At 44.1% G+C, this 288,358-nt stretch overlaps 3 protein-coding genes and 1 long non-coding RNA gene across 4 annotated transcripts; all 4 read left to right on the forward strand.

Annotated features, from left to right (window-relative positions):
* Window positions 1–32,514: 32,514 nt before the first annotated feature.
* Window positions 32,515–40,535, forward strand: LOC110531663 (transmembrane protein 256). The gene is made up of 4 exons (XM_021614981.2): window positions 32,515–32,721; window positions 33,119–33,156; window positions 38,508–38,588; window positions 40,068–40,535. The coding sequence occupies exons 1-4, from the start codon at window positions 32,640–32,642 to the stop codon at window positions 40,209–40,211; spliced, it is 345 nt and encodes a 114-aa protein (XP_021470656.1). The 5' UTR covers window positions 32,515–32,639; the 3' UTR covers window positions 40,212–40,535.
* A 7,501-nt stretch (window positions 40,536–48,036) lies between these two features.
* On the forward strand, window positions 48,037–65,178 carry LOC110531664 (protein MB21D2). The gene is made up of 6 exons (XM_021614983.2): window positions 48,037–48,312; window positions 49,107–49,321; window positions 62,437–62,621; window positions 62,840–63,040; window positions 63,166–63,549; window positions 64,192–65,178. Exons 2-6 carry the CDS (start codon window positions 49,120–49,122, stop codon window positions 64,795–64,797), a joined length of 1,578 nt encoding a protein of 525 aa, XP_021470658.1. The 5' UTR covers window positions 48,037–48,312; window positions 49,107–49,119; the 3' UTR covers window positions 64,798–65,178.
* Window positions 65,179–110,224: 45,046 nt separating this feature from the next.
* Window positions 110,225–225,342, forward strand: LOC110531665 (fibroblast growth factor 11-like). The gene is made up of 6 exons (XM_021614984.2): window positions 110,225–110,503; window positions 110,799–112,028; window positions 170,910–171,020; window positions 186,437–186,540; window positions 222,963–223,161; window positions 223,447–225,342. The coding sequence occupies exons 2-6, from the start codon at window positions 111,836–111,838 to the stop codon at window positions 223,587–223,589; spliced, it is 750 nt and encodes a 249-aa protein (XP_021470659.2). The 5' UTR covers window positions 110,225–110,503; window positions 110,799–111,835; the 3' UTR covers window positions 223,590–225,342.
* Window positions 225,343–237,135: 11,793 nt separating this feature from the next.
* On the forward strand, window positions 237,136–238,453 carry LOC118966177. The gene is made up of 3 exons (XR_005053441.1): window positions 237,136–237,616; window positions 237,697–237,814; window positions 238,015–238,453. It is a non-coding gene; the product is annotated as an uncharacterized LOC118966177 (long non-coding RNA).
* The last annotated feature ends 49,905 nt before the right edge of the window (window positions 238,454–288,358 follow it).

The following is a 288,358-nucleotide window of genomic DNA, read 5'->3' on the forward strand; positions in this document are numbered from 1 at the left end:
TTGCGAAAGTATTCGGCCCCCTTGAACTTTGCGACCTTTTGCCACATTTCAGGCTTCAAACATAAAGATATAAAACTGTATTTTTTTGTGAAGAATCAACAACAAGTGGGACACAATCATGAAGTGGAACGACATTTATTGGATATTTCAAACTTTTTTAACAAATCAAAAACTGAAAAATTGGGCGTGCAAAATTATTCAGCCCCTTTACTTTCAGTGCAGCAAACTCTCTCCAGAAGTTCAGTGAGGATCTCTGAATGATCCAATGTTGACCTAAATGACTAATGATGATAAATACAATGCACCTGTGTGTAATCAAGTCTCCGTATAAATGCACCTGCACTGTGATAGTCTCAGAGGTCCGTTAAAAGCGCAGAGAGCATCATGAAGAACAAGGAACACACCAGGCAGGTCCGAGATACTGTTGTGAAGAAGTTTAAAGCCGGATTTGGATACAAAAATATTTCCCAAGCTTTAAACATCCCAAGGAGCACTGTGCAAGCGATAATATTGAAATGGAAGGAGTATCAGACCACTGCAAATCTACCAAGACCTGGCCGTCCCTCTAAACTTTCAGCTCATACAAGGAGAAGACTGATCAGAGATGCAGCCAAGAGGCCCATGATCACTCTGGATGAACTGCAGAGATCTACAGCTGAGGTGGGAGACTCTGTCAATAGGACAACAATCAGTCGTATATTGCACAAATCTGGCCTTTATGGAAGAGTGGCAAGAAGAAAGCCATTTCTTAAAGATATCCAAGTTAAAGTTTGCCACAAGCCACTTGGTCAGATGAAACCAAAATTGAACTTTTTGGCAACAATGCAAAATGTTATGTTTGGCGTAAAAGCAACACAGCTCATCACCCTGAACACACCATCCACCCTGTCAAACATGGTGGTGGCAGCATCATGGTTTGGGCCTGCTTTTCTTAAGCAGGGACAGGGAAGATGGTTAAAATTGATGGGAAGATGGATGGAGCCAAATACAGGACCATTCTGGAAGAAAACCTGATGGAGTCTGCTAAAGAACTGAGACTGGGACGGAGATTTGTCTTCCAACAAGACAATGATCCAAAACATAAAGCAAAATCTACAATGGAATGGTTCAAAAATAAACATATCCAGGTGTTAGAATGGCCAAGTCAAAGTCTAGACCTGAATCCAATCGAGAATCTGTGGAAAGAACTGAAAACTGCTATTCACAAATGCTCTCCATCCAACCTCACTGAGCTCGAGCTGTTTTGCAAGGAGGAATGGGAAAAAAATTCAGTCTCTCGATGTGCAAAACTGATAGAGACATACCCCAAGCGACTTACAGCAGTAATCGCAGCAAAAGGTGGTACAAAGTACAAAGTATTAACTTAAGGGGGCTGAATAATTTTGCACGCCCAATTTTTCAGTTTTTGATTTGTTAAAAAAGTTTGAAATATCCAATAAATGTCGTTCCACTTCATGATTGTGTCCCACTTGTTGTTGATTCTTCACAAAAAAATACAGTTTTATATCTTTATGTTTGAAGCCTGAAATATGGCAAAAGGTCGCAAAGTTCAAGGGGGCCGAATACTTTCGCAAGGCACTGTATATTGTATGCACACTACCTGGCAGGCTCACACAACCCATCAAGTTTAAACAAACAACATTTAATAATATTACTGTCTAGTTGATGCTGTGTGTGTTTGTTTAGAGGTGTGCATAGAGTCACAAAATCTAACAAAGCTACTAACCTTTCCTTCTAAGCCACAGAGTCTAAAAAATAAATGTTACGGTGCGTGAATGAGGACCCAAAAGCGAATTAACGTAAACAGAGCTTCTTTAATAACAAAACAAAACGTAGGCTCAGATGGACCGGCAGGTTCCGACAGGACAGGACAAGGTTGCAGCAAACATGACGATAGTCTGGTTCAGGCATGAACAACACAAACAAGAATCCGACAAAGACAGGAGCAGAAACAGAGAGAGATATAGAGGACTAATCAGAGGGAAAAAGGGAACAGGTGGGAAAAGGGGTGACGAGGTAGTTAGGAGGAGACAAGGCACAGCTGGGGGAAAGAGGGGGAGAAAAGGTAACCTAACAACGACCAGCAGAGGGAGACAGGATGAAGGGAAAGGACAGAAACAAGACAACATGACGGTACATGACAGTACCCCCCCACTCACCGAGCGCCTCCTGGCGCACTCGAGGAGGAAACCTGGCGGCAACGGAGGAAATCATCGATCAGCGCACGGTCCAGCACGTCCCGAGAGGGAACCCAACTCCTCTCCTCAGGACCGTACCCCTCCCAATCTACTAGGTACTGATGACCACGGCCCCGAGGACGCATGTCCAAAATCCTACGGACCCTGTAGATGGGTGCGCCCTCGACAAGGATGGGGGGGGGGGGGAGACGAGCGGGGGCGCGAAGAACGGGCTTGACACAGGAGACATGGAAGACCGGGTGGACGCGACGAAGATATCGCGGAAGAAGAAGTCGAACTGCGACAGGATTAATGATCCGAGAAATACGGAACGGACCAATGAACCGCGGGGTCAACTTGCGAGAAGTGGTCTTAAGGGGAAGGTTCTGAGTGGAGAGCCAAACTCTCTGACCGCGACAATATCTAGGACTCTTAGTTCTACGCTTATTAGCAGCCCTCACAGTCTGCGCCCTATAACGGCAAAGTGCAGACCTGACCCTCTTCCAGGTGCGCTCGCAACGTTGGACAAAAGCCTGAGCGGAGGGGACGCTGGACTCGGCGAACTGAGATGAGAACAGCGGAGGCTGGTACCCGAGGCTACTCTGAAAAGGAGATAGCCCGGTCGCAGACGAAGGAAGCGAGTTGTGGGCGTATTCTGCCCAGGGGAGCTGTTCTGACCAAGACGCAGGGTTGCGAAAAGAAAGACTGCGTAAGATGCGACCAATAGTCTGATTGGCCCGTTCTGCTTGACCGTTAGACTGGGGGTGAAAGCCGGAAGAGAGACTGACGGAAGCCCCAATCAAACGGCAAAACTCCCTCCAAAATTGAGACGTGAATTGCGGACCTCTGTCCGAAACGACGTCTGACGGAAGGCCATGAATTCTGAAAACATTCTCGATGATGATTTGTGCCGTCTCTTTAGCAGAAGGAAGCTTAGCAAGGGGAATAAAATGAGCCGCCTTAGAGAACCTGTCGACAACCGTAAGAATAACAGTCTTCCCCGCTGACGAAGGCAGTCCGGTGACAAAATCTAAGGCGATGTGAGACCACGGTCGAGAGGGAATGGGAAGCGGCCTGAGACGGCCGGCAGGAGGAGAGTTACCGGACTTAGTCTGCGCGCAGACCGAACAAGCAGCCACGAAGCGACGCGTGTCATGCTCCCGGGTGGGCCACCAAAAGCGCTGGTGAATGGAAGCAAGCGTACCCCGAACGCCAGGGTGGCCGGCTAACTTGGCAGAGTGAGCCCACTGAAGAACGGCCAGACGAGTAGGAACGGGAACGAAAAGAAGGTTCCTGGGACAAGCGCGCGGCGACGGAGTTTGAGTGAGTGCTTGCTTTACCTGCCTCTCAATTCCCCAGACAGTCAACCCGACAACACGCCCCTCAGGGAGAATCCCCTCGGGGTCAGTGGAGGCTACTGAAGAACTGAAGAGACGAGATAAAGCATCAGGCTTGGTGTTCTTAGAGCCCGGACGATAAGAAATCACGAACTCGAAACGAGCGAAAAACAGCGCCCAGCGCGCCTGACGCGCATTAAGTCGTTTGGCAGAACGGATGTACTCAAGGTTCCTATGGTCAGTCCAAACGACAAAAGGAACGGTCGCCCCCTCCAACCACTGTCGCCATTCGCCTAGGGCTAAGCGGATGGCGAGCAGTTCGCGGTTTCCCACATCATAGTTACGTTCCGACGGCGACAGGCGATGAGAAAAATACGCGCAAGGGTGGACCTTGTCGTCAGAGAAGGAGCGCTGAGAAAGAATGGCTCCCACGCCCACCTCTGACGCGTCAACCTCGACAATGAACTGTCTAGAGACGTCAGGTGTAACAAGGATAGGTGCGGATGTAAAACGATTCTTGAGGAGATCAAAAGCTCCCTGGGCGGAAACGGACCACTTAAAGCACGTCTTGACAGAAGTAAGGGCTGTGAGAGGGGCTGCCACCTGACCGAAATTACGGATGAAACGACGATAGAAGTTCGCGAAGCCGAGAAAGCGCTGCAACTCGACGCGTGACTTAGGGACGGGCCAATCAATGACAGCTTGGACCTTAGCGGGATCCATCTTAATGCCTTCAGCGGAAATAACAGAACCGAGAAATGTGACGGAGGAGGCATGAAAAGAGCACTTCTCAGCCTTCACAAAAAGACAATTCTCTAAAAGGCGCTGGAGGACACGTCGAACGTGCTGAACATGAATCTGGAGTGACGGTGAAAAAATCAGGATATCGTCAAGGTAAACGAAAACAAAGATGTTCAGCATGTCTCTCAGGACATCATTGACTAATGCCTGAAAGACAGCTGGAGCGTTAGCGAGGCCGAAAGGAAGAACCCGGTATTCAAAGTGCCCTAACGGAGTGTTAAACGCCGTCTTCCACTCGTCCCCCTCCCTGATGCGCACGAGATGGTAAGCGTTACGAAGGTCCAACTTAGTGAAAAACCTGGCTCCCTGCAGGATCTCGAAGGCTGAAGACATAAGAGGAAGCGGATAACGATTCTTCACTGTTATGTCATTCAGCCCTCGATAATCTATGCAGGGGCGCAGGGACCCGTCCTTCTTCTTAACAAAAAAAACCCCCGCTCCGGCGGGAGAGGAGGAGGGGACTATGGTACCGGCGGCAAGAGCTACAGACAAATAATCTTTGAGAGCCTTACGTTCGGGAGCCGACAGAGAGTATAGTCTACCCCGGGGGGGAGTGGTTCCCGGAAGGAGATCAATACTACAATCATACGACCGGTGTGGAGGAAGAGAGGTGGCCCTGGACCGACTGAACACTGTGCGCAGATCGTGATATTCCTCCGGCACCCCTGTCAAATCACCAGGCTCCTCCTGTGAAGAAGAGACAGAGGAAACAGGAGGGATAGCAGACATTAAACATTTCACATGACAAGAGACGTTCCAGGAGAGGATAGAATTACTAGACCAATTAACCTCTTAGAGCTCTAGGGGCGCTATTTCATTTTTGGATAAAAAACGTTCCCGTTTTAAGCGCGATATTTTGTCACGAAAAGATGCTCGACTATGCATATTCTTGACCGTTTTGGAAAGAAAACACTCTGAAGTTTCAGAATCTGCAAAGATTTTGTCTGTAAGTGCCCCAGAACTCATTCTACAGGCGAAACCAAGATGATGCATCACCCAGGAATTAGCAGAATTTCTGAAGCTCTGTTTTCCATTCTCTCCTTATATGGCTGTGATTGCGCAAGGAATGAGCCTACACTTTCTGTCGTTCGCCCAAGGTCTTAGCAGCATTGTGACGTATTTGTAGGCATATCATTGGAAGATTGGCCATAAGAGACTACATTTTCCAGAGGTCCGCCCGGTGTCCTTTGTCTAAATTTGTGCGTAATCTTCAGGTGCAGGCATTTTCTCCTGGGATTCAGGAGAGAAAGCATGTTTCCAAGAACGATGTATCAATGAAGAGATATGTGAAAAACACCTTGAGGATTGATTCTAAACAACGTTTGCCATGTTTTCAGTCGATATTATGGAGTTAATTTGGAAAAAAGTTTGCGTTTTGAGGACTGAATTTATGGATTTTTTTTGGTAGCCAAATGTGATGTATAAAACGGAGCTATTTCTAATACACAAGGAATCTTTTTGGAAAAACTGAGCATCTGCTATCTAACTGAGAGTATCCTCATTGAAAACATCAGAAGTTCTTCAAAGGTAAATGATTTTATTTGAAGGCTTTTATGTTTTTGTTAATGTTGCGTGCTGGATGCTAACGCTAATGCTAACGCTAAATGCTAACGCGAAATGCTAACTCTAGCTAGCTACTTTTACACAAATGATTGTTTTCCTATGGTTGAGAAGCATATTTTGAAAATCTGAGATGACAGTGTTGTTTACAAAAGGCTAAGCTTGAGAGATGGCATATTTATTTCATTTCATTTGCGATTTTCATAAATAGTTAACGTTGTGTTATGCTAATGAGCTTGCTGATAGATTTACACAATCCTGGATACAGGGGTTTTTTCATAGCTAAACGTGACGCAGAAAACGGAGCGATTTGTCCTAAACAAATAATCTTTCAGGAAAAACTGAACATTTGCTATCTGAGAGTCTCCTCATTGAAAACATCTGAAGTTCTTCAAAGGTAAATGATTTTTTTGAATGCTTTTCTGTTTTTTTGTGTAAATGTTGCCAGCTGAATGCTAATGCTAAATGCTACGTTAGCCATCAATACTGTTACACAAATGCTTGTTTTGCAATGGTTGAGAAGCATATTTTGAAAATCTGAGATGACAGTGTTGTTAACAAAAGGCTAAGCTTGAGAGCTAGCATATTTATTTCATTTCATTTGCGATTTTCATGAATAGTTAACGTTGCGTTATGGTAATGAGCTTGAGTCTGTATTCACGAACCCGGATCCGGGATGGGGAGATCAGAAAGGTTAATGGAAGGATTATGACAAACTAGCCAGGGATGGCCCAAAACAACAGGTGTAAAAGGTGAACGAAAAATTAAAAAAGAAATGGTTTCGCTATGATTACCAGAAACAGTGAGGGTTAAAGGTAGCGTCTCACGCTGAATCCTGGGGAGAGGACTACCATCCAGGGCGAACAAGGCCGTGGACTCCCTTAACTGTCTGAGAGGAATGTCATGTTCCCGAGCCCAGGTCTCGTCCATAAAACAGCCCTCCGCCCCAGAGTCTATTAAGGCACTGCAGGAAGCTTACGAACCGGTCCAGCGTAGATGGACCGACAAGGTAGTGCAGGATCTTGAAGGAGAGACAGGAGTAGTAGCGCTCACCAGTAGCCCTCCGCTTACTGATGAGCTCTGGCTTTTACTGGACATGAAGTGACAAAATGACCAGCAGAACCGCAATAGAGACAGAGGCGGTTGGTGATTCTCCGTTCCCTCTCCTTAGTCGAGATGCGGATACCTCCCAGCTGCATAGGCTCAGCACCCGAGCCGGCAGAGGAAGATGGTAGTGATGCGGAGAGGGGGGCAACGGAGAACGCGAGCTCCTTTCCACGAGCTCGGTGACGAAGATCAACCCGTCGCTCAATGCGAATAGCGAGTTCAATCAAGGAATCCACGCTGGAAGGAACCTCCCGGGAGAGAATCTCATCCTTTACCTCTGCGAGGAGACCCTCCAGAAAACGAGCGAGCAAAGCCGGCTCGTTCCAGCCACTGGAGGCAGCAAGAGTGCGAAACTCAATAGAGTAGTCTGTTATGGATCGATTACCCTAACATAGGGAAGACAGGGCCCTGGAAGCCTCCTCCCCAAAAACAGATCGATCAAAAACCCGTATCATCTCCTCCTTAAAGTCCTGATACTGGTTAGTACACTCAGCCCTTGCCTCCCAGATTGCCGTGCCCCACTCACGAGCCCGTCCAGTAAGGAGAGATATGACGTAGGCGACACGAGCAGTGCTCCTGGAGTAAGTGTTGGGCTGGAGAGAAAACACAATATCACACTGGGTGAGGAACGAGCGGCATTCAGTGGGCTCCCCAGAGTAACACGGCGGGTTATTGATTCTGGGCTCCGGAGATTCGAAAGCCCTGGAAGTGGCCGGTGGATCGAGGCGGAGATGGTGAACCTGTTCTGTGAGGTTGGAGACTTGGGTGGCCAGGGTCTCAACGGCATGTCGAGCAGCAGACAATTCCTGCTTGTGTCTGCCTAGCATCGCTCCCTGGATCTCGACGGCTGAGTGGAGAGGATCCGAAGTCGCTGGGTCCATTCTTGGTCGGATTCTTCTGTTACGGTGCGTGAATGAGGACCCAAAAGCGAATTAACGTAAACAGAGCTTCTTTAATAACCAAACAAAACGTAGGCTCAGATGGACCGGCAGGTTCCGACAGGACAGGACAAGGTTGCAGCAAACATGACGATAGTCTGGTTCAGGCATGAACAACACAAACAAGAATCCGACAAAGACAGGAGCAGAAACAGAGAGAGATATAGAGGACTAATCAGAGGGAAAAAGGGAACAGGTGGGAAAAGGGGTGACGAGGTAGTTAGGAGGAGACAAGGCACAGCTGGGGGAAAGAGGGGGAGAAAAGGTAACCTAACAACGACCAGCAGAGGGAGACAGGATGAAGGGAAAGGACAGAAACAAGACAACATGACGGTACATGACAATAAACACATTTCTCCCTGTAATTTACCTGTCTGTCAGGGTGACATACTGAGCATGACCCAAAATCCTTTCTGTGTTTACTGTACGGACTCCGTTGTGTTGGACGTGGGTTCTTATGCACAGCTGGACTTACACCTAATGGAACCGGAAAAGAGTTTTCAGAATCTGAGATGCATTCAAAAGAGCAGAGACCTGTAGTGGTGCATGGGTAAAATCACTGGACAAGCCAAGCCAGAAAAAAAGCTATATTACAACACATGTGTTGTGATATTTGCATTGTTTGCTCTATAACCAGTTCATATGCATTGCCACCGTGATATATAGGCCTAGGGCCGAGACAATAAGAAGACACAGTGGAAGAATAAATTCAACCACACCTTTGTTTCATCACAAAACCATAGATCCACAAGTCCACAAAGGATATTGCATGTAACAAAGAGTTACATTAACTACTGCATGGTCAAGGAGGTAAATGTTTCTGACATTGTTGGACTACTAAACAACAATTGGTTTAGAACCACGGAGAGTTACCACAAGAAGCAAAGAAAACAAGAGCTGCCTCCACTATTCCAGCACTATTTCAACTTCAACATTGCAGCATCGTCAAATCACCTCTGCTTAAATCAGTACAGTGATAACTAAAAGATACCAAAAACGTTTTTGTCCAATCAGTGTATGCTAAATATTATGTGGCTGTCCATGGTTCTGATTTGTGTGTGTGTGTGTGTGTGTGTGTGTGTGTGCTTGTGTGTGTTTGTGCAAGTAGAAAAAACATGTTGACTCACCCTACTTGTAGATAAACTGAAATGTCATCCTCCTCTCTTTCATGGTGACTAAACGGTCTATGACTGTCATAAAGTACACACTTTTATTACCTGGCTAAAACGCTTGCTCGCTAGCCTAACTTCCTTTTATGGGCAAAGATAGCTAGTTAACATTAGGCTAGCTACATATTGAACTTCCATCCTCTCAGTCCAGGGTCACAGCGTATTATTTTATGGTCGGATCAGAATCGTCGTTATAATCATTGACCAGTACAGAGAATTAAGTAAAACCACAAGTCCAAATCCTTATCTCTATCCATGGCTAATTTAGGAAAGGGACTATTTTAGCTAGCTAGCCACCGGAGGACAACCACATAACGAGATGCAACAATTCAAGTTGTTTCCGTCAATGGCGTATTTCTCTTGGTGCTATGTGATAGGAGTTAAGCCAAATCCAAATTCGCTTCCCTTGACACTTTTTTTGGGTTGCGCCAGGACCATTCAAAGCTGAGCTCAATCAGTTTAGCTAAACGCCGATTGGCTAGTATGTTGTACATTTTTTTATTAAGGGAGACCAAATGCATTCAAATATGAAAAAACAGAGAGACAAAATAAAAACATTTGTATATGTTTAAAGAAAAATATATTGGTCATTTTTTTGGGGGGGGGGGAAGCCTGGCTTCTCTTGACATCCATTAATACAGGCCACTGGGTATGACTTAAGACTAAGCTATGGCTTCATTGACTGTCAATAGGTGCCCCTTGGTCTGCCCCTACCAACCTCAGCCTCACTCTGACCACTGTTATAGATAAGGAACATCTATTTTATTTATATTGTGATGCTTCCCATTCTAAAGCGGCCCCCCTTCTAACATCTGAATGACCCCAATTCAAGCCATCCATCATTTTCTCTGTTCTCACCTTCAGTTTGGCCTCCTCCCCTTCCTCACTCCTTACCCTCATCTTCCCATTCCTCACCTCCCAGTAGGCCTAGGCCAGTGGGGCCCTGACTGGCATGCTTCCCTCTTCTCTGACCCACCAGGATGGGAATCAGATAGATTGACACCCCACCTGCCACACACACGCACGTGCACGCACACACACACACACACACACAGACACACACACAGACACACACAGACACAAACTCTGTCTCTTTCTCTGTCTCTCTTTTTTTTTGCCGATTCGTTTTCTCGTTCGTGTGGCATCTGCTCTTAATTGGGCCCATCTGAGCACTGGCATGGCTCTCACATCCATGAATGGGCCAATGGCTAATTGCTGTGCCAACCTCCTGTCCCCTTGCTCTGTTTTGCCACGCAGAGATAGACAGAACAACAAAAAGAAAAGAGAGAAGGACTAAGAACGAGAAAGAGGGGCCTTGTTTTGCATTTGAAATCGCTTTCTCGATACAGTATGTGGGTAAAATGTATGATTGTGTTGCACACTTATTGTAAAAATGGCTAGCTGGAGTCATCTGATTGGTTGGCTTCTGAGCACTCACCCGCTAGTGACTGAATGGTGATATACTTGGCTCTGAATCACTTCAGGCTGTCCGGCAAGAACAGTACAGATGCTTCTCAGTCCAGGACTTTAATTACCTTCATCACCACCACACACCATAGTATTCTCACTCAAACATAAATCTTCACTTTACAAAGGATGGACTTGTTGTTCTATAGGAGAAAGGGAAATATACACTGAGTGTACAAAACATTAAGAACACCTGCTCTTTCAATGACATAGACTGACCAGTTGATTTCAGGTGAAAGCTATGATTCCTTATTAATATCACCTGTTAAATCCACTTCAATCAGTGTAGATGAAGGGGAGGAGACAGGTTAAAGAAGTCGTGAGACAATTGAGCCATGAATTGTATATGTGTGCCATTCAGAGGGTGAATGGGCAAGACACAAGATTTATGAGCCTTTGAATGGTAGTGGTATGGTAGTAGGTGCCAGGCGCACTGGTTTGTGTCAAGAACTGCAACACTGCTGGGTTTTTAACGCTCAACAGTTTCCGTGTGAGGAGGAAGGGGAGGACCATCCTACTCAGTGAATTTAAAAATAGTGAACCATTAAAAAAGCGTTCTTTTTTAGATAAAACTATTCTAAATGTATTAATCAAATCAATATCAACTCAGACTTTATTTGTCACATGCGTCGAATACAACAAGTGTAGACCTTACCATGAAATGCTTACTTACAAGTCCTTAACCAACAGTGTAGACCTTACCATGAAATGCTTACTTACAAGACCTTAACCAACAGTGTAGACCTTACCATGAAATGCTTACTTACAAGTCCTTAACCAACAGTGTAGACCTTACCATGAAATGCTTACTTACAAGTCCTTAACCAACAGTGTAGACCTTACCATGAAATGCTTACTTACAAGTCCTTAACCAACAGTGTAGACCTTACCATGAAATGCTTACTTACAAGTCCTTAACCAACAGTGTAGACCTTACCATGAAATGCTTACTTACAAGACCTTAACCAACAGTGTAGACCTTACCATGAAATGCTTACTTACAAGTCCTTAACCAACAGTGTAGACCTTACCATGAAATGCTTACTTACAAGTCCTTAACCAACAGTGTAGACCTTACCATGAAATGCTTACTTACAAGTCCTTAACCAACAGTGTAGACCTTACCATGAAATGCTTACTTACAAGTCCTTAACCAACAGTGTAGACCTTACCATGAAATGCTTACTTACAAGCCCTTAACCAACAGTGTAGACCTTACCATGAAATGCTTACTTACAAGCCCTTAACCAACAGTGTAGACCTTACCATGAAATGCTTACTTACAAGCCCTTAACCAACAGTGTAGACCTTACCATGAAATGCTTACTTACAAGCCCTTAACCAACAGTGTAGACCTTACCATGAAATGCTTACTTACAGGCCCTTAACCAACAGTGTAGACCTTACCATGAAATGCTTACTTACAAGCCCTTAACCAACAGTGTAGACCTTACCATGAAATGCTTACTTACAGGCCCTTAACCAACAGTGTAGACCTTACCATGAAATGCTTACTTACAAGCCCTTAACCAACAGTGCAGTTCAAGAAGAGTTAAGAAATTATTCACCAAATAGACTAAAGTCAAAAATAATCATAAAAACTAACACAATAAGACTAACAATAACGAGGCTATATACAGTGGGAACCGGTACCGAGTCAGTGTCCGGAGGTACAGGTTAGTTGAGGTAATTTGTACATGTATTGTAGGTAGGGGTGATAGATAATAAACAACAAGTAGCAGCAATGTACAAAAGGGGGGGTTGGTCAATGTAAATAGTCGAGTGGTGATTAATTGTTCAGCAGTCTTATGGCTTTGGGGTAGAAGCTGTTGAGGAGCCTTTTGGTCCTGGACTTGGCGCTCTTTTCACTTTCCCTTTCACAGCTAGCTAATAAAGCGAGCTAGTTTAGCCTACTCAAACACAAGGCTCAAATAGAGAGGAATGCTATTTCTGTTAGCTAGCTGGCTATGACTATCCAACTATGGAACTCTTCCAAGTCAAGGTAAGCTTTAAGTTTGATTCATTTATTGCCACCGGGGCCCGCCGGTGTAACTACTAAACTACTTGCTGTACTGTACATTGTACTGCTTGATTGGCACGGGTTTACTAACACGTTAGTTGTAATTCTCTATGTTGACTGTGATGTTAGCTTGAAAAACATTTCTTAAATAGTTCTGTTGAAAAACATTTCTTAAACGGAAGCAAAAGGAATGAAAACCTACCTCAATTTGTCCAATAGAAACTCTTGTTTGCTGTTTGGACTAATGATTACACCCTAGATCAGCTAGATACAGGCAAGAGTGTGCACGGCGGTATTGAATGTGTCACTGTCTGTCACCTTGATTACTCCAAATTGTCTCGTGACCCGTGCACTTGCATTATAAACTTTCATTCATAGGCTAGGTTGTTGCAAACTCATGATGGGTATAGGTGAAATTAGAGTATCATGTAGTGGCCTAAACCTATCAATGCGACATTGAACTGGGTATAGCATTGATATGTTGCTAAACCCAGCAATCCAATATGATGTAATATTGTAGAAAAAAGCCCGCTCTCCCTAATCTTAAACGGCACAGACTTCCACTGGTGCATACACTACAGGCTATACAATAACAATTTCTACACTAACATATTCTGCATAAATACACATGCAATTAAGGCAATGCTGGCACTTAGACAACATAAACAACATTCACATGTTTTTATCTGAAATATAAACAAACATTAGCTGGAGGTTACAAAGAAGTAGCCTACTGTATGGGCAGTTACAAATGGAAGAAAGTAACTATGTGACTGAGCATTGATATAAACCCCAACAGCAGGGGCGAACTGGGACAAGAACTCAGCCCTGGCATTTTATTATGATTCGAGTATTGGAAGCTATTTTGTAGATGACATCGCCGAAGTCGAGGATCTGTAGGATAGTCAGTTTTACTAGGGTAAGTTTGGCGGCGTGAGTGAAGGAGGCTTTGTTGCGAAATAGAAAGCCGACTCTAGATTTGATTTTAGATTGGAGATGTTTGATTGGAGTCTGGAAGGAGAGTTTACAGTCTAGCCAGACACCTAGGTACTTATAGATGTCCACATTATTATGACCCCTCTATGGAATGATGAGACTTTCACGAACACAATGGTGTTCTCCCTTTTGACCCGCCAAATCTGGTGTTCTCCCTTTTGACCCGCCAAATCTGGTGTTCTCCCTTTTGACCCGCCAAATCTGGTGTTCTCCCTTTTGACCCGCCAAATCTGGTGTTCTCCCTTTTGACCCGCCAAATCTGGTGTTCTCCCTTTTGACCCGCCAAATCTGGTGTTCTCCCTTTTGACCCGCCAAATCTTTCTTACAGTGCCTTGCAAAAGTATTCATCCCCCTTTGCGTTTTTCCAATTTCTTTGCATTGCAACCTGTAATTGAAATGGATTTCATTTGAACTTCATGTAATGGACATACATCGTGAAATCCCCAAAATTACTTGCTTCAATGATATATATTTTTTAAAATAATGGAAAAGTGGTGCGTGCATATGTACTCACCCCCTTTGCTATGAAGCCCCTAAATAACATCTGGTGCAACCAATTAGCTTCAGAAGTCATATAATTAGTTAAATAAAGTCCACCTGTGTGCAATCTGTGTCACATGATCTGTCACCTGTTCTGAAAGGCACCAGAGTCTGCAACAGCACTAAGCAAGGGGTACCACCAAGCAAGCAGCACCATGAAGACCAGGTCAGGGACAAAGTTGTGGAGAAGTACAGATCAGGGTTGGGTTATATAAAAATATCTGAAACTTTGAACATCCCACGGAGCACCATTAAAGCCATTATTAAAAAATGGAAAGAATCTTGCACCACAACAAACCTGCCAAGAGAGGGTCACCCACCAAAACTCATGGACCAGGCAAGGAGGGCATTAATCAGAGAGGCAACAAAGAGACCAAAGGTAACCCTGAAGGAGCTGCAAAGCTCCACAGCGGAGATTGGAGTATCTGTCCATAGGACCACTTTAAGCCATTAACTCCACAGAGCTGGGCTTTATGGAAGAATGGCCAGAAAAAAGCCATTGCATAAAGAACAAAAATAAGCAAACACATTTGGTGTTCGCCAAAGGCATGTGTGAGATTCCCCAAACATATGGAAGAAGGTACTCAGGTCAGATGAGACTAAAATTGAGCTTTTTGGTCATCAAGGAAAACGTTATGTCTGGTGCAAACCCAACACCTCTCATCAACCCGAGAACACCATCCTCACAGTGAAGCATGGTGGTGGCAGCATCATGCTGTGGCAATGTTTTTTATCGGCAGGGACTGGGAAACGGGTCAGAATTGAAGGATTGATGGATGGATGGCGCTAAATACAGGGAAATTCTTGGGGGAAACCTGTTTCAGTCTTCCAGAGATTTGAGACTGGGACAGAGGTTCACCTTCCAGCAGGACGATGACCCTAAGCATACTGCTGCTAAAGCAACACTCTAGTGGTTTAAGGGGAACCTTTTTCAATGTCTTGGAATGACCTAGTCAATGCCCAGACCTCAAACCAATTGAGAATCTGTTGTATGACTTACAGATTGCTGTACACCAGCGGAACCTATCCAACTTGAAGGAGCTGGAGCAGTTTTGTCTTGAAGAATGGGCAAAAGATGTGCCAAGCTTATAGAGACATACCCCAAGAGACTTGCAGCTGTAATTGCTGCAAAAGGTGGCTCTACAAAGTATTGGTTGGGGGGAGGGTGAATAGTTATGCACACTCAGGTTTTTTGTTTTTTAAAATATTATATCTTGCTTGTTTTACAATAAAAAATATTTTGTGTAAATCAAATGATACAAACTCCCCAAAAAAATCAATTTTAATTCCAGGTTGTAAGGCAATAAAATAGGAAAAATGCCAAGGGGGGGATGAATACTTTCGCAACATCACTGTATAGGACAGACACAGTCTAACAAAATCTAACAAACTTCCTTTAGATTTTTAGGGGAGGGACTATGTTGTTCCATGTAGTGAATCTGTCATTCAATGTGTTTGTATTGGCTTATAACATTACAGCCAAATATAATGTACAAAATCTAAAATCTAAATGATCCTTGGTAAGGCCTTCTTAAAACAATTCCATATAGCTTAGTAGAACCGCTTAGACCGGGCTTAGATTTTTATGGGTTATTAAAGTTAGATCAAGCTGAATCAATGTCTGCAAGATCTCACATAATGATCGTAGAATTCCACATAACAGAACTGGATATTTTACCCATGTGAGAGAGAAATGCTCTGGTGTTTTTGTCTACAGTAATTTCATACTATGCTATCATATTCAGTTCTGTTATCTAGAATACTGTGATCATTATGTGATTTTGCAGACATTAATTCAGCTTGATCTTACTTTGATCTAACTTCCCCTGAGTAGCTTGTTCTCTGTGCATAAACAATATTGTTGTGACTTTACTTTTAGTAGTCTGATGACTTGTCACACCCTGATCTGTTTCACCTGTCCTTGTGATTGTCTCCACCCACATCCAGGTGTCGCCCATCTTCCCCATTATCCCCTGTGTATTTATACCTGTGTTCTCTGTTTGTCTTTTGCCAGTTCGTCTTGTTTGTTCAAGTCAACCAGCGTTTTGTCTCAGCTTCTGCTTTTTCCAGTCTCTCTTTTCTCATCCTACTGGTTTTGGCCCTTGCCTGTCCTGACTTGAGCCCGCCAGTCTGGCCACACTGCCTGCACCTGACCCTGAGCCTGCCTGCCGACCTGTACCTTTGCCCCCCTCTGGATTACCGACCTCTGCCTTACCCTGACCCTGAGCCTGCCTGTCGTCCGGTACCGTTGCCCCACCTCTGGTTTACTGACCCCTGCCTGCCTTGACCTGTCTAATGCCTGCCCCTGTTGGAATCATGATTCAGTACTTCACTAATTGGTTTAATTATTAATTTAATAGCTAACTAAATAATAACAGAAAAAACATGCACCTTTTACATGAGACAAAGGTCCTTAGTGGGCAGACTAAAATATGACGTCTTGTTACAAGGAATGAAGAGGGGTGAGGAAGAGAGAGAGAACAAAAGGGACATTTATCGTGGATACATTTTCATCCGAAGAGGAGAGGTGAAAAGGATCAGAGGACCAATATGCGGCGTGGTAAGTGTCCATGGTTCTTTTAATACGTAAATGTACACATGAACAACTGAATACAAAAAACAAGACACGTGAAAACCCCAAACAGTGCTATCTGGTGCAAACACAGAGACAGGAATAGTCACCCACAAACACACAGTGAAACCCAGGCTACCTAAGTATGATTCTCAATCAGAGACAACTAATGACACCTAATGACAACTAATGACACACACACCCCCCCCCCCCCCCCCAAAGGTGCGCAAAACCTTAACCTATAGGGGAGGGTCTGGGTGGGCGTCTGTCCGCGATGGCGGCTCTGGCACGGGACGCGGACCCCACTTCACCATCGTCTTAGTCCACCTTATTGTCCGCCTCCGTGGCTTTCTAACCAAGGCCACCCTTCTCAATGACCCCACTGGACAGAGGGGCAGCTCGGGACAGAGGGGCAGCTCGGGATAGAGGGGCAGAAGCTCTGGCGCCTCTGGGCTGAGTGGCTCTGGCGCCTCAGACTCCGGCAGCAGCGCAGGACAGGCGGGAGACTCCGGCAGCAGCGCCGGACAGGCGGGAGACTCCGGCAGCAGCGCCGGACAGGCGGGAGACTCCGGCAGCAGCGCCGGACAGGCGGGACCACCTGCAGGGAGGAGACAGAGAGACAGCCTGGTGCGTGGGGCTGCCACAGGAACCACCAGGCTGGGGAGACCTTCAGGAGGCTTGGTGTTAGGAGGAGGCACCTGAAGGACCGGGCTGTGGGGGAGCACTGGAGCTCTGGTGCGCAGCCTTGGCAGCACTTCCCCAGGCTGGACAACTACTCTAGCCCGGACCCTCCAGAGTGCAGGCACAGGTTGAACCGGGCTGTGGGTAAGCACGGGAGATCTAGTGCTTACTACTCGCACCTCTCCCTTAGGCTCCACTCCCACATTTGCCCGGTACGAGCGGAGCGCAGGCAGAGGACGCACTGCACCATCCCAGCGCCCCGGAGACACAGCACGCAGAGCCGGCGCAGGATACCCTGGACCAAAACCGCGTACCGGCGACCAGACCCGCTGAGCAGGCACCATACGCCCTGGCTCGATGCCCGCACTCGCATGACACTCTCGGGGGGCTGCCCTATAGCGCACCGGGCTATGGACACGTACTGGCGTGCGCTTAACCGCATAACACGGTGCCTGACCAGTAACGCACTGCTTATAATAAGCACGAGGAGTGAGCTCAGGTCTGCTACCTGGCTTAGCTCCACACCTCGTGTGCCTCCCCAAAATTTTTTTGGGGCTGCCTCTCGTACCTGTCGCACTGCTGTGCTGCCTCCTCATATCGCCGCCGCTCAGCTTTCGCTGCCTCCAGCTCTGCTTTGGGGCGGCGATATTCCCCAGCCTGTGCCCAGGGTCCCTCTCCGTTCAGTATCTCCTCCCATGTCCAGGAGTCCTGTGATGCCGGCCGCTGTTGTTGCTGCTGCTGTCGTCGCTGTCTTTTCAAAGGAAAATAAAGGTCAGAACGTGACACTCTGGTCAAAAAGGACGGTTCCATCAGGCTGACATGCCCACTGACCTCACTCAGAGCATGGCTACTTAAGGTGCAAAGGATATGATTGGAGGTTATCTATTAAGCCTCCTAAAATCCCATTCCTACATTAACAAAAAAAATCATATTATATGCACAATGTATTGGATGGAAACTTGACAGATAAAGGGGATATACTTCTGAAGTTACAGTATTTCGTCCATACCCTTTTTAATGACTAATATGACATTAGTTGTCTAATGCTCCCCACTGACCATTCCCCACATTCTTATGTTAGATTTATTGTTCCACTATCCACTTTTGACCGTGTTATAGTTTTGGTGGGAAAAGCCTGATAACAAATACATTCCTCTGGTGGATTTTACTGGAGGTGGAGAAGGAAAGCCTCTTTCTCCTGTAATTTACAACAGGGTGTGAACTGTTGACCACCCAGCAGTAACCATTGCCAAGCTGATCTGACCCATTGTGATCCTCACAGGACAGGCATGACAATATAAACATGTGCCGAATGTGATCCTGAAAAAGTCAGATCCATGGCCACTCCCTTATAAAACAATACAATATGTAAAAACACCGCTGGAGATAGAACTCACCACTGTAACTGTGCCTTCGCTCTAGCCATTTTGTTCACCTCCCTGTTGTGCTGTCTATCTGTCTCAGCATGTTCTCTGCTGTAACTCTCTGTGTCTTCTTCTTCTCTCTGTCTGTCTGTCTGTCTGTCTGTCTGTCTGTCTGTCTGTCTGTCTGTCTGTCTGTCTGTCTGTCTGTCTGTCTGTCTGTCTGTCTGTCTGTCTGTCTGTCTGTCTGTCTGCAAAAGCCTTATACTTTATAAAAGCCAAGTTAACGAGGCTATATTGCAAATTAGTGCCTGTCATATGTGTTCCCCTGAATCAACACCTACCCGAAGTGTTAATTACTGTTACAGGGCTCCAGACTAACATTTTCCCCTGGTGACACTTTTACAGTTGGTGGCACCAGCCTCAGACCCAATCATGAGTAATCATCTCATAAAGTCATTCATCATGCTTTGTTAAGAATGTAAATAGACTATTCTAGAAAAAAGTTGTTTAATCTAACACATCCAAGAAGAAATGCATGACTCAAGATATTTTGTGCAACCTAATCCAGTGATTGTCATGCATTTTGGGTTGCCAAGTAGACTATAGTTGCTATATTTTACTGTCAAAATAGGACTCCTTTCCTGATTTTTTTGGTTGAATAGAGGAATTACATACATCTTTATAATAGCCTATGCTATTAGTACTAAGACCTGAGGAATTGGAAACTCAAAACACATTAACTAGATCATTCACTCTAAATATAATACCCACTGCTAATAGCCATGTATTAATCCAACAGTAAATGTACTGTTATAAATAAATGTTGCAGTTATAGGTCTCATGGGTAGTAGCCTACAGGCCTATGCCCTCACAACATTTTGCGCAATATCACATTTTGTGGTTGTAACATAACTGCTATTGAGCAGAATATTGAGAGGTGAGAAATACAAATTATATTTACAGAAAGCTGAGAACCTCCTCTCTTCGACATGGACAAGGGAATGAAGCTTCCAAAGCTGTGCAACTGCATTTTGAAATGTTATATGATCAGAACACATTTTTCTCTCTAGTAGTCCATGAAGGGAGAGGATAGTGCCTCACTCATTACAGCAAAAGGCCCGAGCAAAACAGGCACAGAGGGAGGGCACACACCTTCATTACAGGAATCATGAAGATAATGCACTTTACTGTTTGACTAAATCATGGTTTTAGATGCCCAAAAATAGGACGTTTTGAGTGAGGTGACAATGTAGAATGTGCTCTTTCTACGTTTATAGGCAACCTTTCCGTTTTTTACAATCCATGATCTTGGCTGTCTAACTGATGACGGAGTTAGAGCAGGTCTCTTCAGAGATACCAAATTTGACTTTAAATGTGTGTTTGTGTGACCTCAGCTCAGCCTATCAGGAAACCGATCAGGAAACTGATCAGTGGGCAACGGCCGGCCCATCTTGGTAGGGGAGCCTGGTTTCCCACTGATCAGCCATTATAGATTAGTATAAAATAGAAATTGAGCAAAAATCTTAACAGGCCCATTTATGTGTTTCAATTTCGACCAGCCCATCCAACAAAAAAACAGTCCAGCTCATCTGGCATTAGCCAGATTTGCCAGATTGCCAATCTGCCCCTGCCCAACAGTAAATCCACAACTCACTTTATGGATGCATGCACAATGTTCCTAGAGTAAATAGTTAACTTTGTCGCCAGACAAAACTTGTGTCCTCTTCTTGCAACCTCAATAAAACTCTGAGCTAGAATGGGCAGGTGCAGTGTCCACATGCCAAGCCCACTGATTGGGCTGAAACCAAAGGGCTGTGATTGTCAGCTGAGATAGATAGATATCTACCCTAAAGGGACAGTGGGGAAAGTCACATGCACAGGCATGGCCTTTTAAACTTCTCCATAACGTATTGGTGTTGTGTCTAGTGTGTGTGTGTGTGTGTGTGTGTGTGTGTGTGTGTGTGTGTGTGTGTGTGTGTGTGTGTGTGTCCGTGTCCTATGTGTTATCTGCTAAGTGTGTATTCTGTGTAAAGAATGCTGACGTTTTGCTGAGAGAAGAGCTGTGGGGGTCGATCTTTTATTCACGACACGAACATCGTAAAATCACACACACATATACACACACAGACACAAACACACACAATCATGTGGCGGAAAAATGTGCTTGCTCAATATTTCCATGAAGGGGCCTCATCTCTGAAGGACCAAGTGAAATGTTACACACACACCAGTGGTTTAGATTACTGTAGGGGTGCTACTGCACTGATGAGCAGGGCCATGTCCTCCTGGAGGCCTTAAGCAAAATTTGGTTTTGCAAACTTTGCGGCAAAACATTTTAGTGACTGTAGATATCTTGACGGCGGGGAGAAAAGTGTACTGCAATTCTACACATTTTGCCATGGGAGAGAAACTTTTTTAAAGCTAATTTCTTGAAATGTTACAGTTTTTTTCCATGACAAATGCCATGTCAATATGATATCTGAGAGTGACTAAAAAAATCAATGGGGGCCCCTTGGAAGTCAGGGCCCCTGGGAATTTGGGCTTCATAATTCGGCCATAATTACTACAAGTTTAAATAGCTGGCTAGACTAACTTACCAATTTAAAAATATTTTGCTGGCATGGGCTAATTGAGTGACTGTCAGTGACTGACATAAAAAAACAACTGCTTAGGCACAACCAAATTCCTAAAATGTATTATATTGTTCTAACTCTCAACAGTAAGGTGAGACCTGACTGAGTTCCCCCCAAAAAATGTACCTTTTTGAAAAGTAAATAGGCCAACATTTCACAGGAAATTAAAAAGACTGGGTCTGACATAGTGCTGACAGAGGTAATTGTTTTGATTTATTTACTTAATTTCTCTTACATATTTACAGTGGGGCAAAAAAGTATTTAGTCAGCCACCAATTGTGCAAGTTCTCCCACTTAAAAAGATGAGAGGCCTGTAATTTTCATCATAGGTACACTTCAACTATGACAGGCAAAATGAGAAAAAAAATCCAGAAAATCACATTGTAGGATTTTTAATGAACCTGGGTTATCATGCTATCATGGGTGACATTATATGACACCATTGCATTGGATGACTGAACAATTAAATACCGCTCAGGCCTAAACACATTGGTTAGCACCATACATATGATGATCTTAGATCATCTCTTCCAGTGCCACAGTACACCATTTATAAGAGGATACTGATCCAGAGTCAGTTACTGTACAGATAAAGAGTTGGTTCTATTCTATGACACTAAGGCCGCGTTTAGACAGGCAGCCCAATTCTGATATTTTATCCACTTAGTGGAAAATATCTGATGTGAAAGATCTGATGTGATTGGCCACAAAACAAATGAGTGGGAAAAAATCTGAATTGGGCTGCCTGAGCTTGTGCTCCCCTGAATTACTGTGGTACTTAGTCAGAACAGAGGAGCTCCTCTTGCTCCTATTCCTCTAGTCTAGAAATTGGCCTCTTCTTCTTGTCTTGTTCACAACATATAACATGACAGGGAGGCTCAGTGGGCCCACAAATAAGCCTGTCTTTTTTTTCTCTCTCCCCAACATAAACAAGGTGGTGATTGCAGCTGTCTCTGCATTTTTTGTCTCTCTCAACGCTGAATGTGTGTGTGTGTGTGGGGGGGGGGGGGGTATACTGTGTGTGTGTGTGTGTATACAGTTATTGTGTGTGTGTGCGCTTCTGTGTAGTGTATGTTTGTGTATGTTTGTGTGTGTTTGTGTGTGTCTGTTTGTCTGTGTGTGTGTATGTTTGTGTGTGTCTGTTTGTCTGTGTTTGCGTGTGTGAAGGCAACAGACAACAGACAACACTGAACTAGGCTTGTACCCTCATCTGATAACCTGTACGTCTACCTGAGACCCTCGAGGAAACACAATCACAACCCTGCTCCTATTCTAATTCACTTATCAAATGGAAGTCATTCTATGGATGAGAGAAGGTAATCATTGCTCTTCTTAGCTATTATCTGACTAGTTAGTTATAATAATATGTGTCTTGGCCTCGTAATTGAACTTGGAGAGACACGCACGCACACACACCTTCAGGAGTCCAGCTGTCTGTCAACACCACGGTGCCCAGATTGAGATATTCAGATGGCCTAATAAGTAAGCAGTGAGTCAGATGGGGTTTCATTAGTGAGAAGGAGGAGTGAGAAGGACGGGAAAATAAGAAGACGGTCCAGGAGAAGTGTCTGATATGGTTGACCTCTTGACTATACAGCCCTAAGACAGGAAGTGACTGGATCACCAAACAAAGGGAAGAAACGTCTGGTCTGGTCAGACTTGATTAGAACGTCTTGTCTAACTAGAGATGTAGTTACACTGTAACCACCAAACCATCAACACACTAAGCAGCTACAGTTTGGAACACTATAGGAACATCACACAGATAGACCGATGGATGGATTAAAGGAGCATTATGTCGAATTTTTGCATTGTAATGTCATAAAATGTCCATAATATATCTGCAGTAATAGTGAAATGTGTGTTTAAAATTAAAAATATAATGCTTTGGGCCCTTACAAAATGTTATTAAGAATTTCAGTTTTCCTATTGGTGCGTCTCTTGTTTTCGAATTGGAGGGCTGCACCCTCTCTCGTCGAGCAGTGTCACTCGGAGGCATGGTTATCTTCTCCAGCCCCACTGGTTGCTGATACAGGTGCCAAAAAAAGGAGAGGTTTAGCCAAGCGACTAAATGATAAGGCTCGGAGAAAAACCTGAGTAAATATAGGTAACAATTTTCATCGCTGGAGAGAAGTTATGGTCCTAAATGGGCTGAATTCTGATGCAGAGATGGCCTGTTTTTTGCTTGACAGGCAACGTTACCAAGATGTTGAACCAGCTAAATGAGCTATCTAGCTAATGTTAGCTGTGACGTTTGTGAATGGAGAATCGGGGTTAGCTTTATGCTATCTAAATTATATGGCTGTCTTGATAAATAACTAAGGTTTGCATAGTATTTTACGATCGAAACCAGTCAGGATATAGACATAAGCTTGTATGTTTCGGAGAGTCATGATAATTTAGAACCTACTTACATTTTTTGCGTTGGAGGCTCGCTAACGTTTCATGTGCATTTCTCCGTTTGAAAGTGATATAACTGTAATGGCGCTCAGCTAACTAGCTAACATTATGTAGCTCGGTAGAAAGTTGACAAGCAAGCTCACTAGCTAGGTTTTGTGACATACATTAGCAAGCTAGCTGGCTAGTTAGATATAATGTGATATAATACTTGGACATGCGCATAGTAAAAATCTAATTTCTCACCTTCTAGTTAGGCCCCACCACAATCCACTCCAAGGAAAGTGTTACCTCTGCCTGCTTTATCAAGCATTAGAGTGGCATCCAGCACCACGCTGTCAGATATGTGAGAATGCATGCTTCATTTCAATAGGAGAATAGCTAGATACTTTTTTCCTATTCCTTTCAATGATGGCTATTGGGTAGTGTGAACTTTCTTGTGTGTGCATCATTTATGGTTGGTTTCTGTGTTTTTGTGTCCCTCTCTTTGTGCTTACCTTCTTTGAGTAGCCAATGTGGGGGTGTATCTCTCCGGTACTTTCATGTCTCCGTTTCTAGTATTCAAAATATTTGCCAGTAATGAAGATACTATATGCTTGGAGTATAACCGACTGTCTTTTTCTAAAGGGGGATGAGTTTCTGGAGGAGCCTGCAGTGGTTGAGCTAGATGGGAGCACCATGGAGGCGACAGAAGTCGAAAACAAGCTACACTAAAGTTTTTTTTGTTAACTATTCCCAGACATTGTCACCCTATGCAGTGCATTCGGAAAGTATTCAGAACCCTTGGCTTTTTCCACACTTTGTTACGTCACAGCCTTATTCTAAAAAAAAAAATGTTTTATTTTTTATCCTCAGCAATCTACACACAATACCCAATAATGACAAAACAAAATCAGATTTGGGGATTTTTTTGAAAATAGAAAACTGAAATAGTATTCAGACCCTTTACTCAGAATTTTGTTGAAGGAACTTTGGCAGCGATTACAGCCTCGAGTCTACTTGGTCATGACCTTACAAGCTTGGTACACCTGTATTTGAGGAGTTTCTCCCATTCTTCTATGCAGACCCTCTCAAGCTCTGCCAGGTTGGATAGGGAGCGTCGTTGAACAGCAATTTTCAGGTCCCTCCAAAGCTGTTTGATCAGGTTCATGTCTGGTTGGGCCACTCAGAGACTCGTCCCTAAGCTACTCTGGCTTTGTCTTGGCTGTGTGCTTAGGGTCGTTGTCCTGTAGAAAGGTGAACCTTCCCCCCAGTCTGTCCTGAGCACTCTGGAGCAGGTTTTCATCAAGGATCTCTCTGTACTTCGCTCTGTTCATCTTTCCCTCGATCCTGACTAGTCTCCCAGTCCATGCCGCTGAAAAACATCCCCACAGCACGATGCTGCCACCACCATGCTTCACCGTAGGGAAGGTGCCAGTTTTCCTCCAAACATGATGCTTGGCATTCAGGCCAAAGACTTCAATCTTGGTTTCATCAGACCAGAGAATCTTGTTTCTCATGGTCTGAGTGTCCTTTAGGTGCCTTTTGGCAAACTCCAAGTGGGCTGTCATGTGCCTTTTACTGAGGAGTTGCTTCTGTCTGGCCACTCTACCATAAAGGCCTGATTAGTGGAGTGCTGCAGAGATGGTTGTCCTTCTGGAAGGTTATCCTATATCCACAGAGGAATTCTGGAGCTCTGTCAGAGGGACCATCGGGTTCTTGGTCACCTCCCTGACCAAGGCCCTTCTCCCCCGATTGCTCAGTTTGGCCGGGCGGCCAGCTCCAGGAAGAGTCTTTGGTGATTCCAAACTTCTTCCATTTAAGAATAATGGAGGCCACTGTGTTCTTGGGGACCTTCAATGCCGCAGACATTTTTTGGTACCCCCACCAAAAAATAAATAATCCTGTCTCGGAACTCCACGGACAATTCCTTCGACCTCATGGCTTTGTTTTTGCTCTGACATGCACTGTCAACTGTGGAACCTTCTATAGACAACTATGTGCCTTTCCAAATCATGTCCAAATCAATCAAATTTACCACAAGTGGACTCCAATGAAGTTATAGAAACATCTCAAGGATGGTTAATGGAAACAGGATGCGCCTGAGCTCAATTTGGAGTCTCATTGTAAAGGGTCTGAATTCTTATGTCAATAAGCTATTTCTGTTTTATATTTTTGATGCATTTGCAAAAATGTCTAAAAACCTGTTTTCTCTTTGTCATTATGATGTGTTGTGTGTAGATTGATGAGGGGAAAAAATATTTAATGAATTTTAGAATAAAGCTGTAACGTAACAAAATGTTGAAAAAAGGGAGGGGTCTGAATACTTTCCGAATGCACTGTAGTTTTTGGAGTTTAATGTTACCTCATTTAATTTGTTTAATTTCACCTCATCACTCGACATTCTGTGTGTCCAGTGGTTAGCTGGTAGACTGCTGCTGTAGCTGTATGAAATGGCTGACTAGCTAGCTAGCTATGCCTATGTTAACAAATCCACAAAGGCGGAGTAACTCTAGGCTTGTTGAGAAAGGGGGCAGGGGTGGGGAGGGGGAGAGTTGTTTGAAAATAGCCTAACTGTCGTTGTAATACGCCTAGCTTCCACAATGTAGGAGAAAAATAGCGTTATCTCCTTTAACATCAGCTCACCATGCTCCTTCACACATGTAGAACCCTCTGTGGAAAGGGTTCTACCTGGAACCAAAAAGGGTTCTAATTGGAACCAAATAGGTTCTACCTAGAACCAAAACGTGTTCTTTAAAGGGTTCTCCTATGAGGACAGCCAAATCACCTTTTTGGTTCTAGATGTCACCCTTGTACAGTACAGTTCATTGATATGGGTCAGGCCAAGCAGAGACATATACAGTAGATGAACAAGTACTATAGCAACTGACATCAATGAGCTACACAATTTAAATCTACAGGTACACAGCTTCATCAAAAATCAGGTACAAACAAACACATCAATTAAGTTTCCATGCCAGCTAAATGTCGATTAAGCATGAGATGATTGAAACCATGGGTTTAGTGTGCTGCTAGATGCTGCTGAGTGAAGAGACGGGAATGTACTTATTTTAATGCAATAACATTTACTTAGCCTGTAACAGAGTTGCTGGCCTGTGCTTTTTCTAATTGGTGCCAGTGGCTAAATCCTATCCATTTGCATCGACCTCCTTTGAAGACAGATGCAGATGAGCCAAACAAGTTCGCTAATTATGCCGGAGCGGAGCACGCCGAGGAGTGTGTGCGTGTGTGCTCTGATTGCAACGGAGTATGTATGCCTGTGTGAGAGAGATAGAGAGAGAGAGAGAAGTGTAAAGTGTATGTGTGTGGCTGTGGAGCCAAGGGGATATACAGCGTGACATTTAACCAGAGTTCACCAGACACACCAATCATGAATGGAATCCCAAATTAAACTAATGCTATAAATTTACATAACTTTATACCACTGCACAAACACACTGCATGTCCAGCCCGGCGACCCCACTAGAACACCCTCAGTAGGTACCAGAACTATACTCAATGGCTGTAGAAGGAATCACCTATTGGGAATATAATTCTGACAAATAAACTTTAAAATACCCCTTATGGACAATATGGTTTTATCCACAAAACCCAATGTTCTTCCATCCCATCAAACCAAACAACAAGCAACAGTCCAGCTAAAATATGCAAATGGACACACGAATCTACACCCCAAGATACCTAATCTCCAGTCATTGGGCTGGGGTGCGTGATGTGCTGGTTGTGTCCTGGCCGTCTAATGGCTGGTGTTGTTTCCCCCAGCACATAGACTAATGGCAGCCTGTGCACTCTGTGCACTCTGGTTGACACACACACACACACACTGTCAAATTGTCCTGGAAATTCTAATCAATAATGAGGAGAGACAAGGTCAATCACCAATCAGAATATTACTTTATTCAGAACTTATTAATAACAGAGATTAATTATTGCAATAATGAAGCTTGTCGACGACCCGCCAGTAGGTGATTCATTGAGAAGCCCAACGAGCGGATTTTAGCCTCGGCATTTCATACTAAAGTTCATCCTCCTAGATGTTCATGACAAACAACATATGTATGGAATGGGTCACAATGTTAAAATTTGTACGAAAGATACAAATAATTCACAGCAAACAGCATCTGCAGTAAAGACTTCTCCTTGTGTAGAAACCAGGGCCTGGCCCAGAGCCATCTCTCCCTGGTACCTTTCAGTCAGGCACACAGACACTAATCATGCTATGGAATGTTGTCTTTATCACCAATCCATTGTAAATCCACTGTCTGTGGTAAATCCCCCAGAGGCCCACTTTCAGTTCACACAGACACAATAGAGTTATAAGAACCCTCTATTCTGTTGCATAAAACAACCATTTGATGCAATAATAGTATTATAACATAATCTTGTCATTTCTGTTCTCACACACACACACACACACACACACACACACACACACACACTCCACTGTACATTGGGCTTATGTGTGTGATGTATAGTGAAGCAGCGAGTGAGTGTAGAACAAGCAAAGTGGTGGCAGGATGCTACTGATACACTAGGAGCAGGACAGTGAGATGTTAACCCCTCTGGAAGATTTACATGTGACACATCGTTAGCACTCACAATTGGATGCAGTCTGCCCTCTAAAACGTATGCAAAATGCATTCTCCCGAGAAAATGCTTAGACATCTTGGACATCTATCAGCATCTTGATGAGAGAACATATTTTAGAGAGGATCTACCCACTATGGAACATACTAAAAGTGATAGTTACCCTTTCATTGTCAAGGCATTTCTTTGTTCAGCTGTCAATGTATTGTTAATGCTTTTTATTTTTTTGAAGAGTAGCTGCTGCAATAGCAACAGCTAGCGGGCAGCCTAATAAAATAGCTATATAAAAAAATAATGAAATAACTTAGGAGTTCATTTGATTGACGTAAAGCAGGTCAGGCAGAATGAAGAGAACTAGTAGAGGGCTACTTGAAATGACACATACACACAAAGCTGATGTAAGCCTATTTAATTCCCAGGAACAACTATTTAATAACATTTCTGTTACAAGACAAAAATAGTGCTTTTGTTTGCTATGCGTATTGAGCTCACTGTTCAGTTCATTCCCTGGTAGTTTTTTATAGGCAATGTTCTGTGTCGTGAGCTTCATGGCTTTACTCGTGTTGAATGGCTCTTTGAATAGCTCCATCACGACAAGGCAGGCTCACACCACGCACACGCACACACACACACACACACACACACACTCACACACACACACACACACGCCAGGGGCAAATTGCCTGAAGATATCTGCCGCTGAACTGAAGAGCCCTAAGACGGAAGAAGAGAGGCTCTCTGAAGTGGGATATATGTTTGCTTTTGAGGAACCTTACAGGAGACAGCTGCTGTGACTTACAGACCATTTGCTGCTTGTGAGGGAAAACAAGATGTAAAGCAATACTTTTCTGTGGTCCTTCCTCCGTCTGTGTCTGGCTGGCACGGGCCAAATTGAAAAGAACCTGTGGACTGTAATGAAAAGAGATAGGGTTTTGTGGTGTAATCGTGCAAGCAGGGGACATATATTGGCTACACACATGCAGACACTGGCAGGATTACACACACAACTCAAACATATGCATATACACCAACACACGTACGCACCCACACACCTACACACGCGTTAACGCACACATGACACACTTACAGGGATACAATGAAGCCCTTTATCTACTTCCCCAGAGTCAGATAAACTTGTGGATACCATTTTTATGTCTCTGCGTGCAGTTTGAAGGAAGTTGCTAACTAGCACCATCAGTAACTAGTGTTGGGGCAATGATCGGAAGTCTAACGCCAGTTAGAATTGGCTTGCAAAATTACCTCTAATTTATCTCATTCACACCAATGCAAACTAATCATGACACACGAACACACTGCCAGACCCCCTCAGACAGATATAGGAGAGAGAGAGAGAGAGAGAACGAGAGAGGCCTATCTCACAGATGAGGGAGGACGGGAAGCCACAAGGCTTGTTTTTAATTAAAAGCTCATTAACAAGTGTTAATGACAAACATTGTATTAACATTCCTTACACATGCTTCTCAGTCACCCAGGATTTGATAGGATTTGATAATACATGACTGTTTTTTGGGGGGTTCTCAGCTACATGTATGTGCTGTGACCCTCATTAACATCAAACTGCTAATTGGCAAGGATGTAGGCCTACCCACATGGAAAAATACTATAATGTATACTATGTAAGGAATACTATAGTGTTCCCTGTAATGTTTTTTTCATGTGGGTAGGCCTACATTATTACAGTTGTATTTACAGTTTCCTGTAGTATTGTAGTATGTATTTTTTGTTGCATTTTCTATGGTAATTACTGTAGTGCTTTAGTGGACAGTAGTATACTGTTGTATTTACTGTAGTGCTTTGTAGACTGTAGTATACTGTCTGATGTAACCTTGATGAAACCTACAAGAGAAATTTTTAAAAAATGACATTTTCCATAACCTGTAGGTAGGTAGGTATGGGTTCTGAACGGAGAGTTCAGAGCTCTTTTTATGCGTTTTTGCAGACTGTATTGTTTTTGAAAACATTCCTGTAGTATTTACAACAGCATTTTGTTGGGGATAATACTCTAGAATTCTACAGTATACTACAAAATTCTATACTAAGTGCTACACATGATCGAGGGATACTACAGTGTATAGTATAGTATTCTACAGTATACTACAGTTGACTAAAGAATCCTATAGAAAGTACTGTAGTATTCTGTAGTAAAAGCTTTCTGGACAAATCTGCACAGTGGTTGAGACAGTAAAATAGCGCCCCCAGCTGGTCAACACAATTGTTCCACTTTTCAAGCAGGAAGGATACAAGCAAATGTTTATATTATGTGGAAAAGTAAACAACATTATCTTTCCAACATTTCCTGTTGACAGTGAAAAATAGACTCGGCCTATATTCAAAATGTATCGTAACAAAGAAAAGGAGCTCACTGCTTGTGAAACATTAGCAATTTGAATTGTAATTGTATGAGCCATGAAGTGAACACCAACGCAACTCTCTTCATTGAGTCCCTGTAACTTTGTCAAGTTTTAGTGTGTAGTCTGTAAGGCAATAATGGAGGGTTGGACAAACTAAGCCTTCTCTAAAGCTGGGTAATGTTTTAGAGTGAAAATGAAAATGGGAGAGTAGTGCTATAAATAATTGATGTGAACTGCATTGCTGTAATTCAAGCAGTCCTATGAATTATGGATTTCAAATGTAGCTCTTAAAACAGTCAAGGTAAAAAAGTGTGTTTTATATTTTTGTTATATTTTATTTTAGCTGTGAATTTGAGGTTAGGCGGGTCATAGACAAGAGTGTGAGAGCTTTTATGCAGCCACTCTCCACCTCCCAAGGTTAACATTTTTAAGGCCATGCTGAGACAGGCCCCATTTTACCTGTGTACCTACAGTACATTGTCCAGCAGACAAATGACAACTATTGCCTACGCTCACATGACTGTGTTTTGTTGACTGTGCATAAGGCCCATTCAGAGCTAGGGGAAAAAAGTGTTCAAGGTCTCTGCCGCTTCCGCTTGAAACGAGCTTCAAAATGTCCTGAAATTACAGGAGATCGTCCCTTTAAATGAGTTTAAAGATAGAGTAAACACGATGATGGAAAATGAAGTGGGGGGATGTCAATGTTTTGACCCCTAGTTGGCCCCCCTAGACCCCCACACCTCCCCAAAACCATCTTTCTGAACTCTACTGAGGGTTTTGTTACAAAATAATGTTATGTTATGTAGCGGAACGTGCCCACTCACGTGCACTCTAACCAACAGCTCGCAGATACCGTGTGAGTATAGCCTACATGAGGAGATTTTATTGACAAAAGAGTGATATTATTTGTACTTGTCAAACGGCAGCCAAGCATCGATCATCATGTCACCAGAATGAGACCCTCGATATTTATTGGAAAGAAGCATCGAGCTCATCGCCATGCACCTTCACCACCCTATGAAGTTCATCACAACTTATTTAATATGTACGTAAAGGTAGACTCAGCGATAGGACGTAGATGCAGTAAGTAAACAGCATAGTGGATCAATTCCGGCAACAACTAAGAGCGTGGAAGCTTGAGTCTCAACTTCTCCTCTGTTTTGGTGCCTGGATACCATGCTGTGAACAGCGTGAAGTGAACCCTGGCACATGCACATACACTGTGTGTGACTGTGTGAAAGCAAAGTCTTGCATCTTGCTCATCTCAATATCTGCGTTGCTGCTCGTGGCAACGTAATTTCACTGAGTCAACCTAAACTGCATGCTTTCCCAAATATTAGTGGGAGGACCACACAACATCGCTTGACTCCAAGTTTACTTCGATATATGATATAATAACTATCAACATTTGCACATAAAGTCATTTCCACCACCATTTCTCGAATTATTAATTGTACATGCCTTTTCCATCAGACCTGTCATTACATTTTTTATCCGACATACTTTACTCAAATAAATTTGTAAATGTATTTGGGGGGGGGTTGTCATGTCCCCCCATCCCATGAGGCAATTTCGCCTGTGATAAATAGCATAACTTTATAACAATGTCTGAAGATAACAGAAAATAACTGTTTATGTGCAAATCAGTGTTGTGCTAGTGGTGCCATTCCATAAGGCTTTGTCTGAAGAGATCTGACAATATTATTAGGCTATACAAGGATATTTTCATTTGCCATAATGAGCCACACTTATATAAAAGTTATATAAAATGTATGCCGGACATTGGAAACCGTAACACGATGAGCGCCATTTTGGTTCAGTAAACAATTCTACCGGCGGATGTTCTCTCCCAGAAGAGCGCCCTACTGCCTGCAGTTTCCTTTATCTTTCACAGTCATTTAGCGCCTTGTAAAATTGAGCAATGACCGCGTCTTTGGTTGTGCAGAGGTTAGCAGGAGTGTCCGGGGCGCTTGCTGTCACGGCTGGGGCATACGGAGCTCACGGTAGGATTTCACGTCTTCGTAATTGTGCGGGGCATAACAACCAGATTAAATGATTGTGTAACGTTAGTGAACTTTAAAAGTTAGGCATGTTGTTGTGTATGCGCTGCAGGACAGGCTTATGTCACTCATTGGGCCATGTCACTAGTGCTAAATAATAATGTAATTAGCTATATGTAGCCTACAGTGTGCTTTCCGGCTGCAGTTTTCATGCTACTGTAAATGATGCACATTAACCGAATGAAAAGGTGTATATTGCAGGCTCCTGATGGCTAAACATAAAGTTACACAAATAGGCTTCACTGTTCTTGATATCACATGACATGACCACCTGTTTTGTGGTGCTGCTATTACTGTAGCTGTCCTGGCCCTTTACAATATCTCCTATTTGTTTATTTAGGTTTCAAAAACAAAGATCCAGGCGATTACTCGATCGTGGTAAGTGTTGTTTCATATGCTATTTAAGTAATAAGGCACAAGGGGGTGTGATATATGGCCAATATACCACGGCTAAGGGCTGTTATCTTGCACAACGCAACGCGGCCGTGGTAAATTGGTCATATCACACCCCCTCGTGCGTTATTAATGCTTAAAAAGCATTTGCTATTATAAACTGGTTACCAATGTAATTAGAGCAGTAAAAATAAATGTTTTGTCATACCTGTCATACAGTTGAAGTCAGAAGTTTACCTAAACCTTAGCCAAATACATTTTAAACTCTGTTTTTCACTATTCCTGACATTTAATCCTAGTAAAAATGTCCTGTTTTAGGTCAGTTAGGATCATCACTTTATTTTAAGAATGTGAAATGCCAGAATAATAGTAGAGTGATTTTATTTCAGCTTTAATTTCTTTCATCACTTTCTCTGTGGGTCGGACACTCAATTAGTATTTGGTAGCATTGCCTTTAAATTGTTTAACTTGGGTCAAATGTTTTGGGCAGTCTTCCCACAATAAGTTGGGTGAATTTTCACCCATTCCTCCTGCCGAGCTGGTGTAACTGAGTCAGGTTTGTAGTCCTTGCTAGCACACACTTTTTCAGTTCTGCCCACAAATTTTCTACAGGGTTGAGGTCAGGCCTTTATGATGGCCACTCCAATACCTTGACTTTGTTGTCCTTAAGCCATTTTGCCACAACTTTGGAAGTATGCTTGGGGTCATTGTCCATTTGTGACGAAACTTCAACTTCCTGACTGATGTCTTGAGATGTTGCTTCAATATATCCACATAATTTTCCATCCTCAGGATGCCATCTATTTTGTGAAGTGCACCAGTCCCTCCTGCAGCAAAGCACCCCCACAACATGATGCTGCCACCCCCGTGCTTCACGGTTGGGATGATGTTCTTCGGCTTGCAAGCCTCCCCCATTTTCCTCCAAACATAATGACGGTCATTATGGCCAAACAGTTCTATTTTTGTTTCATCAGACCAGAGGACATTTCTCCAAAAAGTACGATCTTTGTCCCCATGTGCAGTTGCAAACTGTAGTCTGGCTTTTTTATGGTGGTTTTGGAGCAGTGGCTTCTTTTTTTGCTGAGTGCCCTTTCAGGTTATGTCGATATAGGACTCGTTTTACTGGGGATATAGATACTTTTGTACCTGTTTCCTCCAGCATCTTCACAAGGTCCTTTGCTACGGGGGTGGCAGCATCATGTTGTGGGGGTGCTTTGCTGCAGGAAGTACTGGTGCACTTCACAAAATAGATGGCATCATGAGGGTGGAAAATCTGTCAGGAAGTTAAGCTTGGTCGCAAATGGGTCTTCCAAATGGACAATGACCCCAAGCATACTTCCAAAGTTGTAGCAAAATGGCTTAAGGACAACAAAGTCAAGGTATTGGAGTGGCCATCACAAAGCCCTGACCTCAACCCTATAGAAAATGTGTGGGCAGAACTGAAAAAGTGTGTGTGTGATCAGGGAGGCCTACAAACCTGACTCAATTATACCAGCTCTGTCAGGAGGAATGGGCCAAAATACACCCAACTTCTTGTGGGAAGCTTGTTGAAGGCTGCCCAAAATGTTTGACCCAAGTTAAACAATTTAAAGGCAATTCTACCAAATACTAATTGAGTGTATGTAAACTTCTGACCTACTGACCTAAGACAGGGAATTTGTAATAGGATTAAATGTCAGGTATTGTGAAAAACTGAGTTGAAATGTATTTGGCTAAGGTGTATGTAAACTTCCGACTTTACACACACACACACACACACACACACACACACACACACCAGTCAAAACTTTGGACACATCTACTCAAGGGTTTTTCTTTATTCTTTTTTCTACATTGTAAAATAATAGTGAAGACATCAAAACTATGAAATAACACATTTTGAATAATGTAGTAAACACATTTTGAATAATGTAGTAACCAAAAAAAAGTGTTAAACAAATATATTTTAAATTCTTCAAAGTAGTCACCCTTTGCCTTGATGAAAGCTTTGCACTCCCCTGGCATTCTCTCAACCAGCTTCATGAGGTAGTCACCTGGAATGTATTTAAATTAACAGGTGTGTCTTGCTAAGTTAATTTGTGGAATTTCTTTCCTTCTTAAATGCGTTTGAGCCAATGTGTTGTGACAAGGTAGGGATGGTATACAGAATATAGCCCTATTTGGTAAAAGACCAAGTCCATATTATGGCAAGAACAGCTCAAATAAGCAAAGAGAAACGACAGTCCATCATTACTTTAAGACATGAAGGTCAGTCAATCTGGAAAATTAAGAACTTTGAAAGTTTCTTCAAGTGCAATTGCAAAAACCATCAAGTGCTATGATGAAACTGGCTCTCATGAGGACCACCACAGGAAAGGAAGACCCAGAGTAGAGGTCGACCGATTATGATTTTTCAATACCAATTTATTGGGGGTCCAAAAAAGCTGACACCGATTTTAAATAAATAAATAAATAATAATACAAAAAATATATATTTGTAATAATGACAATTACAACAATACTGAATGAACACTTATTTTAACTTAATATAATACATCAATAATATTAATTTAGCCTCGAATAAATAATTAAACATGTTCAATTTGTTTTAAATAATGCAAAAACAAAGTGTTGAAGAAAGTAAAAGTGCAATATGTGCCATGTCAGAAAGCTCACGTTTAAGTTCCTTGCTCAGAACATGAGAACATATGAAAGCTGGTGGTTCCTTTTAACATGAGTCTTCAATATTCCCAGGTAAGAAGTTTTAGGTTGTAGTTATTATAGGAATTATAGGACTATTTCTCTCTATACCATTTGTATTTCATATACCTTTGACTATTAGATGTTCTTATAGGCACTTTAGTATTACCAGTGTAACAGTATAGCTTCCATCCCTCTCCTCGCTCCTACCTGGGCTCGAACCAGGAACACATCGACAACAGCCACCCTTGAAGCAGCGTTACCCATGCAGAGCAAGGGGAACAACCACTCCAAGTCTCAGAGCGAGTGACGTTTGAAACGCTATTAGCGCGCACCCCGGTAACTAGCTAGCCATTTCACATCGGTTACACAAGCCTAATCTCGGGAGTTGATAGACTTGAAGTCATAAACAGTGCAACTCTTGAAGCACAGCGAAGAGTTGCTGGCAAAACGCACAAATGTGCTGTTTGAATGAAGGCTTATGAGCCTGCTGCTGCCTACCATCACTCAGTCAGACTGCTCTATCACATCAGACTTAGTTATAACATAGTAACACACAGAAATACGAGCCTTAGGTCATAAATATGGTCAAATCCGGAAACTATCATCTCGAAAACATGTTTATTCTTTCAGTGAAATATGGAACCGTTCCGTATTTTATCTAACGGGTGGCATCCCTAAGTCTAAATATTCCTGTTACATTGCACAGCCTTCAATGTTATGTCATAATTACGTACAATTCTGGCAAATTAGGCTACCAAACTGTTGCATATACACTGACTCTGCGTGCAATGAACGTAAGAGAAGTGACACAATTTCACCTGGTTAATATTGCCTGCTAACCTGGATTTCTTTTAACAAAATATACAGGTTTAAAAATATATACTTCTGTGTATTGATTTTAAGAAAGGCATTCATGTTTATGGTTAGGTACACATTGGAGCAACGATACGCACCGCATCGTTTATATGAAACGCAGGACACGCTAGATAAACTAGTAATATCATCAACCACGTGTAGTTAACTAGTGATTATGATTGATTGATTGATTGTTTTTTATAAGATAAGTTTAATGCTAGCTAGCAACTTAACTTGGCTAACTGCATTCGGGTTACAGGCAGTCTCCTCGTGGAGTGCAATGTAATCAGGTGGTTAGAGCGTTGGACTAGTTAACTGTAAGGTTGCAAGATTGAATCGCTGAGCTGACAAGGTAAAAATCTGTTGTTCTGCCCCTGAACAAGGCAGTTAACCCACCGTTCCTAGACCGCCATTGAAAATAAGAATGTGTTCTTAACTGACTTGCCTAATTAAATAAAGATTAAATAAAGAAAGAAAAAATTGGCCAAATCGGTGTCCAAATATACAGATTTCCTATTGTTATGAAAACTTAAAATCGGCCCTAATTAATCGGCCATTCCGATTTAATCGGTCGACCTCTAACCCAGAGTTACCTACCTCTGCTGCAGAGGATAAGTTCATTAGAGTTACTAGCCTCAGAAATTGCAGCCCAAATAGATGCTTCAGAGTTCAAATAACAGACACATCTCAACATCAACTGTTCAGAGGAGACTGTGTGAATCAGGCCTTCATGGTCAAAGAAACCACTAATATAGGACACCAAACATGAGAAATGGACATTAGACCAGTGGAAATCTGTCCTTTGGTCTGATGAGTCCAAATTTGAGGTTTTTGGTGTCTTTGTGAGATGCAGAGTAGGTGAATTGATGATCTCTGCATGTGTGGTTCCCACTGAAGTATGGAGGTGTGGGGGTGTTTTGCTGGTGGCACTGTCAGTGATTTATTTAGAATTCAAGGCACACTTAACCAGCATGGATACCACAGCATTCTGCAGAGATACGTCATCCCTTCCGGTTTGGGCTTAGTGGGACTATCATTTGTTTTTCAACAGGACAATGACCCAACACACCTCCAGGCTGTGTAATGGCTATTTGACCAAGAATGAGAGTGATGGAGTACTGCATCAGATGACCTGGCCTTCGCAATCACCTGACCTCAACCCAATTGCGATGGTTTGGGATGAGTCTACCGCCAAGTGAAGGTAAAGCAGCCAACAAGTGCTCAGCAAATGTGGGAACTCCTTCAAGACTGTTGGAAAAGCATTCCAGGTGAAGCTGGTTGAGAGAATGCCAAGAGTGCGTAAAGCTGTCAAAGCAAAATGTGGCTACTTCAAAGAACATAAATAAAAAAATAATATATATATATTTTTTTGTTACTACATGATTCCGTATGTGTTATTTCATAGTTTCGATGTCTTTGCTATTATTCTAAAATGTAGAAAATAGTACAAATAAAGAAACATTTGAATGAGTAGGTGTGTCCAAACTTTTGACCAGTATTGTGTGTACACACACACACACACACACACACACACACAATTATAAAACAGGGAAGTTTGGGTACTTGATGCTGATTGGCTAGAACAGAATTCCAGCTGTGTTTGTCAGATGATATACCACAGGTATGATGCAAAAAGTTTATAAAGGCAATAAGGGGTTTGTGCAATATGGCCAATATACCACACTCCTTCTGGGCTTATTGCATTAAAATAACCAATATGAATATAATGCAAAGTTATACAACCCTGTCAACTTATTTGTCAGACAGTTCTGGTCTCTAATGTATCTACCTCTCCTCAGCTGTATGAGACGGCCAACAAGTACCACTTCTACCACAGCATAGCTCTGCTGGGGGCCTCTCGCTGTCGGAAACCTGCTGTGGTATGTACTGTATACCTCGCTCCAATTCTAATTACAGAATTAACTATCGAACTCTAGTGTTGTAACAGAACATACGGTGTCTTCAGAAAGTATTCCTACCCCTTTAGACTTATTCCACATGTTGTTGTCACAGTCTGAAATCAAAATGGATGAACCATCTACACACAATACCCAATAACGACAAAGTGGAAACATGTTTGTTGAAATTAAATCCAGAAATATTTACATAAGTATTCACACACGTTGGAATCACTTTTGGCAGTGATTACAGCTATGAGTCTGTCTGGATATGTCCAAGTGCAAGTAACTGGCAAGTAACTCCAGTGTATGTTTGGCCTTGTATTTTAGGTTGTCTTGCTGTGTGTGTCTGTAAGGAATGCAGAATGAACCAGGTTTTCCTCTAGGGTTTTGCTTGTGCTTAGCTATATTCCATTAGATTTTTATCCTTAAAAAAAACTCCTTGCTGATGACGATCAGACCCATAACATGATGTAGCCACCACCATGCGTGAAAATATGGAGAGTGGTATTCAGTAATGTGTTGGATTTGCCCCAAACATAACACTTTGTATTCAGGACATAAAGTGAATTTCTTTGCCACATTTTTTGCAGTTTTACTTTTGTGCCTTTTTGCAACCAGGATACTTGTTTTAGAATATTTTTTATTCTGTACTCTGTAAAGGCTTCCTTTTCGTTCTGTCAGTTTGGTTAATATTGTAGATGAACTACAATGTCGATCCATCCTTAGTTTTTCCCTTTGACAGCCATGGAACTCTGTTTTTAAAGTCACCATTGGCCTCATGGTGAAATCCCTAAGTGGCTTCCTTCCTCTCTGGCAACTGAGTTAGGATGGACGTCTGTATCTTTGTAGTGACTGGGTGTATTGATACACCATCCAAAGTTATTTTCAACCCGTCTACCAATAGGTGCCCATCTTTGCGAGGCATTGGAAAACCTCTTTGGTTGAATCTGTTTAAAATTCACTGCTCGACTGAGGGACAGATAATTGTATGTTTGGGGTACAGAGATGAGGTAGTCGTTCAAAAAAATCATGTTAAACATTTCTTGCACACAGTGAGTCCATGCATCTGAACTTATTCAGGCTTGCCATAACAAAGGGGTTGAATACGTATTGACTCAAGACATTTCAGCTTTTCATTTCTAATTAGTAAAAATGTCTAAACAATTTCACATTGACATTATGGGGTATTGTGTGTAGGCCAGTGACCCAACATATACATGTTGTAACAACAAAGTGGAAAAAGTCAAGGGATGTGAATACTTTCTGAAGGCACAATAATTATGTATCTCTGTGGTTTATTATAATCCTCCGTCCGCATGTATTCTCCATTTTTGTTTGCATTAGTGATTTGATGTCCAAGTACATGTATTTTCAGATACTGTATGCCACATTCTGAGAAGGCTGTGTGTACGTCTTAAATGGTCAGCACACAGTCACTTTCCCCTCTTCTCTCTGCAGGCGGGCGCCCTCCTGGTAGTGGGCATGGGGGCGTTCTGTGGCGCCCTGTATCACCAAGCCCTGACGGAGAACCCTGTCCTGAGGAAACTGGCTCCTTACGGGGGCATGTTCCTGATCGCTGGCTGGCTGGCCATAGCCATCTGAACTCTGTCATTTTATCCACTGACCCCATACTTGGACCCTACTGGTGGTGAATGACCTTTCTCTACAGGACACAAACTGACTTATGTTCAGAGAAGAAGGGGCGTTGGTAAAATGTCACTTATCTATACCCTGCTGTTGTTCTGTCATGGGTGTAAAGAGAAGATAAGGTTGTGAGGGATCACTTTTGAAAATGTTGACGTACTTGTGACTTAAATTTCTCTTGTTTTTGTGTGTGGGTGTTAACGCACCCACGTTTCAGTTTGAATGGATCCGAAAGAGTAATGTATATTAATCCTTAATCATAAATAAACCTTTTGAAAAGAGTTGTCACTTCTCTGTAACCCCTTATTTGTTCCTACTGAGGAAGCCTTCTGATAGTGAATGTCTCTGGCCCATCAGCATTTAATCTTCTAAGTACCGGTGTACAGAGAACACGGAGTTCATTAACCACTGGCCTCACTTTAGCCGGGGCTACGTTCCTTCAAACCTATCTGTATTCAAATTGGAAGTGAAATCCATTGAAGCGCTAATTCCTTCCTTCATTCCATCCTCCCGTTTCCTGATTGTAGGCTGTGTGTGTGAAGGCCGTCTGCGCGAGGATCTTTTGAAAATTGCTTTATAAATCTCCAGGTCAATTTGCAGGGGGGTGGCTCGACGCTCATAAGCCAGCCGACTGACTCGGGAGTCCATTGAAAGTAGAAATCCTATTGACTAAAGCACATCCCAGTGAACTTTGATCACGACTCATAAAATGCTCATTAGAAGGCTGATTAGTGGGCTTTGGGGAAAACGGGGTCAGGCTATCAAACTGCGATTGTTATCTCTGGAATGGAAACACTGGTTACACAAGTTAGTTCATTTGGGCTCCTGAGACAAGGAGAGGAGGCAGGAAAATGTATGTACTGTTTGTGTGGGAGGGCTGCTGGAGGCTCATGTATGCGCATTTTAAGTTGATAATGTGAGATGGTGCCACGGACAAAGGAGAGAGATCTGCACCATCATAATGTGTTCAGAATCCATTCACACTCACCCAGCCACATCACATTGTGCCTGTTTCCCTCCACCTCCTGGTTGCTGACATTTTGGGCGTGCAGCGTTGGGACTACACACACACACTCCCAAACAGTCACTCATTACTGAAGCAGCACAGTGTCCCCTCGTTAGAATTGACAACCCTGATCACAACGTTCTGCTCCAATACGCTGTGTTTAAACTCCCTTTTTTTGGTTTCTCAATCTCTAGTCTCTCTTTCTCCCTCTCTCTCAGGCTGTGTCCCTCGCTCTTGGGCTCAGTCTCTCCCTCAGGGCCTGTGCTTCACACTTTCTCTTTTCTCTTTTGGTCTCTGTTCACTATCCCAGTCTTTGTTTTTGCAGGCCAAAGAAATCACTGGCCTATGAGGATTCACCCGGTGAGTTTATTGCCTCAGCAATAAACTCTGCCGTTTATTCTGTGTCCTCACTCTGCTTTTATTATCCTAATGTTGTGAGGCTGGGCACAGACTGTAAAGCAGGTTGCAATGCAATTAGCCCTTCGGCTAAGGGGTTAGGAATGGTGTTCTAGCTATAACTGGACCTCTCTGGTGTAGTGGGCGGGAGAGATTGTTAATTGTATCTCAAGGGAGTTTTGCTTCACAACCCTCTACTTTTGTTACACTGTAGAATGTATTAATTAGTTTAAAGTATATATTTTTTTGTTTCTCTCTCACACCACCAAACTCGGTTAGGTAATTACCTCAGAACTGGGCTGTGTCCCAAATGGCATATTCCCTGCATTGTGCACTATTTTTGACCATGGCCCTTAGTGCTTTTGTCAAAAGTAGGGCACTCTGAAGGGAATAAGGTGCCATTTGGCATGCAGAACAAGCTTCTTTAGGGAGAGCTCTACGGCCAATTGATTTCTTGGTTGTGGTCAGAATGAGCGTGAAGCTGGGCTGGTGTAAGACTATCACTCACACAAATACAAATAGTCTGTCAATGCTGGTGGGACTGAGAGGAGAGAGAGACTGACGACTAGGTGGGAAGATGTGCTTCTCAGGATATTTTCCTCAATAAAAGTGTGAAATGAAACTATGCCTATACCACCCGACACGATTACCCAAAGCCTCTCTCTAATACATTGAACACACACTATACTATTGAGAGAGAACAGCAGCAACTAATCCTCTCTCTGAAGCATCAATTCACAGTACACAGCAGCCCACACATTGAAGCGGAATAAAATGTAATGGCTGTTCAAAGCTCTCACACCACTGCTCCCTCCTGACCTTTACAGACCCTTAAATGGTCAGCACTATCACACTTTCAGGTAGATCATCATCCCCTCACTTCAATGGGCACCGCGCCTCCGCATTAAACACTGGCCAAGTCCCAAATGACCTACATAGTGCGCTACTTTTGACCAGGACCCATAGGGTGCCATTGAGACTCAGCTACTGCCTCTTTCAGAGCAGCGCACACCTTTCTCTCTATCCCATTGTATTACTGCAATTGAGGCTTCTATACAGGTTAGACACACTGCATGTCAGGCTAAGAGGAGTATGTATGAAAATGCATATAAAAATACCCCCAGCAACCACCCAATGATTGCTACCTTTGATGGAATGACTGAGGCTGCAGAGTAATGTTGACAAATAAATAGACAGCATTCGCACAGAAATCGTATGTCATAGACATAAACTGTAGCTATAAGTGCTGCCCCTCTCTGCCCTGCACCTCTCTCTCTCTGTCTCTCTACCACTTTCCTCACTTTGTCTTTGATGAATTTGCTGATGGATAGAAGAATTTTGAGAAGTGGTTCAACAGATTCCAGTTCCTGGTTGGCTCTAGGTCCTCTCGAGTCTCTCCTCCATTACCTCCACTGGGCAAATTATCTGCACTGTCAGCCTCTCTCTGATATGGCTTCAAAGGAGGAGGTATTTCAAGGTGACACCGGCAAAGATGGGGTGATGGAGGAGAAACTGGCAATGGTTTGAAGATCTTTTGATCACTTTGCAAATCTCTCCCGTCCTGAAGAAAAAGGGCAAAGGAGGAGAGGAAAGAGTTCAGAAGCTGTGAGAGGCAGAGCATCTCGTTCTGCAAGGGGAGCCTGTGGTGTCCCTTTGTCTTTTAAAAGCAGAGGGCTAGCTCAGGCGCCATCTCGCCCCCTTGTTCTGCATACGAGTAGAGGTGTCACTTCACGTCAGCTGTATGGAAGCTTTATTTTGCATATTAATTTTTTTATTTAACCTTTATTTAACTAGGCAAGTCAGTTAAGAACACATTCTTGTTTACAATCATGGCCTACCAAACTCCTTCCGGCTTGGACGGGGGAATAAAAATATAGGACAAAACACACAATGACAAGAGACACCACAACACAACCTAAAGAGAGACCTAAGAAAACAACAGAAGGTAGAGACAACAATACATCATGCGTAGTAACCACAACTGTCAATAAGAGTGATTGGGTCTTTGAATGAAGAGATGGAGAAAAAAACTGTCCAGTTGGAGTGTTTTTTTTGCAGCTTGTTCCAGTCACTAGCTGCACCGAACTGAAAAGAGGAGGGACCCAGGGATGTGTGTGCTTTGGGGACCTTTAACAGAATGTGACTGGCAGAACAGGTGTTGTATGTGGAGGAAGAGGGCTGCAGTAGGTATCTCCGATAGGGGGCAGTGAGGCCTCAGAAGGTTTTATAAATAAGCATCAACTTATGGGTCTTGCAACGAGTTTACAGAGATGACTTGTTTACAGAGGAGTATAGAGTGCAGTGATGTGTCCTATAAGGAGCACTGGTGGCAAATCTGATGGCCGAATGGTAAAGAACATGATCTATAATGATCTATCTATAAATGATGTCTCCGTAATCTAGCATGGGTAGGATGGTCATCTGAATCAGGGTAGCTGGGGTGAAAGAGGAGTGGTTACGATAGAGGAAACCAAGTCTAGATTTAACCTTAGCCTGCAGCTTTGATGTGTGCTGAGAGAAAGACAGTGTACCGTCCAGCCATACTCCCAAGTCCTTGTATGGGGTGACTACCACAAGCTCTAAACCCTCAGAGGTAGTAATCACACCAGTGGGGAGAGGGGCATTCTTCTTCCTTTGTTTTGGAGGTGTTCAGAACAAGGTTAAGGACAGAGAAAGCTTGTTGGACACTAAGAAAGCTTTGTTGTAGAGTGTTTAACACAAAATCCAGGAAGGGGCCAGCTGAGTATAAGACTATCATCCAACTGCTTGAGCTATGTTGTTGATGTAAGTTGAGAAGAAAGTGGGGCCTAGGGTCAAGCCTTGGGGTACTTCCTTGGTAACAGGCAGTGGCTGAGACAGCAGATGTTCTGACTTTATACACTGACCTCTTTGAGAGAGGTAGTTAGCAAACCAGGCCAAAGACCCCTCAGAGACCCCAACACTCCTTAGCCGGCCACACGAATGGATTGGTCTAGCGTATCAAAAGCTTTGGCCAAGTCAATAAAAATATCAGCACAACATTGCTTAGAATCAAGGGCAATGGTGACATCATTGAGGACCTTTGAGGTTGCAGTGACACATCCATAACATGAGTGAAACCAGATTGCATACCAGAGAGAATAGTATAGACATCAGGAAAGCCAGTCAGTTGATTATTGACTGTTGAAGTTTTTCCAACACTTTTGATAAACAGGGCAAAATAGAAAGGGGCCACCTTGATCTCCCCCTTTAAATAAAGAACGCAGAGCTGCCTTACAAGCAATGGGAACCTCCCCAGAGAGGTGAGACAGGCTAAAAAGGTCAGAGATTGGCTTGGCGATGATAGGGACTGTAACCTTAAAGAAGAAAGGGTCAAAACCCTCCGATCCAGATGGTTTCTTGGGGTCAAGTTTAAGGAGCTCCTTTTGCACCTCAGACTCAGTGACTGCCTGCAAGGAGAAAGTTTGTAGCTGGACAGAGGAAAAAGAGGGAGAAGCATCAGGGCTAGTCTCATAAGAAGGGGTGGGAGATGAGGAAATGTTGGACGGGCAAGGAGGTATGGCTGAGTCAAATAGGAATCCTGACATAATGAGGTGGTGATTAAAGAGCTCAGCCACGTGCTCCGTGTCAGTAACAACCACATCATCAATATTAAGGGTCATGGGCAGCTGTGAGGAGGAAGACTTATTCTTTAACCGTTTTCCAGAACTTCTTAGGGTTAGACCCACAGAAAGAGAACGGCTCCTTAAAGTAACTAACTTTGGCCTTCCGGATAGCCTGAGTGCACTTATTTCTAATTTTCCTGAATGAGAGCCAGTCAGGCTCGGCACATGCATACTCAGGCTATCGCCAAATGGAATTCTTCAGGTGGGTTAACTCAGATCACAGTCGAACCAGGCGCTGAACCTGTTTTTAATTCTAATTTTGGGGGTAATTCTAATTCTAATTCTAATGTGGGGGTGTTTGTTAACAATACCCCTGAAAATGTAAAAAAAAGAAAGTCCAAGCATCTTTGACAGAGCTAATTCTATACCAATTTACAGAGGCCAGGTCATGAAGGACGGCTTGCTCATTAAAGTTTTTTAGCAAGAATCTTTGACAAATCAGGATAGATTGTTTTACTGATTAGCCATTACGAACACAGGTTTTAAAACAGTGATCACTAAGGTCATTACAGGAATCACCAGACTGATACATGTCAGGATTATTTGTGAGGATAGCATTAAAGAGAGTAGCATTTTCTGGGTATTTGGAGTCATACCTTGTGGGATTGGTAAAAATCTGAAAAAGAGAGAGAGTCCCATTGTTTTAGGACTTGGTCATGTGGTTTAAGCATGTCCCGGTTTACGTCACCCAGCAGAACAAATTCAGACTTAGTGTAAGGGGCCAGGAGAGAGTTTAGGGCAGGTAGGGTACAGGCCAGTACTGATGGTGGACAATAACACCCAGCAACAGTCAACAAAGAACAATTTGAAAGTCTAATGCTTAAAACCAGCAAATCCAATTGTTTGGGGACAGACTTGGTGGAGACAACCGAGCACCGAAGGTGTTCCTTGGTCAAGATTGCTACTCCACCACCTTTGGAAGATCTGTCTTGCTGAAAAAGTTATAACCAGTGTTCAAAACACTTTCTTAATCACGTCTCAGTAATGACCAACACATCTGGATTGGAGCTGTGAGCCCACACTTTCAATTGATACATTTTAGGTAATTAGCTTCTAGTGTTCTAATGTGCAGGAAACCCAGGCTTTTACGAGAGTAGAAATCAATTAAGCAGATATCAGAGCACAAGTCACAATTGAGCACAAGTCAGAATATCATCAGCAGTAATACAATCAGGGCACGGCAGAGGACACAGAGAGCTCTGCAGTGTTCATTTTTTTTATGAAATTTGAATGTGCATCAGCAGCAAGATCATATTGTATAGCAATTTCAACAGGTAACATGAGTACCAAGCAGGTGAGATGTGGTTAGAATAGGATGGGAGGCCAAGAGTCTGTGTAACCAATAGAGTGTCCCGAGTGTGGGAACAAACCGTCTGTTCTATGGTCAAGTAAACAAGCAAGTTCATAGTCAACAAGGCACACAGGAGACATGAGGCAAATCGCATAAAGCTCAAGAAAAAAATATAACGACTTGGGGTTAGCCATTGTAAGTTCAAAGAGTCACTCGACCCCAACAGTGCTTGTGTGCTGGAGGCGAGCGAAAGCTCGGGAGAGAGGGGGTAATGTGATGGGGGTACCTGTACCAGACAGGGGGAGACAGGCCAGGGCAGACCGTGAACAGATCGCCAGGTGAAATCCAAGCTGCAGTGCAGCAGGCAATGGAAGTAGGTGTCAAACCCACTTGGGAGAAGCTTTTCTTCGGGAGGCAGATTCCTTGTAGAAAATCCCAGCTAGCTAGCTAACGTAGCTGGCAAGTCTCTGTCCACCATTTTTTTTCACATGGAAAAGTAGGTTGTTAGCTAGCTATATCTCTTCAGCTTCGGTGAATGTCCTTTATGACATCCAAACAAGGTTTGGACAACAGTCCTGTGGCTGTTGTATTTTGGAGACTGCGAGGAGGATGTTTTCTGATGTGATCAAAGCAACAATATTGTTTTCTTATTGAGGTAATTTACAACTGAAGTGTCCTGGCTGCATATCAGTTCAAAATAGAGATGAATCCAGGGGTTACTATATTGTAATGACCTCTGCACAGAGGGAGGGGGCTTCAACGGCCTCTGCATTTGGGTGGGGGAGGCTGTGAAATTATCCTGCCATTGTTGGGCTCAAGGGCTTTGACACCTCTCACTTCAAACCTAAGTGCTAATTGAAGTTGCAGTCAGATCTGTTCTGTCCTAGCAAGCTTGGTAGCCTTAACTTAGCATTCAGCCCTTATAAAGTAAAATATATAATTGTAATGTATTTTTCTGCTTGGCTTTAAAAGTAGCTTCAGAGTAAACATTACTCACTCAGTTCCAAGTTGAATGGTGTTTTCAGGTTTCTGTTGTGCTTCTTTTGCTGGTCGTTGGTTTGCCAGAGCATTTGCTGTATTGACATTGGAATTATCATGTAAATTATAGTCCTATTAATTGCATGCAAATGCTTTATAATCATGTTAACCACCATGTTCTATTGGGAAATAATCATCTTGATTTTTAATTGTATTAGATTTATTTTTAATCGCATTAGACTCCAACAGATTTGATAATCATAGTACCCTATCAAATCTCTGACCAGGGCTGTGCTGCACTGTCCTTATCTCAAGTGATCCACGTTACAAGTAGTCCAGGGTTTCCCAATCCCCCAGCACTACACAGCTGTTTCAGATAACCAACTCATCCACCAAGCTTTGATTATTTTAATCAGCTTGTGTAGTGCTAGTGTAAAAAACAAAACGTGCACCCAGGTGGGGCCTCAGGACCGAGCATCGGGAAAACCTGCAGTAAACTACAGTGACACAAATGTAATCATAGGCTTCAAATCAGCTTTGTAGTTTTGGGGCGATATGACAAACACTACTAATCCCAAGATTCTCAGTGCAGCGCCGTGATTTCCGGGTTCTGTGTTGCTAGGGGGAAGGTGGCGCAGAGGACCTGTTGGAAATGACGGTAGAAGAAGTCGGATTTCAATATAAAGTCCAAAACAGTAAACCTGGAAGATAGCAAAGAAACTTCACCAGACCTGCGTGCTAAGGGTGTGTGTGCGCGCGCGCTTGTTCAAATGTGTATTTGTGTAGTCAAATAATGCAACGCTGCGGTGTGTGAAGGAATCGCTGTCTCGCTTGCTGCTAGCTCAGCTGTGTTGTTGCACTTATCCCCACCTGTGTGGGTAACACGCCAACCGGCTAGCTAGCTAATTTATTATCGAAAATCGACTCCGGTGTCTTCTCCGAATAATCTGAACTAGTTAGGAAGTCTAAACTGTTATCCAAATATGGCTGTTGTGTTAAGCTAATTTGCAGTTAACTTGCTTCCTAGCTAGCTGAATAACTGGCTAACGTTAGACTCATAAATTAGCCAGCTAATTAGCATGCTAGCCAGTTAGTTAACTAGCTAGCTAATTGACCTAGTTTTGAGGACAACGCCCATGCTGTCACTGCTTGACTACTGTATACGTAGTGTATGAGATTAATATTACTTTTGATGTTCATTTGAGGTCTGCGTTTACTGTGGATTAACAGATCAAAACAATGACACTTAGTTTAACTTGTTAGCTAGCTAGGTAAAATAGTTGATATGATTAGCTAATAATCAATGTGTGTGTGATTCATAATCATAACAATGGTTCACAACCCTCCAAGTTCCTGGTGTCACGCCCTCAGAATTCCAATTAATCCAGTTAGCCAGTAGTCAGTGCTAGGACTGAGTGTAACAACAAAGTTAACAATCAACTTTGTTTGCCTCTCACACACAATATGCAAACAACTGTCCTCTCCCCTCCATGATAAACATTCCTGACACCCGTCTGCCCCTTCCCTCTCCTTCATAGGGTGTGACTCACCATGGAGTCCCTGATGAGTGCGGTGGCCCCCCGGACCCCGGCCCTGTTGAAGAAGGCCTCTGAGGTGGACTTCCGGTCGGGGGCCACGCTGGAGCAGCTGTCGGCCCAGGTGTCTGAGCTGGTCACCCTGGAGCAGGGGGACTTCGGGGACCAGCTCGCCCTCGAGGTCCACACGGCCAAAGACTTCATCTTCAACATGCTGGGTAAGACTCACCCACAGGCAGGATTTGGGTTAATACATTTTTGATTCACTACTGATATAGACAGCATTATTATAAGCTGGGTGCTTCGAACCCTGAATGCTGATTGGCGGACAACTGTGGTATAGCAGACCGTATAGCACGGGTATGACACAACATTTATTTTTTCTGCTCTAATTTCACTGGTAATCAGTTTATAATAGCAATAAGGCACCTCAGGGGTTTGTGATATATGGCCAATATACCACGGCTAAGGGCTGGATCCAGGCACTCTGCTTTGCGTCGTGCATAAGAACATTCCTTATACCGGGTCCATTAATGCCATATACAGTATATAAGACTTTGACCAAGGCCTATTGTGTGCTTGATAAAAACGTATCGTGAGTAATGTGGTTGTGGATAAGTACAGATAGAGAAAAGGTGGTGGCTCAGCTGTGTTTATTTTCTGTGTCATGGATCAAGGTCCTAATATGCTTATCAGCCAGGTGAAGTGAGGTTCTTTGTCCAATAGGTGGCACTATTCCCTCTCCCTCTGTTCCTCAAGCTCTGCCTTTGCCTGCTCCTACGCTCTCTCCTCTCCTCTCTGCTTGTCCCAGTGCAACTGGAACCGAAGTCCCTTTTGGCCGGGATCCCTCCCTCTCTTGAGCCGCATATCCTCTCCTCTATTTCACTTTCTTCTGTTTTACTACTCTACCCATCTCTCTTTCTTTCTCTCTTTCTGTTTTGCTTACCCCCCCTCCTTATTGTGCCTGTTTGTTGATCATGTGCAGTTTGAGTGGGAAGCACAATACAAACAAGCTAACTAGCACTAAGTCCACTCCCCCTGTAACTATAGCTGTGAATAGGAGCCATGGTTGGCAGTGAGTATTGTTTGCACTAAAATATCATAACAGCACCTTCTTCTAATCCGGTCAAATATTGGATTAGTTTACTGGCAACCCTCCTGTATCTCTCTGCCTCTCAACTTCTGCACTAGATAGCCTAGCGTCCTCTTTTCCGCTCTCGCCACTCTCTCTAGCTCTCTCTTCTCTTCCTCTTTGCTCTCCTCATCTCTTTCTCCCCTCTCCACTCTCTCTCTACTCACTCTCTCTCTCTCCTCCCTCTTTCTCTCTTCACTCTCTCAATTTGTACATGCCTGAGAAACCCCCCCCCAAAAAAAACAGTCATCTGTGCCTATTATCATCCTATTAAGCCTGGTGACTGAGAAGCATGTGTAAGGAATGTTAATACAATGTTTGTCATTAACACTTTTTAATTACTGTTGAATTAAAAACCAGCCTCATGGCTTCCCGTCCTCCCTCATCTGTGAGATAGGTCTCTCGCTCTCTCTCGACCATTTTGCACTCTCACTCACACACTTAACCCTCTATCCCGATTGAATGACTCCCCCTGCCCCTCTTTTCCTGCGCCTCCCCTTTTTTTTGTATTAATTAACTCATCCACTTTCTGTCGCTGTCGCCGTTGTCAGTCAGGCTGACGGCTCTTTAATTTCCAACCGTTTGCCATTAAAAATAATATCAATTTGCACCTTGACAGGGAAAAGAGATGGTGTGAGTGTAGGATTTAAGATGATTTGTAAATGCACGGTGTGTGCATTAGCGAGTAGCACTGTGACACCGTGTTTTTGAAGAACCTTGAAGAGGGAGCCCAGGCAGTTGAAAGGAAACATCTCCCCAACTACTAGAGCTCTTTATATGGAACATTTGCAGTGGTGTCTGTGTGTGTGCATCTCTATGGCTGTGTTTACACAGGCAGCCCAATTCAGCTCTTTTTTTTTTTCCCACTGGTAAAAAAATATTTATAAATCACATATTTTTTTGAGCTGATCTGATTAGGCTAAATACCAATTAGTGACAAGATCAGAATTAGGCTGCCTGTGTAAACGTAGCCTACGTGTCTGTATCCGTGTGCATGTTAGCCCGCGTGTGTGTGTGTTTGACTTTCTTTTCTAGTTGGGTCTTTGTAAAAGTTCTCTCTAGCCTAGTTTGAGAAGCAGGAGGCTCCCCACCGGGAATTCAGTGCTGACAGAGAGGGAGAAGAGAGGAGGCGATGCATTGCACCACACAGTGAAACAGATCCACAGTTTGACAGATCCAAGGAAGGAAAAGACACTTATTTACCCGGTAGCTCTTCAGTAAACAGTGTTAGGCTGGCCTATAGCATGCCTGTGGAAACATGGATCTAGAATTCCCACAGGACTATATGGGTTGTGGAAATGTAGAATAATGACCAAAGGCTGGTTTGTACTTGGTCTAACAACATGTCTGTATACCACAAGTGATTTTAGCTTATTTACGGTTAGATAATATATCTTATTATTGTAGAGGTGTAGCTTAAACCCCCTCAGGTTGATGTGAAATCTAATTAGTATAAATAAATAAATCCCCTTAATCTGCCAGTTTAAGGTAGAGATGCAGTGCATTCGGAAAGTATTTAGACCCCTTGACTTTCCCACATTTTGTTAAGTTAGTCTTATTCTAAAATTGATTTAAATGTGTGTTTTTCCTCATCAATCTACACACAATACCCCAAAATAACAAAGCGAAAACCGTTCTACATTTTTTGGGGAAATCTATTAAAAAAATCAAAACCAACGTCAATTACATACGTATTCAGACCCTTTTCGAAATTGAACTCCGGTGCATTCTGTTTCCATTGATCATCCTTGAGATGTTTCCTCAACTTGATTTGGAGTCCACCTGTGGTAAATTCAATTGATTGGACATGATTTGGAAAGGCACACACATGTCTATATAAGGTCCCACAGTTGACAGTGCATGTCAGAGCAAAAACCAAGCCATGAGGTCAAAGGAATTGTCCCTTGAGCTCCGAGACAGGATTGTGTCAAGGTACAGATCTGGGGAAGAGTACCAAACAATTTCTGCAACATTGAAGGTGCTCAAGAACACAGTGGACTCCATCATTCTTATATGGAAGGAGTTTGGAATCACCAAGACTCTTCCTAGAGCTGGCCGCCTGGCCAAACTGAGCAATCGGGGTAGAAAGGAGGTGACCAAGAAGCCTATGGTCCCTCTGACAAAGCTCTAGAGTTCCTGGGGGATGGGAGAAACTTCCAGAAGGACAACCATCTCTGCAGCACTGAACTAATCAGGCCTTTATGGTAGTGTCCAGACAGAAGCCACTCCTCAGTAAAAGGCTCATGACAGTCTGCTTGTAGTTTGCTAAAGGATTCTCAGACCATGAGAAACAAGATTTTCTAGTCTGATGAAACCAAGATTGAACACTTGGGCTTGAATGCCAAGTGTCACGTCTGGAGGAAACCTGGCACCATCCCTACAGTGAAGCATGATGGTGGCAATATCATGCTGTGGGGATGTTTTTCAGCGGCATGGACTGGGAGACTGCTCAGGACCTCAGACTGGGGTGAAGGTTCACCAACAGGACAAATTCTACAGATTCTAAACTTTTTAAAATGTATGTTAATTAAAATCCATAGATTTAAAAAAAAAAAATAGTAACAATAACATTTGACAACAGATTTACTTGAACAGTGCAGATGCAAAGTTTGGTAACAGCATGATGGTTTGTGCCGTAATTCGTCAGTACCAAACTTTGCATCTACATTGTTCTTCCATTAAGTTGTCCTTGCGCATAAACTTTTAAATCAATGGATTTTGTTTGGCATACATTTTAAAGTGAAAAATGTGAGTCTCAGCGTAATTACGTTAGAGTGGATTTGCCGTCTAGTAGCGCTTCATTCACTGAGTTTCCATGTAAAATCACCACAGGTTCCCTCCCCATCTTTGACCCCCACATCCTGTCTTAAGTTGTATCCCAAATGGCTCCCTACTCCCAGTTTAGTGCCCCTTTGGCCCTGATCAAAAGTAGTGCACTAGATTATGGGGCCATTTGGCTTTAGATTTGCACATTCTCTTTGTGTCTCTGACTACGGCTGACCTCGCCTTCCCCATAGAGCTCATTAAACAAGCCTATGTTTTATTTATTAATTTACATTGAACCTTTATTTAACTAGGCAAGTCAGTTAAGAACAAATTCTTATTTACAATGATGGCCTACCCCAGTCAAATCTGGACGACGCTAGGCCAGTTGTGCACCACCCTATTGGACTCCCGATCACGGCCGGATGTGATGCAGCCTGGATTCGAACCAGGTACTGCAGTGACTCCTCTTGCACTGAGATGCAGTGTCTTAGACCGCTGCGTCACTCGGGAACCCCTTTTTATACAGCGTTAACGTCGGTTTAATTCAAACACAAAGAAGGCCAGAGGGTTGGAAACAGGAAGGGAGCTCCATTTCACGTTCAGCCGACACAAAAACTAAGAACGGGGCGCAAGTCAGCCGTTGTCTCTTAAGAAGTCCAGACCCACAGAGTTGAGGCTGAAAGACTAAACAAAACCAAAACGCCCAAACAAGGGGTTTTGTTTCTTCCCACAGAGCTTGTTTTTTGTGGTCTGCGTTTCGGCTCGTCCCTCTGACAGTGGTTTTCAATGTCATAATCTCTTTCATATTGAATAATATTTGATAATATAACTTTTCACTAAAATCAAGCTAGCTAGATTGATTAAAGATTTCTAGCATGTTTCTCTGTCAGTAATGCCAACCCAATCACTGTCAGAATGTGAACTGAATATTGAGTTATTGTTTTTATGGCTACGGGCTAGGCTGTAGCAGCTACTGTCATTCAGCCTGTGTTCAGGTAATGATCGGTTGTGTAATGGTTGTGTTGACTGATCCCAAGTTGGTCTGTATTTTATAACTTCTGTTCTCAGGGCGTCGCTCCCACTCGCATACTTTTTGAGGAATGTCACTGTAAATACCTACGGTCCACTGTAGCTCTGGCAGCCGGCAGACACAGCAGCTCACGCTGGAGCCCTTGAGGTGAATTCAGATGAAGCCGCCGTGAAAGAGTTCAGTACCGTCGCTTATATGGGAATGAAAATTTGGCGCGTGTGTCGCAGGCTTTTGAAGTTCTCCCAGAGAATCTGAAAGGTCGGTTAGGCCTCGTTTGACATGAGCAAATCACTACAGAGAGTGGGAGTGTTCCCAAAGAATATTGTTGGTCTCACGTGGGGACACGGTGCATCTCGGTATGGAGTGCAGTTCACTATTCATGTATCATCTTATCAGCTGATTACTTTTTTTGTGACCAATACATTTGCTCCCGCATAGCCTTTCAGCAGGCTACACAGTAATATCCTTGCTTTAATTAAACCGGTGCGCACTCCATTCAAATAGCATTTCTGGGCCTTGTTAACTGTCAAGAGTAGACCCACTGATCCAAATGGTTGCCTAATCGGGCCTCGGCTAGATGCAGTTTGAATGAAACATGCATTCAAAACGCAGATCTTTTGAGCGTTTTATTTAGAAGACATATTCACTGTAGTTTACACTACAGACTAGTGTTGTACTCACTCGAAAGCGACAATACCGTTCTTCGTTGCGTTGTCTTTTGGGGGAGATTTTCAAACTGCGTGCTCTGACTGTGAGCGCACCTGTCATTTCATAATCTAACTAGTTTTTTTCTTGCACTGTGCTATGTCAATTTAGCCTGTGTGTATATGCTCTGTTTTTAAAAAGATATGGAACTATGCATTGCGCAGGTAATACACTCAATGCCGTATTAACCTTGTGTTTAGCTCATGTATGATGGGTTACTATGCATAAGCTTCTAACTCATCTAGTCGATGTCTTACTGTTCTCTGACGCGTTAGGAATACACACCCCTGCTCTCCTCTTGTGCAGTCCCAGGAAAAGCTGGACTATAATAGGTTGGACATTTTAAAGACTTTTACATTTAAAAAAAAAATGTACTAATATACTGTTCGAAGAGCGTCGCAAGCTTGCTCTTTTTTTTGTTGTTGTTGCTGAATGTAAAATACTTGTGCAGTTAGAAAGCGAGAATGAGCGACGCGTAGAGCAGACAGTTATTTATTCAGACCCATAGACATTAAGCTCTCGTGAAGAGAGCTCTTTTGATCTTATTCTAGTCCCATGTTATGAGCGCAAGAGAGAGTCAACCTATGAATTATTTAAATAGGCCCTATTATAATTTAATATCAGTTGAAATGAACTATCCTGTAATTGTAACTTTGTAGGCTGCATGTCCTGCGCAAATCAATGAACTATCACCGTTGCGCGTTCTCTCCCAGCTTCATGGTTTGACAGTGGTGTGTAATTCTACTCCATATACTACAGTACAATCCACACCCCCAAAACTATTTTTACTAGAGCTTGTTTAATTTATTTACCCAAGAGTGCATCCATCTATTATTTCTGTGGTGCGTAATGTACATGGGACTGGTCTAAATTGCTAGTTGGATCATGGGGTGGGTGCGTTCTGATGAGTTGGGTCTGGGGGGAGTCGGGATGGAATTGATTTTCAACTAGCCTTAGTCACTCACTGTCATAGCAGCTCCGCTAGCACCATCGTTGTTCTGACTGCATCTCCTCCTACGTTTGCTAAAGCACACCAAGTCTCCCGTCTATGAACTGCTCTGTGTGTGTGTAGCGACCCTATCCATATGACCCTGTCCCTCTGGTGTAGGGTCGTATGGGCAGCAGGAAGGTTACAGCTCATTAACGGAAGACTAACTGATAATTAACCATGCGAGTGCCGTCGTATGGTTGAACTGCTACAGCTAAATGTACATTACTCTCTCCCTCTGGGCTCTCTTTCTCTGGTCTATCTCTCCCTCCATTTAGTGAATCACTTTTAATGTACATTACATGAAAAGCAATTTGACATTTGCCATGTGTGAAAACCCAAAGGGACATATTGTGTTCAGATTTTTAATAGCCCAATCTGATCTGTCCCTGAACACGACCCATCGCTCTATTCAACTCTGCACTACAGAACTCTATGGATCACACACGCACACCTTTCAATAACCTTGGTTATGCTGCCCAGTGTTAGATAGCCTTTGACCCTCTTCAGCTTCAAAAGGGGGTTTCTCGTCGTTCTAATAATCCCAGACATTACACCCAATCGGATAAAATGGGAACAATTTCTCAGTCTGTTTTATTTAAAGAATGAGCGAGGCCTATTTTAAAAGCTAGATGAGAATTCATAAACATGGGAGTCGGCAGGGAGCAACCCACACACAGCAGAACCTACCTATGACTGACAACTACATGTGTGTGTTAATCCACCTCTGTCTGAAAGCACATTCTCTTTAGATGGCTGATAATGCCTTTCTGGGGCTAATTGTTTGCTCTTTAAAAGAGCAAATGAGTGTAAAGCAGAGAGAAAGCGCTCCATGGTAATTGAATTGGTGAAACGCTCTCTGTTGGCAGGATCTGTGTTTCACGAATTATTGGATGGTTTGGCCTGTCTTAGCTTTAAAAATAATTGAAAGGCCTACTGTCCAGCATCCCAACTTTTCCATTGGGTGTCGATGTATTTACACAGCTACTCTTACCCTTTCTTTTACTCTGCATCTCTCTCTTCTCTCTTTTACTCTGCATCCCTCTCTCCTCTCTTTTGCTCTACATCCCTCTCTTTTGCTCTACATCCCTCTCTCTTGCTCTACATCCCTCTCTCTTGCTCTACATCCCACTCTCCTCTCTTTTACTCTACATCCCTCCTCACTTTTGCTCTACATCCCTCTCCCCTCTATTTTGCTCTACATCCCTCTCTTTTGCTCTACATCCCTCTTTTGCTCTACATCCCTCTCTTTTGCTCTACATCCCTCTTTTGCTCTACATCCCTCTCTTTTGCTCTACATCCCTCTCTTTTGCTCTACATCCCTCTTTTGCTCTACATCCCTCTCTTTTGCTCTACATCCCTCTCTCTTGCTCTACATCCCTCTCTCTTGCTCTACATCCCTCTCTCTTGCTCTACATCCCTCTCTCCTCTGTTTTGCTCTACATCCCCCTCTCCCCCAGAATGACATTACTATGTTTATACTGTAGCACCATATAGGCTACGCTACTGTGAATCTGAACATGGCAACACACTTTGAATGGTGATTCAAAGGTTTTCATCACTCTCTGCACTGTCCGTTATGGGGAGTTTGTCAGTGTGTCATTTTGTGTGTGAGACCGCAATCTTGGGCAGCTCTCCAGTGCTAATCGTCACAGTTCCCCGACTGGCTCTATGGAAATGAGATCCGCTATGATTGACCTCCCAGTTACCTGCTGTGTGTGTGTGACCTCCCAGTTAGCTGGGTGCATCGCACTGGGGCTGTTTTAAATGACAACTGGATTCATTAATATCAGTACTCCTCAAACACAGAGGGACTTTTTAGTTTTGAAAACTAGGCTAGTGTGGTCCTTACTGTAGAGTTTCTCATCCAAGCTCCAAAGCTTTTTTGGACCTCACCTAAAATGATGTAACCTAAACTGTTGGCCACAACCTTTGTAGACTTGTTTCCATGTACGTCATGGTTTGCCTGTGTTTCTGTATGCGCAAAGGAGACAGACAGTAAGTGGCCCATGGGATTAGAATGTAGATTGTGTTCTCTGGAACAGCCTCACATCTCCTCTGGGTCAAACAGACTAACATCCAGGGCCTCATTAGTGGAGAGAGAGAATCTGTCTCCCTCTCTTGTCTCCTTCCCCATCGTTCTCTTTCGATCTTTCCCTCTTTCGTTCCTTCCCCATCTCTCTCTTTTTCCCTCTCCTCTCTGAGCACCACACTAGCTACTGGAGAGATGAGACAAAGATCTCTGCTCCCCATTTGACCCAATTGATCAACTGTAGAGAGAACAAATCAGAGGAAGTTCCTGCTCGCCAACTCTGCCCTTTGCCTGTCTGTAAGATATTTTCTCGACCTCCGCTGTACTTGGCTTCTCAATTTTTTGGGGGGAGGGGAACTGACAGATTTGATTTCTCTATCTGATTATTGCTTGGTGCTCTGTATGCTCCTTCTTCCCCTCTCTCTTTCTCTGCGCTCATTATGTCCTTTTCTGTCAGTAATACACACTCTGTAGAAAAAAACAGCCTGGATTTAGAGCTACCATAGTTGAGAACACAGCTAAGTACTTGATTGGCTGCAGTATTCTTCATAAACTCTTTATAGAGTTTTTGGTTGTGATGGGTAGGGAAATTGTTTCCCAGAAGCTAGATGATAGAATGCTAGTAGTGTGGCGTTAAATATTGTACCATTTTTATGTCGGACTCATACTGAACAAAAATATAAATGCGGCATTACAGTTCATGAGGAAATCGGTCAATTAAAATAAATTAATTAGGCCCCAATCTATGGATTTCACATGACTGGGCAGGGGCGAGTCATGGGTGTGCCTGGGATGACATGGGCCCATCCACTACTTTTCTCAGTGTAGCAGACTTTGTCCTATAAAATGCCAGATTAACTTCAAGGAAAAACTTTTAGGAAATGTAGCTGGCTACATATATTCTATGAACAACATTAGAAATAGGATGGCCATGCATTCATTGTTTTTTGCCCCCTGAAAAACTTGCCTTTTCATTGTTATCTTATTTACTTGCGTGGCTGCTTGCCAAATGATAGCGTGGCACTTCTGTTCTCATTTGATGAAAATGAAGCTACACATGTTTTTTTATTTCCTAGTCTCCCACTCCTTTCCCCCTCTGTCTAAGCAGTTGGCACAGTCAGTCTGGCTGTATTCAGTAAAGACTCCCTCTTGGAGAGGAAAGCCAGGGTTGGTCGGTTGAGGACAACCAGCTAATTTGGAGAATAACAATCAAACTTTCATTAAATGCAAGATAGCAAATTAAAGCTACACTTGTTGTGAATCCAGCCAACATGTCAACATTTCAAAAAGGCTTTTCGGCGAAAGCAAACGATGCTATTATCTGAGGATAGCACCTCCGTAAACAAAGAGAAACCATATTTCAATCCTGCAGGCTGACACAAAACACAGAAATAAAAATATAATTCACGCCTTACCTTTGACGAGCTTCTTTTGTTGGCACTCCAATATGTCCCATAAACATCACAAATGGTCCCTTTGTTTGATTAAATCCGTATCCAAAATGTCAATTTATTTGGCGCGTTTGATCCAGAAAAACACCGGTTCCAACTTGCGCAACGTGACTACAAAATATCTCAAAAGTTACCTGTAAACTTTGCCAAAACATTTCAAACTACTTTTGTAATACAACTTTAGGTAATTTTTTAATGTAAATAATCGATGAAATTGAAGACGGGATGATCTGTGTTCAATACAGGAAGAAAACAAACTGAAGCATGCTTTCTGGTCACGCGCCTCTATCTAACAGTACACTTCAAGTGACCCTCGTTCAAGATGGCCGTACTTCATTACACAAAGGAATAACCTCAACCAATTTCTAAAGACTGTTGACATCCAGTCTAAGCGATATGAACTGCAAGAAGGTCCCTTAGAAATCTGGATTCCCAATGAAAACTTATTGAAAAGAGTGACCTCAAATATAAATCTGAATGTTTTGTCCTCTGGGTTTTGCCTGTTAAATAAGTTATATTATACTCAGACATGATTTAAACAGTTTTTAGAAACTTCAGAGTATTTCCTATCCAAATCTATTAATAATATGCATATCTTATCTTCTGGGGATGAGTAGCAAGCAGTTGAATTTGGGCATGATTTTCATCCGGATGTGAAAATACTGCCCCCTGTCACCAAGAAGTTAAAAACAAATTCTTATTTACAATGACGGACTACCGGGGAACAGTGGGTTAACTGCCTTGTTCGGAGGCAGAACGAGAGCTCGGGATTCTATCCAAGCAACCTTTCGGTTACTGGCCCAACACTCTAACCACTAGGCTACCAGCCGCAGTCACGAAGGGAGCTGTGTCGACCTCATATGACCCAGCAACTATGTTCAGTCTTATGTAGCAACATTCCATTTTTTTTTTTACATTGGATAAAACTACAGACTCTGCTACAAAATGGTATATCATACACTGCTGTTGAGGAACTTTTGAGAAATGGCCCTTGAAAAAGTTTTGGTTCCCTTTTTACACCTCTTTGTTCACACCCATTCAGCCGGATTCACACCCTAGTAAGCTTTAGCCCCTCCCGTCTCTTTAAGGATTCACATGTGAGGCCATGTGCTGAACAGAGTAAGGTATTGCAGTAAACAACCAAAGATTTCAAGACTAAAAGTGGCGAGTAGTAGTTAAAATACGCTATCTTGGCCTATATCATAATCTGACGTTGGTGCAGGTCATGTTCTTCACCTTACTGTCTCTGGTCAAATCTACGTTTTATTTGTCACATGCACAGGATAGACTGTGTGAAAGGTACAGTGAAATGGTTACAAGTTGTTATATTTTTGATATGACTAGCTATGACAATTGTAATCACTCCCTGGCTAACTTGATGGGTCATGTAATCATCTGGCAAAGTGGATTTTGTTTTTGTTTACACATGCAAGTTAGCTAGCTAGCTAAACAATAATCTCAGCTCATACATTACTAGCAATACAAACTGATTGTCATAGCTAGCCACCATTCATGAAATGCTGTAGTATGAATCTGCAGGTAGCTAAAGCTAACCAACTAGGTTCAAAATTAGGCTATAATTAGCAATGCAAATGTAACCTAGCTAACTAATGAACCATAACCGTTTATTCCCCATCACTGTCATCAGAAGACTCCACAATGTCTGGTTCAATGAAAAATGTTCTTACCTAAATCCGGTATTTCCTTATCGTCTGATTCATTTTCAGAGTCAGAGAGGGTCAGCATGACACGATCGTCCTCCAGAAAGTAGTCCAACTTTTTCCCACTGATCTTTTGTCGATAGCACTTGGTAAATTCAGGGCAGCAATGTTGTTGAGAGCAGTAGCAACACTTTTACAGTTATCCATACATTTCCAAAAATCTGCGGTAGCAAGGATTATCTACACCTACTGAGCAGCTCATGTTATGGACAGAGGCATGCTACGTGACAGACCAATCCAAACTCATCTCTCGGCATGTCTAGACCATCCATTATCTCAGCCAATCATGGCTAGTGGGAAGGTTCCTGACTTTTTCCGTGGCTAAATCAGCTGGGCTTGTAATTTAACCTGTTTGGGCTAGGGGGCAGCATTTTCACTTTTGGATGAAAAGCGTGCCCAGAGTAAACTGCCTGCTACTCAGTCCCAGATGCTAATATATGCATATTATTAGTAGTATTGGATATAAAACACTCTGAAGTTCCTAAAACTGTTTGAATGATGTCTGTGAGTATAACAGAACTCGTATGGCAGGTGAAAACCTGAGAAGATCCAACCAGGAAGTGGTTGGACAAAAACTCGAAAAAATGGTGCCTCACACAATTTGAATTATGAGATTTCTGTTGTTTTGAATTTGGCGCCCTGCAATTTCACTGGCTGTTGGTGAGGGGTTCTGCTAGCGGAACCCCGTTCCCAGACAGGTTAACAATTATATTCACAGGTGGCTTACACGTTTAAGGCACATGAAAGTTTACATGTTTCAGAAGGCATTTCTGGCCCAAAATGTTGCTTTTTGATGAAAAAATAGATGTTTACGTTCAAATGCCTCTCCTGTGAAGTAGTGACGTGCGACAGACGCCTAGTTTCCTGTAATGAGTCAAATCTACTTGTTTCATTGTGTAGGTGTTTACCCCACTCATGTTCACCCTTGTACATACTTTTGTATATATAGTGTATGTGGACACCCCTTCAAATGAGTGGATTTCAGCCACAACCATTGCTGGCAGGTGTATAAAATTGAGCACACCGCCATGCAATCTCCATAGACAAACATTGCCAGTGGGATGGCCTTACTGAAGAGCTCTGTGGCACCGTCATAGGATGCCACCTTTCCAGTTTGTCAAATTTTTTGCCCTGCTACAGCTGTAAGTCAACTGTAAGAGCTGTTATTGTGAAGTGGAAACATTTAGGAGCAACAACGGCTCAGCGTTGTTATTCAAGCACATGAAAGTTGACATGTTCCAGAAGGCATTTCTTTAATAAAAAACACATTTGGATAATAAAATAATAAATGTACATTCAAATGGCTCTCCTGTGAAGTAGTGACGTGCGACTGAAAAAAAGCTTCCTGAAATGGTTCACACATACTTTTGTCAGTATCACTACTGCGCTTTTTCATGAATACTTCATGAATGTATGCATTGAGTTTGCTTCTGACCAAGAAGAACTGCTCAAGGTCTGCTTTTAGAATTTCATATTATGCTCATTCTTTGTATGTTTTCTTCCTCCAGGCCTTGTACAGAAGGTGGACCAGCGTCTCCCGGTGGCCAATGAGTACCTGCTCCTGTCTGGGGGTGCCAGGGAGGGGGTTCTGGACCTCAACCCAGAGGAGCTGGGGGACTACGCTAAGGGGGCCGATTTCGACCTGGACTTCACCCTCTTGGTGCCCGCCCTCAAGCTCCATGATCGCAACCAGGTTGGTGCAGTACGGATGGAATGGGAAACGTTTCATTTGTTTTGTATGTGTCTTATTGATATTAAGTTGTGTTTTTGTGATGTATGTGACGTTTTTACTGTGCCCTTTTTTAAACGTTTTTATCTATGTTGTGTCATATGAAGTTTGATGCAAAACAAATACTAGTGTTTTCTCAGGAAAAAGTGTAATGAAGTATTGTTTCTTCTAATGTCAACCAGCCGGTCACCCTGGACATGCGCCAGTCGCCCCCCTGCCACTCCTGGCTCTCCCTGCGGCTCTGCGACCCCAACACCCAGGCAAGATGGAGGATCTGCTGCCAGGAGGAGACAGACTCACCCCCCGACGACGATGATGATGATGAGGAAGAGAAAAGGGAAATGGGTCACAAAGCCTCTGGTGCCGTCCCCCCCTCACTCTACGTAATGCGTTTTCTAATGTTCTTCTCTTTTAGTGCTTTTAGTTTTGTATTTGACTGTGTTATTGTATTTTACTGTCAGGTGTGTTGCATTGGTTTTAATGAAGTTCAATTTGTATTTGATTCTAGTCGCCCCACCAGTCTCTGGATGGCTGCTACATGTCCCCGGCGCTGGTGGCTGACTGGTTCTGGGGAGTGGTGGGTGAGGCGGTGGATGAGCTGAGGCGTTCCCCCAAGAGAGGCATCCCCGTCCCAGAGAGGCTGGAACGCAACGGGCCCCTGACCACCCTCATCCTCCAGGCGGGCTCCAGCCGGGTGCTCTATGACCTGCTGCCAGTGGTGTCCTTCCGGGGCTGGCCCGCCGTGGCCCAGGGCTGGCTGACGGCCAACCACTTCTGGGACGGGAAGATCACAGAGGAGGAGGCCATCTCTGGGTTCTACCTGCTGCCCTGCCCGGCTCCGCTGGGGGGGAGGCCCGACCGGGAGTGGAGGCTGGCCTTCTCACGCAGCGAGGTGGGTAGCTAGCTGCACGTTGTAGTTGGCTAGTTAACCATCGGGTAGCTTCTTCTTTTGAATAGCTGTATAGTTAGTTAGATTGGGCATGGGATTTCTGCTGGACAACAATGGCCAGCTAGCCTAATTTGTTCAACTAAAACTCAGCGGTATGTAATTGCCACAAGCAGCCAAAATAATTGCAGATAAACTCGATGCACTCACCCAGAGTATGTGCACAGGTGTGCTTCATGCTGCTACAACATGATAGCTGCGGGACCAAAACAGCATAAAAGTTTTAGCCTTCTGTGTCATACTCTTAGTCGTTGCCGAAGTCCGTCCTATTCTGGTGTTTACTTTGTGCACCACTGACCTTACTGTTAAATAAAACTGAGCGGAAGTACAAGTTCACTTACCGGTGGAACATTTTAAATATGAAAGTAGTAAGGTTCTTAACGGTCTTCAAGTGCCGTTGACAATGACTCGGTATAACATCGATCCAGGCTGTGTCTCTGGGGCATGCATGTGTACCGTCTGTTAATGCTGGTTGCGTCTTGCTGGTGACAAATCTGATTACCCCTCGTGGGATTAATAAAGTGTATTTGATTCAATTCAGTCTGACCTGGCTGCCATATCATTGTCTCCTGTCATGTCTGTCTCCAGGTGCAGCTGAAGAAGTGCATCCCGTACCCCATGGCCCAGGCCTTCCAGGCTGCCAAGGCTGTCCTCTCCCGCCTCCTGGCTCGCCCCCGCACTGGCCTCAGCCCCTACCACCTCCGCACCCTCCTCTTCTGGGCCTGTGACCGCCTACCGCCCGCCTACCTCTCCTCGCCTGACCCAGAAACCCCTGCCCGCCTCCTCCTGGGCCTCCTGGATGATCTGGCCCACTGCATCCTGGGTAAGAACTGTCCCAACTACTTTCTGCCCCAGTGCAACATGCTGGAACACCTGTCGGACAGCCAAGCCCTGCTGGTGGCCCGGAAGCTGGCCCATGTCCGATCTGACCCGACCGAGCACCTACGTGCGGCCCTGGACCAGGCCAGACAGGCGAGCCAGCTGAAGAGGGAAGCGGCGAGCGCTACCAACGGGCACGGAGGGTCGCCCAGGCAAGGTTACCCAGCCAGCGGCATCATCTCGCCCTCGGACGACAAACTGGCTGCCAGGCTGCAGCAGCTGGTGACCGAGAACCCCGGGAAGTCGATTTCTGTTTTTCTCAACCCCGATGATGTCACAAGGCCGCACTTCCGCATCGATGACAAGTTCTACTGACCTGAGAGTAATGGTGTGCTATCAACACACACTCTCTTCAAAACACATGTAAAACGGCGAGTCAACTAGGAAGGCTCGAGAGTCAAAACACTACAGAGCCTCACTGCTCTCCTATCCCACCCCCTCCTGGAGGCTAACGACAATGATGCTAACGACGCTGCTGAACTATGACACTACCAAAAACACCTTTGCACTCTCCCAGGAGCAGGAGGCTGACCCTAGAGAGCCCTAGGCTAGAGAAACCAACACTCTTCTATCCATTTAGCAGTGAGTGATGTCATAAAGAGACCTCACCACAGGAAAAATGCTCGTTGAGTTACCACGGCGACTGATGCTCTTTTATGAGCTTGCTGTAAGGAGATGTTTTTTTTTTTTTTTTTAGAATAAAGAACCGCTTTAGAATGAAGAAAGTCTGCTGCTGCTCCCATTCAATGGCATGGCTTACCCAAAGGATTTCTCCTCTCCACACTAATGAGAAACTGTATTTGCCCCTTTTTCCCCCCCTGCCCAATCAAAGTGGGTGATAGTACCAGGATTCTCCATTTGTTTTTATATTCAACTATGATGTATCTGAATGTAATTTGGTGTGGGGCAATGTCTTTGAACAAATAGTATTTTCTTTCTATATGTTTTATCCCTTTTTCTGTTTGCTCTCTGCCCCTCTCTCGTTCTCATACTTCCTTTCTCTCTCTTTCCCCCTCTTTCTCAGGTATTTTTAACGTTGTTCATTGTTTTTCTATGTGACTCCAGACTCCCTCTGGGAGGGTTATGGTTCCCCTCCATCGATCTTGAATGGTACAACCCAGGGTTGTTCTTCCATTTCAACACTTACTATGTGACGTAACGCACCAAAGAGCCACTGGATGGGTGTTTCGAGGAGCCTTTGCTTCTTCAATCTACCACCCCATAAGAAAGGTATCTGTACTCACTGACCCAGAGTCAGTCTGTACTCTTAAAGGAAAGATTCACCCATTTTTGAATGCTATATTATTTTTGTTCATCTCAGCGACGTTATCTCTCTTCCCGGGGTAATTTCATGTTTATCTGAGCTATTGCAGTTCAAGCAGGCCGAAAATAAAGCCGCTCTCACTACACTGGAAGTTAATTTGAATACGACTTTTCGATCGCGAAAACGTCTATCATGCATGTCACATTTCAATACTGGCTTGATGTCATGTCGCGGGAGGTTATTTTCGGAATTTCTTATAAGAGGGTCCACCACATTTCTCCTATTTGTCTGCTTCTTCAGTCCAGAGTGCATTGTATGGTGCCGTTGCATGACCATCTCTGTGAGGTACATCGATCTGCAGGTTGAACATGGTGAGATTGTATACTCCTAAATTCATAGTGCAGTTTAGGTGATTTTTACAGCCAACTCGCTACTTCACATGCTGATAGTCTTTGGTGTTGTTGTGGCTAGCTAGCTACCGACCAAGCCAGCCAGCCAGCCAGGCCATAGAGGGAGCATTGCATTGTGGGTTTGGTTGTCGATCTGAGCTGCAACAGATTTCCACATGTTGCTACCAACCTTATTATAACGAATTGACGAAATGAAAATTTGTTCAATATTTCTGGTGATCTCACACAGTGTTATTTAACACTGTAAATTATACCAATTAGTGGTTTTGGGTGGATTTTGTCTTTAACGCTCATATTCCCCACCTTTATCTTCCAGACCAACATGCTCCTCAGCGGTCACCTCATCAATTTGCCTCGATTCAGAGGGGTTGGGTTAAATGCGGAAGACCCATTTTTCAGTTGAAGACGTTCAGTTGTACAACTGACTAGTTATCCCCCTTTCCCTTTATCCCATGAAAGCTTGAAGCAGCAGTTTATCATCAAATAAGGGTAATATCACAGGGGCTATAAACTTTAATTCAGTTATTTTCTTACAGTCCCTTTTGAAAATGTGTACCATGGTACAGTTTACACTGGGGCTTTAATGGTGGGATGTGGTCATTAAATGTTGTATGATATTAACAAACTACCTATAATGGAGGCAGGTTGGTCCGGAAAGGAGGAGAGGTAGGGTTAGCTGCTGAACCGGTTGGCACACTGCTCGATTGTATTCTCATCTTCATGTTACGAAATGAAAGCACTGCCATGGCTTGGCTAGGCTACATCATGTCATCTGTATGAGGCTTGTGTAAGGGCTATTTTCTTTGTTCCACTTTTGTGTGTGTGTATGAAGATTGGGAGGTTTTCATGGTTTGTGGTTGAAACTCAGAGGAAAAGCTTTTTGTCTTGTCTCAGATTTTAATTGGAGGAAACTTGACTGGTTTTGTAATGGTCCCTCTCTCGCTCTTCTGCTTGGTTTGCCTGTTTTAATAAGCTGTGTGTGATCGGACCACTGATCAAGCTCTTTAAATGTGCTGATGGAGAGTTAGAGATCCAGAGAGATGGAACAGGAACAAATGCACAGCAGGACACAAACACCCAATGTGCTAGCCTCCTTTCCACATCCCCTTGTGCCCTCCTCTCTCTCTCTGTGTGAGAGACTTGGGGTCCTTATCTTGTCCACCCAGATGTGTCGGATGGGGTGACGGGCCAGCCTCTGGCCCTTTGTACAGATTAGTGGTAAAGGATGGGGCTGCTGGGAACTGGGACAGCTGCTTGTCTATCGCGTTATATATCTGTCTCGCTTTCTCATTATATAGCTGCGTCTCTCTCCCCTCGTTTTCCTTCTATAACTTCCCATCCAATGAGTGGAAGTCACATCTCCTGAATACAAACAGTATCAACACCTTTCTATCATCAGATTGGCTCTAATCGGCATTAGCTTAGACTGAGGGTGTGTCCAAAATGGCACCCGATTCCCTATATAGTGCACTTCTGCCCCATGGTCCCCGGTCAAAAGTAGTGCACTGAATAGGGTGCCATTTAAGACGCAAGAGTATCAGAGGTGCTTGTTGAATATCATTAGTGGAACGTCATGGTGGACATCACTCAAGCATCATCGGAACACTAAATCAAATAACATGCGCCGAGTTCAACAGGTATAACCTTACAACAAAGAAGTTTTAGGAAAAATAAGTCTTAGGTAAAAAATAGATAAGTCAGAAATAAAATGAACAAATAATTAAAGAGCAGCAGTAAAATAACAGTAGCGAGGCTATATTCAGGGGGTACCGGTCCAGACTATGTGTGGGGGCACCGATTAGTCGAGGTAATATGTACATGTAGGTAGAGTTAGTGACTATACTTCGATAATAACCAGAGAGTAGCAGCAGTGTAAAACAGGGTGGAGGGACAATGCGAATAGTCTGGGTAGCCATTAGATTAGCTGTTCAGGGAGTAGAAGCTGTTAAGTCTTTTGGACCTAGACTTGGCTCCCCGGTACCGCTTGCCGTGTGGTAGCAGAGAGAACAGTCTGACTAGGGTGGCTGGAGTCTTTGAACATTTTTAGGGCCATTGACAAACCGCCTGGTATAGAGGTCCTGGATGGCAGGAAGCTTGGCCCCAGTAATGTACTGGCCGTATGCACTGCCCTCTAGTGCCTTGCGATCGGAGGGCGAGCCGTTGCCATACCGGGCAGTGATGCAAACAGTCAGGATGCTCTCGGTGGTGCAGCTGTATAACTTTTTGAGGACCCATGCCAAATCTTTTCAGTCTCATGAGGGGGAATAGGCTTTATCGTGCCCTCTTCAAATGAAATTGATTGATATAGCCCTTCTTACATCATCTGATATCTCAAAGTGCTGTACAGAAACCCAGCCTAAAACTCCAAACATTAAGCAATGCAGGTGTAGAAGCACGGCTGTCTTGGTGTGTTTGGACCGTGATAGTTTGTTGGTGTACAACAAGGAACTTGAAGTTCTCAACCTGATCCACTACATCCCTGTCGATGAGAATGGGTGTGTGTTCTGTCCGCCTTTTCCTGTAGTCCACAATCATCTCCTTTTGTCTTGATCACATTGAGGGAGAGGTTGTTGTCCTGGCACCACATGGCCAGGTCTCTGACCTCCTCCCTATAGGCTGTCTCGTCGTTGTCGGTGATCAGGCCTACCACTGTTGTCGTCGGCAAGCTTGATGATGGTGTTTGCTTCGTGCCTGGCCATGCAGTCATGGGTGAGCAGGGAGTACAGCAGGGGTCTGAGCACGCACCCCTGAGTGGCCCCCGTGTGGAGGATCAGCATGGCAGATGTGGTGTTGCCTACCCTTACCACCTGGGGGAGGCCCGTCAGGAAGTCCAGGATTCAGTTGCAGAGGGAGGTGTTTAGTCCCAGAGTCCTTAGCTTAGTGATGAGCTTTGAGGGTACTATGGTGTTGAACGCTGAGCTGTAGTCAATGACTAGCATTCTCATGTAGGTGTTCCTTTTGTCCAGGTGGGAAAGGGCAGTGTGGAGTGCAACAGAGATTGCGTCATCTGTGGATCTGTTGGGGCGGTATCCGGGAGGATGCTGTTGATGTGAGGCATGACCAGCCTTTCAAAGCACTTGATGGCTACAGATGTGAGTGCTATGGGTTGGTAGTCATTTAGGCAGGTTACCTTCGTGTTCTTGGGCACAGGGACTAGGGTGGTCTGCTTAAAACATGTTGGTATTACCGACTCGGTGAGGGACAGGTTGAAAATGTTAGTGAATACACTTGCCAGTTGGTGAGCGCATGCTCGGGGAACACGTCCTGGTAATCCGTCTGGCCCTACGGCCTTGTGAATGCTACAGGTCTTTGAGAACTTTTCTTTGTGATTTGATATTCTATATTCTCTGGAATGTGATAGAATCACTACTTTATTGGTACTGCATATATTGGGTACAGTACTACTATATCAGTATTGATACTGTTTTTGAATAGCTTCTGTTAGTGGAGTGAATTAGGAACTACTGGTGAATTGTGAGAGTACTTCTGTTCTTTATAGCCTTGGTACAGGTGAGTGTATGAATCAAAAGGACACCTTGACAAACCAAAGAATGTAGTGTTGCTGACAATACAGAAGGATGAACACCCCGAGGATAGAGTTGAGTGCGGGTATGTAAACTGCAAAGTAATCAAATTAAGTGTATTGGTCGTGTACACAGACTTGCAGGTGTAGCGAAATGCTTGTTTCTAGCTCCGACAGTGCAGTAATACCTAGCAATATAACAAAATAAGCACAATCCAAAAAATGTATTAAAAAAATAAATTAAGAGATATCAATATAAGTATAAAATAGAAGTATTTGTGTGTGTGTGGGTGGTCCTAGCACTTTCAAGGTGGTGGTTTTCGACACACCACAGCCTGATGTTGTATTAATGTTCATGAACGTTGCCTTGAGCATTTATGAAAGTTGTCAGGATGGTTGAGACTTCCTTTTGTCACGTTTTTCCTTCCTGAATGCTTCCCTAAGTTTTAAACGCGCCACAGTTCAACGTTGTAGTGAAGTTGATAGAACATTGACAGACTTCCTGAATGCTCCCCTGAAGTTTTAAATTCAGTGCCAGCGTTTTGAAATATGCAATGTCAGGTGAATCTCACTGTGTACTGCCTAGTTAGTAGGCATATACATTAGTATGATGCTTCAGCCTATCTGTGATATATGGAAACGTACACAATTTGATACTGGTGCCGAATGTCAAGATCAAAAGTTAACAGCAGCAGTGCTATGCAATCGTGTACCCAATCTAACTTCTAATGGACTATCTGCTGCAGAAAGAGCTGTTGTCAGCAATATGAGGTAATTGTACTGCTAAAACTACTAAATGTTATATTATTTTGTGCTTAAACTACTGATAATTGATTTTGATTGAAAATGAACAAATAATGAATGTAACCAATTTTACCTCCTTGACTCACTCAATCAATTAAAATATAGTTGAAAAAAAAAGAGTTTTCCACTGAATTACCATATAAAAGAGCTGCAATATCGTCAATGACTCCACCCCATATCTGGAAATATTTGCCATTTAAAACTTGACTACGTTCTACTTCCTCTTCCTTCATAAAGTGCAAATGAACTTTATCATGAATGTTTTGCTGTATTTATTTTCTCTGGGTTGTGTTGAATGATGATCAGTGATGGTACTGCTGTAGCATGAAATAAATCTACATCTTGATCACTATGGGTCTGTACAACTTCCTTTTGACTCTGCATGCAACTTCCTTGTAGACTGTCTGTCTGTCTGTGCTGTATAGCCAACTCTTAACATGCTGACCAGACCGCACGCATGTTGATTTTGGTTGAAAAATGGTTGGTTTTGGTTAAAATCAAAACGAACTCAAGCAAATATATTAATCTGAGGACAGGTCGAAAAGCATTAAACATTTGTCAATTTAGCTAGCTAGCTTGCTGTTGCTAGCTAATTTGTCCTGGGATATAAACATAGGGTTGTGCATTTCAGGTAAAATAATGTCCTCCGACAATTAATGCACAGATTAAAGGGTAAACCGCGTTTGTTTCTAGTAATCTCTCCTTCAGACTTCTTTGGACTTTATATGGTGGTTGGCAACCAACTTTTTAAGGTGCGTTACCACCACCAACTGGAGTGTGGACCTAAGTTAATCTTTCAATCACCTATGTGGGTATATGCTCCTAAAATCCAATGAGGAGATGTGAGAAGAAGGACTTGCAGTGTGTCAAGCATCACAAAAAGTGAATCGATTCCTATTTTAGCTCCTGGCTACGCAGACGCTCGTTGATGCTCGCGAGCAGTGTGGGTGCAAATGATTGAATACCATGTATGAGTACATTTATTTTGCAGCGCACGCGATGGGGCAGGTTGGTCAGCATGTTAGGTTGGCATGAATAGATCTGGGACAGTGCTAGAGGAATGTTAAGGTTCTGATGGCTGCATTAGTTCAAGCAACATCAATGTTTGTACTTTTGATCTATTCATGGGCTACATTTTGTAGCTGTCCAGGGGAAAAAAAGTCTCACAAATTGAAAGTAGTCATCCGCCTGAATGTTGAGTTTTCTAACTCCTAGGAGTAACACGTCATTCGAAACACCTTGTGAACTTCCATTAATACGGTGGACTTGAAGAAAATAAAAAAAATCCTGAAAAGGTTTTTCCAGGACACCAACAATTATGCATATTAAGTAGCTTTTGGGTAAAACGTGTAAAAATCCTCCGGTTTGGAGTGGAGCTCCCCTTTCTGTCTGGGATGCAGTGCAGTTCCAACAGAGGGCGCTAGGAGACAGCACTTCTGCCTCCAGCACCATGTACTCTGTCCAGCGCTGCTCGTCTCAGATAGTCACACCGTGTGAGATAAGAACATCAAGAGAGGTTACCGAGGAGAGAAGGGGTGTGTGTCTGTGGCCCATATATATACACCCTGACTAACACTGCAGAAATCCTGCTGGTATATTCAGGAGATTACTAGGCCAAGAACTTCTAGGTATGTGTGACACATCTGGCACAGGACATCCTGCCAGTGAACTCAGGACTGACCTCACTGCCAGTTACATCACCCTGGCTCTATATCAGTCACTGGTTTGGCTCAGCCACTCTGGCCTGGCTGAGGCTGGGGATGAGACGGCAGAGGACAGGGGGTTATGTATGACTCTGCCCTTCTGGGTCACTGAAGAGCAGTGGTGATGAGGGATGCAGACAATCCTAGATCCCTTGGATGTTGTATGTACTATGAAGACATGTTTAAGAACACTCTGGTGCCCTACCTAAACAGACAGTCCTGCAGAAAGGGAGCGGGGGAGGGGAAGGCAGAGAGGAGAAGAGGAAGGAGGGAGGGAGTTCTGTTCTCTCCCTAACATCTGCCAGTATGCTGGGCTGCTGTGACCGAGACACTAGTGACTGAACGCTCAGGATATTCACTGCACTCTAGGTATAATTGCCTATAGTCATTATCACAACACCGCTAACTGAATAGGATAAGATGTGTCTACTTGTATATGTGCCCGAGACCGTGCAGTGTTTAACGGCGTAGGATACAACAGCATTCACTTGTCTGTTACATTATTTGATGTAGACCCTTCTGTTTTGAGAAGTTTGATTTGTTAATATCTTTGTTTGTCTTTTTAAATGTGGTCACCAGTCCAGTCTCTCCTGTTCTGTACAGGTGAAGTGGGCCAGTGTAACCTCACCCTTAGACATGGTTACCACCTGGCCTCATTCACTAACTGCAGACAGACCGCTAAAGTAGGCCTGGACATGGACACAACGTATCTCACTCAACAACTCAACAGGCACGTCCTGGTCACTGTCCTATTGTGTGACGTAACAGTCTCTACAGGTCAAGTTGGATGTAATGGTAAATGGTCTCTGTTTCTCCTAGCGGGCATAGTATGTCTCCCATAAATATTTAAAGCATGTACAGTATAGGGATACAGTATAGGCCTACTGTAAAACACTACATAAAGCAAGGCGAGAGGATGTGGAAGTACCTCTGGCATAGATATCCCTAATCATTAAAACCAGTCAATGTAGACTACTACCACTCACTGTTTGCTTGTACTCTACAGTAGTAGCTCTATTTGACGAAGTCAACTTTAACAAAGCAATTTCACTTCAAAAGATTTTGAGGCATGACCAATTTCTTGCTCGACTCTCCAATTCCCTTCAGTAGGACTGTAATTGCTGGGCGATTTTAATTAATATGGGACGAGTGGGGGGGGATGAGAGTAGGGAAGAAGGGATGAAATCTTTGAACTATCGCTGTATTCAGAGATGCTGTAAGAGGGAGGGATAGGGAGGAAGAACACACTCTGTGATCTCTAACAGATGTTCGTTTCTACAACTGTATACTCCATCTCTTTTTCTCTCTCATGGGCTAACTTTCTCTCTTCTCTCTCGCTCTTCCTCTCTCCCACTCCCTTTTCCCTCTCTCCCAGGCAGTGGAAAGGGGAACGGCAGAAGACAACTTCTCAGCGCTGCGTCAGCATAGCCCCCCTCCAGAGAACAACGACAGAGGAATAATCCACCACTGAAGAATGGAGGGGGGGGGGGGGTTGTTCAGTCGTTAGGGAAGCGGACAGAGAAACAGCGGTGGCAGGTGTTTCCAATACCAGGTGGGACAGTCCAGTGGCTGAGCACCATGGTCTATATTGACATATAAAGTTATACGGTAGATGTAGTGAATTAGCTTTGGGTTTGGTCAAGTGACCTTGAGTTTGCCCAGGGAGAGTCACTACTTGGGTAGTATACACTAGGCACCAAACGGACAAACAGGATGGGACTATACGTTTTCGGTTCCCGTTGCAGAATGTTTTTCTACGGTGTGCAGTAATGAACACTAGACGGGAGGGGAGGGAGGGGGGGGGGGGGGGGGGGGGGGGGGGGGGGGGGGTAGTAAAGGTGGGAAGACACCCAGGCCTAGTTTGCTGGCAGATCTGTTTGTGTTGTCTTGCCAACATTGCTATGTCAAGACAGCACAAACAGATCTGGGACCAGGCTAACCCAGGCCAGCCCTGGTGTAAAACGTGCCTGTGGAATGCCGCAGCAGCACCAGTAGTAGAAATCTCCTCTTTCTCGTTCTTCTCTGTCTCACCCCAGAAACTCTTAATACACCGGATTCTATAATGGAGATTAATGCAGACTGGCGAAGGAACAGGTTCTCAGAGAGCGAGTGGATTTGGAGGGGAAATGGGGACAAGGATGAAGAATGGATAGAATTAGAAAAAGGAGATGGAGAAATGAAAGGAGCCTCGACCCTCAGGTGAAGAAACACAGTTGAAATAAACAAAAACATCAACAAATAAATAATGAACAACCACAGAGAGATTAATGGCACCGCTGGTGTCCCCGGACGACTCGAGTCCTGTAGCCTGCAACACAGTGGTGACAACCTCCACTTAACACACACACTCAGAAACACCACCAGTAATACATTTCATTCAATCCAATTTAATTAAAAACGCACAATGAAACTATAATTTGTGCATTTAATAAATTAAAAGTTTTGAAAGTCCTGAAATAAACGAAGATAAGGAAATTATTACATTATTCTGGAAGCGACGTCACACACTTTGTTCAGAGGTCTTCCTTATTCTGAAGTTCTCTGTCTCTCCTTCTGTTTGTGAATCCCTTGTTCTCCTTGGAGAAGACCTTTTGGTCTCGCTGCTTCCGCCATCTCAGTTTGATGTCGCCAGGCATCCCCTCGGCTCTCACAGAAGGGATGCGTTCAGCAGGACGTTTTGCAACGTTCAAATAGAAATGTGCTATGTAGATTAACATGCCTCTGACGGCAATTGCGTCGGCTCTATTCATGGCATTTCTATCTGCAGTGTTCTACAATGTTTGGCTAACGGAACAGCCCCAAAAGGGAAAAACCTGCCCATGTGGCACTCAAGGCAGGCTAGAGTAAATGAAATATATAACATAATGTTGAACCCAGGTCTGACAGGAATAGACATCAGTACAGTATGAATGGGCCAGCTGTGGGGAATATAACACAGCATCATTTCTGGGTTATTATTCATCCTCAGATATTAACCTCTTAGAGGGCAGTAATTACCCTACGACCTGTTATCACCTCTCTGTGTTTATTTACCAGTTATTACCATGGTGATTATGGCAGGCGCTCACATCGATTATACTGCTAGAGGAGTAGCTAGTCTGCAAGAGCAGACCCAATGGGCTTTGAACTAGAACTCTCCACATGCGTGTAAACACAAATAGAAAAAAATGTATGTAGGGATGCGTGAAGGACCACGCTGCTTGCTTAGCGAGTACCACTTCCTCCTGATTCGGTTCACACCGAGGCTCAAACCCAGGACCTCTGCCTTGCTAACACACATGACTGCTCTCCTGAAGCGTCTTACCAGTCTGCGCAAGGTGAAAGGCTAGCAATTTAGCGGTGCAAGTAGCAACACATCAAATCAAACTTTATTTGTCACATGCGCCGAATACAACAAGTCTAGACCTTACTGTGAAATGCTGCAAGTCCTTAACCAACAGTGCAGTTCAAGAAGAGTTAAGACTGCATAAATACTCATTCTGAGTAGTAACAGAGTATCCACCCTTCATCTGTCTACCTCCCCTCCCTGTCTCTCACCTCTCTTTTTCTACTCTTTCTATCTCCCTTTGTACTGTACTTCATGTACTTTATTTCTCTCTCTCGCTTGTCCCTCTCTTCCTCATGATGAGTAGGTCCAGTCTTGGTAATGTTGTCCATTAATAATTTGGGAGCAGTCCTGTGTTTATTATTGCACTTAGTTTAATGGGACCAGATTTGAAAGGGAGTGAGGAGTGTGTGTGTGTCGCCAGACGGCCACAGTTGGGAGGATATCACTTATCCCCTCCCTCCCTCTCCTCCCCACCTCTAGCCCTCCCCCCATCAAAAGTACTACCTCAGTCTACTAACTAGAATAATTGATTCTAAGAATGGCAACTCATTGAGAGGAATAAAAATCCATGCCGCAACTTGCCTACGTAAGCATACACACGTGTGAGCACATGCACACGCAGGCACATACATGCAGGAGCACACACACGCAGGAGCACACACACGCATACACTGCTGAGTGAAATTAAAATGAGGCACGTGCTGATGGGAAAATTGATTTCCTAATGGGACGCCCAATCTGCCTGTACAGTCAGTGTGTCGCTGGCACAGACTGTGTGTTTCTATCTATTGACATTGAGGACGGTGGAGGGCGAGAGGGAGGGAGGATTGGGGGGGTGTGTTTGTGTGTTAAGTATTGTCTCCTGTACTCCTGTCTACACTCCAGACAGACAAACAGGGTAAAGTGACAGCAGAGTAATTGTACTACCCTCACCTCCCACTCACTCACACACCTCCAATCCCAACAAGATCTCACGGCTTCACCAATTTGACTTCAGATTCGGATGTCAATATATCCACGTTTCTCCAAACGTCAAATTTTGAAGTGTTTTTGACGCCCTGGGTTGACTCCTGCTCAGCATCGTTCCATCAAATTTGTCAGTTGAGTTAAGGTTTGGGATAGAAAATGTAATAAAAAATAAATGGAGTGTCCACCACTTGGCTAGAACACGCAACCTTTTGTTTCAGAGTCATGGAAGGGAAGGGAAAGGGGGATACCTAGTCAGTTGTATAAATGAATGCATTCAACTGAAATGTGTTTTCTGCATTTAACCCAACCCTCTGAATCAGAGAGGTGGGGGGGGGCTAGTCTAAATCGATGTCATCGGCGCCCGGGAGCAGTTGTTGTTGGGGATTAACTGCCTCGCTCAAGGGCAGAACAGAAGATTTTGCCACCATGCCGGCTCAGGATTCATTCCAGCGACCTATTCAGTTACTAGTGCCCAACGCTCTTAACCGCTAGTCTTCCTGCCACTCATCCGCCACCCCTGTCCACAACGTAAAACCCAAGCCTACTTGATGGTAATAGCACTCACAGTTGCCCCCTAGTGGCCAGTTTGGAAGGCATTCTTCCGACGTCCTCAAGACGTCCAATTTCAAAGTCAATCTTGAGGGATCTGCTTCCCCAATCCCAACACCCTCTCACCCCCTTTTTCAAATGGATTATTCCCTTTACTGGGCTAATGAATTAGGAATCCTATTGTAAGGACATTTACTCCTGTCCTTTACACCAGTCTAACCTCTGTCATTGTTTACTGATTGTATATTGTTCATTTCGTTTTTCTCCTAGATATCTGAACTGCACACTGGAGAGGAGAGAAGTTCCCAATGGCCCCACATTATACTGGGAGGATGGTAAAGCTGTGAGTAAAATAAAGGTTTAACACACACGTGCTAGACACACACGGTACACTCCTCCGACACTAGAATCTATTACCCTGGCTGCTTTTGGACAATAAATTGCTAAGAAAGCTACTGTAATTAAAAAAACAGAAGACGAAAAATTGTCTGGGATTGTAGAACAGTCGTGAGATAATTAATAGTGGAAACCGATGAGCGGAGGAGAGGTGTAGAGATGTGTACGTTCCTAATATTGCTTTTGTGTCAGGGCACTGGTGTGAATGTGTCATTACAACACCAATCCAGTCAGGTGTGTGTGTGTGTGTGTGTGTGTCTGTCTTCATGCATCTTGCAGGTCTTCTGATGTCATGCTTATAGTGAGACTACAGTAGATAAATAGAGAGGTTTTACTGCTAACCTACAAAGCATTACATGGGCTTGCTCCTACCTATCTTTCCGATTTGGTCCTGCCGTACATACCTACACGTACGCTACGGTCACAAGACGCAGGCCTCCTAATTGTCCCTAGAATTTCTAAGCAAACAGCTGTAGGCAGGGCTTTCTCCTACAGAGCTCCATTTTTATGGAATGGTCTGCCTCCTGTCTCAGCCTTCAGTATTTATGCTGCAGTAGTTTATGTGTCGGGGGGCTAGGGTCAGTTTGTTATATCTGGAGAACTTATCCTGTCTTATCCGGTGTCCTGTGTGAATTTAAATATGCTCTCTCACATTCTCTCTTTCTTTCTCTCTTGGAGGACCTGAGCCCTAGGACCATGCCTCAGGACTACCTGGCATGAGGACTCCTTGCTGTCCCCAGTCCACCTGGCCGTGCTGCTGCTCCAGTTTCAACTGTTCTGCATGCGGCTATGAAATCCTGACCTGTTCACCGGACGTGCTACCTGTCCCAGACCTGCTGTTTTCAACTCTCTAGAGACAGCAGGAGTGGTAGAGATACTCTTAATGATCGGCTATGAAAAGCCAACTGACATTTACTCCTGAGGTGCTGACTTGCTGCACCCTCGACAACTACTGTGATTATTATTAGACCATGCTGGTCATTGATGAACATTTGAACATCTTGGCCATGTTCTGTTATAATCTCCACCCGGCACAGCCAGAAGAGGACTGGCCACCCCTCATAGCCTGGTTCCTCTCTAGGTTTCTTCCTAGGTTTTGGCCTTTCTAGGGAGTTTTTCCTAGCCACTGTGCTCCTACACCTGCATTGCTTGCTGTTTGGGGTTTTAGTCTGGGTTTCTGTACAGCACTTTGAGATATCAGCTGATGTACGAAGGGCTATATAAATACATTTGACTTGATTTGATAAATACACCCTTGTTGCAAACATACAGCCCTTGCACATTACATCAGAGAGAAGACCAGACATGCATTGACACAGGGGTAGCTTAAGTGCAGAACCATGTTCCCACAAGGGTTCCACATATTTGTAGAACACGCACAACACACACTCATGCATGCACAACCACATGATCTCGCCACAGGACCACAGCCAAGGGTATAACACCTTCATCACGCTATAGGTTTCCTTCTAACGGTCCAACATACAACACACTTACCAGGAACCGTGCATATTGGTCACATACTGTGTCGTATTCATGACTACATATGTGATGGATGTGAGAGTCCATCGGTGTCTATTAGAAAAGCGGATGTGTGGGTCAGTGCATAGATGGAGAGGGCTGGAGTGATGACTGGGGAAGAACACGGGGAGGAAGGGAACAGTGCTGGGCGGAGCTGCTGGCTGGTATGTCTTGGAAAAGATGGAGGGAGGGAGGGATGGAGGACAGAGCGGGAGGTTGGGAGGGAGGGCTGTCGGACAGAGCGGAAGGTTGGGAGGGAGGGCTGTCGGACAGAGCGGGAGGTTGGGAGGGAGGGCTGTCGGACAGAGCGGGAGGTTGGGAGGGAGGGCTGTGGGACAGAGCGGGAGGTTGGGAGGGAGGGCTGTCGGACAGAGCGGGAGGTTGGGAGGGAGGGATGGAGGGGCGCCGGGCAGAGCGGGAGGTTGGGTGGGAGGGCTGTCGGACAGAGCGGGAGGTTGGGAGGGAGGGATGGAGGGGCGCCGGGCAGAGCGGTTGGCTGGTGTTTCTTGTCTTTCACACAGTAGGATGAGTCATCTCACTCAGCACTGCACTGAGAATGAAACACAGAGGGGTGGAGACACCTGGAGAGAGAGAGCGAAAGAGATGGGAAAGGAGAGAGAGTGAGAACTACGGCAGTGGTACAGGACATTGTGTGCATGCCTATACATGTGTATGTGGGCATATGTGTGTGTATGACGGTGTGAGAGAGAATACACGACAGAGGTCTATGAAATCAGTCTGTACTACAGCATCTCTCTCTTTCCTCCATCCCACCATCCCTCCCTCCCTATACTCCATGTGACAGTGGAGGCGAAGCTGGAAGACTGTCAGAGCCAGCGGGAGGGCAGGGCAAGAATGGTACCTGTCACTCCCTATTCCCTCAGACATACATCTCCCCCTCTCCCCTGTCCCTCTCCACACACAGAAGGCCAGTCCTCAGATAGACTGTTCCACTATCCCCTAGGGCCTTCTACTTTCAGATCACAAACTGATGGAGAATACTGTAGCGTATTGAAGAGCGTACTGAGGAACTAGTCCTTGAAGATGACTTGAAACACTCTGCTAGTGCACTCTTTACACACTACTGTGTTAGATCCTGTTACTGTAAATGAGAATGTGTCCTCAGTCAACTTCCCTGGTGAAATAGTAAAGGGTTAAAATAAGTTAGGAGGGAATACGTGTTCAAACAGTTTGAGTCAGAATGTCACATCTCCTATAGACTGACCAAATAAAAGATCAAATCTCCAATAACCTCCGTTCACTACAGCGTTGGAGATCCATGTCTCAAGACAGGATGTGGTCTTTTATTTGGTATGACACCCTTTTATAACAGAGGTCAATGGATGAATACGTTCCTCAATCAATCCCAAAGTCATTTGTGACAGTGCATAGCCCTTCAGCTCTTCAGCAACAGTGTCACAAGGGACTTTTGCATTAAATAACACATTTTGTGGGACAAAACCGAATTGTTAAATTAGTGACATAAATACAAAATACCAATATCAATAACAGCATCTGTTGTGAGAGACAAAATGAAACAATAGATCAAATCAGTGTAATAGAACAGCAATCAGGGTAGTGTAGTATTGAGCTGGGTTGAGTATTGGTAGCTTTGGTGTATTGAAGCCAGACAGAGAGAACCCATACACAAAGACGCGCAGAGAGAGCACACACACACACACACACACACACACACACAAAAAGAGAGAGGACCCCCCCCCCCCCTCCACACACACATAGAGAGAGAACCCACACACAAAGACAGAGAGAGTACCCACACACCAAGACCGAAAGAGAGAACCCACACACGAAGACACAGACACATAGAGAGAACCCACACACAAAGACAAAGTGAGAGAGAACCAACACACAAAGACAAAGTGAGAGAGAACCAACACACAAAGACACAGAGAAAGAGAGCGAGAGAGAGAACCCACACACAAAGACACACACACAGAGAGAGAGAGAGAACCAACACACAAAGACACAGACATAATTTAGCAATTTATCAGTTTGTTTTTCTGTTCAAGATCCGCAGGCGGGCTGGCAGTACTGATGAAGATTTAGGAGCTTAACCCAGGTGTGTGTGTACGTGTGTGCATGCACATTTCTGTGTGTTTGCGTCTAAGAGTGTGTTTGTGTGTCCCTCTGTGTGTGTCTGTGCATTTGTGTGTTTCTGTCTGTGTATTTTTTCTCTGTGTGTGTCTGTCCATCTTTCTGTGTGTGTGTGCCTGTCCATCTCTGTGTGTGTATCTCTCTGTCTCTGTGTGTGTGCTTGTCCGTCTCTGTGTGTGTGTCTCTGTCCATCTTTCTGTGTGTGTGCCTGTCCGTCTCTCTGTGTGTATCTCTCTCTCTCTGTGTATGCCTGTCCGTCTCTGTGTGTGTTTCCTGAGCGCTGCTCACTGGTGTAATGGATGCTCACACTGGGGTGGCAGATGTCACACTCACAACTTATGAAGTTATCGTCTATCAAACAGCCAGAGAGACCTTGGGGATGGCTGTCGTGTGTACAGAAGTGTGTGTGTGTGTGTACAGGAGTGTGTGTGTGTGTGTGTGTGTGTGTGTGTGTGTGGATCGGTATTGGAAGCCACACTCCCAAAGGCAGTGTCAGGACTAGATTAGTATGATTGGGTAAGAATTACATCACAGGGGGAACACACCGTCCTTGGGATGTGTGTGTGAGTGTGAGGCAGGGGGTGTCAGTTTTGGTAATGTGCAGATTCATCTCATGAGTAATTTTCACGAGAGGAAGAGGGGGCGAGTCCATGGAAGATTGTGTATGCCCAAACGTGTGTGTGTGTGTCAGTGCGTGTGCATGTCTGTGTGCATGTGAACCATATGTGTTTGTGTATGTATATGTGTCTATGATCGCTTGAGTGTGTGTGAAAATGTGCGTATGTGTAAGGTCAATGGAAACGTCTGGAAGCCTCCTAAGGACTCAGTCAGTCATAGCAGTGGTCTGTGTTGATAGCTGCTGATACACAGTGACCTCTACAGAGATAAACCCTATGTTCCCTAAAGCACCAGGTAACACTGAAGGTACATACAGTTGAAGTCAAGAAGTTTACATACACTTAGGTTCGAGTCAAACTCATTTTTCAACCACGCCACAAATTTCTTGTTAACAAACTATAGTTTCGGCAAGTCAGTTAGGACATCTACATTTGTTTACAGACAGATTATTTCACTTAATTCACTGTATCACATTTTCAGTTTACACACACTAAGTTGACTGTGCCTGTAAACAACTTGGAAAATTCCAGAAAATCATTTCATGGCTTTAGAAGCTTCTGATAGGCGAATTGACATAATCTGAGTCAATTGGAGGTGGACCTGTGGATGTATTTCAAGGCCTACCTTGAAACTCAGTGCCTCTTTGATTGACATCATGGGAAAATCAAAAGAAATCAGCCAAATTGTAGACCTCCAAAAGTCTGGTTCATCCTTGGGAGCACGGGGGTGGAAGTACGGGGGTGGCCGTGAAGCACGGGGGTGGCCGTGAAGCACGGGGGTGGCCATCACAAAGCCCTGACCTCATCCTACAGAAAATCTATGGGCAGAACTGAAAAAGCTTGTGCGAGCAAGGAGGCCTGCAAACCTGACTCGGTTACACCAGCTCTGTCAGGAGGAATGGGCCAAAATTCACCCAACTTATTGTGGGAAGCTTGTGGAAGGCTACCCGACACCTCAAAGACTGCAAAGGATTTTGCTGTTACTACAAACATACTGTATCACTGCTGAACCCCGATGAAGGTTGCATGTCAAAACCAAAATATGCCGGTTTTTGAATGAAAAGTATTCTGCAACTTTTGCCGATATCCTCCATTTTCTAACACAAATACATTCTAACACATCCAAGACCTCCAGTGTGACTTCTGTAACTATGAAATAACTCACTCTTCTCTAACATTGATGGACCTTAATGAATGTTATATGTTTTTATGCTATATATTTTCTAGCGATCTTCCATTGTCCTTTTAACCTCTAATGACTCCCTATCCCGCATGAGGGAGCGTAATCATCGCCGGACACTAATTACCATAACGCAACGGACATAAATATTCCTATTCATGAAAATCACAAATGAAATATATTGAGACACAGCTTAGCCTTTTGTTAATCACCCTGTCATCTCAGATTTTCAAAATATGCTTTACAGCCAAAGCTAGACAAGCATTTGTGTAAGTTTATCAATAGCCTAGCATAGCATTTTGTCCAGCTAGCAGCAGGTAACTTGGTCACGGAAATCAGAAAAGCAATCAAATTAAATCGTTTACCTTTGATGAGCTTCGGATGTTTTCACTCACGAGACTCCCAGTTAGATAGCAAATGTTCCTTTTTTCCAAAAAGATAATTTTTGTAGGCGAAATAGCTCCGTTTGTTCTTCACGTTTGGCTGAGAAATCTGAAAAGTGAATTTTGTTGAATTTCTTTCCTTCTCAATGCGTTTGAGCCAATCAGTTGTGTTTTGACAAGGTAGGGGTAGTATACAGAAGATAGCCCTATTTGGTAAAAGACCAGGTCCATATTATGGCCAGGACAGCTCAAATAAGCAAATAGAAATGACAGTCCATTGTTACTATAAGACATGAAGGTCAGCCAATGTGGAACATTTCAAGAACTTTGAACGTTTCTTCAAGTCCAGTCGCAAAAACCATCAAGTGCTATGATGAAACTAGCTCTCATGAGGACCACCACAGGAACGGAAGATCCAGAGTTGCCTCTGCTGTATAAGATACGTTTATTAGAGTCAACTGCACTTCAGATTGCAGACCAAATATCAACTGTTCAGAGGAGACTCGTCAAGCAGGCTTTCAAGGTTGAATTGCTGCAACGAAACCACTACTAAAGGACACCAATAAGAAGAAGACTTGCTTGGGCCAAGAAACACGAGCAATGGACATTAGACCGGTGGAAGTCTGTCCTTTGGTCTGATGAGTCCAAATTTGAGATTTTGGATTCCAACTGCCGTGTCTTTGTGAGACGCTGAATTGGTGAACGCATGATCGCCGCATGTAGTTCCCACCGTGAAGCATGGAGGTGTGATGGTGTGGGGTGCTTTGCTGGTGACACTATATGTGATTTACTTTGGAATTCAAGGCACACTTAACCGGCATGGCTACCACAGCATTCTGCAGCGATACGTCATCCTATATGGTTTGCGCTTAGTGGGACTATCAATTGTTTTTGGACAGGACAATGACACATAACACACCTCCAGGCTGTGTAAGGGCTATTTGACCAAGAAGGAGAGTGATGGTGCTGCATCAGATGAGCTGGCCTCCACAGTCACCCGAGCTCAACCCAATTTAGATGGTTTAGGATGAGTTGAGTGAAGGAAAAGCAGCCAAGTGCTCAGCATTTGTGGGAACTCCTTCAAGACTGTTGGAAAAGCATTCCTCATGAAGCTGGTTGAGAGAATGCCAAGAGTGTGGAAACCTGTCATCAAGGCAGCAAAGGGTGGCTAATTTAAATAATCTAAAATCAAATATATATTTTTTGGTTACTACATGATTCCATATGTGTTATTTCATAGTTTTGATGTTCTAACTATTATTCTACAACAGACCATAGTAAAAAGTCAAGAAAAACACTTGAATGAGTAGATGTGTCCAAACCTTTGACTGGTACTGTATGTATATTTTTTTGAAGATACTTGGTCTGACTTTAAACGTACTCTTGAAAGTTGTAATGGTAAAATGCACAAGGTGCAATTTCGGGAATTATTTTAATAAAATTCCCTGAGGAGGATGGATGATTTCACTCACAGAAGTCCCATAGTGACTAGATGCTGGTCATTTTACGTCCTTTGACTTATCTACATTCTGTAAATCATGGGATCATATGAATATTTACACCGCTATCTCTCCCTGAAGGGCATCTTCTTCTACAGTGTGTATGAAGGACGTCCAGGGGCTAATTGAAAGGGGGAACCCCAACGTTTTCATCCCTGGGAAGACATCCAATATTGGGAAACACCAGCGAAAACCCAATTAACATTTCATTTCAAGACGCTCACATTTGATCTCTTCCTTGTCTTTGCCTCACTTTCTTACAATAAAACCTGTTTTGTGAACGCGGATAAGAACTCCCGTGTCTGAATTGTTCTTTGTTCTCTGTTGTCTGATAACAGGATACATTTTCTCAGCTTCAAGGAGTTACTCAGTATTGAAGTGAAGCAACATCCATCAATGCCAGCTCAGACAGCCACCTTTCATTTGGATCAGAATGACTTTTACAGGTATGTGAACTTTCAAGGAGAAAGGACCGGAGTCTGCTCTTATGCAGTCACCATCCAATAATAATCACTAGGCTAATATGACTAGATAAGACTAGGTTGAATAAATAAGAATTTTGTCCACAAATGTGCCAAAATGTCTATCATCTGTTAATAGTTCATGATTAGTGAATGCCATGATGTGGTTATTTTGTTAAACTTCTCCCTGTTAGCTGAAATCTTATTTGTTCAAAGCCATTTTAACTGTTGCGCACTCTGTTCGGTCCGAACAGATTCACAAATCATGGGAATTTGTCATGTTACGGAAGACGTCTCCCTCGAGGTACGTGTTGCTAGGTAACCCCCCTTCACTTGCTTGGGCAGGCCTGCTCTATCAGTGGCCAAAGCCAGTGTGAGAAATGTGCTAACAGACGTTTGTGCTATGAAATAAAATAAATACTGCACTCTGACCTACAAAACGTATTTGCTAGATTCATGATAGTGTTAGACAAAGCAAGACAAGTGAACTTCATGATGTAGTTGTATTGGGATTTGCGGCTGTTGTTGGTAAGTAATGAATCTGCTAGCGTCTGAGATGGTTTACTGCGTCTTTAATAGGTTGACCTGATTGTGAGGTGAAATCCATCTTATTTTAGTCTGTGAACACCACAGTCTTGTTTGGATGGTAGGGCCCAAAGAGGAGGTGTGTGTGTGGTGTGTGTGTGAAAGACACACACACACAAACAGAAGCAATGACGATGACCAACTAGCTCTCAAAGTCTCATGTCAAGTTGTTGCAAACATCACATTTTAAGTTTAGGCAATAACTCCGAAATCTTAAGCTTAGGCACTAACTCTGAATGGTTAAAACGAAATCATTAAAAAAACTTCTGATACTGGATTCAAACTTGCAACCTTTGGAATCAGAGACAGATACTTGGGCCCATCCACAAAACACTAGCAAAATCTACTTACCCCTAGTGGCCGGTTTCCACATCATCTCCTGACGACCTCAGATATGGATGCAGTCGAATACTGACTTGTTTCACTGATGACCTGGCTGCGATGACAGCCGAGAGCTGAATTATTTAAGACCGGCCAGACTCTCCTCCATCTATCTCTTCTGAAACACTCCCATGTCTGCCCCCTGTTTTACTATGCTTGACTACAGAGGACACACACACACACACACACACACACACACACACACACACACACACACAACAAAAAAAAAATGTCAAGGTATCCCTTTCAATGTTACAAGTGTTCAGTCAGTTAATTTTGACTGAGGACCTCCCGTGACCTTCTCGCTAATCATCCATATTTAACATCCAACAGATTGACAGGGTCAAAATCATCCAAAACCATATCCTTTTTATTATCCCTTCAACCCTTTATTCACGCCCTGGTTCCCTTCTCTTCTTTCTGCTCAACCCTTTATTCATGCCCTGGTTCCCTTCTCTTCTTTCTGCTCAACCCTTTATTCACGCCCTGGTTCCCTTCTCTTCTTTCTGCTCAACCCTTTATTCACGCCCTGGTTCCCTTCTCTTCTTTCTGCTCAACCCTTTATTCACGCCCTGGTTCCCTTCTCTTCTTTCTGCTCAACCCTTTATTCACGCCCTGGTTCCCTTCTCTTCTTTCTGCTCAACCCTTTATTCACGCCCTGGTTCCCTTCTCTTCTTTCTGCTCAACCCTTTATTCACGCCCTGGTTCCCTTCTCTTCTTTCTGCTCAACCCTTTATTCACACCCTGGTTCCCTTCTCTTCTTTCTGCTCAACCCTTTATTCACGCCCTGGTTCCCTTCTCTTCTTTCTGCTCAACCCTTTATTCACGCCCTGGTTCCCTTCTCTTCTTTCTGCTCAACCCTTTATTCACGCCCTGGTTCCCTTCTCTTATTTCTGCTCAACCCTTTATTCACGCCCTGGTTCCCTTCTCTTCTTTCTGCTCAAGCCTTTATTCACGCCCTGGTTCCCTTCTCTTCTTTCTGCTCAACCCTTTATTCACGCCCTGGTTCCCTTCTCTTCTTTCTGCTCAACCCTTTATTCACGCCCTGGTTCCCTTCTCTTCTTTCTGCTCAACCCTTTATTCATGCCCTGGTTCCCTTCTCTTCTTTCTGCTCAACCCTTTATTCACGCCCTGGTTCCCTTCTCTTCTTTCTGCTCAACCCTTTATTCACGCCCTGGTTCCCTTCTCTTCTTTCTGCTCAACCCTTTATTCACGCCCTGGTTCCTTTCTCTTCTTTCTGCTCAAGCCTTTATTCACGCCCTGGTTCCCTTCTCTTCTTTCTGCTCAACCCTTTATTCACGCCCTGGTTCCTTTCTCTTCTTTCTGCTCAACCCTTTATTCACGCCCTGGTTCCTTTCTCTTCTTTCTGCTCAACCCTTTATTCACGCCCTGGTTCCCTTCTCTTCTTTCTGCTCAACCCTTTATTCACGCCCTGGTTCCCTTCTCTTCTTTCTGCTCAACCCTTTATTCACGCCCTGGTTCCCTTCTCTTCTTTCTGCTCAACCCTTTATTCACGCCCTGGTTCCTTTCTCTTCTTTCTGCTCAACCCTTTATTCACGCCCTGGTTCCTTTCTCTTCTTTCTGCTCAACCCTTTATTCACGCCCTGGTTCCCTTCTCTTCTTTCTGCTCAAGCCTTTATTCACGCCCTGGTTCCCTTCTCTTCTTTCTGCTCAACCCTTTATTCACGCCCTGGTTCCCTTCTCTTCTTTCTGCTCAACCCTTTATTCACGCCCTGGTTCCTTTCTCTTCTTTCTGCTCAACCCTTTATTCACGCCCTGGTTCCCTTCTCTTCTTTCTGCTCAAGCCTTTATTCACGCCCTGGTTCCCTTCTCTTCTTTCTGCTCAACCCTTTATTCACGCCCTGGTTCCCTTCTCTTCTTTCTGCTCAACCCTTTATTCACGCCCTGGTTCCCTTCTCTTCTTTCTGCTCAACCCTTTATTCACGCCCTGGTTCCTTTCTCTTCTTTCTGCTCAACCCTTTATTCACGCCCTGGTTCCCTTCTCTTCTTTCTGCTCAACCCTTTATTCACGCCCTGGTTCCTTTCTCTTCTTTCTGCTCAACCCTTTATTCACGCCCTGGTTCCTTTCTCTTCTTTCTGCTCAACCCTTTATTCACGCCCTGGTTCCCTTCTCTTCTTTCTGCTCAACCCTTTATTCACGCCCTGGTTCCCTTCTCTTCTTTCTGCTCAACCCTTTATTCACGCCCTGGTTCCCTTCTCTTCTTTCTGCTCAACCCTTTATTCACGCCCTGGTTCCTTTCTCTTCTTTCTGCTCAACCCTTTATTCACGCCCTGGTTCCTTTCTCTTCTTTCTGCTCAACCCTTTATTCACGCCCTGGTTCCCTTCTCTTCTTTCTGCTCAAGCCTTTATTCACGCCCTGGTTCCCTTCTCTTCTTTCTGCTCAACCCTTTATTCACGCCCTGGTTCCCTTCTCTTATTTCTGCTCAACCCTTTATTTATTTACTCCCTCGTTTCCTTCTCTTCTTCATTAAACGGGTACAGACACTCTTCTGGTACAATGACTCTGTTGTACAGTGTTGTCATGGGAACGCCACAGCAATCACGTGCTGGTTATGAGGTTGATTCGCCAATCAGCTGTCAATCATTAGAGTACTTGTACTACCAGCTGTTGGGCTGTTGGGCTCAAGGCCCAAGCCCCCCCCCCCCCCCCCCCCAGTAATCAGCTAATCAACCAATCAGTTGTCAGCCACACGATACCACAACAATGCTCTACTAAGGTTTTACCAACTCAGCTTTAATCCTGTGGCTACCAGTCACATAGTCCTCATTATCCCCAGTGGCTGGTCCATCTGATCCAATTAAAGCCTGTTTGTGTATCAGTATCATTCAAATGATTCATATCACCTGTATCACTGCTCTGAATCACACACTGTACTGCATCATATGATGTGGAGCCAGTGGCACGCTAGATGCTAGCGCCCTGTGGCTAATACCATCAAATGCCAATTTCTCTTCCCCCACCAGGAGCCAGCCTATCTGACATTCAATGGAAAGAGAGAAGAAAGGAAGAGAGGTTAGAGGTTTCACACCAGGAGAATAATATATTTGACGGAAGAAATAAGGGAAATAGAGGAAGGCACCTCTAATGATTCATAATGATGTATTTCTAAGCAGCTATGGGGAGGTAGATCCCCATGTTCAGGTAGTATAGGGGTTAGCCTGAGGCGAACAAGGGAAGAGAGGGGAAATAGAACAGAGGAAAAGTTCAAATAGGTAAGAGACTGGGTGAGTGTGAGAGAGAGGAGAGAGAGAGAGGGGGAGAGTAGAACGAGAAAATGAGTGAGAACCTCGTGAATCCTGAGAGGCCGGAGAGGAGAGAGACATCATCCATCCTCACTGAGGGAGAAACTCCCCCAAACAATCAAAACCCTACCCTCCAGCTATATCTATTGCTCCTTCTCTCCTTCTCTTTCTTTCCCCCTCCTGGATCGAGCCTCCAGCTCGCTCTATTGAACTTCTCTCCTTCTCTTTCTTTCCCCCTCCTGGATCGAGCCTCCAGCTCTCTCTATTGAACTGCTCTCCTTCTCTTTCTTTCCCCCTCCTGGATCGAGCCTCCAGCTCGCTCTATTGAACTTCTCTCCTTCTCTTTCTTTCCCCCTCCTGGATCGAGCCTCCCGCTATCTCTATTGAACTTCTCTTTCTTTCTCCCTCCTGGATCGAGCCTCCAGCTCTCTCTATTGATCTTCTCCCCTCCCTCTGTCTCCCTCTCTCTTTTTCCCACTCAGTGGATAGATAGAGGGCTAAACACAATATGTTCTGGTGTGACATCACAACAGCTCTATTGTCATTGTAATACCAACCAGTCTATTGGGCAACCGTGCCCAGTGTAGTGCCAGCCCCGCACATACACATACACATACACACACAACCACACACACCGACAAAGATGCTGCTGCCACATAATTGCTTTAGGGGGTTTCCATGGTCCCATCTACCCAATCCATCCACCCACAGCTCTGCCCAGTGCCCATACAACCTCTATCCCTACTACTCCTTTCAATCTCTCCCGCTTTCTTTAACCCGCTACTCAGACTTGTAAGTGCTGGTTAAAGTGAACTCTGTCAAACGTCTGTATCCTTATTTAATCACTATAAAGGGACAAGAACAACACATTTGTTGTTGGTCTTTACACCACTTCAATACCAAGTTGCCTTTTGACCTGGGTCTTGTCCTCATTGTGCATGTTTTTTTTATTTTTTACATTTTATTTAGCTGTTATTTTACCAGGTAAGTTGACTGAGAACACGTTCTCATTTACAGCAACGACCTGGGGAATAGTTACAGGGGAGAGGAGGGGGTTGAATGAGCCAATTGTAAACTGGGGATTATTAGGTGACTGTGAATGGTTTGAGGGCCAGTTTGGGAATTTTAGCCAGGACACTGGGGTTAACATCCCTACTCTTACGATAAGTGCCACGGGATCTTTAATGACCTCAGAGAGTCAGGACACCCGTTTAACGTCCCATCCGAAAGACGGCACCCTACACAGGGCAGTGTCCCCAATCACTGCCCTGGGGCATTGGGATATTTTTTAGACCAGAGTGCCCCCTACTGGCCCTCCAACACCACTTCCAGCAGCATCTGGTCTCCTATCCAGGGACTGACCAGGACCAACCCTGCTTAGCTTCAGAAGCAACCCAGCAGTGGTATGCAGGGTGGTATGCTGCTGGCCTAAATGACATGTATGACATTTAATTTAATAATCAGTGTCAGGTATCTCTCCAGCTGTCTGATTATACAAACACCCCCATTCCTACTGTGACGTCATCACCGTACTTAGCATCAACCATTTAATCTCCACCCCAAAAAAGCCCTGTCACATTAAACCCCATAGAACTGTCATAATAACTATTTATGTAACGCCCTTCAGAACGCTTTACTTCAACACAATGAAATAGAGCTCATTTCAAAATTCTTCCTACTTAGCGGATAGGCACTAGCGTCAGCAGCCTTTGATAAACGCAAATGACAAGATAGCACAGGATGACCGGCTGAGTAAAAGGGAGGTGCGGGATAGAGAGGGAAAGAGGGTGATACAGGTGAGATGGAGAGGGGGGAGATGGAGAGAATCGAAAGATGGAGAAGAGGGATTATAGATTCACAATGATTTTTATCTCAGGGTAGTCACGTTTCCTATCTCTCTAGCAGCAGACAGACACTCCTATCCAAACTACATCAAACTATGCACTCTATATATTTCACAACTCTGAAAGAATAACAACACACAAACAAACAAGACATACAAAGCAGTACAATGTATGTACACTCTCGAGAACTGTGCCCACGCGCGCTTAGGCACACAAACACTTTGACACTTCCACTGAGATGAGTGTGTGCACAGTGGATAGTGGATTGTATTTTAAAGACAATGGCACTGCATCTCTCTCACCCTCTCCTCTTTTCTATCTCTCGCTCTCTCGCTCTCTCGCTCTCTCACTTCAATTCAAGGGGCTTTACTGGCATGGGAAACATATGTTTGCATTGTCAAAGCAAGTGAAATGGTTAAACAAAAGTGAAATAAACAATAAAAAGTTAACTCTCTTTCTCCCTCTCTCTCTCTCTCTCTCTCTCCCTCTCCCTCTCTGCCATGGCTCTTTAAGTATTTAAAGCCGCCAGCCTATTCACTTCTCTCCTCCTCCGCTCATCCTCTTCTCCTCAGTCTGTTTTCAGTGGGGCTAATGTGTCCCTAGTCGACTCGCCCGCTTCCTCTCCTCCTCTCCTTCTCTCATTTCCTTTCCTCTCTATCATCATATTTCTAATTTCTACCCGTCTTCATATTCACATTGTTGTCTTCCTCTTTTCTGCTCTCTTCTCACTTTTGTCTCCTCTCTTTTTCCTTCATCTAGTCATTATTTCCTATATTTTAAAATCTGATCCACTTCTCAGCTCTCTCCTGTCCTTTCCTCTTTCCTTTCCTCTCTCCTGTCTTTTCCTCTTTCCTTTCCTTTTCCTTTCATTTCCTTTCCTCTCTCCTGTCCTTTCCTTTCCTTTCCTTTCCCCTTTCCTCTCTCCTGTCCTTTCCTCTCCCCTGTCCTTTCCTCTTTCCTCTCTCCTGTCCTTTCCTCTCCCCTGTCCTTTCCTCTCTCCTGTCCTTTCCTCTCCCCTGTCCTTTCCTCTCCCCTGTCCTTTCCTCTTTCCTCTCTCCTGTCCTTTCCTCTCCCCTGTCCTTTCCTCTCTCCTGTCCTTTCCTCTTTCCTCTCTCCTGTCCTTTCCTCTCCCCTGTCCTTTCCTCTTTCCTCTCTCCTGTCCTTTCCTATTTCCCCTTTCCTTTCCTCTTTCCTCTCTCCTGTCCTTTCCTCTTTCCTCTCATTTCCTTTCCTTTCCTCTCATTTCCTTTCCTTTCATTTCCTTCAATTTCCTGTCTTTTGCCCGCCACCCTTAGACACACAGTGAAGAGAAGAGAGGGCTGCTCCTTGATCGGTGCATTGTTCCAGTGTTGCCAGAGAACCTCTCTTACACAAGTACTCTTCTCTGAAGAGGGGAGAGAAGTGGAGATTGGTCGCAGGGGGGCTAGATTGGGTCGCAGGGGGGCTAGATTGGGTCGCAGGGGGGCTAGATTGGGTCGCAGGGGAGCTAGATTGGGTCGCAGGGGAGCTAGATAGATTTGGTCGCAGGGGAGATAGATTTGGTCGCAGGGGAGATAGATTTGGTCGCAGGGGAGATAGATTTGGTCGCAGGGGAGCTAGATTGGGTCGCAGGGGAGCTAGATTGGGTCGCAGGGGAGCTAGATTGGGTCGCAGGGGAGCTAGATTGGGTCGCAGGGGAGCTAGATTGGGTCGCAGGGGAGCTAGATTGGGTCGCAGGGGAGCTAGATTGGGTCGCAGGGGAGCTAGATTGGGTCGCAGGGGAGCTAGATTGGGTCGCAGGGGAGCTAGATTGGGTCGCAGGGGAGCTAGATGGGTCGCAGGGAGGCTAGATGGGTCGCAGGGAGGCTAGATGGGTCGCAGGTGAGCTAGATGGGTCGCAGGGGAGCTAGATGGGTCGCAGGGAGGCTAGATGGGTCGCAGGGAGGCTAGATGGTTTGGAGGAAGGCTAAGCTGCCTATTGTCTTTGTTGGCTTGCCTGGCTGGCGTTTGGAGAATTCTTGACATGCGTCACTAAATCCCAACAGCACTCAAACCCTTCAGAGACATACTTAGGCAGTAGCACACTCTCTCTAGCCTTTACACTGTCTGTCTGTACTGTGAAGGGACCTGGTGGCTATATGATATCTCTGTCCCTCAGCTCTAGGGACAGTCTACACCTGTTGTATTCGGCACACGTGACAAATAAACTTTGACTTGATTTGTGTTACATGCCTGGCTGTGTGTCTATTGGGTGTCTGGATTGCATATGAAATGATACCCTATGTAGTGCATTACTTTTCACCAGATCCCTGGTACATAGGGAAAAGGGGGCTATTTTGGACACAACCCTGATGTACTGAGAATGGCAGGGTGGCTCTGTTGGGGATTCCCCCATGCCTAGTTGTTGACTGGTTTGTTTGACAGAGGGAGAGTATTGGAGAGTGGTTGGACTGACTCCATATATAGATCTCTAGAGAGGCTTACACCACACACAGATCTATTCACGGCTGTAGTTGGACTGTTTGTGGTGTCTCCTATCTGTCTCTGCACCACACTCAGCTGAAGCTCAGTGGGTAGTTCGTTCCCCTCTCCTCCTCCCTACCTCCTCCTGCTCCTCCTCCCACCCCTGTTCCTCCTCTCCCTCTCCTTCCTTAAACTATATTCTGTTAGCATTTGGACACGTTTCACCCCAGTCGTCCTGGTTCCAGACTACAGTAGCAGACCCAGCTCTCTGGGTGTTGTTGTTAGATAGAATATGTTTTAGTTGTATTGAATCATTCATGCACTGCTCTGTAGATTGGGTGGGTCTGGGTTGTGTGTAGTGTGAGATGAGGGAGCAGAGATGACAGGGTTTACTGTCCACAGATGATCACTGTGTTGGAGAAAAACATGTGGCAAGTGTCTTTGTGTGGACACATACTTCAAAACTCTCTTGTAATGCTAGTAATACAGGGCGTTTGTCTGTGCTTTTGTATGTGTGTGTGTGTGTGTGTGTGGGGAGGGGGGAGGGGGGGGTTGGGGTGGGCGGGTGCTTAATTTACCCTGTTGGCAGGATATAGTGTACGTAAACTGTCAACTTCCCTGAAGTGAGTACACATACTTTAGTACACAGCTACTAAATATCCACAGAGTACAGATACAACCTCTTACGTGTATTGCAAGCTGTACAGTGTGCTCGTGTGTACGAACATCAGCGTCCCCTGTTATTGGAGGGCTACTGTCCTGTAGGTTTTCGCTCCAACCCTAATCCTGCCCCACCTGATTCTAATAATTAGCTGGCGGATAAGCAGAATCAGGTTGGTTACAACTGGGGTTGGAGTGAAAACCTACAGGAAGCTAGCTCTCCAGGAACAGGGTTGGAGTGAAAACCTACAGGAAGCTAGCTCTCCAGGAACAGGGTTGGAGTGAAAACCTACAGGAAGCTAGCTCTCCAGGAACAGGGTTGGAGTGAAAACCTACAGGAAGCTAGCTCTCCAGGAACAGGGTTGGAGTGAAAACCTACAGGAAGGTAGCTCTCCAGGAACAGGGTTGGAGTGAAAACCTACAGGAAGGTAGCTCTCCAGGAACAGGGTTGGAGTGAAAACCTACAGGAAGGTAGCTCTCCAGGAACAGGGTTGGAGTGAAAACCTACAGGAAGGTAGCTCTCCAGGAACAGGGTTGGAGTGAAAACCTACAGGAAGGTAGCTCTCCAGGAACAGGGTTGGAGTGAAAACCTACAGGAAGGTAGCTCTCCAGGAACAGGGTTGGAGTGAAAACCTACAGGAAGGTAGCTCTCCAGGAGCAGGGTTGGAGTGAAAACCTACAGGAAGCTAGCTCTCCAGGAACAGGGTTGGAGTGAAAACCTACAGGAAGGTAGCTCTCCAGGAACAGGGTTGGACAGCCCTGGTATAATATGTGTGTGTGTATAGAGTCCGGTATAATGTGTGTGTGTTTCATCAGTACCCCGCTGGCAGGATATGAGGTAACTGCAAGCTGATGGCCACATGCATCACAGCTGAATAGAAGCCAGGGAACACAGGCCACCGCTGGGCGCTGGAGACTCAACTCCAGACACACAGTCAGACAGCCACTAGCTGGACCACCACCGATATAATACATTACCATACCAGAACACTCAGGTAGGGAGACAGGAGCACAAACACTGTTTGGAATATTCAAAAGTTATTTTATGGATTGTTTATGATTTTGAGGACGAACTGTCTGTACCCAAAGCACCCTGGGTAAAGACAGTCTAACAAAGACTTGTCTCAGAGCAGTGACTATCACCTGAGGCTTATGCGTTTGTGTCTGGGAAGATAGAGAGGGATGGTGAGAGAGTTTAAGAGAGAAAGAGGAAGGGAGAGACTTTTATTTAACCTTTGTTTATCCAGGTTAGTTTCAGTGAGATAAAATCTATATTTCAAGAGAGATGTGATCCAACCAAGACAACAGCAAGGGGGGAACAAAGTTTGAGACAAATATCAGACATACTGCAACAACTCACAGACATAGACACACCATTAAAAAATACATGTTTTGACACATACATTTCAATTACAGAAACATTCAAGCGTCATAAATACAAGTCCTAATGACAATCACATACCTCAGTAAAATGTGAGTCGACCAAACTTTTAAACTCCTCCAAGGAAACAAGATCCTGGGGTTTCAAGCTGGAGTGGATTCCAAGACCACGGAGCTGAGTAGCTAGGACACTTTTTGCCGTGGTCCCTTATGATTTTAGGAACTGTTAAAAGTAAGTAGGAGTTAGACCTATCCTGGTATTTATTTTCGGACCTTATCAAAGGAGAACAGAGAGAAAGTGTCAGTATTCCCCAAATGGCCTTACAGATCATAGTATACTAATGTTTAAGCCGGCGCAGAGTCAACGAAGACCAGCCGACAGCACTATAGAGATCACAGTGGTGTGTCAGACGCTTTTGGTCGGTAATAAACCTAAGAGCTGCATGACACACGGAATCAAGTGGCCTTCAGGGTTGTGCTTGAGGTCTGCACATAAATGACATCACTGTAGTTCAAGACAGACAGGAATGTACACCGTACCATCTCTTTTCTGGCCTCCAAAGAAAAACAAGAACCTCTTCTCAACTTGATCTTCTTTACCAGGTTCTCAACATGATTAGTGAAGATCACCTTCTCATCCACCCAAACTTCCTGATATGTGTACATCTTGACTTGCTCTGTGGAATTTCCTTGAAGGTAGTAATGACATGGCTTTGAGTGTTTAATATTGGAAAATACCATTCATTTTGTTTGAGACGAATTCAGAACAAGAATAGAGAACAGTATTATCCACATAAAAAACAGCACACCAGCTGTCTCAATATGTCTCCTAATGTTGTTGATATAGATAATAAGAAACAGTGGACCTAAAATTGATCCTTGAGGCACACCTGCCTTACCTATCTGCCTTAACACACTGGGTTCTATTTGACAGTTAACATACCACTCTAGAGCATGACCAGTAATCCCAATACACTTCAGTCTCTGCACCAATACAGTATGGTCCACAGTGTCAAATGCCTTTGACAAATCTATGAACACACATATATACAATGCAACTTCTTATCCAGAGCACAGTGAACATCATCCAAACCCTTCAATGTTGCTGTGGCTTGACCCGAAACCTGATTGCATACCACTCCAAATATTGTTTTCCTGTAGGTTTGCCTTTAGCTGCTTATTCACTAGGGATTTAGATATGGGCCTAATAGTTATTCAGTAGAGTGGGATCACCTCCTTTCATAAGAGGTAGAGCAAATGCTGATTTTGTCACGATCGTCATAATGATTGGACCAAGGCGAAGCGTGCGTAGAGTTCCACATATTTTAATTAACCGAAACTCACCAAACAAAACAAACAAGCACAAATGAAACATGACACTACTGATGTGCACACAGGCAACTAACTGTAGACAAGATCCCACCAAGAACAAATGAGGAAATGGCTGCTTAAATATGATCCCCAATCAGAGACAACGATAAACAGCTGTCTCTGATTGGGGACCATACCAGGCCAACATAAACCATTAATCACCTAGATGACCCACCCTAGTCACTATCACGCCCCAACCAACAGAGAATAAACAGCTCTCTATGGTCAGGGCGTGACAGATTTCCACAACCTGGGAAGTTCATTACATTCTATGGTGAGGTTAAATAGGCAGGGGTCTAGATCATCAGGGCGCAGGGATTTTTTTTTACATCAATTGCTTTCAGGGCTCTACGCACCACTGAGGCAGAGAAGGGCGAGAAAGATAACCTGGAAAAGAAGTGGATGGGTGTATCAGATAATTTCACAGTGGGGCTCATTCTGACCTTTTAACCTGCCTGCGTCAAGAAAATGCTGATTAAAAAAGTTCAGAATAGAGGTTTTCTCAGTTATCACCCTGAAGAAGGCACAGTGATGCAGAAACGTTGGTGATTTTACCCAATAAATTACTGGGAGTTTATATATGGAGTGTAAGACTCTCTTTATTTTTATAGCTTACAGTTTATTCATCATTAGTCAGGACCTCTGGGTTTGCACCAGCTCATGTTTTTTTTACATCAACCAGCAGTTGTTTAAGAAGCTGTTCATCTTTTTTGCACTCTAAACCTTTCACAATTCGGAAGTGCTATTCAGATTATCAGCAGTAGATTTGAAGTAGCGGTCTGCTTTCAGGTCTCGGGTCGTAGCCACACCCTGATTCCGACGGCGTTTAAACGCCACATAATCATCACCCCAAAAAAGACCTTGCTTTAGCCCACACATTATTCTGTTTCCTTCTGATTTCAGCTTGTTCCTCTGAGAACCACGGGTTGTCTCTGACCTTAATTCTGTATTGGTGGAAAGGGGCATGCTTGTTGCATGCATCCTGGGATGCTTTGTGGAAGTAAGAAAAGGCAAATTCAACATCAGGAATATCAACTCTATTCCATGCAATGTTAAAAACACCATGTAAAAAATATCTAACTGCTTCTAGTTTCTTTTCATGATGATGCGTGGAGGTGAATTGGGAATTGTACCATCTCTTACACAGGCAACAGCCCAGAGATCACTTGTATCATTTGCAAAAACACCAGAAGCATTACGATGAGGAGTGTTGGTTAAAATAAGATCAATCTAGAAGGATTTTAGAGGACACTAGATGCATTCAACCTTGGTACACTGTTGATAATCTGAGTAAGATTATAGGTGTTACATAGATTATTGAGTTGGTCAGAGTCAACAAGTCTAGGTTCAGGTCACCCATAAACACAATTTGACATTATGTGATAATATTTCCAAAAACACAATCGAGAGAGACAGTAATAGCAGATTGTGGTCCATAACAACAGGAGACAACCAGATTCAAGGATGCGCAGAAATGTATATTCGGAGACAGACATTCAAATTGCTTGTGCTTGGTAACAGAAGTCGACCGAGAACTTGTCTTTTTACGTATAGCAACACCACCACCATTGTTTTCCGAGTAAGGTTTCAGAAAGCATAAATACATCTGTGTCTGTGTTTTTTATCAAAATATTTCAGTTTCAGAAGAAGACTTCTTCAATGTATGTGCAGAAACTTCAGACCATTAGATTGCACATTTCCTGATAAGTAAAAACAGCAAGAATAATCGCAAGATTTTACAGAGATCCGATTTTACAGCATTTGGATTCACAGACAGTACTAGAACCATAGTCCAAAGGATCCAGTCTTTAAAACAACGCATTTCAAAAGGTGCGTACAATTCATAGACCTGATTAAGTACCGAAGGAACAATCCAGACATGTGTCACGCCTGCTCCTGCTCCCCCTCTCTGGCACTTGAGATTGCCAGTCTGCCCTTCATTCCACACGCCTGTCACCATCATTACGCGCAGCTGCCCAATATTGGACTCACCTGGACTCCATTACTTTGTTGATTGCCCTTCTATATCTGTCTGTTCCTCAGTTGGTTCCCTGTGTCAGCATTATTGTCGTTATGTCGTTTTGTTCCCCCTGTCCAGAAGCTGTTCTTGTTTTTGGTTTTGAAAAAAGCGTAGTATTCTCCAGCTCTATAGAGGGGCAAAGGTATGGTTTCTCCCATGTCAGATGGAAAAAAGAGACATCGGGCCCTAAATGCATCCTCCACACTGTGAGATTCAAGGTTAGACAATAGCAACAGCAGCGTGTTTGTTTGTAGCCAATCAATAAACTTGAGGAAGAAACTATAATACGTTTTCTAAGACTACGATATAAAATAATAGGCCTATGAGGTTGCACACTAATCATAAATAGGAGTAAGTACAATAAAATATCAATAAAGGCCAAGTAATGTAAATCTGGCACCGGCAGAGCGATTGATATCTGTTTGCTTTCACCGATGAGAGAGAGAGAGAGAGAGAGAGAGAGAGAGAGAGAGAGAGAGAGAGAGAGAGAGAGAGAGAGAGAGAGAGAGAGAGAGAGAGAGAGAGAGAGAGAGAGAGAGAGAGAGAGAGAGAGAGAGAGAGAGAGAGAGAGAGAGAGAGAGAGAGAGAGAGAGAGAGAGAGAGAGAGAGAGAGAGAGAGAGAGAGAGAGAGAGAGAGAGAGAGAGAGAGAGAGAGAGAGAGAGAGAGAGAGAGAGAGAGAGAGAGAGAGAGAGAGAGAGAGAGAGAGAGAGCTTTGTCGGCTGAATTATATGATTATTAAACATTACCTGTAGGGAGCTTTTCAATATCAATCCTTGTTTGGGGTTATTCATCTCGGAGTGACAGCAGGCTACAATGCGCTGCCTGACACAGGCGCTCCTGTATTATAGTGTTGTTTGACTCTAGCAAAGGGTTGTAATTTACCCAGGCCTTATCAAAGGGTGTATCTGTGGATTTATAGTAGTAGTAGGGCCCTTTCCTTTCCCGATATCTCTAGCCACGGCAGCAACGCACACACAACCATGCATGAGCAAACACTCACACACATTCACAGAAAGATATGCACTCACACACACACAGAGACAGATATACAAATGCAGGCACTCACACACACAGACACACAGAAGCAGGCACTCACACACACACAGACATTCACACAAACGCAGACACACACACACACACACTCTATAGGCATATACTCCCATCTAGCTTTTATCACATTTCTGCATTTGTGTTTTCATTTGCCCAGGGGTTGTGTATATTTTATTTTTATTGGTATATTTATATGTGACTCCCGACACGGTGTTGAATACATTATAAAAGGAAAATACTTGTAGTCTGTACACAGTAGCACAAGTAGCAGTCTCCATAAGGGACTACTTTATATACATGTGTGCCAATGTGTTTGGATGATAAACTAAAGCTGTGTAACGCTATTCTACATCTACAGTATGTGAATGTGTGGGTTTCACTATACGGACCCATGGATGCGTTCCAAATGGCACACTGTTTACTATAGTGCAGTAGTTTGAATTGGCCCTGGTCAAAAGCAATGCATTATATAGGGAATAGGGTGCTATTTGGGATGTAACCATTGTCTTCACGTGTTACTGCAGTATGTTGGCTTCACACTGTTCACACTAAGGATTATAGTGGAAGCTGGCATTTTACAGGCACACTTTCATCTCTACTCTCTCCCTCTTTCCTTCCTTCCCTTTCCCCTCTAGCCATTCTCTGTGATCCCTAGTCAATCTTCCCTTCCCCCTTTCCCTCCCTCTACACCCCTCTTTCTTCTCATCTCCTTCCTCTCTCCATCTATAAAATATGTTGTGGTAGCCTTCAGCCTCTCTGTGTTTCTACCATGCTGTCTCTCTTTGTCACTCTCTCTCTCTCTCTGTGTATCTCTCTCTCTCTGTGTATCTCCCTCTCTCTGTGTATCTCACTCTCCTTTAACTCTCTCTCTCTCTCTTTGTCTCTCTCTCTTTCATTCTCTCGTTGTCTCTCTCTCTTTTATTCTCTCTCTATCTGTCTCTCTCTCTTTCATTTTCTCTCTCTCTCTTTGTCTCTCTCTCTTTCACTCTCTCTCTCTCGTTGTCTCTCTCTCATTCTCTCTCTCTCTCTGTGTATCTCACTCCTTTATCTCTCTCTCTCCCTCTATGTATCTCACTCTCCTTTATCTCTCTCTCTCCCTCTCTCTGTGTATCTCTCCCTCTCTCTGTGTATCTCTCTCTCTCCCTCTCTCTGTGTATCTCACTCTCCTTTATCTCTCTCTCCCTCTCTCTGTGTATCTCACTCTCCTTTATCTCTCTGTCTCTCTCTCTCTGTGTATCTCTCTCTCCTTTATCTCTCTCCCTCTCTCTCTCTCTCTCTGTGTATCTCTCTCTCTCCCTCTCTCCGTGTATCTCTCTCTCTCCCTCTCTCTGTGTATCTCTCTCTCATCTCTCTCTCTATATATATATTTGTATCTCTCTCTCTCCCTCTCTCTGTGTATCTCACTCTCATCTCTCTCGCTCTATATATATTTGTATCTCTATATCTCTCTCTCTCTCCCTCTCTCTGTGTATCTCACTCTCATCTCTCTCTCTCTATATATATATTTGTATCTCTCTCTCTCTCTCTCTCTCAATTCAATTCAATTCAATTCAATTCAAGGGCTTTATTGGCATGGGAAACATGTGTTAACATTGCCAAAGCAAGTGAGGTAGACAACATACAAAGTGAAAATATAAAGTGAAAAACAACAAAAATGAACACTCTCTCTCTCTCTCAGGGCTGAGAAGGGTTTGGCCACCTGTTCCTTAAGATCTGTACAGATTAAATCCTATGCTAATCTTTGCCCTCCTTCCCTCTTTTTCCCCCTCCTTCCCCATCCTCTTTGCCTCTTCTCCATCCCATTCCGCTCCAAGAAAAGATTAGAATCGATGGGCTCAGGAAAATGATGGGGTTGTGTGGGGACAAAGGGTGGAGCATAGAGATCGTATTTAATTACTAGATTTTTTTATGTCATACCCTCAGTTCCTGAATGGGGCGAAAATGGCAGCCATATTGGTCAGGGAGAAATCTAAACCAGTCTAATTGGAATGAATGGCAAATAAATGGAAAAAAATGTACCGTTATATATCAGAAATTGTGTAAAATAATTATTCTCAATCTACAATAATGTAAATTATAAATACAGTTACTATGGAGTGTATACACCATTTTCTGTATAAATAGCCTCTAAAATATATGTAAACAGACCATAAATGTCTCCTATTCTGTTTTCTTGGAAAGCTGTGAGTGCTATTCTGCCCTACCAAGCAAAAAGGCAGTGACTGTTGATGTCATTTTTGCTACATTAAATACATGCTTAATCATGTGGACAAGGATCCTGCCTCTATTGTGTTTTGGAGAAAATGGCGGTCAGGTTAGCAGTAACTGTATAAAGTTACTGTGAAACCAAGGAAAATAAAAGCATTTTTTCTCAAACAATGGTTTGACCAACTTCCTGAACAAAATGGCTGACCTTCAGACCATCTTAAGAAGGTTCATGTCCATTTTAGTATTCTAATTCTATGGGGTTGAGGAGGATGATGAGGAAGATGGGAGAGATGGGAGGGGACCCACATCACATTGGAAGGGTTCTGAGATGAACAGTTAATGTCAAACATCAACAGTAGTCCACTTCACTGCTTTTCAAGTACAAGTAGGAGACTAGATTGAACTATTTGACCGACTCCCAAGTGACTCTGAACCAAAGGCACACTTACACGTAACTATCAAAGGATGTTTTGTCTGAGAGAAGATTATACTGTGTGTGTGTGTGTGTGTGTGTGTGTGTGTGTGTGTGTGTATTCATATAAACGCAACTGTCTAGCAACCCAATGGTTGCGCGTTTGAATCTCATCACGGACAACTTTAGCATTTAAGCAACTTTTCAACTACTTACCATGTTAGTTAACCCTTCCTTTAACCTAACTACTAAACTTAACCTTAACCCCTAGCCTAGCTAAAGTTAGCTAGCTAGCTAATGCTAGATACCTAGCTAGAATTCGTAACATATCATACATTTTTAAAATTGGAGAAGAGAGTACATTTTGCTAATTCGTAATGTATAATATGAATTGTAATTTTTAACATATTCGAAATAGGTGATGGACATTAACAAATGAATACATCCATACAACACTTAACACATCATACAAAATGGAGTGTGTCGGATTGATGTACAGAATTATACGAAATGCTCTGAGGCCAGGTTGGTCTCTCTGGACTCTAAATCCCACAATCCCCTCAGCTTGAACCCCCTTCTAGCCTACAGTGGCGTGATAGCTAAGAGGAAGTTTGATGAGAGGTCTGGGACTAAACCAAGTGTTTTAGTGCTTATCCGTATGCTCATATAAAAAACGTGTTTGGGGATTTTGTATTTAACAAATTAAAAGAGGAAGTGGACTTTATAAGTGGAGCCCTGACTTGCAGTACAATGGCGTTACATCACCAGACCGAGGGTCAGACGTTCTCTTATCGAATGAACAACTGGAAACACAGTGCTCCAACCCTCTAGTGCTACATGTGGTTGATGATTGAGGACTGTACTGGATTGACGGTGAAATATTCTCAGTGGGACGTTTCCTTTAATAACCAATCACTTCTGAAACTCCTCCATGTGAACCAATAGAATGATGGAGGGATGGAAAGATGGTAATGCGGTGTCCATTTTAAGACAGCCTTACACAAAGTCTCTGAGACTAATTTGGACAATGTATGAAATGATGGAGTGATAGAATGATGGAGTGATAGCATGATGGAGGGAGGTCATTAAGTATGAAAGAGGGAAACAGCATTGGGGGTGTTGAAGCCAAACATAACAAACGAGCCACATCAACCCTTCATCCTTACATAATGAGGTGGAGGATTAGAGGGAGAAAATGAGACTAGTCACCTCTGCTGTGTCAGGGAGAGGGGGACAGGGGGAGGAGGAGCAAAGGGGAGTGAAATAGGGGTTGGGGATTGAGGAGATGGCGGGACAGAGGGGAGAGAGGTGTGAGACAGAACTGGGCCAGTATTTGTGGCACAGCGAGAGAAGAGGAGAAGGGGTTGGAGGAGAACGGGATGGAGAGGAGCGATGAGGAGGAGGGGAGAGCATGTGATGTGTACCCTTTGGTCAGAGCGACCTGGTCATGACAGTAATGAAACCGACACACACGGAAACACATGGAGTCATTAGCTCCTGATATTATTCTCTCTCTGTCTCTCTCTCTTTCCCTTCTCTCTCTCTTTCCCTTCACTCTCTCGCTCTCTCTCTCTCTCCCTTTCCCTTCTCTCTCTCTCTCTCTTCTCTCTCTCTCTTTCCCTTCTCTGTCTCCCTTTCCCTTCTCTCTCTCTTTCCCTTCTCTCTCTCTCTCCCTTCTCTCTCTCTCTCCCTTTCCCTTCTCTCTCTCTCTCTCTCTCTCTCTCTTTCCCCTCTCTCTCTCCCTCTCTCTCTCTCTCCCTTTCCCTTTTCTCTCTTTCCTTTTCTCTCTCTCCCTTTCCCTTCTCTCGCTCTCCCTTTCCCTTTTCTCTCTCTCCCTTTCCCTTTTCTCTCTCTCTCTCTCCCTTTCCATTCTGTCTCTCTCTCTCCCTTTCCCTTCTCTCTCTCTCTCTCTCTCGCTTTCCCTTCTCTCTCTCTCCCTTTCCCCCTCTCTCTCTCTCCCTTTCCCTTCTCTCTCTCTCCCTTTCCCTTCTCTCTCTCTCCCTTTCCCTTCTCTCTCTCTCTCTCTCTCTCCCTTCCCTTCTCTCTCTTTCTCCCTTTCCCTTCTCTCTCTCTCTTTCCCCCTCTCTCTCTCTCCCTTTCCCTTCTCTCTCTGACTCTTTCCCTTCTCTCTCTCTCTTTCCCTTCTCTCTCTCTCTCTCTCTCCCTCTCTCTCTCTCTCCCTTTCCCTTCTCTCTCTCTCGCTCTCCCTTTCCCTTTTCTCTCTCTCACCTTTCCCTTTTCTCTCTCTCTCGCTCCCTTTCCCTTCTCTCTCTCTCTCCATTTCCCTTCTCTCTCTCTCTCTCCCTTCTCTCTCTCTCTCTCTCTCTTTCCCTTCTCTCTCTCTCTCTCTTTCCCTTCTCTCTTTCTCTCCCTTTCCCCTCTCTCTCTCTCCCTTCCCTTCTCTCTCTCTCCCTTTCCCTTCTCTCTCTCTCTCTCTCCCTTCCCTTCTCTCTCTCTTTCTCCCTTTCCCTTTTCTCTCTCTCTCCCTTTCCCTTCTCTCTCTCTCGCTCTCCCTTTCCCTTTTCTCTCTCTCCCTTTCCCTTTTCTCTCTCTCTCTCTCCCTTTCCATTCTCTCTCTCCCTTTCCCTTCTCTCTCTCTCTCTCTCTCTCTCGCTTTCCCTTCTCTCTCTCTCTCCCTTTCCCCCTCTCTCTCTCCCTTTCCCTTCTCTCTCTCTCTCTCCCTTCCCTTCTCTCTCTCTTTCTCCCTTTCCCTTCTCTCTCTCTCTTTCCCCCCCCTCTCTCTCTCCCTTTCCCTTCTCTCTCTGACTCTTTCCCTTCTCTCTCTCTCTTTCCCTTCTCTCTCTCTCCCTCTCTCTCTCCCTTTCCCTTTTCTCTCTTTCCCTTTCCCTTTTCTCTCTCTCTCTCTCTCCCTTTCCCTTCTCTCTCTCTCGCTCTCCCTTTCCCTTTTCTCTCTCACCTTTCCCTTTTCTCTCTCTCTCGCTCCCTTTCCCTTCTCTCTCTCTCTCTCTCCCTTCCCTTCTCTCTCTCTCTCTCTCCCTTCTCTCTCTCTCTCTCTCTCTCTCTCTCTCTCTCTCTCTCTTTCCCTTCTCTCTCTCTCTCTCTCTCTCTCTCTCTTTCCCTTCTCTCTCTCTCTCCCTTTCCCCTCTCTCTCTCTCCCTTCCCTTCTCTCTCTCTCCCTTTCCCCTCTCTCTCTCTCTCTCTCTCTCCCTTCCCTTCTCTCTCTCTTTCTCCCTTTACCTTCTCTCTCTGACTCTTTCCCTTCTCTCTCTCTTTCCCTTCTCTCTCTCTCCCATCCCTTCTTTCTCTCTCTCTGTCTCTCCCTTCCCTTCTCTCGCTCTCTCTCTCTCTCTCCCTTTCCCTTCTCTCTCTCTCTCTTTCTCCCTTTCCCTTCTCTCTCTCTCTCTCTCTCTCTCCCTTTCCCTTCTCTCTCTCTCTCTCTCTCTCTCTCTCTCCCTTCTCTCTCTCTCTCTCTCCCTTTCCCTTCTCTCTCTCTCCATTTCCCTTCTCTCTCTCTCTCTCTCCATTTCCCTTCTCTCTCTCTCTCTCTCTCTCCCTTTCCCGTCTCTCTCTCTCTCCCTTTCCCATCTCTCTCTCTCTCTCTCTCTCCCTTCTCTCTCTCTCTCTCCATTTCCCTTCTCTCTCTCTCTCTCTCTTTCTCTCTCCCTTTCCCTTCTCTCTCTTTCTCTCTCTCTTTCCCATCTCTCTCTCTCCCTCCCTCCCTTTCCCTTCTCTCTCTCTATTTCCCTTCTCTCTCTCTCTCCATTTTCCTTCTCTCTCTCTCTCTCCCTTTCCCTTCTCTCTCTCTCTCTCTCTCTCCCTTCTCTCTCTCCCTTTCCCTTCTCTCTCTCTCTCCCTTTCCCTTCTCTCTCCCTTTCCCTTCTCTCTCTCTCTCTCCCCCTTTCCCTTCTCTCTCTCTCTCTCCCTCTCTCCCTCTCTCTCTCTCTCTCTCTCTCTCTCCATTTTCCTTCTCTCACTCACTCACTCACTCACTCACTCACTCACTCACTCACTCTCCTTCCTGGCACTCTGTACCATGTCTTGTCTTGTCTGGACCAACTGATGTCTTCATCACAAATCTCCTGTGTCTGTGCCTCTTCCCACTCCAGTTTCCGCATTGGGGAGCTCTGAGAAACGGAGTCCTTCTGATCCGATGGAGCTTTCCCCATAATGGAGATGGAGCCACGGTGCTTGGCTGAAGCGCTGTGGTGTAAGGAGAGCTAAGCTAACTCGAGAGTAAAAAGGAGGGAGAGAGGGAACCCTGTCGGTGTTGTAAAGTAAAAGAGAAAACCCAGCAGGTGAGAAGGATTCCATTCCTTTACACACCTCTGGGGGATCCAATCCAGGGTTTATATCTTTATAATATAGGCACTGTGAAATTGCTATTGCTATGTAACAACACACAGAAGAGCTGCATTTGTATTGGAGACATAACACCAGAGAGAGTTTGTCGTCAAAATCATGTGACCAAGGTGAAAAAGTTTCAGTTTGAAATGCTTGTGTGAAATGCTTGTGCTTCTAGTTCCGGCAGTGCAGCAATATCTATCAAGTAATATCTAACAATTCCACAACAAATACCTAATAAACACATAAATCTAAGTAAAGGAATGAAATAAGAATATATAAATATAAATATATGGATGAGCAATGTCAGAGCGGCATAGGCTAAGATGCAATAGATGGTATAAAATACAGTATAAACATATGAGATGAGTAATGCAAGATATATAACATTACTAAAGTGGCATTATTAAAGTGACTAGTGTTCCATTTATTAAAGTGGCCTATGATTTCAAGTCTGTATATAGGCAGCAACCTCTCTGTGCTAGGAGGCTGTTTAACAGTCCGATGTCCTTGCGATATAAGCTGTTTTTCAGTTTCTCGGTCCCAGCTTTGATGCACCTGTACTGATCTCGCTTTCTTGATGGTAACGGGGTGAACAGGTAGTGGCTCGGGTGGTTGTTGTCCTTGATGATCATTTTGGCCTTCCTGTGACATCAGGTGCTGTAGGTGTCCTGGAGGGCAGGTAGTTTGCCCCCGGTGATATGTTGTGCAGACCGCACCACCCTCTGGACAGCTCAGAGGGTGGTGCAGTGTAGTTGCTGTACCAGGCGGTGCTCCCAACAGGATGCTCTCAATTGTGCATCTGTAAAAGTTTGTGAGGGTTTCAGGTGACAAATCAAATTTCTTCAGCCTCCTGAGGTTGAAGAGGCGCTGTTGCGTCTTCTTCACCACACTGTGTGTGTGGTTGGACCATTTCAGTTTGTCAGTGATATGCATCCCGAGGAACTTAAAACTTTCCACCTTCTCCACTGCCGTCCCGTCGATGTGGATAAGGGGGTGCTCCCTCTGCTGTTTCCTGAAGTCCATGATCATCTCCTTTGTTTTGTTGACATTGAGTGAGAGGTTGTTTTCCTGATGCTCTCACCTTCTCTCTGTGGTTGTCTAATCATTGTTGGAAATCAAGCCTACTACTGTGGTGTCATCTGCGAACTTGATGATTGAGTTGGAGGTGTGCATGGCCACGCAGTCATGGTTGAACAGGGAGTACAGGAGGGGGCTGAGCACGCACCCTTGTGGGGTCCCAGTGCTGAGGATCAGTGAAGTGAGAGGAGATGTTGTTTCCTACCTTCACCACCTGGGGATGGCCTGTCAGGAGGTCTAGGACCCAGTTGCACAGGGCGGTGTTCAGATCCAGGGCCCTGAGCTTAATGATGAGTTTGGAGGGTACTATGGTGTGCTGAGCTATAGTCAATGAACAGCATTCTTACATAGGTATTCCTCTTGTCCAGATGGGATAGGGCAGTGTGCAGTGTGATGGCAATTGCATCGTCTGTGGCCCTATTGGGGCGGTAAGCAAATTGAAGTGGGTCTAGGGTGACAGGTAAGGTGGCGGTGATATGGTCCTTGACTAGTCTCTCAAAACACTTCATGATGACAGAATTAAGTGCTATAGGGTGATAGTGATTTCGTTCTGTTACCTTTGCATTCTTGGGTACAGGAACAATGGTTGCCATCTTGAAGCATGTGAGAACAGCAGACTGGGATAGGGAGAGATTGATTATGTCTGTAAACACACCAGCCAGCTGGTCTGCGCATGCTCTGAGGACATGGCTAGGAATGTCGTCTGGGCCGGCAGCCTTGCGAAGGTTAACACGTTTTAAATGTCTTACTCACTTCGGCCACGGGGATGGAGAGCCCACAGTCCTTGTTAGTGGGCCGCGTCGGTGTCACTGTATTATCCTCAAAGCGGTTAAAGAAGGTGTTTAGTTTGTCTGGAAGAAAGACGTCCGCGATGTGGCTGGTTTTCCTTTTGTGGTCCTTGGTTGTCTGTAGACCCTGCCACATACGTCTTGTGTCTGAGCCGTTGAATTGCAACTCCACTTTGTCTCTATACTTACATTTTGCTTGTTTGATTGCCTTGCGGAGGGAATGACTACTCTGTTTGTATTTGGCCATATTCCCAGTCACCTTGCCATGGTTAAATGCGGTGGTACGCGCTTTCAGTTTTTCTCAAATGCTGCCATTATCCACTGTTTCTGGTTAGGGTAGATTTTAATAGTCAAAGTGGGTACATCATCTCCTATACTCTTCTTTATAAACTCACTCACCGAATAAGTGTATTCGACAACATTATCTTCTGAGGCTACCTGGAACATATCCTAGGCCGCGTTATCAAAACAATCTTGAAACGTGGATTCCGATTGCTCAGACCAGCGTTGAATAGTCCATAGCACGACTACTTACTAATAATGGAGTTTGTAGAATAACATGCCTAGTGCTTGTTTTGGACTATGAAAGACAGAAATGATCATATACTAAAAAAGTTGAAAAGGGCACAAAAATGTTCAAACATTCTATAAAATGCTTATATTTGTTGAAGAGAAAGTGAAAGAGAGACAGATAGGATGTGTGAATGTGAGAGTGTATATTCAGTTTGATTATTCATCTGCATACTGAATGTACGTCTGTCTATGACGTTGTATAAGTGACATCTAAGAGACGTTATCCTGTCTGATTCAGTGCGTCTCTCTGTCTGTCTGTCCCTATGTCCTTGTCATATTGAGCAGTGTAGAGGGAGACTACAGCCACTGACATCTACTCTCTGTTTGTCTCTTTAAGCCAACATCATAGAGAGGGTGGGGCTGGGCTATACCGCTGTACCGAGCGAGAGGAGCGATGGGGAGAGAGGGGAGGAGAGGAAGGGAGGAATGTGAGACGAGGAAGAAGGAGGGAAGGAGGGATTTTGAATGATAGACAGAGAAGGAGGGATCGGAGTGACAGAGGGAGGAGAAAAGGGAGGGAGAAGGATAGCAAAAGGGAGGGCTTAGGGAAATAGAGAGCACAATTGAGAGAGAGAGAGAGAGAGAGAGAGAGAGAGAGAGAGAGACCATGTAAAGCATGGTCTCTGTAATGCACTGTGAGCAAGGGATGAGAGAGAGAGTCACACACACACTGTCTCTCCACACGTGCGCACCCACACACACACACACACACACACGCAATGAAACTGAGAGTTGCTTTGATCGGGAGATCAAGAGACACACACACATTCTCTCTTTCTCTCACACACAGAGGGAGTAAGGAAGGCATCCAGGCTGGTGCCTTTTGAAGCAGCAGTGAAAGAGAGAGGAGAGAGGACAGGGGGAATCTAAGGCACCGGACCACTGTCACCTACCGACCAGCCCCCCGCCGATGATCCACGGCTACAGCCACTGCACAGTAAGAGACAACAGCTACCTGTCACCTCCCTCCCTTCATCCCTCCATTCATTCATTCATGCCTCGCTGCCCCTCTCCTCATTTGTGTGAAGGATACTCAACCGTGGTGATGTTGGAGTTGGAGATCCGATGGGTGGCTAGGCAGGCACACTGCATGAGTTCCCTTTCCCAAAGTCTCTCTCTTGCTTCCTCATTCATGAATGTCACCTCTGTTTGTGGGAACTGCTGGGATTAAAAATTGTTTCTCTCTCTCTCTCTCTCTCTCTCTCTCTCTCTCTCTCTCTCTCGGGGGGTAGGTGAAAAGGGGGTTATGCCAGGAGAGCTTGAAAGGAAGGAACGATCCAGCTCTCCGTCTGTCCGTCCACCCGTCATCCTCATTCCTCTTTTTTTTCAGAGCCGATATCTCAGGTCGGACGGTCCCGTTTTGAATTCTTTCTTTTTCTCTTGTAATTTTAGTTTTTTTCTCTTTTTTGATGGAGGGATGTGAAGGATCAGGTGAAGAAAGGAGGAGCTGCATTGTGGATGTCTGAAAGCTTGTGTCATTTATAGTTTTTTGGGTTTGTTCTTATTTCAACGATCACTTTATTTCAACGATCACCTCCTGACTGAATTGAAGCGTGTGTGTGAGCAGCAGGACTGGAGGCTATAAGGACTTTGAGACTTATCTCTGTTTTGATATGATTCGGTCGTCAGGAAAATTCTTTCCTGTCCTGAAGGAGCTGTGTCAAAGTTAGCTGGCGCTGCAGGGAGAGGAAGGGGCCGTGGGGAGGGCCGTGGCCCAGGACAAAGCACCCAACCTGGGACGCACACAGAGGGACACTGGCGTAGTGGCTCTTCTCACCCACTGATAACTGTGTACCTGAAAATGACACCATGAGTTTTATATCTTCCTGCTGCCATTGTGACGGAGGGACAGTGACAACAACGTAAACAACAACAAGTGCAATAGCAGGCAACAGCCTAAAGGAGAACAACAACAGCTAAACCACCAGTGACTGGAACAACACATTGCATCGAACCAAACCTCAACTAGTCAACATCCCACAACTTTGGGTGAGCCTTTGACAAGGACTCCACCACTCTCACTGCCGTGGTGGTCTCCTCCCTCCATTCACCAGCAAGAATCCCCTAGTGACCCCCACTCTGCTACTATATTCCTCCAGATATTGTTGACATAACATATTGACATTTCTATGTCAATCTAGGAAAGTTTTCTCAAGGATTCTGGGTAATCTCCTCCGGCGGTGCGCCGTCGCCCTGGGTGAAAGGGCAGGGGGGCGGCCCACGGTTCCCCCCGACCACAACCGGGTGAAAAACAGGAGCGGGCGGCAATATGGCGGCTCTCGCCAGCTCATTGATCCGCCAGCGGCGGGAGGTGAAGGACCCCCAGGCCAACCGGCAGGTGGCCAACAAGAGGAAGCCGTGCCCCAAGGCCAACAAGTCCCTGTGCCAGAAACAAATATTATTACTCATATCAAAAGTCCGACTATGTGGCAATCGAGGGCGAAAGTTAGAAAAAAAACCGGGTGAGTCAATATATACAGTACCAGTCAAAAGTTTGGACACACCTACTCACTCAAGGGTTTTTCTCTATTTTTTACTATTTTCTACATGGTCGAATAATAGTGAAGACATCAAAACTATGAAATAACACATAACACACATTTGAATCATGTAGTAACCAAAAAAGTGTTAAACAAATCCAAATATATTTCAATGTTTAAGATTCTTCAAAGTAGCCACCCTTTGCCTTGATGACAGCTTTGCACACTCGTGGCATTTTCTCAACCAGCTTGATGAGGTAGTCAACTGAAATGCATTTCAATTAACAGCCTTGTTAATTTGTGGATTTTCTTTCCTGCTTAATGCGTTTGAGACTATCAGTTGTGTTGTGACATGGTAGGGCTGGTATACAGAAGATAGCCCTATTTGGTAAAGTCCATATTATGGCAAGAACAGCTCAAATAAGCAAAGAGATCATCATTACTTTAAGCATGAAGGTCAGTCAATACGGAACATTTCAAGAACTTTGAAAGTTTCTTCAAGTGCAGTCGAAAAAAACATAAATTGCTATGATGAAACTGGCTCTCATGAGGACCTCCACAGGAAAGGAAGACCCAAAGTTACCTCTTCTGCAGAGAATAAGCTCATTAGAGTTACCAGCCTCAGAAATTGCAACCCAAATCGATGCTTCACGGAGTTCAAGTAACAGACATATCTTAACATCAACTGTTCAGAGGAGACTGCGTGAATCAGGCCTTCAAGGTCAAATTGCTGCAGAGAAAACACTACTAAAGGACACCAATAATAAGAAGAGACTTGAATGCTCCAAGAAACACGAGCAATGGACATTAGACCAGTGGAAATCTGTCCTTTGGTCTGATGAGTTCAAATTTTAGATTTTTGGTTCCTACCGCCGTGTCTTTGTGAGACGCAGAGTAGGTGATAGGATGAAATCCATGTGTGGTTCCCACTGTGAAGCATGGAAGTTGCGTGATGATGTGGGTGTGCTTTGCTGGTGACACTGTCTGTGATTTATTTAGAATTCAAGGCACACTTAACCAGCATGGCTGCCACAGCATTCTGCAGTGATACTCCGTCCCATCTGGTTTGCGCTTAGCGGGACTACCATTTTGTTTTTCAACATGACAATGACCCACACACCTCCAGGCTGTGTAAGGGCTATTTTACCAAGAGGGAGAGTGATGGAGTGCTGCATCAGATGACCTGGCCTCCACAGTCACCGACCGCAACCAAATTGAGATGGTTTGGGATGAGTCGGACCGCAGAGTGAAGAAAAAGCAGCCAACAAGCGCTCAGCATATGTGGGAACTCCTTCAAGACTGTTGGAAAAGCATTCCAGGTGAAGCTGGTTGAGAGAATGCCAAGAGTGGGCAAAGCTGTCATCAAGGCAAAGGGTGGCTACTATGAAGAATCTCAAATCTCAAATATATTTGGATTTTTTGAACACTTTTTTGGTTACTACATGATTCCATATGTGTTATTTCATAGTTGTGACGTCGTCACCATAATTCGACAATGTATAAAATAGTAAAAATAAAGAAAAACCCTTGAATAAGTAGACGTGTCCAAACTTTATACTGGTACTGTATTTTCACTTTCATTTATGTGAGTATATACTTGTCTATTACTCTCTTTCTTTTACTTGCTACTTAATACTCCTGAGAGTTGTGAAGGTATTATTATTCTGGTTTATTTCATCATATACAGTCTGTACCCACCATACATGACCCCACCAATCCATGTTGACAGTTTACATGATTGTCAAGAAGCTCAAAGCGTCTTTATCTTCTTGTTACCGAGCAGACATATAAGTTGAGCATGTGTTGACTGTGGAAAGCAGAGGTGACCCAGTGGTGCAGTTAGCATAAGCCCCGTTGTATTCAGGCGAATGGCCTGAATATCCGTAGCATTATCATCTAAATGGAAACGAGGGAGAGTTAGGATTTGTACGTACTGGTTGTGTTAAAAATAAAAATAATTCTATCTACTCAATACTGACAATACAATAAAAGTTGATTTTGTTTTCTCTAACAAAATGTTCCACATCTGCTACATCCTTTCCCCTATTATAACTTTAAACAATAGTCCTACCATACAGAATGAACCACACGACTGCCCCCTTCTCTGTCTGTAATGGGTGTGATTATTGTGTTACATGTCAGCACAGCGGACCGACCAGCAGACAGGTCCTGGTCATTTGCGGCGATAGAAAAACTTGGCGTGTCATTGTGATTTAGCACTGTGTAAAAACATCAATATCCTCATTTACGGGGCAACTGGTGTGTGTTTGTGTGTGTGTGCACGCGCGTGTGTGTGTTCGCATGTGTTATTTAAAACCCTGTGTGTGTGTGTTTTACATAATTAACCCAGTGGCACATTAAACCGGTCAGACTAAATCTATCACAATACACTTCTGGTTAGTGGAATTAAACTAGACTTGAGGAGGCATATTCCCAGACTGCTTTGAGGGGCCTTCGTCACGGTGGCTGCTGCAGTTTTATGATCTCATAAGTAAATGGACCAAAATGAAGTTTAATGGTGGCAACAGTATTTCTATGAGCTAGTGTGAGACAGTGAGCTGGTTATAAGACAAACTGTTCTTCATGTCGAACAATGTTATTTATGGGACATCCTGCGATTGTGTTTATATTCACACGTATCTCTGTGCTCTTGACATTTGGAGTTATTCGGAGTAGTCAGTGTGTCAAAATATTGAAATCATTTCAGACTATACGGTCACCTTTGAGAGTATATTTAAGCAACAATGCCCGGGGAGGTGTGGTATACGGCCAATTTACCACAGCTAAGGGCTGTTCTTACGCACGACGCAACGCGTGCCAGGACACAGCCTTTAGCCGTGGTATATTGGCCATGTGTGGGTCATTCTTGTAATATTTTTATGTTATATTTCAAGTATTGGCTCACCAAAATGAAATGTTAAAAGATTTTGAATATAAATTGAAATGTCCAGTATAATGTATTTTTTTTTAAAATCATGTTTTTTAACTGGCACTAAGAATTCTGTAATGTAATTATATAACATCATTCAACAATTTTCAACTGCATGGTACAGAAACAGGCAAGTAATCACATTATTTTATATCTGTATTTTGTTGTTTTTTAAAGTCAGGTGGGGATCGTCGAGCTGACCAACTCAACCCCGTTACATGAAATGAAGATGGAAAACTAGTACTTATCAAAATAATACTTTAACCCATAAAAATATACAATCTATTCATTCATGCACACCATGTGGTCTCCTGTCCTTCACCACATGAGGAGCAGAGGCCATTTTGAACCAAAAAAACCTGTCACAAGCATAGTAATAAAAGGGCTTTAATGTCTGAGGTCGGAAAATATGTTTTCTTGACGGTTTTAATATGTACTTAATGTTGTGGGGTGTTCAGTTATTCTAGTAAAAAAAAAAAAATCTAATATTAGCGCAGCCCAAGAATGACCCATATCACAAACCCCTGAGGTGCCTTATTGCTATTATAAACTGGTTACCAATGTAATTAGAGCAGTAAAAATACATGTTTTGTCATACCCGTGGTATGCGGTCAGATTTACCACAGCTGTCAGCCAATCAGCACTCAGGGCTCGAACTACCCAGTTTATATTAGCCTTTTCTCTCTCTGTATACCAGGTTCTATTTAGTAATTTATTTCAAAGTATGATTTCCGGCATGTTGTGTGAAGACTCACTCAGAATTGAAGAATTGAAGGCTGACTTAGTTAGATGCTTCCAGAGGTTTCTCTCTATCATGGAGGGACTGTTGAGTGAAGTGAACGGTCTATGAACGGTGTGTCGACGTTCTATAAATACGGTGTAAACGTTCTACATCTATAAACGTAGCTCCGTTGGTAGAGCATGGTGCTTGCTACGGCAGGATAAGTGGCCGCGATTCCCGGCACCACGCATACGCAAAACATGTACGCGGCAGGTTTGTAAAGTCGTACGTGAATATTATATAAAACCTAATACCAAGTAAGCACTCCCCTCTCCAAACCCCAGTAGCCATTGGTCTAACTGGGCGTGTGTAGTAGCTGCTGCGGTCGTCATTCCGCTGGTCGACCCTATATGTATTATCAAGTTCGTCAGGGTGATCACGGTGGAAACCTTACCCGTGAACACAGCATCTGCCGCCGCGGCCACCATGCACTGCACTGTAATTACCGGTGGAAAATATGGCACCCACACTCACGCATATACACATGCCCCGGTGAACATAGATATCAGCCCAGGTCGTAATGGCCGGCCATTCCTTTTCTAATGGGTTGCACCAGCGGTCGCTACAGTCTGATTGTTTTATTATGGTAATACAAGCCCCTTTTGCTTTCTATGGCTTCTCCACGATTCCGGCATTCACTACGTATTAGTATGGATTAGACATAGCTTGCCCCTGTCATTGTGGGAATATTGCCTGTCAGCAAAAAAAGAGAGAGGGAGAGCGAGGGAGAATCGGTGACCCATGGCCGTGAGTTTGTAGGTGTTCCTGAGTGTGTGTTTTTCCGTCTCTGGTGCCTCTGCCTGTGTGTGCACAATAACAGAAACTGTAATTGATATGGTAATTTTGGGTATTATCAACAATTTTACTGCAGCATACTGTAAATTATGGAGCATTGTGGGAAAATGTTGCAGGTGGGGAAAGAATTGCTGTATTTCGAATGGTACTGTAATTCCACCCACGGAATTTCTAAAGTCTTTGAAAGTCAAGTTAATAAACAGATCATTGACCATTTCCAATAACACCGTACCTTTTCCGCTGTGTAATCCGGTTTCCGAGCTGGTCACGGAAACGCTCAAGGTCCTAAACGATATCATAACCGCCATCGATAAAAGACAGTACTGTGCAGCCGTATTCATCGACCTGGCCAAGGCTTTCGTCTCTCAATCGTCGTATTCTTATCGGCAGACTCAACAGCCTTGGTTTCTCAAATGACTGCCTTGCCTGGTTCACCAACTACTTCTCAGAAAGAGTTCAGTGTGTCAAATCGGAGGGCCTGTTGTCCGGACCTCTGGCAGTCTCTATGGGGGTACCACAGGGTTCAATTTTCGGGCCGACTATTTTCTCTGTACATATCAATGATGTTGCTCTTGCTGCGGGTGATTCCCTGATCCACCTCTACGCACACAACACCATACTGTATACTTCTGGCCCTTCTTTAGACACTGTGTTAACTAACCTCCAAACGAGCTTCAATGCCATACAACACTCCCTCTGTGGCCTCCAACTGCCCTTAAATGCTAGCAAAACCAAATGCATGCTTTTCAACTGTTCGCTGCCTGCACCAGCCCGCCCAACTAGCATCACTACTCTGGATGGTTCTGACCTAGAATACGTGGACAACTACAAATATCTAGGTGTCTGGCTAGACTGTAAACTCTCCTTCCAGACTTATATCAAACATCTCCAATCCAAAATGAAATCTAGAATCGGCTTCCTATTTCGCAACAAAGCCTCCTTCACTCACGCCGCCAAAATGACCCTAGTAAAACTGACTATCCTACCGATCCTCGACTTCGGCGACGTCATCGACAAAATAGCTTCCAATACTCTACTCAGCAAATTGGATGCAGTCTATCACAGTGCCATCCATTTTGTTACCAAAGCGCCTTATACCACCCACCACTGCGACCTGTATGCTCTAGTTGGCTGGCCCTCGCTACATATTTGTTGCCAGACTCACTGGCTCCAGGTCATCAATAAGTATTTGCTAGGTAAAGCCCCACCTTATCTCAGTTCACTGGTCACGATAACAACACCCACCCGTAGCACGCGCTCCAGCAGGTATATCCCACTGGTCATCCCCAAAGCCAACACCTCCTTTGGCCGCCTTTCCTTCCAGTTCTCTGCTGCCAGTGACTGGAACGAATTGCAAAAATTGCTGAAGCTGGAGACTTACATTTCCCTCACTAACTTTAAACATCAGCTATCTGAGCAGCTAACCGATCGCTGCAGCTGTACATAGTCCTTCTGTAAATAGCCCACTCAATCTACCTACCTCATCCCCACATTGTTTTGATTTACTTTGCTGCTCTTTTGCACACCAGTATCACTACTTGCACACCATCATCTGCTCATCATCACCTGCTCATCTATCACTCCAGTGTTAATCTGCTAAATTGTAATTACTTTGCTACAATGGCCTATTTATTGCCTTACCTCCTCAAGCCATTTGCACACACTGTATATAGACTTTATTTTGTTTCTATTGTGTTATTGACTGTACCCTTGTTTATTCCATGTATAACTCTGTTGTTGTTTCTGTCGCACTGCTTTGCTTTATCTTGGCCAGGTTGCAGTTGTAAAAGAGAAATGGTTCTCAACTAGCCTACCTGGTTAAGTAAAGGTGAAATCATTTTTTTTTAAAGAATACAGTATCGTATCTTTGGATCGCCAAAAACCTTTTGACCGTAGTGGGTGTAAGGTATTGTTGTTTCTGTTGCATTGACGTATTTTGAGGTGTGCCTTGTGAGAGGCTATATCTGTTGCCCCCATGAATAAGAATGCTGTACCAACTTAACTCCTATGTGATTATAGTGCCCCATCAGTTTGTATAGGGGACAGATTGGAGAGGCAGCAAGTCTTCAACCATAAACGGTTGAGCATTTTGCCATGTCCTTTTGGTCTGTCTTGCCCTGTGGTCACTGTGGGTTTGGAAGTCTTTGTTAAGGCCTTTGTTATGTGCAAATGATATAAAACACCAAATATTCATAAATACACTGTAATGTGTAAACACTTTACCTACTGTAGCAGCCAACCTGCTTGCACTAATCACAGTAAAATACTGGGAAATCCGTTCATTCTGATAACAGTAGCTTCACTTTTTTACAATATAATACAGTCAATTTTACAGTATTGTACTGTGTGTTACCGTATTGTTACCATATTTATATATATATATATTATTTATATATATATATATATATATATATATATATATATAATATATATATTATATATTATATATATATATTATATTATATATATACTGTAATATGAAATACAGAATTTCACTTGCCACCAAGCTGCCTGTAAGCTACTGTCAAATTCACAGTAACCTTATTTACAGTGTGTGTGCCTCTGGCTATGTGTTTGTGTCTGTGCATCCCATTGGCTGTGTGTGTGTTCCTGCCTGTGTGTGTGTGTGTGGTGTAGGTGGTTGGAGGCGATCATTGATCACTCATCACCAGTGACCCCACAGAATTTCCCTGACCTCTCCTGTTCGTAGCTCACCCTCAAAGGGGCATCTGGTTGGTTTTGCGTTGGCTCTACCCAGCATGCAACAAGCTTCCACAAGAGTTTAGCTTAATTATAGATCAGCATAGGGGACCGAGAGAGGAGTGGGATGGAAAGAGGCATGGAAAGAGGGACAGGGAGAGGACTGGGATGGAGAGAGGGATGGAGAGAGGGACAGAGAAAGGACTGGGATGGAGAGAGGGATGGAGAGAGGGACAGGGAGAGGACTGGGATGGAGAGAGGGATGGAGAGAGGGACAGGGAGAGGACTGGGATGGAGAGAGGGATAGAGAGAGGGATGGAGAGAGGTATGGAGAGAGGGACAGGGAAAGGACTGGGATGGAGAGAGGGATGGAGAGAGGGATGGAAAGAGGGATGGAAAGAGGTATGGAGAGAGGTATGGAGAGAGGTATGGAGCGAGGGATGGAGAGAGGGATGGAGAGAGGGACAGGGAAAGGACTGGGATGGAGAGAGGGATGGAGAGAGAGAGGGATGGAGAGAGGGATGGAGAGAGGGATTGAGAGAGGGATGGAGAGAGGGATGGAGAGAGGGACAGGAAAAGGACTGGGATGGAGAGAGGGATGGAGAGAGGTATGGAGAGAGGTATGGAGAGAGGGACAGGGAAAGGACTGGGATGGAGAGAGGGATGGAGAGAGGTATGGAGAGAGGGACAGGAAAAGGACTGGGATGGAGAGAGGGATGGAGAGAGGGACGGAGAGGACTGAGATGGAGAGAGGGATGGAGAGAGGTATGGAGAGAGGGACAGAGAGGACTGGGATGGAGAGAGGTATGGACAGAGAGAGGGACGGAGAGGACTGGATGAAGAGAGGTATGGAGAGGGACAGAGAGGACTGGATGGAGAGAGAGGGACGGAGAGGACTGGATGGAGAGAGGGATGGAGAGAGAGAGGGATGGAGAGGACTGGATGGAGAGAGGGATGGAGAGAGAGAAGGACGGAGAGGACTGGATGGAGAGAGAGAGAGGGACGAAGAGGACTGGGATGGAGAGAGGTATGGACAGAGAGAGGGACAGAGAGGACTGGGATGGAGAGAGGTATGGACAGAGAGAGGGACGGAGAGAGGGATGGAGAGAGGGATGGAGAGAGGGACAGGAAAAGGACTGGGATGGAGAGAGGTATGGAGAGAGGGATAGAGAGAGTTATGGAGAGAGGGACAGGGAAAGGACTGGGATGGAGAGAGGGATGGAAAGAGGGATGGAGAGAGGTATGGAGAGAGGGACAGGGAAAGGACTGGGATGGAGAGAGGGATGGAGAGAGGGACAGGGAAAGGACTGGGATGGAGAGAGGGATGGAGAGAGGTATGGAGAGAGGGATGGAGAGAGGGACAGGGAAAGGACTGGGATGGAGAGAGGGATGGAGAGAGGACTGGATGGAGAGAGGGATGGAGAGAGGGACAGGGAGGACTGAGATGGAGAGAGGGATGGAGAGAGGGATGGAGAGAGGGATGGAGAGAGGGACAGGAAAAGGACTGGGATGGAGAGAGGGATGGAGAGAGGGATGGAGAGAGGGATGGAGAGAGGGACAGGAAAACGACTGGGATGGAGACAGGGATGGAGAGAGGTATGGAGAGAGGTATGGAGAGAGGGACAGGGAAAGGACTGGGATGGAGAGAGGGATGGAGAGAGGGACAGGAAAAGGACTGGGATGGAGAGAGGGATGGAGAGAGGTATGGAGAGAGGTATGGAGAGAGGGACAGGGAAAGGACTGGGATGGAGAAAGGGATGGAGAGAGGTATGGAGAGAGGGACAGGAAAAGGACTGGGATGGAGAGAGGGATGGAGAGAGGGACGGAGAGGACTGAGATGGAGAGAGGGACGGAGAGGACTGAGATGGAGAGAGGGATGGAGAGAGGTATGGAGAGAGGGACAGAGAGGACTGGGATGGAGAGAGGTATGGACAGAGAGAGGGACGGAGAGGACTGGATGAAGAGAGGTATGGAGAGGGACAGAGAGGACTGGATGGAGAGAGAGGGACGGAGAGGACTGGATGGAGAGAGGGATGGAGAGAGAGAGGGATGGAGAGGACTGGATGGAGAGAGGGATGGAGAGAGAGAAGGACGGAGAGGACTGGATGGAGAGAGAGAGAGGGACGAAGAGGACTGGGATGGAGAGAGGTATGGACAGAGAGAGGGACAGAGAGGACTGGGATGGAGAGAGGTATGGACAGAGAGAGGGACGGAGAGGACTGGATGGAGAGAGGTATGGAGAGGGACAGAGAGGACTGGATGGAGAGAGGGATGGAGAGAGGGATGGAGAGAGGTATGGAGAGAGGGACAGAGAGGACTGGATGGAGAGAGGTATCGAGAGAGAGGGATGGAAAGAGGGACAGAGAGGACTGGATGGAGAGAGGTACGGAGAGAGGGACAGAGAGGACTGGATGGAGAGGTATGAGAGAGGGACAGAGAGGACTGAGATGGAGAGAGGGACAGAGAGAGGGATGGAGAGAGGGACAGGGAAAGGACTGGGATGGAGAGAAGGATGGAGAGAGGAATGGAGAGAGGGATGGAGAGAGGGACAGGGAAAGGACTGGGATGGAGAGAGGGACAGAGAGGACTGGATGGAGAGAGGGATGGAAAGAGGGATGGAGAGAGGGACAGGGAAAGGACTGGGATGGAGAAAGGGACAGGGAAAGGACTGGGATGGAGAGAGGGACAGAGAGGACTGGATGGAGAGAGGGACAGAGAAAAGACTGGAATGGGGAGAGGTATGGACAGAGAGAGGGACGGAGAGGACTGCATGGAGAGAGGTATGGGGAGAGGGACAGAGAGGACTGGATGGAGAGAGGGATGGAGAGAGGTATGGACAGAGAGAGGGACGGAGAGGACTGGGTGGAGAGAGGTATGGAGAGAGGGACAGAGAGGACTGGATGGAGAGAGGGACAGGAAGGACTGGATGGAGAGAGGTATGGACATAGAGAGGGACGGAGAGGATTGGATGGAGAGAGGTATGGATAGAGAGAGGGACGGAGAGGACTGGATGGAGAGAGGTATGGACAGAGAGGACTTAATGGAGAGAGGGACAGGGAGGACTGGATGGAGAGAGGGATGGAGAGAGGGATGGAGAGAGGGATGGACAGAGAGGACTGGATGGAGAGAGGTATGGAGAGGGACAGAGAGGACTGAGATTGAGAGAGTGATGGAGAGGACTGGATGGAGAGAGGGACAGGGAGGACTGGATGGAGAGAGGTATTGAGAGAGGGATGGAGAGGACTGGATGGAGAGAGGTATGGAGAGGACTGAATGTAGAGTGGGATGGAGAGAGGTATGGAGAGAGGGACTGAGATGGAGAGAGGTATGGAGAGAGGGACAGAGAGGACTGGATGGAGAGAGGTATGGAGAGAGGGACAGAGAGGACTGGATGGAGAGAGGGATGGAGAGGTATGGAGAGAGGGACAGAGAGGACTGAGATGGAGAGAGGGACGGAGAGGACTGGATGGAGAGAGGGATGAAGAGAGGGACATCCCTCTCTCCATCCAGTCCTCTCCGTCCCTCTCTCCATCTCAGTCCTCTCTGAGATAGAGAGAGGGATGGAGAGAGGGACAGAGAGGACTGAGATGGAGAGAGGGACAGAGAGGACTGAGATGGAGAGAGGGACAGAGAGGTCTGAGATGGAGAGAGGTATGGAGTGAGGGACAGAGAGGACTGAGATGGAGTGAGGGACAGAGGGGACTGAGATGGAGAGAGGGAGAGAGAGGGACAGAGAGGACTGGGATGGAGAGAGGGACAGAGAGAGGGACAGAGAGGACTGGGATGGAGAGAGGTATGGAGAGAGTGACAGAGAGGACTGAGATGGAGAGAGGGACAGAGAGGACTGGGATGGAGAGAGGGATGAAGAGAGGACTGGATGGAGAGAGGGACAGAGAGAGGGACAGAGAGGACTGATGGAGAGAGGGATGGAGAGAGTGACAGAGAGGACTGGATGGAGAGAGGGACAGAGAGGACCGGATGGAGAGAGGGATGGAGAGAGGACTGGATGGAGAGAGGGACAGAGAGGACCGGATGGAGAGAGGTATGGAGAGAGTGATGGCGAGAGGGACAGAGAGGACTGGATGGAGAGAGGGACGGAGAGGATTGGATGGAGAGAGGGACGTAGAGGACTGGATGGAGAGAGGTATGGAGAGGACTGGATGGACAGAGGGATGGAGAGGACTGGATGGAGAGAGGGACAGGGAGGACTGGATGGTGAGAGGGATGGATGGAGAGAGGGATGGAGAGGACTGGATGGAGAGAGGGATGAAGAGAGGACTGGATGGAGAGAGGGACAGAGAGGACTGATGGAGAGAGGGATGGAGAGAGTGACAGAGAGGACTGGATGGAGAGAGGGACAGAGAGGACCGGATGGAGAGAGGGATGGAGAGAGGACTGGATGGAGAGAGGGACAGAGAGGACCGGATGGAGAGAGGTATGGAGAGAGTGATGGCGAGAGGGACAGAGAGGACTGGATGGAGAGAGGGACGGAGAGGATTGGATGGAGAGAGGGACGTAGAGGACTGGATGGAGAGAGGTATGGAGAGGACTGGATGGACAGAGGGATGGAGAGGACTGGATGGAGAGAGGGACAGGGAGGACTGGATGGTGAGAGGGATGGATGGAGAGAGGGATGGAGAGGACTGGATGGAGAGAGAGATGGAGAGGACTGGATGGAGAGTGGGATGGAGAGGACTGGATGGAGAGGACTGGATGGAGAGAGGGATGGAGAGGACTGGATGGAGAGAGGGATGGAGAGGACTGGATGGAGAGTGAGGTTAACTATGTAACTTAATGCCTGTATCAAATATGGTGGCAGTTCAAACGTGTGGTATTGCAATGTGTGATCTTCTAGTTGGTGTACGCTGTTTTGTTTATATTGGTGCTGTGGTGATATGGGTCTATTTGTTTTAGTGTGTCGGTGTATCTGAGTGCTCCACGTGTTCCTTCCTGCATGTGTGTGCGTGGTCATACAATATACAGTATACGTCCATAACCATACGTACTTACCCATAACCTACTCATGCCCCACTATTTCCTAAGCAAGTAGTTTAGGTTCCATGTGTTTATGTACAGGTGCGTGTGTGAGCAAGCTCTAAATAAACATTCAGGTTGCTTGTGTCCATTTCTGTGTGTGTTCGCCTGCCTGGATGTGATGCATGTGTGTATCGTCTGTAATCGCTGCTTACCTGTGTGTCAGTGACAGATGATGATCTGATGTGCATGTCCCTGACTGACCCTTCCTCCTCCTCCCCACCCCCCTCCGTCAGACCCCATCTCAACTCACTCACCGGGTGGCTGGTAACAACCCATACGAATGACGGCCTCACCCTCCACTACAGCCCAGTCAGCTGTTAACAAGGTCAGCCTGCCCCTCTGCAACCACAGAGAGGAGGAATCACCACGCTGGAATTGTGTGTGTGTGTGTGTGTGTGTGTGTTTGAGAAGGAATGGGAAGATTTATAGGTGTGTGTGTGTGTTTGAGAAGGACATATAAATGCTGTTTACCAAACAGAATATAATAACACTTCTACTGCATATCAGGTCAGGGACACACACATCTAGTGCGCACGGGTTGGCGCATGCCTGACTGCGTTTGTGTGTGTGTGTGTGTGCGGTGCTGCCGTGGCTAGAGATATCGGGAAAGGAAAGGGCCCTACTACTACTATAAATCCACCCATACACCCTTCGATAAGGCCTGGGTAAATTACAACCCTTCGCTGAAGTGTGTGTGTGACAATGAGCAGCTCATCGTTGCGGTGTGATTCATCAGGCCCCATCAGCACTGCTCATTAACACACTGATTTATCAATCACACACACACACACACAAACTGATTTAATCAATAACACTGTGCTCAGTGTGGAGAGCAACCATTCAGCCCTGCACAATTTCTGGAGCGAGAGAGAACACAGTAGCAGAATACCTGACTACTGTGACTGAACCAAACTTAATTAAGGAAAGCTTTGACTATGTACAGCCTTGCTATTGAGAGAAGCCGCCATAGGCAGACCTGGCTAACAAGGAAAGACAGGCTATGTGTACACTGCCCACAAAATGAGGTGGAAACTGAACTGCACTTCCTAACCTCCTGCCCAATGTATGACCATATTAGAGACACAGACCCACAAAGAATTCTAAAACGAACCCAATTTTGATAAATTCCCATATCTATTGGGTGAAATACCACAGTGTGCCATCACAGCAGCAAGATTTGTGACCTGTTGCTACAAGAAAAGGGCAACCAGTGAAGAACAAACACCATTGTAAATACAACCTATATTTATGTTTATTTATTTTCCCTTTTGCACTTTAACCATTTGCACATAATGACATTTGAAATGTCTTTATTATTTTGGAACTTTTGTGGGTGTAATGTTTACTGTTATTTTGTATTGTTTATTTCAATTGTATTTCTTATCTATTTCACTTGCTCTGGCAATGTTAACATATGTTAACCCCTCAAATTGAGAGGTTACCCCAACATCTCCCCCACTTCTCTACTCCCTTGCTCTCGCAGTGCCCAAACCCTTATATTCTCAAGGACCCCTCCCTCCCTCCCTCAAGTGTCTTCTTCCTCAACATGGTGTTGACATCTGTCTCCTTCCTCTATCTCCCTCCCTCCCTCCAAGTCTGTCTTCTTCCTCAACATGGTGTTGACATCTGTCTCCTTCCTCTATCTCCCTCCCTCCCTCCAAGTCTGTCTTCTTCCTCAACATGGTGTTGACATCTGTCTCCTTCCTCTATCTCCCTCCCTCCCTCCAAGTCTGTCTTCTTCCTCAACATGGTGTTGACGTCTGCTAGCCAGGTAGTTAGTCAGGGACAACGGGGAGCTGGGGAATGGTGTAGCTGCATTATAAACCCAGGACTCAGAGAAGCTGCTACATGCATTTATAATGGAGCTCTGATTGCTACAGGGGGACGGCTGGTATTGGGGATGACATGGCAGGCATTCACTTGCTGTAGTAACTACACACGGTAGACAGTGTTGCACAGACACACACACACACACACACACACACACACACTGCAAGTCTGTGAAGATGATCCATTGGGTTCATCCATCTGGATATTGCTTTCCCATTAGTAGCCTAGCGTATGAAATACACAAATAAAACTACCGCAATAAACCACAGCAAATTAAACTGTTACATACCACTGGACATGTTCAATTATTTCATTGCATTATTGTTTCCAAGTGGTTGCAGATCTATAAAAGGCTATGAGCTGTGAGCTTGTGACAGCCATTTATATTCTGTTATTCACACCACCGCCAAGATGGCCGAACATTTTCCAGTCTTCTGTTGGGCTCCATTGTTTTTTCACTACTCACCTCCAGTTTACTGCCAATGGGACAGATGTGAAAATGGAGCCTGCTATAAATTCGTTTTAGATAACATTTGGCCTCCATAATGATCAATGAGTGTAAACGCTCAAGGTGCTACCTTATTGATTTGTGGTGGTGAAAAAGCCATTGGTTTTTTGAGATGGATGTCATCATCCACAGGCATCTATAGGTGGTGACTTTAAGAGGTGGGTGGGGGTTGTGTGTGTGCCTTCGGGGGGGGGGAGGGAATTCGTGAGAGGGCCATGGTACCAAAGCGGGTCAGAGAGGGGCAGTCGAATCGGGATCGGAAACAACTGTTCAGCTGATGACCTTCAAAGAAGGAGCACAGAGGGAGAACACACACACACAAACACGTGTACACATGCACGGTGGAACGCACAGACAGAAACGCACAATCTGTGACAGCTATGCCTCTGGTATCAATATGTAAACCACCTCAGGTGTGATTCATAATTAACCTGTAACACCATCTGTACCTTATACAGGTGGCACAAACACTCACACACACTCCCACACCACTCACACTCACACACACACACACAACATATTCATCCTCTGTCTTGCCATGTACAGGATGCAGCAGTCTCGTTCTCGCTCATTGTGTTTGACTTGATGCAGGAAACAGATGAAGTGCTGTTTCTGCTGAGGCAGCATCTTCTACTCCCGCTGCTTGCCTCAATGTCAAAAATGAGTGGCGAGGAGAAGCATGGTCCCTTTAATCAGTGGTCATACTTCTAATGACTGTATTCACATGCACTGGGAGAGGAATAAACACGTTAGCATTTTCTATGCAATCAATTTGCCTGATGGTATGCAAACACAGCTGTACGTGGATGACATGGAGATACGGTCCACGCACACCTCCTAGCCATCCTGACTCACTGACTTACTCACTCACTCACGCACGCACGCATGCACGCATTCACTCAAACACCAGCAAGATCTCATGGTTTTACCAATTTGGCATCAGATTCTGACCATTAGCCACGTTTCTCCAAACATCACATTTTGAAGAAGCTGCAAACAATACAGTACATACATGTGAGATGGGTGATGCAATATGTTAACACAATTTAGAAGTGACTAAGATACAGCAGAATAGTGTGGAGTCCAGTTTATACATATAAGATGAGTAATGTTCGATATGGAAACAATTATTAAAGTGGCTAGTGATCCATTTCTAAAAGTGGCCAGTGATTCCTAATCTATATCAATACGCAGCCGCCGCTGATGTTCTAGTGATGGCTGTTTAACAGTCTGATGGTCTTGAGATAGAAGCTGTTTTTCAGTCTCTTGGTCCCAGGTTTGATGCACCTGTACTGACCTCGCCTTCTGGATGATAGCGGGGTGAACAGGCAGTGGCTCGGGTGGTTGTTGGCCTTGATGATCTTTTTGGTTTTCTTGTGACATCGGGTGCTGTAGGTGTCCTGGAGGGCGGGAAGTTTGCCTCCGGTAATGCGTTGGGCAGACTGCACCACCCTCTGGAGAAATTTGCAGTTCTGGGCAGTGCAGTTGCCGTACCAGGCGGTGATACAGCCCGACAGGATACTCTCAATTGTGCATCTGTAAAAGTTTGTGAGGGTTTTAGGTGACAAGCCAAATTTCTTTAGCCTCCTGAGGTTGAAGAGGCGCTGTTGTGCCTTCTTCACCACACTGTCTGTGTGGGTGGACCATTTCAGTTTGTCAGTGATGTGTACGCAGAGGAACTTGAAGCTTTCCACCTATTCCACTGCGGTGGCATCGATGTGGCTAGGGGTGTGCTCCCTCTGCTGTTTCCTGTCCACGATCATCTCCTTAGTTTGGTTGATGTTGAGTAAGAGGTTATTTACCTGGCACCACACTCCCAGAGCCCTCACCTCCTCCCTGAAGGCTGTCTCATCGCTGTTGGTAATCAAGCCTACTACTGTCGTGTTGTCTACAAACTTGATGGTTGAGTTGGAGGCACGCAAGGCCACTCATGTGGGGGCCCCAGTGTTGCAAGGATCAGCGAATAGGTGTTGTTTCCTACCTTCACCACCTGGGGGCGACCTGTCAGGAAGTCCAGGATCCAGTTGCACATGGTGGGGTTCAGACCCAGGGCCTCGAGCTTGATGATGAGCTTGGAGGGTACTATGGTGTTGAATAATGAGCTATAGTCAATGAACAGCATTCTTACATAGGTATGCCTCTTGTTCAGGTGGGATAGGGCAGTGTGCAGTATGGTGGCGATTGTGTCATCTGCGGATCTATTGGGGCGATAAGCAAATTGAAGTGGGTCTAGGGTATCAGGTAGGGTGTTGGTGATATGATCCTAGACTAGTCTCTCAAAGCACTTCATGATGACAGAGCTGAGTGCTATGGAGCGATAGTAATTTACTTCAATTACCTTTGTCCCTGTACCTAAGAAAGCAATGGTGGCCATCTTGAAGCATGTGGGGACAACAGACTGGGATACGGAGAGATTGAATATGTCCGTAAACGCACCAGTCAGCTGATCAGTGCATGCTCTGAGGATGCGGCTAGGAATGCCATCTGGGCCGGCAGCCTTGCGAGGGTTAACACGCTAAAATGACTTACTCACGTCGGCCACAGAGAAGGAGAGCCCACAGTCCTTGATAGCGGGTCACTTCGGTGTTATTCTCAAAGCGAGCGAAGAAGGGGTTCAGCCTGTCTGGAAGCAAGACTTCAGTGTCCGCGACGTGGCTGGTTTTCCACGTACGTCTTGTGTCTGAGCCGTCGAACTGGGACTCAACTTTGTCCCTACACTGACATTTAGTTTGCTTGATTGCCTTGAGGAGGGAATAACCACACTGTTTGTATGCTTCCATATTCCCAGTCTTCTTGCCTTGGTTAAATGCTGTGGTTCACGCTTAGGTTTTGCGCAAAATGCCGTCATCTATCCACGGTTTCTGGTTGGGGTAGGTTTTAATGTAAAGGGTTAACCCTTTACACTCGTGGTAATTGGCCTACATGGATAGGTATAATTGAAATGTTTCTTACAGAAAGCATATGAAAGGTGTGTGCACAATCATGGTAGCAATTGAAAGGGAACAGTTTGGAGATGATGGAAAAATGATTAGAACAAAGTTGAGGAGACAACGGTTCACCTGACAAAGGATTGAATCCAAACATTAGATTGTTGATTTATATGTGCATTTTTACATTTACTGTACTTTTCGCCGCATTTGTTGATAACGAAATCAGGAAATGCTTTGGATTCATTCACTACACAGAGCATGAAAAATGTGGAGTAGGTGCAACATAAGACAGAAAAATGCCAAGGGTTGAAGTGAGACGACTAACTAGTGTCTCAAAGTGACACTCACTTCTCCAAAGTGTTCACAGTTCTTAAATCATTTCAATGCACTTTTATGACCCAAAGAAGAGTCTTCAACTATACTACTTTACTTTTGCTGTGCTGTTGAGGAACTAGAGCAAGCACACTTATGGTTGTTTTGTTTGGAACACCCTGCATCCCCGCCATCACACAATTACTGTTGTTGTTTATGCAGTCTAATAACAGGATACATACATGGCAACCTGGGTCAGGTGGGCATCATTTGAACATTTGTTTTATTGCCAACGTGACTAGCTACGTTATAAAATACGATCTTGAAGTATTAGGCTTTCACAGGGCAATTCACAGAAACAGATGGTCATTTTTGCGTGCATAGAGAGGAGTCGTGAGTGATTCAGGTGCACAAACACAGGCTCAGTCTGTTCAGAACAACCCAGGGTGTGGCGCCATGTCATCTTCTGACTGTACATCAAACATGGTGATCATAAACACTTACACTGTATATGACATGATATGGATATGATATGGAAATGTGAAGTGCACATTTGGACTGCTTGGTGTTTGGCTTGCTTGTGCAGTATGACATCAACGCGGTGTTTACTATAATCCTCGACGTCTCATCTTTAGAAAATAAATAGTCTTCATTTACAGCATTACTGCCTATTGTAGGGGGGATCTGGGCAACTTCTTGTTGTGCGCGGTGCTCAAGTTCAGAACGGTTGTCAGTCAAACCCGGCACAGTGGTGTGAAGGCGAGAGCCTGAGAGCTGACCTCATTTGTAGCATGTACTGTACAGCCACTGACCTGTAAGTTAGGCGCTTATCAGTGCCCAAACCTGTCATTTTTTTTACCTGTACACGGGTATGAGTGTTAAGGGATATGGTTTGGGATAAAATTAAATGTAAAAAATTAAAAAACACTGAGAATGAACACCTTCGGATCCAGAGTCATGAGACCACTGCACCACCCGGGAGGCCCGCTGGCCTACACTCTTGCCTGCATGTACTACCTTTTGGTTACACTACTTGTATCTTTGCTTTCGATTTGTGTTTCTTTGCTTTCACTGCCAGTCCGCTAGTTTTGGAGTGACGGTTATTCTTCACAGGCTTATTTCATTTGCCTACTTAAGTAGATGGTCTGACGTCACCTCGTTTTATAGTTTCAGCTAACGTACTTCAAAATTGTCAGTCACGGGTCAATAATGTACGGATATTACAAGCATGTCTATCTAATACATTTAATGACAAACCATCTAACTACTTAGGTAAACATATGAATTACCTGTTGCACAACATTCGGCGCAGTTGTTGGTAACTGGTTCGCTCTCGCTTTAAAATTATTTGCTTACATGTTTTGGGGTTTTGATGTCTTATTTTTGTTTACAATTCTATATATTTTGCTTTCAATTGTTTGGCTTTTGATTTCGACATCCATTATCTCACCCGTTCTGGAAAATATAATGTTTACATTCTCAACTTTATTTACCATGTTCACAATTTTATTTTATTTTGAATTCAATACATATGGCGTGAAATTGACCCCATACAGATACCCCCCAAAAACTACTTAGGTAGTACTTTAAAGTATTTTTCCTTAAGTACTGCTGACTGCACACACACCGTGCATGCAGACAAAAACACACACACGCACGTACATACACATGTACACACACACACACACCGCTACACCCCTCATGGCCATGCGTGCAGAGTGTGATCTCTCTGTCAACAGTGTCCGACCCCCCCAAACTCTTACTCCTCTCCCCCAGCCTATGTATGTATGTATGTATGTATGTATGTGTGTGTGTATGTGTGTGTGTGTGTGTGTGTGTGTGTATGCATGCATGCATGATGTCAGAGCTGGGTGTGTGGTTCATTTGCTTTGATCACGGAGTGATTAGGGTGCAACAACGAGGGGTGAGAGACAAAACGGAAAATGGAATGGCACCCTATGCCCCCTGGCATCTCTCTCTCTCTGTCTCTCTCTGTCTCTCTCCCTCCCCCCACACAAATCGACGCACACCACGGTTGGGCTCAATTTGAATCAAAGGTAGTCAATTCAGGAAGTGATTTGAATGTAGAATTCAGACATTTAAAACTTTTGAAATAAATAGCTTCTACTTTTCAGTTTATTGACAAGTCAAACAAAATGAATTCTATTATTGAAATGTAATTTTTGTTAACTTCCTGAATTGACTACCTTCACTTCGAATTGAGCCCAATCCTGACACACACATACAGTGCATTCAGAAAGTATTCAGACCCCCTCCCTTTTTCAACATTTTGATACGTTACAGCCTTATTCTAAAATGTAGGAAATATTTTTTCTTCTTCATCAATCTACACACAATACCCCATAATGACAAAGCAAATGTATTATGTATTAAAACTTAAGCACAAAAATACCGTATTTATATAAATATTCAGACCCTTTGCTTTGAGACTCAATTGAGCTCAGGTGCATCCTGTTTCCATTGATCATCCTCGAGAGGTTTCTACAACTTGAAGTCCACCTGTGGTAAATTCAATTCATTGGACATGATTTGGAAAGGCACACACTTGTCTATATAAGGTCCCACAGTTGACAGTGCATATCAGAGCAAAAACCAAGCCATGAGGTCGAAGGAATTGTCCGTAGAGCTCCGAGACAGGATTGTGTCGAGGCACAGAACTGGGGAAGGGTACCAAAACAATTCTGCAGAATTGAAGATCACCAAGAACACAGTGGCCTCCATCATGGAAGAAGTTTGGAACCACAAAGAGTCTTGTTAGAGCTGGCCACCCGGTCAAACTGAGCAATCGGGGGAGAAGGTCCTTGGTCAGGGAGGTGACCAAGAACCAAATGCTCCCTCTGACAGAGCTCCAGAGTTCCTCTGTAGAGATGGGAGAACCTTCCAGAAGGACAACCATCTCTGCAGCACTCCACCAATCACTCCTTTATGGTAGAGTGGTCAGACGGAAGCCAGTCTTCAGTAAAATGAACATGACAGGCAGCTTGGAGTTTGCCAAAAGGCACCTGTCTGATGAAACCAAGATTGAACTCTTTGGCCTGAATGCCAAGCGTCACGTCTGGAGGAAACCTGGCATCATCCCTTCGGTGAAGCGTGGTGTTGTTAGCATCATGCTGTTGGAATGTCTTTCAGCTGCAAGGACAGGGAGACTAGTCAGGATCGTGGGAAAGATGAACGGAGCAAAGAACAGAGAGATCCTTGATGAAAATCTGCTCCAGAGTGCTCAGCACCTCAGACTGGGGCGAAGGTTCACTTTCCAACTGGGCAATGCAGGAGTGGCTTCGGGACAAGTCTCTTAATGTCCTTGAGTGGCCCAGCCAAGAGTCCAGACTTGAACCCAATCGAACATCTCTGGAGAGACCTGAAAATAACTGTGCAGTGACGCTTCCCATCCAACCTGACAAAGCTTGAGAGGATCTGCAGAGAAGAAAAGGAAAAAGTCCCCAAATAAAGGTGTGACAAGCTTGTAGCGCCATCCCCAAGAAGACTCGAGACTGTAATCGCTGCCAAATGTGCTTCAACAAAGTACTGAGTAAAGGGTCTGAATACTTATGTAAATGTATATTTATGTTCTTTATTTTTAATACCTTTCCAAAAAATTATAAAAACCTGTTTTTGCTTGTCATTATGGGATATTGGGTGTAGATTGATGAGGATTTAAAGAAAAAAAACATTTAGAATAAGGCTGTAATGTAACAGTATGGAAAATGTCAAGGGGTCTGAATACTCTCCGAATGCACTGTGTACTCTGTACACACACACTACACTAAAACATTTATTCTACCGGCCACTTAAAGCCATGTTTTGACATATGAGAACATGAAACACAGTCAAATATTCAATGCCTTCTATACTGAGTACATGAAACACATTAAAACAATTCACTCTATCCTGCCGTTCAGCCAGCCAACACTGTTCATTATGAAAATGACATCCGGAAGAGCAGTACTATGTGTGGGTGTCCCCCAACCAACCCATTAGAGGTAGCTTAAGTAAAGCATAGAGTGGTAGAATTTAGAATAACAGGGTGTTTAGTGCAGTAAAGAAGTTCCCTGATGGTGATGTCCTGATAAGACAGGGTAGTGTTGTGATGGTGATGTCCTGATACGACAGGGTAGTGTTGTGATGGTGATGTCCTGATAAGACAGGGTAGTGTTGTGATGGTGATGTCCTGATAAGACAGGGTAGTGTTGTGATGGTGATGCCCTGATACGACAGGGTAGTGTTGTGATGGGGATGTCCTGATAAGACAGGGTAGTGTTGTGATGGTGATGTCCTGATAAGACAGGGTAGTGTTGTGATGGTGATGTCCTGATAAGACAGGGTAGTGTTGTGATGGTGATGATAAGACAGGGTAGTGTTGTGATGGTGATGCCCTGATAAGACAGGGTAGTGTTATGATGGTGATGCCCTGATACGACAGGGTAGTGTTGTGATGGTGATGCCCTGATAAGACAGGGTAGTGTTGTGATGGTGATGCCCTGATAAGACAGGGTAGTGTTGTGATGGTGATGCCCTGATAAGACAGGGTAGTGTTGTGATGGTGATGCCCTGATACGACAGGGTAGTGTTGTGATGGTGATGCCCTGATAAGACAGGGTAGTGTTGTGATGGTGATGATAAGACAGGGTAGTGTTGTGATGGTGATGCCCTGATAAGACAGGGTAGTGTTGTGATGGTGATGCCCTGATACGACAGGGTAGTGTTGTGATGGTGATGCCCTGATAAGACAGGGTAGTGTTGTGATGGTGATGCCCTGATAAGACAGGGTAGTGTTGTGATGGTGATGCCCTGATAAGACAGGGTAGTGTTGTGATGGTGATGCCCTGATACGACAGGGTAGTGTTGTGATGGTGATGCCCTGATAAGACAGGGTAGTGTTGTGATGGTGATGCCCTGATAAGACAGGGTAGTGTTGTGATGGTGATGCCCTGATAAGACAGGGTAGTGTTGTGATGGTGATGCCCTGATACGACAGGGTAGTGTTGTGATGGTGATGCCCTGATACGACAGGGTAGTGTTGTGATGGTGATGCCCTGATAAGACAGGGTAGTGTTGTGATGGTGATGGTAGGGTAGGTGATGTAGCAGAGCATCATGTATTATGGGGACGCTGATCTGCGTGCAGGTCCATGGATGCAGATACATGTACCTTGTGTGTGTGTGTGTAGGGATGTACAATAGGTGTGTTTGAGGGTGTCCTTTGGATGTCTGTGTGTGTGAATTTCTGGTGGGTTAGCCACCTTTTGAGAGATGTGAGAACAAGTGTGTGGTGTGGGTTAATGTGTCTTATTAATACTTGTAGTGTGTGTGTGTGTGTGTCTGGGGCACCTTGCTGACTGCAGCATCCTGTCTACCTGTGTGTTGGTCCCCCTGCACTACAGGAGCACAGGTGCGTGACGCGTCCTTCGCTTTAATGTGCCATCAATCTCTCCCACTGGAAACACGCCAGAGCACTCCCTGCACAACATGCACACGGTATACACACACACGGTACACTCCCTTTACTCACTTCAAGGATGCACACAGAGACATAGACAGGGTGTACACACATATGCAGGACACTCACACACACACACAGGGCGTACATGCACGTGTATCAACACACGCACCCCTGCCAGGCAGGCATGCACACACTTAGCGAAGTATTTGTGGGGAATGAGAGGAAAGCTTATTGGAAGACAAGATGTTCTAAGGACTCGTAAAATGAACGTCCTGAGAGCATCCTAAAAAGGTCCTGACATGGTCTCGGTGATGTCCTGGGAACTAGACGAAGGTCCCCCAGAGAACATTCCCCTAGGACCATCACACAACGTCATAAGGACTAGTAAAATGAAGGTCCTAAAAAGGTCCTGAAATGGTCCTCAGTGATGTCCTGGGAAGTTACAGGGAACTAGACAAAGGTCTCCCTGAGAACATTCCCCTAGGACCATCACATGATGTCCTAAGGACTAGTAAAATGATCATCCTGAGAACATCCTAAAAAGGTCCTGACATGGTCCTTATAAAAATATATTAAGTGTCCTATTAATATATTAAGTGTCCTGGGAACTTACAGGGAACTAGACAAAGGTCACCGAAGGAACGTTCTCTTGGAACCATCAAACAATGTTTTTAGAATGTTCTCAGAACGTCAGAGGGATAACATCACGCTGAAAACCCTTAACGTCTTATGGCTGGGGGCAGTATTGAGTAGCTTGGATGAATAAGGTGCCCAGAGTAAACTGCCTGCTACTCAGTCCCAGTTGCTAAGATATGCATATTATTAGTAGATTTGGATAGAAAACACTCTGAAGTTTCTAAAACTGTTTGAATGATGTCTGTGAGTATAACAGAACTCATATAGCAGGCAAAACCTGAGAAAAAATCCAACCAGGAAGTGGGAAATCTGAGGTTGGTCGTTTTTCAACTTATTCCCTATTGAAGACACAGTGGGATATTGGTCATGTTGCACTTGCTAAGGCTTCCACTAGACGTCAACAGTCTTTAGAACCTTGTTTGAGGCTTCTACTGTGAAGGGGGGCCGGAAGAGAGGGGAATGAGTCTGCCAGAATACCTTGAGCTCGTAACGCTCATTCATGTGAGAGCGAGCTCTGTTCCATCTCAATTCTACAGACAAAGGAATTTTCCGGTTGGAACATTATTGAAGATTTATGTTAAAAACATCCTAAAGATTGATTCTATACATCGTTTGACATGTTTCTACGGACTGGAACGGAACTTTTTGACATTTCGTCTGCTCCTAGTGAACGCGCTCTGTGAGTTTGGATTTGTTTACAAAACGCGCGAACAAAAGTATTTATTTGTACATAAATGGACATTATCGAACAAAACAAACATTTATTGTGGAACTGGGATTCCTGGGAGTGCATTCTGATGAAGATCATCAAAGGTAAGTGAATATTTATAATTTTATTTCTGACTTCTGTTGACTGCACAATATGGCGGATTTCTTTTTGGCTTGTTTGGTCTCTGAGCGCCGTATTCAGATTATTGCATGATTTGCTTTTTCCGTAAAGCTTTTTTGAAATCTGACACAGCGGTTGCATTAAGGAGAAGTTTATCTAAAGTTCCATGTATAACACTTGTATTTTCATCAACATTTATTTCTGTAAATTCATGTGGCTCTCTGCAAAATCACCGGATGTTTTTGGAACTACTGAACATAACGCGCCAATGTATACTGAGATTTTTTTTATATAAATATGAACTTTATCGAACAAAACATACATGTATTGTGTAGCATGAAGTCCTATGAGTGTCATCTGATGAAGATCATCACAGGTTAGTGATTAATTCTATCTCTATTTCTGATTTTTGTGACTGCTCTCTTTGGCTGGAAAAATGGCTGTGTTTTTCTGTGACTTGGCTCTGACCTAACATAATCATTTGTGGTGCTTTCGCCGTAAAGCCTATTTGAAATCGGACACTGTGGTGGGATTAACAAGAAGTGTATCTTTAAAATGGTGTGAAAGACTTCTATGTTTGAGGAATTTTAATTATGGGATTTCTGTTGTTTTGAATTTGGCACCCTGCACTTTCACTGGCTGTTTCACTGGCTGTCATATCGATCCCGTTAGCGGGATCTCAGCCCTAAGAATTAAGGGACCTAATGGGAACATCGCAGAATGTCCTCAGGACGTCCCCTGTTCGCTGGGTTTAACTCAACAGAAACATTAGAGATGGAGAGGAGGAGAAGTAATAACGGGATATATGACAGCTAATCATCACTTATTGTATGAATAGAGAGTAGCCAAACAGATAGAAATAGAAAATGTGGAGCTTCGGTTAATGTTGTATTTATACATTATAGTGCTGATTTTAAATGGTGGATTTTTTTGCCATTCAATTTGAACCCATTGATCTTGATATTCTTTAGTTTATTTCATATTTAAAAAACGTGTGTTTTGACATCAATCAAAGAGAACGTCCCCCAAAATCCTTTCCATATCAACATCAAACCAAAGGACAAGCATGATAGCAAAAGCTTTCCAACAACAGTCTTCACACCACTCCAGTAAAGTTCAGTCTTCACACCACTCCAGTAAACCCCCCGGACAGAATTAAACCTCTACAAGCACTAAAAACGAGTAGCAATGAAAAGGAGACACTGCAGTGATCAGCTCTAATCCAATAGAAATGGAACTGTTTCAGTTTACTGGTCGTTCACTCTCCAAATCAAATCACAAAATGGAGGCTTCTCTGCTAAGGGCTGTTCACTGCTCCTGTAAGGAACAAGGACTGTGTGGCAATGCTCCATATGGATAGCAGAGAGGAGAGAACGGAGAGGCCCGGTCCGAATCACACCAGAACTATGTACTGCGGTCCAGGCTACGGAAGGGTTCTATCCAAGCCTACCCAGGCTTAACAGGCCCCTGTTGAAGTCAGAGATGGGTAGAAAGTGAGGTGGCCACCACAGGTTAAAAAGTGGTGTGGTCTTTTCGGGGGCCTGGAGTTTTTCCTGATCTCATAACCTGGTATGGTAAAACTCTGGGTCCCATTGCTAGGCTATGACAGGGTTCAACACTAACTTTTTTTCTCACTGGCCCAGTTGGCCAAAAATCAACTGGCCCGAACATAACTTCTACTGGTCCAGACTTGGATGGGGGGGGTCATGCAGGGCCAATAGGTTGACATGCTTTCTCTCTTTATGCAGAGATTATAAACAGGCTTTATTTGGGTATTGTGATATGCATTAAACAGCTGTCTAATATACAGTAATTAAGAAAAGTAAGTCATTGATCTATTCTTTAGAATTACATTGCATTAACTGCATTCATTTTTATTTATAAAGTATGCCATTTTGAGAGTATTTGTTTTACATCTCAAAATAAGACTTTGCCTATTTAAGAAAATGTCATTCGCAAAGAGATATTGACCTGGCTACAGTAGGCTCGACGTTAGAGTGTATTTTTTATAGATTTCTTTTTGCACACTATCAACAGTGGCCAGCATATTGTTAGTATCATATTGAAAGTATTGTGGTGGCACCACACCACTGGGGAAAATGCTGTCTTGCTACACGTTTTCCAGCGTCTCTGGTAGAAATAGCCAGGTTGAAACCGAATGGACTGGAGTGCAGTGAGCCAAAGCAGAGATCCTACAGAAGGGTTTATGAACATACAGCTGGTTCGTTTACAATTGGGCAATGCCTAGCTAACAAACATCAGGGTGACAGATAAAAGCTCGCACAGTCACATACATATTCTATATTGGACATAGACACTGACTAAGCCAGGGCCATGAGCCTGTAAGAGAGCTCTCATTTACTCCTCAGAGGAACAGTAGATGAGACAGAAATTGTGTGTGTCTCAAGAGGTATTGTTGTGCTTTAAAAACATCTTAAATGTATCTAAATGTAATCTTCTCAATCCCCCAAAGTAATGATTTATCACGAGAGGGCTACAAACAATAATGCTGCATAATCCAAGAAAGTTGAAACTTCACTTTTCTGGTAAAAATTGTTTCTGAGGCGTAGTCACGTTTGAGTGTACACAGTACAAATATGATACAGATAAATGAAAATAGGAATATTTTATGTGATAGATTTCCTATTCAACAAAACTCAATGAATAAGGCTTGATATAACTGATTTTTTTTTTCTCTAAATATAGCATAATCAATTTATAAAAAGACTAACCATAAGGTTTCACCTTCCGTATAACTGTAAAACACATATTTGTATATTTAGTGTTAGAGAAAATGTGCATATTCTCTAAAGATCTCTTTTGTTCAAAATGTCTGCCCCCATCGCTGTGAATGTCTCACAGAGTTGTAGCTTGGCTTCCTGAACTTGTTAGGAATTCTCCTTTTAATCTCATATTAATATAATCTATGGATTATTTTAGATTACTGGCTATAAATTGATCTCTGAATGTGCTACAGCGACGAAACCCCTCTCAGTTGCTGCATTACGATGTCAGGTTTGCTTCGTTTGTGGCTTTATTGTCGGGTTCCGCCAGGAGTTGATGGATGAATGAAATAGTAGGAGGGACATCCTTCACTTTAAGTGGTGTCAGAGGTCACATCTTGAAATCTACTGTGTCCACAGATCGAATAATAAGTAAAAATGTCAGTTGGAACCAGTACCAGAACCAAGCAGGTTCCTTATACAGGGGCCTTACATTGATGAGGTACAGGAGGGCTGTGTGTGTTTAATGAAGGGCCTACCAACCCCTCTCTCTTCTGCTCTCTCTTCCTCTTCTGCTTTTTTCAATTCAAGGGGCTTTATCGGCATGGGAAACATGTGTTCACATTGCCAAAGCAAGTAAGGTAGATAATATACAAAAGTGAAATGAACAATACAAAATAACAGTAAACATTACACATACAGAAGTTTCAAAACAATAAAGACATTACAAATGTCATATTATATATATACAGTGTTGTAACAATGTACAAATGGTTAAAGTACACAAGGGAAAATAAATAAGCATAAATATGGGTTCTATTTACAATGGTGTTTGTTCTTCACTGGTTGACCTTTTCTTGTGGCAACAGGTCACAAATCTTGCTGCTGTGATGGCACACTGGTATTTCACCCAATAGATATGGGAGTTTATCCAAATTGGGTTTGTTTTCGAATTCTTTGTGATCTGTATAATCTGAGGGAAATATGTCTCTCTAATATGGTCATACATTGGGCAGGAGGTTAGGAAATGCAACTCAGTATCCACTTTATTTTGTGGGCAGTGTGCACATAGCCTGTCTTCTCTTGAGAGCCATGTCTGCCTACGTCGGCCTTTCTCAATAGCAAGGCTATGCTCACTGTCTGTACATAGTCAAAGCTTTCCTTAAGTTTGGGTCAGTCACAGTGGTCAGGTATTCTGCCACTGTGTACTCTCTGTTTAGGGCCAAATAGCATTCTAGTTTGCTCTGTTTTATTGTTAATTCTTTCCAATGTGTCAAGTGATTATCTTTTTGTTCTCTCAAGATTTGGTTGGTTCTAATTGTGCTGATTCCCCGGGGCTCAGCGGGGTGTGGTTGTGAACAGATATTTATATTTCTCTCTCTCTCTCTCTCTCTCTCTCTCTCTCTCTCTCTCTCTCTCTCTCTCTCTCTCTCTCTCTCTCTCTCTCTCTCTCTCTCTCTCTCTCTCTCTCTCAAAAAGATGAGAGAGGCCTGTCATTTTCAACATAGGTACACTTCAACTATGACAGACAAAATTAATTGTCATTGTATGAATTGTCAAAATCACATTGTACGATTTTTAATGAATTTATGTGCAAATTATGGTGGAAAATAAGTATTTGGTCAATAACAAAAATGTATCTCAATACTTTTTTATATACCCTTTGTTGGCAATGACAGAGGTCAAACGTTTTCTGTAAGTCTTCACAAGGTTTTCACACACTGTTGCTGGTATTTTGGCCCATTCCTCCATGCAGATCTCCTCTAGAGCAGTGATGTTTTGGGGCTGTTGCTGGGCAACACGGACTTTCAACTCCCTCCAAAGATTTCCTATGGGTTGAGATCTGGAGACTGGCTAGGCCACCCCAGGACCTTGAAATGCTTCTTACGAAGCCATTCCTTCATTGCCCGGGCGGTGTGTTTTGGATCATTGTCATGCTGAAAGACCCAGCCATGTTTCATCTTCAATGCCCTTGCTGATGGAAGTAGGTTTTCAATCAAAATCTCACGATACATGGCCCCATTCATTCTTTCCTTTACACGGATCAGTTGTCCTGGTCCCTTTGCAGAAAAACAGCCCCAAAGCATGATGTTTCCACCCCCATGCTTCACAGTAGGTATGGTATTCTTTGGATGCAACTCAGCATTCTTTGTCCTCCAAACACGACGAGTTGAGTTTTTACCAAAAAGTTATATTTTCGTTTCATCTGACCATATGACATTCTCCCAATCTTCTTCTGGATCATCCAAATGCTCTCTAGCAAACTTCAGACGGGCCTGAACATGTACTGGCTTAAGCAGGGGGACACGTCTGGCACTGCAGGATTTGAGTCCCTGGCAGCGTAGTGTGTTATTGATGGTAGGCTTAGTTACATTGGTCCCAGCTCTCTGCAGGTCATTCACTAGGTCCCCCCGTGTTGTTCTGGGATTTTTGCTCACCGTTCTTGTGATCATTTTGACCCCACGGGGTGAGATCTTGCATGGAGCCCCAGATCGAGGGAGATTATCAGTGGTCTTGTATGTCTTCCATTTCCTAATAATTGCTCCCACCGTATATTTTTTCAAACCAAGCTGCTTACCTATTGCAGATTCAGCCTTCCCAGCCTGGTGCAGGTCTACAATGTTGTTTCTGGTGTCCTTTGACAGCTCTTTGGTCTTGGCCATAGTGGAGTTTGGAGTGTGACTGTTTGAGGTTGTGGACAGATGTCTTTTATACTGATAACAAGTTCAAACAGGTGCCATTAATACAGGTAAGGAGTGGAGGACAGAGGAGCCTCTTAAAGAAGAAGTTACAGGTCTGTGAGAGCCAGAAATCTTGCATGTTTGTAGGTGACCAAATACTTATTTTCCACCATAATTTGCAAATAAATTCATTAAAAATCCTACAATGTGATTTTATGGATTTTTTTCAAAATTTTGTCTGTCATAGTTGAAGTGTACCAATGATGAAAATTACAGGCCTCTCTCATCTTTTAAGTGGGAGAACTTGCACAATTGCTGGCTGACTAAATACTGTTTTGCCCCACTGTATATTCAGCTGAGAGGGAATCAGTTGATGGTCGGATTAAAGCAGGCAAGGACAGACTGAGCCTGACCTCTACCGAGAGGTCACCACACAGAGAGATGGAAGGAAGGAGAGAGAGAGTGGTGCTAGTTTGTTTTGAGGTTAGAGAGATAAAGAGAGGGGGTAGAGAAGAGAGAGAGCGAGGTGTCTTTGCGCAAGGAATTGGGGGCGGCCCGGGGGCGGCCACCTGGGGGCGGCCCGTCTGGAAGTCCATGACCCAGTTGCACAGGGCGGGTTTCAGACCCAGGGCCTCAAGCTTAATTATGAGCTTGGAGGGTACTATGGTGTTGAATGCTGAGCTATAGTCAATGAACAGCAATCTTACATAGGTATTCCTCTTGTCCAGATGGGACAGGGCAGTGTGATGGCGATTGCGTCATCTGTGGACCTATTGGGGCGGTAAACTAATTGGAGTCTGTCTAGGGTGTCAGGTAGGGTGGAGGTGATATGGTCCTTGACTAGTCTCTCAAAGCACTTCATGATGACGGAAGTGAGCGCTACAGGGTGATAGTCATTTAGTTTAGTTACCTTTGTCTTCTTGGGTACAGGAACAATGGTTGCCCTCTTGAAGCATGTGGGGACAGCAGACTGGGATAGGGAGAGATTGAATATGCCCGTAAACACGCCAGCCAGCTGGCCTGCAGGATAGGATGGAGGAATGGAGGGTTACGTGGCCCACGGCTTGGGAAACACCTACCTCGGTTTTTTAGGTGTGTGTGTGTGAGAGCGAGCGAGAGAGAGAGAGGGTGTGTGTCTGTGAGAGAGACAGAGAGAGGGGGAGAGTTGTAGTGTGCAAAGCTTGCATGCTTGTGTCGCATGCAGTGGTTTTCAGAGTGAGTCGTGAGTGAAGCATGTATGGGGACAGTACAGTGAGACGTAGGGCTGGTGGACAGGACACCCTCTGAGAGTGACAGTGACCCTCCTGTTAAACTCTGTTGTTGTATTATGTGGATTTTATTGTGGTAGGAGGAGGCTGGCGCCTCAGCAACATATGGGCTGTGTTTATTGTTGGATTTCATGATAATGGATGCCATTTTATTTTTTATTTTTTTCGTACCTGTTTCTTTCTTTTCCTATCCTCTCCCCCCTGTCCCTCTCTCTCAAAAGAAAGCTTTTACTCTGTTAAAATAGTCCAACTCCTCTCTCCTTATCTAACTGCTAAAGGGCTTTGACTTCAACAGTAATTACTAAAACACTGCATCCCGCCCGCACACAATTAAAATACTACATTGGAAGGATTACGGAGTTCACCATTTCTCCAATTAAACACAGAAAGAGAGAGAGGGTGAATAGAGAGAGAGAGAGAAGAGGGAAAGAGAATAATAAGAAGGGGAGAACAGAGAAGTCGATCACCTTATTGAAAATCCCCCCTCCTCCATCCACAACCCCCTCTCCTCTCCTCTAAAACCCCATTTTTATGTACACACACAACTCTAGGGACCGGAGGGTGGAAGCAATTACTATTGTTTCCCCTCTTATTGCATGATGGTAATGATTAGAGTGATGATGATCATTATTGCTATACAGTACATGTTCTGGGGGGATGCACTAGCTCTGGCAACCCTCCATGCACTGCTCTGCTCGAGGGGGTTGCCAGATGCTTGGAAAACTCCCCATTTAACAGTAACTGGCTACCAGCTGCCAGTCTAAAAAGGCTGAAGCATTACAGCATCAGAACCATGGGGGTTGCCAGATGCTTTTCTCTGGGAAAGAGTCCTACTAAATAGACTTTAAGAGATTACATAAGCCTGTGTGAGTGGATAGTTGTGTGATACAGTATCCAACCTGGCAACCCCAGGTTTTGCTGCAGAGAAACTAAAGACACGACAATAATGAGTGAGCCACTAACACAGAGAGAGAATGAGAGGGAGGGAGAGGGAGAGAATAAAAGGGGGATGAAAGGATGGAGAAGGAAGCACCTACTGCAACCGTAAACCATGGGGATAGCCTTGCTGGTTGGGGATGAGAGAGAGAAAGAGACCACACCACTGCTCCCCCTGTCTCCCTTTGTGGTATACTCACTACAGACCACACTGGAACAGGATAACAGTAGTTTGGTTCAGCGGCCAGGATCCAAAACCACACAACCACCATTACCAAAGCAGCAACTGAACAATATGCAATCATCATGCGAACAATAACAGTTGATTTGGCCCTAGATGAACATTCTGTCTGTCTGTCTATAGTTGTTTTTGTCAGGGTGCCGCTGCCGCTGTTGATTTGTGCAGTTTGAGATGATTATGCTGAAGGTGGGAACACTCGTTGTACAAATGAATGGAGGAAATAATTAAGACTAACATTTCAATTTTTCACTGCTTGTTGTTTGAGCTGATTGCAGGGCTGTCGACAAGTTGAGGGAATGATTGGTGTGTGTTTCTGTGTGTGTGCATGCACTGATTGTGCGTGTGTGTGTGTGTTCGAGCATGTGTTTGTGTGTGTGCATGCACTGACTGTGCATGTGTGTGTGTGCGAGCGTGTGTTTGTGTGTGTGCACTGACTGTTCTTGAGTGTGTAGTGTTGGGGTGTGAATTAATTGAGGAAAGAATCCGAGATAGAGAGAGAGAGTCCCAGCAAATCAGATGAATTAAAGAGTATTGATGCATGAGATTAGATTGGGAGACTATGGTATAAAGGATATGATTACACAGTACGGAAAGTGAGAGAGCGAGAGAGAGAGAGAAGGAGAGAGAGAGGGAAGAAGAAGAAGAATAAAAAGAGAGAGGGAAGGAGAAAGAGAGAGAAAGAGAGCGAGGGGGAAGGAGAAGGACACAGAAAAGGAGAGAGCGAGGGAAGGAGAAGAGAGAGAGAGTGAGAACACACCCATGTCCCACAACTGCACTGCTCCTCCATCATTGAGAGAGATAAATTCACCTAGCTGGAGAGAGAAATGGTGGAGCTCAGAGAGCTAGTCCACACACTCCAGACACACAAAACAGACCAGCACAACATCACCCCACACTACATTACCCAGAGGGCTGAAGGTGGAGATAGATGGCTGTCTGAGAGAGCTGGCTGCGCTCCGGTCTGAGGTGAGAGAACTTATGGCACAGAACACACAGCCCATCTAACAACACTGAAGAAGGAGAGAAAGGAACACATGGCACAGCTAACAGCACTACAGGAGGAGAGAGGGAAACACATGGCACAGCTAACAGCACTGAAGGAGGAGAGAGAGGAACACATGGCACAGCTAACAACACTGCAGGAGGAGAGAGAGGAATACATGGCACAGCTAACAGCACTGAAAGAAGAGAGAGAAACACATGACACAGCTAACAGCACTGCAGGAGGAGAGAGAGGAACACATGGCACAGCTAACAGCACTACAGGAGGAGAGAGGGAAACACATGGCACAGCTAACAGCACTACAGGAGGAGAGAGAGGAACACATGGCACAGCTAACAGCACTGCAGGAGGAGAGAGAGGAACACATGGCACAGCTAACAGCACTGCAGGAGGAGAGAGAGGAACACATGGCACAGCTAACAGCACTGAAGGAGGAGAGAGAGGAACACATGGCACAGCTAACAGCACTGAAAGAAGAGAGAGAAACACATGACACAGCTAACAACACTGAAGGAGGAGAGAGAGGAACACATGACACAGCTAACAGCACTACAGGAGGAGAGAGAGGAACACATGGCACAGCTAACAGCACTACAGGAGGAGAGAGAGGAACACATGGCACAGCTAACAGCACTACAGGAGGAGAGAGAGAAACACATGGCACAGCTAGCAGCACTACAGGAGGAGAGAGAGGAACACATGGCACAGCTAACAACACTGAAGGAGGAGAGAGAGGAACACATGGCACAGCTAACAGCACTACAGGAGGAGAGAGGGAAACACATGGCACAGCTAACAGCACTACAGGAGGAGAGAGAGGAACACATGGCACAGCTAACAGCACTGCAGGAGGAGAGAGAGGAACACATGGCACAGCTAACAGCACTGCAGGAGGAGAGAGAGGAACACATGGCACAGCTAACAGCACTGAGGGAGGAGAGAGAGGAACACATGGCACAGCTAACAGCACTGAAAGAAGAGAGAGAAACACATGACACAGCTAACAACACTGAAGGAGGAGAGAGAGGAACACATGACACAGCTAACAGCACTACAGGAGGAGAGAGAGGAACACATGGCACAGCTAACAGCACTACAGGAGGAGAGAGAGGAACACATGGCACAGCTAACAGCACTACAGGAGGAGAGAGAGAAACACATGGCACAGCTAACAGCACTACAGGAGGAGAGAGAGGAACACATGGCACAGCTAACAGCACTACAGGAGGAGAGAGAGGAACACATGGCACAGCTAACAGCACTACAGGAGGAGAGAGAGAAACCCATGGCACAGCTAACAGCAATGAAGGACAAGAGAGAAGCACATGACACAGCTAACAGCACTACAGGAGGAGAGAGAGGAACACATGGCACAGCTAACAGCACTACAGGAGGAGAGAGAGGAACACATGGCACAGCTAACAACACTGAAAGAAGAGAGAGAAACACATGGCACAGCTAACAGCACTGCAGGAGGAGAGAGGAACACATGACACAGCTAACAGCACTGCAGGAGGAGAGAGAAACACATGGCACAGCTAACAGCACTGCAGGAGGAGAGAGAAACACATGGCACAGCTAACAGCACTGCAGGCTGAGAGAGAGAAACACATGGCACAACACAACACATCTCCCAGCTAGGGCTCCTGGGTTACTCCTGAAGCCCACTCCTCGGCTACAATATCCAGACCCCTTCTACTGCCGGTACGGGACATGGAACCCAGCCGATCCTTCACAACTGGAATACCGACATAATCTGCCCGAGGATCCCAACTTGTCCCTCAGGCGAGACATCCCCTGAAGGCCCATTCTGCTAACCACGGCCTGCTAGCTCTCTATAGCATATTGGACTGTTAGCTGATCCACCGGCCAGTTTCTTAGACCACTATACCCATTTTGCCAATTGGATTTGGACCCCTCTGCTACTTGGAACCCTACTAATTCCACGACTGGTCTATTCGACGTCACCACACGAGGAGGCAAAACAGACTTTTCCCCCATCGCGACGTCCCTCCTAGGCTGTTATGCTAGCTTGATAGCACCGGCCTGCTAACTGTCTGAATCGCCGTGTCCCCACTCAGCCCAAACACTCACTGGACCCATACGATCACTTGGCTAAGCATGTCTCTCCCTAATATCAATATTCCTTGTCCATTAACTGTCCTGGTTAGTGATTACGGTCTTATTTCAATGTAGAGCCTATAGCCCTGCTCAATATGCCTTAACCAACCATGTTGTTCCACCTCCTACATATGCGATGACATCAACTGGTTTAAACGTCTCTAGAGACGAAATATCTCTCTTCATTACTCAATGCCTAGGTTTACCTCCAATGTACTCTCTTCCTACCATACCTCTGTCTGTAGATTATGCCTTGAATCTATGCTATCGTGCCCAGAAACCTGCTCCCTTTAGTCTCTGTTCCGAACGTGCTAGACGGCTGGTTCTTATAGCCTTTAGCTGTACCCTCATCCTACTTCTCCTCTGTTCCTCTGGTGATGTAAAGGTTAATCCAGGACCTGCAGTGCCTACCTCCACTCCTACTCCCAGGTGCTCTCATTTGTTGACTTCTGTAACCGTAAAAGCCTTGGTTTCATGCATGTTAACATTAGAAGCCTACTCCCTAAGTTTGCTTTATTCACTGCTTTAGCACATTCTGCCAACACGGATGTCTTAGCCGTGTCTGAATCCTGGTTTAGGAAAACCACCAAAAACCCTGAAATTTCCATCCCTATCTATAACATTTCCCACCTGCCCACCCGTCCAGCATCACTACTCTGGGTGGTTCTGACTTAGAATATGTGGACAACTACAAATACTGTGGTGTCTGGTTAGACTGTAAACTCTCCTTCCAGACTCACGTTAAACATCTCCAATCCAAAATTAAATCAAGAATCGGCTTCCTATTTTGCAACAAAGCACCCTTCACTCATGTTGCCAAACATACCCTCGCAAAACTGACCATCCTACCGATCCTTGACTTCGGCGATGTCATTCACAAAATACACTCTACTCAACAAATTGGATGCAGTCTATCACAGTGCCATCCGTTTTGTCACCAAAGCCCCATATACTATTCACCACTGCGACCTGTAAGTTCTCGTTGGCTGGCCCTCGCTTCATACTCGTCGCCAAATCCACTGGCTCCAGGTCATCTACAAGTCTCTGCTAGGTAAAGCACCGCCTTATCTCAGCTCACTGGTCACCATAGCAGCACCCACCCGTAGCATGCAGGTATATCTCACTGGTCACCCCCAAAGCCAATTCTTCCTCTGGCAACCTCTCCTTCCAGTTCTCTGCTGAATTGCAAAAATCTTACCTCCCTCACCAGCTTTAAGCACCAGCTGTCAGAGCAGCTCACAGATTACTGTACCTGTACAAAGCTCATCTGTAAATAGCCCATCCAATCTACTTCATCCCCATACTGTATTTATTTATTTATCATGCTCCTTTGCACCCCAGTATCTCAACTTGCACATTCATCTTCTGCACATCCTACCATTCCAGTGTTTAATTGCTATACTGTAATTACTTTGCCACCATGGCCTATTTATTGCCTAACCTCACTTATGTTACCTCATTTGCACATGCTGTGTTTAGATTTTCCTACTGTATTATTGATTGTATGTTTGTTTATTCCATGTGTAACTCTGTATTGTTGTATGTGTCGAACTGCTTTGCTTTATCTTGGCCAGGTCGCAGTTGTAAATGAGAACTTGTTCTCAACTAGCCTACCTGGTTAAATAAAGGTGGAATAAAAAATAAACATGGCAGGATTCACCAACCCAGCAGTACCCCCCTCCTGGCACCCCTCCCCTGTCAGACCCCCGGATAGCTCTCCTGACAACACCTCCACACCAACTGAGGACACACAAAAGCCAGAGATTGTGCTCCTCATTGACTCAAATGGGAAATACACTGATGAGAGAGAGAACTTTTACAAAAACACCAAGTGACTAAACTCTGGTGTCCGAACACCCGGCGTGCCCTGAAGCTGCTGTCAACCTGAGAGCCCAGCAGGAAAGTGTGGCCACCTCACGCACACAAAAATCCTCTTCCACTATCCCCAATACACAAGTGGCTATCTCCACCCTGCTACTGTGACTGTGCCTCAAAACCTAATGTCTACCTGGCCCACCACTCCATCAGCCTTTACGACCAGGTCTACCTCGACAAGGCAGCAGTCCCTACCTTTGCCAGGGCTGAAGCACATCACCCTCAACTGCAATCTCGGCACCTCACACAGAAGCAACAGAGAAACGGACACCCCGCCCAGAATTGCAAGACCCCCCCCCCCCCCCAAGAAGACTCACTTCCAGACCACCAGCCACATCCCCACCCCAACCAGTCGACCACACCCCAAACAAACCCTAGCCACACCCTAAATAGCCCCCCCAGATCAGACTTATGCCCCTTCTGTCCCCCCAGGCCCCTTGCCCCTGCAGCAAGGACCTCAACATGACAGCTGCACATATGCCCAGGCCGTGAGCAGAGCAACAGGCCCAACCACCACTAATGCACCTCCACAAGCCCCATCCTGCAATCTAAGTGTAATGTATCAGATGCTCGACATGCTCTGCTCACACCTACTGTAATGGTATGAGCCTAAACACTATGGAACACAAAGCTTTTACTATTTCATCCTGGAATATACAGTACAAGGTCTGAGGTCATCTGCCTTTGGCCTAAAGAGCAGGAACCCAGACTTCATCAAAGAAATTGGAAATACAGACACGGTCATCCTACAAGATACATGGTATAGAGGAGACGGACCCACTAGTTGCCCTTTTAAGTAACAGAGAGCTGATAGTCCCATCCACCTAACTACCAGATGTGAAACAGGGAAGGGACTCATTTGGTAGTAAGGGACTCATTTGTTAGTAGGTGACTCATTTGGTATTACTGATTTGGTAATAAGGATATTATCTCAAAAGAGAAATATGACCTTGTGCGCTACCTATATCCCCCCCAATATAATCCCCATATTTTAACGATGACAGCATCTCCATCCTAGAGAGGAAGATCAACCATTTTCAGGCTCAGGGACATGTACTGTGCCGACCTAAATGCCAGAACTGGATACGCTTAGCACACAGGGGGACAAAAGCCTACATGGAGGTGACAGCATTCCCTTACAAATATGCCCCCCTAGATACAACTACAGTACATACTTTTTAAAGAATATACCTTTATTATTCCCCGCAAAACCTACCACCCTTCCTCCAATTGGAGTAAACTAATAAACACCTAGGCTTCTACCTTCAGTTGACATATCTGATACACATTTTACAGACACAATCTATTTTACAATAGTTATATTTTGTTTGTTTTTAGTCCTTCCTCTAGTTCTGATGTCCATCCTGTTTGATTTCTATTTGTAACTGCTATTTCACAACATTTCTGAACCTATATACATTTTACAGACCCTGTATGTTTTACATTGGTTATCTTGTTGTTAGTCCCACCCTTCAGCTCCATTCAACCCCTCCCATCTATCTCTCAACATCATCCATTTTGGATTTCTATTTGACACATATTTTTCAACTGTGCTGTGATGCTTTACAAAAGTACTGAACCTTTCTATTCTCATAGCTTCTACAGATTGTAAATTAAAAATAAACATTTTCGCTAAAATAATTATTGTATTATTGATTGACTATGACTTTTCAAATCACCCAATATTGCTATCTGCAGCGTTAGTTCTAGGCTAATGTTGCAATTCTTCAGCCATTCCTGGACCTGTGACCAAAAACAAGCTACATATGGACAATACCAAAATAAATGATCTAATGACTCTGCCTCCTCACAGCAGAATCTGCAGAGCTGGGAAGATTGTATCCGCCATATATACAGTGCCTTGCGAAAGTATTCGGCCCCCTTGAACTTTGCGAACTTTTGCCACATTTCAGGCTTCAAACATAAAGATATAAAACTGTATTTTTTTGTGAAGAATCAACAACAAGTGGGACACAATCATGAAGTGGAACGACATTTATTGGATATTTCAAACTTTTTTAACAAATCAAAACCTGAAAAATTGGGCGTGCAAAATGATTCAGCCCCCTTAAGTTAATACTTTGTAGCGCCACCTTTTGCTGCGATTACAGCTGTAAGTCGCTTGGGGTATGCCTCTATCAGTTTTGCACATCGAGAGACAGACATTTTTTCCCATTCCTCCTTGCAAAACAGCTCGAGCTCAGTGAGGTTGGATGGAGAGCATTTGTGAACAGCAGTTTTCAGTTCTTTCCACAGATTCTCGATTGGATTCAGGTCTGGACTTTGACTTGGCCATTCTAACACCTGGATATGTTTATTTTTGAACCATTCCATTGTAGATTTTGCTTTATGTTTTGGATCATTGTCTTGTTGGAAGACAAATCTCCGTCCCAGTCTCAGGTCTTTTGCAGACTCCATCAGGTTTTCTTCCAGAATGGTCCTGTATTTGGCTCCATCCATCTTCCCATCAATTTTAACCATCTTCCCTGTCCCTGCTGAAGAAAAGCAGGCCCAAACCATGATGCTGCCACCACCATGTTTGAGAGTGGGGATGGTGTGTTTTTTACGCCAAACATAACGTTTTGCATTGTTGCCAAAAAGTTCAATTTTGGTTTCATCTGACCAGAGCACCTTCTTCCACATGTTTGGTGTGTCTCCCAGGTGGCTTGTGGCAAACTTTAAACAACACTTTTTATGGATATCTTTAAGAAATGGCTTTCTTCTTGCCACTCTTCCATAAAGGCCAGATTTGTGCAATATACGACTGATTGTTGTCCTATGGACAGAGTCTCCCACCTCAGCTGTAGATCTCTGCAGTTCATCCAGAGTGATCATGGGCCTCTTGGCTGCATCTCTGATCAGTCTTCTCCTTGTATGAGCTGAAAGTTTAGAGGGACGGCCAGGTCTTGGTAGATTTGCAGTGGTCTGATACTCCTTCCATTTCAATATTATCGCTTGCACAGTGCTCCTTGGGATGTTGAAAGCTTGGGAAATCTTTTTGTATCCAAATCCGGCTTTAAACTTCTTCACAACAGTATCTCGGACCTGCCTGGTGTGTTCCTTGTTCTTCATGATGCTCTCTGCGCTTTTAACAGACCTCTGAGACTATCACAGTGCAGGTGCATTTATACAGAGACTTGATTACACACAGGTGGATTGTATTTATCATCATTAGTCATTTAGGTCAACATTGGATCATTCAGAGATCCTCACTGAACTTCTGGAGAGAGTTTGCTGCACTGAAAGTAAAGGGGCTGAATCATTTTGCACGCCCAATTTTTCAGTTTTTGATTTGTTAAAAAAAGTTTGAAATATCCAATAAATGTCGTTCCACTTCATGATTGTGTCCCACTTGTTGATTCTTCACAAAAAAATACAGTTTTATATCTTTATGTTTGAAGCCTGAAATGTGGCAAAAGGTCGCAAAGTTCAAGGGGGCCGAATACTTTCGCAAGGCACTGTATATAACATTCTATTGGTTTGAAAAATAATTTGGTGCATTTTTCCCCATATTCCCCATATATGAATGAAATATCTTATTAAATACTTTTTTCTTTACATAGTTGAATGTGCTGACAACAAAATCACACAAATTATCAATGGAAATCAAATTCATCAACCCATGGAGGTCTGAAGTCACATTCAAAATTAAAGTGGAAAACCACACTACAGGCTGATCCACCTTTGATGTAATGTCCTTAAAACAAGTCAAAATAAGGCTCAGTAGTGTGTGTGGCCTCCACGTGCCTGTATGACCTCCCTACAACGCCTGGGCATGCTCCTGATGAGGTGGCGGATGGTCTCCTGAGGGATCTCCTCCCAGACCTGGACTAAAGCATCCGCCAACTCCTGGACAGTCTGTGGTGCAACGTGGCGTTGGTGGATGGAGCGAGACATGATGTCCCAGATGTGCTCAATTGGATTCAGGTCTGGGGAACGGGCGGGCCAGTCCATAGCATCAATGCCTTCCTCTTGCAAGAACTGCTGACACACTCCAGCCACATGAGGTCTAGCATTGTCTTGCATTAGTAGGAACCCAGGGCCAACCGCACCAGCATATGGTCTCACAAGGGGTCTGAGGATCTCATCTCCGCACCTAATGGCAGTCAGGCTACCTCTGGCGAGCACATGGAGGGCTGTGCGGCCCCCAAAGAAATGCCACCCCACACCATGACTGACCCACCGCCAAACCGGTCATGCTGGAGGATGTTGCAGGCAGCAGAACGTTCTCCACGGCTTCTCCAGACTCTGTCACGTCTGTCACGTGCTCAGTGTGAACCTGCTTTCATCTGTGAAGAGCACAGGCAGTGGCGAGTTTGCCAATCTTGGTGTTCTCTGGCAAATGCCAAACGTCCTGCTCGGTGTTGGGCTGTAAGCACAACCCCCACCTGTGGACGTCGGGCCCTCATACCACCCTCATGGAGTCTGTTTCTGACCGTTTAAGCAGACACATGCACATTTGTGGCCTGCTGGAGGTCATTTTGCAGGGCTCTGGCAGTGCTCCTCCTGCTCCTCCTTGCACAAAGGCGGAGGTAGCTGTCCTGCTGCTGGGTTGTTGCCCTCCTACGGCCTCCTCCACGTCTCCTGATGTACTGGCCTCTCCTGGTAGCGCCTCCATGCTCTGGACACTACGCTGACAGACACAGCAAACCTTCTTGCCACAGCTCGCATTGATGTGCCATCCTGGATGAGCTGCACTACCTGAGCCACTTGTGTGGGTTGTAGACTCCGTCTCATGCTACCACTAGAGTGAAAGCACCGTCAGCATTCAAAAGTGACCAAAACATCAGCCAGGAAGCATAGGCACTGAGAAGTGGTCTGTGGTCACCACCTGCAGAACCACTCCTTTATTGGGGGTGTCTTGCTAATTGCCTATAATTTCCACTTGTTGTCTATTCCATTTGCACAACAGCATGTGAAATGTATTGTCAATCAGTGTTGCTTCCTAAGTGGACAGTTTGATTTCACAGAAGTGGGATTGACTTGGAGTTACATTGTGTTGTTTAAGTGTTCCCTTTATTTTTTTGAGCAGTATATATATATATATATATATATATATATATATATATATATATATATATATATATATCAACAAATTGGCGAGGGCACTAGAACAGTCTGCAGGACCCGGCCTCACCTTACTAGAATCTGATGTCAAATGTCTATTGTTGGCTGATGATCTGGTGCTTCTGTCCCCAACCAAGGAGGGCCTACAGCAGCAACTAGATCTTCTGCACAGATTCTGTCAGGCCTGGGTCCTGACAGTAAATCTCAGTAACACAAATATAATCGTGTTCCAAAAAAGGTCCAGTTGCCAGTACTACAAATACAAATTCCATCTAGACGCCGTAGCCTTTGCTATTGAGAAAGGCCACCATAGGCAGACCTGGCTATGTGCACAAAGCTCACAAAAGTATGTGGAAACTGAGCTGCACTTCCTAACCTCCTGACAAATGTATGACCGCATTAGAAATACATATTTCCCAGTGATCACACAGACCCACAAAGAATCTGAAAACAAATCAAACATTGATAAACTCCCATGTTTGTTAGGCGAAGTACCGCAGTGTGTATTCACAGCAGCAAGATATGTGTCCCGTTGCCATGAGAAAAGGGTAACCAGTGGAGCACAAACAACATTGTAATTACAACCTATATTTATCTGTTTAATTATTTTTCCCTTCTTTCTTCAACTACTTGCACATTGTAACAGCACTGTACATAGCCAATAATACATTTCAAATGTCTTCTGTAATGTTCACTAATGTTTCCCTTGTTTATTTCCCTTTTGTTTATTGTCTATTCATTTGCTTGGAGATATAAACATATGTTTCCCATGCCAATAAAGCCCTTGGAATTTAATTGAGAGAGAGAGAGAGAGAGAGAGAGAGAGAGAGCGAGCAGAATTAGGCCGATACCCGCTAATTATCAAAATTAAATTGAAATTGAATTGTGAGAGAGATGTACACCACAGAGAAAGCTGATTAGCATTGTGGTCCATGTCCCACTGCCGTGGCTTCGAATCACCGCTAGAAAGAGAGAGGGGAGGACAGAGGGATGGGGAGAGAGTAGTCTGAGGCAGAGGAGAGAGTCTATGTATTTAGAGGGAGAAAGAGAGAAAGGGTGAGAGGTTTAAAAGAGAGTGAGGGAGAGAAGGAGAGAGAAAGCTAGAGGAAAGAGAGAGAGAGGGAGGGGTGGGACTGCAGACAAGTGTACACTTCATCCTCTTCCCCCACTCGCCCTCTCATCCCTCTGTTCTCAGTGTCTTGGCTGCTTTGTTGAGCTGAGACAATAAAACAGCTCGGTGCTGTCAGGCCACAGGGAAACACCCGTTTCCTCTGCTGTTCTTTTTTTCTCCTTCTTACTGTCGGGAGGGTTCTGTTCTCTCATCCGGTGCACTGCTGCCGACAGGTCCATACAGATATCTATGCCACTGATTAAGACGCGTAGTGCACTCACTCAAACACACTTAGAGATGACCAGACACACACACATTTAGTTAGGTGTCCCATACGGCATGGCTCCAGGATACATAGACGCCTACATATCCTGGATTCTCTCTCTCCTCTTCACCTACTCTCTCCTCTTCACCTACTCTCTCTCTCCCTCTCTCTCCCCCTCTTTCTCCCTCTCCCTCTCTCTCTCTCTCTCTCGCTCACTCACACACACACACCCCTGTACACTGATGACAGGCGGATGGTTCTCACTGGGAGGACGGTACGGCGGTCATTAACTAATGCACCGCCGTTACACGCAACACTGGTCAAAGGGCACTGACGCAAGAGAACAGTAGTCCATCACAGGGTCACTCCACCCTCATCCATTTCTGTCACACTGCTGTGCCAACAACACACACACACTTGCTAATAAACACACACACACACACTCACTATCGCACACTCATTGATACACGCAAACACACACACACTCGCTGGTAAACACACACACGCGACTGGACGACTTCTTAACTGCTGGGAGAGAGAGGTGTGTGTGTGTGTGTGTGTGTGTGTGTGTGTGTGTGTGTGTAAGTGCTTGCACGTTCGTCTGTAAGTTCACCCACTGGCAGCCACACATTGCCTCTCCTTAGCACAGTGAGTCAGACACAGGGCAGTAGCACTGCAGTGGGAGTACACAGTCTCAATTCACAATAGGAATATCCAGGTGATATGATCAGGTTTCTGGAAGCAGTGTTAACTGTTGACTGTGAAATATACATAGTTGTATGTTATTGTGAGTCACACTGTAGAATGATGCTATGCAGTGACTGTCATCCTGAGAGCGATGGGACAGAGGTTACAGAGGCAGACTGTTGGCTTGTATCTGCCTGCCTGTAATGGCACTTAAGGGAATATACAGTATTTATCGCTCAAAAGGTCAGACCACTCACATTACCAGAGTGCATCATTTCCCTGTTGAAGAGCAGAAATATGGGTATTAAACTATACTGAACAAAAATATAAACGCAAGTTAAAGTTCATATCAGGAAATCAGTCAAATGAAAAAATACTCATTAGGCCCTAATCTATGGAGTTCATGTAACTGGGAATACAGATATGCATCTGTTGGTCACAGATACCTTAAAAAAATGGGACTCACAATGGGCCTCAGGACTTCATCGCAGTATTTTTGTGCATTGAAACTGCCAGCGATAAAATGCGATTGTATTTATTGTCCGTTGTTTATGCCTGCCCATACCATAACCCCACCGCCACCATGGAACACTTCGTTCACAACAAATCGCTCGCCCACACGACGAGGTTGTGAGGCCGGATGGACGTACTGCCAAATTCTCTAAAATTAACATTCAATTCTCTGGTAACAGCTCTGGTGGACATTCATGCAGTCCGCATGCTGATTGCACGGTGCCTCAAAACATGAGACATCTGTGGCATTGTGTTGTGCGACAAAACCGCACATTTTAGAGTGAAATTGTATTGCCCCCAACACAAGGTGCATCTGTGTAATGATCATGCTGTTTATTTAGCTTCTTGATATGCCATACCTGTCAGGTAGGATGGATTATCTTGGCATAGGATAAATGGTCACTAACAGGGATGTAAACACATTAATGCACAAAATTTGAGCGTGTGGAACATTTCTGGGATATTTTATTTCAGTTCATGAAATATGGGACCAACACTTTACATTTTTGTTCAGTGTATTTTAAAGAGGTGAAAGAAAAGTATGGTGCCTATTTTATTTTGTAGCATCTGTGATGGACATTTTTATGTTTGTGCTTTTCTAATAACCAATTTCTGTGTTCATGCAAGTGACGAATGGAACGCCTGGGAGAAATCCTCACTGTAGTATCTGCAATTTGGCAGTACTCCAACTTTGACACCCTTTAACGTTGCAAGTTGTAACATCAGAGCTATAGCCAGATATATTTTCTTCCCTCTCTTTTGCTCCCTCCGCCCCCTCTGTTTCTTCTCTTTCGCTCTCTCACCCTCTCCCTCTCCCGCTCCCTTCATCCCTCCCCTCTTCTTTCTCTTTTCTCACATTCTCTCTCCCTCACTCCCTCTCCCCTCCCTCCCTCCGCCCTCTCTCTTTCCTTTATCATGTTCTCTCTGCCTCCCACTCCCCTTTCTCTGCTCTTCTCTCTCTCTTTTCTCACATTCTCTCTCCCTTCCTCCCTCTCCCCTCCCTCCCTCCCTCCGCCCTCTCTCTTTCCTTTATCATGTTCTCTCTGCCTCCCACTCCCCTTCCTCTGCTCTTCTCTCTCTCTCTTCTCACATTCTCTCTCCCTTCCTCCCTCTCCCCTCCCTCCCTCCCTCCGCCCTCTCTCTTTCCTTTATCATGTTCTCTCTGCCTCCCACTCCCCTTCCTCTGCTCTTCTCTCTCTCTCTTCTCACATTCTCTCTCCCTTCCTCCCTCTCCCCTCCCTCCCTCCCTCCGCCCTCTCTCTTTCCTTTATCATGTTCTCTCTGCCTCCCACTCCCCTTCCTCTGCTCTTCTCTCTCTCTCTTCTCACATTCTCTCTCCCTTCCTCCCTCTCCCCTCCCTCCCTCCCTCCGCCCTCTCTCTTTCCTTTATCATGTTCTCTCTGCCTCCCACTCCCCTTCCTCTGCTCTTCTCTCTCTCTCTTCTCACATTCTCTCTCCCTTCCTCCCTCTCCCCTCCCTCCCTCCCTCCGCCCTCTCTCTTTCCTTTATCATGTTCTCTCTGCCTCCCACTCCCCTTCCTCTGCTCTTCTCTCTCTCTCTTCTCACATTCTCTCTCCCTTCCTCCCTCTCCCCTCCCTCCCTCCCTCCGCCCTCTCTCTTTCCTTTATCATGTTCTCTCTGCCTCCCACTCCCCTTCCTCTGCTCTTCTCTCTCTCTTTTCTCACATTCTCTCTCCCTTCCTCCCTCTCCCCTCCCTCCGCCCCTCTCCCTTTTTCCTTTATCACGTTCTCTCTCGCTGCCTCCCACCTCCTTTTCCTCTACTCCTCTCCCTCTGTTTTCTCATGTACTCTCTCCCTCCTTCCTCCTTATCTCTTTCCTTGATCTCGTTCTCTCTCTCTCTCTCTCTCTCTCTCTATCTCCCCTCCTCCTGGCCCTGTCAGGTTCTGGGTGGAGGCCAGCACCAGAGCACTGTGGGTCTAATTGTTAAAGTCATGGGAAACCTCCACAAGGCTCTCTCCTTCACACCTTTCTCTCCCCCTCTCTCTCTCTTTAGCTCTTTCCATCTGTCTGTCACTCTATCCTCCTGTCTGTCCATCAGTCTGTCTTTCTCTCTCTCCTCCTCTCCTTTTTCTCCCCCAAATACAACAGCCCCCAAGGGAAACTTCTCTCTTACTAAGCACTGTCACCCCCCCCCCCTCCGTCTCTCTCCCTCTTTCTTTCTTCTTTTCTTATCTTTTCTTCCTTTCTCTCCGACCTTATCAATCTTTCCCTTCACCCTCCCCCATCTCTTCCTCTGTAGCCCCTCTCTCACTCATTTCTCTGACATCTGCTTTTCCTCCCCCTTTCTCCTTTTTCTCGCTCACTCTTTCTCTTTGCCTTAATTATTCTGCCGTTCGTTAAGCTACAAATCATTCAGCTTTACAGCCAAAGAGAACAAACTGTTCATCAGTCTCTCTTTAATTAATCTTCAGCAGCTACTCCTCTCCCTCACTCTGACCTCTCAGTGAGTGTGTGTCTGTGTGTGTGTCTCTGTGTGTGTGTGTGTGTGTGTGTATACAGTTGGGGTCAGAAGTTTACATACACTTAGTTTGGAGTCATTAAAACCCGTTTTTCAACCACTCCACAATTTTTTTGTGAACAAACTATAGTTTTGGCAAGTTGGTTAGGACATCTACTTTGTGCATGACACAAGTCATTTTTTCAACAATTGTTTACAGACAGATTATTTCACTTATAATTCACTGCATCACAATTCCAGTGGGTCAGAAGTTAACATACACTAAGTTGACTGTGTCTTTAAACAGTTTGGAAAATTTCTGAAAATTACGTAATGGCTTTAGAAGCATCTGATAGGCTAATTGACATAATTTGAGTCAATTGGAGGTGGACCTGTGGATGTATTTCAAGGTCTACCTTCAAACTCAGTGCGTCTTTGCTTGACATTGTGGGAAAATCAAAAGAAATCAGCCAAGACCTCCACCAAACTTTGTAGACCTCCACAAGTCTGGTTCATCCTTGGGAACAATTTCCAAACCCCTGAAGATACCACATTCATCTGTACAAACAATTATACGCAAGTATAAACACCATGGGACAATGCAGCCATCATACTGCTCAGGAAGGAGACGCGTTCTGTCGCCTTGAGATGAATGTACTTTGTTGCGAAAAGTGCAAATCAATCCCAGAACAACGGCAAAGGACCTTGTGAAGATGCTGGAGGTAACGGGTACAAAAGTATCTATATCCACAGTAAAACGAGTCCTATATTGACATAACCTGCTCCAAAACCACCATTAAAAAAGCCAGACTACGGTTTGCTACTGCACATGGGGACAAAGATCCTACTTTTTGGAGAAATGTCCTCTGGTCTGATGAAACTAAAATATAACTGTTTGGCCATAATGACCATTGTTATGTTTGGAGGGGAAAGGGGGGGCTTGCAAGCCGAAGAACACCATCCCAACCGTGAAGCACGGGGATGGCAGCATCATGTTGTGGGGGTGCTCTGCTGCAGGAGGGACTGGTGCACTTCACAAAATAGATGGCATCATGAGGCAGGAAAATTATATGGACATGTTGAAGCAACATCTCAAGACATCAGTCAGGAAGTTAAGGCTTGGTCACAAATGGGTCTTGCAAATGGACAATGACCCCAAGCATAATTCCAAAGTTGTGGCAAAATTGCTTAAGGACAACAAAGTGGACATCACAAAGCCCTGACCTCAATTCCATAGAAAATGTGTGGGCAGAACTGAAAAGTGTGTGCGATCAAGGAGGCTGTAACGTTTTTCGTCGTCTGAAGAAGAGGAATCGGACTAAAGCGCAGCGTGGTAAGTGTTCATGCTTTTTTATTGCAACTGAACACTACAACAAAATAACAAAGAGAATAACCGAAACTGAAACAGTCCTTTCAGGTGCAAAACACTAAACAGAAAATAACTACCCACAAAAACCATGTGGGAAAAAGCTACCTAAGTATGGTTCCCAATCAGAGACAACGATAGTCAGCTGTCCCTGATTGAGAACCATACCCAGCCAAAACAAAGAAATACAAAACATAGAAAAAGAACAGAATGCCCACCCCAAATCACACCCAGACCAAACCAAAACAAAGCTCTCTAAGGTCAGGGTGTGACAGTATTTCTCCGCGGTGGCGGCTCTGGTGAGGGACGTAGACCCCGCTTCACCTCTGGCTTGGCCCACTTAGGTGGCACCTCTGGAGCGGGGACTCTCGTAGCGGGCCCCGGACTGGAGACCCTCGTAGTGGGCCCGGGACTGGGCACCCTTGTTGGGAGCTCCGGACTGGAGGGAGACACTGGAGGCTCCGGACTGGAGAGCGGCGCTAGAAGCTCCGGACTGGAGGGCGACTCTGGAGGGAGGAGACGCAGAGACAGCCTGGTGAGGAGACGCAGAGACAGCCTGGTGCGTGGGGCTGCCACAGGGCCCACCAGGCTGGGGAGACCTACAGGAGGCCTGGTGCGTAGAGGAGGCACTGGATGAACCGGGCTGTGGGGGAGCACTGGAACTCTGGTGCGCAGCCTGTTTCCAGGGTCCCTTTCCGTCCAATATCTCCTCCCATGACCAGGAGTCCTGAACCCTCTGCTCCTCCATAACACGCTGCTTGGTCCGTTGGTGGTGGGTAGTTCTGTAATGGTTTTTGTCGTCTGAAGAAGAGGAATCGGACCAAAGCGCAGCGTGGTAAGTGTTCATGCTTTTTTATTGAAACGGAACACTATAACAAAGAGCATAACCGAAACAGTCCTGTCAGTCGCAAAACACTAAACAGAAAATAACTACCCACAAAAACCATGTGGGAAAAAGCTACCTAAGTATGGTTCCCAATCAGAGACAACGATAGACAGCTGTCCCTGATTGAGAACCATACCCGGCCAAAACAAAGAAATACAAAAACATAGAAAAAAGAACATAGAATGCCCACCCAAATCACACCCTGACCAAACCAAAATAGAGAAAAATAAAGCTCTTTAAGGTCAGGGCATGATAGAAGCCTACAAACCTGACTCAGTTACACCGGCTCTGTCAGGAGGAAGGGACCAAAATTCACCCAACTTATTGTGGGAAGCTTGTGGAAGGCTACCTGAAATGTTTGACCCACGTTAAACAATTTAAAGGGAATGCTACCAAATACTAATTGAGTGTATGTAAACTTCTGACCCACTGGGAATGTGATGAGAGAAATAAAAGCTTAAATAAATTATTCTCTCTACTATTATTCTGACATTTCACATTCTTAAAATTGAGTGGTGAACCTAAGACAGGGAACTTTTACTCTGATTAAATGTCAGGAATTGTGAAAAATTGAGTTTAGCTGTACTTGGCTAAGGTATGGTATGTAAACTTTCGACTTCAACTGTATATATGTGTGTGTGTGTGTGTGTGTGTGTGTGTGTGACTGCCTTTTAAGAAGTAGATGGAGATAAATGTGTTATATTGCTTGTGTCTCTGACCCTCTCTGTTTCTACCTTCGTTTGTATGTCTCTGGTCTTTGCACTGGAATATAGAACCAGACACATTGTATGGCTCTGGTCCTTGCCCTGGGATATATAGAACCAGACACATTGTATGGCTCTGGTCCTTGCTCTGGAATATAGAACCAGATGCATTGTATGGCTCTGGTCCTTGCCCTGGGATATAGAACCAGACACATTGTATGGCTCTGGTCCTTGCCCTGGGATATATAGAACCAGACACATTGTATGGCTCTGGTCCTTGCCCTGGGATATAGAACCAGATGCATTATATGGCTCTGGTCCTTGCCCTGGGATATAGAACCAGACACATTGTATGGCTCTGGTCCTTGCCCTGGGATATATAGAACCAGACACATTGTATGGCTCTGGTCCTTGCTCTGGAATATAGAACCAGATGCATTATATGGCTCTGGTCCTTGCCCTGGGATATAGAACCAGACACATTGTATGGCTCTGGTCCTTGCCCTGGGATATAGAACCAGACACATTGTATGGCTCTGGTCCTTGCCCTGGGATATAGAACCAGACACATTGTATGGCTCTGGTCCTTGCCCTGGGATATAGAACCAGACACATTGTATGGCTCTGGTCCTTGCCCTGGGATATAGAACCAGACACATTGTATGGCTCTGGTCCTTGCCCTGGAATATAGAACCAGACACATTGTATGGCTCTGGTCCTTGCCCTGGGATATAGAACCAGACACATTGTATGGCTCTGGTCCTTGCCCTGGGATAGTATAAAACCAGACACATTGTATGGCTCTGGTCCTTGCCCTGGGATGCTATAAAACCGGACACATTGTATGGCTCTGGTCCTTGCCCTGGGATACTATAAAACCAGACACATTGTATGGCTCTGGTCCTTGCCCTGGGATACTATAAAACCAGATACTATGGATTTGGACTGAGACAGCCAACCAAATGTATCTCACTAGGTGCTCACACACTTTTCTTTCAATTTCTTTTCTATATCCTAACATGGCACCCTATTTCCAAATACACTATTTAGGTGAATAGGATATAGCCCAAGAGATGTGTACTGTGTTCATTGGCTAGCTGTCGTCTCTCTCCAGCCAATGCAATGTCAGTAGAGAAATACTGCCGGAGTTGTTGGGCAACTTTTAACTTCCTTTGTGGTTTTAGTGACATACTTGGAACGGTTGTATGAAGTGACAACAGGGATTCATTCAATTGGACCTGGTTACTTTTCCTCCTCGTATTACACCGTTACTACCCACAATGCATTTCACGTTAATAGATGCATAATACATGGCATAGCTTCTCTCATCTCAATCGTCAACACCCTATAAATCCATTTCCCTAAATGTGGGCAGTTGGCGGGCATCATAGTCAGAGCTGTGGCAGCGGCATCGGCAAGAAAATAGTTTGTTTTAAAGTGTCACCACACCCATGTCTATATGAATGATGAAGGAGTCTTTCACAGCGAGATATGATTGATGGTCCCACTAAATATGCCCATGAGGATGTGGGCTCTGCCTGCCTCTCTCCCCATTACTCTTACTCAAACGGGGCCACCAAGAGCAGACATGGTCATTTGATGCAATTTATCTGCGCACTTATCGTAATTATGAATATGTGATGAAAGATGCACCTGGAGCTTTTTATGCCTCCTGTGTGTGCGTGCGTGTGCGTCGGTGTGCGAGTTTGCATCTTTCTCCTGAAAGCTACTGCAGCAGGTCTCTAAACTTTTGTTATGGTAACAGATATATGGGGGGGGGGGGGGGGGGTTGTGCTGTTGTTAGGTGTTATTTCATCAGTAGCTTCTGTTGCCATGGATGTAAATGTTACAGATAAAAATATTAACGCTAGTGGAAATCTAAGTTGGTGGGTGCGTTAACAGCTGTAGGCTGTGATGGTGGGAGCAAATACAATATGAGCTGCAGTAGCAAGATTACTGGATTGTATTAGGTAGAAAAAAGAATGATTGCAGTAGTGTAAAGCACTTAAGTAAAACATACTTTAAACTACTACTTAAGTAGTTTTTTGGGGTGTCTGTAGTTTACTATTTATATGTTTGATTACTTTTACTTCACTACATTCCCAAATAAATAATGTACTTTGTACTCCATACATTTTCACTGACACCCAAAGGTACTCATTACATTTTGAATCCTTAGCCGGACAGGACAATGGTCCAATTCACACACTTTCTTTTACCCTTATTTCACCAGGCAAGTCGACTGAGAACACATTCTCATTTACAGCAACAACCTGCGGAAGAATTACAGGGGAGAGGAGGGGGATGAATGAGCCAAATGTAAACGGGGGATCATTAGGTGACAGTATGAGGGCCAGATTGGGAATTTAGCCAAGACACCAGGGTTAACACCCCAACAGTACGTGCCATGGGATCTGTAGTGACCACAGAGAGTGAGGACACCCATTTAACATCCCATCCAAAAGACAGCACCCTACACAGGGCAATGTCCCCAATCACTGCCCTGGGATATTTTTTTTCAGACCAGAAGAAAGGGTGTCTCCTACTGGCCCTCCAACACCACTTCCAGCAGCATCTGGTCTCCCATCCAGGACCAACCCTACTTAGCTTCAGAAGCCAACCAGCAGTGGGATTCAGAGTGGTATACTGGTGTTGGTGTGTACCTCTGACTATCCATAAGAAGAAAAAAATGGTGCCGTCTGGTTTCCTTAATATAAGGAATTAGAAGTGATTTACAATTTTACTTTTGAAACTTGAGTATATTTCAAAACAAATAGTTTTACTCAAGTAGTTTTTACTTGGTGACTTTCACCTTTACCTGACTCATTTTCTGTTAAAAGATATCTTCTTTTTCCAACACTGAATGAACCTGTAATTGAATCTAAGTCATACCGATATCCTTTGAGTTATTTGAGCTATTTTAACAGTATAATGAACAATGTCCTGCAGCACATCCAATACTGTTATCTCCTGATATTCTGTCTGAATGGCCTTGTACTGCTGTGAATAGGTCAACTAAACTGGAACAAGCATATTTACCAAAGCAAATTTAAATGAAACCATCTCTCTCCAGTGTGTATCTGACAGACAGACAGGCTGGTTTGGTTAAGCAGCGTCTCGCCTCAGCGCTTTATTGACGTTGGTCGTGAAGGCGTGATGCTCGCTCCTCTTTTATTAAGAGAGTGAATCTCTCCTAATGAAATAACTCTGTCATCCCTTGCTACCCTTCCACGCCGCAGCCACGCAATTCCCACACATCCCTCCCTCTCTCTCTCTCTCTCTCTCTCTCTCTCTCGCTTTGCTTCTCTACCTCTCATTTCCTTCTCTTTTTTCTCGTTTGCTTCTCTCTTTCTCTCTCCATCTCTTGTTGTGTGCTAGGTCTTTCTCGTTCCATCTAGCTCTCTCTTTCCTCTCACTCCCTCTGTCTTTCTTCCTTATTTCTCTCCCTCTATCTGCCTCCCTCTCTTTCTTCCCTCTCTCTTTCAGCAGAGAAAAGTAATGCCTTGTTATCCCCTGCTGATTGGTTGATATATGGCATTATTAGGAGGGATCCAAACCACATAACTCACTACGCTTCCACGGACTGGGGGGGGGGGGGGGGGTGGACGGATGGATGGATGGATGGACGGAGAAAGGATGCCAGAGAGGTCCCACGTAGAGTGGGCATCAGTGTGTGTGTGACGGCTCCAGTCCACCCCTCTGCCCCCTGCCAACCCCATTCCTTTAGATGTGTCCGTCACTTCCATGCTCTGGGAAGGGACCTGCCAGCATTCATACATCCATCTCAGACCGCACATACACACACACACCCATACATACACACACGCACGCACACACATCCATCTCAGATCTCTCTGCACTCAGTTACCACACACAGCCAAGGAAAAGAAACCAATGGGAATGGGTCAAGTTGTCAGATGTGAGACACTGGGGAATATTGTGACTTAAATGGGTAAGACAAATGAATATATTCATGTTTGTTACAGTCTCTTACACCTAGACTTCCTTTGAATGGCAAAAGTTATGTTTCTGAAAACGGGCACGACTCTCTCTCTCAGCCCCTCCCCTCCTGTGTGTGACTGTAGGTGGCTTTCTCATCCGCTCACGACTCCAGTGGCCGCTTGGCTTGGCTTATTCCCCCTTGCTTCACACCCAGAATGTTAAAACATCATGTGCAGTCCTGAAGGCGCCTAATCCTGGATCGATGGCTCCTCTCTCTATCAGTCCGCGGTGACGCCTGCGGCTGGGTGGGGCTGTGTGTGTGGTGTGTGTTTGTGTGTGTGTGTGTGCGTACATGCAACGTGTTTGTGTGTGTGTGTGTACGTACATGCAACGTGCGTGTGGTGTGTGTTTGTGCGTACATGCAATGTGTGTGTGTGTGTGTGTGGTGAGGAGTGGTAGAGCAGTGGTGCCCCTGCAGTGTTTAGCATACGGAACCAGGGAGGTCCATCAGGGCCAGCCTGACAGCTCATCCAGCCCAGGCAGGACAGACTCAGGAGGGGGAAGCTCTCCTCGGCTGGCCCCTGCCCTCTCCAGAACCCCCAGATGTTCTGCTGAACACAGCCCAGTCTGACTGACATGCTCCCCCGACTCCACACCACTTGCAGCAGCTACTGCTGTGTTTAACCTTGACTGAAGGGGGAGTGAGTGTGTGTGTGTTTGTGTGTGTGCTTGACCGCGTGTGCTTGTGTAATGTGTCTCTATAGACAGTATTTTGTAATATTGCGTAAGATCCACTGTCATGAGAAGTGCTGCTTCTGTCCAGTACAGTATGATAAGTGAGGCTTGAAAGTGTAGACTGAGGCTTAATTTGGGATTAAAACTGTACTCCAGAACAAGCAAATTGTTGAACTCTGGCCTTGTGTGTCTGGTGTTTGACCACCCACTGCCGATGAGGTGGTCATTATTGGATCCAATCGCATTCCAGGGGCCACAACCTTCACCCAACAATTAACAGCATTGTGTCACCAACTGGACGTTTCCACATTGCGTAAACGTTCCTGGCACGTTCTGTGTTAGTCAGGGCCTTTCATGATTTAACAAATGTTAGTGTACAGGTATCTCCCTCACTATTCCCAGGAAGGAAACGGTTAAACCCTTAGCAGCCACACACAACTGTACAAGTGATATCTTTTTCCTCCCCGTACTCAAAAGGCCAAGGTGTCAGAAGCCCTGTTTTACCAGATGCCCCGATACTACCGTACCCTCATGCATATTTGATGTTGCTCATTAAATCTGGATTGTAGTGGCACTTAAGTAGTCTGACATTCCCTGTGATCCATGTGATACAGTATTTTCCCTGCTAATGGTCTAATGTGAAGGATTCTCTCTGCTGTGGGGCACATGAAAACAGAAAACATGTCGACCACATGTCACAGATTGTGCGGGACAGTCCCGCATTTGGTCCCTTTGTCCCACAAATTCAAACATCGCTGATTTAGAAGTGCTATTTGATTTGTCACCGTATTTCAGTCAGACATTCCAACCTGTCTCCTGCATTCACGTTGCGTTTATGAAAATTGTTGTCGAGATCTGATATTCTGCGTAGCGCAAGACGAGACGTAGGCCAACATCATAGGCCTATCGCCGACCAATCACATTTCTCAAATCCTTTCAAGCTAAATTAAATTCCAGCTAAACTTGGAGAGGACTGTTAGCCTAACTACTTACAAAATGCACACTTCTGATGAAGAGCTATAAAAGTAAGAACAGCCAGAAATGTTTCCGTATCCACATATTCCCAGATTTTCATAAAACAGCCACACGTGTAGTTTCTCGTTTCTGCATCACCAAATTTTGCACGAGGCAAATGAGTAGCTAGGTGTGCTTTAATTAGCTTGTTCAGTGCAACGGGAGCAGGGGTGTCCAGAGCAGCACGACGCTACTTCTCACAGTGGTGCTCGTTTAGTACAGTTAGATCAAAGCTGAATAATCAATGCCTTGGAAGATCACAATGATCTATTTGTATTCAGAACCAAATATAATAGCGTAGTATAATGTTACTGTTACACCAAAAACACCAGCTCATTTCTTGAGATTTTAGGATAGTTACTTGAATAGTCCAGCACACGCAACTAGGCAAAATGTGCTTTGAACAAAATACAGGAAGGCTATATAGTTTGTTAACACCATTATATGACACAATATTGTAAAAAATTATAATTCACAATTGACAGTAATGATGGCCTATTTTGAAATATGATATTTTTAACTTGTGGGGCAAGGCACTTAGCCCTCATATTAATGCCTACGTTTTTTTTTTTTTTACAAACACCTGCTGACAAATATATATATATTTTAATCTAGGCTACACTGTCCCACAAAATCTTCCTGTTGTCCCGTATTTGGGTATGTTAAATGTGGTAACCCTACTGTTGTCCTGTATCGTTAGCTAGCACACTGGAACAAGGTGCTAGACATTCCCTGTATTTCCTGCTCTTGGAAGGTCTAAAGTGAGGGACTGTGTAACGGCTGTCGTAGGTGAAAGAAGGAGAGGACCAAGGTGCCGTGTGGTACGTGTTCATGATCTTTTAATTACACTGAACACTAGAACAAAAATAACAAAACGGAACCAACGAAACAGTCCTGTCTGGTACAAAGACAGAAAACAACTACCCACAACTGAAGGGCGAAACCAGGCTGCCTAAGTATGGTTCTCAATCAGAGACAACGATTGACAGCTGCCTCTGATTGGGAACCAGACCAGGCCAAACACAGAAATACAAACATAGAATGCCCACCCCAACTCACGCCCTGACCAACCTAAAATAGAGACATAAAAAAAGGAACTAAGGTCAGGACGTGACAGACTGTCTTGTGTGGAGCACAGAAAAAAGAAACCAACAACTGCTGTCCCCTGCTGTCAACAGGAAGCTACGTAAGATGCTACACATTATTTTCCTGCTATTTGGAGGTTCTAAGTGAAGGATTTGATATGTTGTCAGGCAGGGTAAACAACTGCTGTTGTCCCATAGCGTTAGCTAGCATACTAGCACGCTAGCTGTCAACCGAAAGCTAATACACACAACTAGAGGCTGCAAATGCAGCAGATAAGCTCACAGTTCATATAAGATATAAATCCCAGCTAGCTCGACAAACAACTTTTCTGCCTCAGAACGTATTCTGAAAACAACAAAACAGAGCACCACAGTAGATGGAAAATGGTGTCCCGGGTCATGCAACTTTTAGTAGCTCAGTAAAGTGTTTCTTTGTCTGTCTTTCGCTCTCTCTCTCTCTCTCTCTCACTCTCTCACTCTCTCACTCTCTCACTCTCTCACTCTCTCACTCCTCTACCCAAACAGAGCAGCACAGTCTCACATGCTATCCATCTTTAATGAAGCATTCTCCGTGCTAGGCAATAGACACACACACACACCCTACCTTCCTCACAGTAGAGGCTGTCCCTTTTTAAGCAGGCACCTTGCAAGGTCCCATCAATCAGAAGGCCACTGTAGACACAGACGGTGCCTTTCAGTGTAAATAGCAGGGCTCTCATGCATTAGGGGGACACAACGTTCTCTCCCTTAGTGACTGTTTGTTCACCAGTAAGAAGGAGCACTCTGCACACTGTCATTTACATGCAGTCTGCTCCAGAATGTGTCCATAATAACAACACCTTAAAGGAAAATTCCAAACCCAAACTATTTGTCATTAGTCCGAATGAAATGACATAAATACAGCCTGTATGATGCATTTTGCATCATATAATGCAAAATGAATCACACCACCCTTACAAAAAAGATTGCACTTTTGAAACTGCAGTAAAAGTGTACTGCAGTTATACTGCAATCTGACTGCATTTTCTTCTTGATAAGGGCAGCTGTATTTCTGTATTTTGAAAGTTATACATCTTGTAAACATGATTGCTGACAAGGAAAACATTTTTGGAACTATATGAAGCAAATACCAAAATATCATTTTTGGGAAGAGTTTTCCTTTAAGGTCTTAGACCTGATGTTAAAATATAGGTGGAAGATGGGAGGAAATAGATTGCAGTGCGCAGAGTCTTTCTTTAATTGCTGGACATCAACTTTGATATCCACCACCTGCTTAAAGCACACACACACACACACGCACACACACACACACACACACACACACGTTCCCAGATGCTGTGTTTGTGTAGGATAGGGCAGTATGAGGCCACACACATATGTTGGTTGCCGTGGTACCTGTGTGTTGTTAACCCTGTCCTGTTCCCTCCACCTGCAGAGCCCCAACTGAAAGGTATCGTCACAAGACTCTACAACCGGCATGGCTTCTACCTCCAGATGCTTCCGGATGGCACCATGGACGGCACAAAGGACGAAAGCAGCTCCTTCTGTAAGTCTGTCTGTCTGGCTCACACCTGTCTGTCTCCCTATAACCCTGCTGTCCATCTCTGAGTCTCACACCTGTCTGTCTGTCTGTCTGTGTTCACTGTTCCTGTAACCTTCCAGGGACGGTTATGCACCTGTCTGTCTGCGTCTGACAGTCTGCTGTCCTCAACCCCTGGCTGTCCTGTCCCTCTGTCTGCCCATCTGGAGTGTCAGTTAGACAAGTCTAAAACAGCTGTTATCCACATAGCTCTGGTTCCTCACAGATCTTCCCCAAGTAGCTCGGTAGTTAGCCCCAGATAGTAGTCTTCCTGCTGGATCAGTTATCCGGGTGTAGGGTGAACATGCTGATCTTGGGTCATTCCAGCATTTTCTTCACTAATGGTTAAGGTTAGGATTGGGGGAGGGGGAGCTGATCCTGAAACTGTAAGTAGGGGAAACTTCGCTCACCTGCTGAGTAGTCTCTCTGCTGGGTGTATTACCCTCAGTCAGGGTTTTCACCTGAATGATCACTGACCAAAAGATACAGTATCCCCAGTCCTCTACGGCCCACTGGTCTCACCTGTACCAGATCATTATAATGTGAGACCTGCTTATGTTAGGACTTTTAGTTTGAAGGAGGTTAGGGTTTTCACCTGGGTGATCACTGAGCAGAACATACCTTCCCTTCCTCTGGGACCACTGGGCTCTCATACAACAGATCAATAGAGCATTATAGGATCCCACGATGTGTTGATGCCGCACTTCCCACTAGCTTAGAGTGAAATACCTTACGGCGAAAAGGTATAACGCTAGCATAATTTGTAATGAGGAAAGTCACGCTTACTGTAGATCCCAAGGCACTGTGATTATCTGGTGATACGCAACGCATGCTGTTCCTTTCTCAAAGGGGGGGGGGGGGGATGTCATGTTGAGGGTCATTATGTAATGCCATGTAACTCTTCACAGTATGTATTGCGATATGAAAATCTACACTTCATATTGGCATAGTGTGAATGCTTTCTAGACAGTACGTATTTTTAGACAGGTAGCCTATACAGTAAGCGTGGACACATTATTCCATAAGATTTTGTGAGTCTTAAATCTGAAATATATTGTACAACTAACTCTCTTTAGCCAGTGTGGGTGATTTTTTTTAGGTAGGGGCAGTATAGAGAGTAAATCAGTGAGTAATAAAACAGGGCCCGGTTGGAGTATTAAGTCATTTATTTAGAGATTGGAGGTCAGCCATGAAGTGTTTGTGAGTGTGAGCTACGGTTAATTTAATAACTATAATTCCATCAAACCCTACATCAGTCTTACTGTTACTGTGAGCGCTTTGTAAGGGAAACAGGGGAGATACAGAAGGTGGGAGAGAGGGGGGGGGGGGAGAGAGAAATAGACGAATGGAGGGAGATCTGGAATGTACAGTACAGGATTTATAAATTGTTCACTTTTCTTTCAAGGCAGATTATTTATTAATTCCCGCAGCACGGTGGAATTGTGGAGTGATTGACATCATTGTAATTGCGCATCAATCTACAGCACAAGCATCTACCCGACTGCACAGAATATTGAATAGGAAAAATTAGTGGTTTTTGTGTGTGTGTGCGTGCATGTTTATGTACGTGTTTGAGCATGTATGTTTGAGGTCTGGAATGACCCCTACAGTATTTACTGTAGCCCATAACAGAATGACAGGCCTTCTCCCTATGGAGAGAGCAGAGATACCCCATAACAGAATGACAGGTCTTCTCCCTATGGAGAGAGTAGAGATACCCCATAACAGAATGACAGGTCTTCTCCCTATGGAGAGAGCAGAGATACCCCATAACAGAATGACAGGTCTTCTCCCTATGGAGAGAGTAGAGATACCCCATAACAGAATGACAGGTCTTCTCCCTATGGAGAGAGCAGAGATACCCCATAACAGAATGACAGAATGACAGGTCTTCTCCCTATGGAGAGAGCAGAGATACCCCATAACAGAATGACAGGCCTTCTCCCTATGGAGAGAGCAGAGATACCCCATAACAGAATGACAGGCCTTCTCCCTATGGAGAGAGTAGAGATACCCCATAACAGAATGACAGGCCTTCTCCCTATGGAGAGAGCAGAGATACCCCATAACAGAATGACAGGTCTTCTCCCTATGGAGAGAGCAGAGATACCCCATAACAGAATGACAGGCCTTCTCCCCATGGAGAGAGCAGAGATACACCATAACAGAATGACAGAATGACAGGTCTTCTCCCTATGGAGAGAGCAGAGATACCCCTCATACACAACACAACACAGCCCAGGCTGCTAGGGTTCTGAGTGGCTGAGAGACCTGCTGAGTATTCTCTGTCTCGGTCACGCTATAGCTTACACTCTACTCTCTCTCTTTCTCTCCCTTTCTCCCGCTCACTCTCCCTGTCTCTGTCTCTGCTTCTCATCCTCCTGAAATCTCCCATCAGGACCCCCACTGGTTCCCTGACCTCTCCTATATAAAACAAGTGTCTGTCTGTACATGTGCTTATGCATGCCTGTCCATTTGTGTGTGTGTGTGTGTGTGTGTGTGTAATTATGCACCCTACTGCGGCGTATGCTAAGGAGGCCAGTCAGAAAAGGACCAAATCAGCAGCAAATGGAGATAAATAATTAAGGAGGAAATGGTCAGATTCATATTAGTTCTACAGAGACAGCCTGAGTCCCAAATGGCACCCTATTCCCTATGGGTCCGGGTCAAAAGAAGTGCACTATATGGGGAATAGGGTGCCCTTTTGGATGCACAGAGTGTCTGGAGTCTTCTGCTGGACCTGTGCCCACAGGCAGTTCTTACTGGGCTTCCCCTGCCCTCCTCTCTACATTTAGCTAAGAAGCCAAACACACACACACACACACACGCAAACGCATAAACTCTCTCAAAGTACATTTGACCGTTGGAAGTTGTTAAAGGACACTGGGATGGGAGGCCTCCCTCTCCTCCCCTTCCTCCTTCCTCTATTTCGCTGCTCTCTTTTCCTCCCTCACGCTGACAATTAGGCAGAGAGGCTGCTGTTGGCAGAGGCCCCTGGGCATTTGGCCCCTGGGCATTTGGCCCCTGGCCAGGCGTATTACACACTGCGGCTGCACCGCCCTGCCAGTTAATTGCTAATTTTACCATTGCCGTCCTGTCGGATCGATCCCTGCGGCCCCCAGCCTTCAGCCGCACAGTCTCTAGCCCCAAACCCCCAGCCTTCAGCTACCCGCACAGTCTCTAGCCCCCAACTCCAGGCCTTCAGCTACCCGCACAGTCTCTAGCCCACAACTCCCGGCCTTCAGCTACCCATACAGTCTCTAGCCCCAAACCCCCTGCCTTCAGCTACCCGCACAGTCTCTAGCCCCAAACCCCCAGCCTTCAGCTACCCGCACAGTCTCTAGCCCCAAACCCCCAGCCTTCAGCTACCCGCACAGTCTCTAGCCCCCAACGCCCAGCCTTCATCTACCCACACAGTCTCTAGCACACACAGTCTCTATCAACATAGAAAAACAAACATAGACTGCCCACCCCAACTCACGCCCTGACCATACTAAAACAAAGACAAAACAAAGGAACTAAGCTCAGAACGTGACAGTAGCCCCCCCCCCCCCCTTCAAGGTGCGGACTCCGGCTGCAAAACCTGAACCTATAAGGGTGGGCGTCTGTCCGCAGTGGCGACTCTGGCGCGGGACGTGGACCCCACTTCACCATAGTTTTTGTCCGCCTCCTCAACCACCCCCGTGGCCTCTTATGAGCGGCGACCCTCGCCGCCGACCTCGGACTGGGGACCCACACCACGGGTCCCGAATGGCCGGGAGATTCCGGCAGCACCGGACAGGCGGGAGACTCCGGCAGCGCCGGACAGGCGGGAGACTCCGGCAGCGCCGGGCAGGAGGAAGGCTCTGGCAGCGCTGGAGTGAAGGGCGATTCTGGCATCGCCGGCGTGACAGGCATCTTTGGCAGCTCCTGGCTGACTGACGGCTCTGGCAGCTCCTGGCTGACTGACGGCTCTGGCAGCTCCTGGCTGACTGACGGCTCTGTCAACTCCTGGCTGACTGACGGCTCTGGCAACTCCTGGCTGACTGACGGCTCTGGCAACTCCTGGCTGACTGATGGCTCTGGCAGCTCCTGGCTGACTGACGGTTCTCGCAGCTCCTGGCTGACTGACGGCTCTGGCAGCTCCTGGCTGACTGACGGCTCTGGCAGCACCTGGCTGACTGACGGCTCAGGACACACTGGCGGCTCTGGCTGCTCAGGACAGACTGCCGGCTCTGGCGGATCAGGACAGACTGGGTGCTCTGGCCGCTCAGGACAGATTGGCGGCTCTGGCAGCTCAGGACAGACGGGAGACTCTGGCAGCTCAGGACAGACGGGAGACTCTGGCAGCTCAGGACAGACGGGAGACTCTGGCAGCTCAGGACAGACGGGAGACTGGCAGCTCAGGACAGACGGGAGACTCTGGCAGCTCAGGACAGATGGGAGACTCTGGCAGCTCAGGACAGATGGGAGACTCTGGCAGCTCAGGACAGACGGGAGACTGTAGGGAGAAGACAGAGAGACAACCTGGTGTGGGGGGCTGCCACCGGAGGGCTGGTAAGTGGAGGTAGTACCGGACAGACCGGACCGTGAAGGTGCACTGGAGCTCTTGAGCACCGGCTTCATGGCACCTGGCTCGATGCCCACTCTAGCCCGGATGATACGAGGTGCTGCAATGTACTGCACCGGGCTATGCACACGCACCGGGGACACCGTGCGCTCCACCGCATAACACGGTGCCTGCCCGGTCCCTCTCTCTCTCCGGTAAACACAGAAAGTTGGCGCAGGTCTCCTATCTGACTTCGCCACAGTCCCCATGTGCCTCCCCCAATAAGTTTTTGGGGCTGCCTCTCGGGCTTCCAGCTGCGCCGCCGTGCTGCCTCCTCATAGGCTTTCGCTCATAGGCTCCTCATCGGCTTTCCCTGCCTCCAGCTCAGCCTTGGGGCGGCAATATTCTCCAGCCTGTGTCCATGGTCCCTTGCCGTCCAGAATCTCCTCCGACGTCCATGAGTCCTGCGATCGCTGCTGCTGCCCGTTACCACGCTGCTTGGTCCTTTTGTGGTGGGTGTTTCTGTAAGGGATCTCGTCCTCCTCTTCTGAGGAGGAGAAGCGAGAAGGATTGGAGGACCAAAACGCAGCGTCGTAAGTGTCCATAATTTAATTAAGCAAAAATGAACACTGAACAAAAACAATAAGCAACAAACGAACAGTCCCGTAATGGGAATGACAAACACTAAACAGGAAATATACTAAAAAGAAACCCACGTGGAAAAAGGCTACCTAAGTATGATTCTCAATCAGAGACAACTAACGACACCTGCCTCTGATTGAGAACCATACTAGGCCGAATACAAAAACCAACATAGAAAAACAAACATAGACTGCCCACCCCAACTTACGCCTTGACCATACTAAAACAAAGACAAAACAAAGGAACTAAGGTCAGAACGTGACACCTTAACCAACAATACTGTTTTTTTTAAGTCAGAAAATATTTGCTAGAAAATAATAAAAAATAATAAAAACAATAATGAGACTATATGCAGGGGGTACCGGCACTGAGTCAATCTGCGAAGGTACAGGTTAGTAAATGTATGTAATATGTTCATGTAGGTAGGGGTCAAGTGACTATAAATAGATAAAAAGCAGCGAGTAGCAGCAGTGTAAAAAAGGGTGTCAATACAAATAGTCTGGGTATCCATTTGATTAACTGTTTAGCAGTCTAATTGCTTGGGGGTAGAAGCTGATATGGAGGCTTTTGGACCTAGACTTGGCACTCCGGTTCTGCTTAACCCACGGTAGCAGAGAGAACAGTCTATGACTAGGATGGCTGGAGTCTTTTTTAGGGCCTTCCTCTGACACTGCCTAGTATATAGGTCCTGATGTCAGGAAGCTTGGCCTCAGTGATGTACTAGATCGTACAAACTACCCTCTGTAGCGCATGCAGTCGTATGCTGAGCAGTTGCCATACCAAGCGGTGACGCAACCAGTCAGGATTCTCTTGATGGTGCAGCTGTAGAACTTTTTGAGGATCTGCGGACCCATGCCAAATATTTTATTATCCTGAGGGGGAATAGGAGTTGTTGTGCCCCGTCGATGTGAATGGGGGCGTGCTCGGCCTCCCTTTACCTGGAGTCCACAATCAGCTCTTTTGTCTTGCTCACGTTGAGGGAGAGGTTATTGTCTCTGACCTCCACCCTGTAGGCTGTCTCATCATTGTTGGTGATCAGGCCTACCACCGTTGTGTTGTAGGCAAATGTAAGGACGTTGCTGGAGTCGTGCATTGCCATGCAGTCGTGGGCGAACAAGGAGTACAGGAGGGGACTAAGCACAATCCCCTGAGGGGCCCCCGTGTTGAGGATCAGCATGGAAGATGTGTTGTTGCCTACCCTTATCACCAGGGGGCGACCCGTCAGGAAGTCCAGGATCCAGTTGCAGAGGGAGGTGTTTAGTCCCAGAGTCCTTAGCTTAGTGATGAGCTTTGAGGGCACTGTCTGTGCTGGTTCAAAACAGTTAACCCAAAATAAGCTGTCAGTGTTATTAAAAGTCTAATTGAAATATGTTCTCAGAATATTATTTAATTACCTTCAAGTAATGTATAATTTATTTTCTCAGAACATTACTAACACCTCCCAGGAAAAGTATCAGGGAACCATGGTAAAACGTTCTCAGAACCGGCAACTTCTGTTTTCAGAATGTTAAAAAAAACGTTCCGTTTTACTGGTTATTTAGGGCTTCATTCCCTAAAGAAATAAAGGTTAAATAAAAAAAATCATTATAATAATTCCCAGAGCCAATGGGAAACCAAAAACTGATGTTCCCCCAAGGAAACAAATGTGCTAGCTGGGCCTCAATTGCACTGTGTGTCAGTAGTATCCCTACACCTAGGCAAAGAGGAAGGAAGGAAGGAAGGAAGGAAGGAAGGAAGGAATGAATGAATGAATGAATGAATGAATGAATGAAAGGAAGGTGAAGAGCAGAGGAACAGACAGCAGAGGAACAGATGGGAAGACAGGGAATAGGGAGAGAGAGGAGGGATGAGAGATGAGAGAAAGAGGAGATCAAGGGAGGAGGGACTGTGATGCCAAATGAGCAGCTGGCGATCCACTGATGGCCATTCAATCACTGTGTCTCCCCCCTCTGGTGGGAGGTCAGAGAGGCTGGCTATTACTCTCCCTCTCTCTTTCAGAGAGTTATGTAATAGGGGTAATAAGGGAAAGGGGGGGGTGGGGGGGGGGGGGGAATCCAGATTTTGGACACCTCTTCTCTGACCAGCTGGACTGACCAGTGGGTTGACATTGTGACATGGCTGTGTGTGTGAGAGAGCTCGACCTCCACTTGAGATACATGAAGGAGGGAGGAGAAAGGGGGAAATGGAGAGGGGGAAGATAGGGGGAGGAGGATGCCTTAATACTGTAGCAATACTGTAGCAATAGAGGAGGGACTCTCACAACCTACAGAGATAGGAGGGAGAAACAGGCCGGAAAATGAAACAGAGAGATGGAGAGAGAAAAATAAACTGAGACAGAGAGAAACAGAAGAAAGAGAGACAAGGAGTGTAAGAGGTTGTGAGAATAGTTTATTGAGAGGCAGAGAAAAAAAACGGAGACTGAAAAACAGCGATCCAGAGAGTAGCAGAGGAAGATGAAAAACAAGAAAGTGAGAGATTGGGGTTAGAAGGGTGGTGAAGCGGTATCAATGGATTTGGCCTGCTTTGAAAATCTCAATCCGTCTGGACAGGGGCGGAGGAGAAATTGACTTTTGTGTGGACATCCCATCGGAAAGCCATAAGGACCAGTCAGCTTGATTCCCTGCACTTTTATCCCCTCCAATTACTGCTTCTGAAAATCGTTATTCATCTCTTCCAGTTCAGTGATTGGTCTGGTCTGACATCCTCCCTAGAGTAACTCGATCACACACATGCATGCAAGCACACGTGCACACACGCCCACACAGACACGCACGCACGCACGCACGCACGCACGCACGCACGCACGCACGCACGCACGCACGCACGCACGCACACACACACACACACACACACACACACACACACACACACACACACACACACACACACACACACACACACACACACACACACACACACACACACACACACACAGGGAAACTCTCTCAAAGTAGTGCAGTTGTTAACAGCTATCTTTATTCATCAGACAGACAAGACAAGGAAAACCTCTGAAAGGAAAAGCATCAAAACTTTGTGCACAAAGATAGCAGCACTCAAGGAAAGGAAAGGAAAGGCATGCGATATATTGAAAGCATTGAAATGCACTTCTTATGCTGCAGTCGGATGAAGGGAGCGGGTGACAGAGAGATACAGAAAGACAGAGAGAGAGACAGAGACAGATAAATAGAGAGAGAGAGAGAGAGAGAGACATAGAGACTAAGAGAGACAGAGAGAGAGAGGGGGAGACAGTGAGAGAGAGAGAGAGAGAGAGAGAGAGAGAGAAACAGACAGAGAGAGAGAGAGACAGAGCGAGACAGAGGGAGACAGAGAGACAGAGAGCGACAGAGAGAAACCGACAGAGACCGAGAGACAGAGAGCAACAGACAGAGACAGAGTCACAGTCAGAGAGAGTCAGTGAGAGACAGAGGGTGTGTGAGCATGAGACAGGGTGAGGAATAGGGAAGTGAGATCAAGGGACAGTGTGAGAGAAGGAGAAAGAGAGAGCGAAAGACAGAGTCAGGGAGACAGAGGGCAGCAAGAGAGAAAGAAAGAAGTAAGGAAGAGAAGGGGTGCTGAGAAATAAGGATGTAGGATAAGACAGAGGTAAATGAGTGTAGGTGTTTCACAGGAGGCAGAAAGAGAGAGAGAAGAGAATAAACCAAGAAGGAGAGAACTAGAAAGAGGTGAAACAACACTGAAGGAATAGAGTAGGTTAAATACAGAAAGTGAGAGAGAGGGAGAGAGTGTAGATGGACTCTGAACTTTCCAAGCAGTTCAAATGCAGTCAACTTAGTGAATGTAAACTTCTGATCACCAGGAATTGTGATACAGTGAATTATAAGTGAAATAATCTGCTTGTAAACAATTTTGGAAAAATTACTTGTGTCATCCACAAAGTAGATATAGAAAAATTGATAAAATAATACAAAATAAAGAGGAATAGAGCGTATAGGCAGACGTTAGATGACTGGTGGTCTCTACATTATTTGACCTCTTGTGACCCCTATCCTCTTCCTCTTGATCTGTTGCTCTGTTTGGTAGATTGATGATGTCTGAGTAATCCCTTAAAGTAGCGTCATCATGGCGATGAGAGATGAGTGACAGACAGATAGGGCTTATGCACATCAGAAGAGCATGACACAGTAATTCAATCATAAAGAGCACCCTGTTCCCTATAGAGTCCACTACTTTTGACCAGGGCCCCTAGGAAATAGGGTGCCATTTGGGATACATGCTATATGAAACTCACTGCTATAGGAATAGGAGAATGAGTATCATAGGCACTTCAAAAGTAGTCAATCTCACATCACTCAAGTAATCCGTAAATCCTGATATTAATTGATTCCTGAGTGTCAAACGTAGTGAACTACATGAGGGACTAGGGTGTCATTTGAGACACAGCCACCCCCCTCTCTACAACCTCTCCTAACAAATAGGAAGTAGAGAACAAGCTATACTTCCTGTAGTCCATCTACTTGGACTACAAATAGATGGACTACAAGTAGATGGACTACATCTACCACCTGGCTTTGTATTGAACTTTCTACATGACAGCTAATCCTGTTCTCACTGCAAGGCTCAATGCAGAACAACATCACAGCAACAAGACAACTGATGCCATCTCCACACCTTCCCTCTATTGCCCTTCCTCCCTCTCCTCCACGCCTACTCTCTATCCCTCCTGTCATCCGTCCATCCCTTCTGCTTATCAACAAGCCCGCTGATGCCCTCTCGTCTCCTCCATCCCTCTCTCCCTGGTAGTTTTTCTTCTCGTTTATTTATTGTGTAGATGATCTCAAGCTCTCAAATTGACTTGCTGGGATTGATTCAGGAAAGCCACCTATCTATCTTCTCACTCTCGCTTACCCTCCGTCTCTCTCTTTATATCTCTCTCTCCCTCCCTCTGTCTCTCACTCAAACAACTTTAATTAATTGAGCAGTCTCCCCAGAGCCCCGGCAAGCATCTTGAGAAAGAAAGAGAGGAGAGCGAAAAAAGCGAAGAGGAAAGGAAACAGAGAAACGGCAGGCTGACCTATTATCTACAGAGAGTGGTATAACCTAGACGATAAGAGAGACACCGTTGATGAAGCGAGAAAGAAGGACAAACTCTCACTCACTATGCCATGGAGGGGATGCAGGGGTGGGGGGACGGACTGACGCACTCCTCTCTTTGATGCCTGGAAGAACGGAACAGAACATAGCGAGGAGATGGGAGAGAGAGAGAGAGAGAGAGTAGTAGGAAAGTAGGAGATACTGGAGAGTAGGTGAAGAGATGGAGAGAGGACGTGAGCAAATGAATGGTGGGAGAAATGATTAATGATTAAAGAGATTGGAGAAAAGAGAGGGGAGGGGAGACAGAAAGAGAAATACAGGTCAGTGCAGGGTCTTGATGAGAGAGAAAGGGAAAGAGAGAGAGAGGATTGTGTGTTCTGCCTGTCGCAGTGGCCAGGGTTATGGAGAGGAAGGGGCTATTACATATTCAATGTGTGTGTGTGCGATAGAGAGGGTGCTCTTCTATTTGTCATCTTCTCCGTGGTCTTCGGTGACACCATGTTCATTTGCGAAATGGCCTAGTTGAGATTCAGGGGTCGATAGAACAAATAAAAGCCTGGCCTGGAGATAGAGAGATGGAGAGAGGCGGCGGGGGCAGCCATGGCTGCCCTCTTTCACCACCCATCCCCTCATCACTCTCTTCCTTTCAGCGAGAAAACTGTATTAGACGAAAGTGGTCAGGGGTTGATAATTGCGCTTGGATTGTTGTTTTTTTTTATACTGGCTGCCAAGGCTGTGAGTAACTGGTGAAAGAAGTCGGGCACAGGAGAGCTGAGATGCGTGGACAAGGTATTTAATTCAAGAAAAACACCAGTATAAACACAATACTCTGGTGCTGGAAAAATACCGGTACCACGAAATAAACGGGCGTAAATAACAAAACCTGGCAACAATATACCAGCCGTCAGATACAGCCTTACAATAAAACAAACACGCACACAAACATGGGGGAAACCAGAGGGTCAAATAATGAACATGTACTGTGGGAATTGAAACCAGGTGTGTAAAAAACAAAGACAAAACAAATGGAAAATTAAAAGTGGTTCGGTGATGGCTAGAAGGCCAGGGACCGACTCTGGCGGAAGTCGTGACACTGGCTATTGAGTGGCTTATTTAAAGCTACTATTCCTAGCTTGTTTCTTGGGACCTTTTAGAACCTTTAAGGGCAGTGAGTGAGGGCTTTGTTTCTCTCGACAGCAGTCGCCTTAATGCTTTCAGGCATCAGTTTAAAATCTGCATGGCTCCCGCAGTGTTGTGAAGCCGAGGGGCATTTTGTCAATATCGCTCACGTTAACCTGTTACTTGGTATATCCCCCCACATAGAGGGTACACTGGGCTCACGTTCAAGACACGCTGATGATGAGAGAGGACATACTGTACACTACCAGTCAAAAGTTTGGACACACCTACTCATTCAAGGGTTTTCTTTATTTGTACTATTTTCTACATTGTAGAATAATAGCGAAGACATCAAAACTATGAAATAGCGCATACAGAATCATGTAGTAACCAAAAAAGTGTCAAAAAAATGAAAATATATTTAATATAGCAATCCTTTTCCTTGATGACAGCTTTGCACACTCTTGGCATTCTCTCAACCAGCTTCACCTGGAATGCTTTTCCAACAGTCTTGAAGGGGTTCCCACATTTTCTGAGCACTTGTTGGCTGCTATTCCTTCACTCTGCAGTCCAACTCATTCCAAGCCATCTCAATTGTGTTGAGGTTGGGTGATTGTGGAAGCCAGGTCATCTGATGCAGCACTCCATCACTCTCCTTCTTGGTCAAATAGCCCTTACACAGCCTGGAGTGTGTTGGGTCATTGTCCTGTTGAAAAACAGAACAGGGCAAATTTGGACTCATCAGACCAAAGGACAGATTTCCACTGGTCTAATGTCCATTCCCTGTGTTTCTTGGACCAAGCAAGTCTCTTCTTCTTATTGGTGTCCTTTAGTAGTTGTTAGTTTGCAGCAATTTGACCAGGAAGGCCTGATTCACCCAGTCTACTCTGAACAGTTGATGTTCAGATGTATCTGTTACTTGAACTCTGTAAAGCATTTATTTAGGCTGCAATCTGAGGTGCAGTTAACTCTAATAAATGTAGTGAAATGTTCCACATTGACTGAACTTCAAGCCTTAAAGTAATGATGGACTGTCATTTCTCTTTGCTTAATTGAGCTGTTCTTGCCATAACACGGTCTTTTACCAAATAGGGCTATCTTCCCCCTGACAACACAACTGATTGGCTTAAACGCATTAAGAAGGAAAGAAATTCCACAGATTAACTTTTAACAAGACACACCAGTTAATTGAAATGCATTCCAGCCAACCTCATGAAGCTGGTTGAGAGAATGCCAAGAGTGTGCAAAGCTGTCATCAAGGCAAATGTTTGTTACTTTGAAGAATCTCAAATATAAAATATCTTTGTTTATTACTTTTTTGGTTACTACATGATTCCATATATTCTATAATGTAGAAAATAGTAAAAATAAAGAAAAACCCTTGAATGAGTAGGGGTGTCCAAACTTTTGACTGATACTGTAGAGACATACAATGCTTTTTAGACAGAGCCAGGTTTGATGTGTTTTTATGGAAAAATCCAAGGTTCAGAATAGAGGAGATGCACTGAACTGCCATCAAGGGATACTTGGGGATTGTGGCAATGAAGCCCTTTATCTTCTTTCCCAGAGCCAGATGAACTCGTGGATACCATTTTATATCTCTGCCTGCAGTTTGAAGGAAGCTTGCTATCTAGCATTAGCGCAGTGACTGGAAGTCTATGGTAACAGCATCTACGGTCACAGCTGCTGTTACCGTCAGTGCCCAAATTGTAAATGAGGAGGGGCCGGAACAACAAATGAGCACAAGAAGGGGGTGACCTGGGGTGCTCTGAGGTAACGGGAATGCACGAAGAAGAAAACAATCTGCTTTATAACAAAGCTGTGCATATCATTGTATTTGCGGCGTTGCATAGAGCATTTAGAGTAGAGGCGCTCACAGAAGATGCACAAACTTATTTTGTACTTGGGTCCAGGAAGAATTTGGTATTTTCTAAACACGTTTTATGCGATTCTACCTAATTGTATATGACTGGAAGCTTTCGCAGACCACCGCACAAATGATCGAACTGACAGGCTACTTTGACATTGACAAATGAAGAATCTGAGTGTCACACCCTGACCATAGTTTGCTTTGTATGTTTCTATGTTTTGTTTGGTCAGGGTGTGATCTGAGTGGGCATTCTATGTTACATGTCTAGTTTGTCTATTTCTATGTTTGGCCTGATATGGTTCTCAATCAGAGGCAGGTGTTAGTCATTGTCTCTGATTGGGAACCATATTTAGGTAGCCTGTTTGGTGTTGGGTTTTATGGGTGATTGTTCCTGTCGCTGTGTTTGCACCAGATAGGGCTGTTTTGGTTTTTCACATTTCTTGTTTTGTTAGTCTATTCCTGTATAGTTTCTTTATTAAAGAACCATGAATAATCACCACGCTGCGTTTTGGTCCGCCTCCCCTTCACCGCAAGAAAACCGTTACACTGAGATCATTAACCTCCTCGTCTTGAATCCATCAATACCCTTGATGTGTGGAGACATATATTGTACAATACGAGGAGTTCCTAGAAAAGCTTTCCAGTTTCACTGACTCACCCAATGATGCGCAGCTCACTCGCGGGTGATGGCCGACACTCTCGTGCTAAAAGCCTCTCTCTTGTTTCACTTTGTCAAACATTGTTTTCTCAATAGGCCTATTTGGAAGTTGATAAAACATATTTTGGTGGCCTACAATCAGATTAGAGTTTTCTCTTTTCAGCAGGAGCCATTTGCTTTCCAAAGTGTTTTTCCATGATAGTATTTGGAATATTGCGAAAGGCTTGTTGCATGCTGTTCACTGGCAGATATGCCAAGCGTTCCTGGGCTCTATGCTTTGTTATTGGTCGACATGAACACAATCCACAGCTAAGCAATTTTTTTTAATTAAGCTATTGATCCTCTGTGGCAAAATGATTGGCCTACTCCTGGAGTAGTATTCTGCATTATTTAACCTATTGTTTATTATTTAATAACAGACGGCAGTAATTCTATAACTTTGGCAAATTTATTTCAAGTAATCAGAGGTGCTGCAGCTCCTCCAGCACACTTCCCGCGGCTATGATTCCATAAGGGAACAAATGATGAACTGCAAAGCTGGCAAGATAAGAGTTGCAAGCTCATGTCTAGTAGAGAAAATGATACAGGCTATAATGTTGCACAAACCAAAAGCCCAGGCTGGCACAACACTAATGAAATCTTAGAATATTAGGCACCGGCTGAAAATCAACGTTTTCAAATTACATATTTTAGGTGCAGGAAAATGAATGAGGCGGCATCTGGAATTATACTTTTTTTCATTGTCAACTGTGATTTTTTTTTCTCATGAAGAGGTACCGTATCCGGACAAATAGGTTCCGGAACGAAACCGTCCAGAACAGAGAGGTGCCAGATCCTGCCAAAATCCCAGAAGTATCCCTTTACAAAGAGAAAAAAGAAAGTGGGAAAGGAGAAAGGAGAAAGAACGCGGGTTTACAGTGTTGTTAAAGATGAATTCTGCAGGTTTCACTCCGTAATGAATTCCATAGGCTTAAAGCCTTCTGTTCTCTCTCTCTCCTTCTTTCGTACTCTTTCTTATCTTGCTCTCTCATCTCTCACTCTCTTTATCTCTCTCACTCACCTTTCCCCTCTCTCTCAGTTTCTCTCTCACTCTTTCTGTCTTTTGCCCCTTCTCTCTCTTTCTCAGACTTTCCTTTTCCCCCTCTCTCTTTATCTTTCCCTCTTTCTTTCTCTCTTCTCTCCTCCCCCCCCCCCCCCTCTCTCTCTCTCTCTCTCTCTCACACACTTTCCTTTCCCCCTCTCCCTTTATCTCTCTCTTCCTGGTCACTCTGACCCGCAGGTGGAACAGAGAGGCTTTGTTGTTCTTAAACTTCTGACTATCTTCCTCTCTTTCTTTTTTCACTGACGGATGGAGGTAGGAATGAAACGAGAGGAGGCTGTAATTGTGTTTTTCAAACACTGAGAATGTTTTTAGAAAGCAACAACATGTGCAGACTGCTCTAACACGTCTCTATCTCCTTCCTTCACTCTGCCCCTCCCCCTCTATATTTCCCTCCCTTGTGTCTGTTTTGCAGTGCAGTTCAACTTGATTCCTGTGGGACTGAGGATAGTAGCCATCCAGAGCACTAAGACAGGGCTCTACATTGGGATGAACAGCGATGGATACCTCTACACCTCAGTATGGCAACCCCTTATTAATTAAGTTATGACACTATCAACACCACTTATACCATAGTAATAACATCTGTACACGTCAGTATGGCAACCTCTGATTAATTAAGTTATGACAGTTACAGAAACCTGAATAATAGTCTACATAGTCTTGATTTTTCAAATGACTGCCTCGCCTGGTTCACCAACTACTTCTCAGATAGAGTTCAGTGTGTCAAATCGGAGGGCCTGTTGTCCGGACCTCAGGCGGTCTCTATGGGGGTACCACAGGGATCAATTCTCGGGCAGACTGTTTTCTCTGTATTTATCAATGATGTCGCTCTTGTTGCGGGCGATTCTCTGATCCACCTCTACGCAGACGACACCATTCTGTATACATCGGGCCCTTCGTTGGACACTGTTAACTAACCTCCAGATGAGCTTCAATGCCATACAACCCTCCTTCCGTGGCCTCCAACTGCTTTTAAATGCTAGTAAAACTAAATGCATTCTCTTCAACCGATTGCTGCCCGCACCCGCCCGCCTGACTAGCATCACTACTCTGGACGGTTCTGACTTAGAATATGTGGACAACTACAAATACCTAGGTGTCTGGTTAGACTGTAAACTCTCCTTCTAGACTCACATTAAGCATCTCCAATCCAAAATGAAATCTAGAATTGGCTTTCTATTTCGCAACAAAGCCTCCTTCACTCATGCTGCCAAACATACCCTCGTAAAACTGACTATCCTACCGATCCTTGATTTCGGCGATGTCATTTACAAAATAGCCTCCAACACTCTACTCAGCAAACTGGATGTAGTCTATCACAGTGCCATCCGTTTCGTCACAAAGTTCCATATACTACCCACCACTGCGACCTGTATGCGCTCGTTGGCTGGCCCTCACTACATACTCGTCACCAAACCCACTGGCTCCAGGTCATCTACAAGTCTTTGCTAGGTAAAGCCCTGCCTTATCTCAGCTTATTGGTCACCATAGCAACACCCTGCCGTAGCACACGCTCCAGCTGGTATATTTCACTGGTCATCCCCAAAGCCAAATTCCTTTGGCTGCCTTTTCTTCCAGTTCTCTGCTGCCAATGACTGGAATGAATTGCAAAAATAACTGAAGCTGAAAACATATATCTCCCTCTCTAACTTTAGGCATTAGCTGTCAGAGCAGCTAACCAATTACTGTACCTGTTCACAGCCAATCTGTAAATAGAACACCCAACTATCTCATCCCCATATTGTTATTTATCATCTTGTTCTTTTGCACCCCAATATCTCTACCTGCACATCATCATCTGCACATCTATCACCCCAGTGTTAATGCGAAATTGAATTATTTTGCCTCTATGGCCTATTTATTGCCTTACCTCCCTAATCTTCTACATTTGCACACACTGTACATAGATGTTTCTATTGTGTTATTGACTGTACGTTCGTTTATGTGTAACTCTCTGTTGTTGTTTTTGTTGCACTGCTTTGCTTTATCTTGGACAGGTCGCAGTTGCAAATGAGAACTTGTTCTCAACTGGCCTACCTGGTTAAATAAAGGTGAAATAAAAAAAATCATTAAAAAATAGTAGGCAGGAAGTACCTGAATGTTCAACGTTGGTTTGACCAATCGGAATCTATGCTTCAAGATTGTTTTGATCACACGGACTGGGATGTGTTCCGGGTTGCCTTTGAAAATAGTATCGACGTATACACTGATGGCACAGCCATCTAAGGCACTGCTTCACAGCATTGTTCGGATAAGGGGAGAGTTTGGCCGGCCAGGATGTCCTTGTCCCGCTGCACTCTAGTGACTTGTGGCAGGCTGGATGCATGTATCCTGACTTTGGTCAGCAGTTGTTTCCTCTGACACATTGGCATGGGTGTCTTCCGGGTTAAGCGAGCAGTGTGTTAAGAAGCTTTGCGGCTTGGCAGGATCGTGTTTCAGAGAACTAATTCGACATTCTTTCGACATTCGACATTCGCCTCTCCCGAGTCTGTACGGGGGATGCAGTGATTATCGTTGTCTCTGATTGGGGATCATATTTAGGCAGCCATTTCCCCTTTGTGCTTTGTGGGATCTTGTCTAGGTATAGTTGCCTGTCAGCACTTCATTGAGCTTCACGTTTCGTTTAACACTTTGTTTTTCTTTGAGTTTCTTTTCCTAATAAAGAGGATGGAAATATACCACGATGCGTCTTGGTCCACTCCTTATAACGATTGTAACAATTGCAGCATTCATGCAAAACTGAAAGTGTGAATCACCTCATTTAACCACGGCAAGGTGGCTGGGAACATGGACATGCACAATCAGACCAGCTATAAGGGAATCAAAGGTGCAAAACGACAATACAGGGACAAAGTCGTCTCAGACAAAAGACGTATGTGACAGGGACTCCAGACAATCACGGATTATAAAGGGAAAGTCAGCCACGTCTCGGACACTGACACCTCTCTCTCGGACAAGCTAAACATCTTCGCCCACTTCGAATAAAACACTGAGCCGCAAAAACACAAGCCACTGCTTCTAACGAGGACAGTGAGATCTCGTTCTCTGTGGCCGAGGTGATTAAGACGTTTAAGCGTGTTAACCCTCACAGGGCTGTCGGCCCAGACAACATCCCAACCCATGTCCTCAGAGCATGTGCAGACCAGCTGGCTGGAGTGTTTACGGACATATTGAATCTCGCCCTATCCACCATTGTTCCTGTACCCAAGAAAGCGAAGATAACTGAACTAAATCGCCCCTAAGCACTCACGTCTGTCATCATGAAGTGCTTTGAGAGGCTAGTTATTTTAAGGATCATATAACCTCCACCCTACCCGACACCCTAGACCAACTACAATTGCATACCTCCCCAACAGATCCATGGATGATGCAAACACAATCGCACTGCACACTGAAATACCTGTAAAAATGCTGTTGATCGATTACAGCTCAGCTTTCAACACCATAGTGCCCTCCAAGCACTAATCTCTGGGCCCTAGGTCTGAATCCCTCCCTGTGTCCTGGACTTCCTGACGGGCTGACCCCAAGTGGTGAAGGTAGAAAACAACACCTCCGCCACGCTGATCCTCAACACGGAGGTCCTTAAAGGGTGCGTGCTCAGCCTCCTGCTGTACTCCCTATTCACCCATTACTGCATGGCCACGCACATCTCCAACTCAATCATCAAGTTTGCTGATGACACAACAGTGATAAGCCTGATTACCAACAATGACGAGACAGTCCTGAGGGAGGAGGTGAGGGCCCTGGCGGAGTGGTTCCAGGACATAACCTCTCCATCAACGACAACAAAACTAAGGAGCGGATCATGGACTTCAGGAGACAACAGAGAGAGAACGCCCCAATCCACATCAACTGCTCAACCAAATTTGGCTTGGCTGTCCTCGGCTTAGCTGCCAGCGATTACAGCCTTGAGTGTTCTTGGGTATGACTCTACAAGCTTGGCACAACTCTATTTGTGGAGTTTCTCCCATTCTCTGCAGATCCTCTCAAGCTCTGTCGGGTTGGATGGGGAGCGTTGCTGCACAGATATCGTCGCACACAGCCACTCCTCCTCCTCTAGGAAGAGTCTTGGCGGTTCCAGACTTCTTCCATTTAAGATTGATGGAAGCCACGGTGTTCTTGGGAACCTTCAGTGCTGCAGACATTTTTTGTTACCCTTCCCCATATCTGTGCCTCGACACAATCCTGTCCCAGAGCTCTAAGGACAATTCCTTCAACCTCAATCAATCTTGCATGCTTTCTCAAACAGCTGTAACTGAATATGCATTTGTAAATCAAGTCCTTTCTTGAGTTGGGCTCTGGGATGTAACAACCGTTGAGCTTATGGTTGATTGTGGGGGAAAGGGTTTGTTTGTTTATATGTGTGTGTGTGTGTGTGTGTGTGTGTCCGTCCCACATCTACTGCTAGGGGGTAAGGATGTTAGGGAACATATCGGATGAATCACAATAATTGTTAGCTTGACAAAAATGTAATGCAATGGCAATCCTGGTTATAGGTAACAATCCTTTGCATGAACTGTTGACATTATTACTCGTATTAATTGCTAATGATGGAAAAAAAGACATGTAAGAGTTTTGAATATGCACTACTGTTCAAAAGTTTGCGGACACTTAGAAAGGTCCTTATTTTTTAAAGAAAAACTCATTTTTTGTCTATTAAAATAACATCAAATTGATCAGAAATACAGTGTAGACATTGTTAATGTTGTAAATGAGTATTGTAGCTGGAAACAACAGATTTTTTATGGAATATCTACATAGGCGTACAGAGAACCAAAATCAGCAACCATCACTCCTGTGTTCCAATGGCACGTTGTGTTAGCTAATACAAGTGTATCATTTTAAAAGGCTAACTGATCATTAGAAAACCTTTTTGCAATGATGTTAGCACAGCCGAATACTGTTGGATTAAAGAAGATATAAAACTGGCCTTCTTTAGACTAGTTGAGTATCTGGAGCATTAGCATTTGTGCGTTCGATTACAGGCTCAAAATGGCTAGAAACAAAGAACGTTCTTTTGAAACTCGTCAGTCATTTCTTGTTCTGAGAAATGAAGGCTATTCCATGTGAGAAATTGCCAAGAAACTGAAGATCTCGTACAATGCTTTGTACTACTCTACTCACAGAACAGCGCAAACTGTCTCTAACCAGAATAGAAAGAGGAGTGGGAGGCCCCGGTGCACAATTGAGCAAGAGGACAAGTACATTGGAGTGTCTAGTTTGAGAAACAGACGCCTCACAAGTCCTCAACTGGCAGCTCATTAAATAGTACCTGCAAAACACCAGTCTCAACGTCAACAGTGAGGAGTCAACTCCGGGATACTGGCCTTCTAGGCAGAGTTGGAACGAAAAAGACATATCTCAGACTGGCCAATAAAAACAAAAGATTAGGATGGGCAAAGGAACACAGACAGAGGAACTCAGCCTAAAAGGCCAGCATCACCCTGATTTAACTTATTTGGGACTGGGTGGCAGTATTGAGTAGCTTGGATGAATAATGTGCCCAGAGTAAACTGCCTGCTACTCAGGCCCAAAAGCTAGAATATGCATATAATTAGTGGAAATGGATAGAAAACACTCTGAAGTTTGTAAAACAGATTGAGTTCTGTTATACTCATAGACATCATTCATATGGCAGGCAAAAACCTGATACAAAATCCAACCAGGAAGTACAAAATCGGAGTTTTGAGGTTTTTTGCCTATCCAATATACAGTGTTGATGGGGTCATATTGCACTTCCTAAGGCTTCCACTAGATGTCAACAGTCTTTAGAACCTTGTTTCAGGCTTCTACTACGAAGGGGGAGCGAATAAGAGCTGTTTGACTAAGAGGTCTGGCAGAATGCCATGAGCTAAGTCAGGTGCGTGGCCATGAGAGCGAGCTGCATTCCTTATAATTTCTAAAGACAAAGGAATTGTCCGGTTGAAACATTATTGAAGATTTATGATAAAAACATCCTAAAGATGGATTCTATACATCGTTTGACATGTTTCTACAAACTGTAATGTAACTTGTTTGACTTTTCGTCTGAACTAATTGCTCACACATTGTGCATTTGGATTACTGGGCTAAACGAGCGAACAAAAGGGAGGTATTTGGACATAAATGATGGACTTTATCGAACAAAACAAACATATATTGTGGAACTGGGATTCCTGGGAGTGCATTCCGTTGAAGATCATCAAAGATAAGTGAATATTTATAACGCTATTTCTAAGTTTTGTGACTCCTCTCCTCAGTTGGAAAATAGCTGTATGTTTTTCTGTGGCTTGGCGCTGACCTAATATAATCGCAGGGTGTGCTTTCGCCGTAAAGCCTTTTTGAAATCTGACACAGCGGTTGCATTAAAAAGAAGTTTATCTTTAAAATGGTGTATAATACTTGTATGTTTGAGGAATTTTAATTATGAGATTTCTGTTGTTTTGAATTTGTCACCCTGCAATTTCACTGGCTGTTGGCGAGGTGGGAGGCTAGCGTCCCACATATCCCAGAGAGGTTTAACTTGTTAGTCATATCCCAATCTATTTGCTTATGATCTTGCCCGCACCTAGCAAACAGTTATTTAAATGATATGAGAACAAAAATATGATTTTTTTTTGGGGGGGGGGGGGGGGGAACTGCAAGCCAGACAAAATTAAACGGCCGTATTTATAAAATGAATATGAATTCAGAGGGCAGAAATGATTAAATATTAAAGCATTAGACCTCTCACTAATGGGTTTAGTCATACAAAAGTTATACTAACAAATTAATAAGAATGCCTCACCCAATGTTCAAGAATGGCCTTTTTCCCTTTATTCAGATTACAAAATCACACTCCCAAATAATCTCCCAAATATCGCTCTTTTTAAAACAATCAATAGAAAGTTGATTGCAATTTCAATTTCATCCACCAGAAAAAACTAAAACAAATAATACAACAAATATTGTGGTTAAACTGAAATATAATAAAATATTTTACAAAATGTTTAAAAAAGGTATAATCGTTGTAAATGATGTCGTAAATGGGGCTGGTGGAGTAATGTCACATATGCAGCTAACAAAAATATATAGAAATGTCTGCCCTACCCAGAATTACAACCAATTAATTGCACTAAACTAATTGCAGTATTACTGCAAAAATAGAAGAGGAAAGTGGAAGGGGGAAAAGTATGGAACTTGTCTGTCGACCCTGCATTAAAGACAATAATTGGTTAAACAAAATTGTGATAAATAAAAAGTATACCAGTTTCATTTAAGTACCAAAAAATGTACAGCTGTGCCATGTAGATTGCAAAATAGTTGGGAAGAGTGTTACATTCGTCGTTTGAATGAGGAGACCAAGGTGCAGTGTGGTAGGCAAACATCTTACTTTTATTGAAATGAACACTGAAAAACAAAAAACAAAATTAATGTAAAGTTCTGCAGACTACACAGCAACTATACAAAATCAAGATCCCACAAACTAAGGTGGGAAAAAGGCTGCCTAACTATGATCCCCAAACAGCGATCTGATTGGGAAACATACCAGGCCAACATAGAAAATACAACACAGATTGCCCACCCTAGTCACACCCTGACCTGTCCAAATAGAGAGTAAAAAGGCTCTCTAAGGTCAGGGCGTGACAAAGAGATTCACATGGTTTATGAACAGATACGCAAAACAACACCAGATTCAAAACTTTGAATTTTTCAATTTAAATTATTATCCAAAATTCTTGCAACCAATATAATGCTATATATATGGGGAATACAATCTTCCCTGCACTGCAGATTTTGCTGTGTAGAGACATTTTCATTAGATCATTTGTTTTTGGTATAATTTGTTTTGGTTCATAAGTAGCTTGTTTTTGGTCACAGGTGCAGGAATTGCTGAATAATTGCAACATTTACCTGGAGCTAACTCTGCAGATAGCACTTGTCAGGACTCTCGCTCCTGGGTGAGTATCAAAGATAGCCCTCCTCTCTCCCACCAGAGAGGAAGAGGGGGAGTGGAGCCGGTTCTATGACTCTAAAATGACCGGTTGTAAACTTTCTCTCTCTGGACATGCAGTATGGAGAAGTCAAAATCCTTGTGTATAGAGAATCTAACGCCAAAACTCCAACATCCTAAAGTGGATAATGAAAAAATATTTCCAACATAAATAATGTGGGAAATGGTTGATGGGGATCCAAACACTAAATCCTGTCAAACATTTATTGTTTTGTGATATCATTAAGGACGGTACAACTAAATATCTGTAACTCTACAAATGTTTACGTCCCAGTTTTCAGAAATACATCTAAATGTTGTAAAACATATGATTACATATGAAACTATTTGATGAAAGGGTATTTTAGCCTTCTAAATTAGATAATTGTTTTTCATAGAAACTTTGCTAAGTCAGTAACCATACCCACGTGAGCACAGACATTGTGGCAATGTGATGGAACCGCCCTCCAAGGCGAGTGCATTAAAGGACTCGCTGAAGAATTAAAATATTAGATCAGAAAGCGTGGCGCTTTGGCTACACATTGAAATGGTTGCAATTTAAATACAGACCAGTGTGACTGGCAGCGTGAGCTGAATGTCACAAAATGGTAACCCCTCTGAAACTCAACAGAGAAGAAGAAGACTAGACTAAGATATGCACCACCTGCAGCTCTGCATATCACGTAGTGTAGGAAACTTGACCATGTATAATGTATTTCTGTGTGATTATTTAGTTAGTTTGCAAATAAATAATTAAGACAATTTGTGTATCGCTGAATCATCATTTAGACTAGGGTTCGTGCAGATTTGAAGTCATCGACGTTCAGAATGAGACTGATACGAGGTAAAAATGATTAATGGATGACTGGTATGATAACGATATATTCTGATGTATTCTTGAGTTAATTCGGGAAATGGTAACTCTTTAAACAAACTTTATCCGTGGTGCCCCAAGTTTACTAATGAGTTAATTTTTACATGATTAATTGAATCACGTAATTATTAAACATTGTTCATTGATTTGATAAAATAACCGTCATCATTTTAATGATAGTCACGTCAATAGTCACGTTTTGGTGATCCAAAAAGTCATAGTCAATCGATCAAAAATATCATAATACTTTTAGCTAAAAAATGTTTTTAACTTACAATCTGTAGAAATTATGAGAATAGAAAGGTTCAGAACTTTTGTGAAACATCAACAGCACAGTTAGAAATAGAAAATAGAAATTCAATATGGATGGTGTTAAGAGATGGATGGGAGGGGTTGAAAGGAGCTGAAGGTTGGGAATAATGACAACAAATAACAACAAGATAACTACTGTAAATCATAATGTGTCCATAAAATGTATTTTGGTTCAGAACTTTTGTGAAAGAAATAGAGGGGAGAGGTTGAGGTTAGAGGAAGGACGGGAGTAAAAACAAACACAATATAACTATCGTAAAATAGACTCTGCCCGTAAAATGTATATAATATGTATAATCTGGAAGTAGAAGCCTAAGCGTTGTCGTTCACTAGTTTACTCCAATTAGGGGAAGGGTGGTAGGATTAGAACACAATTAAATATATATTTTTTTAAAATTGTACATACAGTACATTGTAGAATATAGTAAAGACAGACAAACTATGAAATAACACATATGGAATCATGTAGTAACCAAAAGAGTGTTAAACAAATCAAAATATATTTTATGTATGAGATTCTTCAAAGTAGCCACCCTTTGCCTTGATGACAGCTTTGCACACATTGGCATTCTTTTGACAAGCTTCATGAGGTAGTCACCTGGAATGCATTTCAATGAATCTGTATGCCTTGTTAAAAGTTAAGAAAAAGTTAAGTACAGGAAGAATGGTGGACATCTTGAAGCATGTGGGGAGAGCAGACTGGGATAAGGAGTGTCGTGTCTTTACTATCATTAACTGAAGACATAGTTGTTTTCAAAGATTCTCTGTAGCAATACGTGATTATACTGATTAATCATGTAACTTTAATTACTAGGAAGTCGGGGCATCAAGGAAAAATATTCGGATTACAAAGCTATTATTTCCTAAAATAACTTTTCAGATATTTTATCTGATCAATTAGTCTTCGAATTAATGAATTATTTACTTCACGTTAGTCTCATTCCAAACGTCGTAAATTGTTGGTTATCTGCACGAACCCAGTCTTCACTATGAGTAATCCATACATCGATTGTCTGAAGTAATTTATTTATTACTAACTAAGTAATTCACAGAAATGCATAAACAAACAAACAATCAAGGTAAATGTGGTTACATGAAATGAGAATGTGCCCTAGTGGGCTAAACCGGCATGTCGGCTTGTTAGACAAAAGGGGAAGTGGGGGTTGACTAAGAAGTCACTACAAAGTGATAATTATAACAATTGAAATGTTAATCCTTTGCACATGAACGCTCACTCATTCGAGAACAATTGCAATCAATATATATATTTACATTCAGCAAGTTCATTTATTTTGTAGAATTGTCCGCCTCTCTCCCTATCTCTCTTTGTCTTGGTTATATTGGATATTTCAGGGTGACATTCATTCGTTTCGTTATAGAATGGATGTTTCGGCGGTTGTCGTTCTTCGCGTTCAATGATACTGAATTCCTAGCTGCAGACTAGTAATTAATATCAAAGACTTGTTCTTATTCTGTTGGTATTGATAGTTTAACCATGTGGTATGGTTAAAAGATTCAGCAAGGGTCTACAACCTTTGTACTTTCCTAATGGAGAAAAACATGGTCTGCAACCTTTAGCCATCTCGTAAATGAGGTAAGGTCGGTTCTGCTGATCAAAAACCCGAGTGGGGGTTTTATTCGGAAGTCAGAAAAGGGCTGTCCCAGGATGCCTGACCCTAACTGGGCTCAGGGGCAGTCCTCTAATTTAGTAAACTCAAATCCCCTTTTTGAGTTTTCCTTCATTAAACAGTCCAAACTCATATTACACAATTTTACAAACAGTATCATACTCACTCATTCATCTTATACAACAATTAAGTGTAAACCTCATATCTGAGGATATTATATAAACAGCGTTATGGTAATGTGGCCACACTGTCTCCCATAAGCTTCCCCAAGTTGTGACAAACGGACCAGTTCGTTGCTGGATTCTTCACCGATCTTTTATACTTTCTCCGGAACATGAAATTTGTTCGTACCTCAAGTTCTGTGAGGTGGAAGGAATTGCTTTGTTCTCTATGACAATTTACTCTGAGGAGATCCTCAGGAATTTACGACGTCTCTCTGACCACGTAGTTGAAGGAGGCAAGGGGGAGGCAGGGAGTGGGGCTTGCTATACCCAAAGAGGCCAACGTCATGACAGGAGCGATTGAATATGTTTGTAAACACTCCAGTCAGTTGGTCTGCACATGCTCTGAGGTTGCGGCTATGGATGCTGTCTGGGCCGACAACCTTGCGAGGGTTAAAACGCTTAAATGTCTCGCTCATGTCGGCCACGGAGAAGGAGAACCCACAGTCCTTGGTAGCTGGCCACATCAATTGCACTGTGTTATCCTCAAAGCAGGTGAAAAGGTTGTTTAGCTTATCTGGAAGCAAGACATTGGTGTCCGCGACGTGGCTGGTTTTCTCTTTGTAGTCTGTGATTGTCTGTAGACCCTGCTACGTACTTCTCGTGTCTGAGCCGTTGAATTGTCTCTGTACTGATGTTTTGCTTGTTTGCTTGCCTCACAGAGTGAATAATTACCCTGTTTGTATTCGGCCATATTTCCAGTCACCTTGTCATAGTTTAATGTGGTGGTTCGCTCTTTCAGTTTTGCGTGAATGCTGACATCTTTCCACAGTTTCTGATTTGGGTAGGTTTTCATAGTCACAAGGGTACATATCCTATACATTTCCTGATAAACTCAGTCATCGTATTTATGTATTCGTCGATATTATTCTCAGAGGCTACCCGGAACATATCCCTACTTCCTGTTTGAGTTCCTGCCTATAGGAAGGGAGGAGCAAAACAGAGTCATGATCAAATTTGCCCAAGGGAGGGCTGGGGAGGGCCTTGTAGGCATTTCGAAAAGCTGAGTAACAGAAGTCCAAAGTTCCTCAGAGCGAGTGCTACAGTCAATGTGTTGGTAGAACTTTGGTAGCATTTTCCTCAGATTAGCTTTGTTAAAATCCCCAGCTACAATAAATGTGTCCTCAGGATATGTGGATATGGATATGTGGTCCAGTGTAGTTCTTCATTGGCCGACGTTGTTTTGGCTTGAGGGGAAAATACAAGGCTGTGACTATAACTCAAGAGAAGTCTCTTGGGAAGTAATACGGTTGGCATTTGATTGTGAGGTATTCTAGGTCAGGTGAACAAAAGGACTTGAGTTTCTGTATGTTATCACAATCACACCATGAGTAGTTAATCATGAAACATACACCCCGCTGTCCTTCTTCCTGGAGAGAGATTTATTCCTGTCTGCGCGATGAACTGAGAACCCAACTGGCTGTATAGACAGTATATCCCAAGAGAGCCATGTTTCTGTGAAACAGGGTATGTCACAATCCCTGATATGTTTCTCGAAGGAGATGCTCACCCTGAGCTCGTCAACTTTATTATCCAGAGACTGAACAGTAGCAAGTAATAATATACTTGGAAGCGGTGGGTGGTGTGCGTGCCTCCTGAGTCGGACCTGGAATCAGCCTCTCAAATCAGTTCAATTGCCCTGGGGGGTAAGAACAACGGATCCAATTTGGGAAAGTTGTATTCCTGGTCCCAATGTTGGTAATGCGGTATGTTACCGCTGCTCTGATATCCAAAAGTTATTTCCTGTTGTATGTAATAACACACAAAAATCTGGGCTAATAATGTAACAAATAACGCATAAAAAACTAAATACAAAGTTGCTAAGTAGATAGAAGCACGGCTGCCCTATCTGTCTGTGCCATCTTGATAGCCCTATTTGGTAAAAGACCAAGTCCTTATTATGGCAAGAACAGCTCAAATAAGCAAAGAGAAATGACAGCCCATCATTATTTTAAGACATGAAGGTCAGTCAATCTGGAAAATGTCAGTGTAGTCACAAAACCATAAAGCGCTATGATGAAACTGGCTCTCATGAGGACCACCACAGGAAAGGAAGACCTCTGCAGAGTTCATTAGAATTAACTGCACCTCAGATTGCAACCCAAATAAATGATTTGAAGAGTTCAAGTAACAGACACATCTCAACATCAAGTTTTCAGAGGAGACTGTGTGAATCAGCCCTTCATGGTTGAATTGCTGCAAAGAACCACTACTAAATGACACCAATAAGAAGAAGAGACTTACTTGGGCCAAGAAACTCGAGCTATAGACATTTGCAGGTGGAAATCTGTCCTATTTTTGGTCCCAACCACCGTGTCTCTGTGAGACGCAGAGTAGGTGAATGGATGATCTCCGCATGTGTGGTTCCCACCATGAATCATGGAGGAGGTGCTATGGTGTGGAGTGGCTTTGCTGGTGACAGTATCAGTGATTTATTTAAAATTCACAATTAACCAGCATGGCTACCACAGCATCTGGTTTGCAATGACCAAAAAAAAAACACCTCCAGGCTGTGTAAGGGCTATTTGACCAAGAAAGTGTTTGATGGAGTGCTGTATCAGATGACCTGGCCTCCACAGTCACCCGACCTCAACCCAATTGAGGTGAGTTGGATCGCAGAGTGAAGGAAAAGCAGCCAACAAGTGCTTAGCATATGTGGGAACTCCTTCAACTGTTGGAAAAGCATTCCAGTTGAAGCTGGTTGAGAAAATGCCAAAAGTTTGCAAAGCTGTCATCAAGGCAAAGGGTAAAGAATCTGAAATATAAAATATATGTGTCACGCCCTGACCTTAGATATCTCTGTTTTCTTTATATTTTGGTTAGGTCAGGGTGTGACTGAGGTGGGTACGCTAGTTTTTGTATTGTCTAGGGTGTTTGTATGTCTAGGGTTGTTGTAGGTCTAGGGGTTTTTGTATTTCTATGTTGGCCTGATATGGTTCTCAATCAGAGACAGCGTTTATCATTGTCTCTGATTGGGGATCATATTTAGGTAGCCATTTCCCTTTTGTGTTTCGTGAGATCTTAGTTGACTGCAGTTGATCTTAGTTGACTGTCAGCACTATTGTGTATAGCGTCACGTTTCGTTTGTTCTTTATTGTTTTGTTTAGTGAGTTTCAGTTGATTAAAATATGAGGAACTCTACACACGCTGCGCCTTGGTCTCATTCATGCGACGAACGTGACAATATGTTGATTTGTTTAACACTTTTTTGGTTACTACATTATTCCGTATGTGTTATTTCATAGTTTGGATGTCTTCAACATATTCTACAATGTAGAAAATCGTTTTAAAAAATGGAAAAAAAGTAGGTGTGTCCAAACTTTTGACTGGTACTGTGTTCCAGACTCTGACATTGCTCGTTTCGAAATGTCGTGATTTCTTTCTTTTTATTTGGGGGATTTGTGTGTATTGTTTTGTATCGTTAGGTATTACTGCAACGTTGGAGCTAGAAACATAAGCATTTTGCTGCACCTTCAATAACATCGGCAAAATATGTGTACGCGACCAATAAAATTTGATTTGATTAGCATACAACCGTGTCAGTCAGTACGCCTAACAAAGTAACAACACATGTATCCCCCATTGTTTAATGTACTATCTATCATGATATCAGATCCACAGAGATAATATACTTTCAATAATACAGTACCCGATCAGAGAAAAAAAATTCCGGTCCTGCATAATTGAAAGTCTATTATCTCTGTGGATCTCATCATGTTGAACAGTCAAAGATACGGTATTCAGTGCCACTACCAATCTGACATAGTCTAATGCACAGTACTTATGCATCCCAAATGGCACCCTATTCCCTATCATGGAATAGGGTGCAATTTGGGATGCATCCACATTGTACTGGTATGCAACTCTCTTATTTCACCTTGATGTGGGAGAGAGAGTGGAGAGGTAGACCGAGGGAAAGTAGAGCACTTTTCTAGTCTGCTGTGTAGTTCTGTTTAAGGTAGCTCTGCACGTTCACTTCGAAGTCGACATTCTGCCTGCAGGACCTGGGGTATAGAGAGGAATGGCGTGGCATGAAGTTTTTTAGCACCGGCTTTCCGATGTGTCAGTCTGCACACACACACTTTGATACACAAATACATACACACATGAACACAGGTATGAAAAAAACACACATGCACGCATGTACGAATGCACGTATGCACACACAAACACACACACACACACACAGAGAGAGACAGAGAGAGAGACAGAGAGAGCGAGAGAGAGCACAGCTGTAGAGGATATACTTGCACAGGCATTCTCTCCAGACAGAAGAAAGGTGACCCATTTTCGTAGGGGGAATGAACCACAGAAGACAGCGAGAGAGAAGAAAAGGTCATAGAGAAAATCCCTTTGAGCAGCCTGGTCTCATAGACTAGACGTAACATTATACATGTAAATCTGGGACACTCAAACTAGCATGATTTGTTACATTTGGTATGGTTACATAAGACAGAAAAAGTTACTTAAGGCGAATATGAACAGAGGGTAATTGGTCAGGGTGTATCGGTATTTGGTGTTTATTAGGACTCCCATTAGCTGCTGCAAAAGCATCAGCTACTCTTCCTGGGGTCCACATGAAAGGTGGGTGCATAACCCGAATGTCTAGCAACCCAAAGGTTGCATGTTTGAATCTCATAACAGACAACATGTTAGCTAATTAGCAACTACTTATTACTTTTTAGCTTCTTGCAACTACTTAACATGTTCGCGAACGCTAACCTTAACCCTAACCACAACCCCTAACTCATAGCCTAGCTAACATTTGCCACCTAGCTAACATTAGTGTTAGCCACCTAGCTAATGTTAGCCACAAACAAATTGGAATTTTTAACACGTCATACTTTTGAAAATTCGTACTAATTGGAATTTATAACATATCATACGAATTGTAATATCATACAAAATGGATGATCGACATCCACAAATGAATACATACCATACGAATTGTAACATATCATACTAATCGGAGTGTCCCAGTTTCCTATGATATGTCTACTCCTAAACGGGAACTCAGTAGCCCCGAGACTGCCACACAGCTCCCCAGTACTGCAGCATAGAGTGCAGAAGAAATATCATTACACGGAGAGAAGCTCAAAACTGTAACTTCAACTTTCTAGACTTTTCCCTGTAAGTTAAAACTATCACTACTCTTTACTGTGGCAATTATGGTCGAATCAATGCAATATTAGCCACTTTCAATGTGACATACCAAAGCAAAACAAACTATGCAAGAGATTTTGTGGTAGGCAGAACACATCTTAGTAGGATTCTATTGCACATAACGTGGTGGTACTCTACACAGACCGGTGCGGCATAACCAATCAGAGCTGCAGTTGGCCTATATGCAAATAGACCATTGCCATATATAGATCTGTGCCATTTACTTTGAACTGGACTGTGTTTACAGCTGTGGTCGTGAGTAGATGTGCTTGTTTTGAGATCAAAGCAAAAGCTGCATGTAGCCCCGTGTGCACATTTAGTTCATGTCCTTTGCTAGTGAGTTATTAGCCCAGTTATAGATCCTTTGTAATCAGTAAAAGGGGAATGATTGCTTCCTACAAGAGCACAAAACGTGTACATTTCTAGACATCTTTGAAAAGAGAGTCAGGTAAAGAGATTTCTTTTGTCTTAAACGGGCAGTGTTGTATTTTGAGACAGGCTTGAATAAGCTAAGCAGCCAATAAGCAGAGGGTAGCATATATTGTCTGATTCTATGAAGTAATGGTATGGAAAAAATAATGCATTTTATTTTGTAAAGTGGTTTCTTCCATCAAACAACACATTTTCAGTCACCTCCTTGTCTGAAGGACAAGTGGATAAACAGGTTAATGTCAAGCTCGTATGTTTTTTTCAAAAGTCTCATGGAATGTAGGACTACATTAAACACCACACATTGGCTGCTACTGTAGGCTGAATGAAAGAACAGCTATTTCCATGTTAAATTATGGGATGCATTTTCTCCATTGTTTTTGATGGTAGGCCACTCTGGCAGGCCTACATTATGATCAAATAGCCACAGTAGCCTACTTGGCCACTTAAAACTATAACTTAAAGCAGGTACAGCCTCAGTGTTCACAGTAAACACACACTGGAAGTTGCACAGAATTTTCACAACTTTCAAGTTTGCACTCAGCAGACCTGAAATTTGCTCAGTGCCAAACAAATGAGAGGGAACATTGCCCCGAGACCAGGTGGCTTTGAGGGGGAGCTATTTCTTTCTTTTTTTCTATTTTTTTCATTATTTTTGTCATTTTTTTTCACGGTGTGAAGAAAGGCACATCGAGTGATTCAGAGGACAGTGTGCAGAAATAGAGGCGATGGACATTCTCACTGAAAGCATCAGAGCGATAGGGGGGGTAATGGTAGGGACTATAGTGCTGGAGGGAGGGAGGGAGGGAGAGAGAGAGAGGATACAGAGAGTGTGTGTGTGTGTGAGAGAGAGAGAGAGAGAGAGAGTTGGTCATAGAGAGAAATTGGTCAAATAATAAGAGAGAGAGAGAACAAGGTAAGGGTAGCGACTATAGTGTTTTAGCACCTCTTACATAATCCACTACAACACTAGAGGGAGAGGAGAGAGGGGGACAGCAGCATTTTAAGAAGAGAAATTGTAGAAATGGTTTATGACTGTGGGTATAGAAGCCATTGACGACCAAGGTACTGTCACCTCCGTGACCAGGTTGGCACGGCAACAATAAGATGTCAAACTCAGTTGAAATGAAGCCCTGTCTGTGTCTTAAGTCTGGCATAATACTATTATAAACATGCCATGCATATCACTAGAAAACTGCTAATGTTGGTTAAGTATTAAATAGCTCAATAGTGCATAGAGCTATATATAAGGTCAAAGAGCAGTTTGCTCCCACTATCTCAGCTTGAATGGACAACTCACCTTGCCTGTGGGAGAGCAGCACTGTGATGTCTTACATCAGAAAGGTGTACAGGTTCAAAGTCAGTCTAAGACTTTGATATCCCTACTGTAACTTTGACACATCACTGACACTGGTGCAGAGGAATAGATTACTAGAGGGTAGACCAACAGCAGCAAACTGTTCCGCACGGCTCTCACATGCTCTGGCAGCATATTGATGTGCATTGCGTCATTTATATACTGATCAATGCTGAACTTGTAGGAAATGGGTTTGTGTGCTTGTATGGTTTTAAAGAGTGCATGTTTGAATACTGGGTGTGTGTTCAAGATACATTATATATACAAAAGTATGTGGACACTCCTTAAAATTAGTGGATTCGGCTAGTTCAGCCACACCCGTTGTTGACAGGTGTATAAAATAGAGCACATAGCCATTCAATCTCCATAGACAAACATATAATGGACTTACTGAAGAGCTCAGTGACTTTCAATGTGTCACTGTCATAAGATGTCACCTCTCCATCATGTCAGTTCTTCAAATTTCTGCCTTGCTAGAGTTGCCCCAATCAACTGTAGTGCTGTTATTGTGAAGTGGAAACGCCTAGGAGCAACAACTGCTCAGCCACGAACTGGTAGGCCACACAACCTCAAAGAACAGGACCGCCAAATGCTGAAGCTAAAAATCGTCTTTCCTCGGTTGCAACACTCATTACCGACTTCCAAACTGCCTCTGGAAGCCATGTACAATGCCAAGCATTGGCTGGAGTGGTGTAAAGCTCACCACCATTGGACTCTGGGGCAGTGGAAACGTATTCCCTGGAGGGATGAATCCTGCTTCAACACCTGGCAGTCCGACAGACGAACCGGGGTTTGACGGATGCCAGGAGAAAGCTACCTATGTTGTGCCTGCTCCCGCTCTTCCCCCCTGGCTCTCAAGGGCACCAGGCTCCCCAGCATTGCGCACTCCTGCCATCATCATTACGCACACCTGCCTTCCATCCTTCCCGCGCATCTGCGATTACTGGACTCACCTGGACTCAATCACCTCTGGTGTGTGTGTACCAGAACTTCTCCCCCCACCCCACACTCACCAACACACACACTTCCTTTCTGGACCAGTAGTCTCTCAGTATTGACCATTAATGTGTCTCTGTGGCAGTCAAAGCCCCAACACATTATCATTGTGTTCTCCTCTGAGGCCACACACACACCCACACACCACACACCACACACCACACACCACACACACACACACACACACACAGTCTTATATAACTAATTTCACATTTTGTGGGGACACAATTCAGTCCCATCCTATTTCCCCTAACCTTAACCCTAACTGTGAAACTAATTCCAACCTTAACACTAAACCCCCTAGAGACAGCATTTGACTTTGTGGGGATGAACAAAATGTCCCCAGTTGGTAAAAATGTTGTTTTACTATTTTTGTATAGTTAAACACATCCACATACACTCCACTCTTGTCTCAATTAGCCAGAGAACACACTCTCTCTGCCAGTGTCCCAGGATATGTGGATGTAAATAAAGTTATAATTTTAAGAAGAAAGCTTTGTGTTATTTAGAGCTTTGTGTTATTTATGTGTACAGTCTCTCTCAGCGGATCAGGGAGAAGCTCAATCATTCCACTTCAGACCTACTGCTGCTATTTCAGGATCACTCAACTAGCACTTGTCTTTTTGCTCTTTACACTCAGAGAGAGAGAAAAAAAAATAGATTCAACCCAGTCAATGTGAAGAAACAAAAGTACTGTCTTTTAAAAAGTTACAGTGTAAGAATACATAGTGGATCACTTTACTTTTAAGAAACGAAAACACTTTCACAAGGACACAAGACAAACAACGTCGTATTCAGAACTTCACAAAATCACTGAAGTGAAGTGAAAGATTGAATCCCTGTCTTGTAGCCTTCAAGGGTAGGCAGCAAAAACATAACCACATGTAACATATGGATTTGAATTAGTAAACCTATCAAAAGTCCCAATGCAAAGTAACATCTCACGTTTTTCTATTTTTCGAGTTATTGCATGAAACTGATCAGAACAAATCCCTTTGGGGGGAGGGGCGAAGTGTCATATAGAGGATCTGGCCAGCCAGCCGATTTCCTGCAACGTAAACTCATAAAGAAATATCTTCAAATGTATAACTTCAAATTAAATAAAATTGTGTGCAATCATGACTACCCATTTTCAATCAAAATTTCTGCCAACTTACAAGCAAATACATTATGAATTTATGGTTACAAATCAGCTTGCAAGGTTGCTAGGCAACAAGCCTGCTACATTAGTACTGCAAGAGTCAGCCAGTGGTTATCAGCACCTAGCTAGCTCATTTACAGCTTTAATAGCGAATTGAGCCACATTAAAGTAAACCACATTTTTAGAAATACATAACGTTTTCTGATCAGTTGGCGATCAAAGAATGTTATAGATTGTTATAGCTATGCAGTTATCTAGCCAGCCAGCTAACGTTAGCCATGGTCGGCATAAGCAGCAAGCCAGAAAAACACCCTCGCCAGCAGATCAAAAGCAAAGAGAGTCTTGCAGATGGACGACTGGGCTGAAGGCCGTAGCTATAGCTAGCCTGCGAACAAGCGGGGGGAGGAGTGAGCACCGGGCTGAGGGAGAGTCAGTGAGTGTAATCCAATCGTGATATAGCGAGGAAAATCCAAAGTAGATCATCAAGAAGCGGCAGAGGGTACAGGGGACGAGTGGAACAGTCAACATAACTACCAACACTCGGCCTGGAATGTAAATACATGCTAGCATGGCTAGTGGCAAACGTTAGCCAACTTGAGCTACCTAGCGAGCTAGCATACGAACTAGGAAGCACTATAACACAATAGTGCATTGTGGGTAGTTCCGAAGATATCCGAAAATAAGTTAATAAATATTTAAAACCCTCTAAACATAATTATTTATTGAGTTATAGGTAACCAGATCGTGACTACAACTAAGTTCATGTCTTTGACAACACTGTGTTGTTACTATGGTGTGTGTGTGCATGTATGTGTGGGTTTGTGTCCGAATGTGCCTACCTGCAAGCCTCCCTGTATGTTTGGATATTGCTGAGTGAATATCCCTCTGTGCATAGCATGCCGTTAGAGAGAGAGAGAGAGAGTGTGTGTATGTGTGTTTGTTTGTGAGTGTGTGTGTGTGTGTGCATGCATCTGTGTGTGTGTGTGTGTGTGTGTGTGTGTGTGTGTATATGCCTGGGGGCATGGTCTAGTACAGGACTGGTTCACTTGGGGCAGGTTGTGAGTGGCAGCATAACAAACAGCTGTACCAAACAGCCATATCATTGTGTCTTTCTGAGCAGAGTAGGAGGGATGGCTTGACAGGGGACCAGCCCCCCCGCACACACACACACACATACGCACACACGCACTGCCTGTAGGGAGACAGCTCCCTGCGGCACATAAAGTGTGTGTGTGCATGCATCTGTGTGTGCGAGCATGTCTTCCTGATGGGGCCAGATACACTGAGTACTGCCTGTAGGGAGAAGAAAGCGCTCTGCAGCTCTCTCCTCTCTCTCCATCTCTCCTTATCTCTTCTCTCTCCCTTTTCTTGCTTGTCATTCCTTTTCATTCCCTGGCCAGCCGTCTATATCCGTCGTGCTAGTTGCCTTTCTCTCCTCAGAATTGTGGTTTGCCTCTCGCTTCTTTTTAAAATTTCTTCCTCCCATCACTCGTTTTGTCTTCTTATGTTCCTTATTTACTGTCTTCGACCTGCCTTCAGCCTGTCTTTGTATGTTCCTTATTTACTGTCTTCGACCTGCCTTCAGCCTGTCTTTGTATGTTCCTTATTTACTGTCTTCGACCTGCCTTCAGCCTGTCTTTGTATGTTCCTTATTTACTGTCTTCGACCTGCCTTCAGCCTGTCTTTGTATGTTCCTTATTTAATGTCCTTGACCTCCCTTCAGCCTGTCTTCGTATGTTCCTTATTTACTGTCTTCGACCTGCCTTCAGCCTGTCTTTGTATGTTCCTTATTTACTGTCTTCGACCTGCCTTCAGCCTGTCTTTGTATGTTCCTTATTTACTGTCCTTGACCTCCCTTCAGCCTGTCTTTGTATGTTCCTTATTTACTGTCCTTGACCTCCCTTCAGCCTGTCTTCGTATGTTCCTTATTTACTGTCTTTGACCTGCCTTCAGCCTGTCTTCGTATGTTCCTTATTTACTGTCCTTGACCTCCCTTCAGCCTGTCTTCGTATGTTCCTCATTTATTGTCCTTGTCCTTCCTGCGTGACCCTCTCCTTTTCTCTCTTTCCCACTCTCTCTCACAACAAGCTCTCACAGTCTCACTATAGAATTAGTCGTTCACCTCTCTCCCTCATTCCCCTGTCTCCTTACTCTATCCCCACACCTCTCTCCCTCATTCCTCTCTCTCCCTACTCTATCCCCCCCTCTCTCCCTCATTCCTCTCTCTCCCTACTCTATCCCCCACCTCTCTCCCTCATTCCTCTCTCTCCCTACTCTAACCCCCACCTCTCTCCCTCATTCCTCTCTCTCCCTACTCTAACCCCCCCCTCTCTCCCTCATTCCTCTCTCTCCCTACTCTATACCCCCACCTCTCTCCCTCCCTCTCTCCCCCTACTCTATCCCCCACCTTCCTCCCTCATTCCTCTCTCCCCCTACTCTATCCCCCACCTCTCTCCCTCATTCCTCTCTCTCCCTACTCTATCCACCCACCTCTCTCCCTCATTCCTCTCTCTCCCTACTCTATCCCCCACCTCTCTCCCTCATTCCTCTCTCCCCCTACTCTATCCCCCCATCTCTCTCCCTCATTCCTCTCTCTCCCTACTCTATCCATACACCTCTCTCCCTAATTCCTCTCTCTCCCTACTCTATCCACCCACCTCTCTCCCTCATTCCTCTCTCTCCCTACTCTATCCCCCACTTCTCTCCCTCATTCCTCTCTCCCCCTACTCTATCCCCCCACCTCTCTCCCTCATTCCTCTCTCCCCCTACTCTATACCCCCACCTCTCTCCCTCCCTCTCTCCCCCTACTCTATCCCCCCACCTCTCTCCCTCCCTCTACCCCCCCTACTCTCTTCTCTACCATCCCTCCTCTCTCCCTTTCCACCTAAGGAGGAGCCGTGCGGTGTGGCCGATGGCCATGCCTATCCCCAGCTCCTCGAGGAGCAGTAGGGACTAGAGAGAGGCTAATGATGGAGGGAAACTCCTTGTCATTGGTCTATTGTCTGAGGCGCTGCCTGCCTGCCTGGTGCCTGGGCTCAGCTACAGCTAACTCTGGGGTAACATGTGGGAATTGCTTTTTAATACAAAATAGTGCTCAGCCGGGTCTGGTCCACTTTATTAACTGTGTTCTGGAGAAACCCTTCTGGGCTGAGAGAGGGGGCGAAGGAAGGAGGGATGGGAGGTGGGAGAGTGGGAGATGAAGTTGCACACAAACACACACACACACACACACACACACACATGGACGAACAGGAGTACACACACACACACACACAGTACGCAGGTGTAAACAAACTGACAGAGGAAGGTAGACATAATTGGGACAGCCAGCTCTGATCAGGCAGAACTGACCAGCTTACTAACAGGCTGGGGAAAAGTTGGACCAAGTAAACTTTTAAACATTTATACAATGAAGATAAACTAACAACACTTTAATAACACTCAAACACTGCTAATAACAGAGATAGGAGAAAGGGTGTGTTTTCATGTTATGTGCTATGTTTCACCTGGGTGACTCCCTATATAAAGTGAGTTCCAGATCTCCTGCTTTGGTTTTGTTATCTCCTTCATTATCTTCCTTCCCCCACCCCTCCCCTCTCTCTCTCTCTCTCTCTCTCTCTCTCACTCACTCACTCACTCACTCACTCACTCACTCACTCACTCACTCACTCACTCACTCACTCACTCACTCACTCACTCACTAACACACACACACACACACACACACACTCACTCACTCACTCACTCACTCACTCACTCACTCACTCACTCACTCACTCACTCACTCACTCACTCACTCACTCACTCACTCACTCACTCACTCACTCACTCACTCACTCACACTCTCTCTCTCTCTCACACTCTCTCTCTGTATCCTCTATCTGCTTCCCCTCTGCTATACTCCTTGAGTAGCTCTTTCCAAACCCTCCGGGGCCTTATTGAGATGCAGGAAGGCACTGCCCGCAAGATAGGGATCACCTCTCTCTGTCACGTGACATTACACAGCCCCGAAAGGGAGGAAGGAGAAGAAAGGAGGGGAGGGGGGAAACAGAGGAGGACGAGGCAGGATGGATGTGGGGCACAGAGGGACACAGAGGGGGATGAGGAAGGAGTGGAGGAGGGGCACAGAGGAGGAGGAGGGAGGAGGAAGTATGGAGGAAGCGAGGGAGGCAAGGGATGAGGTGTAGAAAAGAGGGAGGGAGGAAGGAGGAGAGAGGAGGATTCCACCACCTCCTAAATATAGTGCAGCTATAGCGAATACAATAAATGCATTTAATGTGACAGAGTTATGAGCCCAATGGGTGAAGCACTGAATGGACAAAGCCCCGAAGGTTCTGCATTCTGATCGCTACTATTTATCCATATAGACAGACACAATACATAGATTACTATACAGTAGTATACACACACACACACACACACACACACTCTCTCTCTCTTTCCCAATATCTATTATCACAGACACGCTTTATGAACTACATCCTGTGCCATTTAATGGCTGTCATACAGAACACTAACTGGGATAGATTATATTTTGGGGTTTCTCAGCTCCCAAATCTATCATGCTGTTGTAATTTGTAATAGTTAGCTATTCCTTTCCCTGTGTGTGTGTGTGTGTGTGTGTGCCTGCGTGAGCACGCACGTACGTACATGCCTTTGTGTGTGTGACAGAGTACATGCGAATGGTTGCTTGTCTAAGGCACAGTAAAGTATAGCCAGCTGTGTTTTGCCGCAATGCCATTGTTAAGACTAGAGGAGGTCATAAGGAATACCAGCTACTGTTGAGGGACATTTACCTCCCTGTAGAACCACCCTAATGTAGTGTTTGTGCGTGTGTGTGTGTGTTGTTGAGATGATGCCAGAATGAGAGTGCTCCTTCTTTAGATAGATATTTCATTAGGATGTTCTGTTGATATCTTTGGTCAGTTGTAGGGGGTGTGGACGGGCGTGGAGACAGTGACACTGTGCAGTATATAGGCCTATACATTGAGAAAACTGTTGTGAGAGGGCACACACACAGTATGCAGTGCATTTGGAAAGTGTTCAGACCTCTTCCCTTTTTCCACATTTTGTTAAGTTACAGCCTTATTATAAAATTGATTAAATAACTTTTTTCCTCATCAATCTACACAGAATACCCCATAATGACAAAACGAAAACAGGTTTTTAGAAATGTTTGCAAATGTATTAAACTAAAAAACATAAATACTTTATTTACACAAGTATTAAGACCCTTTACTTTGAGACTCGAAATTGAGCTGAGGTGCATCCTGTTTCCAATGATCATTCTTCAGATGTTTCTACAACTTGATTGGAGTCCACCTGTGGTATATTAAATTGATTGGACATGATTTGGAAAGGCACACACCTGTCTATATAAGGTCCCACAGTTGACAGTGCATGTCAGAGCAAAAAACAAGCCATGAGGTCGAAGGATTTGTCTGTAGAGCTCTGAGACAGGATTGTGTCGAGGCACAGATCTGGGGAAGGGTACCAAAAAATGTTTGCGGTATTGAAGGTCTTAAATGGAAGAACTTTAGAGCCACCAAGACTCTTCCTAGAGCTGGCTGCCCGGCAAAACTGAGCAATCGGGGTAGAAGGGAGGTGAGGTGATTAAGAACCCGATGGTCACTCTGACAGTTCTAGAGTTCCTCAGTGGAGATGGGAGAACCTTCCAGAAGGACAACCATCTCTGCAGCACTCCACCAAGCAGGCCTTTTTGTTAGAGTGACCAGAAGGAAGCCACTCTTCAGTAAAAGGCACGACAGCCTGCTTGGCCAAAAGCCACATAAAGACTCTCAAACCATGAGAAACAAGATTCTCTGGTCTGATGAAACCAAGATTGAACTCTTTGGCCTGAATGCCATGCGTCACGTCTGGAGGAAACAGCATCATGCTGTGGGGATGTTTTCAGCAGCAGGGACTGGGAGACTAGTCAGGATTGAGGGAAAGATGAACAGAGCAAAGTAAAACCTGCTCCAGTGCTCAGGACCTCAGACTGGGGCGAAGGTTCAACTTCCAACAGAACAATGACCTTAAGCACACAGCCAAGACAATGCAGGAGTGGCTTTGGGACAAGTCTCTGAATGTTCTTGAGTGGCCCAGCCAGAGCTTGAACCAGATCGAACATATCTGGAAAGACCTGAAAATAGCTGTGCAGCGATGCTTCCCAGCCAACCTGACAGAGCTTGAGAGGATCTGCAGAGAAGAAAAGGAGAAACTCCTCAAATACAGGTGTGCCAAGCCTGTAGCATCATCCCCAAGAAGACTCAAGGCTGTAATCACTGCCAAAGGTGCTTCAACAAAGTACTGAGTAAAGAGGCTGAATACTTATGTAAATGTCATATTTCCATTTTTTTTATTTTATACATTTGCAAGAATTTCTGAAAAGTGCTTTTTGCTTTGTCATGATAGGGTATTGTGTTTATGTTGATGAGGGGAAAAAAATATTCAATACATTTTAGAATAAGTAACGTAACTAAATGTGTAAAAAGTCAAGGGGTCTGAATACTTTCCGAATGCACTGTACTGTATATGACGTACAGTATCTGTAGCGTACTTACAAGTACCACTACTCTATACATTAAACACACAAAACCCTTTAAACCGCTGCTGACCACACACCATACGAGTGTTAGACTCAGGTCAACTACCCTTTTTTCCCCTACAGTAAGAACCAGACTGAATGTCGGCGTGTTAGTGCATATTCCTGTCATGCCAAACAGTCACATAAGATAAACCCTGAAGGGAGTGTGCCTAGTTGAAGGTTTTCGGATGTGACCCGGAATGAACTAGGAACACAGTGTTCAAACTGTTGCGTGTTCGTTCAACCTTGTCCTCAGGTTGTGTCAGGGTGATTACTCATGTCTGGTTTAGGAGGGGGGTTGAGATGGTTGAGGGGTGGGGTTTTGCTCCCTCTTTGGCCCCCTAGCCCTTGGCCCCTGGCCCTGACAGATGAGCTCATTAGTCAATATAGCTAGAACCTGCAAGGATCCACACTGGCCTCAGAGACCACCCTGCACTGTGCAACACACACACACGCAGGGACGCAGGAGTGCACACACACGTACAGTAACGCACAAACACATGCCAATACACACACACACACACACACACACACATATGTGGCAACACACACACAGGCACACACGCAGGAGTGCACACGTACAAACACACAAACAAACACATATGGATACATGCACATACACATCTCCCCTTCCGTCCCTCTCTTGTGACCTTCCACACCTTCCATCGAATCAGAAAACGCTTGTCTCTTTTCCATCGAGTCAGCACTCCCTCTCTCCCTCCTTCCCTTTATTCAAACTCTGTCTGTTTTTCTCGTTCTGTCTATCCTCTTCTTCTTCACTCTTCTCCCCCTCCCTTTCCTTAAACTGACCTAGCAGCGAAGGCATGCAGACACACGTGGGCTTCAGGTATGGGGGAGGTAGAGCGGTAGAAAGAGATGGAGCGAGAGAGGAGGGCAAGGTTGAGAGGTAGGAGAGATGGGGGTTGAGAGAGAGAGAGAGAGAGAGGGAGGGAGAGGGAGTGAAGGAGAGGGGGAGAGGGAGTGAGGGAGAGGGGGAGAGGGAGTGAGGGAGAGGGGGAGAGAGAGAAAGAGAGAGAGGGAGGGAGAGAGGGAGAGGGCTGTGTGGGGTGGGTAGGTTAGTTCTAGTTTCCTCTGGAAAATCCCCAAACACTCAGCGGGGTCTGGCAGACAAGGTGAGATGCAGAGGACAACCCCCCTCCTCCTCCTCCTCCTCCTCCTCTCCAGCTGTTCTGAACATGGTGTGTGTGTTTTTGTGTGTGTGTGTGTGTGTGTCAGTGGGGTCAGTGACTGTGAAGGCTCCAGCAGCTCAGGGATCCAGGTAAGAAAGATCCAAGGTGATAATTTAGCTGCCCGTTGATTGGCTTATGACCCCTCCATGCACCTGGACTACAGTACCTGAAACCCTCTTTTACACACACTTCCTTTATTATGCCCTAATTGTCTCTATACTGAAGGACGGACGGCTTTAATGAGTGATATGGGATGTTCTCGTTCTCGTCAAGTCTTTTATGAGCCGTTTATAGGGATGTTTTGTATCCGTTGACGTCTTAGATGACGTTGGAGACAGCGACAGTGTCACGTGAAACCTGTCACACAGACACGCACACACACACATTTACACACACACACGTTGTATCTGATCAACGGTGTGAAATACCATTGTTCTCAGGGAGACAGCCAATAAGTGTCAGGATGGTTAAACCCAGGATTAACCTTTAGTTGGCCGATTCCGAGCTTGGAAGCGTTTCTATCTTCTCCATGCTTGGGTGGATGCAACCACAGCCTAATCCTGTTTTTTTCTTCTTTGCACTAATGCCTATTGACTTTTCACAGAGGTCCTACATGAAATCAATTCTCCAGTTGACTGCTTTGAGAGCTGAATGGTTAATGTCAACCCAGCAAGTACTGGTGGAGGAGAAAGAGGGAGTGGGGGAGAGAGGTGGAGTAGAAGACTGGGGGGTTCTGGTTGGTGCCAATGTCTGGAAATCAACCTGGTTCCTGCTACATGTGCAAGCTCAGAGTTGAGCAAGTAGGATGTAAATAGTTGTTTCCATCTTGCTCACACACTCTCTCTCGCTCTTTCTCTTCCTCTTCCTCCCACTCTCTCTCTCTCTTTCTCTCTCGCACGCTTGCATCTCCATTCTGTTCTCTCATCTATCTCTGTCCCAAATCCTTAACCCTCAACACTCCCTCTCCCTTCCCCCCTCCCCTTTCTCACCCTCATCTCTCTCTCTCTGTTCAGGATTCATTTATGTAATGTGGTGTGTGAGAGAGGATGTGCCCGTTACAAATCTGCCTCAAATATGCAACAGGAGGGATTGATTTAGCAACAACAAAAAACCTAAATGAAATCCTCACATGTGTAACGCAGGTGTCGAACCTGAGTGAATTTTAGCCTGTTTTAAGAGGGCCAATGCAATGGGAGATCTGAGGTTAGGTGTTTTGGAGAAGTGGTCTCTGTGTTAGTATTGTACCACCAACAGCAGCAAGGCAGAGTGTACTACAAGCCCCCAGGCAGCCTGTGTGTTTGAGCAGCCCCTGCTGGAGAGAAGTGGAATTGCATTAGTGATATATTTTTGGACCATATTTATTTAAATTGTTATCATTTAGCAGACACTATTATCCAGAGTGGGTGGCAGGTAGCCTAGCGGTTAAGCCGGTGACATGGGTGTCGATTTAAGGCAGCACTCCGCACCTCTCTGATTCAGATGGGTTGGGTTAAATGTGGAAGACACATTTTGGTTGAATGCATTCAGTTGTGTAACGGACTAGGTATCCCTTTTCCCAATTTACAGGCGAAATTAGGGTTAAGTGCTTTGCTCTAGGGCACATTGACAGGTTCTTCACTTTGTCTGCTTTGAACCAGCAACCTTTCAGTAACTGGACCAGCACGCTAACCGCTAGGATACCTGCTGCCCGCATTCATTGTCTCATATCAGAATGTGATGTGTATGATAATATGATGTGTGTGATGATCATGTGATTCTAGATCTGTACTGTATCGATCTGTACTCTATTCAGGTTTTTCACTCACTAGATATAATATATTTATGCAGGAGAGAATAAAAGGTGACCCAGGGACTAACATCCACACCACCTACATTACCCTTGTCATTGGTTGGTTAGAGAGTGAAAGAGTGGTCACTGGTTGGTTAGAGAGTGAAAGAGTGGTCACTGGTTGGTTAGAGAGTGATAGAGTGGTCACTGGTTGGTTAGAGAGTGAAAAAGTGACCACTGGTTGGTTAGAGAGTGAAAGAGTAACCACTGGTTGGTAAGAGAGTGAAAGAGCACTTTGAAAAACATCCAACCAGACTTTGACAGACAAGCCCTCTAACTGACCTACCGATTGAAACAGTACCCATTAATAGGTTAGTATGAAATCATCTTTAACCTGTACCAGAATCGATAGGAACAAGGATGAAAAAGGAATAGAATGGGGTAGACATAGGGAGCTACAGCAGAGGAAAGAAAGAAAGAAAGGATGTCTGATGAGTTGGTGTGTTGTTGTGTCCTACGGTTGTACGGAAGTGATTGACAAATCACTACGAGACAGACATGGAATCAAGTAAATAACTAAACCGTAGAAAATGCTTTTGTTTGAATTCTTTTCAGCACAACCATTTGTTTTAGGAGTGAAGGGTTATGTTTGAGTTCTCTTTCATTCTCTCCTTCTTCCCTTCATTTTAGGCCCCTGGGTGCAACACTGAAAGGTGCTGGACATGTTTTAGCATTCTCTCTTTACCTCGCTCCCTCCTTCTATCCATCCATCCTTTATTAATTCATACCCCCCACTCACAGCTCAGAGAGCAGTGTGCTTTTATTTATTGATGACCCTGGAGAGAGAGAGAGGAACTGGCTGTGTTTAGGAGCCCCAAAGGAGTACTGTTTATTTAATGAGGAGAGGTGACCTGGGCCACACTGTGTCTGTCTAGGGCCCTCAGGGGCCTTACAATGTCTGGCTTGGGTCCTCTTAGGTGCCACATACACTACCGGTCAAAAGTTTTAGAACACGTACTCATTCAAGGGTTTTTTTTTTTTGTATTTTCTACACTGTAGAGTGATAGTGAAGACATCAAAACTATGAAATAATACATGTTATCATGTAGTAACCAGAAAAGTGTTAATCAAATATATTTTATATTTGAGATTATTCAAATAGCCACTGTTTGCCTTGATGACAGCTTTGCACACTCTTGGCATTCTCCCAAACCAGCTTCATGAGGTAGTCAACTGGAATGCATTTAAATGAACCTCTCAGGGATCGGCCCCTTTTTTTCAATTTTCGCCTAAAATGACATACCCAAATCTAACTGCCTGTAGCTCAGGCCCTGAAGCGAGGATATGCATATTATTGGTACCATTTGAAAGGAAACACTTTGAGGTTTGTGGAAATGTGAAAGGAATGTAGGATAATTTAACACATTAGATCTGGTAAAAGATAATACAAAGAAAAAAACTAACTTTGTTGTATTTTTTTGCACCAACACCTTCGAAATGCAAGAGAAATGCCATAATGTATTATTCCAGCCCAGGTGCAATTTAGATTTTGGCCACTAGATGGCCAAAGTTTCAGACTGATCCAATGAACCATTGCATTTCTGTTCAAAATGTTGTTTCAAGACTGCCCAAATGTGCCTAATTTGTTTACTTTTCATTTTCAAAATTGTGCACTCTCCTCAAACAATAGCATGGCATTATTTCACTGTAATAGCTACTGTAAATTGGACAGTGCAGTTAGATTAACAATAATTTAATATTTCTGCCAATATCAGATATGTCTATGTCCTGGGAAATGTTCTTGTTACCTACAACCTCATGCTAATCGCATTAGCCTACGTTAGCTCAACCCTCCCACAGGGGAGCCACCAATCCTGAAGAAGGTGGAATTTCTTTCCTCCTTAATGCATTTGAGCCAATCAGTTGTGTTGTGACAATGTATGGGGGGGGGGGGGGGGGGGGGGGGGGGGTATACAGAAGATAGACCTGTTTGGTAAAAGACCGAGTCCATATCATGGCAAGAAAAGCTCAAATAAGCAAAGAGAAACGACAGTCCATCATTACTCTAAGACATGAAGGTCAGTCTATCTGGAAAATGTCAAGAACTTTGAAAGTTTCTTCAAGTGCAGTTGCAAAAACCATCATGCACTATGATGAAACTGTCTCTCATGAGAACTGCCACAGGAATGTAAGACACAGTCACCTCTGCTGCAGAGGATAAGTTCATTAGAGTTACCAGCCTCAGAAATTGCAGCCCAAATAAATGCTTCACAGAGTTCTCGTAACAGACACACACATCAACATCAACTATTCAGAGGAGACTATGTGAATCAAGCCTTCATGGTCGAATTGCTGCAAAGGAACCACTACCAAAGGACACCAATAAGAAGAAGAGACTTTCTTGGACCAAGAAACACGAGCAATGAACATTAGACCGGTGGAAATTTGTCCTTTGGTCTGGAGTCCAAATTGGAGATTTTTGGTTCCAACCGACGTGTCTTTGTGAGACGCGGTGTAGGTGAACGGCTGATCTCTGCATGTGTATTTCCCACCATAAAGCATGGAGGAGGAGGTGTTATGGTGTGGGAGTGCTTTGCTGGTGACACTGTCTGTGATTTTTTTTTTTTTTTACCAGCATGGGTACCACAGCATTCTGCAGCGATATACGCTATCCCATCTGATTTGGGCTTAGTGGGACTATAATTTGTTTTTCAACAGGACAATGAACCAATACACCTCCAGGCTATTTTATCAAGAAATAGAGTGATGGAGTGCTGCATCAGATGACATTGCCTCCACAATCACCCGACCTCAACCAAATTGAGAAGGTTTGGGATGAGTCGGACCGCAGAGTGAAGGAAAAGCAGCCAACAAGTGCTCCGCATATGCGGGAACACTGGAAAAGCATTCCAGGTGAAGCTGGTTGAGAGAATGCCAATAGTGTGCAAATCTGTCATCAAGACAAAGACTTTGAAGAATCTAAAATATAATATATATTTTGATTTGTTTTAACACTTTTTTTGGTTAATACATGATTCCATATGTGTTATTTCATAGTTTTGATGTCTTCAATGTAGAAGTAGTAAAAATAATGAAAAACCCTTGAATGAGAAAGTGTGTCCAAACTTTTGATGGGTACTGCAGGATGCATCCCAAATGACACCCTATTCACCTTTTTAGTGCAGTACTTTTTACCAGGAACCATAGGACTCTGGTCAAAACTAGTGTACTATATAGGGAATAGGGTTCCATTTAGGACAGCCATAGTGTTTGGGTTGGTTCCTCTTTGGGGCCATACATTGGCTCTATCTCATTTCTAATCTCCTTGCCTCCTTCTCAACCGTATTGGAGGAGATGGTCTAAAGTCCCCCCTCTCAGACCTTCTTCTCCAATGCGTTTTGAGAAGGAGGTGAGGAGATAGGATGTGAGGAATGGAGGAAAGAGGAAATAACTGCCGACTGATTGAGATGTGCTATGGGGACCTGCTGTAGAAGGTTACAGTCCCTAGTGGTTTAGAGATGAACTGGTCCCTGGACTCCACTGTAATGGAGTCATTCTGTGAACACACACACACACACACACACACACACACACAAACCCCGTTCGCTCTCCCTTCTCCGGTGTTCTGTAGGGAGTTCCCATTTAATTAAGTTAATTAATCAATTAATGGGGTTGAGCGAGGCTGTCTGGTTTGCTCTGGGCTTCTCGCTGTTAACTCAAAGACATATCTCTTTGAAGGTGTGTGTGTGTGTGTGTGTGTGTGTGTGTGTGTGTGTGTGTGTGTGTGTGTGTGTGTGTGTGTAAATGGGGGTGGGTGTGTGTGTGTTAGCCTATAAAACTCCCTCTAAAGATCCAACCGCATTTTAAGGAAGATTGCCTGGGCTGGATCTTGGTTATTGCTAAGACAATTTAATGAACTAATGATAGTGGATTAGATCACAACTTCTAAAGATTAGACCTCTACACCCCACTCTTTGCTATCAACGTTAAGTTAATGAGTGAGTCAGGAAATTCATGTGTAATTAAGGTAGCAATTGAAGTCACTGTAATTAGCTATGCAGGTGTGTATAATGGATTTATAGACGATTAAAGCATGTGTCGTTAATAATGGAGAAAGAGGAGGATGAGAGAGATAAACAGAGGGATGAAAGAGGTAAAAAGGATAATGGAGAGAGAAACAGAAGGAAGAAGAAGCGGTAAACGGTATAATGGAGAAAGAAACAGAAGGAAGAAGAAGAGGTAAACGGGATAATGGAGAGAGAAACAGAAGGAAGAAGAAGAGGTAAACAGGATAATGGAGAGAGAAACAGAAGGAAGAAGAAGAGGTAAACAGGATAATGGAGAGAGAAACAGAAGGAAGAAGAAGAAGTAAAGAGAGAGTTTAAAAGAGGGGAGGGAGAGAGAGAGGGAAGAAGTAGTAAAGGTAAACAGAGAGTTTATAGAGGGGAGGGAGAGAGAGAAAGGGAAAAAGTAGGAGAGGTAAGAATGAGAGGAAAGAAAGGAGGGAGAGATACACAGATGGATGTTGAAGAGAGGTAGAGTAAAGTCCTTATTCAGGGATTTTCTGTTCACCAGTCACATCAAGGCTCCAAATCAATCCTGCAAATTGGTTTGTTCCTCGACAAGGATACCAAATGAAGGGGGAGGAAGAGGGAGGGACGGAGAGGGAGGGACGGAGAGAGAGAAAGAGAGGAGAGGGGGAAATTCTGAGGGAGACAGAGAGCGAGAGAGTGGGAGATGGATAGAGGGAGAGAGCATATTATAGTAACTGACACATTCTTGTCAGATCCATAGATGGACAGATATATATATATATATAAATGGACCGGAGGATGATGATATAGATATAGATGGACAGGATGGTGATATAGATTTAGATGGACACCATCCTGTAAAACACCAGTCTCAACGTCAACAGTGAAGAGACGACTCTGGGATGCTGGCCTTCTGGACAGAGTTCCTCTGTCCAGTTTCTGTGTTCTTTTGCCCATCTTAATCTTTTCTTTTTATTGGCCAGTCTGAGATATTTAATCTGAAACAACCGTTTTTAGCTGTGCTAACATAATTGCAAAGTGCTTTTCTTATGATCAGTTAGCCTTTTAAAATGATACACTTATATTAGCTAACACAACGTGCCATTGGAACACAGGAGTGATGGTTGCTGATAATGGGCCTCTGTACGCCTTTGTAGATATTCCATAAAAATCAGCTGTTTCCAGCTACAATACTCATTTACAACATTAACAATGTCTACACTTGTCACGTTCTGACCTTTATTTTCCTTTGTTTTGTCTTTATTTAGTATGGTCAGGGCGTGAGGTGGGGTGGGCAGTCTATGTTTTGTGTTTCTATGTTTAGGTTTCTGTTTCGGCCTAGTATGGTTCTCAATCAGAGGCAGGTGTCATTAGTTGTCTCTGATTGAGAATCATACTTAGGTAGCCTGGGTTTCACTGTTGGTTTGTGGGTGTTTGTTTCCGTGTCTGTGTGTCGCCACACGGTACTGTTTCGTTTTCGTTCATGGTCACATTTATTGTTTTGTATTTCTTAGTGTTCAGTTTATGTTTTATAATAAATGATGTGGACACTTACCACGCTGCGTTTTGGTCCGATCCCTGCTGCACCTACCTCTTCAGACGAAGAGGAGGAAATCTGCCGTTACAAAACTCTATTTCTGATCATTTTTACGTTATTTTAATGGACAAAAAAATTGCTTTATAGGTATAGATGTGGATGGACAAGATGGTGATATAGATGGACAGGATGGTGGTATAGATATAGATGGACAGGATGGTGATATAGATGGACAGGAGGGTGACGTAGATGGACAGGAGGGTGACGTAGATGGACAGGATGGTGGTATAGATATAGATGGACAGGATGGTGATATAGATGGACAGGACGGTGACATAGATGGACAGGATGTTGATATAGATTTAGATGGACAGGATGGTGATATAGATATAGATGGACAGGATGTTGATATACATGGACAGGATGGTGATATAGATGGACAGGATGGTAACAAACATGGACAAGATGGTGATATAGATGGACAGGATGGTGACAAAGATGGACAGGATGGTGATATAGATGGACAGGAGGTTGAAGTAGATGGACAGGACGGTGACATAGATGGACAGGATGTTGATATAGATATAGATGGACAGGATGGTGATATAGATATAGATGGACAGGATGGTGACAAAGATGGACAGGATGGTGATATAGATATAGATGGACAGGATGGTGATATAGATATAGATGGACAGGATGGTGACAAAGATGGACAGGATGGTGATATAGATATAGATTGAGAGGATGGTGATATAGATATAGATATGGATGGACAGGATGGTGATATAGATATAGATGGACAGGATGGTGATATAGATGGACAGGATGGTGACAGATAGCCTCTGTGTGTGTGTGTGTGTGTGCGCGTGCGCGTGTGTGTGAGTGTGAGCGTGCACGTGCTCGTGTTGTGTTCATTTTGCGCAACAGACACAGATCCTCCCCTAACCCTGTCACAAGGAAATGTGGGCTCCGTTCTGCGCAATTCCCCATCTGAGCCTTTGGAATTTGAAATTAAATATATGGAATCAAAATATTTGTCAGCACTTTCAATCTGTTGTTCTTGTCCACTGATCTGGAGTGTGTAGTGAGTGAGTGAGTGAGTGAGTGAGTGAGTGAGTGAGTGAGTGAGTGAGTGAGTGAGTGCATTTGTGAGTGTGTGAGTTAGAGCATGAGTGAGTGTGTGAGTGAGTTAGAGCATGAGTTAGAGCGTGAGTGAGTGTGTGAGTGAGTGAGTGTGTGAGTGAGTGAGTGTGTGAGTGAGTGAGTGAGTGAGTGAGTGAGTGAGTGAGTGTGTGAGTGAGTTAAAGCATTAGTGAGTGAGTGAGTGAGTGAGTGAGTGAGTGAGTGAGTGAGTGAGTGAGTGAGTGAGTGAGTGAGTGAGTGAGTGTGTGAGTGAGTGAGTGAGTTAGTGTGTGAGTGAATTAGAGCATGAGTGAGTGTGTGAGTGAGTGAGTGTGTGAGTGAGTGAATTAGAGCATGAGTGAGTGTGTGAGTGAGTGAGTGTGTGAGTGAGTGAATTAGAGCATGAGTGAGTGTGTGAGTGAGTGAGTGTGTGAGTGAGTTAGAGCATTAGTGAGTGTGTAAGTGAGTGAGTGTGTGAGTGAGTTAGAGCATTAGTGAGTGTGTAAGTGTGTGAGTGAGTTAGAGCATGAGTGAGTGTGTGAGTGCGCTACATCTGCTTATCTGTGTTTGTGTTCCCCATGTGCTCATCTATGAATATCAGTGTGTCTCTGTCTTCTAATCTACAGGAATACTTCACCCCAGAGTGCAAGTTCAAAGAGAGTGTGTTTGAGAACTACTACGTGACGTACTCGTCAATCCTGTACCGGCAGACCCAGTCGGGCAGGGCCTGGTACATCGGCATCAACCGGGACGGACAGGTCATGAAGGGCAACAGGGTCAAGAAGACCAAAGGGGCGGCCCACTTCCTGCCCAAACTCATAGAAGGTAGGCTACTATTCCCAGACATCCCAGACATAGGACATGCTGGAACATTTGTAACGTTGTGGGCAGCAAGCGGTCTTTCTGCAAAGACCAGTTGGCTACTGTAGATGTTGCTCAGGTCTCATTTAAAAATAGATTTGTTCAGCTCAATGTTACTGTCTCTCTCCTCTCTCACTTATTTTTTCCCATCCTTTTATCCAATCCCTTCCTTCTCTCCCTCCCCCTATTTCCACCCTCTTCCTCCCTTCCTCCTCCTCCCCTCCTCCCTCCCTTCTCTCCCCCATACAGTGGCAATGTACAGGGAGCCTTCGCTGCATGAAGTGGTGGTGGTCGCCGAGCTGAGTCCGCCCAGAAAAACGGCCAAGACCTCCGATTCGCCCGTGCTGCAGAACGGCAAGAAAGACCCGCCCTCCAAAACCAAAACTTCCTAGCGCATGGAGAAGACAGGGGGCAATGGGCACTGACTGGCACTGGCACTGACTGGCGAACAAAGTCTTCCTGTTTTTATTACAAAGGGGGGTCACCGTCAAATGTTTCCCCCTTGCCCCACCGAGCAGCGCGTAGAGGGGGCCGTATTGTTCTATATTCCCACAGGTTTCATCCTAATGTAAGGTTGACCAAGGATGTGAAATTTCACTCTATTCCGTTTATAGTGCACTACTTCTGACCAAAGCTTGCACAGGACTCTGGTCAAAAGTAGTGCACTATAAAGGGAATTTGGGTGCCACATGGGACGTGTCCCCAAACACCCTGTTGTTCTCTTCACATCTGTTACCAGGTGTTCTCTGTCCGTCAGCACCTTTGTGACCATAGCGATCCCCTCCATACTTAAGCAATGATGTGGAGGTTCTCTTTTCTTTTTTTCTTTTTCTCGTTCACCTTTGGTGAAATTTGATTAGTTTGTGACACGGAGTCAATTTTCCACTCGGCAGCACAAGAGAAACTTCCTCGTTCTTCTCTAGGGCTGTTAACAGCAGCTCTCTAATCAAAATCTCCCATACCTCTTTAAAGAGAGAGAGGAACCTCCCCACTGCACTGCATTGAACTACACACATACACACACACACACACACACCCTTCTGAGAGAGAGTGGTGATTGTGTGCGGGTCAGGGCTTAAGGAATGGTAATGACACCATCAGTGAGATGGTGTTGGTCTCTGAGAATCTGTTTGCAATACACCCTCCTATCACTACAACACAATGTATCATTTCTCTAGCTCATGCCTTCAGTCAGGGAGATACATACTGTTGGGCCCACAGCAGGTCAGTGGCACCTTAATTGGGGTGGACGGGCTCGTGGTAATGGCTGGAGCGGAATGAGTGGAATGGTAGCAAATGTGTTTTCATGTGTTTGATGCCATTCCATTTGCTCCGTTCTGGGCATTATTATGAGCCATCCTCCCCTCAGCAGCCTCCTGTGTCGTAGGCCTATTGTGGTTTTGTTTGAGTGTTTTTGTAGTTGTGTATGTTATTGCAGGACAGTTGTGGTTCTTTCCTGAGGGCTACAGCCTCTTTATGGAATTATCAGGCCAAACAGACTGGCACCCAGGCTAATAACCTCCTGGTTCCATGTTTATTTCTGATGTTGATCTCAACTTCAGATGTAATAACCAACTAGTATGCACTGAACCTCATCAACACATGATCCAGTATCCTGAGCAGATCGTAGTTATTACGAGCCTCCTTTACTGCACGCTACACCATCATGTCTGGTCATTGCCCACAGCAACGTCATTGTTGTACAGTATGAAATCTGTTGTTGTTTTGTTGACGTTGACAGCGCCAGTTACAGGTTGCTAATTCTCGATGGCTGCATCCGAAAAGGTACCGACCAGAGCTCTGGTCAAAGGTCACGCAGTACAGGGAATACGGTGCCTGTCGTTGACATGCGTCTACAAGACTATGATGTTTTTATTTTATTTTACCGTGATGTGGTTACAGGAGGGATTTGAGTTCCCATCCCAAATGGAATGTTAGGTCACACTTTATTTGGAGAATCCGGATTTATGGTCATACTGTCAACAAACTATCTGTTGATGAGCAACTACTTGGTAAGGTTACAATTTGGGTTAGAATAAGGGTACGGTTAGGGTTTAAGTTAAGTTTAGGGTTAGGATAAGGGTAAGGGTAAGGTTTAGGGTTTAAGTTAAGTTTAGGGTTAGGATAAGGGTAAGGGTAAGGTTTAGGGTTTAAGTTAAGTTTAGGGTTAGGATAAGGGTTAAGGTTAAGGTTAGTTAGGGTTAGAATAAGGGTAAGGGTAAGGTTTAGGGTTTAAGTTAAGTTTAGGGTTAGAATAAGGGTAAGGGTAAGGTTAGGGTTTAAGTTAAGTTTAGGGTTAGGATAAGGGTTAAGGTTAAGGTTAGTTAGGGTTAGAGTTCGAGCTAGGGTTAGTAGATAGTTACAGATGGACTATCCAAATAAAGTGTTACCGCAAACTATTTCCTACATAGCCCTATGGGGCCTGATCAAAAGTAGTGCACTATGTAGGGAATAGGGTGCCATTTGGGAGGCAGAGAGCTAGGGCAGAGTGGTAGATGGAGGAGAGATTCACTACTTTAGAGTGAGTGGGCTTGTTTGCGGTGGTGGAAAAAGTACTCAACTTTCATACTTGAGTCAAAGTAAAGAAACCTTAATATAAAATGACTCAAGTAAAAGTAAATGTCACCCAGTGAAATTCTACTTGAGTAAAAGTCTAAAAGTACTTGGTTTAAAATGTACTTAAGGATCAAAAGTAAAAGCATAAATCATTTCAAATTCCTTATATTAAGGAAACCAGACGGCACCATTTTCTTTTTTTAATTTCTGGAAAGTCAGGGGCACACTCCAACACTCAGACATCATTTACAAATGAAGCATGTGTGTTTAGTGAGTCTGCCAGATCAGAGGCAGTAGGGATGACCAGGGATGTTTGGTTGATAAGTGCGTGAATTTGACTATTTTCCTGTCCTGCTAAGCACTCAAAATATAACAAGTACTTTTGGGTGTCAAGAGAAATGTATGTAGTAAAAAGTTCAATATTTAAAACTAGGAATATAGTAAAGTAAAAGTAGTCAAAAATATAAATAGTAAAGTACAGATATCGCAAAAACAAATTAACTAGTACTTTAAAGTATTTTTACTTAAGTACTTTACACCACTACTTAAGCCAGAGGAGAGAAAGGGAGGAACGAGGCTTCAGAGAGAATTATAGGAATTACGATGGCTTCTTCCAGACCTGGTAATCCTAAATAAGGTGCTGACACCAGGCATCTTCATCTCTCTCTCTCTCTCTCTCTCTCTCTCTCTCTCTCTCTCTCTCTCTCTCTCTCTCTCTCTCTCTCTCTCTCTCTCTCTCTCTCTCTCTCTCTCTCTCTCTCTCTCTCTCTCTCTCTCTCTCTCTCTCTCTCTCTCTCTCTCTCTCTCTCTCTCTCTCTCTCTCTGTTGTGAAAGTGTGTGAGCTGTAACACGACAGTGTCTGTTAGGGTAGCAGGCTGTCTGTCTGTTATGCTAGCAGGCTGTCTGTCTGTTATGCTAGCAGGCTGTCTGTCTGTTAGGCTAGCAGGCTGTCTGTCTGTTATGCTAGCAGGCTGTCTGTCTGTTATGCTAGCAGGCTGTCTGTCTGTTAGGCTAGCAGGCTGTCTGTCTGTTAGGCTAGCAGGCTGTCTGTCTGTTAGGCTAGCAGGCTGTCTGTCTGTTAGGCTAGCAGGCTGTCTGTCTGTTAGGCTAGCAGGCTGTCTGTTTGTTATGCTAGCAGGCTGTCTGTTTGTTATGCTAGCAGGCTGTCTGTTTGTTATGCTAGCAGGCTGTCTGTCAGACTTTCTGGTTCTCACTGATTCAGACTATTCACTTCAATTAAGCAATTAAATAGGGCTTCTGATTTATGTATTTGGGAAGCCCGGTTGCTGAGCCTAAAGGCCTATGATCACACACACACACACACACACACATACACACACACACACACATCTGACCCACTGATTCCACAAGCTAATTCCAAGCATGTCCAATTATAGAAAGGTTCTGAGAACATGAGTCTCTAGGAAGATTCCTTCTGCCTCAGATTAGAACTAAATGGTGTGAGACTGTCAGGAAAGGGGGATGAGGAGATGGAGGGGATGAGAGGAGTAGAGTGGGGAGGAGGCGATGGAAAAGAGGAGGGGATGATAGGGGAGGAGTGGAATGGAGTGGGAGGGAGATGGATGAGAGGAGGGGAGTGGAATGGGGAGGAGGGGATGAAAGGGGAGGAGTGGAGTGGGGAGGAGGAGAGGAGGGGATGGAGCAGAAGAGTGTATGCGAGGGGAGGAGGGGTGGGGATGAGAGGGGAGGAGTGGAGTGGGGAGGAGGAGGAGATGATCGAGAGGAGAGGAGTGGAGCGGAGGGGAGGAGAGGAGAAAACAATAGGTTACTTTAAATGAGCGCTTCCGCTGGTTTATCAAACCGGTCAATGTTGAATAAGGCCAGTGAATCCATAAATTGGATATACTGTATGTAAAATAGCCATGAATCCTGTGATTTTTACAGTTTTATTTAAGGGCTGGGGAAATCTATGTTGCAATACATTATGTATCAACCACTGTCTGTGCATGCATTACATTATTTTACATCACAACTCTGAATGCACACCCTCCACAAGCATTACTATTAACAATGAGAAAAGAAAGCGAGTTAAGGGCTAATGCTAAGCTAGTCCCTGACTAGCTGATATGGTGATCAAATTTTATTTGTCACATACACGTGTTTAGCAGATGTTATTGCGTGTAGCGAAATGCTTGATGATGATTTGATGATGTTGTGCCAGTACAACACTGGCACTCTAGCAAGTTGAGATTACATTACAGTGAGCACTGAATGTGTGTGTGTGTGTGTTGTCATCTGCTTGTGTATGTCATGTTACATACAGTATGATTGGTGTGTGTTCATAAAGGTGTGTCAGTGTAGGAGTAAGTGCAATTTTACACCAAATGTAATCCCGTTTGTTTTAACCCTTCAAATGGTTACACAACGTGTGTGTGTTTATACATACAGGACAGGTACAGTATATCTACGAGCACACAAGGTGTGAGCACCTGTATGAGCAGATATGTAGCCACAGGGCGCTGCTATGCTGGTGTGTAGGTTATGGAGTGTAGGATTGTACTGAGCTTCCATCTTATACAGAATCAAACATGCACGCGCACTCACAAACACACACAAAGTCATTTTCATTATAATGAACCTGACTTATTCAACAAACAAACAAGTTTTCATTTATTTACATATGCCTGTAGGTTGCAATAATGAATATAGAATGAACAATAGCTCATTGGAAATAGTACAACGCTACAGTAAAACACATGCGAGGATAATGTAGTTATTCAGATGAGCACCAGTGTTGTTTTAGGCCCCCCAGGTGTTTGCAGTGTTTTTCACTTTCTTCTGTTAGATGCAGAGTGGGGGAACAACAACGGTGTTCATGGAGTTGCAAGAGTTGTAGTGCTTCTCCACTGAGGAGAGTGTGTGAAGTCCTCACAAGGATAGTAAAAAAAAGGACAATTCAGACAAATGGGGACATTTTCGCAATTTTAGGCTTAGGCGTTAGGTTTAAGGTTACAATTAGGGTTAGAATTAGGGTAAGGAATTTGGGGGTTTGGGGTTAAGGTTAGGGTTAGGTTTAATAGGGTTACGTGTTAGGGAATTAGGATTTTGAACGGGAATCAACTGTTTGGCCCCCACGAGGATGGTGTGGTTCGTGTTGTGCTGTGTTTTTGCCATGTTCAAAGTGTTCCCTGATCCACTGAAGTGTTGAATACATCTAAGAACAGACATACTCCTCCTCTCTCTTTTCTTCCATGTCTCTCCATATCCCTTGCCTTCCTTCGGGGAGTTAGCTATCACTTCATGTCATTCAGCATGAATTACTGTGTCTTTGGACGGCCATTCATCTCTTCTTTACCTCTCCATCCCATGTATTACCTGACCATAAATTGATCAGAGAGATCAAGAGCTGGATTTACAGCTGTTAAGCTCCCCATAAAGTGCCCCTGGATTCTATTTTAAATGCAAAATATCCTCCCTTTTGAGAGCGTATTATATTATATTAATACTTTTCACTCTACATTTGTAAGTGGGAGAGAGAGACCGTGTGGATGCTTGTGCAATAGAGAGTTCAAATGTGTGTGTATGTGCGTGTGAGATATGGTTATTCAATAGGGTTAAGCGATGGAGGTTCACCCACTCCGTTTGCCCGGTGTTATCAGGGGGTCTTTTCTCCTTCCATCTTTCCCTCCTTCTCTCCCCAGTCAGTACACACTGAGAGAGAGAGAGAGAACTGCAGTGTAGGTCATCTGGAGTCCTGGAGGACTCAAAGGAGAGGGAGGGGGGCAACTAACTCTTGCCCACTCGGCCACACTTTGAAGTTTCACTTCCTCTTCTGATCCGTCTCCCAAACACAACTTCCCTACAACCCTTATGAAGAGGGTGTGAGAGTGTGTGTGTAACTTCTACGCACACTCCTCTCTGCATCTCATCCGTCTGTCTATCTCTGTGTACTGCCTACAGGTACTGTAGCAATGTGTGAAAATGTGTCCATTCACTCTGTCTCTGTGTGTGTGTGCGCTTGTGAGTGAGGAGAGGTAAACATCAAGACGCCAAATCAATGAGAACTAGTCGTTGGGCAGAAAGGAAGAAACTTCATTAAAAGATGCAACACAGGTTATACAGTATATCTACGAGAGTGTTAAACAAATTAGCAAATGTGTTTTGTCAGACCTTTAACTTTTAAAAACGTTTTTCCATGTTTGTTTGTGATCGGAGTTGCTGTTGCATGTGTCTGTGTGTGTTACTTTGGGGTGTAGTCCTTCTTCCCACATCTGCAATGCAGCAGAAAAGAGACACAAAATGGAAAGAGAAAAGCTCACATGCTTTGACAAAATAACTAAGTCAAGGTCCCGTTCTCAGATATTTTGTTTCTGAAGCTGCTTGACAAAATAGTTTTCTATTGAGGCCCTGACCCAACCCAGCCCTGAGTTTAATGCTAAAATACCACTGGCCAGTAGCTATCTCCAATCTCTGTTAGTCCTCAGAGTAGTGCTGCATTTTAAAGGTACAGTCCTGTCCTGAAGCACATCTGCAATGCACACACAGCACTTCTGCATGTCGGGCTGGGCCGGCGCAGATGTGAATCACAGAGGTCACCTTTAAAATAGGAGCTAAGCTGGGGAGCTGCCCCACCACTGAGGTACTGCATACTGTTTGTCTCAATGGGCTTTTTCTGGTTAAATAAATAAATACCAGGCCTGGGTTCAATAGTATTTGGAATCATTACAAATACTTCATGTGGGCTTGATTGAGCTGTCCTGGCACAATGGAAGTAATAGAATACCGGCAAGAATGCAAACCCTACCCTTATGGCACTGCAGGCAGACTAGGGCAAACAAATGCTGTTTGAATGGTATTTGAGCCTAGGCCTGCTGCACAGTAACTACTGTGGTCTGATGGTATGCTGAAAATGTATTACTGTTTTTTAAAGTGGGATCTTGTTGGTGAAGACTGAGATTGATTGTCATGGGGGTATGTTGTTGGGGTTATTGTGACTGTTGTAAAGAATGTACTTTTGGGGGATTCTGTCGATAGCATTGGAGTTGTTTAATGTATATATCTTAGTTGGTCCATCCATGTATGTTTCTTTCTTGATTTGATCTTGTTTTTGTTCTGTTTTTCAATACATATCCATGTCTGGTTTCAAATCGGACTCTGATGTGTACCGCCAACCCAACACTGAACCCCAACTCCACAATGTAAACAAAAAGGCAAAGAGAAAAGTAACATTTTAGTGAGTGATTGTGTGTAAAGACGGAAGGATATTCATCTTTTGGCTACTATGTCTTCCGGAGCCCTAGTACCCCTCGCCATGGATACAGACCTCTCAATCAAACTGGATGACCTCTGACCTATGAACCCTGAGAGGAATCTAACTGGCTCTCCAGCAGCATGCAGACTGCTCATTCACTGTCTCTCTCTCTCTATCTCTCTCTCTCTCTCACACACACACACACACACACACACCGTATAACCCACGTGTGTGATTCTGCCATTGATAAAAGGGGTCTGCTTTGTACATTGGAGCCCCCTACAGTTTTGTATTGCATGGATGATCCAAGTTATTGTGATGATGATGACTATGATGATGATGATGAAGTCTTCCAAAAAGGGATTTTATGAAATTCTCCACATTACTTGTTTCATGTCTTCCAATGAAAAATCAGTACTTCAGTCTTCCAGCTAACAACAAAACCACGATGACACTATTTTTGTACCAAAACAATGGGACTATCATATCCATGGAAACGTGGAAGGGGGGGGGGGGGGGGGGGTCAGATGTGCATCGCAGTGTGCCCCCTGTTGCACACAAAGAGGACAACAACACCATACCATCTAAAAGCAAAACACCGAACCATGTATCACCGAAAAAACAGAGAATGGGACAATAAAGGAATAGAGATCTATCTAAGGCTGTTTTGAGCACTATAGCCTACGGCAGTGGAGAGAGTCACAGATGGACTGTACTACAAGCATGCATGCGTCCAACATTTACAGGATACATCAAAAAAGAAAGACAAGGAGTCCTATATTTACTCCCCCCCCCTCCCTTCCCCCAAAACACACTCTACTCCTTGAACCCTTGTCTTCTCTGCTTTTGCAATATGATCTGTATTCATTTCCATAATAACTTACACAAAGTCAAGGGAGACATGTTATTGGATATAATTGAATAAAATATAATATATTTGTATGATTGTAAAAAAAAAAAAACTGGTCTCATGTGTCTTTGAATTGTGTACTGCGCTTTCTTCCATAGCCTGCTTGTTACAAATAGGCCTATGCAAATAAACAAGATTATTCTGATTTTTCAGGGTTATTACTGTGTTCACCAATAACTCATTTCTTGACGTTTATTTTTGCATATGACTAGCTTACATAATCAAGACATCATTGCTGGTCATATCTGATAGATCAATAATCGGATTCCTTATTCAATGTCTGCTCCCCATCAGATGCAACCTAACCTATCTTTATGGGCTAGTGATATCCGGGATCCATGGAATGTACAACTCTGACATCACTCCATTGAAGTTTAAATTGAAAAAGATTAAGGTAAGGGTTAAGATTTTAGGGTTAGGTGAGGATTAAGGTTAGGGTAAGGTTAGGATGAGGGTTATGGTTAGGGTGAGGGTTAAGGTTAGGTAAGGGGACAAAAACGTACCCACAAGGAGTACAGGGTGCACGAGCACATAGACAATTACCCCACTTATTTTATGAACTTCTAGTTAAAACCAAAATTCAATTTTAATACATTGTAAAAATAGATGAAGTGGTCCCAGAACACTCAAATCTTCCAACCAGAATAAAGGGTAGTTAGTTTCCTGTAATGTTTGTTAGTGGTCACTAACTAATTACTATCCACAGTGAACTTTAAAAACATAACAAATATGAAAGGATAAATTAATAAATAAATATATATATATATTATTTATTTTTAGCCTCAAAAGGTTGTAAGTACTGATGTTGGCAACTATACATAAATAAGTGCTAATTGTTGAAACAAGTGCAATAAGAGGAGGGGTAGAATTCAAAATAGCCTCCTTTCAAATTCAAAAGAGGAAAACCTATATTCTGTTACCATGCAAATCACAAAAACAACACAAAGAAATCCCATGAAGATTATGTAAGAAATATTTTTAATAGAGGATCTATTAAAATTGTGTTAGAGGTTAATTGGTAGTATATATAGTAGTGCCACCCCACACAAACAACATGTTGTAAAAAATGATAATCTAGATGGAGTAATATCAATGGGACTCTTGTCAATCTCATTGAGACCGGTGGGGGCAAGTCATTTGTTATTCACCTTTTCTCTGCTGCCAATCTTTGGGCCTTGGACCACCCCACCCCCAACTCGAGGCCAGCGATAGATAGATATGTTATTTTTTCCATGTGTATGAAAGTGTACATATGATTCTGTAATTTCATCCACTCTCTCTTTGTAATACATGTGTTGTTTTAGACATTTCAGCAATTTATTTTTGGTTTCTCCGACATACAGTTTGTTACATTCTTTACATTCTATCAAATAGACAAGATTGGATGACTCCAGCTGGAAGTTCTGCCAAACCGGAGCCCCCATTCCCGTATATTTATTTTGCAGGTGTTTCCCACATCTAAAATGAGGATTAACCTGCACTTTCCCACTACCTATGGAAGCATTCAACCAAGATGTCGTCGAGGTTCTTGTTTCTCCTAAACGCTGAAATGAAGTTCAACGGTTTCAAGGGCTCAAAACGATTCTGTGTCTCCTCAAAATGTTTCTTAACAATAAAGTTAAGCTCCATTGAGGGTTTCGAAAAACTTGTTACAAATGGAGTAATGTCGAACTCATTGGAATGGCTAGGAGGTTCCCCACGCTCGAGGTCCCTCTTCACTTCTGCTTTGACTGTCCATACGAATCTCTTGGTGTAGCCCCATATGTCTGAGTGCTTTAATTGCCTACCTATGCTGTTAGTGTCTTAACGACCGTTCCACAGGTGCATGTTCATTAATTGGTTATGGTTCATTCAACATGGGAAACAGTGCTGGAACCCTTTAAAATGAAGATCTGTGAAGGTATTCCGTTTTTTATAAATGATCTTTGAAAGACTGAGAAAGTTACTTTTAGTCTAGTTTTGATGTCTTCTCTATTATTCTACAACGTAGAAACGAAAAAACCCTTGAATGAGTAGGTGTGTCCAAACTTTTGACTGATACTGTACAGTGTGTATATACATTCACATTACGCAGACATTGACATTATACATGTTATATTGGACATATTAGACATGCATACACACACACACACACACACACACGCGCATGCACCCAACCACACACACTCCACCCCACCCTCCTCCTCTCCCGTGGCTACACACCACAGAGGACACAACAGAGTTCTGTGGTCAGGTTAATGTGACACAGAGGGGATTTGTAGAGCCTATTGGATTATTTGGGAAGTTACTGAATGGAAGGAATGTACAAAAAGGGATTCTGTGTGTTAACGTTAGCTGGCCTGTGTCATTCACCAGTTAATGAATTCTAATGGTGATTCGTCTCTCGTTTCCTTTCTGAGGAGACAGGGAGCCCTGAAGTGATGCTCCCATTGTGTTACAGTACAATGTAAAAAAAAAACATATTGATGAATTAGACAAAAATTGCCAAATTAACCATTAAAACACTCACTCCTACTGACAAACAGATGGAGAAATGTACATACAATGCTCCTAGCTGTAAAGGTAACTTCAGCAAGTGACTTAACAAAGGTGCAGAAAGGACAGGATTCAGGCTGTTTTCACACTGTAAGTGTTCGTGCCACAAGGATGGTGTGTGTCTTTGCTTGCATGTGTGTGTGAGAACTTGAGGAGCTCCATAGAGACACACAGAGCTGAGCCGAGACTGAGTGAGACACTTTACATTCAGAGCCCCAGGGAGCTGGGCTTAAATGTGTCCTTGTACAGTCTGTGTATTGTGCTGCTATGCATGGCCACTTCTCTCACAGTGTGACCCTCTCTCTCTCTAACTCCTCTCCCACAGAAGCCAAGAGAGGAACACGTTCACAGGCATGTGGGTTTTCACTAGCTGTGTGTGTGTGTGTGTGTGTGTGTGTGTGTGTGTGTGTGTGTGTGTGTGTGTGTGTGTGTGCGCATGCATGTACCTGTGCGCATGCATGTGTGTGTGTGTGTGTGTGTGTGTGTGTGATCACCCATGAGAGGCTGTGTGTGTAGGAAGAATAAGGGAAGGAAGAGGAAGGGTATAGGAGAACTACACCATCTCTGCACACTGATAGACTCAAATGAGAGTTGTCGAAAGCATTCCACAGGGATGCTGGCCCATGTTGACGCCAAAGATTCCCACAGGCTGGTGGTGGACCATTCTTGATACACACAGGAAACTGTTGAGTGTGAAAAACCCAGCAGTGTTGCAGTTCTTGACACAAACCGGTGACACAAACCTACTACCATACCCTGTTCATAGGCACTTAAATATTTTGTCTTGCCCATTCATCCTCTGAATGGCATGCACAATCCATGTCTCAATTGTCTCAAGGCTTAAAAATGATTATTTAACCTGTCTCCTCCCCTTCATCTACACTGACTGAAGTGGATTAAACAAGCGACATCAATAAGGGATAATAGCTTTCACCTGGTTTCACCTGGTCAGTCTATGCCATGGAAAGAGCAGGTGTCCATAATGTTTTGTAGCCTACTCTGTATATGTGTTACGGATACAGGTATCCTGGGTGTGTGTGTATCCTGTGTTATTTTCTCTCCTTCTCCCCTCACAGGTGAAAATCATCACTCCCCAATCAGTCACCAATCATCAATCAGAAGACACACCTCCTCCTGTTTCCTACCCAATCACAGTTCCTTTCCCTTGGTTTAAAAACCCTGTCAGTTGTTTGCTCTAGAGCGCAATCTCTCTGTAAATGCCATATGTCTGTAGATTGCTCTGTTTCACCCTCTCCTACTATGTCTCTCTATCGCTCTTTATGTATTGAGCTCTCTTTTGTTTGAGCACCTGCATATCACTTTGTCCTCACCTGTGAGTATTGATTTTGGTAATGGTGTTTGATTGCTGGTGGGAAAAGGGGGAACCAAGACAAGTCGCCCATGGGCATACACTACCCGTAGGTAAACTTAGTTAAAAACACTAGTTAGAACTGGGCGGACCACCCACTGTATTTTTGGTTAGTTAGCGGTTGTTGAAATAGGCTAGTCTAGTTTAGGGGTGTTTTGGATGCTTATTGTTTCTTTCCTTGGGTCCAGCTCAGCTCCTTTTCCTGCCCCCCCCCCCCCATTACCGTGTGTTTTCTAATAAACCATGTGTTTGACAGTAATTTGTCTGTGGTTATTTCGTTCTCACTTTTACTTTTTCACTATTATAATGTGCATGAGTTATGTTACAGGTCTCGTTACCATCTCCCCTAGACTGTCGAGCCAAAAGGGATTCGTAACAATATGGTTCTATAAATGAAGACTATATCAATACATTCATCTGTTCAAACGATTATTATGAGGCTAAACTGATCCTAAATATGTTCCAATGTGTGGTAAGCGTTCTAGTACATTTAATACATAATTATTACACTGATCCTAGATCTGTGCTATTTCACCAGCATCGGGCGGCAGGTAGAAGTTGAAAATGGATGCAGGGGATGATGTTGATGACGTAGTAAAGAGGCTTCCTCTCGATGATGAGGTAGAAGGTGAGGCCTTCATACAGGCCATCACGGTTTGCGTTCTTCCTGCTGGGCAGGTGACGGATGTACCACTCACCACTCTCTGGAGACATATGGTGTACATTATGTATTAGTGTAGGAAAGTGACTTTGGAAACCACATTGAGCATAGGGTGTGTGTATGTGTGTCGTGTGTCTGATGTATCACTCGCCACTCTCAATACTAGGGGTGTGCTGAGCAATTCTCTGGATACGATTATGATCAGTGTTTTTTTTTGTAATTATCCGTGATTAGATTTATTTTGGGTGCCAGGAAGCAGCTTTCTCGTGTCAGTCAGTCAAAAGCGTTTCTAAACCCTTGTCACGATCGTCTGAATGAATGGACCAAGGCGCAGCGCACTTAGAGTTCCACATGTTAAATAAATATGAAACTCACCAAAAACAATACAGAAGAAACCGAAACGTGACGTTCTGGGCTGCTCACAGGCAGCTATACAAAAACAAGATCCCACAAACAGCTGGGAAAAGGCAGCCTAAATATGATCCCCAATCAGAGACAACGATAGACAGCTGCCTCTGATTGGGAACCATACCAGGCCAACAAAGAAATAGAGAACATAGATTGCCCGCCCTAGTCACACCCTGACCTAACCAAATAGAGAAAAGGATCTCTAAGGTCAGGGCGTGACAACCCTAATGTACATGGGCAAGGTTCTACGTGGTCTGAATAACTCAACTGGCTTGTTTGCCAGTCTGTAAAGAGAGAGGGCTGCTCTGATTGGACAGAGTGAAGCTGTATTTCTCTGTCCACTCGCTTCATAAATTCACCCGATCACTTTTCCAAGCATGTTCGCGTTCTGATCGTTTAGATGGCTGCAGCTTGTTACTGTAATAAATCACACGGCGAGGATGTTTGCTATCAAGCTATCAATGTGTTTAACATCTAACAAGAGGGAAAAACATGAAACGCTGCTGCACATTCTGACTGAGTGAAAGCAAACTTGAGGACACACAGACACACACACACACACACCCACCCCTCCACACGCTGCTCCTAATCTGCAGCTTTTTTGCAGTAAGAACGTGCAGGGAGGTATTTTGCATATTAGGCTTATTCAAAAACAAGTATCACAAGTATCATCTGAGCCGATCCGACGGCCAACTGTCAACTTACGGATACGAATGCGAGGATGGCCATGTCGGCACACCCCTACTCAATCCCCTTCTCGTCCAGGATGTGTGTGTGTGTGTGTGTGTGTGTCTTCTCATATCGTCATCACTGAAGCCCTCATCACATTGTATCTCTTTGATCTGCAGGTCCACCTCTGATGTAGGTGTAGGTCTAGAACACCATGGTGCAGTTCTGCCGGTCAACGGGAAGTACGCCACCTGGACACAGGAAACAGGAAGAGGAGGGGGTGTTACGACAAAGAAGGTAACAGACACATGGAAATGTAAAACTGTGTGTGTGGTTGTCTGCGTATGTGTGTGTCTGTGCGTCCATTTATGAACGTGTACGCACATGAATTCGGCGTGTGTGTGTGTGACAGTGTATGTGTACATGTGTACGTACATTTGTGTGTGTGTTTGTGTTTGCTCACTCGTGCATATGTGTGTGTCACCTTGACCCCACAGGGGCTGCAGAAGAGGGCAAGGGGAGACCAGGTCACCCTCCCACTACTATAAGCCTGGATAGCCACACGGAGGGCCACATCAAACACACCATCATTACTGCAGAACGAGAGAAAGGGAGGGAGGGGAGAGGGATGGAGGGAGGGAAGGGAGGAGGAGAGAGAGTGCAGAGAGAGAGATTGAGAAAAAGAGAGAGTTAGAAACAGAAGAATACCATTCTCACTGTACATGAGAGCTATTCTGTCTATAGGACTGTACACTATTAGAAATAAGCTTCTATCTAAGTACCTAAATGGGTTATTTGGCTGTTCCCATTTAATAACCCTTTTGGTTCCAGGCAGAACCATTTTGAGTTCCATGTAGAACCCTTTCTTCAGAGAGTTCTACATGAAACCCAAAGGGTTCTCCTATGTGGACAGAAGATTAAGGTTCTCTAGTGTCCGTGAGTTATTTACTCAAAATTACATCCTAACAATATGCACTATACACACACGTACACATATATTTTGTATTGTAGATATGTGGTGGTGGAATAGGAGCCTGAGTGCACACAGTGTGTTGTAAAATCTGTGAATTTATTGTAATGTTTTTAAAATTGTATAAATGCCATAATTTTGCCAAGGCAGCAGCTAATGGGGATCCATAATAAATACAAATACTCATTCAGTCGGTGTGGAGGCTCCCGTTAACTGTGCTGTAAATATCCCCTCCGCTCCATTCATCACTGCTTTATAGGTAATTAAGCAGCACTGCTCCCCAATAACAGAGCCATTGTCTCCGCACCGAGAACCGCTTAGATAACGCTCCAGCTAGGAACCCATTCACCTAGCACCGAAGAGTGGAGAATCAGTGGGGAGTGGAGCTGGACTCACATATGCGGACTCATGCATGTGTGTGTGCGTGCTTGTGTACCTGTGTGTGGGCAAGTTAGTGCACCCGTCCGTGCCTGTGTCTGTGTGTGTGAGGGTGATCAATGTTTGTAATTTTATCTCTGAAAACACCTTCACAGGGACACGGTTTTAGAGGGGGCAGTCCTAAGGAAGGGCTTTCACCAGCCCACTGCCAAGCCCATAAAACCATGCAGTGTACAGTACTCTGGGTGCTCAACATGCCAGTCTAATTGTGTTGATGTCTCTGTTGTGGCTTGCATTATGAGTTTAATAGTGACTATACGCTTATGTCTTACACTCTTAGAAAACACGGTTCCAAAAGGGTTAACCAAGTTTAATTCTTCCCAAAGGGTCGATACAGCTGTAATTCAGACGACCGACATTTCACACAAGCACTGATATTTAACCCTTTCTCCTCGGCTGAGTCTCCTCCTCCACAACTGAACAGCCAATGCATCTCTGGTGCTAGACAGAACTTTAGTGATATCTGTTCTTCCTCACTTCATCTGACCTGACCTCTACCCCAAAGTGCTCACTCCTCCCCAACTCAAGGCTGTCATGGTGACTGGTACGAGACTGTGTCTCTTCTCCTCCCATAGGATCCCTGATGGCTAACAATAACATATCCGGACATAATGTAAACGTTATGCATGACCCTCTCTCCCACAGTGGCATATCTGGACATAATGTAAACGTTATACATGACCCTCTCTCCCACAGTGGCATTGATAGTTTCTAAGATCTCCACCCGTCTCCCCTTATCAATGCCTGCCACATGTAATCGCTTCCCTGCACTCAACACATTCCAAGCTTAGTTGCACACACCATATACCTTCCTTCTATAACCCTTAACTTCTGGTGTAGACCCTCTAAACCTTAGCACTCCATCAGTGACATCAATAAGTATATTTTCATGTTCTCAGAACCCAATAGTATGTTGTCGTGTGTGTGTATGCATGTGTCTGTGTCTATGTTTGTGTTGCTTCACGGTCCCTGCTGTTACATAAGGTGTATTTTTATCTGTTTTTTAAATCTAATTTTACTGCTTGCATCAGTTATCTGATGTGGAATAGAGTTCCATGTAGTCATGGCTCTATGTAGTGCTGTGTGCCTCCCATAGTCTGTTCTGGACTTGGGGACTGTGAAGAGACCCATGTTGGCATGTCTTGTGGGGTATGCATGGGTGTCCGAGCTGTGTGCCATTAGTTCTAACAGACAGCTTGGTGCATTCAACATGCCTCTTATTAATACAAGTAGGGATGAAGTCAATCCCTCTTCCACTTTGAGCCAGGAGAGATTGACATGCATATTATTATTTGCTCTCTGTGTACATCCAAGAGCCAGCCGTGCTGCCATGTTCCTTTTTGTGGCACCTGACCACATGACTGAACAGTAGTTCAGATGCGACAAAACTAGGGCCTGTAGGAGCAGCGTGTTATTATGGACAGACTTCTCCCCATCTTAGCTACTGTTGTATTAATATTTTTTGACCATGACAGTTTACAATCTAAGGTTACTCCAAGCGGTTTAGTCACTTCAACTTGCTAAATTTCCACATTATTTATTACAATATTTAGTTGAGGTTTGGTGAATGATTTGTCCCAAATACAATGCTTTTAGTATTTAAATATTTAGGACTAACTTATTCCTTGCCACCCATTCTAAAACTAAATGTAGCTCTTTGTTAAGTGCTGCAGTCGTTTCAGTCACTGTAGTAGCTGACGTGTATTGTGTTGAGTCATCCGCATACATACTGGCATGTCATCTGTAAAGACTGAAAAAAGGGGCCTAGACAGCTGCCCTGGGGAATTCCTGATTCTACCTGGATTATGTTGGAGAGGCTTCCATAAAAAACACCCTCGGTGTTCTGTTAGACAGGTAACTCTTCGTCCACAATTTAGCAGGGGGTGTAAAGCCATAACACACATGTTTTTCCAGCAACAGACTATGATCAATAATGTCAAAAGCCGCACTGAAGTCTAACAAAACAGCCCCCGCTATCTTTTTTTATCAATTTCTCTCAGCCAATCATCAGTCATTTGTGCAAGTGTTGTGCTTGTTGAATGTCCTTCCCTACAAGTGTGCTGAAAGTATGTTGTCAATTTGTTTACAGTAAAATAGCTTTGCATCTGATTCAACACAAGGGTTGGTAACAGGCTGATTGGTCAGCTATTTGAGCCAGTAAAGGGGGCTTTAATATTCTTATGTAGCGAAATTACTTTTGGTTCCCTCTAGGCCTGGGGGCACACACTTTCTGGTAGGCTTAAATTTAAAATAAGGCAAAAAGGAATGGCAATATCTTCCTCTATTATTCTCAGTAATTTTCCATCCAAGTTGTCAGATAGTTAACAATATTTTTTTCACCTCTTCCACACTCACTTTACAGAATTCACAATTACAACGCTTGTCTTTCATAATTTGGTCAGATATACTTGGATGTGTAGTGTCAGTGTTTGTTGCTGGCATGTCATGCATAAGTTTGCAATTCTTGCCAATGAAAAAATAATTAAAGTAGTTGGTTTTGTAATGAATGAACCATCTGATTCTATGAATGATGGAGCTGAGTTTCCCTTTTTCCCAATACATTTATTTAAGGTGCTCCAAAGCATTTTACTATCATTCATTGTCATTTATCTTTCTTTCATAGTGTAGTGTCTGTTTGCTCCTCATTACACACCACGGACCAACAAACATTCGAATATCAATGACATAGGAATCACTACAAAACGTATTGTATGACCTCTTATACACTATTTTAGGCCAATCCCTTGGAACTTTTGTTTTCCTAGATATGGCTACTAAACTCAGCAAAAAAAAAACGGCCCTTTTTCAGGACCCTGTCTTTGAAAGATAATTAGTAAAAATCCAAATAACTTACAGATCTTCATTGTAAATAGTTTAAACACTGTTTCCCGTGCTTGTTCAATGAACCATAAACAATTAAAGAACATGCACCTGTGGAACGGTCGTTAAGACACTAACAGCTTACAGGCGGTAGGCAATTAAGGTCACAGTTATGAAAACTTAGGACACTAAAGAGGCCTTTCTGCTGTCTATGAAAAACACCAAAAGAAAGATGCCCAGGGTCCTTGCTCATCTGCGTAAACGTTTCTTAGGCATGCTGCAAGGAGGCATGAGGACTGCAGATGTGGCCAGGGCAATAAATTAACGTCAGCACAGTGAGACATCTAAGACAGTGCTACAGGGAGACAGGACGGACAACTGATCGTCCTCTCAGTGGTAGACCACGTGTAACAACACCTGCACAGGATCGGTAAATCCGAACATCACACCTGTGGGACAGGTACAGGAGGGCAACAACTGCCCGAGTTACTCCAGGAATGCACAATCCCTCCATCAGTGCTCAGACTGTCCACAATAGGCAGAGAGAGGCTGGACTGAGGGCTTGTAGGCCTGTTGTAAGGCAGATCCTCACCAGACATCGCCGGCAAAATCGTTGCCTATGGGCAAAAACCCACCGTCACTGGACCAGACAGGACTGGCAAAAAGACAGGACTGACGAGTTGTGGTTTTGTCTCACCAGGGATGATGGTAGAATTTGCGTTTATCGTTGAAGGAATGAGCGTTACACCGAGGCCTGTACTCTGGGATCGACTTGGAGGTGGAAGGTCCGTGTGTCACAGCATCATCGAACTGAGCTTGTTGTGATGGCAGGCAATCTCACGCTGTGCGTTACAGGGAAGACATCCTCCTCCCTCGTGTGGTACCCTTCCTGCAGGCACATCCTGACATGACCCTCCATCATGACAATGCCACCAGCCATAGTACTCGTTCTGTGCGTGATTTCCTTCAAGACAGGAATGTCAGTGTTCTGCCATGGTCAGCAAAGAGCCCTGATCTCAATCCTATTGAGCACATCTGGGACCTGTTTGATCAGAGGGTGAGGGCTAGGGCCATTCCCCCCCACAAATGTTAGGGAACTTGCAGATGCCTTGGTGGAAGAGTGGGGTAACATCTCACAGCAAATCTGGTGTCCATGAGGAGGAGATGCACTGCAGTACTTAATGCAGCTGGTGGCCACACCAGATACTGACTGTTACTTTTTGATTTTGACCCCTTTGTTCAGGGAAACATTATTACATTTTTCTTGTCACATGTCTGTGGAACTTATGTCTCAATTTTTTAATCTTGTTATGTTCATACAACTATTTAAGTTTGCTGAAAATATACGCACTTGACAGTGAAAGGACGTTTCTTTTTTGCTGAGTTTATATTGTGATCGCTACATCCAATGGCTCTGGATACTGCTTTCAAGCTGATTTCTGTAGCATAAGGTAAAGATGTGATCAATACAAGTCGATGATTTCATTCCTGTGCTGTCTATAACTACCCTGGTAGTTTGACTGAACCTGAACTAGGTTGCAGGCACTGGTTATAGTTAAGCTTTTTTTAAAGTGGGCAGCTTGATGAAAGCCAGTCAATATTTAAATCACCCAGAAAATATACCTCTGTTGATATCATATGCATTATCAAGCATTTCACACGTTATCAAGTTGACTGTTAGAATTTGGTAGTCTATAGCAGCTTCCCAAAATAATGGCCTTTAGGTGAGGCAGATGGACCTGTAGACATATTACTTCAACAGTATTTAACATGAGATCCTCTCTAAACTTTACAGGAATGTGGTTCTCAATATAAACAGCAACATCTCTACCATTGGTATTTCTGTATTTTCTGTAAGTGTTATAACCTTGTATTGCTACCACTGTATCATCAAAGGTATATGGTGTGTATATAAAGTCTAGTGACTGTGTATATGGTGTGTATATATAGTCTAGTGAGTGTGTATATGGTGTGTATATATAGTCTAGTGACTGTGTATATGGTGTGTATATATAGTCTAGTGAGAGTGCGTAGGGTCGGTGCAAGATAGGATCAGTGCAGATTGTTCGGGTTCCATTAATTAACTTTTTAGCAGTCTGGCTATTTAGCAGTTTTATGGCTTGGGGGTAGAAGCTGTCTCTGAGCCTGTTGGACCGAGAGACGATGCTCCGGTACCATTTGCCGGATGGTAGCAGAGTAAACAGTCTATGGCTGGAGTCTTTGGCAATTTTCCGTGCCTTCCTCTGACACCGCCTGATATAGAGGTCCTGGATGGCAGGGAGCTTGGCCCCAGTGATGTGCTGGGCTGTCCGCATCACTCTTTGTAGAGCTTTGTGGTCAAGAGTGGAGCAATTGCCATACCAAGCGGTGATGCAGCCAGTGAAGATGCTCTCGAAGGTGCAGCTTACAACGTTTATTAGGATATGAGGGCCCATGCCCTCTTCATGACTGTGCGGGTGTGTGGACCATGTTAAGTCCTTGAGCTTGAAGCTCTAGATTCGCTTCGCCACAGCCCCGTCAATGTGGATGCGAGCGTGCTCTCCCGTCTGTCTCCTATAGTCCACAATCAGCTCCTTGGTCTTACTGATATTGAGGGAGAGGTTGTTGTGCTGGCACCACACTGCCAGGTCTCTGACCTCCTCCCTATAGGCTGTCTCAGGGAGTACCAGGATCCAGTTGTGGAGGTAGATGTTCAGTCCCAGGGTTCCTAGCTTGGTGAGGATTTTGGAGGGGACTATGGTGTTGAACGCTGAGCTGTAGTCTATGTACAGCATTCTCACATAGTTATTTCCCCTCCTGTCCAGGTGGGAGAGGGCAGTGTCAAGTGTAATTGAGATTGCGTCATTTGTGGATCTGTTGGGTTGGTATGTTAATTGGAGTAGGTCTTGGATGTCTGGGATGATGGTGTTGATGTGTGTCATGACCAGCCTTTCAAAGCGCTTCATAATTACAGATGTGAGAGCTACAGGGCGATAGTCATTTAGGCAGGTTACCTTGGAGCTCTTGGGAACAGGGACAGTGGTGGTCAGCTTGAAAGATGTTGGGATTGGAGACTGGGCGAAGGAGAGAATGAAAATGTCTGAAGACACCTGCCAGCTGGTCTTCGCATGCTTTGAGAACGTGCCCTGTTATTCCGTCTGCCCCGGCGGCCTTGTGATTGTTAACCGGCTGAGATCCCGTTAACGGGATCGATATGACAACAGCCAATGAAAAGGCTTTACGACAAAAGCATACCATGTGATTCTGTTAGGTCAGTACCTAGTCACAGAAAAACACAGCCATTTTTTCAGCCAAAGAGAGGAGTCACAAAAAGCAGAAATAGAGATAAAATTAATCACTAACCTTTGATGATCTTCATCAGATGACACTCATAGGACTTCATGTTACACAATACATGTATGTTTTGTTCGATAAAGTTCATATTTATATCCAAAAATCTCAGTTTATATTGACGCGTTATGTTCAGTAATGTTTTGCTTCCAAAACATCCAGTGATTTTGCAGAGAGCCACATCAATTTATAGAAATACTCGTAATAAACATTGATAAAAGATACAAGTGTTTTGTATGGAACTTTAGATAAACTTCTCCTTATTAATGCAACCGCTGTGTCAGATTTCAAAAAAGCTTTACCGAAAAAGCACACCATGCTATAATCGGAGTATAGCGCTCAGAGACCAAAACAAGCCATACAGATACCCGCCCTGTTGTGGAGTCAACAGAAGTCAGAAATAGCGTTATAAATATTCACTTACCTTTGATGATCTTCATCAGAATGCACTCCCAGGAATCCCAGTTCCACAATAAATGTTTGTTTTGTTCGATAAAATCCATAATTTAAGTCCAAATACGTCCTTTTTGTTTTCGCGTTTAGTTTACAAATTCAAATTCACGACGCGCAGGCCAGGCAAAAAGTCTAAAAATTCCATTACAGTTCGTAGAACCATGTCAAACGATGTATAGAATCAATCTTTAGGATGTTTTTAACAAATCTTCAATAATGTTTCAACCGAAGAATTCCTTTGTCTTTAGAAAGGAAAAGGAATGCAGCTACCGCTCACGGGCGCACGCCTGACTGAGCTCATGAATTCTGCCAGACCTCTTGCTCAATCAGCTCTTATTCTCTCCTCCTTCACAGTAGAAGCCTGAAACAAGGTTCTAAAGACTGTTGACATCTAGTGGAAGCCTTAGGAAGTGTGATATGACCCCATAGACACTGTATATTGGATAGGCAAAGACTTGAAAACCTACAAACCTCAGATTTCCCACTTCCTGGTTTGATTTTTTCTCAGGTTTTTGCCTGCCATATGAGTTCTGTTATACTCACAGACATCATTCAAACAGTTTTAGAAACTTTGGAGTGTTTTCTATCCATATGATATGCATATCTTAGCTTCTGGCCCTGAGTAGCAGGCAGTTTACTCTCGGGCACCTTATCCATCCAAGCTACTCAGTACTGCCCCCAGCCATAAGAAGTTAACCTGTTGAAAATGTTGCTCACAATCAGACACAGAGAGCGAGATCATACAGTGATTGGAAAAGCAGGGGATTTCTCGCAAGGCACAGTGTTATATTCCTCAAAGCGAGCATAAAAAAGGCATTTAGCTCGTTCGGGAGTCCTGCGTTGCTGGGCAGCTCATGGCTGGGTTTCCCTTCGTAATCCGTTATCGTCTGCAAGCTCTGGCACGTACAACAAGCATCGTAGCCGGTGTAGTAGGATTCCACCTTTCTCCTCTATTGTCCTTTTGCATGTTTGATGTCTCATCAGAGGTCGCAACGTAACGTAATTTCTTGTATGCGTCCATGTCCATGTCCCGTTCATTGGAAGTGTGTGTCTGTTTCTACTCTCTGTCCTGACTGACCCGTCCAGTCCAAACTATTGCAGTTAAGTCAAATACATGATGTTGAATGAACAGAGGCCCGAAAAATACCCAACATCCTTTAGCTATTTAGTATCTAAATGACTGTGACCACTCAGGAGCTCAAGAGATTTGTATTATACTGTATACATTATCAGGTCATCTTGTTCATTTTGGAATTGGAATGTCTGATAACTTCATGAATTGACCGAATTTAAATGGACCTGAACCCAAGTAATAATATATGCCATTTAGCATGTGACATCGGTGCATGCATAGATTTTCGTAAAGGTGGCCCCAGCAGGAAGCGAAGCATTGACCCTGCCGTTGCTAGTGCCATGCTCTACCAACTGAGCAGTCTAGCTTCTTACTTGTCGATGAGGACGATGTCCGGCAGCCAGACCTTCGCAGCAGGAAGTCGCATCACCTCGATTCCGTCATGGCCTTTAGGGTTACATAACAGACAATGATCTGTACACTCCTGATATCACAGGAACATGTGTGTGGATGGGTGGGTGTGTGTATGAGACAGACAGAGAGACAGAGCGACAGACAGGCGGGCAGAGGTGTTGTCCATGTGTGTTCATGTGTGTGTTGGGAATTGGGTTTGAGTTTTAATGATTTATAACAGATGGAAATAACACGAGAGAAAGATGAGAGGTGAGAGAAAGAAAAAAAGGTTTATGTGAGTGGGAGAAACAGAGAGAGACTGAGGGGATAACTTTCAAATTAGAAATCTAACCACTTCATCATTTTATCAATTTATTTCACATTTTCCTAGCTAGTGTCATTAGCTATAGGGAGCACAATATCCCAGTGTATTTGAAGATGAATAATATCAATAACATTTGCATAATTTTTCATTTAACATAAACGGTGTATTATTGTTATTATTATTTCAAGTGTTTCTACTGGATGAATGATTTGTATTCCGCTGTGTGTGTATGTGTATGTGTGTGTGTGTTTGTGTTGTCTGTTTGTGTTGTGTGTGTGATAGTGCTAAGCGGTTTGAATTATTATTTTTTTTTTTAAACAACTCGTTGACCGAAGTCGGTTAAATTATTTGAATCCCATTTTGTTCTATTTTCTTTCTGTGAACTCCATACACAGTTTCTCTAGAGCAGTGGTCACCAACCGGTCGATCGCTTGTAAAAAGAATACGATAAAATCTTGCATTCCTATTATTCTATACTGTATATACAGTGCCAGTCAAAAGTTTGGACACACCTACTCATTCAAGAGTAATTTTTACTCATTTTTCCCACTCATTTTTCTTTATTTTTATTATTTTCTACATTGTAGAATAATAGTGAAGACATCAAACTATGAAATAACACATATGGAATAATGTAGTAAGCAAAAAGTATTAAACAAATCAAAATACACTTTATACTTGAGATTCTTCAAAGTAGCCACCCTTTGATTACAGCTTTGCACACTCTTGCCATTCTCTCAACCAGCTTCATGAGGTAGTCACCTGGAATGCATTTCAATTAACAGGTGTTCCTTGTTACAAGTTATTTTGTGGAATTTCTTTCCTTCTTAATGCATTTGAGCATATTTTTGCCATTGCTGTTGATGGTAGGTGCCCTTGATTCAGCAGCCAAAGTGTTCCAATTTTTAGTTATTTCATATGTCTGAAGGTAGAACTCCACCTATAGGCCTACCGCTGACTGATCAGGTAGCTCAGATCACCAAAAGGTTGGCGACCACTGCTCTAGGGAGACATTAGTGTGCAATGTAGTAGGGAAGTTGTAGTTTCCAGCAAGTCAATATTTTACATAGTTTAGCGCAGAAAGAGTGGTAATACACTGAGAGGGAGAAGCGACAGATGACGAGTGACCGAGAGGGATAGAGAGCAGATGCAGATGCATCGCAAGGTATCTCTACCTGAAAATACATGATTTTAAGTGGTTGTGTAACAGTTCACCAAACTCACAGTTTGGTACATATTGAGGTTTTGGGGTCACAGTTCCTGCTGTGACCTGATTGTTATGTTGGGCCTCTCTAGTCTCCATTCTTATGTTGCGTTTGTAACCAGGTGGGAATTTACCAGTTGTGAAGTCATAAATACCAGTTGGGTGCATTCATGTGATTTGAAATGGTTGAGAAACGGCAATTGGCTAAGGGCCAACAAGCTATGTCAACTATAAACGAAAAGTAAAGCTATCATGCTTGTTAAAAAATATAGAGTTCAAATAACACAAAAAAATAGATTGATTTTTATCATGTTTTGTTGCTGCATTTAACTGCTGAAATTTCTGTTGTAGACTAGGGGTGTCCCTAAATGACCATACTCGTATTCATAACCGTATCCCTAAATTGACATTTGATAGTCGGATCGGATGAGACTTGGATGTTTTAATAAATGTCTCCCTGCACGTTTATAGACCAAACAAGCTGCAGATTAGGAGCCGTTACTCTCGCCCTGTTGTTAAACATAATATACATTGATAGATTGAGAGCAAAAGTCCTTGCATTTGATTGATCACAGTAGCAGGCTAACAGGAGGCAGCAGCAGTCTGAATGATCAGACCCAAACAGAGAAGTGAAAGTGGTGGGGTGAAATTATGAAGCGAGTGGACAGAGAAATACAGCTTCACTCTATCCAATCACAGCAGCAGGATCCACGTACAGTCCGCCCTTCTCTTTACAGACAGGCAAACTAGCCAGTTGAGATATTTAGTTGAGTTGACAGTAATGTCATGGTTAGGTGTGTGTGTGTGTGTGTGTGTGTTTGCAAATGTGTTTGCTCAGCATACAGTTGAAGTCGGAAGTTTACATACACTTAGGTTGGAGTCATTAAAACGTTTTTCAACCACTCCACAAATTTCTTGTTAACAAACTATAGTTTTGGCAAGTCGGTTAGGACATCTACTTTGTGCATGACACAAGTAATTTTTCCAACAATTGTTTACGGACAGATTATGTCACTTATAATTCACTGTATCACAATTCCAGTGGGTCAGAACTTTACTAAAACTAATATGACTGTGCCTGTAAACAGCTTGGAAAATTCCAGGAAATGATGCCATGGATATAGAAGCATCTGATAGGCTAATTGACATCGTTTGAGTCAATTGGAGGTGTACCTGTGGATCTATTTCAAAGCCTACCTTCAAACTCAGTGCCTCTTTGCTTGACATCATGGGAAAATCAAAAGAAATCAGCCAATACCTCAGGAAAAAATTGTAGAACTCCACAAGTCTGGTTCATCCTTGGGAGCAATTTCCAAATGCCTGAAGGTACCACGTTCATCTGTACAAACAATAGTACACAAGTATAAACACCATGGGACCACGCAGCCATCATACCGCTCAGGAAGGAGACGTGTTCTATCTCCTAGAGATGAACGTACTTTTGTGCGAAAAGTGCAAATGAATCCCAGAACAACAGCAAAGGACCTTGTGAAGATGCTGGAGGAAACAGGTACAAAAGTATATATATCCACAGTAAAACGAGTCCTATGTCGACATAACCTGAAAGGCTGCTCAGCAAGAAGAAGCCACTGCTCCAAAACCGCCATAAACAAGCCAGACTACAGTTTGCAACTGCACATGGGGACAAAAATCGTACTGTTTGGAGGAAAAATGGGGAGGATTACAAGCCGAAGAACACCATCCCAATCGTGAAGGACAGGTCTCACCATGTTGTGGGGGTGCTTTGCTGTAGGAGGGACTGGTGCACTTCACAAAATAGATGGCATCATGAGGATGGAAAATGATGTGGATATATTGAAGCAACATCTCAAGACATCAGTTTGGTCGCAAATGGGTCTTCCAAATGAACAATGACCCCAAGCATACTTCCAAAGTTATTGCAAAATGGCTTAAGGACAACAAAGACAAGGTATTGGAGTGGCCATCACAAAGCCCTGACCTCAGTCCTATAGAACATTTGGGCAGAACTGAAAAAGCGTGTGCAAGCAAGGAGACCTACAAACCTGACTCAGTTACACCAGCTCTGTCAGGAGGAATGGGCCAAAATTCACCCAACTTATTGTGGTAAGCTTGTGGAAGGCTACACAAAACATTTGATCCAAGTTAAACAATTTAAAGGCAATACTACCAAATACTAATGGAGTGTATGTACACTTCTGGCCCACTGGGAATGTGATGAAAGAAATAAAAGCTGATATAAATCCTTCTCTCTAATATAATTCTGACATTTGACATTCTTAAAATAAAGTGGTTATCCTATCTGACCTAAGACAGTGAATTTTTACTAGGATTAAATGTCAGAAATTGTGAAAAACTGAGTTTAAATGTATTTGGCTCAGGTGTATTTAAACTTCCGACTTCAGCTGTATGTGTGTGTGTGTGTCAGTTGCCCAACATCAGTAATCAAACCGCAGGTTCAGGACACAGAGGATAGAGTGACATAGCCTGGGTACTGAGGCAAAGAGGAGGAGAGGTTTCTTGTCTGCATACTATAAATGAGGACTACATCTGATTTTGACCACCCAAATCAATCAATGAATTTGTAGATGAACACATCTACGAAAAGGTGTGGGTGTGTATGCGTGTGTTTGTCAAATAAAATAAAATGTTATTGGTCACGTACACATATTTTGCAGATGTCATCGCGGGTGTAGCGTAATGCTTATGTTCCTACAAAACAACACACACAAATGCCCAAAATAAAAATAAAGGAATTGAAAAATATAACGAGGAATGTTAGAGTCCAGAATATAAATATATTTGTTAATTATTGGTTGTATAGACAGTATGGACAGTATATGAATAGAAACGGTGTGTACAACAGAAGTTACACAGGATGAGCCTTGATTAGAATACAATACATATGAAGTGGGTAAAATTGTATGTAAACATTATTAAAGTGTGCTTGCGTGCATGTGCATCCTTCTACAACAGCACATGTTCCTGCACCCCTTACCAGGCTGACGAAGGAAGAGAGGATCATACCAACCTGGACCACCACCGTGGCTTGATGGGAGTATATAGAATACAGAATACAAAGGAGCTGATCATGGACTACAGGAAAAGGAGGGCCGGACACGTGCCCGTTCACATCGATGGGGCTGTAGTGGAGCGGGTTGAGAGTTTCAAGTTCCTTGGTGTCCACATCACCAACAGTCTAACATGGTCCAAATCGTGAAGAGGGCACAACAACACCTTTTCCAACCCAGACAGGATGACCACATCAGTGAATCAACCGACTCAGGTGACGCACCCCCTCCAGGGACGGTATGACGGTATGAGAGAGCCCCAGTAAGCCAGTAAGCCAGCCCCTGTAATAGGGTTAGAGGCAGAGAATCCCAGTGGAAAGAGGGGAACCGGCCAGGCAGAGACAGCAAGGGCGGTTAGTTGCTACAGAGCCTTTCCGTTCACCTTCCCACTCCTGGGCCAGACTACACTCAATCATATGACCTTCAGTAGAGACTTAAAGGTTGAGACCGAGTTTGCGTCTCTGGCATGGGCAGGCAGACCGTTCCATAAAAATGGAGCTCTATAGGAGAAAGCCCTGCCTCCAGCTGTTTGCTTAGAAATTCTAGGGACAATTATGAGGCCTGCGTCTTGTGACCGTAGCGTACGTGTAGGTATGTACGGCAGGACCAAATCAGAGAGATAGGTAGGCGCAAGCCCATGTAATGCTTTGTAGGTTAGCAGTAAAACCTTGAAATCAGCCCTTGCTTTGACAGGAAGCCAGTGTAGAGAGGCTAGCACTGGAGTAATATGATAAAAAATGTTGGTTCTAGTCAGGATTCTAGCAGCCGTATTTAGCACTAACTGAAGTTTATTTAGTGCTTTATCCGGGTACCCGGAAAGTAGAGCATTGCAGTAGTCTAACCTAGAAGTGACAAAAGCATGGATTCATTTTTCTGCATCATTTTTGGACAGAAAGTTTCTGATTTTTGCAATGTTACGTAGATGGAAAAAAGCTGTCCTTGAAATGGTCTTGATATGTTCGTCAAAAGAGAGATCAGGGTCCAGAGTAACGCTGAGGTCCTTGACAGTTTTATTTGAGACGACTGTACAACCATTAAGATTAATTGTCAGATTCAACAGAAGATCTCTTTGTTTCTTGGGACCTAGAACAAGCATCTCTGTTTTGTCTGAGTTTAAAAGTAGAAAGTTTGCAGCCATCCACTTCCTTATGTCTGAAACACATGCTTCTAGCAAGGGCAATTTTGGGGTTTCACCATGTTTCATTGAAATGTACAGCTGTGTGTCCGCACATAGCAGTGAAAGTTAACATTATGTTTTCGAATAACATCCCCAAGAGGTAAAATATATAGTGAAAACAATAGTGGTCCTAAAATGGAACTTTGAGGAACACTGAAATTTACAGTTGATTTGTCAGAGGACAAACCATTCACAGAGACAAACGGATATCTTTCCGACAGATAAGATCTAAACCAGGCCAGAACTTGTCCGTGTAGACCAATTTGGGTTTCCAATCTCTCCAAAAGAATGTGGTGATCGATGGTATCAAAAGCAGCACTAAGGTCTAGGAGCACGAGGACAGATGCAGAGCCTCGGTCCGATGCCATTAAAATGTCATTTACCACCTTCACAAGTGCCGTCTCAGTGCTATGATAGGGTCTAAAACCAGACTGAAGCATTTCGTATACATTTGTCTTCAGGAAGGCAGTGAGTTGTTGCGCAACAGCCTTTTCTAAAATTTTTGAGAGGAATGGAAGATTCGATATAGGCCGATAGTTTTTTATATTTTCTGGGTCAAGGTTTGGCTTTTTCAAGAGAGGCTTTATTACTGCCACTTTTAGTGAGTTTGGTACACATCCGGTGGATAGAGAGCCGTTTATTATGTTCAACATAGGAGGGCCAAGCACAGGAAGCAGCTCTTTCAGTAGTTTAGTTGGAATAGGGTCCAGTATGCAGCTTGAAGGTTTAGAGGCCATGATTATTTTCATCATTGTATAGAGAGATATAGTACTAAAACACTTGAGCGTCTCTCTTGATCCTAGGTCCTGGCAGAGTTGTGCAGACTCAGGACAACTGAGCTTTGAAGGAATACGCAGATTTAAGGAGGAGTCCGTAATTTCCTTTCTAATAATCATAATCTTTTCCTCAAAGAAGTTCATGAATTTATCACTGCTAAAGTGAAAGTCATCCTCTCTTGGGGAATTCTGCTTTTTAGTTAGCTTTGACACAGTATCAAAAAGGAATTTCGGATTGTTCTTATTTTCCTCAATTAAGTTAGAAAAATAGGATGATCGAGCAGCAGTAAGGGCTCTTCGGTACTGCACAGTACTGTCTTTCCAAGCTAGTCGGAAGACTTCCAGTTTGGTGTGGCACCATTTCCATTCCAATTTTCTGGAAGCTTGCTTCAGAGCTCGGGTATTTTCTGTGTACGAGGGAGCTAGTTTCTTATGAGAAATGTTTTTGGTTTTTAGGGGTGCAACTGCATCTAGGGTATTGCGCAAGGTTAAATTGAGTTCCTCAGTTAGGTGGTTAACTGATTTTTGTCCTCTGGCGTCCTTGGGTAGACAGAGGGAATCTGGAAGGACATCAAGGAATCTTTGTGTTGTCTGTAAATTTATAGCACGACTTTTGATGATCCTTGGTTGGGGTCTGAGCAGATTATTTGTTGCAATTGCAAACGTAATAAAATGGTGGTCCGATAGTCCAGGATTATGAGGAAAAACATTAAGATCCACCACATTTATTCCATGGGACAAAACTAGGTCCAGCGTATGACTGTGACAGTGAGTGGGTCCAGAGACATGTTGGACAAAACCCACTGAGTCGATGATGGCTCCGAAAGCCTTTTGGAGTGGGTCTGTGGACTTTTCCATGTGAATATTAAAGTCACCAAAGATTAGAATATTATCTGCTATGACAACAAGGTCCTATAGGAATTCAGGGAACTCAGTGAGGAACGCTGTATATGGCCCAGGAGGCCTGTAAACAGTAGCTATAAAAAGTGATTGAGTAGGCTGCATAGATTTCATGACTAGAAGCTCAAAAGACGAAAACGTTTTTTTTTTTTTTTTGTAAATTTAAATTTGCTATCGTAAATGTTAGCAACACCTCCGCCTTTGCGGGATGCACGGGGGATATGGTCACTAGTGTAGCCAGGAGGTGAGGCCTCATTTAACACAGTAAATTCATCAGGCTTAAGCCATGTTTCAGTCAGGCCAATCACATCAAGATTATGATCAGTGATTAGACCGGTGGAAATCTGTTCTTTGGTCAATGAGTCCAAATTAGACATTTTTGGTTCCAACCGCTGTGTCTTTCTGGTACGCAGAGTAGGTGACCAGATGATCTCTGCATGTGTGGTTCCCATCGTGAAGCATGGAGGAAGAAGTGGGATGTTGTGGGGGTTGCTTTGCTGCTGACACTGTCTGTGATTTATTTAGAATTCAATGCACACTTAACCAGCATGGCTACCACAGCATTCTGCAGCAATACACCATCCAATCTGCTTTGTGCTTAGTGGGACTATCTTTTTGTTTTTAACAGGACAATGACCCAAATCCCACCAGCAGACTGTGTAAGGGATACTTGACCAAAGGGAGTGATGGAGTGCTGCATCAGATTACCTGGCCTCCGCAATCACCAGACCTCAACCCAGTTGAAATGGTTTGGGATAAGTTGGACCCCAGAGTGAAGGAAAAGCAGCCAACAAGTGCTCAGCATATGTGGGAACTCCTTCAAGACTTTTGGAAAAGCATTCCTCATGAAGCTGATTAAGAGAATGCCAAGAGTGTGCAAAGCTGTCATCAAGGCAAAGGGTGGCTACTTTGAAGATTCTAAAATATAAAACATATTTTGACTTGTATAACACTTTTTTGGTAACTACATGATTCCATATGTGTTATTTCATAGTTTTGATGTCTTCACTATTATTCTACAGTGTATGTAATAGTACAAATAAAGAAAAAACCCTGAATGAGTAGGTGTCTAAACTTTTGACTGGTACTGTATATACTTGGCGGTGTCAGAGGAAGGCCCAAAAACTGTCAAAGAATCTATTCACCCAAGTCATAGACTGTTCTCTCTGCTACCGCACTGCAAGTGTTACCGGAGCAAAGAGTCTAGGTCCAAAAAGCTCCTTAACAGCTTCTACCCCCAAGCCATAAGACTGCTGAACAATTAATCAAATGTCCACCCGGACTATTTACATTGACCCACCCCTGGCACAAGGCATATTGTATAACGGTGCATCCTTGACTTTCTGCACCTCATCGCTCTGATATGCCATTCTATCAATTTCACATTCATCCATCGAAACATACAGAGCCAGACCTGGGTTCAAATACTACTATAAATATTTCCCATTGCAACAGGCAAGCTCACTAAAGCACCGCTAAAGTATTTGAAATGATATCAAATAGCATTTGATCCCAGGTCTGGTGAGAGTGCAGGTCCCTCTATAACCAGCCCGCTGGCCTTGTAAGCCTCCAACCTTTAGCCGGGCAAACTGTCTAATATTGAAGCAGCATGCATAACTCCTGTTTTCCCCTCCTCCTCTGAGTCGTTCGAAGGTTCTCAGCATTTATAATAGGCAGCTGTGGCGGCAGCAGCATTCATCATGTGTCTCTACAAACCAGTGCCCCCGCAGGGCTGGCTCTGACAGGAACAAATAACAGCACAGCCAGGTACCTTCATTAGCCAAGCACAGGCAGGGACAGACAGACAGGGAGCCGGGAGAGCTAGACAGACGGTTGTTAAGCGTTTAGCCCCTTTTCCTCTCCTGTTTAGGCTACGCCAATTAGGTCTTTAAGTTAGGTAGGATGTGTGATTAGAAAATAAATTGGAATACATGTTGTAAAGTATGGGCCAGATTTCATGTGCACTCAAAACAAATGCCACTGTCACCTGTTTTTCAGAGGCTTTGAACTCGATAGACATTTTGATAAATAGCCTAATGTCGAAACACAATTTTAACGTGTCCAAATCAATAAGCAGATTGTGATATACTGCAAACAGAAAATGTACTATTCACACAATCATACTACTTCTATTTATTTTAAATGAGCACCTTTTAAACAAGCGCATGCACCAAAAACCAGCTGTATGCCCTGTTGAAACTAACAACAAAAATAACATAGATTTTTTATATCACTGGTTAGAGAACAACCTGCAGAAGACAGTGGGCTACATTTTGGAGTGATGCATTTTGATTTGAGGGTCACCAAAACAGAAAGAGAAACGCAACACTTACTTGTCAATAACTCAAGTCGATATCACGCTGAAATCAATAGAACAGGGGCAAATAATTGTGGGTGTAGTGCTGTTTAAACTAACACTATTCAAAGGCCACAAGGAAACTTGGAATAACCTATACATGGTTGGTTAGATGAGGTTTATATCTATATTTTGATGTTAATTTCAGGATTCTGCCATCACGGAAAAGTTAACAAACCAGTTTTTCGGTTGGTTAACTTCAACGAGTCATGACGCAGGATATGATATCAACAGTTACAATGGTTGGCTGCTATTTAAGTGATGGTTTGACTGTCAAATCCATGTATTGGTGTATGGCCAGCTAATTTTATAGAGAGACTTCCCCAAATGTTCCTTGCCATTTCATTAACTCTGTGTTCTAAGTGGTTATATCGTATCCCAGAGCGTGAAAAAATCAATCAAATCACATTCTATTTGTCACATGCGCCAAACACAACAGGTGTTGACCTTACAGTGAAATGCTTACTTACAAGCCGTTAACCAACCATGCAGTTTTAAGAAAATACAAACAAAAAGTTGGAAATAAAAGTAACAAATAATTAAAGATCTGCAGTAAATAACAATAGCGAGGCTATATACAGGGGCTACCGGTACAGAGTCAATGTGCAGGGGCACCGGTTAGTCAAGGTAATTGAGGTAATATGTACATGTAGGTAGAGTTATTAAAGTGACTATGCATAGATAATAAAGAGTAGCAGCAATATAGAAGGGGGAGGCATTGCAAATAGTCTGGGTTTTGATTAGATTTTATTAGATTTTCAGGAGTCTTATGGCTTGAGGGTATAAGCTGTTTAGAAGCTTCTTGGACCTAGACTTGGCTACTTGCTGTGCGGTAGCAGAAAGAACAGACTATGACCAGGGTGGCTGGAGTCTGACAGTTTTTAGGGTCTTCCTCTGACACCGCCTGGTATAGAGGTCCTGGATGGTAGGAAGGTTGGCCCCGGTGATGTACAGGGCCGTACGCACTATTCTCTGTAGTGCCTTGCGATCAGAGGCCGAGCAGTTCCCAAAACAGGCTGTGATGCAACCTGTCAGGATGAACTCAATTGTGCAGCTGTAGAACCTTTTGAGGATCTGAGGACCCATGCCAAATATTTTCAGTCTCCTGAGGGGGAATACGTTTTGTCGTGGCCTCTTCACGACTGTCTTGGTGTGCTTGGACCATGTTAGTTTGTTGGTGACATGGACGCCAAGGAACTTGAAGCGCTCAACCTGCTCACTACAGCCCCCGTCGATGAGAATGGGGGGAGTGCTCGGTCCTTTTCCTGTAGTTCACAATCATCTCCTTTGTCTTGATCACGTTGAGGGAGAGGTTGTTGTCCTTGCACCACACGGTCAGGTCTCTGACCTCCTCCCTATAGGCTGTCTCCTACCACTGTTGTGTCATCGGCAAACTTAAAAATGGTGTTGTCGTGAAGAGGGCTTGATGATGGTGGAGTCGTGCCTGGCCGTGCATTCATGAGTGAACAGGTGGTACAGGAGGGGACTAATCACACACCCCTGAGGGGCCCCCGTGTTGAGGATCAGCATAGCGGATGTGTTGTTACCTACCCTTACCACCTGAGGGCGGCCCGTCAGGAAGCCCAGGATCCAGTTGCAGAGGGAGGTGTTTAGTCCCAGGGTCCTTAGCTTAGTGATGAACTTTGAGGGCACTATGGTGTTGAACGCTGAGCTGTAGTCAATGAACAGCATTCTCACATAGGTGTTCCTTTTGTCCAGGTGTGAAAGGGCAGTGTGGAGTGCAATAGAGATTGCATCATCTGTGGATCTGTTGGACGGTATGCAAATTGGAGTGGGTCTAGGATTTCTGGTATAATGGTGTTGATGTGAGCCATGACCAGCCTTTCAAAGCACTTCCTGGCTACAGATGTGAGTCCTAGTAGTAGTCATTTAGGCAGGTTACCTTAGTGGTCTTGGGCACAGGGACTATGGTGGTCTGCTTGAAACATGTTGGTATTACAGACTCAGGCAGGGCGAGGATGAAAATGTCAGTGAAGATACTTGCCAGTTGGTCAGCGCATGCTCGGCGTACACGTCCTGGTAATCCGTCTGCAGCCTTGTGAATGTTGACCTGTTTAAAGGTCTTACTCACATTGGCTGCAGAGATGAAGCCAGTGACTGATGTGGTGTACTCCTCAATGCCATTGAAAGAATCACAGAACATATTCTAGTCTGTGCTAGCACAGCAGTCCTGTAGTTTAGAATCTGCTTCATCTGACCACTTTTTTTATTGACAGAGTCACTGGTGCTTCCTGCCTTAATTTTTGCTTGTAAGGAGGAATCAGGAGTCAGGAGAATTATGGTCAGATCTGCCAAATGAAGGCGAGGAAGTCTCTGTGTGTGGAGTAAAGGTGGTCTATAGTTCCCTCTGGTTGCACAGTTAACATGCTGATAGAAATTAGGTCAAACTGATTTAAGTTTCCCTGCATTAAAGTCCCCACCCACTAGGAGCACCGCCTCTGGATTAGCGTTTTCCTGTTTTCTTATGGCAGTATACAGCTCATTGAGTGCGGTCTTAGTGCCATCATTGGTCTGTGGTGGTATGTAGACAGCTACGAAAAATACAGATGAAAACTCTCTAGGTAGATAGTGTGTTCTATCCTGCCGATAGAGTGTATAACCCACCAGCTTTATATTATTTATGTCGTCGTTCAGCTACAACTTGGTGAAACATAAGATATTACAGTTTTTAATGTCCCGTTGTTAGGATAGACGTACTTTTAGTTCATCCCGTTTATTTTCCAGCGATTGTACGTTGGCTAATAGTACTGATGGCAAAGGCACTCGTTGCCTGATCCTCACAAGGCACCCCAATCTCCTTCCACGCAATCTCTGTCTCTTTCTCCTACGAATGACGGGGATGAGGGCCTGTTTGGGTGTCTGGAGTAAACCCCTCTCATCCGACTCATTAAAGAAATATCCTTCGTCCAATTCAAGGTGAGTTATCGCTGTTCTGATGTCCAGAAGCTCATTTTGTTCATAGGAGACAGTAGCAGCAACATTATTTTCAAAAAAGTTATAAACAATGCGAAAAAAACAAACAAAATACCACGGTTCGTTAAGAGCCAATGTCGTAGAAATATTCGGTTAATCATATTTCACGAATACCGGAGCCTGTGAGTTCAAATAGACTTTTTATTACAACATAACAAAAGCCGAGCTGATTCATGAAGCAACTATAATGTTCATGTATTTTACAATTTATATTAACTGTTCAAACTTTTAGTATCATATCCCTTCAATGGGTTTTTTGATGTACCAATTACATTCACCTCCCCTAGTGCAGGACGAGACGCGTCCCCTCCATCATATCACACTCAAGTGACGGTTCAATAGAGGTGCACAACCTTTCTATCCCACAACAGCAGAGAACCTTTCACACTCACTTTTATACCTTTCACGCTTTTCCTAAGCGACCTGAGTATACAGGATTTGTACCTTTTTAATTCATTATCGATATACTCCCTCAACACAAAAATTAATCTTATAGGATTTCTCTTACACTTTCCTAAGTGACCTGGAATTTCTTGCATATTCTGATCCACTTCCTCGACACAGAAAATAAAAATTATACGGGATTTTAACATTTGCAATTTCCGATTCACTTCCTCAACACAGAAAAAGCAATAATATACAATTAATCTTAACTAAACTGACCTCATCGATTCACTTCCTCAACACGATAAGCGCTCTTTAATTTGATTTGATTATGCAGATAGACAGTTGCCACCTCAAACTAGATTGAACAGAACAGTAAACAGGGCAGACAGATAACCTGAACGTGATCGATCACCCACCTTAGCTGAGCGACCGCACGAGCCGGACAAATTGAAGGACCCACTGATGCGGACCGATTGAATCAGACAAATGGGCTGCGTTTTCATGCAACTCACACACGTCTAATCAAACATATCCTGGCCATACGAAATCAGACAACACAGTCACAACTAAGACAGACTGAACAAACTGGTCAGATGAACCGCCCGAACAAATCAAATGAATAATCCCACTCAACAGAGTCACTCAGGTGACAGGTGAAGCACATACCTCTCCCTCTGCAATTGTCACACACCAATTACTATATTATATTTTCAAGGTTGCCACCCTCAAAGCTTCCTACCTCCCCATTAGTTTGCATGCATTTTGTTGTACTCAAAAGCTCCCAATATTTATTTGGTTCGACAAATTTGGAGACAGACCCACTCGGTGAAACAGGTTCCTAGAGCGGACCACACAAAATATTCTATTACTATAGGTAAGCACTCGGCTTACCGTCTTTACAAGTGGCCACTTGTGTTTTGTGCAGTCCATTCCAAGAAGCCCATTCACAGCTGCAGATTTCCACCGTCTCTGGTCCCTTTTTGCCACTCCTGGCAAGCTCGCCATTTATGTCATAGAAATATTCAGTCAACCATATTTCACAAATACCGGAGCATGTGCTTCAAATATACTTTTATTAACAATATAACAAAATTCATGAAGCAACTCCCTTTCCAATCTTGACACAGACTACTTATACATTTTTCCTCCTTATGTCACATTCACAGTAACTCCTCTTAATGACTCTGGCATTTAGCCACCATTATCTTATTGCCTTTCACTAAGTCTAGTTTGGTTTCATATTAGGGCATGGAACCCGTAGAGCCACAGAAATAGTTCAAAAATAGACCTATACTCGCCTTAAGCCAGGTTCATGCATGTTGGACCAAAGTAACAGTCCTTGGAACTTTACAGAAATGGCCATACATGTCATCCTGCTAACTCCTCTGAAAGGGACACCCGTGTTCTGGAAAAGACCCAAGAGGTGTAACCATAGCAACAGTACATAGTACATATCAATGGTAAAAAAACAAATATTTTGATCTGTTTTAAGCAATCCATCTTATGTCAGAGTGTGTACTAACATCAGCTAAAAAATGTGTAATTCCACTTAATTTTATGTGGTGAATATGTAAGTTTGTGTAAGGTAGTAACACAAACTGTCCACATTAGGGAAATTAGCGCAATTTATAATAATTGCAAATGGCAAAACAATTAAACATGTCAATTTAAGATGAGAGAATATGTTTCCCACTCACAAACTTTTGCAAAAATGTCATCTATTTCTCACTCATTAAACCATTTAGAGTTTTAAATGCTCCTAAACACAATTTAACCTGGCACTCTAGACTAGAGTCTGTGCAGCAGCTGAAACATTTGACCTCCCAACTACTTTCATTTGATGTCATCACTTCAGACAAATTTTGTGTCACTAACCACATTTCCATCCAAAGTTTTCATGTGAGTAAAAGCCATACCATATAAAAAATGAATCAGGACAGCTGTGATGGAAACAGGAAGTTTTGATTATAATTTCATAGATGCCGACATGATGGGATCTTTTTGTATCAGTAAAATTAATTATCTGAGAAAAGGCAGTGGAAATGCCTTTATGGGCAAATATTTATATAATAACCATCATATTCTCCTTTCTAATAAATATCCAGGGTCTTATTCTGGTGATATGATGATCGATACTTGACTGCTATTTGACAAATAAAAATATTCTTATCCATAATAATTTCATTATGTCGACTAGCCTACCCGCGCTGTATCTGCCAGATGTTGGCGAGTCCTCACCTGCCATGACCAGAGAAGGCACATTTGCTATTTAACGCAACAGTTTTTTGCGTCAAAACTATCAGTAGAGTTGAAAACGCGACGGAAACACATTGCGATTTAGATTTTTGTTCGGTACATGAAAAAGCACCTTTTATGTGCATTACATCATAATGCACAGATTTTTATCAGCAACAAGTCCAATTTGTGGAAACAACCCACTGGTGAGGGAATGTTGAACATTTTCTTCATGCAGAATCTAAAATACAGTGCGTTCGGAAAGTATTCAGACCCCTTCCTTTTTTCCACGTTTAGTTACTTTACAGCCTTATTCTAAAATGGATTAAATAAAACAAATCCTCATCAATCTACACACAATTCCCCCTAATGACAAAGTGAAAACAGAAATACTTATTTACATAGGTATTCAGACCCTTTGCTATGAGACTCAAAATTGAGCTCATGTGCATCCTGGTTTCATTGATCATCCTTGAGATGTTTATACAACTTCATTGGAGTCCACCTGTGCTACATTTAATTGACAGTCATGATTTGGAAAGGCACACACCTGTCTATAAAAGGTCCCACAGTTGACAGTGCATGTCAGAGTGAAAACCAAGCCATGCGGTTGAAGGAATTGTCCATAGAACTCCGAGACAGGATTGTGTCTAGGCACAGATCTGGGGAAGGGTATCAACAAATGTCTAAAGAATTGGAGGTCCCCAAGAACAAATACGCATCCATCATTCTTAAATGGAAGAAGTTTGGAACCACCAAGACTCTTCCTAGAGCTGGCCGCCCGGCAAAACTGAGCAATCAGGGGAGAAGGGCCTTGGTCAGGGAGGTGACCAAGAACCCAATGGTCACTCTGACAGAGCTCTTGAGTTCCTCTGTGGAGATGGGAGAACCTTTCAGGACAACCATCTCTGCAGCACTGCACCAGTCAGGCATTTATGGTAGAGTGACCAGATGGAAGCCATTCCTCAGTAAAGGCCATGACAGCCCACTTGGAGTTTGCCAAAAGGCACCCAAAGGACTCTAAGACCATGAGATATAAGATTCTCTGGTTTGATGAAACCAGGATTGAACTTGTTGGCCTGAATGTCAAGCGTCTCGTCTGGAGGAAACCTGGCACCATCCCTGGTGGTGGCAGCATCATGCTGTGGGGATGTTTTTAAGCGGTAGGGACTGGGAGACTAGTCAGAATCGAGGGAAAGCTGAATGGCTTAAAGTACAGAGAGATCCTTGATGACAACCTGCTCCAGAGCACTCAGGACCTCAGACTGGGATGAAGGTTCACCTTCCAACAGGACAACAACCCTAAGCACACAGCCAAGACAAGACAGGAGTCTCTGAATGTCCTTGAGTGGCCCAGCCAGAGCCCGGACTTGAACCCGATCATACAGCTCTACAGAGACCTGACAATATCTGTGCAGCAACACTCCCCATCCAACCTGACAGAGTTTGAGAGGATCGGCAGAGAAGAATGGGAGAAACTACACAAATACAGTTGTGCCAATCTTGTAGCATCATACCCAAGAAGACTCGTGACTGTAAACGCTGCCAAAGGTGTTTCAACAAAGTACTGAGTAAAGAGTCTGAATACTTAAGTTAACGTCATATTTCAGTTTTTTGCTTTGTCATTATGGGGTATTGTGTGTAGATTGAATCCATTTTTTTCTATAAATCATTTTTAGAATAACGCTGTAACATAACAAAATGTGGAAAAAGTCAAGGGGTCTGAATACTTTCCGAATGTACTGTATGTAGTGCATGAAAATCTGTTGCCAATTGGATGGAAACCTGACTACTCAATGATTGATAGAGTTGCACAAAACTGCACATAGTAGACTGCATGTCTACGCCTTGATCAAACCGGCAGCGTAATGAATCAGTGCTGTAATAAATTCTGCAGTCAAACTATGTCTGTTTATGTATAAATATCGATCAACATTTGAATTGGATATGTGTGCAACAAAAAACCCAACATTCACCTTTTGCTACTATTTCTGTTAAGTCTAATGCCTCGATCATGCCGACAGCATCATTGCATTTTGGTACACCAGAAGTACATTCATTTCCAATGGAATGCTGCATTTGCCTTGCTGAATTGCATTGCAGAGGCAGTTAGTGTGTGTTCTGTGCGGTGCATAAATTGGATTTATTGAATGTATGTAAACTGTAGGCATAGACGGCTTGACAGAAATGGTAGCAGAAGGCGAATGTTCAACTTTTGTTGCACACATATCCAGATGATACTGTGTTCCGTTTTGCGCAATGCTGCTGTCAGTGTGATGAGGCATACAATTTGATGCATACATATACACCACACAGAACACACTGCAACAGCCTCTGCACCATAATGCTGCAGGGCAAAGACAGCCTTCCGTTGGAAATGAATGTACTTCTGGTGTACCAAAACGGAATGACACTGTCTGTGTGATTGAGGCATTATGGGCATATGCCTACACATCCACATATACTGTAGGTCATGACTGTGCTAGATTAGGCTAAAACTTTTCCAACTTGATGAGGAATAGGCTACATTCAAACAACCTAAGTAATGTGGTCCCTCACCTGTTTTACATAAAGAGGAAAGGCTACAAAGTTGGGAATGCATGAAACCCCAAAATAAAATGTGAAAATAAAAAAGTAAAATGGGAATATTCAACAAATAACAAGAAAGGATCTATTTAGGCCTAATGCATCACACAGATCTGAGAGTTTATATAGGGTTAATCATTTGAAGACTTATTTGAATCGCTGCCAGCATAATTCTGTAGTTTCTGAAGTGTTTTGGCCCTAAGAGAAGAGTCCTCATACTGTCACGGGTCTAGTTATTATTAATGCGATGTACTTTTAGGTTATTAGCGAAAGTTATTCAATCTAAATTGGTCACAGATATCTCTGCTATTAAACAAAAATATGATAGCGATTAGTCTAATTATGGCCAGTGGTAAAGTCCTTGCATGGGCCCAGGCTACTTGTAGAGGACTTTGTGGTTGACTCAATCACAGCGCATTAGCTGCCTGTCACTGTCAGAATAATGCATGAGTAGATGGCTGTCATCACAGAGAGTCATTGGCACAGCTGGAGATATTGATGGGTCCTGCTTCCTCTTTTAAATAATGCCCGCTGTGCTGGGTCCATTTTGACCGGCTGCTGCAGCACTGGGCCCAGAGTGATGTAGAGACTGAAGGCACCCACAACATATGTCGCTTACCGCTCTATGCCATTCCGAATTCGCGCACACCGCACCCCTCCTGATGTCCCATTAACTTATGATGCACTATCAGTAGCATCTGGAACCCCGCCAATTTAATTTGCCTACCATAGAAACTCGCAACTGGTGTCAACTCAACACCCATGCAAAAAGTCAGTTTATAGAGGTTCCTTTTTGGCACCAACTCAAAGACAGGGATATTCCTTTGTACCATCTTTTCACACAACTCTTTCTTACGGAGCATGTTCCCTAGCAAGCGGTAAATTGCCGCGTGCCGCTTAGGCCACCCATTGTGACTGGCTTGTGGGCGTGCTGGCAACATATGGCAGCATGGCAGCACGTTCGATTGTGCGTCAAGAAATCAGCATAGCAAGTTTGTATGAAGGTCTGGTTATTAAATGGGTAAACAGTTCAATAGTAATATGCTCTAAAACACTCTGGTCACAAACAAACTTTGATGCCCTGTTTCCAATTGTCCACATGGCTGGGATAACCTATTCAATTAAGTAAATACATTTCAAAATTAGTATTAGTTAACTATCTGCAGTGCATTCTAACTCAAATGAGCTGCTAAATGAGCTAGCTAGTTGGCTACCTAGCTATCTAACCAACTTGACATACTGTATAGATAGCTAGCTAATTGAACACAAAAGTGCATGTGTAGCATGTGACAGTAACAGGATCAGGTCAAGGATAACATCCCAAATGAATACATAAATACCACTTGAAGCTTGATGATGAGTTGATCATTTCAATCAGCTGTGCAGCGCTATGACAAAAACAAAAATGTGCACACATTTGAGTCCCCAGGACTGAGAACCAGTGCTCTTCATTGGGACCTCTTCATCTGTAGACAGCTCTCTTTATCTGAGGACAGAACACCAAGCTACATGTCCTAACAAAAATGCAGTGTACGATATACCATTTTGTAGCTCTGCGTCTCTGCTTTTATCCAATCTAAAAAAAACACAATTTCAGATGTTGCTACATAAGACCGAATCAAGGCCGTTGGTTACATTTTTGCACATTTTTGAAATGTAAAAAAACAGAAATACCTTATTTACATAAGTATTCAGACCCTTTGCTATGAAACTCAAAATTGTGCCCAGGTGCATCCTGTTTTACATTGATCATCCTTGAGATATTTCTACAAATTAACTGGAGTCCACCTGTGTCAAATTCAATTGATTGGACATGATTTGGAAAGGCACACACCTGTCTATATAAGGTCCCACAGTTGACAGTGCATGTCAGAGCAAAGACCAAGCCATGAGGTTGAAGGAATTGTCCATAGAGCTCCGAAACAGGATTCTGTTTAGGGACCACCATGACACTTCCTAGATCTGGCCGCCCGGCAAAACTGTGCAATCAGGGGAGAAGGGCCTTGGTCATGGAGGTGACCAAGAACCCAATGGTCACTCTGACAGAGCTCCGGGGTTCCTCTGTGGAGATGGGAGAACCTTCCAGAAGGACAACCATCTATGCAGCACTCCACCAATCAGGCCTTTAAGGTGGAGTGGCCAGACGGAAGCCATTCCTCAGTAAAGGCACATTTGGAGTTTGGAGCTTGGAGTTTGCAAAAAGGCACCTAAAGGAATCTCAGACCATGAGAAACAAGATTCTATGGTCTGATGAAACCAAGATTGAACTCTTTGGCCTGAATGCCAAGCGTCACGTCTGGAGGAAACCTGGCACCATCCCTACGTTGGAGTATGGTGGTGGCAGCATCATGCTGTGTGGATGTTCTTCAGCGGAACAGAGCAAAGTACAGAGAGATCCTTGATGAAATCCTGCTCCAGAGTGCTCAGGGCCTCAGACTGTGGGGAAGTTTCACCTTCAAACAGGACAACAACCCTAAGCACACAGCCAGGACAGCACAGGAGGGGCTTCAGGATAAGTCTCTGAATGTCCTTGAGTGGCCCAGCCAGAGCCCGGACTTGAACCCGATCGAAGATGTCTGTGGAGACCTGAAAGTAGCTGTGCAGTGACGCTCCCCATCCAACCTGACAGAGCTTGAGAGGATCTGCAGAGTAGAATGGGAGAAACTCCCCAAATACAGGTGTGCTAAGCTTATAGTATCATACCCAAGAAAACTCGAGGCTGTAATCGTTGCCAAAGGTGTTTTAACAAAGTACTGAGTAAAGTGTCTGAATCCTTATGTAAATGTGTATTTTGTAAATATTTTGTCATTATAGGGGTCTTATTAACCATCCTGCTGTGTTCCGGTCGAATTGGACCGCTTTACAAGTTTTCTCTCTGAAAAAGGTAGTTCATTTAATTTGATTGTCAAAAGGTTCCATGACTTTGCCCACACAGGGCATCTGAACACACAAAATACTGTGTATAATTGGCTTTCTCACAAACAATCGCAACATTCTTTCAATAATATATAGAACTTTTCTCGCAGCTCTGGTGTATAAAGCTTTTTTCAGGCCTTGCTCACAATTCATCCGGTGGCTGTACAATGACCAAATGATATACTGTATGTGAGACTCTTCCCGCATATCTTTGATGATTGTGGATGCCAGATCAGAGTATAGGGAGTCTTAGACCGGCGGTTGGACAAGCAGGAAGGTGTGTGTGTGTGTGGTTGTGTATGTGTAACTGTACTTAGGTGTGTGTGGATGTGAACTAAGCATCTACTGCCATCGCTCCTCTCCTCTACCCCCTGACATCTTGGAAACCATGTTATGATATTAACCTCCATCAATGGCTCTGGTCTCTACATTATTAAAAGGTAATTACATCGCTCCAGCACTGCTCAACCGCGGCTGTAACCCGCCACTCGCCACTGTATGGCGGAACAATCGCCATGGATACTCCGGGAAATTTGCATTTTATGATGGAACGAAACCACATGGCAATAGATGATATCAAACTAGAGACTCTATTCAGTATTTTATCCTCCTTTTTCTTCTTCTCCTCATCCTCCTTATCCCCCTCATCATCCCCCTCCTCCTCTTTCTCCTCCTCCTCATCCCCCTCCTCCTCTTTCTCTACCTCCTCTTTCTGCAGTCTGCAGTCTGAGGGAATCAGGATGGAGACCACATAAATGTTTTCTTCCATCAACAGAATCACTAAATTGGATACATTCTGATTGTATCCGTCATTGAGGTCATTTTCAGACATAACCGAAAGGTTGCTGGATCGAATCCCCGAGCTGACAAGGTAAAAATCTTTCGTCCTGCGCCTGAGCAAGGCAGTTAACCCACTGTTCCCCGGGCACCGAAGATGTGGATGTTGATTAAGGCAGCCCCCCGCACCTCTCTAATTCAGAGGGTTGAATGCGGAAGACACATTACAGTTGAAGGCATTCAGGTGTACAACTGACTAGGTATCTCCCCCTTTCCCTGGCTAGGCGCCTCGTCTGCGGGACACCTGTAGACAACATCCAGTGAAATTGGAGGGCGCACAATTCTAATAAATAATCGTAATATTAAACATTTATGAACATACAAGTATCTTATATCGGTAAATTTGTACAATTCTTGTAAATCTAGCTGCATTGTCCGATTTACAATAGGCTTTACAGAGAAAGCGTACCATGCGATTGTTTGAGGATGGCGCCCCACATCTGTCACACCCTGACCATAGTTTGCTTTGTATGTTTCTATGTTTTGTTTGGTCAGGGTGTGATCTGGGTGGGCATTCTATGTTACATGTCTAGTTTGTCTAGTTCTATGTTTGGCCTGATATGGTCCTCAATCAGAGGCAGGTGTTAGTCATTGTCTCTGATTGGGAACCATATTTAGGTAGCCTGTTTGGTGTTGGGTTTTGTGGGTGATTGTTCCTGTCTCTGTGTTTGCACCAGATAGGGCTGTTTTGGGTTTGCATGTTTCTTGTTTTGTTAGTCTGTTCATGTGTAGTTTCTTTATTAAAGAACCATGAATAGTAACCACGCTGCATTTTGGTCCTCCTCTCCTTCAGCGCAAGAAAACCGTTACAACATCAACATATTTTTTAACCAGCACAGGCTTCATAAAATTTGGAGATGAACCTGGAATCCCTGTGGTCAAGGTGAATCCCATCTCTTTTAAAGAGTGCTGGTTGCTCCCACAACAAGTCAAAATTGTCCAAAAGGAGACATTCCTGTCTTTGCAGAGTTTCTTCAGGAACTCGTTTAGGGCAGTGAGACAGCTGTAACCTTCCAGGGGGGCAGAGATGACTGTGTTCAAGAGAATTTTCAAGAGAAGGGTGTTCAAGAGAATGTTGTAGTCCTTCTTCTGTTCCTCAGATTGCCGAAAGCGAATGTTGTTAAATCCAACGTGAGTGATGCCAATATTGGAGTAGTTGGCTAGAACTGTGGGTAGAAGGGAGTAGATGTCTTGGATACGGGCGCCTGGGTGACAGTGGACCTTGGTCAGGCTGCAGGCAGGCCAATATCTCTCACTATCAAGCTGCCCAAGATGATGGTGGTGGTGATGGAATCCGATGGGTAAGGAAGAGGGGGTACAGAACGGGCCTGCCTTGGGCAGGGGGGAGGAGGTGGGCTTCGACTCTTACCAGCATGACTCACCGCACATGTACCAGTAGCAGCGGATAGTATCTGAATCCTTGGGGAAATGGAGGAGGGACCCAAGACCTTGTTTCCTTTAGTCAGCGACCGGCTGAGCTGTGAAGGGTGCCCCTGGATGGCTGCTGGCTGTTGGTGTACTCCCAGGATTAGAGCTGACTCCCGGGGCCGGTATGTCCGTCTCCAGTAGGGCTTCTCTGTTTAATAGTTGGATCTGATCTTCCAGGATATATGGAAGCCGACCAGACTGCCTTCCACCCGACCTCCTTCACATTGCCAGTGTCCAGTCTACCACTGGCTGCGGAGTTGAGCTTACCATATGTCCAGTGGATTGGAGCAGGTCAGTACCGCCCGACTCATCCACCCCTTGGCTGCACGAGGCCTGCTGAACTGAAATTATGTGTTCCTGGGCTGCGTCAAAGTGCTTAGAAAGCACATCTTGTCTTTCTCGCAGCTGAGCTAGCAGCCGGAGAATCTCTTCCCTAAGTTGCTTGATGATGATACATTTGGAACAGCCAAAGAATTTATGTTCATTCATCAGTTCCACCTTGCTTTTCTAACACTTGCATAGTTTTCATCTCGCACCTAGTTCATTTGAGCCCAGACGTAGACACAAATGGGGGTGCAGGTAGCCTAGTGGTTAGAGCGTTGGACTAGTAACCTGAAAGATTAAAAATCTGTCGTTCTGCCTCTGAACAAGGCAGTTAACCCACTGTTCCTAGGCCGTCATGGAAAATAAGAATTTGTTCTTAACTGATTTGCCTAGATAAATAAAGGTTAAAAAAATACCACTTGTGTTTTGACTCTAGCACTGCTAGCGTTATCTTGCTCTGATGATGCATGACGGCTAACCCTTAACTATTGTGTTTTTTTTTCAGTAATATGGGACACAAACTTGAGGTCCCCGCCGAAAAAGTTAACTTCCAATGGTTAAAGATTGTTGTTGTTGTTGACATAATTAACATGATTAAAAACGATGAAAGCGATTTAATAAAAACAACAGACCAAGTGTAGACAGTACACTGATCTGTTGCGCGCTATGATGACGTCTGTTGGACGAACAGCCTAAAGCAGAAAAGATGGCCACCTTTGGTCTGTCTGTGTCGCTCTCTTCAGCTCCTCCACCTCTCTGTGGTGGTCATTCTCTCTGACCCCTCCACTCTCTCCCTGGGCCCATGTCTGGGGCTCCCGAGTGGCGGAGCGGTCTAAGGCACTGCATCTCAGTGCTAGAAGTGCCACTACAGACCCTGGTTAGATCCCGGAATGTTTCACAACTGGCCGTGATCGGGAGTCCCATAGGGCGGCACATATTTGGCCCAGCATCGTCCGAGTTAGTGAAGGGTTTGGTTGAGGTAGGCCGCCATTGTAAAATAAGAATTAGTTCTTAACTGACTTGCCTAACAGCATCACCAGCACAGCTAAAGCCCCCCTCATTCTGACAGCAGGCCTTTTCAAAGTATTTAGTCTATGAGGCTAAGTCCCCCACTTTATATACACATCAGAGGTGGCTGGTGGGAGGAGATATCGGAGGACAGGCTCATTGTAATGGCTGGAATGGAATGGTATCAAACAAATTTACGGCATTTCAATGAGTCTGTCCTCTAATATCTCCTCCAACCAGTCAAAACTGATACACATTGGTTGCGGTGGACTCATACATGGAAACCTTAACCTTAACAGGGTTACTCCATGTCACGTCATTCATTGGCCACAGTGGACTAATACATTGGAAATGTAACAGATGTCCCTAGTGGAGCATTTACACAATATAGCCGCTGTGTAATGTAACAGAACCCAGGTAAAGATTACCACATGCCACGCCATTAACATTTCGGGTTGTTTAAAGCCATGCGAAAGTCATTGGGGACTGCTACAATAGATTAGGATAGTGTATGATAAGACAGGTTACACTACGTTATCTTACTATTCACTGTGATTTCACACTTTGAAGCAAGGATGACAAGTTTGATTATTACCTTAAGTGGTAACATTTTACAATATGGTTCCATTTGTAAAGGGTTTATAACGGGTTTGTAATTAGGTTATTAACAGTTATTTAATCATTTGTAAATGCATTATAAACCATTGGTCAAAATAGTGTGATAGCCAGTGAGCCACTATTTCTGTCCAGCTGTTAACCATTTATAAATGCGTCTCATATTGAACCCTTATGCATCATGCAACATTATTTTAAATGGTTGCACAGTTAAACAATGATTATTTTCTCACTTTTGCGTGTGATGCGTTATTGCTCCGTCCCAGGAACAAATGGTTGGTTTTCAGACCAATGGTAAACTCCCATGATGTGTCTTGCCCCACGTTTGAAACCCTGATGATGCATTTGTACACTTATTTACAGTGCCTTCAGAAAGTATTAAACCCCTTGACTTACACATTTTGTTATTATATTGTTTTTTCCCTCTTCTATTTTTTTATTTCGGAAATGTATAAAAAAAAAAAAACTGAAATATCACATTTACATACACTGCCGTTCAAAGGTTTGGGGTCACTTAGAAATGTCCTTGTTTTTGAAAGAAAGCTATTTTTTTGTCGATTAAAATAACATCAAAATGATCAGAAATACAGTGTAGACATTGTTAATGGTGTAAATGACTATTGTAGCTGGAAACGGCAGATTTTTTTAATGGAATATCTACATAGGCGTACAGAGGCCCAGTTTCAGCTACAATCCCTCCTGTGTTTGGCATGTTGGGTTAGCTGATCCAAGTTTATCATGTTAAAAGGCTAATTGATCATTAGAAAACCCTTTTGCAATTATGTTAGCACAGCTGAAAACTGTTGTTCTGATTAAAGAAGCAGTACAACTGGCCTTCTATAGACTAGTGGAGTATCTGGCGCATCAGCATTTGTGGGCTCAAAATGGCCAGAAACAAAGAACGTTCTTCTGAAACTCGTCAGTCTATTCTTGTTCTGAGAAATGAAGGCCATTCCATGGAGAAATTGTCAAGAAACTGAAGATCTCATACAACGCTGTGTACTACTCCCTTCACAGAACAGAGCAAACTGGCACTAACCAGGATAGAAAGAGGAGTGGGAGGCCCCAGTGCACAACTGAGCAAGAGGACAAGCACATTAGAGTGTCTAGTTTGAGAAAGACACCTCACAAGTCTTCAACTGGCAGCTTCATTAAATAGTATCCGCAAAACACCAGTCTCAACATCAAGAGTGAAGAGGCGACTCAGGGATGCTGGTCTTCTAGACAGAGTTGCAAAGAAAAAGCCATATCTCAGACTGGCCAATAAAAAGAAAGGATTAAGATGGGAAAAAGAACACAGACACTGGACAGAGGAACTCTGCCTATAAGGCCAGCATCCCGGAGTCGCCTCTTCACAGTTGACAGTATTGGGTACTCATCATTGCATTCATGAGAGAAGATTCAACACTTTGTTTAAACATGTTCAGTCAATGAATGGTGGGTACAAAGACCAAAACATTTCAACATTTTGAGAGGATACCTCCTCCACTGTTTCTCCAACCAAAGGTATTACTGTTACCATTTCACATCAATAATGTCCTGGATGTAAATTTGCGCAGGGTATCAGTGTTTCAAAGGTGGGTCAAGACAAATAATGAAAACCAACTTCTTCTGTTCCCGAAACAGAGCACCAATTCATCCCACCCAAAAGTGAGAAAATGTGCAACTATTGAAAATAAGGTTGCAGGATGATGCATAAGGGCTCATCTTAAAAGCATTTGTAAGTGCATTTATGAATGGTTAATAAATGGAGGTAAATATTGGCTCTCTATTTGGGAAACTGACCAGTTATTGCACTATTTTGACCAATGCAATATAACAGTTTATTAATGGTTAATAATACATTTACAAATAATTAAATTGTCGTTAATAACGTAATTACAACCCCTTTGTAAATGAAACCTTTTTATAAAGTGTTACCCTTTTAGTTTGGAGGATTATGAGTGGTGCACACCTCATGTCTGTTTATGTGAAGGAGAGAGAGAGAGAAACAGAGAGATATAGAGAGCGATTTAATAACCTCTTGAAGCTAGGGGGCACTATTTTTATGTTTGGAAAAAGAACGTTCCCAAAGTAAACAGCCTATTTCTCAGGGCCAGATGCTAGAATATACATATAATTGACAGATTAGGATAGAAAACACTCTAAAGTTTCCAAAACTGTCAAAATATTGTCTGTGAGTATAACAAAACTGATATTGCAGGCGAAACCCTGAGGAAAATCAAACCAGGAAGTGGCTTCTATTTTGAAAACTCCTTTTCCATAGCCTGCCTTTGCTCCATTTAAAGGGATATCAACCAGATTCATTTTCCTATCGCTTCCTCAAGGTGTCAACAGTCTTTAGATATAGTTTCAGGCTTTTATTTAGAAAAATGAGCGAGAAAGATAACATTGCGTCATTGTATGGCTGGGTACCAGCAGCATTTTGCTTGGCGCAACAGAGTTTGGGCAGCCATTGCCTTTCCCTCTCCGACTGTAAAAGACAGTTGCGGTTGATATATTATCGATTATATATTTTAAAAACAACCTGAGGATTGATTTTTGACGTTTGACATGGATTGACGTTTGACATGTTTCTGTGGACATTACGGATACTATTTGGAATTTGTCTGCGTTGTCGTGACTGCTCTTTCCCGTGGATTTCTGAACATAACGCGCCAAACAAACGGAGGTATTTTGGATATAAAAATAAACTTTATGGAACAAAAGGAACATTTATTGTGTAACTGGGAGTCTCGTGAAAACAGTTAAAGACCATCAAAGGTAAACGATTAATTTGATTGGTTTTCTGATTTTCGTAACCAAGCTACTTGATGCTAGGTGTTCATAATGTTTTGTCGAGCGATCGATAAACTTACACAAACGCTTGGATTGCTTTCGCTGTAAAGCATATTTTCAAAATCTGACACGACAGGTGGATTAACAAAAGGCTAAGCTGTGTTTTGCTACATTGCACTTGTGATTTCATGAATATAAATATTTTTAGTAATATTATTTGAATGTGGCGGCATGCAATTCAGCGGTTGTTGATGACAATTATCCCGCGAAAGGGATGGGTAGCGTCAAGAAGTTTTAGCAAGCCTTTATTGTACAATTCATGAATCCACAGAGTTTATATTCAATGTGACAGCCACAGAATCAAGAGAAAGACTACATTTCATCTGATTGCATGTCAGCTTTTTGTGTTGTTCCTCTCACATAGGGAAGAGCAGAAAGACACTGAAGATACTGTGTTTATCGTGGTCATCATAGAGCCTAAAGCTTGTATAAAGTTCCATATAGATCACATCCCTTTCCTCCAGCTCTAGAATCACTGCATTGGATACAAACTGATGATCTGCTACATTTTTCTGACCTGCCCACATTATGTGGTACTTGCCATTCTTTTTCATGGATATGTAACAGGGTTATATTGGTGATTCCCCTTGCCACTTTATTGTTAAGCCAATGGGTTTTTGGTTTTAGTTTTGTCTTGCCTTCACCTACTCAGCATGACATCTTATTGGCTGGTTTGCGTAGCTTGCTTATGAGGGAGGATGTTTGAGTTAGAATTGTCCCAGTGAACAAGCACCAAACCAGCGGTAAGTTGTTGGTTGCAAAGCATTGTACGTCAAAAGTGATTTTTATACTCCCAAGTGATGATTTAAATGTACAATTTATATCAATTTGTTTGTAAATGTTATGCGAACATCACACATGAGATGCAGCGTTTTTTGGTGAATATTTGTTATGCATTTTGTTGTAGAGAATTCCCGCTAATACTAGCTAGCAACTTACTATGTCTGATGGGGGGTTCATATATTTTGTACAGTGAGTGAGTGCAGAGTTGGATGGTGAGCCGTGCATTGCATGACGTGCAATTTTACTGTTACAGACACACCCACCCTTTTTGAGATTCAGTTGTCCATACCAGTGAATCTGATGTAGTAGACACCTCTCACTGGTGCTGTGAATGCCCCTTTAACTGGGCTGTAGGCATTACCAATGTTAGGTGATGACATTGTTGTACACTAGTGTGACAGCAGTAGTGAAGGGTCCCACTGGACTGCCTAAAGCAGCAGAGAAGGCTACCTTTGGTCTGTATGTGTTCTCTCTCTTCAGCTCCTCCACCTCCTGCTCACTGGAACTTAGTCTGGCCTCCAGTTCGAACCGCTCTGCATCTTGGTCTTGGATCTTCGCCTCGACACGTGCCAGTCTAGTCTGCAACTCTCCATTCTCTCTCTTCAGCTCCTCCACCTTCCCCTCCCTGGCATTCAGTCTCTCCCCCATGGTGGACAGCTCTGCTGCTTGTGACACATTCTCTCTCTTCAGTTCTTCAACTGTGTTCTTGTGGAACTCCACTCTCGGTTCCACCATCATGTCTCTCAGAGCTCTCAGCCCAGTCATCAGTTGTGGGGTGACAGCGTAGCCTAGTGGTTAGAGCGTTGGACTAGTAACCGGAAGGTTGCAAGATTGGATGCAGGCATTTCTTTTCATTTTTCAGGCATTTCAATGAGCCTATCGTATGATATCTCCTCCCACCAGCCACAACTGATAAACATTGGTCTTGGTGGACGAATACATAGAAATGTAACAGGTGTCCTCAGCACATTTAGAGAACATATCCAAGGACAGGAAAACATTAGTGAAATCTGGGGTTGTTTAAGGCCACAGTACATCTTCCTCCTCCTCCTTTTCTTCTCCTCCTCCTCCTCTTCTTCTCCTGCTCCTTTCTCCTCCTTCTTCTTCTCCTGCTCCTTTCTCCTCCTTCTTCTTCTCCTGCTCCTCCTCCTTCTCCTGCTCTACCTCCTTCTTCTTCTCCTTCTACTGCTCCTCCTTCTCCTGCTCCTCCTCCTTCTCCTCCATCTCCTCTTCTTCCTTCTTCTCCGTCTTCTCCTGCTACTCTCTCCTTTTTCTTCACCTGCTCCACCTCCTCCTTCTCCCCCTGCTCCTCCATCTGCTCCTCCTCCTTGTGTGTGTGTCTGGCGCCTCTGCGTGCCTGCATGCTTTCATACGTACACGTGTGTGTGTGTGCTTGTCAATGTGTGTGTTCTGGCTGGCCCTGCTTGTGTGAGATACTTCTTGCTCCAGTAAGCGGGTGGCAACTCTGGACTAAAAACGCCTCTTGCCAATCGTCACACACACCTCCTTAGCCGTGTTTTTGGAGAGCCCACGTCAATCGTTTGAGCACACACACGCACACGGATGGACACATGGAAACACAAACGCTTTCTTAGCCGTGTCTTTTGAGAGCTCACGCCAATCGTCTGAAAATCAACAAATGTTCCTTTTTCCATCAGAGCGTAGGAGAAAACACTTCCTCTCTTCTAGGCTTATCTGAGTCCCATTATCTCCAAACGGAGACACAGACGCTCCCGGCCGCTCCACTATCCCAATAGCTTTTCTACTGGCACCTGATTGAATTTTCCTTCCTGAGACGACTACTTTTGAGAATGAGAGGGCTAATGCACTGAGACGCAGTCATGCAAAAAATATACTTTTGTATGAAGTATCCACTTGTGCACACAGTACACACACAGAACGAGAGATGAAGATTGATACGTTTAGCTTTACTGCAATCTCAGTGACAGTGTGACCCGCAAACGGTGTTTCTAGTGGCATTCCTCCCTCTCGCCCTTGTATCATGCATGCCTCCTGCCAACGATATCTCATGCAGTGTGACATAGGCATTCAGATGGTGAAGTTATCAGCTAGCTATGAGTTGATATGAGAATTGGGCCGTTTTGACCCAATCGCCTAAGATATGTGTGCAGTCAATATAATATACTGTAGGTATAAGCGTAAAAAAAAGGGGTTTGTTACTCTGCAAACTTTGGGAAAGATTAGTATTGGTGAGTCTAACATGAAATCTCAAACCTAACCCTAACCTGTGTCCTGTGTAATTGCTCTGTTTCAAGCCATTTGTGGGTTTTAGTACCGTAATGTTTTCACCTTCCTACCACCAGGGTGCAGGGTACTGTATTTACCAGTGAGAACCAAGCTAGCTTTGTTCCTGCCTCCAGAAGACTACTGAGTGGGAAGGACTGCATTCTGGTCTACTAGGCCCTCTGCACCGCCATCTCCCCTGAAGTACTAACACCATGTCCTATTCCCAATTCAGTAGTTGCCTTCAGGTTTGTCCTACATGACTGGGAAATGCCCAGAAGTAATGAATACGCCAGGGACGTATTCATTACAGAAACAGTTTACCGTTTAAGAACCAAACAGAAACAAACAGAAAAAAACTAGTTTCTATTGGAAAATTCAGCTGGGTCCCTCCCTATTTCGTTCCGCTTGCATCCGTTTAACAAACATTTTGCAACACAATCGGTGCAATGAATACGCCCCTGGTTTGCATCCCAATATTGTGTTCATTGTTTCACAGCCCTTCAAGTAATGGGTTGGAATTACAGAGAGAGCCCAGGGCAGCTGAGTCAAAGTAGAAACCGGATTTGGGCTAAATAACTTCTAATGTTCAAGGGTTCTTGTCAGCTGTAAGAAATAATAGCGGATACATTACGTGAAAATAGACAAAAAATAAATGACCAAATAATGACCAAATAGCAAAGTTGGGTCGGTGCTTGAAAAACGTCTGCCATCCAGTGCGGCACCATCTTTGGCAGTGCAGACATACTTTTGCAAGGACCCAGGTGAGGAGGGACACAATCTTGTTGGCCATCAGGTTATGTAGCATGTACATGTAGCGTGTAGCATAGGTTAGAAGAAACAGGTCCCTCCTCCCAAAGCTCCTTCTCACCATCTCAGTCCTTTCTTGCAAATCGCTGTTTGCACATCTACAAAAAATGTTGGCGCAGTAGGGCGCTAAAGCACTGCCAAAAGTCTGAATGGGCGAAATTGACATGTACAGGTGCAAGTTTGCGAAAGCAATTACAACTACAAATTATTCTTTCATTTTCATAATTCATCAGTCACACCCTTGCAAATTGTGTTTAAAACTATTCTACACGCTCAAATCATTGTCAATGATTTAACTTTAGAATTCCATTGATGTGATGAGTGAGAAGGGCGGACATTGGGTGTAACAATTCTCCCCATCATGGATTTAACAATGGTGGAAACCACATCCAGCAAATGCTTTCACCAATTAAATCAAATTTCAATTTTAATTTTTTTTTCAATTATTTTTAAAACTTTTGAAAAACCTTTTAAATTTAAATTCTCATTTTCTCATTTTGATTATGATGGTAAAGATGGAAATGACAAATTGAACCCCTAACCACATACTGTATCTCAGATTTCTTCGTGGTGAAAGTAGTGACCTCATAGGCACTATTTTCACAAGATAATGCACTCTTTTGACCATTTTCTTATCTGAGCCTTAAGGTCAGTTTATACCTGGGCGACCCGGAAGAGTTAAGTACCATCGATTTTATGTGAACACATTTTGGAGCATGTCGGGAGTGAGTTGGTCGAAATTCTCTCGGAGAGTCAGATCTTCTCGTCGGTTCGACCTCCTATGACAATAGCAAATCACAAGCCAATCACCACAGAGCCCAGGGGTGTTCCCAAATCATAGCACATCTCAGTATGATTGAGCCCAGTGCAAACAATGAATGTATCATCTCATCAGCTGGTAACATAGCTGCATCATAGCCTGCATAGCCTATAAACACAATGAGACTGATGGAGCACATCAAAACCTTTAGCTTAAAATGTTGACAAACTATTATTTCTTCCCATTTTAAGGCAATACGCGCAAATGTTATTATTATTTTGTTTTATGAAAAGAGAGATCCAAAGATGCAAATACTAGCATGACTTGCTAATATGACATAGGATTGTGCCATTGGCTGCTTAAAGAAAGAGAACAGAAGAGAAATGCTAGTTTGAAATGACATATGAGGAAGTGTTGATAAAATACTTCCCTCAGCATTTCCATGGTTGGATTTTAGCTATAGGTTACTTTGAAGCAAGGTATTACATGGCTCATTATAATAAGTAAAATGTCCAGGTTACAAACATGTGCACAATAGGCACTGTCCTTTCTCTCCGCTCTTGTGACCATTTGCTCTGAATGAGTAGCCTATGTTGACAGAATCAAGTGTTAATCAAGCATTATGGCCAATCAAAGCACTAAACTTTTAAATTGTCCTGTGACTTTTTTCCCCGCGCTATCAGGATCACATTGGACTGATATGAATTTCTTGTTGGGCCATGTGGTGGAGGCTTTACAATGAGTTGGTTGTGGCAGTGCCGTTACCAAATCTGACGGCTGTTTGCTATGTATAATTTGATCTTTAACCACCGTCTCTCTGAATCTGTTGGGGAAGACTCACTTCTGGTAACATGTTTTGTCCCCTAGTATCCCCTAAGGTGAATTCTATCATAAATTACTGAAGATCAGCCACTCAGGGATTGATACTATGAGGACCAAATGGATAGCTTAATGCTTTAACCCTCTTCAAAGCAATTTACACACACAGTCTAACTCACACAATCAATAATGAGGAGAGACAAGGTCAATCACCAAACAGGATATTAACTTTATTAAAAACTTAGTGATAAGGGAGCTGGTCACACCACCCACAAAGTGAATAGAGTGACAGCCCACTGAATGGAGTGAGCCTCTGGTTTATAAACTATCTCAGGATAGGTGCAACCTCAGAGATGACATACAATGATTCCAAACACTAACCCCACACATCCTGTGCCAGCACTTGGCCTCCGGTACAAAGAACTTGTTGTTTTGTTCAGTGCTAAGAACATAGAAGGACATATTTTGCTAGTTATTGTTCATATTAGATACACATTCACCTATGGAAACAATATTGCCTTCTGACCTCCTTTTTCCCGTTTCTCTTTCTGATATTTTACACAGCAACAGGGACATGTGATAGACAAGCCTGGCTTCTCCCCTCTCTGGGTCACAGGTGACTGAGGCCCATATGAGGGAGGAAGTGCAGCCCCCAACACCAGAGTCTGAAGAGAGACATATCAACAGTAATTAAAACATGTGAGCATATTCTGCAAATGAGACACCTTAAGTATGTCAATGTTACTTAGCTCATACTGATTTCCCCCCCACAACAGTCACGCAAGCAATCGCACACAGAGAAACCCAGGCACCTACATCTTTATTAAACTCCACACTAAATCATCTCATGGAGGAATGGACGTATGAGGCCATGAGAGAGAAAAGGGAGGAGAGAATATCATTGTTAAAATAAGTGCAAATAATCCTCTGACACATTAGGCCTGGTTTGCATGTGTCGATGGTGGCTGGGCGACACAGGAGAGGGGAATGAGTATTAGAGCAATTCGATGAGACAGCAGTATCCCCGCTCCCCGGCCTTCTAAATTGGTTTTAGTGCGTGTTTTGGCACCGTCTGTGCCGGTCTTAATTGAATTAGTCTCCCTGATTACTCATCTACATCTCCCTGAAAATGTGATACTGTGAGAGGGGGACCAAGAGGAGGAGGAGAGGAGCGAGGGAGGAGAGAGGAGCAATGGATAAGTGGTCAGGAGGTTAGAGAGGAGGTTTGGCGTCGTGAATGTGTGAAGAGGTGTGTTTATCCTCCAATCAGATTTGGAGGGCCTTGTTCTTCAGCCTCCCCTCAGTATTTGGCTTACATCCACACACATCCACACACACACACACACACACACACACACACACACACACACACACACACACACACACACACACACACACACACACACACACACACACACAGCTTTGTTTTTAGGACTTTGAAAAGTAAAAATGTATTCACCTTAAAAATCCTATTTTCCCTAACCCTGAACCTAACCCTGACACTGACCTTAACCCCAAACCCTTAACCCTAAGTCCTAAACCCTAACCTTAACCTTAACCCCAAACCCTAAACCTTAAGCCTAAAATAGCAAATTCAGGACTTGTTCTTGTTTTCCTACCTTGTCAGGACGTTCTGGTCGGACAACATGTACACACACAAACCCCACATGAGAAAATACAACTGTTTAGAATATTACACTACTTACTATAGAATGAATCAAAATCAAATCTAGTAAATCTAGTAAGCCTTGTAAATCTAGTAAACTGTAGTATACTGTATACTGTAGAATACTATACTACACATTGCAGTATCCCTCAATCATGTGTAGTATTATCGTAGAATTGTGTATTATACTTTAGGAAACTACAGTAAATACCACAATAACGTCTGCAAAAACACTACAGTGCGCAAAAACTCCAGAGTAATTACGATAGTACATACTACAGTATTTAATGTAAATATTCCCTGTCCATTCCCCTCCCCCATATCCAAATTTGTGCCACCCTTAAGAAAGAAACCTACATGCCAAGTATAGACCATATATTGTGTTCCCTACAGGTTACTACTATCTGTTCAGACTGCAGTTCTAATATCCTACCTAAATACCTACCCACAGTTGAAGTCGGAAGTTTACATACATCTTAGTCAAGTACATTTAAACTCTGTTTTTCACAATTCCTGACATTTAATCCTAGTAAAACTTCCCTGTCTTAGGTCAGTTAGGATCACCACTTTATTTTAAGAATGTCAAATGTCAGAATAATAGTAGAGAGAATGATTTATTTCAGCTTTCATATCTTTCATCACATTCCCAGTGGGTCAGAAGTTTACATACACTCAATTAGTATTTGGTAGCATTGCCTTTAAATTGTTTAACTTGGGTCAAACGTTTCGGGTAGCCTTCCACAAGTTTCCCACCAGAAGTTGGGTGAATTTTGGTCCATTTCTCCTGACAGAGCTGGAGTAACTGAGTCAAGTTTGTAGGCCTCCTTGCTCGCACACGCTTTTTCAGCTCTGCCCACAAATGTTCTATGAGATTGAGGTCTGGGCTTTGTGATGGCCACTCCAATACCTTTACTTTGTTGTCCTTAAGCCATAATGCAATAACTTTGGAAGTATGCTTGGGGTCATTGTCCATTTGGAAGACCCATTTGCGACCAAGCTTTAACTTCCTGACTGATGTCTTGAAATGTTGCTTCAATGTAACCACATCATTTCCCCTCCTCATGATGCCATCTATTTTGTAAAGTGCACCAGTCCCTCCTGCAGCAAAGCACCCCCAAAACATGATACTGCCACCTCCGTGCTTCACGGTTGGGATGGTGTTCTTCAGCTTGCAATCCTCCCCCTTTTTCCTCCAAACATAACGATGGTCATTATGGACAAACAGTTATTTTTTTGTTTCATCAGACCAGAGGACATCTCTCCTAAAAGTACGATCTACTTCATCCCAAGGATGAACCAGACTTGTGGAGGTCTACAATTATTTTTCTGAGGTCATGGCTGATTTCTTTTGATTTTCCCATGATGTCAAGCAGAGGAACTGAGTTTGAAGGTAGGCCTTGAAATACATCCACAGGTACACCTCCAATTGACTGAAATTATTTCAATTAGCCTATCAGATGCTTCTAAAGCCATGACATCTTTTCTGGAATTTTCCAAGCTGTTTAAAGGCACAGTCAACTTAGTGTATGTACATTTCTGACCCACTGGAATTGTGATACAGTGAATTATAAGTGAAATAATCTGTCTGTAAACAATTGTTGCGAAAATGACTTGTGTCATTGCACAAAGTAGATGTCCTAACCGACTTGCCAAAACTATAGTTTGTTAACAAGAAATGTATGGAGTGGTTGAAAAACGAGTTTTAATGACTCCAACCTAAGTGTATGTAAATCTCCGACTTCAACTGTACTTACCTACCTACAGGTCATGGGAAATTGCTCTTTGAGTATTTTGTCCATTAGACTTCCTCAAGGAGAAAGTCCCCACTGGTATGTCAATGATAATAAAACCAAAACACTGTAAATAATACTACAACCAGCACAAACACTACAGTAATTACTATAGCATATACTACAGTTTTTTTACTACAGTATTTAACTGTAAATTCTACAGTATACTACAGTCATGTCGGCAAAAACTGTACGGTGAATACTACAGTAAAGTCTGCAAGAATACTATAATACACTGCTCCAAAAAATAAAGGGAACACTAAAATAACACATCCTAGATCTGAATGAATGAAATATTCTTATTAAATATTTTTTTCTTTACATAGTTGAATGTGCTGACAACAAAATCACACAAAAATGATCAATGGAAATCAAATTTATCAACCCATTGAGGTCTGGATTTGGAGTCACACTCAAAATTAAAGTGGAAAACCACACTACAGGCTGATCCAACTTTGATGTAATGTCCTTAAAACAAGTCAAAATGAGGCTCAGTAGTGTGTGTGGCCTCCACGTGCTTGTTTGACCTCCCTACAACGCCTGGGCATGCTCCTGATGAGGTGGTGGCGGATGGTCTCCTGAGGGATCTCCTCCCAGACCTGGACTAAAGCATCCGCCAACTCCTGGACAGTCTGTGGTGGATGGAGCGAGACATGATGTCCCAGATGTGCTCAATTGGATTCAGGTCTGGGGAACGGGAGGGCCAGTCCATAGCATCAATGCCTTCCTCTTTCAGGAACTGCTGACACACTCCAGCCACATGAGGTTGAGCATTGTCTTGCATTAGGAGGAACCCATGGCCAACCACACCAGCATATGGTCTCACAAGGGGTCTGAGGATCTCATCTCGGTACCTAATGGCAGTCAGGCTACCTCTGGCGTGCACATGGAGGGCTATGCGGCCCCCCAAAGAAATGCCACCCCACACCATGACTGACCCACCGCCAAACCGGTCATGCTGGAGGATATTGCAGGCAGCTGAACGTTCTCCACGGCGTCTCCAGACTGTCACGTCTGTCACATGTGCTCAGTGTGAACCTGCTTTCATCTGTGAAGAGCACAGGGCGCCAGTGGTGAATTTGCCAATCTTGGTGTTTCCTGGCAAATGCCAAACGTCCTGCACGGTGTTGGGCTGTAAGCACAACCCCCACCTGTGGAGGTCGGGCCCTCATACCACCCTCATGGAGTCTGTTTCTGACCGTTTGAGCAGACACATGCACATTTGTGGCCTGCTGGAGGTCATTTTGCAGGGCTCTGGCAGTGCTCCTCCTGCCCCTCCTTGCACAAAGGCGGAGGTAGCGGTCCTGCTGCTGGGTTGTTGCCCTCCTATGGCCTCCTCCACGTCTCCTGATGTACTGGCCTGTCTCCTGGTAGCGTGAACCTTCTTGCCACAGCTCGCATTGATGTGCCATCCTGGATGAGCTGCACTACCTGAGCCACTTGTGTGGGTTGTAGACTCCGTCTCATGCTACCACTAGAGTGAAAGCACCGCCAGCATTCAAAAGTGACCAAAACATCATCCAGGAAGCATAGGAACTGAGAAGTGGTCTGTGGTTATCACCTGCAGAACCACTCCTTTATTGGGGGTGTCTTGCTAATTGCCTATAATTTCCATCTGTTGTCTATTCCATTTGCACAACAGCATGTGATATTTATTGTCAATCAGTGTTGCTTCCTAAGTGGACAGTTTGATTTCACAGCAGTGCGATTGACTTGGAGTTACATTGTGTTGTCTAAGTGTTCCCTTTATTTTTTTGAGCAGTGTATTTATACCATATTATAAACTCTGTGGTTCGAGCTCTGAATGCTGATTGGTTGACAGACGTGGTATATCAGACCATATACCACATGTATGACAAAACGTGTCTTTTTACTGCTCTAATTACATTGGTAACCAGTTCATAATAGCAAAAAATACACCTCGGGGGTTTGTGATGTATGGCCAATATACCATGGCTACGGGCTGTTTCCAGGCACTCTGCGTTGCGTCGTGCATAAAATCAGCCCTTATCCGTGGTATATTGGCCATATACCACACCCCCACGCGCCTTATTGCTCAAGTATACTATAGTATTTTTTCATGTGGGACAATGCACCCACCTCCTACCAACACACACATTCTCTAGTCCCTCCCCATTATTTCAGTCTATTATCATACCCCTAAGGCACGTAGTTCATCCCAGAACCATGCCTCAGCATCCCTCGCTCTCTGTGTAAAACAGCACTGATGTTATTTACTGACCCTCTACTGGAAAGAGAGGAGCTGCTGTTTGCTGCCGAGGTCAGGGGCGCTTCACTTGCCCGGCTTGCCCCGGAGACATGCACACACACACATACACACATAAACTCTCTCACACACACATGCACACACACACACACACACCACTACATAAGCCAGGTTCTGCCCGGAATACCAAGTAGAGAGACTACAGAGAGGGATAGAAGACCTGCCTGCTTGCCTTCGTGATGCTGTATGACCACACTGTAGCCAGGCTGAAGACACAGTACCATGCTTACCCCTGGTGGTAGCTATGGAGAACTGCAACACTAACAGGTTCCAGTCTACACAGGCCTACAGCAAGAGAGATGTGTTTCAGAAAGAATAGATGTTAGGAAGTGCTTAATTTGTAAATTGGGAGGTGCCGGAAGAAAAAGTGAGAGCGAGGAGGGGAGTGACCTGGGGGGCTCTGAGGCTTGAAAGAAATAACTTTATAATAAAGCATTGGATGCATATCACAGCATTTGCGTAGTGGAATAGAGCAGTAGAATAGAGGCACGTGCAGAACCCAGCTAGCACAGTGGATCTGGGCCGATTCCGGTTGAGAGACGGGGCACTCGGCTGAGAGTCAGACTCGGCCGACGTGATGTGGCCCGAGTCTGGCCCACCTTCGGCATTATTACATATGGTTAGGATGCGGGGATTGAGCTCGGGCCGATTCGATGTGAGTTATCTGGCCCAAATGTATTACTAGGGGCTCGGGCTGATTCCAGTGTGAGTTATCTGGCCGAAATGTATTACTTGGGGCTCGGGCCGAATGTGGCTACTCTCTGGCAGATGATTACATGGGCTGCTTTACATAACTAACATTTCATTATTTATTTATTTTTCCATATTTTCTCTTTGTTTCTTTGATCCAAAATAAAATTAACATTTAAATTAAATTATTTAAGAGCCTTTCCTGTTTAAGTAGTATTTTAGTATTTTGATACTTAAAAAACATTTTGGATGGGGCCTCCTGAGTGGCACAGCGGTCTATGACACTGCAATGCAGCTCAAGCTGCGTTGCTACAGACACTGATTCGATGTCCTTCTGCATCACAGCCAATTGAGACCGAGAGACCCATGAAGCGACACACAATTAACCCAGCATAGTCAGAGTAGGGTTTGGCCAGCCAGGATGTCCTTGTCCCATTGTGCTGTAATGACTTCTGTGGCAGGCCGGGCACATGCACCCTGACACGGTCGAAAGGTGTACAATGTTTCCTCCGACACATTGGTGAGGATGGCTTCCGGTTAAGCGTGCAGTGCGGCTTGGCAGGGTTGTGTTTCATTGGAGAGTTGCAGCGATGGTACAAGACTTTAACTACCAATTGGATATGATGAAAAGGGGGTACAAAAATGGGTGTAATATTTAAAATGACTAAATCAGGTAATGTTGTAGACATTTATTTAAATTTGCATTGGGCCACTTCTGGGGGATTCTGGTTAGATGCCGGCAAAGTCGGCCAAATTCCGATAGACGAAAACAGCCTGATGTACTTAGGATGATTCTGGGCAGTCATTCATTTTGTTTCCGGGCCGAGTCCAACACCCGATTCCAGGCCGATTCAATCAGTTCCAGCCCCACGGCCTCTTCTTCGCTGTTCCAGACTGTAGGCTATGCCTTGTATTAGGGCTACACAGAATCCATAGCTAGACAATTTTTTCAAATAAGATATTGATCCTCTGTGGCTAAATTATAGGCTTACTCCTGGTGAATTATTAAATGTATTTATGAACATAAATAAGTAATTCCTAAACTTTGGCAAATGCATTTCTATTTACCAGGAGTGCTGCAGCACCTCCAGCCCCCTTCCCGTGGCAGTGATTTTATAAGGAAATAAATGATGAAGTGCCACGCTGGAGAAACCAGAGTTGCAGGCTCATGTCTATCAGAGCGGAGAAAGGGAGAAAGATCATAGAATCTCATTCTAGTTCGGTGAGAGATACAGGCATGGTTCTCTCTCTCACCACAGCAACGGCCATACACCCATCTAGTCCTTTCAGATACTGAACAAAAATATAAACACAACATGTAAAGTGTTGGTCCCATGTTTCATGAGCTGAAGTAGAAGATCCCAGAAGGGTTCCATACACACAAAAAGCTTATTTCTCTACAATGTTGAGCACAAATCACATCCCTGTTAGTGAGCATTTCTCCTTTCCAAAGATACTCCATCCACCTGACAGATGTGGCATATCAAGAAGCTGATTAAACAGCATGATCATTACACAGGTGCACCTTATACTGGAGACAATAAAAGACCACTCTAAAAC

Source organism: Oncorhynchus mykiss, chromosome 9 (assembly GCF_013265735.2).
Source record: "Oncorhynchus mykiss isolate Arlee chromosome 9, USDA_OmykA_1.1, whole genome shotgun sequence".
NCBI lineage: Eukaryota > Metazoa > Chordata > Actinopteri > Salmoniformes > Salmonidae > Oncorhynchus > Oncorhynchus mykiss.

Coding starts and splice junctions, on each gene's coding strand:
- LOC110531663 (XM_021614981.2), top strand. CDS start 32,640: ATGACCGCGTCTTTGGTTGTGCAGAGGTTAGCAGGAGTGTCCGGGGCG. Junction 32,722..33,118: donor TGGGGCATACGGAGCTCACG/GTAGGATTTCAC, acceptor TTGTTTATTTAG/GTTTCAAAAACAAAGATCCA. Junction 33,157..38,507: donor CAGGCGATTACTCGATCGTG/GTAAGTGTTGTT, acceptor ACCTCTCCTCAG/CTGTATGAGACGGCCAACAA.
- LOC110531664 (XM_021614983.2), top strand. CDS start 49,120: ATGGAGTCCCTGATGAGTGCGGTGGCCCCCCGGACCCCGGCCCTGTTG. Junction 62,622..62,839: donor AGCTCCATGATCGCAACCAG/GTTGGTGCAGTA, acceptor AATGTCAACCAG/CCGGTCACCCTGGACATGCG. Junction 63,041..63,165: donor CCGTCCCCCCCTCACTCTAC/GTAATGCGTTTT, acceptor ATTTGATTCTAG/TCGCCCCACCAGTCTCTGGA.
- LOC110531665 (XM_021614984.2), top strand. CDS start 111,836: ATGGCGGCTCTCGCCAGCTCATTGATCCGCCAGCGGCGGGAGGTGAAG. Junction 112,029..170,909: donor AAAGTTAGAAAAAAAACCGG/GTGAGTCAATAT, acceptor CTCCACCTGCAG/AGCCCCAACTGAAAGGTATC. Junction 186,541..222,962: donor ATGGATACCTCTACACCTCA/GTATGGCAACCC, acceptor TCTAATCTACAG/GAATACTTCACCCCAGAGTG.